This window comes from Muntiacus reevesi, chromosome 3 (assembly GCF_963930625.1).
Source record: "Muntiacus reevesi chromosome 3, mMunRee1.1, whole genome shotgun sequence".
NCBI classification, from domain to species: Eukaryota; Metazoa; Chordata; class Mammalia; order Artiodactyla; family Cervidae; genus Muntiacus; species Muntiacus reevesi.
Window position 1 is genome coordinate 247545306 of NC_089251.1, and position 269983 is coordinate 247815288.

The 269983-nt window shown below is 38.8% G+C and overlaps 4 protein-coding genes, 1 long non-coding RNA gene and 1 other non-coding gene across 10 annotated transcripts; 3 read left to right on the top strand and 3 right to left on the bottom strand.

Annotated features, from left to right (window-relative positions):
• Positions 1–3573: 3573 nt before the first annotated feature.
• Positions 3574–61665, bottom strand: LOC136165483 (uncharacterized). The gene is made up of 3 exons (XR_010662524.1): positions 61638–61665; positions 43347–43458; positions 3574–3676 (listed from the first exon to the last, which is right to left on the bottom strand). It is a non-coding gene; the product is annotated as an uncharacterized lncRNA (long non-coding RNA).
• An 8504-nt stretch (positions 61666–70169) lies between these two features.
• On the top strand, positions 70170–72600 carry SP9 (Sp9 transcription factor). Its single transcript, XM_065927916.1, has 2 exons — positions 70170–70190; positions 71176–72600. Exons 1-2 carry the CDS (start codon positions 70170–70172, stop codon positions 72598–72600), a joined length of 1446 nt encoding a protein of 481 aa, XP_065783988.1.
• A 6642-nt stretch (positions 72601–79242) lies between these two features.
• CIR1 (corepressor interacting with RBPJ, CIR1) lies at positions 79243–120257 on the bottom strand. Its single transcript, XM_065928998.1, is given in 12 exon segments — positions 79243–79466; positions 82911–82956; positions 82959–83631; positions 84697–84782; positions 86177–86283; positions 107494–107611; positions 108430–108478; positions 109123–109187; positions 109275–109285; positions 109876–109949; positions 114489–114583; positions 120078–120257. Coding segments are annotated over 12 exon segments (1620 nt in total). The 5' UTR covers positions 120150–120257.
• Position 120258: 1 nt separating this feature from the next.
• SCRN3 (secernin 3) lies at positions 120259–160050 on the top strand. Of its 3 annotated transcripts, XR_010662499.1 has the most exons (9): positions 120259–120340; positions 123299–123468; positions 126551–126732; positions 127287–127486; positions 130421–130633; positions 147085–147247; positions 148139–148319; positions 154792–155611; positions 155707–160050. XR_010662499.1 is itself a non-coding variant. In XM_065931783.1 (8 exons), exons 2-8 carry the CDS (start codon positions 123310–123312, stop codon positions 154960–154962), a joined length of 1269 nt encoding a protein of 422 aa, XP_065787855.1. In that variant the 5' UTR covers positions 120259–120340; positions 123299–123309; the 3' UTR covers positions 154963–155698. The 3 variants fall into 3 exon arrangements, 2 of the variants coding, with proteins under 2 accessions (XP_065787855.1, XP_065787857.1); XM_065931783.1 differs by lacking the exon at positions 155707–160050 and having other exon boundaries at positions 154792–155698; XM_065931785.1 differs by lacking the exons at positions 120259–120340; positions 155707–160050 and adding an exon at positions 120581–120809 and having other exon boundaries at positions 154792–155698.
• An 8-nt stretch (positions 160051–160058) lies between these two features.
• Positions 160059–203007, bottom strand: GPR155 (G protein-coupled receptor 155). 3 transcript variants are annotated; one of them, XM_065931780.1, is made up of 16 exons: positions 202846–203007; positions 198278–198774; positions 190724–191123; positions 188560–188725; positions 187518–187673; positions 185859–185942; positions 184383–184500; positions 180598–180682; positions 180415–180505; positions 179134–179344; positions 175306–175410; positions 170844–170980; positions 169257–169352; positions 166376–166440; positions 165016–165153; positions 160060–161985 (listed from the first exon to the last, which is right to left on the bottom strand). In XM_065931780.1, the coding sequence occupies exons 2-16, from the start codon at positions 198741–198743 to the stop codon at positions 161694–161696; spliced, it is 2610 nt and encodes an 869-aa protein (XP_065787852.1). In that variant the 5' UTR covers positions 198744–198774; positions 202846–203007; the 3' UTR covers positions 160060–161693. The 3 variants fall into 3 exon arrangements, with proteins under 3 accessions (XP_065787853.1, XP_065787852.1, XP_065787854.1); XM_065931782.1 differs by lacking the exon at positions 160060–161985 and adding an exon at positions 164374–164509; XM_065931781.1 differs by lacking the exon at positions 187518–187673 and having other exon boundaries at positions 160059–161985.
• A 55468-nt stretch (positions 203008–258475) lies between these two features.
• LOC136165731 (U6 spliceosomal RNA) lies at positions 258476–258577 on the top strand. The gene has a single exon (XR_010662726.1). It is a non-coding gene; the product is annotated as a U6 spliceosomal RNA (small nuclear RNA).
• Positions 258578–269983: the final 11406 nt, after the last annotated feature.

Below are 269983 nucleotides of genomic sequence, written 5' to 3' on the forward strand. Positions count from 1 at the left end.
GCTGAGTCTTCGGGGACCACGGCCCCAGCTCGCCTTCTTTCCCCATAACTCTTCACTCAGTCTGATGATGAGAAGCTGGTAAACTTTCTTAAAGGTTAAAAAAAGGACTAAAGGAAACCTGTGATCTAAGGAATCCTTTGTTGCCTTAATTTATTGTTCAGGCATTTTACAAGCACAGAATCCCTGGATGAGTTTAACAACCAATATTCACACACACACACACACACACACACACACCTTTTCCTCTGGAGGGTTAAAAGCAGGGACCTTTAGAATTTAGGAAATGTAGGTGTCAATCTGGGTTCCACTACTCATAAGAGTTTATACTGATGATGGGTACAAAGTGTGAGCTATTTAGCTTCCTTCTGTTTCATAGCTCCCCTGTACTCAGACACCTGTTTTTATAAATACAAGGTTTTGGTGACAAGGGAGCTAGACTGAGACAATTTAAATAGTGTATATGTATCATACACTCTTCTTATGAAGTTCAACAGTCGGCTTTCACAGAGTTGCTTGTGAAAAAAGAGGAACCATTACTTTAAAAGCTCAAGAATCCCAGAGAGCCCAATCTGTCCAGCAACCAGCCACTCCAATATTAATTGAAAACGTTCCCCAGCCGAGGAGTAATAGCACTGTCTTCAACTTACCACTGTTCTTAGGCCACATCTCAACACTTCTTCAATCTCTATATCTCTGCAATCTACCCATTCCTTTCAATTCACACTATCAAGTTCATGAGTCTGTTTCTCTATTTGCAGCTACATCTTTTACTTGCACTTTTGACCGCCTTGAAAGTGCCTTGACAAAGCAGGTCACAAAGATATTAGTGAGCTAGGCAGAGTTTCAGGAGTGGCCAATCGCTGCTGCTAAAAGTTACCCAATAAGGAGTCTCCATTTCTAACTCACTGGGTGAAACATGACTCGAAGTCACTGGGGTCAATTCACATTCATGGGGAAGAGGATCTGACTGGCCTGGTTTAGGGAAAGTTCTACCAAAGGTCCCATCAGCAGTCATGTGGGTAAAAACGTCTCTGACTGATCTCTCTACTAATGAAGCAGGTATGTCTCAGAGGAGATCCTAGTAGGTACATTGTATTCTACATAATAAATGAAGACTCAGAGACAAACAGGATATTAAGAATTAACACTAATGCCAAGACTAATAAAATGACTTTGAACATATGAAAGCTTGTCCTTGAGCCTTTTGCACAAAGGGAACTCTACTTAGTACCTGTTGGGCTCAGGGATTAGGTGAAGCCTAGAGGAAAGAATCAGGAGTAGTCTAGAATGGAAATTGAGCAAAAGATCTCTGTCAAAGGAAGGATGAGAATAGACCATTATTAGATCAGCTCAACATAAGGGTGCTGCCAAGAAAAGATAAATGGGGTAAAAAAAAGTAGAGCCCTTGGGATGGGGGGTTGGGGTGGAAGGGAGGCACAAGAGAGAGGGGATATATGTATACATATAGCTGATTCAATTTGTTGTACAAGATAAACTAATACAATATAGTAAAAGCAATTATACTCCAATTTTTTTTTTAAAGTAGACAAGAGCTCATATTTTTCACTCCTTATTATTATAAGCTTTCAGAAATTTTCCTACCTTTCCAGGCATCAGTCAATGACCAGGGATCAGGTGAGTTGACCAAAGGTCACAAAGGATCTAGGAAGTGGTTTGGAGTCAATAATTTATCCACCACCACCCCATACAGTAGCTCAGTTGGAAATCCAGAGATTTACTGATCTTGTACAGAAACCTAAGGTCAGGAGACAGGAAGACTTTACAGAGAGAAGAAGAGAAAGAAAGGAGGAAAATGGAGTAGTGACACATTCACCATAGGCTTGCAAGGCTGGACTACACCTGTTGGCCAACCTCATCCACATCTGTTACAGGTGTAACAGGTAGCAAAATAATAGTAATAACTACACCAAGAGGAAAACTGAGTCCTGATAATAACTTTAGAGGGGAAAGGAACAGCTTGCAAAAAAATAAGTACCTTGGGGGAGGGGAGCAGGGGGAATTGAGGACCTATTGGTCAAATGGTACAAACTTGTAGTTAGAAGGTAAATGAGACCTGGAGATCTAACGTATAGCATTGTGATTATAGTTAACAATACTATATTATATATATTTGGAAGTTGCTAAAAGGCTAGATCGTAAATATTCTCATCACAAAAAAGAAATAACAATTGTGTGAGGTGACAGAGGTGCAGTGAAGACAAATATGGTCCTTGCCCTCAAGGAGCTCGCAGTCTAACAAGGAAGGCAAACAAGTAATTATACATATAACTATCTAAGAACTTGATTTAAAAAAATCTATAGAATACTTAAGTACTTTGATTACAATTTCACAATTTAAAATACACCATTACCAGGACTTCCTAGGCAATCCAGCAGTTAAGACACCATGCTTCCCTGCAGTGGGCACAGATTCAATCTCTAGTTGGGGAACTAAGATCCTGCATATAGCCCAACTTGGCCAAAAAATAGGGGGAAAATTTGTTAATAAAAACTAAATAAAATATACTACCACTTTGACTTTCATTTACTTGTAGGACTTCTGATATTATATTCCAGACAGTGCATAATCACCCCCTTTCCCTGTTCCATTACCAGCAGTACTTAGACCCAGGCAGGCATCAGTGAAGAAGCAGATTTTCAATTTTCATTCTTCCACTTGATAGATCGTGATTTTTTAATCTTTGAAATTTGACCATAAGTTACCTGTGAAGTAAAACATGTTTAATCATCTGCTCTGTATTCTGGAATTGCTCATAGTGTTTGAAAGAATGCTGATTGATTAAGGAGTCCAGCTTTCATCATAGAAACTGCTAGAATTCTGTTATCTAATGTCTATCATAATTCATGAGTAAAGATTTAGGAAGTCTTTTTTCTTTTTTCATGAAGTCTTAAAAGAAGATTTTACATGCTATTTCCCCAAAGGCAACAGAAAAAGACATATGCTAATCTAAAAATGTAAATATACTATTAAAGCATTAGGTAGGATGCTTTTAGCTGCAAGTAATAGAAATTCGGTCATGTATGGATGTGAGAGTTGGACTGTGAAGAAAGCTGAGCACCGAAAAATTGATGCTTTTGAACTGTGGTGTTGGAGAAGATTCTTGAGAGTTCCTTGGACTGCAAGGAGATCCAAGCAGTCCATCCTAAAGGAGATCAGTCCTGGGTGTTCATTGGAAGGACTGATGCTGAAACTGAAACTGTAATACTTTGACCACCTCATGTGAAGAGTTAACTCATTGGAAAAGATCCTGATGCTGGGAGGGATTGGGGGCAGGAGGAGAAGGGGACGACAGAGGATGAGATGGCTGAATGGCATCACCAACTCGATGAACTTGAGTTTGAGTAGACTCTGGGAGTTGCTGATGGACAGGGAGGCCTGGCATGCTGTGATTCATGGGGTCGCAAAGAGTTGGACACAACTGAGCGACTGAACTGAACTGAACTGAATAGAAATTCCTATTCAATGGAAATTTGTCCTATATAACAGAACGTTCAGAGAAGAAGAACTTCAGGATTGATGGATTCTGTAGCTGAACACTATTTTCACGGATCCTGATTCTTTCTGTATCACAGCTCTGTCTTCTCTGGACATCTTCTAGTTTCATCTTCAGGTTAACAGCAAGAAGACTGCTGTGGCACTTCTAGGCAACACATCCTGAAATGACAATATTCAGAGAGGGTAAGGAAAATAAACCATTTCTTCTTATAACTCTTTCTTAGATAAAAGGAAATGGATCCTAGAAATCCTCTAGCAGACTTCTTCCATTGGGCAAATTGAAGTCTCACGCCTATACTCAAACCAAACACTGGCAGGGGAAGTGGGGTTAGCCTGAGACCTTGGGCCTAGAATATAGCTCAGCTTCATCTGAGGCACCTGACTGTGGCTAGGTCTCTGAGCAAAATCAAGGTTGTATAAGAAAAGGGCACCTGTGTCCACTTATACTTCCTGAACCATTTTTCAAGATAACAGCTAGAATATAGAATGATAATTCTGAAAGAAATTAGTGGCATTAGTGGTCATCTGATTAAATGTACATAATTGTAATAGATATTGGTACACCTTGTTCAATGAGAAAACACAAGAAAATTGATCATCTTCTGATAACATAGTGGTGTTACATAATGAGAGTATGTGAAAATAATATTTTTATTAACCTTTGCAAGATACTTAAAATTCCAGTCATGAGAAGTGAAATTACTTACCAAAATGAACTGGAAATTGGGGGATCTTGCCTGTAGGTCACCAAACTGATGGCCTCTCATAGTAGCACCAGCTCAGGATAATATTTCACCTTCATTACACTATTGAACCTGTGTGGTTCATTTCAGAGAATATTTGTCCTAGTCAGCATAGGACAGATTATAATACAGTAACAGACTACTTTAGGGACTTCCATGGTGGTCCAGTGGCTAAGAGTCCACACTTCCAGTGAAGGAGCCCTAGATTATATCCCTGGTCAGGGAACTAGATCTCACATGCCACAACTAAGAGTTTGCATGCCACAACTAAAGATCCTGCATGCCACAGCTGAAAAGCTTGCATGCCACAATAAAGATCAAAGATTCCTTGTGCCACAAGTATGACCCAACATAATCAAATAAATAAATAAATAAATATTTTTCTAAGAAGACAGTTCCAAAATGTCCAGGGAAGAGGTCACAGAATAAAACAATTCTCTTACATAAAGTCCCCTGGAGCTCTGCTAGTTTTGTCCATGAGTTGGCTCACCACTTGCAGGCTGTTTCAGTCTCTAAATCCTTCCATATCAAAGTGCTCCCCCCACAAAGTGACATTTCATTGTCCAAATGAAGTCACATGACCACATCAACCTTCAAGGGGCAGAGGATCCCTGTACCTAGCAGTAGAGGAGAATTAGATACTAATACATAGTGATAATGCCTGACACAATATTCATAATAGATTCACAAATAGATTCTACGAAGGATGTTCTTGCTAAATCAATTTTCTGTCGTCACTATATGAAACACAGCAATCAAGGGTGCCCTTCTTTCTAAATGATTCTTATGAAGAAGTCATGACTGATGTCCCTTTGGTGGTGCCTGTTCACCCCATGGCCCCTTCCTTCTAAGAACAATCCATTCCCTCCCCAAACTGAGGGGGCAAGCCTGAACCTTCTTGTTTATAGCACGTGAATTTTAGCCTCAGGAGATTGGACGAGCGGTGAGTGAAAGCCCAGTCCAAGCTGGGCTATCTAGATTCTCTTTCTCTTGAGAAGTTGGACACGACATAACAATAATTACTGTCAACTACCTAAAGGCAACATAGAATCAGGGCTATGTCATACACTTTCTTGACAGTACAGACAAAGCTCTTTGAAAGAAAGAAAAAACAGGCAGGCAGGAAAAAAGCAGTAATCAATCACCCACATGGTCCTTTAATCACAAGTTCTGACTTTCAGGTCACAGTCTAGTCCTCCTAAAGTTCTGTATATTTTCTGAATTTGGACTCTGTGAAATAGCTCTGTATTCTACCAAGACTTTCATCTTCTGTTTAAATTGGTTTCCAATGGGTTTCTATTTTTTACAACCAAACAATGGTTGCAATAGACAAAGCAAAGAACAACTGACACGGTCCTGAAAATAATTCATGTCTGTTAGGGGTCCATTGGTCCAATGTTCCTCTTACCTGTAGTTTTAAATTATAAGACTTTATTTCCCAGAATGTGTTCTGTACAATGGTGATTCTCTAAGCTCTGTGGAACAACAGATCTAGGATCGGTTAAGTTTTAGAAGGTGGCTTCCCTGGTGGCTCAGACGGTAAAGAATCTGCCTGCAATGCAGGAGACTCAGATTCAATCTCTGGGTCAGGAAGATCCCCTGGAGAGGGAAACGGCAATCCACTTCAGTATTCTCACCTGGAGAATCCCATGGACAGAGGAGCCAAACATGACTGAGCAGAAGTGCTGTATCCTGCATTTCCCTTTGGGAGACTGTAATATACATGAATATATTTAAGGATCTGAGAAATCCTACAATGAAGAGACCTATCAAGTCTCCTTAACCCACCATTACCTGCATTTTCATATAATGCACATTAAAATCTCTGAGAGTATGTGCTCTAAAGAATCAACTCTTTGGAAGTTGATATTAAATAGTGATTTAGGAGGAGTCCTTTTTCTGCAGCAGAAACCTGTTGAACAATGCTTTCTTCCCTTGCTTTTTTAACAACTCCCTAGTGACAAAAAATGATTATTTAACAAGGAAAAAAAACATGAGTACCAACCTAAAGAAAGCATTGCTCCCACCAGATGTCTCACTACCAAGATGAAACTTAAAATTAAGAGCCTTGTGCTTTATCTTACTCTAGATGAGAAAATGCCTTTTCAGGAGAAGGGAAAGATCTCCAAAGAGTGGGATGAAACATGTATGTTTTCTTGAGTGACCTTAGAAATTACTGATGGATCTCCTAGAAGCTCTCTTTGGGTTATCCTGCCCTACAGCTGATAGGCAAAGCCCTGACTAAGATAACCACTGTTTTATATTATCTCTGTGCCTTATACAAATTAATAGGACTTTAAAGACTACTCAGTGCTTTGGCTTCCTGGCCAACTGAAGCAATACCAGCTCAGGTTGACTGTCCTTGAAAGTTGACCAGATTACACACAATGATCTGAGAATCAAGAGAAGAAGTAGCACTGTACTCACAATCATCTTCAAGATCAAATGATTTTCTTCTGCTTCCATTTCTGTCCTTCTTAGGTTTTTAGGTAGAGAACAAAAATAGTTACTATCTTCCTATTGCTTATCTTACTAACCCCCCTATTGGGTGCCAGATACTGTCTTTACATTTTACATTTGGGACCTAAGATATTAAATGTACAGGTAAGGGTTGTGCTAAGTCGCTTCAGTCATGTCTGACTCTTAGCAACCCCAGGCTCCTCTGTCCGCCAGGCTCCTCTGTCCATGGGATTCTCCAGGCAAGAATACTGGCGTGGGTTGCCAGGCCCTCCTCCAGAGGATCATCCCTCCTCCAGGGGATCTTCCCGCCTGAAGGATAGAGCCCATGTCTCTTACGCCTTTTACATTGGCAGGCAGATTCTTTACCACTGAGCCGCCAGGTAAGGGTTACTATGCCTCTTTCGTAGCTAAGGACACCAAATCCATAAAAGGTTAGGCGATTTTATTAGCATTCCTTATTAGGCAATAACCTAACTACCAAACCAATTCCGTCTGATTCTAGATGCACTTTCTATTTAAACATGCTTGTCACACAACAGCCAAATAATGTTTTACATATAGTAAATGATGCAGTCTGTCTAACAGTATAGATGAAGAATAAAGGGGTGTATATATGTATGCTTGTGTGCCCACATGTCTATGTATGCTTTTAACTGGAGCAAAAGATTAACTCAAATATTTCATGTAAAAAAACTGACCTCAAAGGGAACTTCTGGCTAGGATTTCATTTTTTAATCATGAATATTTCAGTCAGTAAATAGGACTATTAACATTATTGGAAGACATCTTCAGTGTATCTATAGGCTTTGATATTCAAGGACAAACAAGAGCCTGGAAACATTAAGGCTTCAGTGTTCATGACATGACCAGGATTATCTAAATTGATGCAGTGATTAAAATGTTTTGTCAGGGAACAGTTTATTCAGAGAATCCTGGATGAATTGCTGTGAAATCATTGGTGAACTATTAAATGATGCATATAAGCAGGAAGATGAGGTCCCAGAACTGTGCTCCTTCCCATTTCATCTGTCTTTTAACTTCAATTCTCATTACAGCTTGAAGAAAAGTATTTTCTAATGATGCTTATAAAATAAACAAAGAACGCTGCCTGACAAAGTACCAAGAAGACTGTTTTAAAACAAATAAGCATAACTGTATATCAAGTTGGTGACACAGCCACACAAAGAGAAGAACTATTTTTTAAGTTTTTTATAACATAAGACTTTGACTATATATTCTTAGAAATAGGTATTCTAAGTACAAAAAGAAAGGTAAATTTTTAATTTCTTCTAGTAGTCTCAAAACTGATAAAAATATTGGTATCATTTTGAAATTATTTTATGAATATCATAGAGCAAATGATTATGTTAAATGTGTTGGGATCCAAAATGTATAAAATGAGCCCACAATACCTTTTACCTGAGAGCAAGGAAGTTACCAAAGACTGTTGGGATCATATCAAAATGACACAAAAGTCAACTTCCTCCAGCCAAATATGGAACAATTTAACCATCCAAAGTAAAAATTATTGCAACAAATTGAAACATGTTGAATGTATAAAATCCACGCATTCACATGATATGAAAAAGAGAAAGATAATTAATTACATAAATACACAAAAAGTTATTGGTCATCATTAGAAGTAGTTAGGGCATTGTATGAGCTTGTTAGAGCTGCCATAATAAAGTACCATGGACTAGGTGACTTCAATAACAGAAATTTATATTTTCACAATTCTGGAGGCTAGAAATCCAAGATCAAGGTGTCAGCAAAGTTGATTTCTTCTGAGGCCTGTCTCCTTGGCTTGCAGAGGGCCACATTTTCCCAGTATCTTCATATGGCCTTCCCTCTGTATATATCTGGGTCTACATTTTCTCTTCTTATAAGGATACCAGTCCTGTTGGATTAGGGACCACCACAGTAACTATGTTTTAACTTAATTACCTTTTAAAGACTTATCTCCAAACACATATTGGGGGTTAGAACTTCAATATATGAATTTGAGGGAGGACACAACTTAGTATTGATATAACAACAGGCCCCAAGTCCTTACTTGGAAAATTAAAAATTAAAGAAAAAGAAAAAATAATTTATTCTGTCTGTCCCATATAAAATACACTAAACATCCCTTATTAAGAAGGGGAATCCAGTTAATAAATGCAAACAAAATGATAGAAAAACACTATTTTTGTGGTATAGGCAGTGCTCATCAATGGATGATTAAACAATTAAGGAAAAAAGGTTGATAGTACACTTTTCAATGATTAAACTATTACCACTTGAATCTACCAGCATCACTATAGTGGGATGACCAGATATTACATGCCTGCGGATGTGATGCATCATAGCTTACACGGCACCACCTGTGAGATAGTCTTGCTTAAGAAGCTACAACTGAATTTAATTGAACCTTTAGTTTTAACTTTCAGTTTATAGGAGATACAGTGGATGTGGGACTAGTTGAATTACACTATGAAGAAGCAATTTTCCAAATCCAGAAGGTAAGATATTCTACAGGGTAACTACCCTGATTTTATTAACAAGTCAGCAGCATGAGTATGCAGGTCAGGAAGCAACAGTTAGAACTGGACGTGGAACAACAGACTGGTTCCAAATCGGAAAAGGAGTACGATAAGGCTATATATTGTCACCTGCTTATTTAACTTATATGCAGAGTACATCATGAGAAACGCTAGGCTGGAAGAAGCACAAGGTGGAATCAAGATTGCTGGGAGAAATATCAATAACCTCAGATATGCAGATGACACCACCCTTATGTCAGAAAGCAAAGAACTAAAGAGCCTCTTGATGAAAGTGAAAGAGGAGAGTGAAAAAGTTGGTTTAAAGCTCAACATTCAGAGAACTAAGATCATGGTATCCAGTGCCATCACTTCATGGCAAATAGATGGGGAAACAGTGGAAACAGTGTCAGACTTTATTTTGGGGAGCTCAAAAATCACTGCAGATGGTGACTGTGGCCATGAAATTAAAAGACGCTTACTCCTTGGAAGAAAAGTTATGACCAACTTAGACAGCATATTAAAAAGCAGAGACATTACTTTGCCAACAAAGGTCCATCTAGTCAGGGCTATGGTTTTTCCAGTAGTCGTGTATGGATGTGAGAGTTGGACTATAAAGAAAGCTGAGCACCAAAGAATTGATGCTTTTGAAGTGTGGTATTGGAGAAGACTCTTGAGAGTCCCTTGGACAGCAAGGAGATCCAACCAGTCCATCCTAAAGGAAATCAGCCCTGAATATTCATTGGAAGGACTGATGTTGAAGCTGAAACTCCAATACTTTGGCCACCTGATGCAAAGAACTAACTCATTTGAAAAGACCCTGATGCTGGGAAAGATTGAGGGCGGGAGAAGAAGGGGACGACAGAAGATGAGATGGTTGGATGGCATCACCGACTCGATAGACATAAGTTTGAATAAACTACAGGAGCTGGTAATGGACAGGGAGGCCTGGCGTGCTGCAGTTCATGGGGTCACAAGTCAGACACGGCTGAGCGACTGAACTGAACTGAACTGAACCGAACAGCATGAGAAAATTAAAAAAGGAAAGATGACTGTTCCAGATTAAAAGAGTCACAACAAAATGGAATGTGTCGACCTTATTTTAATCCTGATTGAACAAACCAATCATAAAGTGTTTTTGAGATAATCAGAAAAAAATTTATCATTATCAGTGCAATGATATTAGGGAAGTAGTGTTAACTTTTAGGTGTGATACTATTATATTTTTTAAGTCTTTATTTTATACAGAAGTGTTTAAGATACTTCTTATATTATAGAGAAATATCAGACATTTGCTTTTAAAAAATACAGAAGAGAAAGAAAGAGGGAGAAAGGGATAAATAATAGATGTGGCAAAATGTTGATAATTGTTGAAACCGCTAGACCAATAGTTCTCAAAAGGGGTCTCCCAACCTGCAGCAGTAGCATCACTTGAGAATCTGTTAGAAATGCTAACTTATCGGACCCACCCCAAACTCACTGGATCAGAAATTCTGTGGATAGGGTCCAGCAATCTGCAGATTAACAAACCATCCAGGTGATTCCCATGCAGCTGAAGTTTGAGAACCACTGCGGTAGACAAAGTGGGAGGAGTCTGAGAATTTTAAGTGTTGAATATTTTTCAGTACAATTAGAAACTGTCATTATAAAAAAAAAGTTAAAAAAAACTATTTGTAGTATATGCAAGAGTCTGAAGGAAAATAAATTGTAACTACCTCCAGGGGTTTGTCATAACATAAATAACCCTAAGAAGTGAATTGTAGAATATCTCTCAATAAAGCTGTTTAAAAGAGACAGTAAGTTAGTATTTTTCTGTGGTTCTCCTCGAAGGTGACTTTAATATTTATTTATTTATATTTTAATTATTTCTTTGACTGTGCCAGGTCTTAGCACAGCACACAGGATCTTTAGTGGTGGCATAGGGGGTCTAGTTCCCTTACCAAGGACCAAACCCATGTCCCCTGCATTGGGAACATGGAGTCTTAACCACTGGCTCACCAGGAAAGTCCGCAAGGTGCCGTTATAAGGCTTCATATTTTTTCTTTCTAAGACAGAGAGCTTCCCTTCCATTCTCTCCTTTATTAAATATTTACTGAATTTAACGCTGTACAGGAACTCTGCTGTGGGATGGGGAGATAAAGATGGAGAAAACACAGTTGCCTGGGCCTCCCAGCTGATCCAGCGGTTAAGAATCTGCCTTGCAATGCAGGGGACACCCGTTCCATCCCTGATCCTGGAAGATCACACATGCTGCAGAGTAACTAAGCCCCTGTGCCATGACTGCTAAACCTGAGCTTTGGGGCCCGCCAGCCGCAACTACTGAGCCCAAGCGCCACAACTGCTGAAGCCTGGGTGCCACGGAGCCCCATGCTCTGCAACAAGAGAAACCACTGCAAGGAGAAACCCGAGCACCACGGCTAGAGAGTAACCCCCACTCTCCGCAACTGTAGAAAGCCAGAGTGCAGCAATGAAAACCCAGCACAGTCATAGATGAATAAGTTTAAAAAAAAGAAAGAAAGAAACTGAGAACTAATGAAAACACACACAGTTGCTTTCCTCAGTGGTTGCATAGCGTAATGGGGAAAAGAGATAAAGGAATCACGGTGTGAGTGACGGCCAAACTGGGATGAGCTAATGCAGTGTGGCACCAACACTGCCAGTGACTGGAGCAGAAGACACTTGTCCTGAGTTGTAAAGGCTGAGTTGAGATTAATGAGACGGAGGGGAAGTCTTAGAGAAACGCAAGAATACCACTCACTCACAGAGTCACAATAAAGAGCTGCAGGTGGCTAGAGCAAAGAAAGGAGTTTATGGTAGCAATGGACAGAGAACCAATCCTAAAGGATTTTCACCTTGCTGTCTCAATAAATATTTCTGTGAATGTACATAGGTGTAGTGAAGTCTCTAGCAACTGGAAAATAATCCTAAGAGTCAGACTATGAAATTTTGAAAGTCTAGAGTCATCAAAAGGAACAATTTGGCCTAAAACCATTACTTACATTTATATAGAACTATACTGCTGAAGAGAATGCCAAGAGACTCCTTTGTATAGCAGTGTTAGTTAAATATAGCTACCTAATCATTTGTGAATAAACTGAAATGAGCTATCTTGGAAAAGTATAGAAATGTCACTATTCTTTAACCACAGATTCCATCTTAGATGTGAGGTGTTAAAGCAGGTCTTTCATGCTATCTGAAGACATTTTTAGTGTTGGTGTCCTAACCCATGTTTGTCTGTTTTTTTAAGTCAAAATCTCAGGACTGTTGTGCCTATCAAATATAACTATCTTCTGTTGCATTTTCTATCTATTCCACAGATGTTAACGTAAAATAAAGTGAATGTAATGAATAGAATTTTGTCAGCTGGTTTGACAGCATTAAACCAACCAAAGGATTCCATAAGTAACAAAAGATTTTTACATAGAAATGTAATTAAAATTATTATCAAAATAAACAAGGAACATAACTACCTCCTCCATGTTGTTTGAATAATACATGCTGAAAGAGGAAATTAAGTTCAGTAAAAGTCAATTCATTGAGACTAATAAAGAAGGATTTGGAGTTCAGTCGCTCAGTCATGTCTGACTCTTTGCAGCCCCATGGACTGTAGCCTACCAGGCTCCTTTGTCCATGGAATTTTCCAGGCAAGAATACGGGAGCAGGTTGCCATTTCCCCATCCAGGGGTCTTCCTAACCTGACCCACAGATTGAACTCTCTTCTCTTGCATCTCCTACATTGGCAGACTGATTTTTCACCCACTAGTGCCACCTGGAAAGCCCCTTCTATACATTAACTTTATAAAATAAGAATTTTATTTTATAAAATTTTTGTTATATTTTATTTTTTAAAAAAGAATTTATGATATAAACAAGGTTTCTAGAGTAGTATTGCTTAAAATCACCAATCATAGTTTTCTCTATGTTAAACCTGAAGTTTTCCTATTAATTGTAAAATATTGAGTGTTACAGTATGCTAAAAAGAATATAGGCTTTGGAGCCAGATAACCTAGACTTGAATTCTAGTATTACTGCTTACAAGCTATGTCATTTGGACCCACTTGTTTGTCTCAGCCTCCATTTCCTGATCCTACCACCATCTTCCTCACAAAGATTTTACGAGGTCTAATGACAAAGGTGGTGTATAACGGCAAGCTAGCTACCTGGCACAAGATGAAAGCATTCTCTGGATATTATTAGTTCCCTTCAGCTATAGTCTTCTGTACAGACAAAACTTTGTGGCTTTAACACAAATATTTAGTACTTCTCATATTTTCTGCGGTTTATTTGGGTAGTTCTGCTTCAGTGGAATTGCGAGGCTAGGCACTGGGATTGCTAGAAGATCCAAAATGGCCTTACTCATTTGGCTGACATCTGATGGTTGTCTGCAGGGACTGTTGGTTAGGGCACCTCAGTCCTCTCTACATGCCCTTTCTCTGTCACTCAGGTGTCTCACAGCCTAGTGGCTGGGCTCAAAGAGGGAGCATTTCAGTAGCAGTAGGCAATTGGAAGCTATCAAGTCTCTTAAGGTCTAGTTCCAGAGACCTAGATTATCACTTTGTCAACATCCTACTGCCCAAAGCCAACCTGGATTCAAGGAATGGGAAATAGTACCATTTTTTAATGTGAAGAGTGGCAAGGATACAAGTAGGGGAAGTATTTGTGGGGGACAAATCTTTGGAAACACTACTCTAACGCACCTTCTGGCCACAACAGTTCATATCTTTCCCATGTGTAAAATATACTCGCTTCTCGGAACCCCTAAAATCTCATACCTTTATGGCATCAGGTCAAAGTCCAGGACTTTGTCAAATAAGGTTCAGGAGCAACTAAAGATCTTCAAGGTGGTCTCTCAGGTGTAGCCCTTAGTCACAAAGACCTGTGTAAACTAAAAAGACAAATTGCTTGTCCCACCTGCATCCAACAATACCATGGTGAAAAAGGATAACCACAATAGACACCTTCATTCAAAAAGAGGGGGATAGTGATCCCACTCCTGGATGTATGTTCAGAGGAAACTCTAATTCAAAAAGATACATGCAGCCCAATGTTCATAGCAGCACAATTTACAGTAGCCAAGACATGGAACCAACCTAATGTCCATCTATAGATAAATAGATAAAGAAAATGCGATACATTAGCCATAAAAAAGCATGAAATAACGCCATTTGCAGCAACATGGATGGACCTAGAGATTATCCTACAAAGTGAAGTAAGTCAAAAAAAGAAAGACAAATACCATGTGATATCACCTATGTGTGTGTGCTCAATTGCTCAGTTGTGTTCAACTCCTCGTGACCTCATAGACTGTAGCAGGCTCCTCTGCCATGGAATTTTCCAGGCAAAAATACTGGAGTGGGTTGCCATTGCCTAAAACTATGCTTTTTCCAGTAGTCATATATGGGTGTGAGAGCTGGACCATAAAGAAAGCTGAGTGCTGAAGAATTGATGCTTTTGGACTGTGGTACTGGGGAAGACTCTTGAGAGTCCCTTGGACTGCAAGGAGATCCAACCAGTCCATCTTAAAGGAAATCAGTACTGAACATTCACTGGAAGGACTGATGCTGAAGCTGAAACTCTAATACTTTGGCCACCTGATGCAAAGAACTGACTCACAGGAAAAGACCCTAATGCTGGGAAAGATTGAAGGCAGGAAGAGAAGGGGATGACAGAAAATGAGATGGTTGGATGGCATCACCGGCTGGATGGACATGAGTTTGAGCAAGCTCTGGGACTTGGTGATGAACAGGGAAGCCTGGCGTGCTGCAGTCTATGGGGTTGCAAAGAGTCAGATACGACTGAGTGACTGAACTGAACTGCAAGGGATCTTCCCTACCCAGGGATCAAACTCATGTCTGTTGCATTGACAGTCAGATTCTTTACCCTGAGCCACCTGGGAAGCCGAGTATTAGTTATATGTGGAATCTAATACGTGACATAAATGAACTTATTTATGAAACAGAAACAGACTCACAAACGTGGAAAACAAACTTATGGTTACCAAAGAGAAAAGGGGATGAGGGAGGATAGATGAGGAGTCTGGAACTAGCAGATACAAAATACTATATATAAAATAGATAATAAGGTCCTACTATCCAGCACCAGCTTCCCCAGGAGCTCAGACAGTAAAGAATCTTCCGCATTGCAGGGTACCCAAGTTCCATCCCTGAGTCAAGAAGATCCCCTGGAGAAGGGAATGGCTATCCACTCCAGTGTCCTTGCCTGGGAAATATCATGAACAGAGGCGCTTGGCAGGCTACTGTCCATGAGGTCGCAAAGAGTTGGACGCGACGGTGTGACTAAGTGTGCGCTGTATAGCACAGGGAACTATATTCAATATCCTATAATAAATCATAATGGAGAAGAATGTAAAAAAGAATTACATATATATGCATAACTGAATCACTTTGTGGTACACCAGAAAGTCGCACAATGTTGTAAATCAACTATACTTCAAATTAAAAAAAAAATGTTTAGGGGGTGAAGGGGGATAGGAGGCACGTAACAGTCACCAGACCATAGTAATTCTGGAATTAGGCCAAGCACATACCATCATTTCCTCCAACTCTGAGATCAGAGAAAGTGCCTTGATTAAGGCCCATTTCTGCTTGCTAGAGTAGTTCTTTCAGATTCTCTAGGCCCTCGATTCTGAGTCATTCTTCATTTTCTGTAAGAAACGGTCCATGTTTGCAACTGAGTAGCATTCTCTGCTTGCTTCTTGTCTGGAGAAAGTTCTGGGCTCAGAGGGCTCTTCTGTTTCTACACTATCTCAGCCCTTCGGACCATGCTTATATAATTCCTTTTTAAAAACTCTTCATGGGCTTCCAGCATATCACGTTTTAATCCTGTCTATTAGCTAAAAGCCACACCCACAAGTCTCTGTGAGACAGGCCCTCCCTCCATCTAGGATTTAGAGACAGATGCTACGCAACAATGTCTTTAAGATTCTTAGAAATCCTTTTTTCTAGCAAAGAAAACCCAAGCAGTGTGCACTGGAATTCTTGGAAGCCCTTTCATCTCTCCGGCAGCACCTTGGATTTGATCCTTGCCAGCATAGTCCTAGCTGGGGACTCTCTATTCATTTCTGTCTCATCATATGCAGCTTAGAAAAACCAACTGGTACTTGGAACGTGCTACCTGCAAATCTCCTTAGCCATCTTCACAAGTTCATGAGGTACGTTTTCTATCTTGTATATTACTATAGTCAGCAGGGCTGCCAAACTTTCCACCCCTACTTAACAGGGCTTGCTTTTTCTCCAGTATCCAATAACATTTTTATCACTCTCCTTCCAACTTCATTTACAGTCTCCTCAAAGCCCTTCTGGCCTCTGCCTTCCAGCTGGTCCCAAAGTCAATGCCACGTGTTTTTAGGTTTTTTATTACCATAGCACCTTACTTCCAGATTCCAATTTCTCTTAGCTCTCTATTGTTAAATGAATTTTTTTAAAAGCCCCAAACTTAGTGCATTAAAATGACTGTAATCATAATGGTCAAATCTAGAACATACATACACTTCTTTGCTCACGTGTTTGGTCCCTCAGTGCTCATACCTGTGGCCTGTCTCTCCACATGATATCTCATCCTCCAGGGTCACCACAGATTTCTCTCCAGAGGATAGTTTGGACTTGTTACATGATGGCTCAGGGTTCTAAGATGCCAGAGGTGAAGCGCCAGCCCTCTTAACCTTTGCACTGGAAGTCCTGGGAAACCACTTCTGTTGTGTTCAACCGGGCAGAGCAAGTCACAAGACCAGTGCAGATAGACGGGGAAGGGAAATAAACTCCATGTTATGAACTGAAGTTTTGCAAACCCCTAAAAATTTATATGTTGAAATCTAGTCCCCAGTGTGGTGGTATTACGAGGTGAGGCTATGGGAGGTAACTCGGTTATGAGGAGGGAGCCCTCCTGTGTGAGTTTAGTGCTCTTCTAAGAAAAGGCCAGACAGCTGGCCCTCGCTTGCTGCCATGTAGGGGAGGGTAGCACTTGAAGTCAACCGTTGACAACCTGGACGAAGTCTTTCACCGGGACCCCAAATATGCTGGCAACCTGATTTCAGGGCTTCCTACTTCCAGAACTATGAGAGAGAAGTTTCTGTTACTTAAGCTACCCAGTTTTTCGTGAGCTAAATGACTAAGCTGACTTTAGAAGTCACTAAGCTTCACTTCTAAAGATGAGGAACAATATGTGCACTCAGGGAAGGGGGAACAATTGGGGCTCAATTTTAGCTCCTGATTTTATTGCAACAGTTAAGCCTAGCCCTGCCATGCTTTGGGTAAATGACAGGAAGTCTGGGCTCTGAGTCCTTTCTTCCTATATGTTGGTGCACCTAAGTTTGGGGGTAGATCTCTGCCCAGAACAAACACTGCTGCTCTCATCCTCAAACCTCAAACATTCATCAGGGAATGTTGATTGACAAGTTCTTCCTTCCTTTTTCACTTCCTTTTCTTCTTCACTTTTTTTCCTTCCTTCCCTCTTTTTTCTTTTCTGTTTCCTTTCTTTTTTTCTCTTAAAGAGGCCATGAATGCATTCAACTGGTCTTGGTAAAGAAGTAGATCTTGTTTCTTAATCAAATTAATGATATTTCTTTTGACTCAATCACCTACATTGCTTAAATTATAAAATGTTATTTAAGACTTCCCTGGTGGTGCAATTGATAAAGAATTCACCTGCGCATGCAGGGGAAACAGGTTTGATCCCTGTCCAGGAAGATTCCACATGTGATGGAAGAACTAAGTGGTGACCCTGAGCTCTGGAGCCTGTGAGCCTCAGCTGCTGAGCCTACATGCTGCAGCTGCTGAAGTCTGCGCACACCTAGGGCCTGTGGTCTGCAGCAAGAGAAGCCGCTGCGAGATGAGAAGCCTGTGAACCACGACGAAGAGCAGCCCCCACTCGCCACCACTAGAGAAAGTCAGAGTGCAACAACGAAGACCCGGTGCAGCCATAAACAAACAAATAAAAATAAACATTTTTAAACATTATTTAAATCAATTACTATTTGACTGGTTCTCCCAAGGCACTTGCAAGAGAGTATGGCAAGCTGTACTTATTACTGGCAGATTCCACTCCGGGTTGTTTGACTGGAAACTCAGACTCAGAAGAAACTCAGACTCACCATTAAGAGTTCAGCACATGTAGTGAGACTTTTCAACAATGGGAATAATAAGATGCTTAATGTAGATAGACATCTTCAAGCCAAAAGGAAATATGACCAGTCATTAAGGGATTAAGCTTGACCTCAGATTTTAAAATCTTAAATCAGGTGACTTAGGTGTGACAGACAAGTATAACGAGGCAAAATAAACTAGCCATAGGGCAGTAAATTGGAGTAAATGTTTAATATATATTTCTATGTAGCATGTCTCTAGTAGTTTTATTCACTTTATTTTCTTGTTGAGATATAATTCACATATCATAAAATTCACCTTTTTAAGATGTACAACTCAGTATTTTTTAGTATATTCACAATGTGCAACTATTACCACTATCTAATTCTAGAACATTTTCACCACCTCAAAAAAACACTTCATACCCATTAGCATATATTCACTGGCTCTTTGCTTCTGGTTTCTTTCTCAGCAGTAACATGTATCAATACTTCCTTACTTTTTAAGGTCAAATTACATATGAATAATACAACATTTATTCATACATCAGTTAATAAACAATTGAATTTTTACTTCTTGTCTATTATGAATAATACTATGAAAACTTGTATACAGCTTTATTCACTTTAAAGGTTCCTATAGAATTTCCTAAATAAACCAGGTAAATGCTTTTCCATTTTTCGCTTTTTATTTTCATATTATAGAGAGGTGTTTTTTTTTTTTGGAAAACAATGCTGTCTAAAAGAAAACTGATTTCTAAGGGAGAAATTAGAGCAAATAATGAATAGTTAGATAAAGTGCAGAGTGTGAAGTTAGAAATTACAGGTCCACTTTACTAATCAAACTCATAACCCCAGGAGGATGACAAGAACATAAAAGAGAACTCAAGCTGTTTTTCAAGGGTAGGGGGGATTTATATAACAAAACTTTAAAGTTCTCTGGTTTCAAGATTTACAGGAAGTATAAACCAAATAAAATTGCCTTATTATGAAGATTTAGGCAAAGAATTCTTTCTAGCTAGCTATTTAACATCGCAAAAGGCAGAGCGCTTACCTCTCCTGTCCTGTTTCTTGTTTTGAGGGTGTTTTTGTTTTTACATATAATTAATGATCCCCAGATGTACTTGCTTTTCAGAACTCTATCTTTTCACTTTCATCTTCCTTAGGGAACAGAGGTTTCCAATATTTCCCCAAACCCAGAGTTTTAAAAAGACCAAACAACAGGGCCATGTTGACAGCATTTTTAAGAAATTTTCCTTTTGGGTCTGATATCAAACTCTCCTGTGAAAGCTCAGCGCATGCCTCCCCTTGTTAACACTGACTTCAGGACCTTGTCACTACCCGAAGTTGCTCTTTCCCCTGAATTATTTTTCCCCTGAAATTTTAAATTAGAAACCTCTTTGTTTTCATCCACTATTTCCTTTCTGTCTGCACGTCATGTGTCCTCTCTTTCATTAAACCAGCTTTTTGGTCTTCTCTCTGCTTAAATGTCTGGAGTTGTCAGACTTCTAACCCCTCCCAGTTCCTCTTCTTTCCCCTGGCCTGGATCCCAAAATATCAGCCACTCTCTCACCAGCCCCACCCTGTTCCCTCAGCCTGGGATTCTGGCCTCAACTGTCTCAGGCGTCCAAACAGAAATTTACCTCGTTCAAGTCCACACTGCTGTGAAAACCAGCTGAGAAATTATTCCATTCCCTTGCTATTCATGGTGGCCACGTCAAACCTTTACTAACATCTTCAAGACCCAGAATTTATCCAGCGTTCTCTTAGCAGAGCAAAAGCAAAACTAGAGGCATAGATCACGAACTCCTCGAATGCTCCTCCATCTAGTAACTTCTCTAAATCTTTCCTCATCCTTACATCTTTCCTCATCTCTTCATTGATCTCCTTCTCTGTACCTTGCGCCCCCTTAGCTTCCTTTGAGACCTTATCCTGTGGACTTGCTCATAAGAGTTTCAGGTTCTTCCATACCATCTCCTCCCAACTGTCTCTACATAGCACCCTAAAACCCCTCCTTCTAGCTTCCCCTTCTCTCTAGATTCTCTCTTAACTTCCTCATCAGCTCCCCTGCCTTCATTTTTCCCTCTCTACAACCCAATCCCCAGTGCAGACAGAGTATCCAAAACACAAATATAGTTGTACCATTTCCACAATTTCCCATGGTACCTCATGGTCTCCAGGATAAATTCCAAATTCCTCAGCCTGGTAGACAAGACCCTTCATCCTGTGAGCCCCACCGACCTCTCTAGCCCCATCTCTCCCAGCTCCCCAAGGAGCACATTATATGTCTGCTACAGCCAACATCCAGTTACCATCATATATTTTCATGTCTTCATGAACATCTGTATGACACAATATACTTTCAGATTATAGCAGGTTATTGGTCTACGAGAAGGTACTGAGAAAATTTCATATGGATGTGAAGTTATGATGGGGTGAATGTGTCCCTCCCCCGAAATTCGTGTGTTGAAGTCCTGATCTGTAGTACCTCAGAACTGATTCTTTGGAGACAGTGCCTGTAAAGAGGCAGTTAGGGTAAACTGAGGTCAGATGGTGATCCCTAATCCAAAATGACTGGTGTTCGTGTAAGAAGAAGAGGTTAGGACCCAGACAAAGAGGTAAGGCCATATGAAGACACAGAAAGATGGCTGTCTACAGTCCAAGGGGAGACTCTCAGAAAAAACCAACTCTGCTGACATCTTAATCTGGGACTTCCAGCCTCCAAAACTGTGAGGTAATTCATTTCTGTTGTTTAAGCCACCTGGTCTCTGGAGCTTTGTTATCACAGCCTGAGCAAACTAATACACTTCACACGTATGTACTCCTCCAGAATCTCCTTCTAAATATCTATTTAAGCCACCCACTGTCTCCTTCAAATATTGTGAATCCCATCTCCTCTGTAAGACACTTCTACTAGTACACAGCCCCTCTTACCTTGAGCTCCTTTCCTCCAGGGAGCCCTAAACTACCTACAGGCTCCGTGACATTATCACCATCATCAGTCTTCGAGGTTCTATATATTTCAGTTGCTTCTTTAACACAGAAATAATGAGAGTAGCATCTGTATTACCATATGATCTGACTCTCTCTTGACACCAAATATCAGGAACAGATATTTCTTTTCAGAGACACTGGTAGCCTTGGTGGTAGTAGTAGTGTTGGTCGCTTAGCTGTGTCCGACTCTTTGTGATCCCATGGACTGTAGCTCGACAGGCTCCTCTATCCATGAGATTGTCCAGGCAAGAATACTGGACTGGACTGCCATTCCCTTCTCCAGAGGATCTTCCCAACCCAGGGATCGAACCTGGGTCTCCTGCACTTCAGGAGGATTCCTTACTATTTGAGCTACAGAGAAGACCTGTAGGCTTAGAAACCATCATAATTTCACATCCATATGAAATTTTTCTCAGTATCTTCTAGTAGACCAACAACCTGATGTAATCTGAAAGTATATAGTGTCATATAGATGTTCATTCAGGAAGTTTCTCTTTATTTTAAAGATTCTTTAAATTATGCAATTAATGACATTTTAACAGTTTTTAACATTGAGCTTTTCAGATCTTACCTGTAGCGCTTATGCCTCCTAAAAGTGTGTTTTAAAGCATAGAGGTAAAGGATATGAGGGAATTTTACGTAAGGAAACAGGGAGTTGTAGAGTGCTGCTTTTAAAAGACACCCCCAAATAAAAAGTAGTCCTTGAAGATGTGAAATAGGTTACAACTTTGCCAGACCAGCTGGAGTTCTTACAAGATTGTAAAAGGCATTCTTCTTTTCAAGATGGCACTTTCTGCAGTAACGATGGAGACAGAATCTGGCTGCATGCTCTCTGAGGTCAGAGGAGTAGAGAGAAAGGAGCAATGACATGTGTCTGTATCCTTACTCATTAGAGCCAGAAAGAGCACCTTAGGCAGGCAGACAACAAAAGAGACTACAGGAAGATCACCTCTGTCACGATGAAGGCACTGGGAGAACCGTGTGCATGCCATATAGTTTGAGGTTGGCATCATCTCAGTAAGACTTTGCTTCAAGCATTTTTCCAGGTGATTGTATGACTACCCAGCTTTCTTATGACTCAATTATAACATTTTAAATGAAATGAGAATGTGGTACACACTTCAGCTGCAGGATTTAAGGGCAGAAATTTTATGTTGTAGGTAGAAGATAACACCTCCAAAAATCTAGTCTGAAAAAACAAACAAAAAAAGACAGCCCTGGGAATTACGGAGAAAGAGTTATCACAGATAACAGGGGACGGAAGGCTCCATAGTCTCATTTTCATTGCCTCCAGATGCTCTGCAGTGGTGCAGGAAGACAGACCCATTTCTGAGCTGGGTCCTCCTCACTTATTGCCCAAGTCACTATTCTCAACCTCTAGCAGAAATCACAGTCAATATCTAATCTGGTCCAGTTTGCAGTAGCCTTATTTCTTTGTTTCCAACCTTCCCTTGTCCATTTTCCATCTTATATAGACAATGACTTGAGCAATAGGAGAAATCATCAACCAAGAAATGGAACAAACTCCCAATGGTTTTTTCCAGTGATGGGAATGAAATTGTAGGACAATGCCCACTCCTCCTTTGAAGTCATCAGTGTCAGATTTCCCCACCCAGTGTCTCTCTTCCCTATTCTTTCTGGCTGTCACTCACCATCAAAAGATACCTTGGTTCAGGTGCAATGAAGTCCCACTTTAACCCCTCATTGCAGAGGCCTAGTAGCTAATTTTTAGGTGTAAGGGAAGGAAGGATATTTGGGGCAAAGGAATCACACAATGCTACTGCCTACCAACCTTCCATGATGTTTTATGTTTTGCACATTTTCCATCCTATTGGCCTTTTTCTACTGTGTCTGTAGAAAAGACCCAGGCTTCCAACCTGAGTTTGAAGTTTAACTTTGCTATTTCACTCTTCCATTGCATTAAGCACCCTAATCATTGCACTAAAACCCTAATTGCCTTGATGTGGGTTCCTGGTGGTTAAGAACAGCACTCTCACATCTGCCCTACTCGCTGTGTTATTATGACATTCAGACATGGTGATGTATATGAAAGCTCTCTGTGAACTCTAATCATTATGCAAAAACTAGTAGTCATTTTTGTTGTCATTGCTCTAACATTTTGAATACACTGGGAGAAAGCGCTCTGCAGTTCATTCCTTTCCTCACTCATTCAACAAACTATTGACCTTAGGAATGGAGAGGTAAATATATATATATATATATATATATATACACCATTTCTTCACTTTTACTTTATCCAAAAATGCTCTTTAATTACTTTATATAATTTATCTCATTTAATTCCCACAACAACTCTAACTCTATGAGGTAGGTACTACTACTATTATCCCTATTTGCATAGAAGGAATTTGTGGGTACTAAACAAATATAGTTCAAGATCTCATAACTTTAAAGTGGCAGAACTGGCTCTTACACCAGGCCTTAAAAAAATATTTTTATTGTGGCAAAATATATACAACCTAAAATTTACCATTTTAACCATTTTTAAGTGTATAATTCAGTGGCAGGAAATACAGTCAAGTATTGTGTAACCATCACCAATATTTACCTCCTGGACTTTTTCATGTTCCCAAACTTCAACTTTGTACCCATTTAGCACCAACTCCCCATTACCCGCTACCATCACCTAGTAACCAGCAGTCTACTTTCCATCTCTGTGAATTTGACTATTCTAGGTACCTCATGTAAGTAGTATCATATAATACTTGTCTTTTATATCTGGCTAATTTCACTTAGCATGTTTTGAAAATTCATCCATGTTGTGGCATGTATCAGAATTTCATTCTTTTTAAAGGCTGAATAATATGCCTTTGAATCTATACCATATTTTATTTGTCCATCAATTGCTTGATGGACATTTAGCCTGCGTCTTTTGAATGCCAAATATCTTAACCACTAAACCAAGCTCATTTTTATTTTAATGGCTATTAGAATGTAAAAATATACTAAAAACTAAATTGTTGCCCTTTAAAAAATTATTTTTGGCCAAACCATGTGGCATGCAGTATCTTAGTTCCCCAACAGAGATAAACAATGTCCCCTACAATGGAAGAGCAGTCTTAACCACTGGACTGCTAGGGAAGTCCTAGCCTTTAAAATTTTACTGTGGGTGATTCTAGGAATCATTTCATTTCCCTAACATAATTAGACATTAAATTTAATAGGATTTCCTGCCTAATATATAACAGTACCAACTCAGATTATCAAGGATGATTAAAAAATCTGCATGATTGTGTCATTCTAAAATTAGAATTTATTTTGGAGTTACTTTTCTCATTTCAAAATTAAAAATCCATTCTATTAGCAAAAATGACAATTGGGTTCTGATCATCGATTCTAATCCAACATAGTAAGAAATTGCTTTAATTAAAAAGAAAATAATCCAATGGTAGCGCCTTAGCTTAGCCTGGTGTGAACTTACTAAAGCAGAGAGTTGCCCTCTTGTGTTTATCTATCCATAGGAGATCCTAACCCAGATGGCATTCCAATTATGATTTGGGAGACATCTGATAAAATCATCTGAAAATTATATATTGGTTCTTCAAAAATAAATCTTAATTTTTTAAATAGCTATATTAAAGTATAAATTACATACAATGAATTATATATACTTAAATGTACAACTTGACAAGTTTTGATATATGTATACATCCATTCATTGTTATGCATGTGGATATCCAAACATTCTAGCACCACTGATTGGAAAGATTATCTATTTTCCACTTAACTACGTATATACCTTCGTCAAAAAAAAACAGTTGTTCATATACATGTGGTCTATTTCTGGACTGTCTATTCTATTTCATTTTTCTGTTTATCTGTCTTTGTGCCAGTATACCTCACTGTCTTGGTTACTGCAATTTTACAAAGTCTTAAAAACATATAGTTAGTCCTCCAACTTTGTTCTTCTTTTTCAGTTCTTTTGGTTATGCTAGGTCCTTTGCATTTCCATATGAATTTTCGAATCAGTTTGACAATTTCTATAAAACAGCCTGCTGAGTTTTTTTTATTGGGAATGCATTGAATGTATAGGTCAATTTGGAGAGAACAGATGTCTTAACAATACTGAGTCTTCAAACCCATGAGCAAAATATAGCTCTTCTTTTATTTAGGCCTTCTTTTATTTGTCTCAGCAATGTTATGTAGTTTTTAGTGTACAAGTCTTACGCATCTTTAATCAAAAAAAATGTTTCATACTTCCAATACTATTGTAAATGTTCTTAAGAAATTGGATCTTTAGATTGCAATAATTCATCTTTAACTGTAGAATATTTGCATATGCTAGAATATGGCTATCTGTTTTGAGTATAGAAAAGCTTTAATGTAAAGAATCTATAAAACTTACCATACTTTCAGTTCTGTTTCTTATTGACTAGGAGTACAATAAGCAGTCTTGGTGGAAAGACTTCACCCAAATAGCTAAGCATTTCAGTCCTTATTTATGGTTACTCTTTCCCAACTACAAAGAAAACATGCTTCTCTCTCTAACTTTCTAATTAGGAAACCCATGAAAAATATAAATTTCAGTTGCAATTTTGGATTCAAGTTCTATTTTTCTTGCAAATGAAAACATTTCCAGCTTTCTACCACAACCCTGGAAGGTGCTTAACCCTTTGTTTTGAAGGAATGAATGGTTAGCATCTGGGGCACAGGGGCTCTCTAAGAAGATGCTCTCGGCAGTTGAAAGAGTTAGGATCTTTCATCTAAGCTCTGCCTGGGTTTTATAATTTCACTCAATTTACTACTTGGTATTTATTTAACAGGACTTATAAAATGAGACACCTTTGAGGATGCTTAAATGTGAATGGATGGGAAGGAGCCAGTAGAGATGTGTTGGTTAAAGCTGAGAACAGGAAAAAGCAGTCATGGTTTAAGTGAATTCTTTGAAAAATCAGAAGAGAATAGAGTCTTGGGCACAAATGGAAGGACTGGTCTTATATGAGGACAAGGTAGTTACCTCTTCCTCTAAAACTGGAGGCTGAAAGGGTGTAGCCAAGACATTGAGGAAGTTGGTGTGATGATGCCTACTTCCTCTGAGAGTGAGAAGTGGAGCAGTAAGAAAGGAATACAGGAAGGCATAGTAGAAGGACGTCATTAAAGAATCATTTTCTAGATCATCTCCTATTAATGACAATTATACCTTTAGGCTACAAAACTATTCCTTTTCTACCCTCCCCTCAGCAATGATACCCCAAACCTTTGCCAAATCCTTGCTAGCACCATTGAGGACCTAGTGACATCAGAGACCATGAATAAACGAATTAAAAACTCATCTTTTAAGAAAACAAACTGTATATAAGCACTGTGATTGTTCTGGTAAGTTCCAGTTACATTGCAAGATCATAAGAATCAAGTATTAGGAATCATTTTTGTTGGGGCTCCCAGCTGGCAGTAGTGGAAAAGAACCTGCCTGTCAATGCAGGAGACATAAGAGATGCTGGTTCAGTCCCTGGGTCGGAAAGATCCTCTAGAAGAGGGAATGGCAACCTACTCCAGTATTCTTACCTGGAGAATTCTGCGGACAGAGAAGCCTAGTGGGTTCCAGTATTCTTGCCTGGAAAATTGATGGACAGAGGAACCTGGTAGGCTATGGTCCATAGGAACACAACTGAAGTGATTTAGCACACATGCAGTTGTTTTAGTTGCTATGATTTTAAGCACAAACTAATATAATAATTTCAATAATAGTTTAAAATTTCCATGTTGCTTTCTATCACATCTTCAGGTGAGAAACAATTTCATTAACTAGACTCTCCCGACCAGCAAGAAGTTGTTGATACCATTCATGTCAACCATAAAACTGTTATTTCATCTATTCTAAGATGCATTTTTTTTCACATGTTAATATCTCAGAAATCAAAGTGTATCTTATAATTGATGACATCTTCCAATTATAATTGGAAGCATTTTTTAAAAATACACCAAATACATAGATGGTTGAGATAAGAGAATGGCTCTATCCTATCCTATGAGGCTGAAGGAGATTTCTACCGGGGAAAGGCCTTTGGGGACCCTCAGATCTACCATGCTGCCAACTCTCTGGTCCTCTGAGATGGTTCTGTCTTTACCTCCTAAAAATTAAATAAACTTGTGAGCAAAATGAGGCATAGGCTTTTGCCTATAGAATTACCCTAAAAGCAAATCCAAAATTCCTTGGGTAGTGCAAGTATCCTACCCAAACAAATAAGACAGACTTCTCAAGATCTGGTTTGAGAAATCCTTGGTCTCCAAGAATACCTTCTCATCAGGGTACACTATCTCCTGCTCTTTGCAAAAACTTCACTACAGTCTTTGGGTAGTATTTTTAAAATAATAATGTAATAATTTTTTTAAAAGAAACAACATGCCCAGTGGGTCTTATTTAAAAGATGTGCATTTGCTGAAGAAAAAGGATAAAGGCTTGAAGCAATATTTCTCAAATAGTGTGTTCTAGACAACTGCATCAGAGTCACCTGGGAAGTTAGTTAAAATACAGATTCATAGGTCCCATGTTAGGGAATGTGCCACAGAAAATAGCATTCCTAACAGGCTGATTCATGCACATATTGAAATTAGCGATCTTGGGCCTCTTTAAAGAATCTCATTACATTATCAGAAGTTTGTGTCTGGCAAACAGAGCCTAGGACATAAATACCATAAATAAATGGCAGGGGCTTGTATTAATTATCTATTGCCACATAGAAGGTCACCCCCAGGGAGTTCCCTGGTGACCTAGTAGATAGGATTCCAGGCTTTCACTGCCAAGGCCTAGGTTCAATCCCTGGTCAGGATCAAACCTGACCTAAGATTCCTGTAAGCGGTATGGTATGGCCAAAAAAAAAAAAAAAAATCACCCCCTAACTTAGCAGCTTAAACAATGAATACCTATTACCTCACAGATTCTGTGGGTCAGGAATTTGGAAGAGGTTCAGCTGAGGGAGTCCGTCTCGGGGACTCTCACATGGTTGCACTCAAGATGTCAGGCTGGCCACAGCCACCTGGAGGCCGACTGGGGCCAGAAGACGGCTCGCCGGCGTGGTTCTCACAAGCGACCTGCTTTTGCTCCTGTTGACTGCTCTTTGGCGGCTCAGTTCCTCAACCCATGGGCCTCTCCACAGGATTGCCTGAGTGCCCTCTTGAGATGACCCCACGACATGGCCACTGCTTTCTCCCAAGTGAGCCATTCAAGAAAGAGCAAGGAGGAAACCTCAATGCCTTTAACCACCTAGTCTCCAACATCATGCCCCATATCATCATATTCCGTCAGTCACTAAGTCCAGCTTACTACCAAAGAGAGGAGAATTAAGTGCCAGCTCCTGAAGGGAATCTATGGACATATCTTTAAATAATTACTACAGTGCTAATATTTCTTTGTGGTAGTACAAAGAGTAAAGCTATGTGAAACGGTCCCTTGGTGTAAATTCTCCAGAAATGCCCACAACTTCCCATTCATGTTTTTAGGAGGAGACTGGCAAAGAACCCAACCCTACAGAGGCTGTTTTATGCCAGACATGACTTACTTTTCTAACTGTGGATAGGAAGTAAATTCCACGCCGTTCCCCCCCCCACCCCAACCCTATACTCTTCTGTCCCCGGCAAACAGGCTTTGGCTCAGCTAGTGGTTAAAATAACTTAACAACCTGCAATCATAAATGTTGTAGAGCTATAGGAAGAGAGAAAAAGCTTGAAGTGGGTGTTATTTTCTCCCTTTGTGGTACCACACAGCAATGGAAATGCCAAGTGGAATTGCTACAACTCCATTGAGACACAGCCCCTGGACCTGTCTATCTGGAGGGCAGCAATCCATGAAACCAATGGGGAGATAATAATTGACAGCTTGCCTTTTAATAATAAATCCTTTATTTATAAAAACGTGGACTATAGCATTCCACTGCTATTAACACACCTAAACTATTTCCTTTAAAATTTGATCTATAGATGTCTGAGACATCTGTAGACTCTAGAAGCCTGTCAAAGCTATACAGCTTCCAAAAACATTTAGTTTGCAACCGGGCAAGTGGTTTAAGCAGTGGAAGGTTTGGGCTGATTCCAGGGCTGCTTAGCTGACAAGCTGAAGGGAAATTGAGTGCATTACAAGACGGAATCAAATTCTGATCTTTCTTCGAATGCCTATTGTCTGTTTTATCAAAGACATTCGATATTGACACAGTGCAGGCTATTGAGGCTCAATAAAATCTATTCTTCACTTTCTTTTACCTCATCTGCAGACTGTTGACATTTTCTTTTATTTCACTACTGATGTTTTTCTTTTACATAGGAGATTTTAGCACTGATGTTGTAATTGCTTATCACACAGCTGGCCTGTTATGATGTTCTTGTGAATGTCCCTTCATTTTCCTGATGGTCCTGTGATCCAATCTACAATCCATTTAAAAACAAAATATTCATGTGCCATTTTACGCTGTGGCTCTTTTGGAGTTCTATTTCAGCTTCATTAATATTGATGCTGTCTGTCTCCTTGCTTATTTCAGAAGATTCTTTGAAATTAATCTTCAGAATTCGCTGTGATTTGTTGCTGTTTTGAACGTCAGCCCCAGTACAGCTTGTCTCTCGTTAATTTTGTTTTTTTTTATTTTTACGCGTCTGCTATGACTGTTCTCCTACTTGTACTACTGGTGTGTGTCAGGTCCTTTATGGAATCCTGGTTTCGCCTCTGCTTTTCACTGTGATTTTCCATCATTAGGGACCTCTTGAATAAAAATGTAGCCCTTGTTTCTGACAGAGTCCATGTTCCTCTTCTTTTCTTTCTGTGTGATTTTCCATCATTATGGTTCTTAAATTTCTTGAATAATGATATATACTATGAACAAATGGACAGAACAGTAATGGCTTCATCAGTATTTTCTAAAATGTATCTGCAGCTTTTAGAGCACACGGTGCCACAGCAGAATTTGTACTATGTATGTAAAAGAATTTTTAAAATAGATTTTTGTGGTCTGTTGGTGACAATGCTATAGTACATTAATAATTCACATTTTTGCTTACAGCATCTGCTTGTTAGAATGGCAGTTCCACAGAAGCCAGGTTGAAGAACAGCCTTAGGTCTGAATGTCTGAGGAATATAGGTCCATTGCTATATCTGCTACTTTTTTCCCATAACGTTTTCAAAAGCAACCAATATTTCCTTGACTGGGAACGTTGGAAATTACACTAATTTCAAAAATGAGGTAGATGAAGCCAAACATTACTTATTTGAGTTATTTTTGTGTTTGCTGGGATGAGTAATTTCATTGACCACTTCTGAATAAAACAGTTTCATACTTCTAGTTACAAATAAGCAAAGGAGTATTATAGGTGGTAAGAGAACAGAATCAATATTTAACAACTACAGCTGACTAAAAGCAAGTCCATAAATGCCAAGAAATAAGAGGGTAAGGTTAAAAATATCAACTATCCAATCACTGCTGTAAAATAATGGAGAGAAAATAATGCTAAAATAAGAAAATAAAATACACTGTTCACTATTGGTTAAAAACTATCTTTGCTTCATGTTCAGAATACTCATTACCAACTGAAGAATTCAAAATGAATTCAAGCAGCTTGATCTTTGAAAACACCCTATGAGAAACTATCAACACATATACAGAGTTGATATTCTAGAGAGTTTTACAAATCTGTGATGCACAAATAATTTCAAAGGTTAACCAAAGAAATCTAGTGGCTTCCTTTAGATGAAAACCAATGTAATTTGTACATAAACCTAGAATTTAGAAATGTTGAGTTCTCAATGTAATGTTAATACATTTCATTAGAATTGTGCCAGTTCCTTTATCAATACTTTCCATATTTTAAAATAAAAGCAAAATGCCTAGAAAATGGAATAGACATCCACATGTAAAACAGTGAAGTTGGGCCTCTATCTCACATGATATTCAAAACCTAGTTTAAGATGGATCAAGCCCTAAATGCAAGAGCTTAAACTATAAAACACTTAGAAGAAAACAAGGAGTTAATTTTCATGACCTTGGATTAGGAATTGGTTTCTTAAATGTGTCACATAAAGAATGAACAGCCAAAGAAAAAAAAATAGATAAATTAGGCTTTACTAAAATGAAAAATTGGAGTGCTTCAAAGGACACTATCAAGAAAGAAAAAAGTCCACAAAAGAGGAGAAAATATTTACAAATCATTTATCTGATAGTGGTCTAACATCCAGAATATACAAAGAATTCTTACAACTTAATAATAAATAGACAGCCCAATTAAAAATGAGCAAAGGACTTCAATAGACATTTCTCCAAAGGGAATGGATATCAAAACCACAATGAGATATCACTTCATACTCACTAGGATGGCTACAATGAAAAAGATGGACAGTGTTGGCAAAGATGTGGAGAAATTATAACCATCATACATTGATGATGGGAATATAAAATAGTGTAACCACTTTGAAAAGCAGTCTGGCAATTTCTGAAATAAGCATAGAGTTATTATGCGACCTAATAACTCCACTCCTAAGTGTATACCTGAAAGAACTGAAAGCATATTTTCACACAAAAATTTGTACACAAATGTTAATAGCAGCATTATTTATAATAGCCAAAACTGAGAACAACTCAAATGTCCATCAACTAATGAATGGATAAACACAATGAGATATATCCATACAATGGAATATTATTCAGCCATAAAAAGGAAAGAAGTAAGTGATTCATGCTAAAACATGCACAAATCTTGAAAACATTATGCCAAGTTAAAGAAACCGGAAACAAAAGGCAACATATTATATAGCTTCATTTACATGAAATGTTCAGAATAGGTGAATTCATGGGGACAGAAAGTAGATTAGTGGTTAATAGTGGTTCTCATCCCTGAGGACATAGGAGAATGGGAAGCTACTGCTAATGGGTACAGGGTTTCTTTTTTGGAGTGATAAAAATGTTCTGTAATTATGTAATGTGATATTCACATAACCTTATGAATATACCAAAAACCACTGAGCTCTACACTTTAGAAGGGTGAATTTTATGATTTTTTCTTTGATTTTTCTTTCTGAATTCTTTATGCATTTTTTAAAAAAAGAATAAATGAATGCCATGTCTTTATGAAACAGAGTACTATGAGAACTGAAATACTCTATCAACATTAATAAAGTGGATTTTTAATTTGTATCAAATGAGGGTGATTGTTTAAACCTGGGAAAATACAATAGAATTGGGAATTGGGTATAAATCAGTATTTGAAGGCCACATTCATATTGTCCAGTGAAGATAATACTCTTGTAAAACTTCTATTTGTAAATATCTGGATGCTGGACATTAAAGTTTTGACATTTCATCAGAATATTTTTATATTTAGACTTTAATTTCTTTCCCAACGACATCTATTATTTGGTTCATCCTTTCAAATACTACATGTTGAGTAAATATATGTGGAATTATAAGTATTGACATAGTTCCTGACTCATCTACATAATACTGAGTTCCAGTTATCACTCAAAGCAACTAATCCTGGGAAAAGAAACGCTCAGTTCTGAATCTAGAGTGTAATGATGTCATAGTAGCATTGAATGTTGAAATATATTTCAGTTAAACTTTTTAGTTTAATAATTCACTAAGTTCTGATCGAACTGATTACTCAGTTTCAGTTCAGTTCAGTCACTCTGTTGTGTCGAACTCTTTGCAACCCCATGGACTGCAGCACGCCAGGCCTCCCTGTCCATCACCAACTCCCAAAGCTTACTCAAACTCATGTCCATCCAGTTGGTGATGCCATCCAGCCATCTCATCTTCTGTCATCCCCTTCTCCCCCCTTCAATCTTTCCTAGCATCAAGGTCTTTTCCGATGAGTCAGTTCTTCACATCAGGTGGCAAAAGTATTGGTTTCAGCTTCAGCATCAGTCCCTCCAACGAATACTCAGGACTGATTTCTTTTAGGATTGACTAGTTGGATCTCCTTGCAGTCCAAGGGACTCTCAACAGTCTTCTCTAACACCACACTTCAAAAGCATCAATTCTTCGGCACTCAGCTTTCTTTATAGTCCAACTCTCACATCCATACATGACTACTGGAAAAATCATAGCGTTGACTAGATAGACCTTTGTTGGCAAAGTAATATCTCTGCTTTCTAATATGCTATCTAAGTTGGTCATAGCTCTTCTTCCAAGGAGCAAGCATCTTTTAATTTCATGGCTGCAGTCACCATCTGCAGTGATTTTGGAGCCCAAGAAAACAAAGTATCTCACTGTTTCTATTGTTTTCCCATCTATTTGCATGAGGGACTGGATGCCATGATCTTAGTTTTCTGAATGTTGAGTTTTAAGTCAACTTTTTCACTCTCCTCTTTCACTTTCATCAAGAGGCTCTTGAGTTCTTCTTTGCTTTCTGCCATAAGGGTGGTGTCATCTGCATATCTGAGGTTATTGATATTTCTACCAACAATCTTAATTCCAGCTTGTGCTTCCTCCAGCCCGGCATTTCACATGATGTACTCTGCACATAAGTTAAAAAAGCAGGGTGACAAGATACAGCTTTAATGTACTCCTTTCCCAATTTTGAACCAGTCTGTTGTTTCATGTCCAGTTCTAACTATTGCTTCTTGACCTGTATACAGGTTTCACATGAGGCAAGTAAGGTGGTCTGGTATTCCTATCTCTTGAAGAATTTTCCACAGTTTGTTTTGATCCACACAGCCAAAAGCTTTAGCAAAGTCAATAAAGCAGAAGTAGATATTTTTCTGGAATTCTCTTGCTTTTTCTATGATCCAATGGATGTTGGCAATTTGATCTCTGGTTCCTCTGCCTTTTCTAAATCCAGCTTGAACATCTGGAAGTTCACAGTTCACATACTGTTGAAGCCTGGCGTGGAGGATTTTGAACATTACTTTGCTAGCACGTGAGATGAGTGCAATTGTGCAGTAGTTTAAGTATTCTTTGGCATTGCCTTTCTTTGGGATTGGAATGAAAACAGACCTTTTCAAGTCCTGTGGCCACTGCTGAGTTTTCCAAATTTGCTGGCATATTGAGTGCAGCACTTTCACAGCATCATCTTTTAGCATTTGAAATAGCTCAACTGGAATTCCATCACCTCCACTAGCTTTGCTCATAATGATGCTTCCTAAGGCCCACTTGACTTCACATTCCAGGATGTCTGACTCTAGGTGAGTGATCACACCATCGTGGTTATCTGGGCCATGAAGATCTTTTTTGTATAGTTCCTCTGTGTATTCTTGCCACCTCTTCTTAATATCTTCTGCTTCTGTTTGGTCCATACCATTTCTGTCCTTTATTGAGCCCATCTTTGCATGAAATGTTCCCTTGGTATCTCTAATTTTCTTGAAGAGATCTCTAGTCTTTCCCATTCTATTGTTTTCCTCTATTTCTTGCATTGATCGCTGAGGAAGTCTTTCTTATCTCTCCTTGCTATTCCTTGGAAATCTGCATTCAATGGGTATATCTTTCCTTTTCTCCTTTGTCTTATGCTCCTCTTCTTTTCTCAGCAATTTGTAAGGCCTCCTCAGGCAACCATTTTGCATTTTTGCATTTCTTTTTCTCTGGGATGGTCTTGATCACTGCCTCTTATATAATGTCATGAACCTCTGTCCATAGTTCTTCAGGCACTCTGTCTATCAGATTTAATCCCTTGAATCTATTTGTCATTTCCACTGTATAATTGTAAGGGATTTGATTTAGGTCATACCTGAATCATCTAGTGGTTTTCACTACTTTCTTCAATTTAAGTCTGAATTTGGCAATAAGGAGTTCATGATCTGAGCCAGTCAGCTCCTGGTCTTGTTTTTGCTGACTGTATAGAGCTTCTCCATCTTTGGCTGCAAAGAATATAATCAATCTGATCTCGGTATTGACCATCTGGTGATGTTCATGTGTAGAGTCTTCTCTTGTGTTGTTGAAAGAGGGTGTCTGCTATGAGCAATGCGTTCTCTTGGCAAAACTCTGTTAGCCTTTGCCCTCCTTCATTTTGTACTCCAAGGCCAAATTTGCCTGTTACTCCAGGTATCTCTTGACTTTCTACTTTTGCATTCCAGTCACCTATAATGAAAAGGACATCTTTTTTGGGTGCTAGTTCTAGAAGGTCTTTTAGGTCTTCATAGAACTATTCAGCTTCTTCAGCATTATTGGTTAGGGCATAGACTTCGATTCCTGTGATATTGAATAGTTGCTTGGAAACGAACAGAGATCATTCTGTCTTTTTTGAGATTGCATCCAAGTACTGCATTTTGGACTCTTTTGTTTACTCCATTTTTTTTTTTACTTTTTTAAAACATTTTTTGTTTACTCCAAATGGGCTACTCCATTTCTTCTAAGGGATTCTTGCCCACAGTAGTAGATCTAATGGTCATCTGAGTTAAATTCACCCATTCCAGTCCATTTTAGTTCATTGATTCCTAAAATGTCAATGCTCACTCTTGCCATCTCCTGTTTGACTACTTCCAATTTGCCTTGATTCATGGACCTAACATTTCAGGTTCCTGTGCAATATTGCTCTTTACAGCATTGGACTTTGCTTCCATCACTAGTCACATCGACAACTGGGTGTTGTTTTTGCTTTGTCTCTTCATTCTTTCTGGAGTTATTTCCCCACTGATCTCCAGTAGCATATTGGGCACCTACTGACCTAGGGAGTTCATCTTTCAGTGTCCTATCTTTTTGTCTTTTCATAAAGTTCATGGGGTTCTCAAGGCAAGAATACAGAAGTGATTTGCCATTCCCTTCACCAGTGGACCACGTTTTATAAGAACTCTCCACCATGACCTCTCCATCTTAGGTGGCCCTACACAGCATGGTTCACAGTTTCATTGAGTTAGACAAGGCTGTGGTCCATGTGATCAGTTTGGTTAGTTTACTGTGATTGAGGTTTTCATTCTGTCTGCCCTCTGATGGATAAGGATAAGAGGCTTATGGAAACTTATGGAAGTTCTCTGATGGGAGAGACTGACTGAGAGAGAAACTGGGTCTTGTTCTGATGGGCAGAGCCATGCTCAGTAAATCTTTAATCCAATTTTCTATTGTGTTCCCTCTCTGTTGTTTCCCTCCCTGATAAAGAATCAGAAAGTGGCAAATGTTCCCAGTTCATGATCTTCCTCCAAACTCCCGGGAATGCTTTCAATTCATCCTTGCATTCCTCTCTTTCTGCTCCCAACAAACAAGGCCATCAAGTCAGCCAAACAATTTCTGGTGAGCAGCTGAATTCTAAGGTTACCGTCTGATCTCACGGGTCTTAGCACAAGGTGATAGACTCCTGATGGAGGCACATCCAAAGAGCCTAGAAATTAGCCCCCATCCTGGTATACTACCTTACCGTGTCTGGCCACTGAGTCTAAAAGCCTGAAAGGAAAGTCCATTTTGTACTGTTAACCTTACCACCCTTTTTTTTCCCGTTATGATTTATGGGTCACCTTCTGGCCAACATATCCTTGTTGTTTGAGGGAGAGCCTAAACACTTCAGTGATTTACATGGTGCCAGTCAGTCCTTTCCTCTACCATAAAACAGGCTGCAGAAGGCCGGCAGCAAATTGCCATCTTGCACAGCACTTCAAAGGGGACAGCATAGTTGGGTACAACTTCTAGAGAAATTCAGCCAAATTAATTTGTAATATTTGCCCACCATCAAATGGATTTTCTGGAATCACATGCTTCCCGGATACAATCTTTATATTAATAACAGCAGAAATAGGAAATATGCAGGGGCCAACATATTTTCATTATTCTTGAAAATAAAATGCCCACTGGAATAAGAAGGGCTGTAGAGCAGCTTTCTTCCCAATTTTACACATGAAAGACTTCTATATGTAAAACACCTGTAGAGCATGGATTATATGTTTTCTATAATTCCACTACCCAGTAGATTGCTTACTCAGTCAAGAGCCTGAGCAAACATTTGAAACAAATGAAAGCCAAGCATTTGTAGACCTGGAGTCTGAATGCCACTGAACACATTTGGTAGCCCTGAAAATCCTGCCTCGTTTTTTTTTTACCTTGTCCATGAGAGTGAATTAATTCTCTCCAAGCAATGGAATGAAGCAGGGTTGGAAGTGGGTTCCAGTTGGTGTATCCTGCTCTTCATAGAAATTTCTGGGACACGAGAAAAATTTCTTTTTTCCTTTTTAAAGAATCCTACTGGCTTTAATTTGACATGGAATACAATACGGCTGCAGGAATAGCAAACTGAAAAAATAAAGGAAGAGAAGACACGATTCTACCTAATTTATAATTAAGTAACAGGAGGGCAAGTCATTAAACGCATAACAAAACAGTTGAGCTTAATGAAAAAATTCCCTTTTCCCGGTGCATATACTTTTGGAATTCCCAGTCTTTGCTCTCCAATGAACACACCTGCTGTGCTCTGAGCCCACAAGAGAAGCAAGGGAAGTAAAAAGCATGTTACAGACTCCCCATGCAACAGCACTCTGTTCAAAAGTAGCAGATGACTGCTTAGCTTGACATTGTATGCAAAGAACCATAATGTGGTTCCTGCAGGTGGCACAGTTATCCATCATAATATCCGAGGCCCAGATTTTCCACTTTTTCTTTCCACCTTTTCACTTCAAAGTGCTTTCACCGCAGTGCTGCTCAGGAAATCCACGACCATCCCTGGTGCTATCTAGAAATGCACATCTGTCTTCTGGCCACTACAAGAGAAATTTCTTAACCTGCTTACAAAGATGGGAGTTTATTTTTGTTTTGTTTTTTTAAAGATGGGAGCTTTACCTGGGCCAAGCAAGACCACACTTTCCCTATAAGAGACTTAACCCAGGAACTAGACCATCTCATGAAAAACAATAGAAAGATAACCCAGCCTTCCCTAACGAGGCAGCCCTAGCTCCTCTGATTCCTTCTGCTGCATGAGTGAGGAGAAGTACCAAAAAGGAGCAAAATATCTGAAAGCTTTGAGCAAAGACCCAAATCAACTCACTACGTAAAAGTGGGGAGGAGAAGAAAATCCATGGCTTTAATCACAATGGCCCTGCTCACAGGTAACTGTATTCTAATAAGTTTCTTGACTTTTGACAAGAGTATCAACTCCTCCTCCATGGAGAAAGGGGTAGATGCCCCTCTCCCTTGTTTTAGTTTACAGAACACAAAATCCTCAGCCAAGAAGCTATCTTTCAGGCCCAGATTAGCTTTGGCTACACAGCCCCCACCTCCATGCCTTGCTCTAGTCTGAATTCAGTACTCAGTGAAGTAGAGTACTGCTAAGTAGTACCTAGCAGTCAGAGTGCTGTCCTGAGAAAACTCTGGGCAGGCACCAACACCAGAGCTGACAGAATTCTTATCTCTTCCAGGAACCATCTGCTGGTTCCTTTCGCAGGATCTGGACCCAATGGTCTAACCAGTGCCATCAGCCACTTTGCTTCTTGCGTTCTGCCTTTTCCTAATTGCCTAGAGACTGAAGTAGGAGAGTTCCATCTCTCGGTTCAAAACTCCTTGGAGGAATCAACTAGTCCTCTCTTTCACATTGGTGAAGATGGGGCCTTTAACCTTGACCTTTTCCTCAGCCCCTTGCAGTATTTCTGAAGCCCTTTTTTTGGTGAGTTACAAAGGCTTTTAAGGAACATTTGCTTTTTTAGCAATTCCATTCATCTTAGTCCTCATAGCATGAGTTCTATCTTATGTCAGCAACTCACCAGGGGCAAACAGAAGAATTTCTGACTTTTCAAGTTCAAAGTTTATGCCTCTCTGTTGCATCTTCCACTCAGCTGCTAGTTTTTTTTATTTTGGAAGCCTCACACTCCCCATTCATGTGTCTGGCAGAGATGAGAGGCGAGTTCTAAATCCAGTGAGTAATCTTACCTTTACCTACATACACTATCAGATCTGCCCATTATCCAGAATCTCTCAGCTCATCCAAAAAATGACAGTTTTCTCTCTAAATGCAGCAGCATGCCATGGGATGGGGATAATTCTCTTACATGCACTAATAAAGAAAATGTAACAGTAATATCAGGAAGACCATTAAATCATAATGGAAACTGAAAAACAGGGTGGCATCAAGCTACAGATGAAAATTAAAGTCTTTGAAATTCTGGCAGAGCTCAATCTCTCTCAAAACATATAAAATTCAACACCATGCAAAAATTCTTGAATCACAGTGAAAATTTATAAAAACCATATGGTAGCAGACCTCTTCAAAAACAGTCCCCTGCCTAGGACATGTGTGTGGCGTCAGGAGGATAAGTTAGCTTCCACATGATGAGCCAAAGTGAAGGTGTGCAGATGATTACAAGCCACAGGAATTGCTGGAAGGATAGTCACTGACACTCTGCTTCAAACAGTGTGGCATCTCAATGGAATACTGGAGAAAAATCAATGACAGCTCTTCTCGAGAAAAGATTTTGAGTAGGGAACAAATTTTAAACGACAGAGTACAGACAGTAATAGGAACTGTGAGTGGTGGTGGCTGCCATACATTTTAACAAGAACATGTGAGGCATATATGGGAAGAAATGCTTTACAACACTGCTGTTATTGGAGGAGAGTCACTATCTTTGACATAACTGGTTAGTGATTGATCCTGTTAAGGAGACTTTTCTCCCCCACATTTCCACCAAAAAAAAAAAAAAAAAAAATAGACAAAACAAACAAACAAACCCACACCCCAGTAGCACTGGGTAGTAAATGGCTTGTATTTCACTAGAAGTTTCATGATTTTTAAATTGAAAATGCAGTGATAAAATTCAAAAGCATATTAAATAAACCATCAGGTTGGTCTTATTTGAATAATCAGAGCACAACAGTCTGTTGAATTGTTTCTTCACTGAATGCATCCCCTTTAATAATGGTAGAAGACTGCATTAATGTTCTCAACTATTCACCACACCTCCTGTAAGAGAGTTATATATACTGCACATTTCCTTGTGACTTGCAGTCCCTTCATATAGGAGGCACATACTTCCTTATTTTGCTAACATTGGATTTAGCCATGCGATTTGCTTTGGCCAATGAAATGTGAGGCGCAACTGACCATCTAAATAGAAGCTTAAGTGCCATTGCACAGTTCCATTACACTCTTTTCCTTCTGCCACAACAATGAGTGTCCTTAACGGTGCTGCTGCTTCAGCTTGGACCCTGAAATGAACACACATTGAGCACAGCCACAGCTGACACATTCCATGAGTGAGAAATAAACCTTCAAGCCACTGAGGTTTGTGCATGTTTCTTACGCAATATAAACTATCAAAACTCATTCATACAATAACCATGCAGGGAATTCCCTGGCGGGCCAGTGGTTAGGGCCCCACACTTCCACCGCAGAGGGCCCAGGGTACTAGGATCTCACAAGCCACGCAACACAACCAAAGCAAACAAGCAAACAAAAAACTTGTAAACTAGCACAGCAGCTACTGCTAACAATACTTCAACTATGCAATATATATATCTCTTAGATGAAGTGCTGGAGTGCAAATAACTTAGATAAAAACCTGCCTCACAAAGAAATATAATTGGTGTTAATCTTAATTTTCTATCTCGGATTGTTCACTTATTTGAAAGGTTTGTAACAGGTTGTAGAGTACAATATATCCAGCTTCTCCATCTTCATTAAAAAGATTTTCAAGTATTCTACTCGAGTCAAATTAAGACTGTTATCAACCTAATATCTCTCTAAATATAAACCATGTGGTTACTTTTAAGGGAATCCTCATTTTTGGTCAAAATATTACTAATTTCCAGAATAGTTGTATAGATTAAGAAATGAATTTATGGGCTTACCTGGTGGCTCAGTGATAAATAATCTGCCTGCCAATGCAGGAGACACTGGTTCGATCCCTGATCTGGGAAGATTCCACTTGCCTTGGAGCAACTAAGGCTGAGCGCCACAAGTATTAAGCCTGTGCTCTAGAGCCTGGGAACCACAGCTACTGAAGCCTGCGCCCCAGTTTCCATGCTCTGCAACAAGAGAAGCCACTGCAATGAGAAGCCTGCACACCACAGCTAGGAAGTAGTCCCCACTTGCCACAACTAGAGAAAGTTCACACAGCAATGAAGATCCAGTGCAGCCAAAAATAAATAAATAAATAAGCTTATTAAAAAAAAGAAATGAATGTATGTTTATGGGTTTGAGTAAATCATTCAATTGCTCTGCAACATTCTGAACAGTATTAGAAGCAAAATCATATGTTAGAACAGAGCACAAAAGCACTGAGCCAGACAGTTTTCTATGGGTTTTTATAGCTAATGAAGTTCCAGACCATAATTAGTTCCTCTCTCAGCTGTATTTTATCCCGAGAGCCTATTTTTTTTAGAATTTCTAGGCTTGGCATCTTTAAATCTTCATCTTTTTAGTACTGTAAAGATGTTACTCCACCAGTTGGTTTGTGTTTTTGCTTACATTTTTTCTGACAAGAAATGTTCTGTCATTATCTCTGTTCCTCTGTACTTGTGTTTTTCCATCCCTTCTGTTTGCTTTTAATATTTTCCCTTTGTACCTTGTTTTAATGAATTTGATTACAATGTGACCGTGGTGTAGATTTCTTTGTGTTTCTTGTACTTGGGCTTGTTGAACTTCTTGGATCTAGTTTTTATCAAATTTGGAAAAATTTTGGCTCTTATTTCTTCAAATACTTTTTCCTGTCACCACTCCCCCCGTTTCATCAAGGCTGCAATTACATGTATGGTAAGCTGCTTGACGTTAGCCCACAGCTCACTGATGCACTGGTCCTTTTCTTCCACCAGACTTATTTTTGTCTGGGTTCATTGTACATGGTTTATATCACCATATCTTCAAACTCACTCCTGATTTTTCCACAGTATCTATTCTGTTAATTAATCCTATCCAATGTGATAGTTTTCATCTCTAGAAGTTCAGTTTGTGTCTTTTTCACATCTACTGTGTTTCTACTTAACATGTCTGTCTTTCCTCTAGATCAGGATCAGCGCTTTCCTCTAGATCAACTTCAGTGCGCTCCTGACATTTTGGTTTGGAAGATTCTTTGTTTGGGGGGCTGTCCTATGTATTGTAGTATGTTTAACAGCATCCCTAGCTTTTACCCACCGCACGGCAGTAGCTTCACTACCCTCAAGTTGTTGTAATTGAACTGCCTCCAGACGTTCCCAAATGTTGGCTGGGGGAAAAAATAAATCCTCTCTTAAAAACTACTGTGCTAGATCTTGGGACATATGTGACACAGTTATGAGAACTATTTAAATGTCATTGTCTACTAATTCTATCATCCATATCAGTTTTCTCCCAATTTCTATTGATTGATTTTTCTCTTTAGAATTTTCCTGCTTCTTCACATGCCTGATAGTTTTTTTATTATATGCCAGACATTGTGAAGTTTACTTTGTTGGCTATGAATATTCTCATATTCCTATAAATACTCCTGAGTTTTGTCCTGGGATGTAGCTAAATTACCAGGAAAAAAGTTTTAACTTTTCAGGGCTTGCTTTTAAGCTTCATTAGGAAAGATCAGAACAGCATCTAATCTAGGGCTAATTTTGCACTACTACTGAAATGAGACCCTTCTGCATGCTCTACCCAATATCCCATGAATTGTGATGTTTTCCAGTTTGGCTGGTGGGCCTCAGCACTATTTGTGGCACTGAGTGAGGAGCTCCTTACCTGTCGTTCTTTACATGATCTAGTATAGTTTCCTCAAATGCATGTGCTGGTAAGCTCTCAGATGAATACTTCCGGGAGCACTTCTGGACATTTGGGGGGTTCTTTCTTTCTGAGAAGTTTTCTCCTCTCTGGTTCTTTGTTCTGCAAACTCCAGCAGTTTGGACCTCTCTCTTAACTTCATCTCTCCAACTCCCAGTTCCATCTGCTCCACTCAAAGATCATTGCATTCTGCTTTGGTTCTCCTCCTGCACTACAGCCTGAAAACTCTCTCCAGGTACTAAACTGGGATAATTGTTGAAGTCACCTGCTATGCTTCCCATCTCTCAGGGATCATTGTCCTTCATTATCTCATGCCTAACATCTGAAAAATAATTATTTCATATATTCACTATTTCATCTGATTTTTTAAAAGTTGTTTCAGGGAAGTGGGTCAATCTGGTTTTTGTTACCCCACCTTGACTGGAAATGAGTACCTTTTTTTTTAGGTTGCGGTTGGTCTTCGTTGATGTGTGTGGGTTTTCTCTAGATGCAGCGAGCAGGGGCCACTCTTTGTTGAAGTGCACAGGTTTTTCATTGTGATGGCTTCTTTTGTTGAAGAGAACAGGCTGTAGGTACACAGGCTTCAGTAGTTGCAACATGCTGGCTTAGTAGCTGTGGCGCTCAGGCTTAGTTGCTCTATGGCATGTGAAATATTCCCAGACCAGGTTTCGAACCCTTGTCCCCATCATTGGCAGGCAGATTCCTATGCACTGAGCAACCGGGAAAGTCCAAAATGAGTACATTTTTTTTTTCCCAAAATGAGTACATTTTTAAGCTCCTTGGAATTTACATGGGCATTAAATTCTCTGAATTATTTAATTTCTGAGAAGAACTGTACTTTGCTCCCACTCTTGATTGGAAAGTTTGAATTGAAATAAAATTCTATTCCACATAATTTTCACTACAAACTAAAGGCATTTCCTCCTTGTTTTGAGCATCCAGTGTTGTGTATGGGAAGTCTGATGGTTGTTTGATTCTTATTCCATTGTAAATAACATTTTTTTCTTTCTATGAGATTTTAGAATGATCTCTTAACCTAGTGTTGTGAAATTTCAGAATGATCTTTTTAGGTACATATTTCAAAAAAAATAATAGCTGTGAAATCATGAGTTGACTAATTTTAATTTTACAACCCATTATAAAATAAGCATATGATCATTAAGATGAAAAAACATTTATCATACCATTTAAAATAATCTTTAGGGAGACATATGTATACTTACGGCTTCCCTGGTGGCTCAGTAGTAAAGAATCTGCCTGCAATGTAGGAAATGCAGGAGTTGTGGGTTCTATCCTAGGGTCTGGAAGATCCCTTGAGGAGGAAATGGCAACCCACTCCAGTATTGTTGCCTAGAAAATTCCATGGACAGAGGAGCCTGGCAGGCTATAGTCCATGGGATCAAAAATTGTCAGAATGACTTTTCAATTAAGCACACATGCACACATGTATATTATGGCTGATTCATGTTGCATGACAGAAACCTATACAACATTGTAAAGCAATTCTCCTTCAAAAAAAAATTAAAAAAAAAAAAAGACTGGGAGCCACCCAAAACAATTATCTTTAGTATCACCAGTGTATCACCACTTTAGTATCACCACTACCTTTGGGGAAACTTTGGATTAAAGCATAGTGTTAAACAGCAAAGGAAACCATAAACAAAACAAAAAGACAGCCTACGAACTGGGAGAAGGTATTTGCAAATGATGCCACTGACAAGGGATTAATTTCCAAAATACACTAATAGCTCATATAATTCAAGTGAAAAAAAAAATGAGTAGGAGATCTAAATAGACCTTTCTCCAAAGAAGACATACAGATGGCCAACGGGCACAAGAAAAGATGTACTACAATGAGGTATCACCTCACGTTAGTCAGAATGACTATCATTAAAAAAATCTACAAATAGTAAATGCTGAAGATGGTATGGATAAAAGGGAACCCTTCTACATTGTTGGTGGGAATGTAAATTGGTGCAGCCACTATGCAGAACAGTATGGACATTCCTTGAAAAGTGAAAATAGAGTTACCATATGATCCAGCAATCCCATTCCTGGGAATATATTCAGAAAAGATGAAACTTCTAATTCAAAATGATACATGTACCCCAAAGTTCATGGCAGCATTATTCATAACAGCCAAAACATGGAAGTAACCTAAGTGTCCATCAATAGGAATGGATGAAGATGTATGTGTATATATGTATATATAATGCAATATTAATAATATTGCCATTTGCAGCAAGGTGAATAGACCTAGAGGTTATCATACTGAGTGAAGTCAGACAGAGAAATATTATATCACTCATATGTGGAATCTAAAAAATAATACAAATGAACTGATTTACAAAATAGAAACAGATTCACAGACATAGGAAACAAACTATGGAGAGGAGGAATAAACCAGGAGTATGAGATTAACAGATACACGCCACTATGTGTAAAATACATAGACAACAAGGATTTACTGTATATACCACAGGGAACTCTAGTCAATATCTTGTATAAGCCTATAATGAGAAAGAGTTAAATTATAAATAAATGTCTCTATATATGCATAACTGAAAGTCACTTGGCTATACACTTGAAACTAATACTGCATGATATTGTCAATCAGCTCTAATTTTTAAAAAGCACAGTGTTAAGAAAATTTATAATAGATCATCAGGGAAAACTCAGAATAGGTGAAGATTACTAGGTATCTTCTCAATGGTTGTTGTCTAGGTGATCCTTTGGGGTTCTCTTATTATATAGGTGTCTGTGGTTTCACAATCCTTGGGTAATTTTATATACAACTCTGTAAGTCATTGAAAATTGATGCAAAAGAGTCTTACCTCTAGACATGACAATAAATCATCTCTGTTGAAGGTGCAATTGACTGTCACTATGTAAAAGAGAGGGCTTCCCAGGTGAGGCTAGTGGTAAAGAACCCACCTGCAGGAGACATAAGAGACGTGGGTTCAACTCCTTGATCAGGAAGATCCCCTGGAGTAGGGCATGGCCACGCACTTCAGTATTCTTGCCAGACAGAGGAACCTGGTGGGCTACAGTCTACAGGGTCACAAACAGCTGGACCCAACTGAAGTGACTTAGCACACATGTAAAAGAGATGATTCCAAACATCACATTTTATTTCCTATAAAAATCATTTTCTCATCTATTGGTAATCTCATTTCAGCATTCCTGATTGCTGTCATTTGTATTTGTTCTTTGAATTCTCCTCTGAAAAGGTTTTAACTTCTTACTGTTTCCTTCATTAATTATTAATGAGTTAAATAAGATCTTTGACCCGTATGTTTTTATTTATCTGAAAAATCATGATTTTGCCTTATTTTTAAGTATATTTTATTAATAGCATATATGAATTATAAAGTTCATTATTACTATATTTATCATGTTTGAGAGGATTTGGAGAACACTTCAAACTGGCCTTTGTTGGAACAAAGTATATTTTTTTTATATAAGTGAGAATTGTTTATTTTACTTCTTGAGTACAGACTTTAAGAAATAAAATGACAAAGCTATTTTTTAAGGTATAAAATAACAATCTACACATGTATAAAGTATATAGCAGGTATCTTTGAGACACTAAAGCTCTAGAGAAATAGTGGCATTTAATATATAATCAAATAATCCATCAGAGGAATGCCCCATGTTCTAACGCCTAACGGTAGTTATGAAGTCAATATCAAATGATGTTTGGCTCTCAAGGGCATCACTTCATTAAGGGACAATTTCACTGCAAGTTACATTGATTGGGGCCTTTGAATAGATTGATACAAATACACTTATAGGGAGAGTGGAATATTTGAAAAGAAGGATGTGGGCTCACATTTTATTACTACCTATTGCTCCTTTGCATTTCTGGGTTGAGGTCTGCAAACTTCCCTCTCAAACAGATGGATATATTTCTCGTCATTCTGATGAGGCTGTAAAGGCAATCAATTCATTGCTTGCAAACCTTGCTTGTTTGATCTTAAGTTCCTGGGATAAGAGATAAAAAGCAAATTAAAACAAATCTGGTTTCCTTAGTAAAAGATCTCTTCCCATCTCTATCCTGAAACTAGTGTTAGTTTTATTAAACAGCTGATGAAGGAGTAGAGCACATAGAAAATCTTTGTTTACAGCGCAAAACAGAGTAGACATTCTGGATCCTATTTCACTGCCCCCACATTTGACCCTGATCACTTCTTTTAACTGAAGTATTGTTGATTTAATTTTTTTACCTTGTTTAATTTTTTCTGAACTTTTTATTTTATATTGGGATATAGCTGATTAACAATGTTGTAGCAGGTGAATAGCAAAGAGACTCAGCCATACATGTCCTTGTATCCATTCTCTCCCAAACTCCTCTCTCATCCAGGTGAAACAGAGTTTAAGTCCTGGCTTTGAATCAAATTCTCTATGACAAGTCTGGCTGCCCACCCATTTTATTTTTTATTATTTTTTTTTAATTTTATTTTTTTTTCCAGTGGGTTTTGTCATACATTGATATGAATCAGCCATAGAGTTACACGTATTCCCCATCCCGATCCCCCCTCCCACCTCCCTCTCCACCCGACTCCTCTGGGTCTTCCCAGCCCACCAGGCCCAAGCACTTGACTCATGCATCCCACCTGGGCTGGTGATCTGTTTCACCGTAGATAATATACATGCTGTTCTTTCAAAACATCCCACCCTCACCTTCTTCCACAGAGTTCAAAAGTCTGTTCTGTACTTCTGTGTCTCTTTTTCTGTTTTGCATATAGGGTTATCGTTACCATCTTTCTAAATTCCATATACATGCGTTAGTATGCTGTAATGTTCTTTATCTTTCTGGCTTACTTCACTCTGTATAATGGGCTCCAGTTTCATCCATCTCATTAGAACTGATTCAAATGAATTCTTTTTAATGGCTGAGTAATATTCCATGGTGTATATGTACCACAGCTTCCTTATCCATTCGTCTGCTGATGGGCATCTAGGTTGCTTCCATGTCCTGGCTATTATAAACAGTGCTGCGATGAACATTGGGGTGCACGTGTCTCTTTCAGATCTGGATTCCTCAGTGTGTATGCCCAGAAGTGGTATTGCTGGGTCATATGGTAGTTCTATTTCCAGTTTTTTAAGAAATCTCCACACTGTTTTCCATAGTGGCTGTACTAGTTTGCATTCCCACCAACAGTGTAAGAGGGTTCCCTTTTCTCGACACCCTCTCCAGCATTTATTGCTTGTAGACTTTTGGATAGCAGCCATTCTGACTGGCGTGTAATGGTACCTCATTGTGCCCACCCATTTTATAAATAAAGTTTTGTTGGCACACAGCCACATTCATTCATTTACATATAGAGTTGGGAGTTATAACAGAGATGAATGACCCACAAGCCTAAAATATTTAATATCTGGCCTTTTGTAGAAAATGTTTGTTGACACTTGTTTTGCGATATGACACAAAGCTGCTTTCTCATATTAACTGTAAATGAAAATTCTACTACTATATAATTTGAGATGGTTAGGCTTTTCTCTCCTCCAAATGGATGTACAATACCATTTGCAGGGAAAGAAGGAGCTTCTTCATTTGGGAAGACTAAATAGCATAATGTTTAGTATCTCCCACTGGCCTTGAATTCAGAGTGCCCTGGGTTTGAATCCACACTCTATTTACAGGTGAGAGAGCTTGATTAGGGTGTTAAACCTCCCTAACCTTTAAACTTCCTAAGCTTCAGTTACCTCATCCATAAAATAGGGATAATATATGGTAGGTGTAAGAATTAAATGAGCTATACAATACGGTGGCTCAGTGACAAAAAATCTACCTGCCAATGCAGGACACACAGGAGACGCAGGTTCAGTTCAGTCTCTGGGTCAGAAAGATCCCTTGGAGGAGCAAGTGGCAACCCACTGCAGTATTCTTGCCTGGGAAATCCCATGGACAGAAGAGTCTGGTGGGCTATAGTCCATGGGGTCGAAAAGAGTTGGAGACAGCTCAGCGACTAAGCACTATATGTAAAGAGCTCAATAACCAGGACATAGAAATCCATGTTGTTATTGGACCTGGGCAAACTCTAGAAAGCACAGAAAAATTACATCTACGCCTGCTTTTGTAACCTTTTAAATAAAGTTCAGTATCTGTTGCCAGCCTACCCACTAGTCCAGTGAAATTCTCTTTTTTCTACTCAAGAGATAAAGCACTTTGGTTAGTTGGGGACACTCCAAGAGCAAATTTCGCTAAGGTATCCCTAGCAAAATCTCACCTCTATTATGGTAGACCAATTGTTAAAAAAAAAAAAAAGACCCCAATTATCCTCTGCTAGGTCTCCATATCTCTCACAATGTGACTTATGATGTAGAGATGGAATCTGTTTTCCCTGGCTTTGGATTCCTACTGGCCTTGTTACTTGCTTAACCAGTACAATACAGCAGAAGTGAATGTGCCAGCTCCGAGCGAAGGCCTGCAAGAAGACTTACGTGCTTCTGCTTGCTCTTTTGAAACCCTGCCTTCACCACGATGACAAGCATAGGATCCTGCTGAAGGATGACAGTGCCAAGATGAGCAATCTCATCCATGAACATCTGGCTTCAATCAGCTACCAGGTGACCGGCCGGCTGATCACAGAATTCAGTGATTCCAGCTGAGATCAACCAAGACCAACTCAGATCAGCAGAACCACCTAACCAGTTTATAGATTCATGAGCAAAAATACACATTTATTGTATGCCAAGATAGGTTAATGTCTGATCATTTCTATCATTGTAATGCTTGGCTACCGAATAATTGTTCTCTGCTGTTATTTACTAGGGGAGTGCTGAGCATACACATCTCACACATAAAACTAGAGCGATAATCTGACAACATGGACCTAATTCAGCCCTGTTGTATCAGGATGCTGCTGAAATGACTGATCCACATGCATACTCAAGGAGAGAATTTCCTGTGAAAAATTTGAACAGAATTCACACCTTTTGGCTACAAAGATCCAGTAACAGAATTTTGAGAACTTTTAAAGAAAAGAGGTAGGTAGTCATTCTATTTACAAGACCAGTTCTTACAATAGGGACCATTAGAAACACAATGTTTGCATGACAAAAGGACTTCTGAGTCCCCTCTGATTGGCCTCTTGTTTAGAAATAGTAGTTAATGAAACAAAACTGAGTACTGCTAGAAAATGCACTGTTCCTTGGGACTCTAACAAGAAGTGACATGATTATATGCATGCTTTTCCCAAGGCAGTTACAAAGGAAAAACATTCTTTCTGGGTCTCTTGGTGTTCCCTTGTGATTTTGAGCTTGACTGTGCCTTTGCCTTTCCCCGGTACTGACACTCTGCCACCCTGTGTCATTTTAAGCCGGTCATTTAATATGTACTAGGGAAGTTGTTGGATAAGTTTTCATGTCTCTTCTATCCCATGTCAGTTGCAGATACAATTTTTTGCTTACCAATTTTTGTTCTCAGTCATCAAACATTTATTTCATATCTATGATGTTTCAGGCATTTTACCAGTCACTGGAGGTACAGCAGTGAATAATGAGACATAGCCTTTGCCCTCACATGAATAATGATAACAAAAATGACAGCAAGCATATCATTAACAATAACTGATACCATACTGCATTATAGGTTCTGAAATACTTTCATAGGCATTTTTTATATTTGACCTTCACTGTGGTGCTCTTAAATGGTTAGGATAAGATACCATCATCTGCATTCTACATATGAAGAAACTGAGACTCCATAATATTAAGTAACTTGGCCAAGCCTATAATAAACTCATATTACCACTTAGGATTTAGAAATTTCAACCTCGATTATTAAAAATATATATGTATATATTATACTATGAAATGTTTCAAACTTACTAAAAATAGTAGGATGATAAATCCTATATATCTAAAACCCAAATTCAAAATTATAAATATTTTGACCATATTTCCTTCATCTTTCCCCCTTTTTCCTTTGCAAAAGTATTTCAAGAACATCCCAGAGATCATGTTATTCATCTCTTTATACTCAACATAAATCATTAAAAAGTAAAGCATCATGTTAACATAACCATAAAGCCATTTCACACATAACAATGTCAATAATAATTACTTTGTCTTATTTAGATACAATTTTTGATGTTTGGGCTTCCCAGGTAACTCAGCTGATAAAGAATCCACCTGCAATGCAGGAGACCCTGGTTCGATTCCTCAGTCTGGAAGATCTCCTGGAGAAGGGATAGTCTACCCACTCCAGGATTCTTGGGCTTCCCTTGTGGCTCAGCTAGTAAAGAATCCACCTGCAATCCTGGAGACCTGGGTTCAATCCCTGGGTTGGGAAGATCCCTTGGAGAAGGAAACAGCTACCCACTCCAGTATTCTGGCCTGGAATACTTGATGTTTACTTGAGATAGAATGCAATTTCAAAATTATTTTGCTATTCAGCCATAAACTGACTAGCCCAAGTTAGTACAAATTGCCTCACCACAACAGTTTGTTGGTTTCTAGATCACTCCTCTTCACACAAAGCACATACTTTGTGGTGGAGAACACTATTTGCCCTCCAATGTCTCAACTCTCCCTTTTCCTTGTAGGTTTTTTAATCTAGAAACATGGTCATGAGGAATACTATATTTCCCAACATTCCTTGCAGCTGGATGTGGCCATGTAAATTCTACTACGTGAGATGTATAGTGTTAAATTAAGCTCCTGGGTTATGCTCTTAAGAGGAAAGAATATGTTTTCCTTTTCCTTTCCTTCTTTCTGCTGACTATAAGGTAGAATCAGTAGTCATCCTGACCTATATGCATGCGTGCTAGGTGTTTCAGTCATGTCCGACTCTTTGCGACCCCAAGGACTGTAGTTCGCCTGGCTCCCCTATCCAGGGGATTTCCCAGGCAAGAAAACTGGAGTGGGTTGCCATTTCCTCCTTCAGGGGATTCCCGACCCAGGGACTGAACCTGTGTCTCCTGCATTGACAGGCGGGTTCTTTACCACTAGTGCTGCCTGGGAAACCCGTAAGACCTCTACGCCTGTGTCCTTAGTAAAACAGGTGAGGCATGAAGAGAGGCATCAAATCCCTGATGATCATGGTGCTGCCATATGGGTTTAGAAGTAAGCTTCTATTCTGTTAACTTCAAGGCAATGTTATTTATCTTGGTTTCTGATTTTTTTTTGACACATGTAGCGAGATGAATCCTAACTTCTATACATTTCTGTGTACTTTTCTCCATCCCTCAGTTATGATGGAACTAGCACACAGAAAAATGGGTTAGCTCTGAGTTCATGCCTTCAGATCTAATTTAACTATTAACTGAGATGTATTCCATTCAACTCAGTGTTTTAAAATGACAAACGTCAATTTTCAAAAATGTTGTTTTGAATCTGCCCTTGTAATATAGTCCATATTTTCTCTGTCTTCTCAATTGAAAGGTCACCCAAACAAACACACCAATTGGCTCTCTTAAAAGGTATTTTGTTCATAAGATTTGCAGAAAGCATTCAGGGAAGAATGGAAAAGGCCTGAGATACACATGTGTAACAAGCATTAGATAGTGAAATCAAGCCCAGCTTTGTGACCTGTCTCAGATCTCTGAAAATGCATCACTGGTTTCAGAGCTGATCTGGGTGAGCTACAACGAGCTGTCACAGTTGATATAGACATTATCAGAAGATCACAGTGTCTGTACAGAAGCCCAACTATTATCTACATTTAAAAGTTCTACATTAAAAAAAAAAAGTTCTACATTTAAAAGATTTCTTATGTAACTTTACAGTTGATAAATCAACTCCTGATGGCACATCGAAATAGGACCAGGATATTAAAGCATTTAAACATGGGTTTTTAATTTGTTAACCAAACATTAAGACATTTCCTCAGTCTCTTTTAATATTAAAAAGGAAAAGACTTATAGTAACAAAGAAAAGTATCGAAGTTTCTTTCAAAAGTGCTGGCTGACACAAAAAAAGAAAACTACAGGCCAATATCACTGATGAACATAGGTGCAAAAATCCTTAACAAAATTCTAGCAAACAGAATCCAACAACATATTAAAAAAAATCATACACCATGACCAAGTGGGCTTTATCCCAGGAATGCAAGGATTCTTTAATATCCACAAATCAATCAATGTGATACACCACATTAACAAATTGAAAGATAAAAACCATATGATTATCTCAATAGATGCAGAGAAAGCCTTTGACAAAATTCAGCACCCATTTATGATTAAAACTCTCCAGAAAGCAGGAATAGAAGGAACATACCTCAACATAATAAAAGCTATATAAGACAAACCCGCAGCAAGCATTACCCTCAATGGTGAAAAATTGAAAACATTTCCCCTAAAATCAGGAACAAGACAAGGGTGTCCACTCTCACCACTACTATTCAACATAGTTTTGGAAGTTTTGACCACAGCAATCAGAGCAGAAAAAGAAGTAAAAGGAATCCAGATAGGAAAAGAAGTGAAACTCTCACTGTTTGCAGATGACATGATCCTCTACATAGAAAATCCTAAAGACTCTACCAGAAAATTACTAGAGCTAATCAACGAATATAGTAAAGTTGCAGGATATAAAGTTAACACACAGAAATCCCTTGCATTCCTATACACTAACAATGAGAAAACAGAAAGAGAAATTAAGGAAACAATACCATTCACCATTGCAACAAAAAGAATAAAATACTTAGGAGTATATCTACCTAAAGAAACAAAAGACCTATACATAGAAAACTATAAAACACTGATGAAAGAAATCAAAGAGGATACAAACAGATGGAGAAACATGCTGTGTTCAAGGATTGGAAGAATCAGTATTGTCAAAATGGCTATTCTACCCAAAGCAATCTATAGATTCAATGCAATCCCTATTAAGCTACCAACGGTATTTTTCACAGAACGAGAACAAATAATTTCACAATTTGTATGGAAATACAAAAAACCTTGAATAGCCAAAGTAATCTTGAGAAAGAAGAATGGAACTGGAGGAATCAACCTGCCTGACTTCAGACTCTACTACAAAGCCACAGTCATCAAGACAGTATGGTACTGGCACAAAGACAGAAATATAGATCAATGGAACAGAATAGAAAGCCCAAAGATAAATCCATGAACATATGGACACCTTATCTTCGACAAAGGAGGCAAGGATATATAATGGAAAAAAGACAATCTCTTTTTTTTTTTTTTTTAATTTTTTTTTTGTTCCCAGTGGGTTTTGTCATACATTGATATGAATCAGCCATAGAGTTACACGAATTCCCCATCCCGGTCCCCCATACAATCTCTTTAACAAGTGGTGCTGGGAAAACTGGTCAACCACTTGTAAAAGAATGAAACTGGAACACTTTCTAACACCATACACAAAAATAAACTCAAAATGGATTAAAGATCTAAATGTAAGACCAGAAACTATAAAACTCCTAGAGGAGAACATAAGCAAAACACTCTCTGACATAAATCACAGCAGGATCCTCTAAGACCCACCTCCCAGAATATTGGAAATAAAAGCAAAAATAAACAAATGGGACCTAATCAAACTTAAAAGCTTTTGCACAACAAAGGAAACTATAAGCAAGTTGAAAAGACAGCCCTCAGACTGGGAGAAAATAATAGCAAATGAAGCAACAGACAAAGGATTAATCTCAAAAATATACAAGCAACTCCTGCATATTAATTCCAGAAAAATAAATGACCCAATCAAAAAATGGGCCAAAGAACTAAACAGACATTTCTCCAAAGAAGACATACAGATGGCTAACAAACACATGAAAAGATGCTCAACATCACTCATTATCAGAGAAATGCAAATCAAAACCACAATGAGGTACCATTACACGCCAGTCAGAATGGCTGCTATCCAAAAGTCTACAAGCAATAAACGCTGGAGAGGGTGTGGAGAAAAGGGAACCCTCTTACACTGTTGGTGGGAATGCAAACTAGTACAGCCACTATGGAGAACAGTGTGGAGATTTCTTAAAAAACTGGAAATAGAACTGCTATATGACCCAGCAATACCACTTCTGGGCATACACACTGAGGAATCCAGATCTGAAAGAGACACGTGCACCCCAATGTTCATCGCAGTACTGTTTATAATAGCCAGGACATGGAAGCAACCTAGATGTCCATCAGGAGACGAATGGATAAGGAAGCTGTGGTACATATACACCATGGAATATTACTCAGCCATTAAAAAGAATTCATTTGAATCAGTTCTAATGAGATGGATGAAACTGGAGCCCATTATACAGAGTGAAGTAAGCCAGAAAGATAAAGAACATTACAGTATTCTAACACATATATATGGAATTTAGAAAGATGGTAATGATAACCCTATATGCAAAACAGAAATAGAGACACAGATGTACAGAACAGACTTTTGGACTCTGTGGGAGAAGGCGAGGGTGGGATATTTAGAGAGAACAGCATCGAAACATGTATATTATCTATAGTGGAACAGATCACCAGCCCAGGTTGGATGCATAAGACGAGTGCTCAGGCCTGGTGCACTGGGAAGACCCAGAGGGATTGGGTAGAGAGGGAGGTGGGAGGGGGGATCAGGATGGGGAATACATGTAAATCCATGGCTGATTCATGTCAATTTATGACAAAACCCACTACAATATTGTAAAGTAATTAGCCTCCAACTAATAAAAATAAATGAAAAAAAAAAGTGCAGGCTGATTTAGACTATTCCAAAGCTTTGCATTATGTAAGCAAATAGAAGCTAATAAAAAGGAATGCACAGCTGAAAGACTGAGCATTATATTTTTCTACTATCAATAATTCTCTATTAAAGCTGTCTGTTACATTTTACTTTAAAGAGATGCAAGTGACCACGTTATTAGATGAATATTTTTATTACAGTGTTTCGAGCCAAAAGAGAAACTGGTAGTTACTGAAATTCTGCCCTTGCTGTTGTTCATCTGCTGATGAGTTGCATGTAAGAGCAAAATGTTAATCAAAACACTGTAAACTTTACACTTGCAAGAAATTAGTGAAAAATAATTCTTAATAAAGAAGCATAGGGAATATGTAAATTCCTACTTTACATCTCAGATAGACTTTACTATTTTTTAATGGATCACACAAAATATTAATACTTCTTTCTTTCTTCTATGAATTCCAAACTGGGTATTTGTATTTGGTGGGCAGTTGCAGAGGAAAGAATTTAATTTTCAACTGCCAGACAGTGAAAGATAGCTCTCAGGCAACTGTCAACTCTTTGCACTCTATTAGAAAGCTCCCTTTCCATGTATATACATATATTCTTAGAGATAGTATTTTCCAAAAGAGACTAAAACAGTATCTCATACCCTGAGTGCTCTTTTTACAATGTGATCCTAACACTCCTCCCATGGACAGCTGGAGTTTATGTCCTTGTCCCTCAAACCTGAGCAAATATTTGTAACTGTCCCAATCTAGAGATTGCAAAAATACTGTGCTGTTTTATCTTGTTGTCTTGGGACATGGCTCTAGGCATTCGCATATGTGCTGTGAGGAAGTCCAAAGCAGTCTGCAAACATGCAGAGAGACCGTGTATCGATCTCCCCTGAGTGCATGCTCAGTCACTTCAGTTGTGTCAGACTCTTTGTGACCCTAGGGACTGTAGCCCATCAGGTTCTTCTGTGCATGGGATTCTCCAGGCAAAAATACTAGAGTGGGTTGCCATGCTCTCCTCCAGGGAATCTTCCCAACCCAGTAATCAAACCTGCGTCTCTTGTATCTCTTGCATTGGCAAGTGGGTTCTTTACCGCTAGAGCCTCTAGGAAGCCCACCCAGCATCTAATGCCAGATAGTGAATGAATTAGTGAATGAAGACTTATCCAGATGATTCTAGTCTTTGACAGCTGAGTCACCACCACCATTCCCACCTTTGAGTCTTCCTAGCTGGGGCTTCAAATCCAGTGAAGCAGAAACAAACCATCCATACCCTCTGTACTCAATCTGAATTCCTGACTGGCTGGAAGGGGCACAAATGAGATGTTGACCAAGAGGTACAAACTTCCAAGTCATTGGATGAATAAGTTCTGGAGGTCTAATGATTACAGCACAGTGACTATAGTTAGTCATACTGTATTGTGTACTTGAAAGTTGCTAAAAAAAAGTAGATCTCAAATGTTGGTGTCTCTGCCACGACCACTACTACAAAAAAAAAAAAAAAAAAAAAAGCAGGGGCAGACGGAGGCAGGGACACTTCCCTGGTGGTCCAGTGGTTAAGAATCCATCTACTAAGGCAGGAGACATGGGTGTGATCCCTGGTTCAAGAACATCCCACAAACCTCAAGGCAACAAAGCCTGTGCAACAAGGCCTGAGCCCCTGTGCTGCAACTACTGAAGTTTCCATGTGCCCTAGAGCCCCTGCTCTGCAACAAGACAGTAGCCCCTCACTGGCCACAACTAGAGAAAGCCCACTTGTAGCAACAAAGACTCAGCACGGCCAAAAATAAAATAACAATTTTGAAAAAGGTAATTATGTGAGGTTAACCTTATTGTGGTACCATTTCAAAATATATATTGTATCACACCAACATGTTGTATGCTTACATTTACAAGATGTTATGTGTCAATTATATCTCAAAAAAGCTGGGAGGAAAAAGAAGCAATAGACCTCTTTAGTGATTCAGGTAGTTAAGAACGATCCCTAGCTGATATTGCTGTTTCTGCTTTTTTTTTTTCTTCCTATTTTGACCTAGAGAGGAATATGCATATGTTTGCAAAATTTTTTGTGGTTGTTCAGGATAGATTTATTATGGAGTAATTGTATTTTCCAAAAATAGAAGCAATATTCTCTCCTTCTCTCTTTGTTTAGTTCTTACCCTGGTTCAAAATATAATTCCTCAAGTCGAAATATTTTCCCTCAATAAGGCAATCTAAAATAAAATGGAAGGGCTGAAACCTTTATTTTGTTGAGCCCTTATATTGCAGAGGAGGACTTCCTGGCCTGGGAGACTCTTAAGAGGAGGCATCTTATCAACAGGAGCAGAACTGCCCAGCACTTCATTCTCTGCCTTTTGGTTTCCTCACACCATAGCCTGAGGTCTTGAAACCAAGCTTTCTTCTACTCCAGAGAAAGAATTTGGATATTTGTAATTTACAAAGTCAGTTTGTTTTATAAGAAGAGGAATCTAGAGTTGTGTGCATTAGAAACAGTATTGTGAGGGGAATTTAATTCAGAAGCAAATGAATGAATAACCTTACAAGTGTTTAGAGTCTCTTTACTCCAAAAAACCCTAATGTACAGCTTTTTTTCCTTCTCTACTTCACCTCCTTGAAATGCTAATACATATTTTATCAAATCTATAAAACAATGCTATGTGCATCACCCTCTTTTATTTCTTTATCTAACTAACATCCTTGTTCACTTTGGGCAATTGCTCACCTACAAAGATGTTTCCAGGGCTTCTCTGGTGGCTTGGTTGGTAAAGAATCCGCCTGCAATGTGGAAGACCTGGGTTTGATCCCTGGGTTGGGAAGATCCCCTGGAGAAGAAAATGGCAACTCACTCCGGTAGTCTTGCCTGGAAAAATCCCATGGACAGAAGAGCCTGGTGGACTGCAGTCCATTCGGTTGCTAAGAGTCGGTCATGACTGACTGGTTAAGCACAAGGTGTTTCCAGAAGATTCTAGAGGGACTGATGGCTCATTTACTTGCTTTTTTTTTTTTTTACCTCATGCTAAGTCTCAAGGGGCTGATCTAAAGTCCTTGAACCATCCTCCCTCTTTTTTTTTTAAATTAAATAAACAAAGTTTTTACATCTGTTTTAGTGTTTCTTCTTACCCAGAAGCTCCACTGGCAGGTTGAGGCCTTTGTATGGTATCCAGTGATAGATGCTGAATTCCATCCTTACTGGTATTTGCTCCTTGGAGGTGAAAAAATAAATGTTTTATAAAGCTCAAATTGGCCTTATCAAACAAAACATCTCCTGGATCAGTGAATGACTGGTGACAGCAGGAGACAGCAGTACTGGCCTCTCCAATAGAAGTCACTGCAGTTAATGGAGGCTATTATGGGAAAATTCTGGCAAGAAGTTTTCTTTTTCTTTTTTCTCTTCCTTCAGACAGCTAAAAAATTTTTCAAGAAAAAAATGTATTCAGTTGCTAGGGTAACTGTGGTTTCAAAACTACCGTAACAAAAGCCAGATATCACATATCAAACTACCAAATTGTTAATTTGACTAGTATTTTAAAATAACTACTTAAAAGAGATGTTTTCTCATTATCTAGCTATGGAGAACAGAGAAAAGGGGGAAATAGGAGTTAAATAAGGAGGAGAAGAGAGAAAAGGAAACTGGTAGATTCATTTAAGAAATGTTTTTGCTTTGCTACATATTTGTTGGAAATAAAAATCCCTTCACCATGTTATAGATATATTTGCCTGAAGGAATTACGTAGCTGGATTCAAACCAAAAGGAGGACTCTGGGTTATCCTGTTTTCAATTTCTCTTCCCACATTCAAACCCTGCCTGGGTTTTTAAGTGAACACTTATCTGTGGGTACTTAGCAAAGAAACTAGTCACTTAGGCAAGTCAGGCATGTTCTGAAATCTTTTTGTGCTTTTCCTGTGTCTTGCTTTTCATCACTGATTTAAAGAGAATATGATAAAGCCATTAAGCACTTGGACTCTGGAGTCAGAAGCAGCTAGGTCTATATTCCTTTTCTATCTCTTACTAAATCCCTTTGACCTCTATGGATCTGTTTCTTCATTTATAAAAATGATATCAGGACAAAAATGACTAGGTTACTTCAATATATAAACTGCAAGGAAAGAAAAAGAGGGAGAGGGATCTGTGATTAAAAGTGACATTAGAGATTAAACATATTGATATTGCTTAGATCTGATTTTGGGGGAAAAGCAATTGTAAAAAATCATTTATGAGATAATTGGAGAGACTTGAACACTGATTAGATGTTTGATAATATTGAGGAATTATTTCAAAAGTGTTTAGTATGATTATAACATGGTATAGTAGTTTGGGTTTTTTCAAGGGTTATTGTCTTTTGATATTTTGATAAGTAGTGGAATATTTACAAATAAAATGATATGATGTCTGAAATTTGCTTTAAAACAAGTGAGGAAGAAATGGATGGGATAGGGATTTAACAAGTTTGGCTAGGAGCTGACAATTATTGATGCTGTGTGATCAACAGGGAGGGGTTCATTATAATATACTCTATTCTTTTAAATATATATATTTGGGATTTTTCATAATAATAGTTTAAAAAGAGAGAGATCAATAATACTCATGATACTCACCTGATAAAATTATCCTGTGGATTAAATTAGATGCTATGTGTAAAGCACTTGACAGAGCACCTTGCATGTAATAAGTGCTCAATAAATATTAGCTATTATTGTTAGAGACAACATCTCCCGTCCCCCGTGTGCTGACCTGTGAAAGTCAGACCATGAGATGTGCTGCTGACTGAAGCAGCTAATCTCACTCCTTCCCAAACGGGCAGCAGCTGGCTGTCCTTGCATTCATCCTCCTTCAGTCTGATTCTGTACTAGGCCCTGTGGTTTCCCTATGCACCAAAATTCTATATTAGAGTAGCTGATGATTTTACCTTTAGTTTCACAGAACGTTTTAGTTGGGGATTTCAGTGGCAGATGGAAGGCAACTATTAATAAGTACAGGGCATTTGCTAGGAATTTCCCTACACAGTTTTATTTATCCCAACAATCCTTTCAAGTCAAAATTATTAGCTTCCTTTTAGAGAAGCTTCCTGGCCCACTCAAGGTCACAGCATTAAGTGGTGGACCTTAACTTGCACCCAGCTCCTGAGAGTCCCAAAGGGCTTGTCCCCATCCAGAAACCCTGGACATCAGTCCACTTGCCTTTCTTTCTTTCCTTCTCCTTGCTTAAAAACAGCCACAATACAGAAAAAGTTGTCTCCAATCAGAGTCTGATACTAGGTGTCCTGTGGACTGACTGGCAGGCTGGTTTGCAGGGCAGTGAAAGATCTGCATAGCTGATAAGGAGAAGTAAAAGGGTTGGTGGGAGTTTGAGGCTGGCAGACAGGATTCTCAGGAGAAGTATTAGAAAGAAAAAGGACTTTAGGATTGCCCTGACATTTGTGTTTAATTTTCCTCTTGTTCTAAATGCTATTCAACTTTTACGGGAAGGAGAAAGCTAGAAAGAGATACCTGATACGAGAGCTGTTCAGTTCCAAAAATTAAAACCAGCCAGCTACCATCCAGAACCATGGCCCCCATTCAAGCCCCAGCTGTCCTTTATTCCGTGGTTGCGCTGACACCCTAAACTTGGAAATCACCAGTTGACTTTAGAATCCAGCTTATTGAAAGTTGGGCAATTCCGTGCAAGGCGAGTATCTGATAACAACCGAAGTTATTGGCTGTTTATATCGAACTTTCGCGGGAATGCAGAGGAGAAAAAGGCACCAGGAGAAAGAAACTCTAGCGACCAAGTGCCCAAGGAGAGAGCGTTATTGCCTCAAACTGGAAGCGCAACCTCTTAGGCCCCACTCTAGCGCGACGCCAGAGACTGGGTCCCCGCCAACGCCGCCGGTACGAGTCCCAGCTAATTAACCCTTCCCCTGCCGAGCCCAGAGGCCCTCGCTCTTAGGGCCAATGCAGTAGCCAAGCTGCTTTAGGAGTCGGACATCACCTCTCGCCAGTGCTGACCGCCCACCTCCCCAGGCCTGCCCACTCCCTGCGGCGAGTCCCAGTAGCTCTACCTAGCGTTGGGCTAAGGTCTTCTTAATTAGGAAACAATAGCTGTTTAGGAAGAAGTGCAAATACCCCAGAGCTCTGTGCGCTCAAGCTTGGCAGAGTTCCCGCGGGGCAAGGAGCTCGGCGGCTCGGAGCTGAGGGAGAGGAGGAGACCCTGACCGCGAGCGGAGTCCTGGGCTTCGGGAATGCAGCCCCACCCTCCTTCCCGGGCCCCGCCCTCAGTCTTCCTGTCTGGCGGGGACCTGCGGGTGGGGCACCACGCTCTTCGCCGCTGCAAATTTGGAGCGGCGGGGGCCAGAAGCCTCGGGAAGACGGCGCGGAACGCAGGCTTTAACCGCTCGGATGTCAAGATGGTCCCCAGCCCAGCCTTAGGCCCCCACGCCCGGCGCCTGGTGTCATAGCCAAGTCCTTTTCTTCCTCGAAGGGAGCCGGCCCTCGATCCCTCGGAGGGTGGAGATTCCTCACGTTCCCTCCTCTCGCTCCCCCGGGTGGGATGTGGGATTAGGCTGGAGTGAATATTTCGTGTGCTCTGTAATTACGCACACACTGAAATCTTCACCGTTGACTTAAGTTACTTGGCGCTGCGAGGGCTAGGGCCCCGCGTATTGATTAAACGCAGCCTCTATTTACCTAAACAATAAATGTAGAGATTAGCAACGTTCACTTGATCACAGCGATGGGGTTGACAATTAAGGGGCAATGCATCCCAGATGTATGCGAGCCTGTGGAGGCGAGGGGGCGGACTGCAGGCTTCTCGGAGGCGGGCGCTCGCGGGCTGCGGCGGTGAAGGTGCGGTGCGCGGATCACGGCAGGAGGCGGACCCGAGGCTCCGCCACTGCGAGGCCTACGGCCACCCGGCCGGGGAGCCCCGCCGCTGGCTTTTGGGCGACCCGAACACCCCCACTCCCAGGGTGGCATCTGGAGCGCGGAGTCCGTCTCCCCGCGGCTGTGTCACCTGCCTCAAGGCCTTCTCGCCCGCTGCTCCCTGGCAGGGAAGGAGGATCGGCGCCGCCGGCGCGTGCCCGAGTGAGTGTGTCGGTGTCCTCAGTGTGCATTCCGCCTGTGGCCGCGGGGAGGGGGAGGGCCAGGAGGAGACGCGCGTGTCTACTGTGTGCGGAGCCTCCCCTGCCCCTCTGAGAGGCCGGCTCTGGGTCCTTCAAGGGGCGAGGCAGGATGGAGGTGGCAGTCTGGCCTCGCGATGGGGACGGATGTGACCAGAGAGGGCTCTCGATTGGCTGAAATTCAGAAAGCATGAAAGTGTCGGCCCAGGACAGGCCGGTTCTGGGAGATGTCAGAGGAGTGCCTGGATGCTTGGTGAGACTCTTAACCGACCTTCTTTCTCAGTCTCTCACTTAACTATAGAGCCCTGGGAAGTCCTAGGGGCGGAGGGGGGCGGGGAATGGAAGAAAACAACTCAAGGAAGAACTCAGAAGGGTAAGAGTAAGGATAATAAAGAACAGATGAGGGCAGCTGGGGGGAGAGGGGTGTGTGTGTGTGTGAGGTCATGAGCCATCTAGAAGAGTTTCCATATCCTGGGCTCCCATCGCTGGTTGGCTGCAAAAGACACAGGTGGCAACTCTCCCAGCGCGTGTAGTTTCTCTGTTTTTTCCCTCTTCCCTCTGTGCTCCATGATCAACCCGTAATGCTTCCCATTCCACGTACAGACACAGAAAAAAGGATTTGTCCCAAACACCCATGGACAAGCCAGGACGGAGCCCTTTCCCGCCAAACCACTAAGGCCGGGAAATAAACGGCGCCTGCCCAGGCTCTGGGAGCGGGGAGCCCTCAAGAAGACTTGAGTGGTGAGAGCATTTAGGGGATTGGAAAAAGGGAAGGAGAGAGAAAGGGAGGAGAAAGATGGGAAAGAGAAGGGGAGAAAGGGGGAGGGGACCTACAGGGGCACAGTTGAAAGTGGGGTTCGGTTACGATCGCCCCTTCAGCGCCCAGGGTCTTGCCGCCGGCTGCCTCTTCCCCCATTTCAGAGCCGAGGGCGGACTGGGGGAGGGGAGATAAGACAAAGGGAATTCTCCTGTAGGAAGTGTGAAGTGCGTCTGTCCTCTCCTCGCAGGCTCTGGACAAAACTGGCAGGAATCTCCTTGTCGTGAGAAGACGGACGGTGTCTGCAGCACTGGAGACAACTACAAACAGACTTCGGGGCGGGAAAGAGGGCGGGAGGAGGGAGCTGGCAGGGGCCAGCTTTGATCGCCTCGGCTCCGCTGTATATTTGTCTTCTCCAGTTTAGATTAGCTGAAATAGTCAGCTCTAGCGAGGAGTTCTGTTCCGAGGAGTTCCCCCTCCCTCCCCAGGGCCCCCTCCCCGATGTCTTCTGCACTCGGGGAGCTGGGTCGCGGCTTTTCCCGGAGTCGCGCCTGAAACTTCAAGGGCTAATGGTTCTGTGTTCTGCCGTAATTAGGAGGCCACACAGCTCTCCAACACGCCGTTAAAACAAATCTGTAAGTCATCCTACCCCTCTCCGGGACAGACCCGGGGAAAGGCGGCAGCTGGGACCGCTCCCGGCTGCGTGCTCCGCAGGGGGAGTGGCGTCGCTGTGAATCCCGGCCTCGGTCTTTCTAAGCTCTTCCTAAGAAAGAAGAGAAAAGGGGCAAAGAATGGGCACCTCGCCATTCACCAAACGAGCCAGGCGAGCCTGTGTCTTTGCTTGAAAAGTTTTCAGAATAAATCGCTCTGGTGGTTCTAAGCAGTGATGAAGAGAGGCTGGGCCTGGGTCTTCTCCAGAACAGTGAGATAATGGGAAGATATGGAGTCGTCCTCCCCCCATCTCTTTTCTTTTCCCCACTCCGTATAAATCAGCCATATAAATCGTTTGCATTGTTTAAGGTACATTGATCAATCAAATGACTTGTAATGGGCTCCTAATTGCCACTTGCAGAATTCTGCAGGCTCCTGTCTGAACAGGAAAGGTTCTTGATTCCATCAGAAATCCACCTTAATCTTCAGACTGGTTGATACAGACCCAGGAAGAGCACTAGGATGACCTGGCCACAGCAGTCTCAGAGCCTCAGGGGAGAGAGGAAAGGGGACTTACCAGGGATGTTTGCTATCCTTTTTGTTCTTTTTTCAAATTTCACTAATGAGCAAAGCCCAGACTGTGACTTATTGGTTAGACAGGATGACTTTGCTTTGATCAGAGAAGAAATCTTCCTTATTTGCATTACTCGTGTCTGTATATAATACCGCAAAGAAGTTCCTTGGTTCCTACAAACTGCTATCAGTCATGCTTCTTTTTATTTACTTATTTCTAACAGGGCCACATTAGGAATTGTGATAGGAAATCATTTGGCCGGCCGGGGGAGGGGGCGGGGAGGGGTAGGGAACACTGTTAGGAGAAAAGCCAAACTTTCTCCAATGTGGAAGAAAAGTCAAACTTTCTCCAGTAGGCCTATTAGGTAAGCCTAAAGTCCTGTTTCATAACTTGCAGTTGTGCCTCCTGTAAACCCTGGATGGAGGAAGGAGAGTTGGAAGTCTCCTCAAAGGCTGCCTGTGAAAGTATAAAACTGAGGAAACTAATACACTGGCAAGGAAAAGCTGATGAATGACCAGAATTCCCTGGCCTGTGGGTTTTTTTTTTTTTTTTTTTTTTAATATTAACACATAGGGTCTATGTGAAAAGACTGCTTTAGTGTCTCCAAAGATGGTTCCATCAGAGTTGGCTGAGACAACAAATGTGTTCCATTTTGGTAGAAATGCCCTAAAAAAGAAGGAAGCCAACAATGAATGGCACATTTGCTTAGATCTAAGACCCCTCTGTAGTAGTTGGTTGGGGGGGGGAGGTAAAACCCCAAGGTGAATAGGCCCCCCATAGTTTCCAAGTAAGGCAGTAAACAAATCTATGATGCTTGTCGAATAATCTTCCAATAATTGCAGTCATTAAAATCATCACACAGTGTACAGACACCTTCCTTCCTTTGACACACCAGAGTCTTTCATTTAATTGTTCATGCATTTTTGGCTCAGATAAACAGATCAAGGCAGGCTTAAAATATATGGCCCAGATACATCTAGCAGCAGAAAATTAGTTGTGTGGCAAAGGTGCGGAGTGTCCTTAATAGACTAAGGGTTTTCAGTTTCTCCAGTAGACCTTGGAGACAAAAAGGATTTGCATCTCCTCCCATCTCTAAAGAGCAGTAACACTTCTGAGGTAGAGAAAAGATGAAAGTTCCAGTGGCCTCTTGAGCCTTTCTGCCTCTTTTATTTGCAAGGGTTGGGATGGCATGAAGGTGTTATAGAACAGATATTAAGTGAAAACTCAATGGAAGTTGTGGTAGAGTTTCTCAGTTTTCAGTTAATTTTCTCCATCCAGTTGATCTCAAGGCTGGTGCTTTTAAAAATATAGATATGTGTTCATGATAAACGATTCCCTTCTAATTAAAAGCTGCATTTAATTGTCACCCACTATTGACAAACTCCAACTGAGGAAACACTTCATTGGACTCAACAACCCTACCTCTGTACTGGCTTCTTCAGCCCCTGTTCGTGGCAGGTGACTGTGGTACACAAGGGCAGCTTTCCCTGTGTGTGTGGTTTTTTTTTTTGTTTGTTTTGTTTTTAACTCATTATTAATGTATCTCCCCAACTCCCACACCGTGCTGACCTGATAATCACTGCTGTAGTGTAGATCATGCAAATGAAAAGCATAATTAATTGCGCATATTATTCAGAAAGGGAGCCTGGTGGCTAAGCAAATAAATAAAGCGTGCGAGAGGAGGACAGGTCAGATAAATGCTTTTTAAAGGGCTCCTCTCCGGGCCCTCTCCTGCCCCTGGCCATCCTGGTTCGGGTGGCCAAGGCTTTGACAGCAGCCAGCAGGGCCGGGGCAAGAACCTTCTGTTCCTCCTCCCTCGACGCCTCCGCTCCCGCCCACATCCTCAAGTCTCCCCAACTCCACCTCACCTCACCCCACCCCACCCCCGTGCCATATATCCGCAGCTCAACTCTGCGACTGGCTAAAGCTCTTGCGAGACTGGGTATCCACCTAATATTTCGAGTTATTCAGAACATAACTGGTCCTCTCCCATCTCCCGCTGCATCAGGGAGAAGCATTTTTTTTTTTTTTTCCTCCCTGTGGCGTAGCAGCTCCAATCCTTCGGATCCGCGCTAATGACGGAATTGTTTCCCCGGCTTTGCCTCCTCAACGCAGCAACTTGAGCAGTTGCTCAGATCGAAGCTCTCAGGAGAGGCAAGATGGGGGAAACAATATTTGTTCAAAGGAAGTGAACTCTTCCCTTTAATTACCCTATTCTTCTTTATTAGGATTCCTATTGAAATTTTATTTTGCAAAAAAAAAAAAAAAATTATGTTGATTTAACCATACCGTATTTACGATGTAAATATATTCCAAGATGAAAACGTCACGGATCAATTGTGAAGGACCCGGATACATAATTTTAAAAAATCAGTTTCAGTGTATATGAGGTTCTCACCCCACTTTCGCTGCTCAGTCAGATTTGTTTATGCAGAATCGACATTTAATAGTGCTAATTGCACTCCAGTTAAATTGCCCTGATTGCAGAAAGGGAAGCAATTTTCGTGCTCTCTGTCTGGGTTTGGAAGAAATTGTTTTATATTCACCTCTTTATAAAGAAGTGGAGATAAGGCACCGGGGCCTTTGCACAAATTGCACTTAGGGGCTGACTGGCAGCATTCAGGCGCTATAATAGAGCATTATTTGGCCGTTTTGAATAATGTAAAGCGTTTGCTGAAAGCTATTCTCCTGAAAATTGCTTTAACTTTTAAAAGGGTGATGATTCACTCCAAACCAGGCCTTTGTTACATTGTCATTATTTCCCCAAATGTTTTAACAGTCAGCTCAACACTTCAGCATAACACATTGATCTTTGTTTAAAAACTAGATTTTTTAGAGGATGAAAAAAATCAGTCACACGGGAAAAAAAAAAAACAACTGGACTTCTGAAAGATTTCCTTGGGCACCCCACCTTAAAGTTGAAGGCGTCTACCTGCGATCATCTGGAAGATTTTCTAACTTTTATTATGATCCTGTGATGTGTATCTAAAGAATATCCGAGTGCCCACGTAGAGTCTGACAGCTGGAACTACGCTGAAAACGGAGGGAGGGGGAGGGGAGGAGAAGGGAGGAAGAGGAGAAGAAGAAGGCAACCCGGGCGCCCGGAGAGGTGCCAGCGTGAATTGTTTTAAACGGTTGACTCGAAAATGTCACCAGTGCTAAGTGGCTTTTTGGATTGTCTTATCAGTTTGTCAGGTTTCCTTAAAGAGAGGGTGTGTTGGGGGTGGGGGAGGAGGTGGCTGGGGGGAACCTCCGCGCTTCTCCTCCCGGGGCTGCACTGGGTGAGTCGGCAACGCCTCGCTGCCACTTAACAATCCCTCTATTAGTAAATCGACGCGAAGACTCTACGGGAAGCCGAACACCAGTCTGCTCTCCCAGGGCAGAAGTCACCTGTTGGGAAGGGCTCCCGGGTCCCCCTGCCGGGCTTTCTGGTTCTTCCAGGCTGCTAGGATGCCGCCTTACCCCTCCACGCCGAGTCCCCGGGGCTTTCCACACTCCCCCCTACCCCTCTCCCCCGCCAATTTCTATCACAATCCCCAGGACACAAAGCTTCATTAGAGCCGCGCAGGTCTTCTCACTCTCTCCCCCTTCTCTCCTTTTCTCTGTCGTACTTTCCTCGGCCTTTTCGCCACCTTAGACCTAAGTGGGGGGGGCGGGGTGCATTTGAGCCAAGATATTCTAACGAAAAGCAAAGAAAGCAACCCAGATAGTCTTCTCCAGGATGCACGCAGGCTCCATCTCAGGGCCAAGATATGAGCCACGGTGGTCGCACTTTTTGGGTCAAGAGGTACTGTATGCTCCCCCTCCGCAACAACTCCTCTTTTGCACCCAAGCTGTTGAGGTTCGTGGCTTAAAATGTCTTTTAGAGCAGGATGTGGGTTTGCAGGGGGAAATGTGGTACATTAAAACCAGTACCCACGTCTGTCGAGGGCACTGATATTTCTGATTCAAAAGCTGCTCCTGGCTACCCTGAAGAAAAAGAGGAGGAGACCCAGAAAGAAAAAACAAAACAAAACCACCTCAGTGGGTACTGAGGGGCTCCAGGAGCGTAGTTAGTTGTCTGAGGACGTGTCTTCTCACACGACAGGATCCGAAGAGGACTTTAAGATGCTTCCAGCTTGCAAAATGTGGAGGCGCCCACGTGTGGCCTCGTCCCTGGTACTCGCGGACAGAGGTCCGGGGGAGAAGCTCCCTGAGCACGTCCAGGAAAGCAGGGAGCTAGGGGCAAGCCCACCCCTCAACCCGGCGTCCTTGCCCTTCAGAGGAGCCTCTAGGCCCAGGCAGCCTGGAGTCTGAGGGGGTTGGAGCTGGGGCAAGAAACTCGATTCCGGGCTGAAACGTGACATGCAAATCTTCACCGGGTTAAACAAACAGCCGAGCAAGCTGCAGCTTCAGCGGGGGTGGCGGTGGGGGGCGGACGCGGCTCGCGCCGATCTCTGTTTCCAAAGTCGTTGCATTGTGAAAATAAGCGGCTTCGTGGAGCGTGTTGTATGGGCTGATGTCTCCCACCCCCACGCCAGCCCCCAGCGAAACCCGGCAGATAATCAGCACGTCCCACTGTTTAGTCATATTTGACAACTGGGTTAACCTGGTATCTAGCCTCTGGCAAACGGTACAAAGGGTGCCCTCAATTACCACTTGCAGCTTCGGGTGTGAGTGGCACTTGTATTACCCACTGGGTCAGAGGCCAGAGCGACAATTAAGAAGTCACATAGACCGCTAGGGGAAATGGCGGGATGCGGCAGGCTCCAGTCCCTCCCAACAAGTCTGTGGGTGTAGACCTAGACGAAGAGGCCTATTTCTATCCTTTCGGAGGAGCTGTCCCTTCACCCCTTCTCCTCAATGTGACTCAGAGTAAAACTGAATCCACTGGGAATCTGGAACCAGGTAGACAAGCGACAATAATACAATCGCGAGCGAGAATGATGGATTCCAGCTGAAGTTGTGCTCCGCAGGCGAGAGCCTGGATACACAAAGTGAGCGTTGACATTTTCATCTCTACTTGGGCCTTGCTCGTGTGGCCTCCGCCTCGGCGCCCCCTCCCCTCCTGTCTCCTTTCCCACAAGTGGAGAGTCGAGGACTGTCAGTCCTAACTTGCATCATCTCAGGGAGGTCGCAGCGGGGGGGAGGGGGGAGGTGGGGAAGCTTGTGACTCGGTCTCAACGGTACTTAAACCTGGCTTGGTGAGTGAGTGTAAATTTTTAATTGCGCTGTAATTTCTTCAGTCCCTAGCCGGCGACCGCCCCCGCCCCCCACCCAGCTAACCGCGGTGACTGGCACGCGCCGGGAGCCCGGGCTTGGGCCCCTCGGCGCGTCTGATTGGCTGCTGGGCAGCTCCCGTCTGCTCTGCCTGCGCCCTCATTGGGTAAGAAGCGCAGCCAGCGGCACTTCAAAGCGGGTGCTCCTCGCACTTAGGCTGAGTTTAGCCGGCGGGAGCCCGGAGTCCGCTCGGCGCGAGCGCGGGGACGCGGGAGCCGCGCGGAACCCGAATAGTTTTTCCGAGTAGCCGCCAGGCTCAGCCTCGCTCCAGGCCCCGCCACGCCACCCAGGGACCTGCTATGGCCACGTCTATACTTGGGGTAAGTCGAAAGTGCGGTATTTGCTTGTTTTAACAGGAGTAATTTTTCGTTATGGCTTCTCCAGGTTGGCGGCTCTGGAGAAACTGTTGCTGCCCGACTGCAGCCTCAGCTTCTTTGAGCACTTCCCACATTTCTGGGACTGTTTCTTTCCAAATTATTGGAATCCAGGAGGTGCCTTTGAAAGAAAAGGATTTGTTAAGCAAGTCCTTTCAATATTTGGTTTTAGAGGTTCCCTTTCTTCCCCGCGTGATTTATATCCCACCCTCCCCCCCTTGCTTAGGGGATTGTTGCAATTACGCGACAGCAGTGTTTCCAGAAAACAGTCTTAATCGTTTTGCAGACCATGTAGTCACGTTAACATTTACACTTCTGCGGCTCCCTAGTTCGTCTATGACTGAAATCCATCGCGGGGGTCTCTTCTGCTCGGATTCTTGTCTTCGTGTGTGTGTATGTAAACATTTAAAACGTTTTCTATTAAAAAGAATGAAGTCGCAGCCACCCTTGGGAGCAGTGCCCCAAGTTTCCCCCACCCCGGCCGCTGTTCCGGCCGCCTCTGCCCTCACCTGGTGTTTGCTGTCGATATGTTAACCTCCGCGCTTCATCCCGGAGGGAGACTTGGGGGCTTCTTTTGAGAGGAGCGGGCTTCTGGCGAGCGGAAGGCGAGCGACTTGAGTCTTGTTTGGGGCAGGATATGCAGCGACTGAGGCGGGGAGAACCGACACATCTTTGATTTGTAACCCCACCGAAGAACAACTTTACAGCTCCGGGACCCTCTCTCTTGGGATCGCCTCCGCCCCGCGCGGGGCATCCTCCGCGAGCGCACCGGGAGGAGGCGCGAGTTGGGGGGCCACGACCCCCCCGCCCGCCGCCCCGGGACCAGCGGCTGGGGGACGGGGCTGCTCACGGGTGCACTTTGTCTTCCCCCCACTTGTTCCTGCCCTCCTCCTCCTCCTCCTTGCTCCCTCCCCCACCCCACCCACTCTAGGAAGAGCCGCGCTTCGGAACGACCCCGTTGGCCATGCTGGCGGCGACCTGTAACAAGATCGGCAACACGAGCCCGCTGACGACGCTGCCGGAGTCGAGCGCCTTCGCCAAGGGCGGCTTCCATCCCTGGAAGCGCTCCTCGTCCAGCTGCAACCTTGGGTCCAGCCTCTCGGGCTTCGCAGTGGCCACCGGCGGCCGCGGCTCGGGCGGCCTGGCGGGAGGCTCGGGCGCAGCCAACAGCGCCTTCTGCTTGGCCTCCACGTCCCCTACGTCGTCCGCTTTCAGCAGCGACTACGGCGGCCTCTTCTCCAACTCGGCGGCGGCCGCGGCGGCAGCGGCCGGCGTGTCCCCGCAGGAGGCGGGCGGCCAATCGGCCTTCATCTCCAAGGTGCACACGACGGCGGCCGACGGCCTGTACCCGCGCGTGGGCATGGCGCACCCGTACGAGTCGTGGTACAAGTCAGGCTTCCACTCGACGCTGGCGGCGGGCGAGGTGACCAACGGCGCTGCGTCGTCGTGGTGGGACGTGCACAGCAGCCCGGGCTCGTGGCTGGAGGTGCAGAACCCCGCTGGGGGGCTCCAGAGCTCGCTGCACTCGGGCGCCCCCCAAGCCTCGCTGCACTCGCAGCTCGGCACCTACAACCCCGACTTCAGCTCGCTCACACACTCGGCCTTCAGCTCCACGGGCCTCGGCTCCTCGGCCGCCGCCGCCTCGCACTTGCTCTCCACCAGCCAGCACCTGCTGGCCCAGGACGGCTTCAAGCCGGTGCTGCCCTCCTACTCGGACTCCAGCGCCGCGGTGGCGGCCGCCGCAGCCAGCGCCATGATCTCGGGCGCCGCGGCTGCCGCCGCCGGGGGGAGCTCGGCGCGCTCGGCCCGCCGCTACTCCGGCCGCGCCACCTGCGACTGCCCCAACTGCCAGGAGGCGGAGCGGCTGGGCCCGGCCGGGGCTAGCCTGCGGCGCAAGGGCCTGCACAGCTGCCACATCCCGGGCTGCGGCAAAGTGTACGGCAAGACGTCGCACCTGAAGGCGCACCTGCGCTGGCACACGGGCGAGCGGCCCTTCGTGTGCAACTGGCTCTTCTGCGGCAAGCGCTTCACGCGCTCGGACGAGCTGCAGCGGCACCTGCGGACTCACACGGGCGAGAAGCGCTTCGCCTGTCCAGTGTGCAACAAGCGCTTCATGCGCAGCGACCACCTGAGCAAACACATTAAGACGCACAACGGGGGCGGCGGGGGCAAAAAGGGCAGCGACAGTGACACGGACGCCAGCAACCTGGAGACGCCCCGCTCCGAGTCCCCTGACCTCATCCTGCACGACTCCGGCGTCAGTGCGGCCCGGGCGGCGGCGGCGGCGGCGGCTGCGGCTGCGGTGGCAGCCTCGGCGGGAGGCAAGGAAGCCGCGTCTGGCCCCAACGACTCTTAAAGATCCGGCGAGAAAGCGAGGAAGCGAGCGAGCGAGTAGACAACGAAAGCGAGCGAGAGGTTCGGAGGGCAAACGACCGGGGGATGGACGGGCGGGGGCTCCCGGGCCGCCCCCGGGCCGGCGCGAGGTGGTGCGGCATCCGGCTCGCGGACCGCCGCTCGCCTGCCAAGCCAGGAGCTCCCCTCTGCTGCCCGAGCCTAGACGAGAATCGAATGTGTGTTCCAGGAACAAAAGCGAACCAACTTGCGACACAAACACTTTAAAAAACTGCACACACAGACACACGCACGCCGGAGACCTACAACCACAAGCACGCACACTCAAGCGTGCACACACACACTAACATACCACTCGCACAAACTTCTCGAGCGAAGAGCAATACATAGAAACGTTCCCTCCTCCCCCCACCGCCCACCCCCTTCCTCCACCCTTCTCTTTCCTTTTCTCCAAAAACGAGTCACCACCCTGCAAAGGACTGTCAGAACATTTGAGAACAAACGGGACCTATAAAAACAGACCCTTTGCGTGGATTATATTATATATAAAATGCTCCAAGTCCTGCTTGATATCTACTTACAGTGAAACTTTTTTTTTTCCTATAAAAGGAAGCATCAAAAAAGGCTGAAGGTGAGAAATTAAACTGGAAGTCTAGTGACAGTTTCTCTGTATTTCATAACATCTGTATAAATAGGGTTCAAAAGATTGTGTTCTCTTTTATTTTCTTGTAAGTGTTCATTCGAATAGAGGTTTGTTTTTTTCCCCCCCACTTTGGTGAATTCCTGAAATTCAGGGAGTTTTTTTTAATTTTCTGATGCACTTTGTGAAAGTCAGTATATATGTAAAAGATATTTAAAATGTTGAGTTATCATTTCACTCACAAACACGTAAGTTAAGGTCATCTAAAGAAATTAAATGCGTTTATCTGTATGAAGAAAATCTTGACACCATATTTTCATTTTGGTATTATTAAAGGACTCTGAACAATACACTTTCTTTTTTTTTTTAATCCTGTTACCCCTCCCACCCCCACTAGTAACCTTTACATGGGTAGACTTTTTTTGTTGGGAAAAATTCCCTTAATGTTAGTCTTAGGCAATGTAAGGTTTATGTGAGTTATAAAAAGCCATAATACATGTACATTTTTTGCGAAGTCAGAATTATTTATTTGTATATTAACAGCATAAATTAAATGGGGTTATAAGGTGTAGTCGTATTACTTAAGGAGACAGCTCTCAAAAGGTGACATTTTAAAACTCTGGAACCCCTTCGAAAAAGCAAAGATCCTTGGCAGTTTTAACTGGGGAAGTGCCTACCCCTGCCAGAGAGGTCAGACAAAACTCCAGTGGATTTGTTTGTTTTTAAAAAGCGATTTAGACACAATGAGTGAAAGGAAAAAGCTTTTAAAAAAGAAGTCTTTTACCTCCCAAGACCCTCTACGGTTGGGAGGTGACTCAAGGGAATAAATCGCTAGAGTCAATACCCCGGAAAAGACATTTCATGCCTAAATGAAAATCTTGTTAAATGTTATTAATTTTGACTTAGAGCACACAGCAGCCCCCTGTGCCTTGTATTCCCTTATTAGGGATTCATGTCTTATCAAATATCTAATTAATCTCCTAGACATCATTTGTTCTGGCCAACTTTATCTCAGCTGGTCCACGGGGAAAACTCCAAATATTCTCCGTGACAAAGCTCCCTTGAAGATCTTTTTAATTGTCTAAATTAACTGCACCAAATTTGCATGTCAAACGGTAAAGGGCAACCTGAGATAAAATGTAAACGTTTTAAAAGCCCCCAAACTAAGCACTTGATTTGATAACTAGGCTTTTTAATGTTATGGAAGACAACTGCTCCTTTCCTTTTCAAAGACGGCTGATCTATGCAAATAGTGAATTGGAAATGCCTAGGTCCCCGCGCCGTCAAATGGCCCTCGCAGGTTATTTGAATATCAGTGGCGCTGCTTCTGAAAAGGTTCAAGGATGCTCTCTGACTTCTTTGTGATTACTCAGTGCGGCGTCTTATTCTGAAGAAAAAAAAACTCAGGAATAATTAAAGGCTGGGATCAGGCCTGGGAACACATTTGGGACAGGAATCTCATTTAGACAGTCTCTTTCAAAATAAGGCACAGTTAAATTGACCAGAAGGCAATTATTGAAATGAAAATTATTTTCACTCTCTTTGTCTTCTGACCACCAACTTAACAGCCCCGGTTTAAAAGATAGGGAGAAACGAAAAGAAAATTGGTAAATGAAATAATTTCGCAATTCGAAAAAATGTTAATTTAGAAAATGAAGTACATATTTACAGAATAAAAACTATATCTAAAAGGCTCCCCTCACAATAGAAAATACAAGCAAAGTCAGCCTCAGTGTGTGGGGCAGTGGGAAGATTTAAAATAATTATTGTCTTGGGAACTGGAAAGAATGTTTTGATTTTTATAGAGGAGAAAAAAAATAAACTGTTGTTATTAAGTCAACAAAAATTTCCTCTCAAACGGCAGTGAAAAGCCAAGTAGCAAAGTAGCGACAAAATGTACAGCGAAGGTCTCCAGGCGGGCGTTTGCAGAGTCTCGGGCTGGGTGACTTCCCGCTCCCCCTTCCTGCGTCCCCGAAACCTCGGCTGGCCGGCTCTTCCTCGAGTGTTTCTTTTCTCTGGCCATTTTCTCTTCTGGCTCAGTTTATCACCGGGGCCCCCAGGCTACACTCCGCGCGCCCTCTCGTCCAGGCCTGGCCTGGAGAAGCTGGCCAGGGCTACGCTCACCCTAGGGGCTTGGGGCCGAGGAGCTGGAGGTCGAGAGCGTGCCTGGCGTGTTTGGGGGGCTGAGGGTAAGCGGCGCGGAGGTGAGGGTGTGGTGGGGTCTCCCGGGGAATAAGGGCGCCCGGGCGTCTGCCCCAGGCAGCTTTGTTTCTCGTGGATAATAAAGGCAGATCAAAGGGCCTGGCCGCGCAGGTCCCGCTCGCCTCGCGACTCCCTCCGCAGCCCAGTGATCAAGGCCTCTGCGCGCTGCCTGTGCCCCGCGGGTCAGCGGACGTCCATCACCGCGGCTCCCCAGAACCGCGGGCGGCGGGCGGCCGTGAGCGTCCAGCCGGGAGAGCGGAGCTCGCGGAACCTGCACGCGGAGGGAGAGGGCCCTGCCCCCAGCCCAAACTAGCAGGCGAGGGAGACTCCCGCCCACTTCGCCAACCTCCGGCCCCAGGGGGCCCTGGGGGCGCGGGGATACCTCGAGCGGAGCTGGCGGCGACCCGCTGGGCCCCAGCAAACTGGGGAGGGCGGGCGTGGGAGGGAGCCCAGGAACCCCGAGACGAGTTCGGTCTCCACCCGAGGTGGGGCCGCGTCTCCCCAGGGCCACCTCGGGGCTCCTGGGTCCGGCTCTGGTCTGGGCGCAGGCGAGGGCCGCAGCTCGGAGGCTGGTGTGGGGTTGGGGGCGCAGGCAGGGGCCCTGAGTCCTCTCAGTCCCGGGTGAGAGGAAATTCGATTTCGTTTCAGCCGGTGTCTCCAAGTATTTCCTGCGCTGTAGCTTCTCTTCCTGCGCAGGAGAGGAACGAAGACCAAGTTTTCCTCGGCCCTTCTCTCAACCAGCCTCAATCCACACCCTCCCGCCGAGTTCTGCCTTTTCTGGCTTTATTTACTTTTTTTTTTTTAACCCTTCGAGTGAATCGAATTCTACCTGATTGGGGGGGGCGGTGCCGAGAAAGAAAGAAAAAGAGAAAGAAAAGAGAGATTTTTCTCTTCTTCAGGAGGGAAAACATTATTTTGACGCGATTTTAGATGGTGCACCTGAGCGGCTTGTCTGGACATTCCGTCAAATCGTTATAAGTCGTGTAAAATTGAATTTCTTTTTATTCAGATGGAAACTTTATTTATTTTAACTCTAATCTTATTTGCATCTATTATCTGTATTCGCCAAGGCTCTTTCCCACGACAAAAATGCAGATGAAGTAAATCTTACATAAATCCCGCCCATTTGTGTAATTGGTATACTAAGTGTTTATTTTAAGTGAGAATAATTTAGCTACAAATTTTCTTAAGGAATAACATTCTTAACACATTAAAAAACTGAAAACTCTGATTTGCTTTTATGTTTGACAGTCGCTCTTGATTCCTTTAAGAGGAGCTTGCCGAGTGCGGCTCTCTGGCGCCATCTAGAGCTCGGGTTCGGGAAGGCCGCACTATCCGCCCTCGCTCGCCGCTTCGAGAGCGGGGAGTCTGCGTTTGCAGCGAGCTGCAACGACTGAGCGAATCCAGCAAAGAAAAGCGAGTTTTTGTCTTCCGGGGAAGACAAACCCCGCTACTGGGGAGCACTACTTAGTAACGGCCGGTATTATTGCTCCAGACAAGGAAGTTTTTTCTGAGATGTGGTAACTGAAAATCCAAACAAATAAAATAACGCCCTGCTTGGCCCTAGTCTTAGAATTGGCGTATTTCATATTTCTTTCAAGGCAACTTCAGGGTCTTCCAACTTGGAGTTGAGCACTCTGGGCGCTGTCGGCGGCGATTTGGAGCCGGCCTGGGGACCCGGCCGTGGGCGCAGCGCCCCCGCCCAACGACCCTGGCCTGGACCGACCAAACCAAGCTGATTAAAGCACGCAAGCAGATCGTCCCATGTCCCCAGACCCCCTGTGAAGGGGAGAGAAGCAAGGGACCCGCACCTTCTCCAGCCCCGATCCGGGGATGGCCGAAGCAGTCTCCTGCCTCGCCGCTGTCTTCCAGGCGCCGTCCCGCCGGAGTCGAGTGCTGGGGGCTACTGGGTAGGCCGGGACACGGCGGGGCGGGCAGGGTCTCCGAGGGCTGCCAGAAGTCCCGAAACCCCTCCTCCCAGCTCCTTGCGAAGGATCTGCACTGCCCGGCGGCGCGAACTGATCCCTTTTGCCCCCGCCTTTTCCCTTGGAAACCCAAATCTAAAATCGGATAACACTTGGGGGCGTTGACCAATTTTCTCTCCACTCTGCGTCTCGCCGTCCCCCCGCCGCCCCTTTCCCTCCTCTTTCAAGTCCACTACCCCACCCCTCGTCTTCAGACGTCGTGCAATGGCTCTTCCCCTCCTTTCTTGTCCCCCACCCTCCGCGCACGTTTATTGTATTTTAATCTTAAAAGCTACACCTCCAAATCCCGCACCCAAGGCCGCAGAGGCGCCGGAGCCCGCAGCAGATAAAGCCGGACGGGGCGCCGGGCTCCCTGATCTCGCGCCAGGGAAACGCCGTGCGTTTCCCGGAACTCTCAGCCACCTTTGCGGCGGGTACCTCGGCTGGGTTTGTATTTGCTGTTTTAATACAAATCCCGCCGCACTGCCTATTTCAAAGATGTGCTAATTACTACTTGGATAGCAGGGCGCAAAGTCCTTGTCCATTTCCAAGTACAAAGTAGGTTGCTAGAAAATTTGAAATTGCCTTTCAGCCTAAAGCTGCCTTACCTGAATGTCATAATTACAGTAATTATGTACATCCAAATTACATGCTAATTAAATTAGAATCAAATCGTTCTAAATCGAAATCAAATGAGGTAGTGAAGAATTAATCAATGACAACATAAATAGAGAGCTTCCTTCAGAGATATTTATTGTAACGATCCAAGGAGGAATTTGATCTGAAAAAGTCACCTGTTTATTTACTTTCAAATTAGTAATCAGTTATTATCCCTTCTCCATAATTTTAACCGTTCAGTGTTATTTACCCCCACCCTTTCCAGACGCTGGAGTTTATAGAAATATGTATGAGGTAAATACATACAGACATGCCTACCCTATATGTTATTGATATAAATATATACAGTGTGTTTGCAACTCCAGTTAAGGGAAGGTTTCAGCAAGTCCGTGGAAACATGTTCCTCCAGGGCCTGTTCTCAAGGACCCGGGAAAGCAAAGCAAGGCTTTAGATTTTCCAAGATCCTTACACTCTCTTCCTTTAGAATTCATACCAGAGATTTTACATTGTTTTGCAAACATCCAACCATTTCTGGGAGATCTATTTATTTAAAAAATGCAGACTGATAAGTCCCCTCTCCACCCCCCAACCCGCTCCACCGCCCACCCCTCCGCTCGGCAACCGCGATCTGTTTTCTGCTTGTAGATTGCTGGCGAGAGTCAACATTTTCATTTTTGCCCTGGGAGTGAGAGATTAGCAACAGCGTCCCAAAGCGCCCTCTTCACCTGTGGAGCCCAAGAGACAAGAGATATTCGCTCGCTTTCCTAACTAGCGAAGTCCCCTCTCCGACCTGCAGAGGAGAAACGCGCGGGAGGCCGGGCGAGCTTAGGCAGGAACTGGCAGGCGAGGGCGCGTGGCGGCCCTGGCGCCCTGGTCCCCAAGGGCGCAGCTCCCCTGGCCCACAGCCTGGAATTTCTGAGTGGGCCACCGGTGGGGTCGGGGATGGGGAGGAGGACCGGTGCTGCGAGTTAGCCCGCATCCTTTCCTGTTACACGTTGTCAGTGGGTAGTCCAGCGGCCTCTTCGCTTATTCTAGGAGGGAGACGGGTCCCCTAATAATCAGGCTTTCGTCTGGGTTTGAGGTACGTTCAGGTTGCCATACGCGTGTCTAGGAAAGCATCAAGGTGCGCAGGGGTGGAGTCGCCTCTGAGGATGTGAAGAGCAAGCCAGCTCGGGACTCACTCCAGCCCCCGGCTCCAGCCCCCATCTGGCCTCCTTTCAGTCTAAGGCGAGGTGCTTGGAAGCCACGATCCGGTCAGCACCCAAGCCTCCGGACCTCCGCTTCTGCCCACCGCATCTGGAGGACCGTCAGACCGAAAGGACTGGGGTTTTCCGTGTCTACGAGCCAGGGAAAGGCGACTCACGGGCAGTTTGGGCCAGAATGTGCATTTCTTTCCGTTCCAAGACGTTTCCTGCGTTTCACCCCGCTTCACTATTAAGTTATATTCTGAGGGTGTTAAGTGTGGCGTGAAGAAAGGAGAAAGGGGGTATAGGATGAGGATCTGTTTCCGCTTCTGTCGGCAGGAACCGAGTTTGAGGAGATTCACCAGTTCTGGGTTGCCATTGCATCTCCCAAACCTTATAGTTCCCTCCGTCTTAGTTGTTGCTCACAACTTTTAAAAAGCATTTCTCCTTTTTGATCTGAAAAACCCGCTCCCAAGACCAGCAGCTATTGCATGCCTTTATCTCTTTTCAAGTGGTAACTATCTAGGGTTTCTTTTCAGAAAATCGAAATAAGATTTCTTAATACTCCTCAGCTACTGAAGCTAAAATGCAGCTTTCTCCCAGATCTTATTAAGCACATGGTGTGGAGGGTGCGGCCTTGCAGACTGGCCTCCTCCAGGGCACCTCAGCCCAGTGGTCGTTTCCTAAGGAGGAAAGTGAAATGGCTTAGGTGTATTTTAAAATCTTTGATGAGAGTCAAAGCTGAAACAGTAAATATTTGGTGATTAAAAATGGGAAACGCCGAGCTCTGAACAGCACCGACTGAGTGATTCACTGTCAGCAAGCCATCTCCTGGAAGAACAGCAAGGAAGGTCTCGCCAAGCCTTTCAGATAAAAAACTTTCAGATTAAAACCGTATGATACAAAGCAAGATCTCCATTTCCCACTGCAAGGTAAGCAGAAACCTGCTGCTATGCTGCAGCAACCTTGCCTATTCTGGTACATTTGTTAAATTAAATGATGACTAACTTACCACATTCAGATAAATAAACAAGTCCTAACCTAGTAATCTGATCATGCCTGACCATTTGTAAATCGACAGCACCTCCTGCAGGAATTAATTTGCTAGTGTTAAATAACGTTAAATGTTAAGCCAGGGAAAGGGGAGGGAGAGACCTCAATAAAGTCTCCGAAGTTAGCCTGTGCTATGTCAGGCCATTGGACAAATTAGAAATGTCACTAGGTACATCCAGATTTCTTGAAAAGAATTTCTCTATTAAGGGTCGGAAGAATGACTTATCACCAGACTTTTCCTGTGGTTTTCTAAAAAAAAAAAAGGTTACTGTTGAGGACTTTTGTTCTCGAATCATACACATTAAACTTGGAGGATTCTTTTTTGGAGTTAGTACTTAGGGAAACCTCTACACATTCAACTAGACATACTTTCTATTATGAGCCTTGTCTCTGGTTTTTACCTGTACTTCAAAAGCAAAAGGATAACAAGATGCTTAACATTTAAAAAATCACTTTCAATTGCTTTTGCCGTTACATTAGAATATGCAGAACAAGTCAGGTGAGCCTCTTTAGAACTGTTACCATGTTAAGATTATACGTGAAAATGTCTCCCTTCAGTTTTTAAGTTTCCCAAGTGGGAATGCTAGCGCCTTGGGGCTGTCTGGTACCCTTGGGTGACCAAGTCTGAAAGTCAAACAGCAAACCAACATTTTCTATAACTACATGTGAATTTTTCTCACCGTTGGGTTGATAAGAATATTGGGGGTACTGGTACTGTTTTATAGTTTCTCAAACAGTGAAGGATAAGTTAGCCAGAGATTTAAAAAATCCATGAGGCCACCTTCAAGTTAAAAGGGGACCACACTTTTGTGTGTTAAATGATAATGTGTTTAATTCATTTTAATTACAGGATGCATTTCAACATTTCCCTTCATGAACACTACAGGTTCAGAAATCCTTGAAGGCAGTAAGTATTGCATAGGTTTTAACATTATCAAAATTATAAAGTCTAAAAAGGCATAACATAGGAAATAATCAGTGCGACACTGATGAACTCAAGGTGTAAATTAGCAGTCTTTATCAATCTCAAATGCATGCTTTCTTTTTTTAAATGAAGAAGGAAGGGGATCTTTGAGGTGCACAGTAAGTTACTGAAGAGTACAGGAGGAGGAATTCAAGTTCTCCTCTCCCAACTCTTAAAAATGTAAATAATCAAAGAGTTGCTTTATGCCTTCAGTTAGCTGCTTGTAAATCAGAGGACATCTGTGTGTGCATATATAAGAGAAAGATACACACACACACACACACACCAGATACACAGTCTTACAGTAATTCTTCTAAATTACTTTCTTATAAAATTTATGAAACTAGGACTGCCAATTCTCAAAACCATCTGAACTAATGAGTATTTGTACTGTATTAAAACAAGGTGTTTTTAAAATGTGGAACCATAGTAATACTTGTGTATGTGATGGTTAGTATGTATTTTTTTTGAATTGCATGTTACTTGTAATTTGAACTAAATGATTTTTTCTACAGTTCTCCTTTACCATACACTTTGAAACGCAAGACGAAATTTATAGCTAAATTTATGTATGTCACACATACCTATACTTATGAAATATATCTAAATAGTTTACTAATTCATGACAATAAATGCTTAACCTTTAGAAGTAAACTGTGTAATGGCTGAATGTCAGTAGTTGAAAGGCCATCTGTCCTAGGTAGAATAATGGTCCCTTAATGACACAGCAGTCCTAACCCGGAACCTGTGAAGATGTTAGGCTACATGGCAAAGGGGAATTAAAGTTCCTGACAGAATGAAGGTTGCTAATCAGCTGATTTTGAAATACGGTGATTATCCCAGTCTCCTGACAGGCCCAATGTAATCACAAGGGTCCCCAAAAGTAGAAAACAATGCAGAATGTCAAAGTGTCAGAGCAATTAGGTGTAAGAATTTGACTCGATTTTGTTAGTTTTGAAGACAGAAGAAAGGGGCCAGGAGCCAAGGAATGCAGGTGGCCTCTGGAATCTGGAAAAGTCAAGCAGATTTTTCCTAGAGCCTCCAGAGCGAACCAACTCTGCTGACACCTTGATTTTATCTCAGTGAGACCCATTTCACACTTCTGATCTCCAGAACTGTATTTGTGTTGACTGAGGTAATTTGTTAAGACAGCATAGAAAATTAACACATCATCCAAATGTAACTAGCTTCTTACCCTAGAGCAAAACAACTGAAAGGAGTTTAAAGTCTTAAAAAGTAATACTGATCAATTCATTACTTAATTCATACCAGGGAATTTCTACAGTGATTACACTTGGCTTCAAGTAAATTCAAATCTTAAAAGTAATAAATGTGAATTGAAAAAAATAATTAAACTATATCCATTCAATGTACTGTCATTCTTTTAATGATGAAAATGTCAGAGTAATAAGGGGTTTTTATTTCAGTATAGGGTACAAGAAACATGTGTCAACAGAATATATTTTTACAGCCTCCAAATAGATTACTTACAAATATTTGCAAAGTTTATTCTTATGGGATTCATGTAGTTTTGTACTTGATGGAAGTTTACAGAGATGAAAAATTAAAACAGAGCTTCGTATAAGAAAGACGACAGTATACAATTTAGCCCTTGCTAAAGGTATTCAAGAAAGAAGTGGAGATATTTATTCTCAATAACCATCACATGTTTAAGTCTCTACTCTCTACTTCTGCTCCATTCTTTTGGCGTCACTCGAGTATGTTTATCTCCCGATAATGCTCTCTATGCACTTTCCCTCCTCTGTACGCATCTTTGTCACGGCATCTGGCGTCACTTCTTCTGTCCCACTCTTCACTTGGACTGTGCCGCGGCCGTTTCCTTACTTCTCTCGGCTTGTAACTGCCGTGACTTCTGCTTCGGCTTCTCCTGCTCCTCTCAGCCCTGCTCTGGCTCCTGCTGCTCCTCTCCTTTCTTCCAGATGCTCTCTTCTCCGGACTCTGGTCATGGCTTCTGGGCTTTCTGTCAGAATCAGAATGGCTCCATTTGCTGTTCTCCCCAGAATGCTCTTGTTTTAAAAACTTAGGCTTTTCCTTGTTACTGTGACTGCAAGAACGTTCTTCATCCCGTTTTCTCTTCTTAGACTTGTCTGTCTCTTCAGAATCACTGTTGTTATTCCCTGAACGCTTGTTTTTCTTTCTTTTCTTCTTCTGTACTTTTTTTCCTTTGCTGTCACTCTCACTGCTGCTTTCTGAACTGTCACTAGAGGAGGAGGAGGAGGAGGAGAGTGGAGAGGAGGAGGGGGGGGAGGAGGAGGAAGAGGAGGAAGAGGAGGAGGAGGAGGAGGGCTTGTTTTTATGTTTTTTATGTTTACTTCTACTCTTCTGAAGCTTTTTCTTTTTTCTATCTTTTTTCTTTTTCTTTTTTTTCTTCTCAAGTCGATCTAATTTCCTGTCATTAGAAAAAATAGTAATAGGCTATGTAAAAAGTCTGTCCTTTCACTGATAAATATAAAATTTTGAATAGACAATACAGTTTCTTAGAAACATTAAAAGTGGTGTTCAAAAAAAAAAATAAAAGTGGTGTTCAAATACAAATTCTTTACTTTTATTAAACAACAAATAATTTTCTTCCTTTTAAATTATTCAAGGCACATACACAATAAGTTTAAATTAAAAACATTAATTGTCTAGGTATACTGTCCTCTATAGTAATGACTATTAAATTTTTTTTTACTGAATAAGAATTTGAAGTTATATAGTATTCAACATAATTGTCACCGTGGCATAAAGAAAGGTCTGTAACATTAGCTGGACCAACTGCAAACTCAAATATAAAGCTCTAATCAATGAAACATTAATTTTATGTATGTACTATTTTAAAATATGGAAATACTAAACAACATTACACTGTCAAAATTCAAGAGCATATTCTCCAGAAATTCAGAATAACAATATATTTTTACATTTTTAAATGCTGTATTTAAAAATGTCCTCACTGGATTCTGTCCAGCCATCCTCAAAACTCCACATATTGAAACAACATGAGCTCCCTCTATTGGACTCACCAGACATTTCTTGGATTCTTTAATTCAGAGGTAGTCTGTTTAACATGATTCATACTTACTTTAAATTTTAGCATTTTCAGGATTCCTCATAAAATCGTACAAAATTAAAGAGAGTAATACATGGCCCACAATATTGTTCTAAGAACAAACTGTATATAAAGATATATAAATCTACTATGAAAAGTAAAACCTACAAATAAATCTATTTCCAAATTAAATTTTCTGAAAAGTGCAGTGACTCTGTGGTATAAGCTGAGTATATAATCTTACATTCATTTTCATATTCCTGAAAGACAAAACTATATTATTGTAGTTGAAGAATAAATCAATACATCAATGTGATACATAAATTAAGTACCTTAAACTTAGGATCAGAGTTGAATATGACACTAAAATGAAACATAAGAAAAAATGTAGTTGAATTAATTAAACAGACACTTTTTAATCACCTGAGGAGTTTCTGTTTTTGTTTGGTTGTTAGTGACTTTAAAAATTCAACTTCTGGATCTTCTTCACCCTCGCTTGCAACATACTCCTAAGTCAACAAAAGCATCATAAAATTGCTAGATTAGAAAACAAGTTAGTTGTCAGGAATCATTTACAAATAAGTTTTATATTAGTTTTAAATTAGTTTTATAATCATACTGTTGATGAGTATGACATTTTGGATTGGAAAGAGGAATCCAAAAATTTTTGTAGTCTATCTGCCAAGGAGGATCAAAATGCCCTAAGAGATTAAGATGACTGCTTTATCAGGAGAGGACGATAGAGAAACACAGACAAAATGTTTAAAGCATGGCTTCTACTCTCTCTCGTTTTTATTTTTTTTTAACCTTTCTCCGTTTTTATTTTTTAAAAATTTATTTATAATTGGAGGATAATTGCTTTACAATTCTCTCTTAAATTTGAATTTAAACACTTCTGGGTTTAAATATTTTCTTTCTAATTTAATGAAACATAAAACCCAGGAAGATCACAAACTTTACAGGAAGGTCAAAACACCCACACTTTTTGCCTTTATAATTTCAACAGTACATTATTAAATATATAAACAGTACATATACATAATAAATGGGCTTCTCTGGTGGCTCAGAGCTCTCTGGTATTCTCAGGTAAAGAATCTGCCTGTAATGGGGAAGACTGGGGTTTGATCCTTGGGTGGGGAAGATCTCCTGGAGAGGGGAACAGCAACCCACTCCAGTATTTTTGCCTGGAGAATCCCACTGACCGAGCAGCCTGGTGGGCTACAGTTCATGGGATTGCAAAGATTAGGACACGACTGCGACTAACATTTCACTTCCCTTTATACACAGTAGATAGGTTGTACGTACAATCCCTAGCAATGTTTGAGATGGAATGTGACTCTCTCAGAGCAGTACAAGTTTATGCCAGTGGGAGTCTGGGTTTTAGTGTCAGCTCTGTCTTTAAAAAGCCACATGACCTTAGGGAATCACTTAACTTCTGTGGGCTCCAGTTTCCTCATTAAATGAAATAAATGGTTTATATTAGAACATCTACAACCCTTTAAACTCAACCATTTCTGGATCTATGCACAGTTTAATCAAGTAACTGTTTAAAATATTTTCCATTATTTTTATACACTTCTTCTCATTGGTTCTGTTTAACGTCACTTCAGGGTAAGTTAGCAGGAAAGAAGAAGTTAACAACCTTATCACCAGATCAGATAGGTATTTTATCCACAAAAACCCAAAGAAGCAGCTTTGTTTATTAAAGTATAGGTTTAAAAACAATTTCTCATTTAGGTTAAAATAATAAAGAAGCAAAATCAAGATGTATTTTAAGCATTTTCTTTACTCTATCTTGCTTTCCTATGGATATATGCATATTGGAAAACATTAAGTAGCAATTCACAAGCAATCACATTTAGATTTATAGACATTTTCAGCTTACTGATAAAAAGATCATTACCTGTGATGGATCATTTGCGGTCAAGTTTCTCCCCAGTACATTTCGTTTCAGTGCAAACCCACTGTTTCTCATCTCCGCTATTAGCTCCGAGGGGTGCATCGATGGCCCTGTTCACAAAAATCACAGTTTGAATGTATCATTTATATCTCTCTACCTTTTTCGGACTCCACAGTAGGAATGCAGTTGAAGCTTTGTTAAATAAAATCACAGCTAAATCAACTCAATAATCTTCTGCTGAGCAAATAATCAGATATGATTTTCTAAAACAGCAGTCTGGAGATTCAGAATAGAAAATAATTGCATTTTTCTTTACGTGCTAGGGTATTCTCTTCTTATGTAACTTTGTCATAGTGAAAAAAATACACTTAAATGTTATCTTCTTGGTAGTTTTTAGTATAAAATCAAAGTAAAATGATTAAAAGACTGCAATTAAATTTTTTTTTGCAATTAAATTTTTAATAGTCTCTCAGTAAGAATTCAATTTAAAAAGAGATACTTTTAAAGGTACATGAGCAATTTATTATTCTAGTTTCCAATTCAAAATTTCTAATCCTTATTTATCAAATACCAATACTGAATTCATTGCCATGTGGTTGCTAACTCATACACACACACACACACACACACACACACACACACACACACACACACACACACACACACACACACACACACACACACACGCTATCAGCAACCATCAAGTACTTTAGTTATAATCTTGCACATATACATACCCAGAGTTTGAAGCTTCTAGTCATTAGTTTGGGGTTGGTGACAAGCAGTTTTACGCTGGTTATGTGTGTGTATGTGTTATATTTTCTATAAGCTGTTGTTTGCACTTTAGCAAAATCCCCAAACTTTTTGAAAAGTGAGCTCGTTTTGATAACATAATATGCTCTAAAGACAAAATATGGGCTAAACACAGGCATAATTAAAAATAAAAAAAAATTTTAAACATCTGTACTCTTCCGTCAAACATTATATTATTTATGTAAGATAAGAGAGACTCTTTCCTCCTTCTTTTGCATATTCCAGTTTCACTTTGTTTTCGCTGCCAGTAGTAAATAATGACATTTCATGAAAGGTTTTTAAGTTTCTGGCCTAAATCATTACATTGGCTCCAATGAACTACACTGGGCAATGTATCTGGAATACAGGGAAGAATAGGACATTCCTGCCAACAAGGAATTCATACGGGAAGTTGGGAGGATGGAGAAACAGTCAGAAACTGATATTCTAGTTTGCTGACTGAATATGTCATCTAATTTCTTTATTCTTTTAACTGCTCTATTGGTCTTTTAACTACTGATACTTATTTGCACGCTCACTTACATGTTACCATAAAAAACAAAAGGAAATAGGCAATACAATTTAAATCTGTTCTCTTGTCAGTAGCATTTCTGGTAAAAAGTTTGGTCAGACAAGTTCAGGTGTAGGTCACTAACTCTTATTGGACTCTGGGCTTTATCATTCTAGTCATATTAGCAAAAACAATTGAAAGTTGCCTATAGGTATTAGGGAGATAATTAGAAAAACCTCCTATTATTGGAGTATGGGAAGTATTAATAATGTGATGCTTTAATTTATTGGGGGAAAAACCCTTATTTATTGAAAACAAAAACATCATAAAGCAGTACCTTTGACTGATATATTTCATTTTAAAACAACACGATTTTTTGTTTCTTTTATACAATTAGTTCCTGTGGATTACTTTAATGACTTTAAGAAAAATTATTCAATTTGGTTGATAATATTGATAATAAGATGTTAAGTAAAAAACTGAATTTTAAATATTAGTATGGATTGCCTCTAAATGCATTGAAGTGCTAATAGCTTTAAATTAATTATAGAGTGTTCACTTTGGTGCCTTCTCAAATTTCACAAGTAGAAACATAATTTGATAAAGTAGAAAATGTCTTTCCTGAAGTGTCAAAACTACATTTCTTTGTCAACAACTTTTTAGATGTTAAATGAATTCAGAAAGCAAACATGTTAAGAATTAGGATAAAAAGCACTCCAGTGAAGGGCTAAAGAGCCTTGGCCATTATGATGAGAGGGTACTGATTTCATCAGTTTTCATCAAAAGATGGGTAATTTTAATAAAATGTATTAGAAAACATGGTTTAAATTTTTTTATTATAGTACTTCCAACCACTTCAAGAAAATGATCTCTTTTTCCTCAGGCTGACAGAGATTATACAGACTATGAAACAAACATTACTCTTCCACCACTTATATTTCTCCAAAATCTTAACTGAGATTTTATAGTATATGTGCTTAGCACATACTTTCACACTGTATGACTCTAAATACAGTGATTAGTGAAGAATTAACAAACAGTACTCAATAAATAACGATCTTTTTGTCAGTAGCTATAACCATTTAGGATTATTTTATATATATATATATATATATATATATATATATATATATATATTTTTTTTTTTTTTTTACAAAAAATGCTCTTGATAGTAACATTTTTCAAAACCCAGACTTATTCACTTCATTTGGTACTTAAACTTTCTCCTTCCATCATCACAAGTTCTAGTTTAAAAGATGTGACATATCAAGTTTAACTAAGATATAGTTAGCAAGATATCTTTATACTTTCATGTTATTGTGATAGTGGCTAGGTAGAGTTAAACTGACAGACATGGCTCCAGCTGAGAGCTCAAAATTTAATTGATATAATAGATTATACAGATATGTTAAAAAGGCAGATTTTATAAACATGTTCAAATGCAAAATGATTGCTTTTTTTGGATACCTTAATAATTTAAATTATACATGTAGCTGGGGTTTAGGAATGTTTGGTTTGCTCTTAAATTTGCTATGGCAGAATGATTCTAGAGAACTCAGAAAAAAGGGCTGCTGCTGCTGCTGCTAAGTCGCTTCAGTAGTGTCCGACTCTGTGCGACCCCGTAGACGGCAGCCCACCAGGCTCCTCTGTCCACAGGATTCTCTAGGCAAGAATACTGGAGTGGGTTGCCATTTCCTTCTCCAAGAAAAAAGGGCATTTGTTTTAAAATGTAGATTTGTGAGGGATCCTTTCTAGATCACTTCAGCCAGGCTGGGTTAACCCTCCATAGCCTGAAAACCAGTGTTCCAAATTAGAAAAGCAGGTCCATGGAAGAAACTGTTTTCAGCATTCATTAATTTGGCAAATTTGCTTTGCTATGATATGTGGGTAAGCATCAAAATACTGATTGTGACTATAGTATGCAGTTCTATGTCCTGATTAGACCCAGACTTTTTTCTATTAGAAAAATACCATTAAGTCAATACCACAGAAAAAAATTCTCTGAAGGCAAATTATATTGTATTAAAATTATGTTTGTGAAGGGTTTAATTTGTTCATTAAGAGCATTCATTTTTATAGAACTAAGCAAAAGCAACAGAAGGTAAAAAATCTGTAGTAAAATAGGTATTTTATTAGAGAATAATATAGGAATCGAAAGGGCTGGCTGTGAGAAAGGCCCTATAGCTGACTTCACAATTAGAGGACAGTAGTCCCAGGTGAATGCCACACACTGCACAGGAGGAAGACTGATGCTAAAGGCAGAGATACTTCCTGTGTTTCACTGTTAACCTAGGTCCATCTGCTTTTCCTAAGACAGAGGTATCTTCCTTTCAAAATCCATCATTCCTTTCAAAAAAAGAATTACCTTCTACTATTTTACGGTATCCAGTGGGAGAAGAGAGAGCACTGAGCTCGAGGTTAAGAACAGCTGTATTAGAAAGACTTTGCCCTCCTTCCCCCAAATATACTAATTTAATTTATAGGATGCTACTGTTTACTGGGGCACTGAACAACATCAACTGTTTGCTGGGACTAAAATGCTATTCCTAGAGTGAAAATAATTTTGTTTGTGATGACAATGGTGATCAATTTTTTTCTTTCTTGTTCTGTGTGTGTATTTTAACTTTATATAATGAAAAATGTCAAACCTAGACAGAATAATGTAAAGAGCTCTATATACTCATCACACAGCTTCAACAATTATCAATATTTTACCATTCTTGTTTTATTTACTACCTCCAAGTATTTTTGTTTCTTTTTTGATAAGAGTATTTTTCTCCCTCTCCTTCTCTCTTTTTGAGGTATAAATGACACATCTTAAATCCCTTTTAATCTAAAAAAAGTAGCCATTTTTCCTCATATGCCCCCTTTATTGCTATTCATTTGTTCAAGAAACTGGGTCATTTTTCCTGCAGAATTTCCCCCATTCTGGGCAGTGATGTCATTTAATGTTCTTTTGACCCTTGTATTTCCTGTAAATTAGCAGTTGGATCTAAAGGCTTATTATTAAATTATCTGGGTATTTTATAACACATACTTTAGGGGAATAATGGAAGGTTTTCTAAAATTGGGATTCAGGAAAATGACACCTGAAAACAAACACATTTTTGCTAATGAACTAGACTAAGGAAAAAAGGGTGAGACTTCAACTTGGTATGTTCTTGCTTTCACCATGCTATTTACTGTGGTCATACTAACAGTGACAAAAACCTTACCAATGTATATGTTTGAAAATAAACCCCCAAACACATCACAAATAAATTATGATTCTTATTTTCATGTAAAGTATGACATTTATTTCTTCTTTCTTTCTTGAAGTTAAACTGACTATATATTGTGAAAAATCCACACTCCCTGTCACTAAATGTAAAAAGGACGCTTAGAAACACTAGTTATGTATGTGATCAAGAGGGAGAATTATCGAAATTATCTTATACTTGTATTTGATTCCTAATATTACCTAGCCTTTTTGCTTTAAAGAAAGCTTATAGAAAGTTATCTTAAAAAAAGACTGAAAAGGGGGGCACAGTAGGAGCGTGCAGCACACGTCCCAGGGAAAAAGTGAACAAAGCTATTAATAAAGTGTGTGGGTGATTTTTATTTATATAGATGAGAATGTTTTATGTATGATTTTCTAAAGGTTATGCAAGAACCAATTGTACTGAATTGTAATAAAACTGCTCCATACTGGGAATTTGCCTGACACATTGCCAGTTCATCTTCATAGAGCTTGGAAACAATAGGGTTTCTTACTGCCCTTATCCAAGTTCATACTGAAGAAAGCTAATCTGATCTTTATTAAGACATACAACACAAAGGAAAAATTAAACATTTCATTTTTGTCTGTGTGTCTGGAAAATACACAAAAGCAAAGACAGATAAAACTACTCTTATTGTATGCTAGTGAAAAACTCTGTATTAAAAACAACTTTGATATTTGAGTTTCATTTGATTATGTCTTTACATTTTCAACTTAATTTACATGCAGATATTTCAGTGATGATACATCTATCACTAAATATTATGATAAAGTGATAAAGATAATAAAGTGAATTCACAGTCCTAGAGAACAAATAAAAATCATTTGTGTTGTGATGAATATGAAGTATTAGAAGTCAGCACTAAGTTTTTAAAGAAGTTATGAGTATGAACACTCTTGAAAAGAAATGCATCCATGAACTTCAAAAACATTATGTTGAGTCAAAGAAGAACACATACTGGATGATTCCATCTATATGAAGATCATGAACAGGTAAAAGTAACATATGGGATTAGAAATTAAGAGTGGTAGCTGTAGGTGGAAGAGGCCAACTGGAAAGGGACTGAAGGGTATTTACTAGGTGACAACAATGCTCTATGCTCTGGATCTTGTTGGAGAAACTGGTTACATGGATGCACATATCTGTCAAATTCAAACTACATTTAAGACCAGTGAATTTTACTTAAAAATATATCAAGTCAGTCAACAGTGCATTTTTCCTCGTGGCTCAGCAGTAAAGAAACTGCCTGCCAATGGCAGGAGACATTAGTTTGATCCCTGGGTGGGGAAAATCCCCTGGAGAAGAAAACAGCAATCCACTCCAGTATTCTTGCCTGGGAAATCCCATGGACAGAGAAGCCTGGCGGGCTACAGTCCATGGGGTTGCAAAGAGTTGGACACGGCTTGGTGACTAACCACCAAAAACAACATTCAACAGTAATTACTGAATGACTAAGTTACTACAGACTGTCACTACATTTCTCAACTAGGTCTCTCTAAAACCATGGAGAGTGTACTCTTTTGTCCCCTTCTGATGCCTATGTCAGAAGCTTTCTCCATCTCCTTTATACTTTAATAAAACTTTATTACACAAAAGCTCTGAGCGATCCAGCCTCGTCTCTGGCCCCGGATTGAATTCATCTCCTCCGGAGGCCAAGAATCCCGAGTCTCATCGTTCAGCAACAACCTTTCATCTTAGGGGCTCGTCCGGGATCCTTCAGGACAAGGGAGCTAACAATTTCAGCCTCACTCCTTTGAACTGTATCCTGAAAAACTGGGATAGATTTGATCCCCAGGGCTTAAAGAAGACACACCTGGTCTTCCTATGTGATACTGCATGGCCGCAGTACCCACTGGAGGACGGCGAACGGTGGCCAGTTGGAGGGTCTCTTAAGTATAATACTGTTTTACAATTAAAAAAAAACAAAAAAAGCCATGGAGAGACCCCTGCATAAGGAGTTGTAATTTTACATAGAAACTGATTTTACAAATCAATATTAAGTATTACTGAGGGCTTATTATTTTATCTCACTGGGTACTTGAGAAATAAAGAATAGAGAACTTGGTTTTTGCTTTCAAGCTTATAACCTTTTTGGGAAAGTTAGTTCATATAAAAGAATAGGAAATATATAAATTGTAAATTTGTGTTATAAGATATATTCAGAGAATAAGATGATAAATAAGATGTTTAGTATAGTTAACAAAGCCTAACTATTCAGTCACTAACTAAACTATTATTTACTAAGCATGTACATTGTGCAAAGAATTGGGAATACAAAGATAAATGAGATACAGTACCTATTTCAGAAAAGCAATACTTTCTAGGAAAGAATTAGAAAGTGAGTTTGACTTTCAAACTCTTAATATAAGATTTAGGAAAAGGCAAAACATAGGCATTGTAAGTAAGTGGAATGTGATGAAGATTCATGTTAAGTTTGATTTGGGGAGAATTATTATTTCTAGGTAGGTAGACTACCTAGACCAGGTAGACTACATATCATCCATTCTCCTTTTCCCAGGTAATCACTAATTTCCTTTACTTGACGTTGGCAGACCTTGCGTAGATGGAATGATATTAACAGGAAGAGTCATGTAAAAGAGTTATGACTGTGATCTGAGAATCATTAATACCCCTCTGAGATTATGGTAGGTATAGCCTCCACTAGCATCACAGACGCCTTTTAACACAGAGCTGAGCCATTTACTGAAAGAACAGGACTGCAATTAATTTGTTAATATCAACGGAATTTTAAGGAACAGCCACTCTAACAACAAATTTAATCACTGAATTATACCAGTGCTTACAGACAGTTCAAAATTACTCACTGGTCAAGAGCATCGATCTGACCTTTTAAATACTAAGAACTGACAGGTTTTACTGGTTACCCTTTGGTGACCATACAGTTTTGTTTCCTATGTGAGTCTATTTCTGTTTTGTAAATAAGTTCATACTATTTTTTTATATTTCACATACAAATGATATCATATAATATTTGTCTCCCTGTCTGCTTACTTCCCTTAGTATAATCTCTATGTCATCCACATGCTGCAAAGACCATTATTTTATTCTATTTTATGGATGAGTAATGACCAACAAGGGCTTAATTTTCAAAATATACAAAGAGCTCACACAACTCCATAACAAAAAAATCACACAACTACATATTAAAGAAGAGAAGAAATGGTGTCTAACCTTCCTTCTTTATTTTGAGGTCAATCCTTTATTAGTTTCAATATCTGCCTACTTGAGGAGCTTAGCTTTAAAGAGATTCTGGTAATACTTTTTCTGCAGTAGAATTATGTTGAAGGATTTAAAAAAAAATTCTGCCATCAGATGTAATGTTGTCTCAGTGGCTATGCTGGGAGGATTCAACTTCTTCAAAGCATTACACAGAAGAACTCAGTAACAGATACAGTGGGATAGGCCAGATGGTCAACTGAGTTTATCATCTTTCTAAAGAAAATCACTCCAGCATGTTCCTAGGTGTCTTTCTACTACAAGCTTATGATCAGACAATTATTTTGTTAAATTTTCCAAAGAGGTTCTCAAGCAACAAAACCTCCTCCCACGTGAAAGACTGGTGGGAAGATGGAGGGGCAGCATGTGGGCGCTCTGTTGCAGAAAACTGCTATCAGTACTATAGCTTCGTGTAACATTCTTCAAGAAAAACTCAATCAAATCTTAGGGGAAATAAGGCAAGGAAAATAGTACTGACACGCAAACAAATGTTTTCACCAAGCATAAAATAATACCTCAATTTAATCTATTTATTAATTTTCATATTGTTTAAGCACACTAAAAGCTTTGGCATAAACAAGAATGGATAGAGACACTTAAAACATTAAATATCAAACACCATTTTGGCTGTTAGAGGAATGGCTGGAACTCTAACTTAGGCATTGATACAGAGAAAGAAATTTTGTATATGTCAAGATACCCAGTGACACCATTTTGAATTTAAAATTTAGTTTTATTAGAAATGTGAAATTTACCATGGTATCATATAGTTAGTTCCAAATACTCTTAAATTACAGCTAAGTTTAAAAAAATGGCAAAGTAACTTTAAATATATGGCAACTCAGACTTAAAAGCAATACAGAGACTCAACTTATCTGGATCAGACACCAACAGCCAGCAACTGGTAGAAATACCTAGATGATAACCGACTACCGGAGCCTGGGCAAGGACTAGCTTAAGAGATGAAAATTCCTGGGGCCCAACCTTAAAAGGGCCCCAGCACTTTTGTGAGCTTTACTTCCACAAACCCCATCAAGTTCTCACTGTCAACACCAAAGAACAATCCCCTTGTACTTCCCTTCCAATAGTGGGAAGGGAGAAGTAACTATATTGAAATATGCCCAGAGCATTTTGTTGCCTTGAACAAGTGCTTAACCTCAAAGGAAGCTATGGCTCAGTGGTAAAGAATCTGCCTACCAATGCAGGAGACGTGGGTTAGAGTCTTGGGTTAGGAAGATTCCCTGGAGAAGGAAATGGCAACCCATTCTAGTATTCTTGCCTGGAAAACCCATGGACAGAGGAGCCTAGCGGGCTACCATCCATGGGGTCGCAAAGAGTTGAACACGACTTACTGACCAAGCAACAACCACAATAACCTATGTGAGGGAAGAGAGAAGCTGTACGAGGTGAAGGGAAAAAAGCTGAGAAACATTTGTGAAGGTTACAGCCCAGGGGCAGAGGCTCACTAAAAGAGTGAAACTTAAAAAAAAAAAAAAAAAGAGTGAAACTTAGTCATAGAACTATATCGATGAAATGTTTCCCCTTCTTTCCCTCATACCCTACCACTGCATCAGTAGGGTTCCTGTAAATTAACGGATTACAACTGAAGCCAGGCTCAGCCTCTATTAACAGAATCTGTAGGAAAACCCAAAGATAACAGAGGAGACAAAAATAAGGACACCAGAGGGAATTTACCCTTTAAAATTTACAGCGACAACAAAGAGTAAACAGAATCTAACTCCTAGCCAGATAAACAGAAAACCTCACTCTAAAGGCCTCTTTACCTTGGTTCTGTCTACCTCATATAGTATGTCTGGCTTTCAACCAAAAATTTTAAGTTTGCTAGGAGGTAAAAACCATAGTCTGGAGAGACAAAGCAAGCATCAGAATCAAACTCAGCTATAATAAAGATTCTGGAATTATCAGATTGGGAATCTAAAATAACAAGATTCATATGCTAAGGGCTCTAACAGAAAAAGTGGACAGCATGCAAAACAGATGGGTAATGTGAGCAGAGAGATGGAAACTCTGAGAAAGAATCTAATAGAAATAATAGGAAAAAAAAGACACTAACAGAAATAAAGAATGCCTTTGATGAGCTCATAAGCAGACTAGGCATACCTGAGGAAAGAATCAATAAGCTTTTAAGATAGGTGAACAGAAGCTTCTCAAACTGAGTAGAAAAAAAAAAAAAAAAAAAAAAAACGGGCTTGAGGGAGTCAGAATATCCAAAAACTGTAGGACAATTACAAAAGGTGTAACATACGTACAATAGGAATACCAGAAAGAGATAAGGGAAAAGAATGGGGAAAAAAATCTGAAATACTAATGGCCAAGATTTTTCAACACTAGTGACAGACACCCAAACACAAATCCAGGAAGTTCAGAGAACACCAAGTAGTATAAATACAAAACAATCCATACCAGGGATATGATATTCAAACTGCAGAAAACCAAAGGTGCAGAGTAAGATGAAAGATGTCAGAGGGGGAAAAAAACTTAAGAGAAGAAGAAGGATAAGAATCCTATGAGACTTCTCTTGAGAGACCATGCAAGTAAGGAGTAGACTAAAATATTTAAAGGTTGAAAGGAAAAACCCACAAATATAGAAATTACCCAGTATCCGGTAAATTATCCTTCAAAAGAAGAAATACAAGTAAGATAAATATTTTATTGTTCTTATTCTTAAATGATCTAACACATAACACCTTATTCAAAATGATAACTGCAGTAATAAATTGGATGCATTATATTAATAACTATGGATAAATGAAACATATGCAGCAATGTTGCAAGAGATAGGAGGAAGGAATTGCACCCAATTGGTTTACTCTGTTATGAGACTGGTGTAAGACTGTTACAAGCACTGGTACTACATGTGAAGTGGTATAGAGTTACCTGCAAGTGGACTTAGGTTAGTTCTAAATGTATACTGGAAATTCTAGGACAGCAACTAAAATTAAAAAAAAATTAAGCATAAATGATATGCTATGAGAGGACAGAAAATGGAATCACATAAAATACTTGATTAAAACCAGAGAAAGGAAAGAATGGAAGACAAAAAGAACAAGGGAGACAAATAGAAAACAATTATAAACATGGTAGATGTTAATCCAATGGTATCCATAATAGATTAAAAAAACCTCCAACTATATGTTCCTACAAGGAACCCAGCTTAGGGCGTCTTAAAAGTGGTGTCTCGTCCTGCCTCAGTTTACTGTGCTGTTTCCCTAGTCGGCTCTCAACCCTCCATCAGACTGTATTATTCTTAAATCCCTAAGCCCCACCTCTTTCCGTCCCTCTTTGTCAATAACCTCACCTCCTACATCACAAGGAAGCTGTGAGAAAGAACTCCCCCGCCCTTCCTCGCCCTCCTTCATCTGCAGACTTATCCAGGCCTGCCATCGGTTCCCCCTCCAGGCGCTCGGCCCCTTCCAGTGAGGGAGTCGTGGCTCTTGACTCCATCATCCGTCAGACCTTCTGTGAGACCACTTGACCAAATTCAGTGCATATGTGGAACATTTTACAGAATTTAAACCATCTTTTGAAATTGGAATTTATTCTTAATTGCTTATTGTTCCATTTAAGATTAAAGTAAACTAATAAATAATAAATAAAATAAAGTAATAAAGCATTACATCAGCAGTATGATTTAGTACTTGCCGAAGGTATCTTTTGATCTTTCAGTTTTATTAAAATTGATTTATTAATTGCTAGACAATTATTTACATGAAATCAGAATTAAAACTCTTCAGTTCAGTTCAGTCGCTCAGTCATGTCCAACTCTTTGCGACCCCATGAATCGCAGCACGCCAGGCCTCCCGTCCATCACAAACTCCCAGAGTTTACTCAAACTCATGTCCAGCGAGTCGGTGATGCCATCCAGCCATCTCATCCTCTGTCGTCCCCTTCTCCTCCTGCCCCCAATCCCTCCCAGCATCAGGGTCTTTTCCAATGAGTCAACTCTTCCCATGAGGTGGCCAAAGTACTGGAGTTTCAGCTTCAGCATCAGTCCTTCCAATGAACACCCAGGACTTATCTCCTTCAGGATGGACTGGTTGGATCTCCTTGCAGTCCAAGGGACTCTCAAGAGTCTCCTCCAATACCACAGTTCAAAAGCATCAATTTTTCGGTGCTCAGCTTTCTTCACAGTCCAACTCTCACATCCATATATGACCACTGGAAAAACCATAGCCTTGACCAGACGGACCTTTGTTGGCAAAGTAATGTCTCTGCTTTTTAATATGCTATCTAGGTTGGTCATAACTTTCCTTCCAAGGAGTAAGCGTCTTTTAATTTCATGGCTGCAGTCACCATCTGCAGTGATTTTGGAGCCCAAAAAAATAAAGTCTGACACTGTTTCCACTGTCTCCCCATCTATTTCCCATGAAGTGATGGGACCAGATGCCATGATCTTAGTTTTCTGAATGTTAAGCTTTAAGCCAACTTTTTCACTCTCCTCTTTCACTTTTATCAAGAGTCTTTTTAGTTCCTCTTCACTTTCTGCCATAAGGGTGATGTCATCTGCATATCTGAGGTTATTGATATTTTTCCCAGCAATCTTGATTCCAGCTTGTGCTTCTTCCAGCCCAGCGTTTCTCATGATGTACTCTGCATATAAGTTAAATAAGTGGGGTGACAATATACAGCCTTGACATACTCCTTTTCCTATTTGGAACCAGTCTTTTGTTCCATGTCCAGTTCTAACTTTTGCTTCCTGATCTGCATACAGGTTTCTCAAGAGGCAGGTCAAGTGGTCTGGTATTCCCATCTCCTTCAGAATTTTCCACAGTTTATTGTGATCCACACAGTTGAAGGCTTTGGCATAGTCAATAAAGCAGAAATAGATGTTTTTCTGGAACTATTAGGTAGATACAAAAACTATAGAGATTGTTTTCATTTTTGTTTCTGTAATGTTTATGCTTTTTAACTTTTAGTTTTGACTGCCTTGATTATATGACTTTTCAATAAAAATTTTCAGTCTTTAAAAAAAAAGAAACCCAGTTTAAAGACACTGAGGGAAAAAAAAGACAGATTAAAAGTAAGGATACAGAGAAAGATATACCATGCTAACACTAATAAAATAAAGCTGGAGTATCACATTATTTTCATATAAAGCATATTTCAGACCAAGGAATATGCTTTCAGACCAATCCTTTATGAAAGATAAACAGAGACAATTACATAATGAAAACAGGGCACATTCTCAAAGACATAACAATTCCAAATGTGTATGCACCTAGTAAGACAGTATTAAAATATGTGAGGCCAAAACTAATATAAATGTTTTTAGAAATAGACAAATCCTCTGTTACAGTTGGAGTGAACTTCAGGACTCCTCTATCAGAAAGTGACAGAACTACCAGGCAGAAAATCAGTGGGACATAGTTGAAGAGTACAGTTCCCATCAACTGGATCTAGTTATTATTTATTGAGTATTTCAACCAATCAAAGCAGAATATACATTCTTCTCAAGCTCATATGGAAGAGTCACCAAGACTACATTCTTTTTTTTTTTTAATGAACAAGACTACATTCTGAGTCATAACCTTAACATTTATAAAAGAACGGAAATCATACAAAGAGTGCTCTGAGACCAAAATGGAATTAAACTAGAAACCAGTAATAGAATGATCACCAGAAAATTGCAAAATATTTGGAGATTAAATAAACACACTTATAAATAACACACAGATAGAAGAAATCTCAAGAGAAACTTAATATTTTGAACTAAATGAAAATACAACTGCTGTATAATAAAGAACTTGGGAGCCTCTGTCCACAGTTTGTGGAAGGGAGCCTCTAAATATTGGAGATTTCCTGAGTGATAGAGTGTCATGGTGAGCGCCTAAAACGCTTATGCCAAGGAGATGAGTCAGGATGGGGCCGGCCACAGGAGAAAGGCCAACCATGGGAGTAGAGGGTTGGAGCTTTGAGCCACATGTCAGCCTGACCTCCAGGGGAAGGGAGAGGGACAAGAGATTGAGTTCAACCACATGGCCAATGATTCAGCGAACCATGCCTATGTAATTAATCCCTAATGAAAACTCTATATGGCATGGATGAGCTTCCCTGGCTCTGTGCGTACTGGTGTACATCAACATGTAAGGAAGATGACATTGGAAGACTGTGGAGAGAGGACACTGGGAGCTATGTGATTCGGGTAGGCAGAAGCAAGGCAATTTTGTGTAAAAGTGTGAAATTTTTCTTTCCTACATATTGTGTGGTTCTGTCTATATGAAATTTCCAGAATAGGCAATTAAAAAAAAAAAAAAGCAGAAAGTAGACAAATGCTTGCCTAGGACTGGGGAGGGTTGGGGATAAGAACCGAGGAATGTGGGGTTTCATTTTGAAGAAGTGAAAATGTTTTAAAATTGACTATCCTAATGGATGGACAACTCTGTGAATATACAAATTCAAAGCCACTGAACTGTATACTTCAAATGGGTGAACTGTATGGTATATAAACTGTAACTCAATAAAGCTGTTAAAAAAACATTTTTCAAAGAAATGAAAAGACAAGCCACAAACCTGGAGAAAATATCTGCAGAAGACACATCTGATAAAGGATTGATACCCCAGTTACATGAAGAATTCTTAAAAGTCAACAATAAGAAAATAACCCAGTTTTAAACAATGGGCCAAAGGCCTTAACAGACACCTCATCAAGAAGATATACAGATGGTAAGTAAGCATATAAAAAGATGTGCTGAATAATATGTCATCAGGGAAGTGCAAAATAAAACAACAAGATATCACTCTACACCAACTAGAATGACCAAAATTCCTGACACTGACAATGCCAACTGCTGATGAAGATGTGGTGCAACTGGAGCTCTCATTCATTGTTGGTGGGAATGCAAAATGGTGCCCTACTTTGGAAGACAGTTTGGGAGCTTCTTATAAAACTAAATATATTCTTACCACATGATCCAGCAATTATGTTCCTTCATATTTACTTAAACAAGTTGCAAACTTATAACCACATAAAAACCTGCATGTAGATATTAATATAGCAGCTTTATTTGTAACTGTCAAAACATGGCAACCAAGATGTGCTTCAGCAGGTGAATGGATCAATAAACTGTGGTACATCCAGACAATGGGCTATTATTCAGCACTATAAAGAAATGAGCTAATACGCCATGAAAAGACATGGAGGAACCTTAAATGCATATTACTAAGTTAAAGAAGGGCTTCCCCAGTGATGCTAGTTGTAAAGAATCCACCTACCAATGCAGGAGACATAAGAGACATGGGTTTGATCCCTGGGTTGGGATGATCCCCTGGAGAAGGAAATGGCAACCCACGCCAGTATTCTTGCCTGGAGGGAGAATCCCATGGACAGAGAAGCCTGGGGGACTACAGTTCAGTGTCGCAAAGAGTCAGACACAATTGAAGTGCCTTAACATACACAAGTGAAGGAAGTCAATCTTAAAAGGCTACATACAGTATGCTTCCAACAACATGACCTTCAGAAAAAGGTGAAACTATGGAGAGAGTAAAAAGATCAGTGGTTGTCAGGGATTAGAAGGGAGGGAGGGACGAATGCTCAGAGCACAGATGATTTTTTAGGGCAGTGAAACTACTTTGTATGAGCCTATACTGGGTAGATACATGCCATCATACATTTGTCCAAACCTACGGAAGGCACAATGCCAAGAGTGAGACCTATGGTAAACTATGGCCTTTGGATAATGACGATGTGTCAATGTAGGTTCATCAACTACAACAAATGTACCACTCTGATGGGGGATGCTGATAACGGGAGAGGTTACGTATTTGTGGGGGCAGGTGGTATATGGGAAGTCTCTGTGCTTTTCTCTCAATTTTGCTATGAACCTAAAACTGCTCTAAAAAATAAAGTCTATTAAGAAAAAACACAAACAAGACTGAAACAAAACAAACAAAAAGATTAAGAGACATACAGATATATGTGACCATTCACTCTATTAAAGCCAAAAAAAGAAAACAGAAAAAAACCCTACTTGCTTTGTTGAAAAGCACCACTATGTATTTAAAAAAATGCTAGTTTCAATTTACATTAAAAATATGAGTAAGTAACAGAAGGTAAGAGGCAATGACAGGATTAAGGCCTACAGAGCATAAACAAAAGGCCAGTGAGCTAGGCATTTAGTTATGTTGTACTATAAAAATATTTTACAAATATTCGGTCACCACTGAAGCTTACAAGTTTTATATATAATTTTGATGTATCTAGAGTGTACAAAAACTTACAAAGTTAAGATGATCTTATCAGTAGAAAAGATATTCTAAACCAGCTTAGCCAAGAGAAGTATTTTGATTGCCTAATTTAACTTTGTAAAGGAGAAGTAAATCTTATAGCTGGTCTCTGTAAACCTCACAGCTGGAATATTCTAACAGCACCTTGCAGTTTCCAGTGATCAAAGTAAGTTACTTTATATACTAAACTAAGAATTTCATAATAGAAATAATGTAACACCAGGGGGTGCAGTTATCATGAAATAATTACACTCCTGGGAGATTACAGGCACAAGGCTGTACCCCAGGGGTGTGATTATCCCATGATAACCACATCCACTGAAATTGCCTTATTGCAAAAATAATCTCTATTCACTGGTGAGACATTATTCAATAGGTGGTTTTTTTAAATGAAAAGATTTTTTAGCTTGAATCAGCAAGTGGATTAGGAAATTGGCCAGTTTATTTTTCATTACATTCAAATTCAGAATATAACATCATTATTTGCTTTCCTATTTGATACAGCACAGTATTTTTGATTTTGTTTTTGAGAAACCCTTTAGGAGTTTCTATTAATGTTAGTTAAGTGGTACTGCTAAATTCAGGTCAAACTTTAAAAGGTATTAAGTGAACAATACCATTTTAAATAATTTATTTCTATGTATGTTTTAATTCCTCTAATATTCATTTAAAAATTATAAATGTGTAACCACTGTTAATATTTTAGTCTATCTCCTTCCAGGCATTTTTATTTTTCTAAAAGCATCTCTCTATATGTCTGCTTAAAGATGTAAAGAGAAAAATGAATGGAATCCATGTAGCTAGCTACCTTGTTTTATAATCTGCTTTATCTGACCAAATGTTATAAACACTATCCATTCATTAAGAAATCTTCCTATCATTTTTCAATGGTTGCATAGTATAGTATTCCTGTGTGACAATATCCCATAATTATTCATGTAATATTCTTTTATTATTTATTTAGGTTCTCTTACACAATGCTTTACAACAAAACCTTGGGACATATCCAAGACTATTCCCATGGGACAATTTCATGACCGTGTATTATTAGTAAAACATAATTTAAACAAACAAGGACCTATTTCCCAAACCTTCAGTTGTTCTTACATATAGTTGAAAGCTGATGGCTTTCAACTCAGACAGTACATCAGAAATAGATCAGTAACTTTCATCTTATGTGGTATCATAGATAGTGAAAGTTACTGATCTATTTTTACCTTAAACTCTCATAGAGTTCAGTGCTTTGAGGTATTCTTAGAAAAGTAAGACAGGATTTAAGAAATTTGAAATACTGCTTCCTCTTTTTTTCACTTGATATATCCTGGTACATCCTCATGTGTCAACACAGATCAACAGCTCAATTCATATATCTTATCTAATGGCTATATGGTATTCCATTTTGGCTACACTGGTATTCCAATTAATTCCATAATTAATTTATTTTTTAATATATTTTTTTGGCCATGCCGTGCATCATCTTGGATCTCTGATCAGGGATCAAACCCATGTCCCCTGCAGTGGAAGCATGGAGTCTTAGTGAAAGCATGGAGTCACTGAACCACCAGCGAAGTCCCATAATTAATTTTTTTTCCCATACTTAATTTTTAAAAAATATACTAATACAGTGCTTACTATGTGCTAGGTACTATTTATTCTAAGCACTACACATGTATTAACTCATTTAGTTTTCATAACAACCTTGTGAGGTAGGTTCTAGTATAATATCTATTTTACAGACACCACAAACTGAGGCACAGAGGAGTTAACAGCTTGCTTGAAGTCCCACGGCTACTAAGTAGAGAGCAGGGGTTCCAAATCAGGCATCTACGCACCTCCACACCTTCACAGTCTGAATTCATAGTTCCTTCTTTGTGGACGGTTGTTCCTTTTGCCTGAGATATCAAATACATGGTTGCACTGTCCTGTCATCTAGGTCTCAGCCTAATATCACTTCCTCAGAGAGGGCCCTTCCTGACCACCTCACCTAGTTATTCCCCAACTAGTTCTTACCACAGTATCCAATGTAATTCTCATCACAGAATTTATAAATGCATAGTACTTCCTTATTAGTTTATTTTCTGTCATTCCCAATAGAATGAAAGAACTTCTGTCTTGGGGCTATATTCCAACAACCTAGAAAAATGCCTGACACAGAGTAACTACTCCATACTTAATTGCTGAATAAATGAGTGAATTTATTTTACCAACCCTTTACTGATTAGGTTTATTTAGGGTTATTTCTAATCTTTCACTACCATAAACCTTTGGGCATCTACCTTATCACTTTCTCACTATAAATTCCTGGATGTTGAATTTCCAGTAAAATGATATGTATGTTCTTAAGGTTTCTGATAGGTTTTTGATACATCAAATGACTCTTCAAATTTATCAATTTATCTCCACTTTATCAATAGTGGATTAAAATGTTCATTTTATCACACTTGCTCTAACACTTGATGTGTCATGCTTTTAAATCTTTAGTGTAAATTCTTTTGGTTGTTGTTAGTAGACTTTCTAAATAGATTCAAGAAAAAGTAGGTGTATCACTTACCAAATAAAGGGCTATCCCAGTCTATAGTCTATACCCTAGTCTCCTAGTATCCCAGTGTTCATCCTACTCACTCTCTCCAAGCAGATCAGAGTAAGACAAGGCTGAAGAATAAAGACAGCACTGATACTGCCTCTTCATAGCCAACACAGATGTCATTCAGCTGGAAGGGCACCATGAAGATGGAGCGAAGGGAAATATGAGAAAGATGTAACCCCTTCCATAAAACAAAATACACCTTTCAAACATAATAACAGATCCCTGTGACTACCAAAAGTAGAGCTCAGAGATATCTGTGCTAATGGGTTCTTCATCCTACTCCACCTTCCTTTTCATTGGGGCTTTATCTCTTTGACGACTTCTTTCCCTTCTTTCACCAGTTGAGTGAGGGCAGGGGAGGGGGAGCTAGTATGTGGGGTTTTAAAAGCACCTGCACTGTGGCATCAGCAGGATGTTCTTTTGTCAGAGATCGTCACACCAAAGAGTCTGTATCCATATTCTCTTACCACTGAGTAATTTTCCCTCTACTTAAAATGTGTGGGGTTTTTTTGGCTGCACTGGGTTGTTGGTAAGGTACTCAGGCTTTTTTCTCCAGTTGTGGGAGTGGGGGCTACTCTCTAGTTGCAGTGCTGGGGCTTCTTGATGCGGAGCACAGGCTCCAGGATGTATGGGCTTCAGCAGTTGTGGCACATGACTTAGTTGCCCCATGGCATGTGGGATCTTTTTGGACCAGGGATAAAACCTATGTCCCCTGCATAGACAGGCAGATTCTTAACTACTAGACCCAGGGAGGTCCTTAAGATGTGGTTTTTAAAAATGTTTTAAAGAGAGATAAGGATTTTTAAAAATTCACGTGTAGTATTTTGTGTGTACTTCCTCTACCCATCCTGACATTCATAACACCACTAATGAAACAGTGTCAAACTTGACAAGGGATCAAACTCCTAAACTCCTAATACGAGAACTAGCATCTTGAGTCCAACAGCCTGCATCTGGCCTACTGGAAGTAAGCCTGATCTCTAGTTATAGAAGAGAGCCTGAAGGTCACCTGCTAACTGAGGGTGAACCTTGAGCTCAGAGGTGGCAGTGCAAGCCTCACCGAGTCCAAAGAGATGCATCAGAGGCTGAGATTAGCTGAGGACGGAGCTTCATGCCTAGAGCATTTGCTTCAATAGGGCAGCTCTGCCTTTATATGTTCTACATCTGGGACTGTTGTTTAGTTGCCAGGTCATGACCGACTCTTTGTGATTCTCATGGACTGTAGCACGCCAGGCTTTCCTGTCCCTCACCATCTCCCGGAGTTTGCCCAAGTACATGTGCACTGAATGAGTGAGCCATCCAACCTATCTCATCCTCTGTCGCCCTCTTCTCCTTCTGCCTTCAATCTTTCTCAGCATCAGGGTCTTTTCCAATGAGTCAGCTGTCCACATCAGGTGGCCAAAGTATTGGAGCTTCAGCATCAGTCCTTCCAAAGAGTATTCAGGGCTGATTTCCTTTAAGATTGACTGGTTTGGTCTCCCTGCTTTCCAAAGGACTCTTAAGAGTCTTCTCCAGCACCACAGATCGAAGGCATCAATTTTTCAGCACTCTGCCTTCTTTACTTTCCAGCTCACATCTGTACATGACTACTGGAAAGACCATAGTCTTGACTTATATGGACCTTTGTTGGCAAAGTGATGTCTCTGCTTCTTAAAACTGTCTAGGTTTGTCATAGCTTTCCTGCCAAGAAGTAGCTGTCTCAATTTCATGGCTTCAGTGACCACCTGCAGTGATTTTAGAGCCCAAGAAGAGGAAATCTGTCACTGCTTTCACCTTTTCCCCTTCTATTTGCCAGGAAGTGATGGGACCGGATGCCTTTATCTTAAGTTTTTTTAATACAGAGTTTTAAGCCCACTTTTTCACTCTTCTCTTTCACCCTAATCAAGACGCTTACTTTGGATTACATGTAGGATTTTTTAAAAATTTTAAAAGGTTCTACAGCTGTTTAAAAAAATGTGGAAAATCTCTTGAGTTATACTATCATCCTTTATTTTAAAATGAAAGAATTGAAACTCATAAAAAGTGAAATGACTTAAGGTTACAGGGTTAAGCAGGTTATTGCTATTATGATTCATTAAGAATTATTGTTGGATTAGTGTGGCTGTTTGAACAACATACTAACAAGGCCCTGAGAAATTTAAGTTAAAACTTCTCAGTTTTAATATCTTCTTATAAAAAGAACTCAAATGATTTACACCAAATTCAACCAATTTTTCTTAAGTAGACAATAACAGGCAGGAAGGTAAATAACTTTCAAGTAAAAATTAATTTTAACATATTTAACATCTTTTAAAATTCAATTTTCTCTCTGAAACAAAAGCTGCAATGTGGCTTCTAGTTCAGCTTAGTCCTAAAACTCAGGAAGACATAAACATGAGAAACAACCATTTCTTCCTTCTGTTGTTAGGTTACCAACCTGATAAATGATGTTTAATATATCTGTTACTTTTAACATCAATTTCATAGGGCCCTTGGCTAGAAAAATTAAATCCTAATACAAAGAATTTCATATTCAAAACATATAATCAGAGTTTTCCATTGACCATTTTGGAAATGTGACCTAACCCCATAAAACCAAACCAAACCAAATCAAACCAATAACAAGACAGACTTAAAAAAAAAAAGTTACTTTAGCTTTGTTTGTCCTCTATATAAATTATAGAACAAACAAATTATGTCCAGTGCCTACCTGAGCCATCAGTGGGAACTGAACTTGCATTAATTCCAGAAAGACCAAACAAAGGACATTCTCGATCTGTGTTGACGTGACCCCATTTGTGACATTTAATGCATCTCACATTTCGAACCTGAGAAATAGTAAACATTAATTATTTTGGTTATTAAAATACTAAGAACCTAACCACTGTTCAACTCCTTACTCCTTGTAGAGTTTAATTGAAATCAGTCTTGTTTTTAAAAGATCTCCAAGGAAAGAGACTCTACACATATATTTGGTAAAAGTAATTCAAACACTAAAATCTTTTACTATAAATTGTGTCTAAAAGTTCAGCTGAATCCTATTTCTTTTTGAGTGTTACCTGGTGTCAATAAAACAATGTAATCCAAAAAGAAATGGTAAAACACCAAAAAAGAATGATGTCCTGTCTCAATCTGGAATTCTCTAATTCAAAAAAAGTTAATCTTTGAGGTTTCAATTTCCTAAACCAAGGGCTAGCAAACTTTTCCTGTAAAAAGCCAGACAGTAAATATTTTAGGCTGTATGGGCCAAAGGTCTCTGTCGCAACCACTCAACTCTGCCAATATAGCAGGAAAACACCCACAAACAATATGTAAATGAGTAAGTACGGCAGTGTTCAAAAAGTTTTATTTTTTGACCATGAGCTAATTCTCCAAATTCCTTGAAAACTGCAGAGACCATTTTTGAATTTAATGAATTCAAATTTTGAATTTGAATTCAATTTAAAATTTTGAATCCTCTTTTATCATGATTTGCTTTTTGGATTTGTATCTTTGCTACATTTAATGTTTTCTCTCCGAGTTCTTCTACTATCTGACACAAAGAGAAACCATAGAGCCCCTTTTCAGCTTAAATACCTTTGGATAACAATATAAAGAAGTGTTTATTTTGAAAAAATTATTCTTACAGAATAAATGTGTCACTTGCCTGAATACCAAAGGGCTGATCTCTGATGTTCATGTCATCTTTGGCATATCTATTAAGGAGAGAAAATGTACAAACAATATTAATAATAATAATTAAACTAAAAACAGTCTTATAGTTCTAAGTAAATTATGAAATGTACAACTTTAGTAAATAAATACAAGCATAAAATCTATTAGTATTTCCAAACACCACTTTATTATCAAGTATCCAGTCTGATAATCCGTGATTTTAAAAAAATGACAAAAATAAAGCTAAAGACCATGATCAAGCAAATTAGCTACATAAGACAAATCATTAAAAATAACTTTTCACATTAGTTGCCTTCTCTGGTGAATAAAAAGCAACAAAGGATGGGATATCAGATAAAATTGGAGAAGGAAATGGCAACCCACTCCAGTACTCTTGCCTGGAAAATTTCATGGATAGAAGAGCCTGGTAGGCTACAGTCCATGGGGTCGCAGAGTCGGACACGACTGGGCGACTTCACTTTCTTTCTTTCTATAGCTCCTTTTGGAGAAGGAAATGGCAACCCACTCCAGTGTTCCTGCCTGGAGAATCCCATGGACGGAGGGGCCTGGTGGGCTGTGGTCTATGGGGTTGCAAAGAGTCAGACACGACTAAGCAACTAACACACACACACATCAGATAAAATTAATGATACGTATTTTATCTTAAAAGAAAACCAGTTCTTACTTTTCTCGTGGGGCCCCTTTCTGCCATTCAAATTTGTATTCAGTCTCTCCTTCTGTTTCTTCTTTCTGAAAACATTGATTAAATTCTTTCAGTTTTTCCATAAAATTTCAATCTATTGTAAATAAATCGAAACATAGAAAGCAGTACTTTACCTCTTTGTTTTCTTGATTGCATATCAAAAATATGGAGGAAAAAAAGGTAGGTCAAGTTAAAAACTTCAACATGAAAGTCTGCTATTATATACTACACTATGATATCACGGTATTTAATTCTAACTTCTAAGAATGTATTGCTATGACTTTTTTCTTGTTTCACAAGATAAAATTCAAATCACTGTAGGATAAAAAACAGTACTGAATAAGAGGCAGTATTTAATTAATCTTAACAAAAGATTAATTTCTGATCTTTAAACTTCTATATTTTTCATTGACAGTGAATATTATGCCTTCTATTTACAAATATACTCAGCTAGAAGGACTAAAGACACAAATTATAAAAGAATAAATATACTTCTGGTGATGTTGAGATTTTATTTTCCTCCCTGAAGAACACGTCATGAAATTATTATTACACTTGAGAATTACTGTTAGTATTTATTCTACTATATTGATTGTAGTATTTTAAAAGATTTTATAGAATAATATCAATATTAAAAGATGAAGAGCAACTTCTAAAAATGTCTGTCATAACAGTTCTCAATCTTTAGTGACAAACACATCAAAGACTTAAAAAAAAAGGAAATGAAGCAAGTACCTTTCTTAGCCCCTGGTGGAGCCTCATACATGAAATTAAGGCCATTCTTTACACGTTCATCTCCCATTAGCAATCTAAATCAAACAAGAGATAAGTTTTCAAATATTTTTCTAGGAGGAAAAAAACTGCAGAATAACTGCCCCTTTATACCCCTAAATTCTAAGGGAATTAGGATAAAATGTTTTTATTAGAGATAAAATTCCAGAACTACTCTTCTGACTAAATGACATCTGAAATACATGAGTGAAAATTCCAACAGTGCTGCCCCTTTATTAACTGGTTTTAAATTCTGAGACTTTCTCAATACTTGAAAGAACCCAGCCCTCCCAACTGAAATGAGGCAAAAATGCCATGCTTACCCTTACATGCTTTTCTTAAACTTTGAAATGTTGTCTTGAAATCCTATATGCCAACACATATTTGGAATTAAGTTAAATAGTGCCAACATTTTTTCTTAATTGTGAGGAATCAGTTTAGAAAAATAAGTCTCTCTGGATTTCTTTAGGAAGTCAAATCCAATTAAAGCTTACAGGAGTCAAAGTCAGTAAGAGAATAAATAACATTCTTTAGCAAGGCCAATGGAGAGAGAATAGCTTAAAGAAAATCTACAAGAAGTTAATTACTATGATAGACTCAATATCTACTGCATCTTAAAAATCATTTTTTAATAACTTCTTTTTCAACACTGAATGTTCCCTGTTTGGAGAACACAGTGTTCTGTTGTTCTGTTTAGAGGGATGTTTAGAGATATGTTCTGTTTAGAGATATGTGTTTAGAGAATGTTGTTCTGTTTAGAGATATGCTGTGCTTTTTAGGAAAATAGCTCTGCAGCAAACCAAATGAATAATCAAGTTAAACCTTTTAATTCATAAGATCTATGTAAAGTACTGATTAAAAAGAAGAAACCTGAAGAGTAAACAGAATTTCCTCTTATATTTGGAAAAGGCTATCACAAAGTATAGCCTACATGATTGTAAGTCCTCTCTTATTTTCACTGGAGTTTACAAGTAACTGTAAAAGAAGAGGAGGGCAAAAGGACAACAGGATCTACACCCATACCGTGGGATACGATTCAGCAATAAAAGGGAAAGAACCAACGGCACATGCTACAACATGGATGAACTTCAAAAACATTGTACTAAAGGAAAGAAGCCAGTCACAAAAAGCCACATATTGTATGATTCCATTCATATGACATTTCCAGAACAGGTAAGTCTATAGAGACAAAGTCAGTGGTTGCTTAGGTCTGAGAGCAACTGGGAGTCCAGGTTGTGGGAATGGGAAGTGACTGCTATTGGGCACAAGATTTCTTCTTCAGGTGGTGAAAATGTTCTGAAATGGTGATGGCTCCAAACTTTAAATATACTAAAAACCAACATATACTTTAAAGTTCATAAATTATATCTTATATTAACACCATTTAAAAAATTAACATGAAGCATATGAAAAGCTCAATATCACTAGTTATCGGGAAATGTAAGTCAAAACCATGAGATACCATGCTGCACTCATGAGAATGGTTATTAAAAAAAAAAAAAAAAAGGAAAATTACAAATGTTGGCAAGGGTGTGGATAAATTGCAACCCTTATGCATTACTGGTGGGAATGTAAAATGGTGCAGGCCCTATGGAAAACAGTTTTCTGGTTCTTCAGTAGTCAAACACAGAACTACCAGATAATCCAGCAATTCTGCTCCTAGGTATAAACCCAAAGGAACTGAAAGTTGGGGGATGAACAGATACTGGTATGATATTATTCAAAATAGCCAAAAGATAGAAGCAATCTAAGTGTTCATTATGGTTGACTGGGTAGACCAACTGTGGTATGTATAAACAATGGAATATTATTTGGCCATAATAAAAAATAAGCTGTGATACACACTGCAATATGGATGAATCTTGAATATGTTATACCAAGTGAAGTATGCCAGACACAAAATGACAAATATTTTTCTACTTGGGGTAATGAAAAAAAATTTTTGGAAACAGAATGGAGATGGTACACAACACTATGAATGTAATTAATGCCACTGAACTGTGCACTTAAAAAACAATAAATTTTATGATTTATATATTCCCTTCCAAAAAAGCATTTCATTTACACTGAAACAAAAACAATATAAAATCAAAACTGGAAGATCAACTGCATTTTGTGCAAAACTCAACAGGTATACAAAATAAAAGGAAAAGCTATTATATTAGTATTTATGTTTTAACTTCAACTAAAAACCTATACAGGTTCTTTCCTTTTTCCATTTTGCTTTTTTTGCTATTGACTCTAAGTAGAGTGAAATGTATAGATGTTCTGGCATCCTTTTATTTATCCATTCAGAATAATAAATATGATTGTCATGTTTAGGGATCAATATCCACAAACACTAAGAAATATCTAGGACATTTAAAAACACAGAAGGGAAAAAATAGGATACTAAGGAACAGAACTATTAAAGACAACATTTTTCAACAAGGAAAAACGAAAAATGTAGCAAATCACTCCAAATACTCATAAATTTGCTTCCATATACTCATAAATTCAAACAACCAAACCTAGAAGCAATGACCAAATCTAGTGTCAGGACCCTAGTTTCTAAGTATTTTTCTCAAATAAAAGGAACAGGTTGATTCCAATGCTGGAGCATGGAAAAATAAAAAACAATTTTTTTATGATCTTATAGTGTCATGAAGTAGTTTTATTTATTTATTTTTTAAAAGGATGGAGCATGTTAAGTGGACACAGGAGTCAAGTTGATAGAGCAGACAAAGGTCAAAACTTGAGCAAAAAAGCATACGAGTATTAGATTATAACCAATTAGGTAAATATTTGAGTCCATAATGATAGGAATAAATGATTAAATAAATAAGTGAGGGAAAGGGAAAAATCCTCTTTCCAGAGAAATTCAAATTAAAAAGTGTAGAGGAATTTAGAGAAACAGAAAATCACTGTTAGAAAACTACAGTAACAATTGATGCAGGCAAGAACTATCAATGAATAATAACACTAGTGGGCGAAATTCAGGGAGAAACAGGATATTTGCATGGGTTCTTACATTTTTACCTCCATGATCTCTTTAATTATTTTAATTGGAGGCTAATTACCCTTCAATATTGTGGTTTCTGCCATACATTGACATGAATCAGTCACAAGTGTACATGTGCCCCCTGTCCCGAACCCCCCTCCACCCCCCTCCCCATCCCATCCCTCTGGGTTGTCCGAGTGCACCGGGTTTGAGTGCCCTGTTTCATGTACCCACGATCTCTTTATTGGTCTAACTCAACTATATTGCTGTTTCCTAATACACTCTTCACCTTCCCACCACGCTCACCTTTAATAAGCTTTGACTATATGCAGATCAGAGCTTTTCAATAGCAGTGCTATTGACATTTTGGACTTGACCATTCTTTGTGTATACTGTAGGCTGTTTTGTAGCATCCCTAGAATCCACCACTAGATGTTGTTATCACCCAACTGCTGAGCTATGACAATCAAAAAATGTGTCCAAATGTTGCCACTTATCTCCTGGGGCAACAACTGCCCTCAGTTGAGAAGCATGGCTCTAAATCCTTACCCTTCTTCACAGTTCAGGTTTGAACTATGTCAAATGTCACCTTTCTTTTTCTCCTTGTTCCTCCCTACTCCCTCCCCTCTTTCATAGTCTTACTTTGTTATCCCAAATGGAATTATGTTGTCTTATGCTAGCCTGCCACAGTTTTTGTAACAGTGTATTTTCAATTAGTTATTATTTTCAGCCTTGAACTATATGTATGTACATATCTGTTATTAGATTTCTTGAGGCTAGAGAGAAGTTATGCATCACACTTCTATATTATAGGCTACTACAATATCATTTGCTGCCTTGCATGAAGTAGGTACTCAATAAAAGTCAATCAAATTAAATAAATTAGTGAGAAAAGTACTTGACTGAATAAAACATTTTATTTCTCCAATTTTGCTCTCAATACACTATATTTTGAAGAGAGTATTTGGTAATAGTTTAGTATTACTTTGCTTAAGTTCCATGTTTTGATGAAATATAGGACTGACTGGAAGAGAAAGTGTGACCTATCAAAAGCACCACTGTTTATTTGTTTGATTAACCAAAAGAAATCAGCGTCAGAGTCAGACCTGCAAATACAAACATAAAATGACAATAGCTGGGGGTAGGGATGGCTTACATAGTAAGCCAGTGAGGAACTCTAGCTCTTATCCTATTAAAAGAACAATGACATGCAGGTCAGGTAGAGACACTTCACTTTACCTCTTAAAGCTATCTTGCGCATCTTTTCATTTCAGTGTATGTCGAAGAAATATCTTCGTACGAGGCCTCAGTAGTTCAAGTATAGACATTTATTTTCCTTCCAAGTTTTGAGTAAGTTGGAACGTCTCTATAAACTATATATGGAGTGTATATTCACACCAATTTATATTTAATGTGAATTATGGATAAGGTTGGAAAAAGTGCCCATCTATCAATGTACGAGTAAAGATAGTTCACAGGGAATACAATCCTATCATTGGGGGCATTCAGTTAAAAAAAAGCTAGTATATGATTCAGTAAAGCATATTCTCATGCAACTGATTACTCTAAAAAATACCAGCAGAGTGGAATTTCTTACCTATTATCATATGATTCTTGCTCTTTTAGATATTGTTGCATTAACTCTTCTTGTTTCTTCTTATCATATGATATTTTCTGTTCTGCCATCCAAACCTAAATTAGTAAAGTAAAAACTTAAATAAGTTTGTTCTCTTTTATAATAAAACATAAAATGCTATTCTATATAGTTTACAACGTATCTATTTTGGTCAGAAAGCCACAATCACAAAAGAAGAGTTGAAAATTCCAATTTATGCTTTGATACAAGTCCTAAAATATAATCACTCAAAACAGCTAAACTTTCAGGCAAGAATGTCAAAATTGAGAACCACTCTGAGCACTCAGGGTACAACAGCTTCTTGCCCTCAGTCCCTTGGGTGTTTCAGAGACAAGAATGACCATCTCTCTACATGGAATATGTCTAGTGCAGAAAACACACAGGGCACATCGTTGGATGCCAGTGAATGTCACTGATACCCCAAGAGAGGAAAAATGGAAGATAAGGAGGAGGAAAAAAGGAAAGGAGATGAAAGATAGATGTAGAAAAAAGGGAAGAAGCAAGAGAGAAAACTGGAGAAGGAAATGGCAACCCACTCCAGTATTCTTGCCTGGACAGAGGAGCGTGGCAGGCTACAGTCTAGGGGGCCCGAGAGTTGGACATGACTTAGCAACTAAACCACCAAGAGAGGAGACAGATGAAACAACAGATGCATCTGATACCCTACAGTTGCTCAAAGGCACCACCACCACAGGCTGAGTGCACCCCTATGTGATATTCTCAGAATCATAAAAGTGGTGAAGGTAAAAAGCCCACACAGCTTATGCAAGGATATTTAATCATGTTACCTCCAGGTTTAAAAGGTATCAGTGTCTTCCCACCTTCTTTAAATAAAGGATAAAGTGTTTGATAACCATACATAAATAGCAAGGCAAAACTGTCTCTTCCAACAAGTTGTTTTAAGAAGGTAAACTTAAGGAAAAATATTTAAGACTTACATTGATAAATATTTAATACTTAAATTGATAAAGTAACTAATAATTATAATGGGGCAGATAAATGTGGGGAGAAGGATTGGGGACAAGACTGCCATTATTCAATTTTAGACACAAAACAGGAGTAGTTGTTAGTATTTAATAGTACTCAGATAGGTAGGTTTTATGGGGACCACAATCTGAGACGTGGACAACAAGGATTAATACGGAGATAAAAGCAAAAACAGAAATGAAAAGAGAATCCTTCAGGAAGAGACTATCCTGGAAATTTCTTTGGTATAAGTTCCTAAAACTTCTTCTACTGTCTTCATAACTAACATAATATATATGTCATAACGAATATAGCATTACCAATGTAATGTTACAGTAGAAGAAAAGTCTACACCTGGGATAGGTAGTAAAAGGCACCTTTGGAATTTTCACTATAGCTAAAAATGCAAACAGTTGAAATAGAGAAATGCAAGATGTCATTGCCTGATCAAATAATACATTAATAACAACCTCCTAATGATTAAGATACTACTTCTAACAATAACTACCATTTATTTAAAGGTTTAGATTTACAAAGTTATTTTACAAGTCTCATTTGCACAAGAGCTGAAATACATGAATATTTATGATGGATTAAAATAAAAAGTAGTGAAATATATTCTCGCCTACAAAATGCTTAGAATCTGCTAACCGAAAAACATACTAACCTTTCTGTATGTTTAAGATATTTTATAATAAAAAAGATGTGAACTGTGTAAATAAATAGTAACAGTGTTTGGCTCTGGGCAGCACAGGAAGGGGGCACATCCTGATTGTGTTTTTCATAGCTTATGTTTTTATATGGTTACATTTACACCACTAAATCCTCATCTGGGAAAAAATAGTAACAATTAAAATGGATAACAGAATACATTCAATGTAAGGTAATAGAACAAGACAGTGATTAACTCTAGGGGGCAGAGAAGAAGGCTGATAATAATAGAATACTTTATAGCCAAGTTTTGGTTTTTAGAAGTTCTTTATTTTTTAAATGACATAACTATGCTCACGTTCTGACAAAATGTGGTCCACTGGAGAAGGGAATGCAAATCACTTCAGCATTCTTGCCTTGAGAACCCCATGAACTATACTCACATGTAGCCAATATTATTTCTGTCTTGTATATCCTTCCAAGGATGTTGACATAGACACACACGTAATATACATAACATAATATAAACACACACATACACATGCACTTTTGGTCCCTCTTTTCATGAATGGTAACATATACACAGATGGTGACTGCAGCCATGAAATTAAAAGACGCTTACTCCTTGGAAGGAAAGTTATGACCAACCTAGACAGCATATTAAAAAGCAGAGACATTACTTTGCCAACAAAGGTCCATCTAGTCAAGGCTATGGTTTTTTCAGTAGTCATGTATGGAAGTGAGAGTTGGACTATAAAGAAAGCTGAGCACCAAAGAATTATGCTTTTGAACTGTGGTGTTGGAGAAGACTCTTGAGAGTCCCTTGGACAGCAAGGAGATCCACTCAGTCCATCCTAAAGGAGATCAGTTCTGGGTGTTCATTGGAAGGACTGATGTTGAAGCTGAAACTCCAATACTTTGGCCACATGATGCTAAGAGCTGACATTGGAAAAGACCCTGATGCTGGGAAAGATTGAGCGCAGGAGGAGAAGCGGACGATAGAGGATGAGATGGTTGTATGGCATCACCGACTCAATGGACATGAGTTTGGGTAAACTCTGGGAGTTGGTGACGAACAGGGCTGCAGTTCAAGGGGTGGCAAAGAGTCAGACATGACTGAGAGACTGAACTGAACATATACAGCATGCATATATATATATATGTATGCATATATAATACAGCATACATAAACAGAGAAAATGCATAAAATAAAATTCTATACCATGGAGATCATTCCCAGATCAGTAAACAAAATGCTTTATTTTCTAGGAGGGTAGGGTGTTGAAGAGTATCATTTCTTTGTGGAGCTACACCATCATTTATTTACCAATCTCCTGCTGTACTGATGGATATTAAGAAATTTCCAATCTTCTGTTATTACAAAGGCAGCTGCAATAAATAACCCTGTTACACAAGTAACTTCAATGTGTTAAACAGGATTTTGAAGCATATTAAAGTTTTGCCAAGAGAAAAATAGGCTAAGATATCACTGACAGAGGGAACAACTCAGATAAAAGATCCAAAGGTGTAAAACAGGAATTGAGTAGTTTGATTTCACTGGAGCATAAAGCCTAAGGTTGGAGACTCCCTGCTAGGCTAGTGGTTAAGACTCTGTGTTTCCACTGTAGGGGGCATGGGTGTGATCCCTGGTCAGGGAACTAAGATCCTGCATGCTGTGGGGCCAAAATTAAAAAAAATAAATAAAATTTAAAATCTAAGATGTGAGAATAGCAGTAAGGGATGATGAAGGAAAAATAAGCCGGAGCCTGGTTATCTGGACTTAATTTCGGAGTATTTTAGTAAGGAGCTAGAAGAAATCAAAGCTGTGCTTTAAAATGACTACTCTATGGAAGCAACCCAAATACTCATCAAATGATGAATGGATAAATAAAATGTGCCATATCTATACCATGGAATTATTCAGCAATAAAAAGGAATGTAATACTGATACATTATACAGCATGAACTCTGAAAACATTATGCTAAGTGAAAGAAGCCAGTCACAAAAAAAACCCATATTGCATGATTCAGTTTACATGAAAATGTCCAGAATAGGCCAATTCACAGAAATAGAAAGAAGATTAGTTGTTGGCTAAGGCTGGGGAGCGGGGAGGATTAAGGACAAATGGGGAGTGACTGTTAGTAGATATGGGTTTTGGGAAGAGTGATGAAAATGTTTTAGAACTGTTTTGGTGATGACAAAATTCATAAATACACTAAAAAAAAACATTGAATTTTACACTTTATATGAGTGATTGTATGGTATGCAAATTATACCTCAGTAAAACTGCTAAATAAAAAAAATAATTATTCTGATTGGTAGAGAATGGATTTGAGAGGGATCAAAGCTGGCAGCAGAAAAACCAGTGAGGAAATATAACAACCTAGGTGAAAGATGATAAGGGGTCTACGTTAAGATGCAGACAGTAGTGACAAAGAGGAGAGATGGATTCAAGAGATACTTAAGAAGTAACAGCAATAGAATTTATTAGCCGACTAAATAAACCAATGATGGAAAAAGATGAATCTTATTTCTGGCCTGGGTGACTGGATGAGAGCTGTGTTACTATCTGCATTTCCTACTGATATGAGAATAGGAGGAGAATAAAAAGATAAGTTCCACTTCAGATATGTTGAGTTTGAGATGCCTGCAGGATATCAAGATGAAATTGTCTAGTATATAGCTGTGTTCAGGTGCCTTCAGTGCAGTTCAGTTGCTCAGTCATGTCCGACTCTTTGCCACCCCATGAACCGCAGCACGCCAGGCCTCCTTGTCCGTCACCAACTCCCAGAGTTTACCCAAACTCATGTCCATCGAGTTGGTGATGCCATCCAGCAATCTCATCCTCTGTCATCCCCTTCTCCTCCTGCCCTCAATCCCTCCCAGCATCAGGGTCTTTTCCAATGAGTCAACTCTTTGCATAAGGTGGCCAAAGTATTAGTTAGGGCCTAAGATCTGGCAGTGTAGAGTTGAGTCAGGAGTAAAAAAAGGGGTGGTTAAAATTTTGAAATTGGCTGTGACTGTTAGAGAAAGCATATAGAATAAGCAGTATGAAACTCTGGTTACCACCTGTATTGTAGGAATAGTCTAAGGATAACAGTGTGTGGGGGCACAATTATCATTTTATTGTGCACTCCCCTCTATGTAATAGGCAGAGAGCAAGGTGGTGTTTCAAAGTCTTTATCTACACCATCTTACTTAGTCCTCATAACAATTTCAAGTCAAAGCAACTGATATGGATCATTCTTAACTTACAGATTAGGAGGCTCAAGATGAGAGATATTAAATATTTTATGCAAGGTCTCAAGGCTAAAAGTGACTGTGCTGGAATAACAGAATATAGGTCAGGTTTCAATGCTCAGACTCATCCTACTTCACTATTCTGCTTCCCACTGCCGTAATATTCAGCATACTTTTTTTTTTGTACTGGATCTAATAGACCTGTAAGTGGTCATTTAAAAAGCCACAGCTCAGAGGTCACGAGACGCTACAAGACAAGGTGGGATAAAAAGAGGAAGCAAGGCGTGACTTTCCTTTCCTTTCCAGATCAATCTAGTCTTTTTTTGTATGGGATGGCAGAGCTCAGAAGCCGGGATCTCTGAGTTTCGAAAAGACAGCCTAAGAATCTGCTGAGGGAAGTAATGAAAAACCCTGTTACCAATCTTCTTATCTCGACTATTTACATTCTGGCTGACAGAGCCGAAAGAGCAGACGGAGCCGCCTTTTCCCTGGCTGATGTAAAATAAACCTCGAGGACCAGCGGTGAGGGACAAGAACACCAGGGCAAAAATAAATAAATAAATAAATAAAGAACACCAGGGCTTTAGGCATGGAGAAAAGGCGGCCGTCCCAGGGGTCCCAGACACACCATCACTCTGACCTCCAGGAGGTTCTAGGAACCCAGGGGCCAAGGGCCTGCTCACCGTACTCACTTTTTTGATGTTGGATTTGGAAGCAGGATGAAAGTCCTTCTTGCACATGAAATTGGCGAAGGATTTCCCCATTTTGGAGGGTGAGCTGGGGTATGCAACCGCTAGATCTGAGAGCAACGTAAACAAACTCTGCCGCTTAACCGGAACTGCGCCTCCAGTAGCAGAGGGAACTTCCGGGGTCAAAGGGAACGACTTCCGGCACTAGCTCCTCTGCTGCCCCTTCTCACTCCTTTCCCCTTTCACTTGGGTAGCTCGGAGGCCAGGTGAGGGGCGTGCCGGCGGGGGCTGGGGCGGGCGAGCCCAGTAGTTGTAGGAAGTAGGAAGCCCGGAACTGCGGGGGTGGGACTGAGAGGCTCCTCGGAGGGGCTCCTGGGAGGGGTTTCTGGGAGGGGCGCGGGCCAAAGCTGCGCAGTCCGCAGCTGTCTGGGGTGCTAAGTGTGTGCTTGGCGGCGGCAAGAAGTTCTGGAAGTCCGAGCAGTTTATTGTATGAACGCTGTGTCGAGTTACAGAAACCTGCCTGCACCGATTTTTCTCGTCTTGTAGTAATTCTTGCCCTAACTGTAGCAAGTTTGTGAGGATCAAACGATGCAAGCTCTTGGTGAACTAAAGCATAAAAAGTATATAAAATGTCAGCTCCAAAAGAGCGAGGACTCTAGTTTGTTACCAACTGTACGGCGCCTGGTGCAGAAAGATGTCCGTAAACATTTGTTAAATGATGACTATGTTCTAGAGGTTAGTAAAGCCTCTCAAGACTGCCTCTCCTAAACGCGTTAGATGTCTTCCTAACCAGGTGACCTGTTTTCTTAGCTTATTACCCCGGTTAGGTAAGACATTGAGGGTACGTGGCTGCTGCTGCTGTAGTTGATCCTTCAACCAGGTCCTTTCCCAGGATGAGGTGGCGTGTGATGTCAGGAGTAAGCTTTTCTGAGAAATGTACTCTTCTCACATATAACAACAGTAGCAGCGTTTATATAAGTGTCTGATGTGTTCTATGCATTGTGCAAAACGTTTTACACATTGTCTTATTAAATTCTCATAACAGCCCTTTGAGAGATTTACAGATGAGGCAGGAGGCTTAGATAGAGATTAAGTAGCCTGCCAAAGTTAAGGCAGTGGTGGAACTAACTTTGGAACACATATAGAAGGCAATTTAGGACATGAGTTGAAAATCACACGAAGGACTTCCCTGGTGGTCCATTGTTTAAGAATCCGCCTGCCAAGGTAGGGACACTGCTTCCGCCCCTAGTGCAGAAAGATTCCCCCATACTGCGGAGCCTCTGAGCCTGCAGTGCACAACTACTCAAGCCCAGGCTCCTAGAATCCCTGCTCTGCAAGCAAGAGTAGCCCTGGCTCCCCACAACTAGAGAAAGCCAGCACACAGCAAGGAAGACCCAGTGTGGCCAAAAATAATAAATTAAAAAAAATTTTTTTTAATGAAGGAAAATCACACAGGAACAGAAGCATTGGTGACCTTTCTCCATCACTGAGAAGAAGAGAAAAACCGTTAGGCATTTCAGGCTGAATTTGTTTCTTTCTTACTTGAGTCATTTTGTTTTCTTTACAATGAAATATTGATTACATTTAAATCTGTTCGTGTAAAGCCATTCTAAGGTTTGGGTAGTATAAGACAAAGGAAAGAAGGAAACTGAAAACAATTTGCCATTCTAGAAGCAAATTTTGTTGCTGTTGATATTTAGTTGCTAAGTTTCTTACTCTTTGCACCTCATGGACTGTAGCCCACCAGGCTGCTCTGTCCCTGGGATTTCCCAGGCAAGAATACTGGAGTGGGTTGCCATTTCCTTCTCTAGGGGATCTTCCTGACCCAGGGATCAAACCCGTGTCTCCTGCTTGGCAGGCATCTCCTGCTTGTGGATTCTTTACCACTGAGCCAATGAGCTCTACTAAAATTGAGGATTTAAGATTTTTCCAAATTACAAATGAAGATATGATCTTGATATTAAATTATACAGTCAGGACTTACAAGTTGAATGTGAACATAACAATTCAACAGTGGGAAATAACAGTTTGGAATTTTTTTGGACTGTTTTTGCTTTTGTCTGATGTAGTGAGTCTGTTTCAAAATTAAAATGTTTTAATGAACACCACCCTTATGGCAGAAAGTGAAGAAGGACTAAAGAGACTCTTGATGAAAGAGGAAAGTGAAAAAGTTGGCTTAAAGCTCAACATTCAGAAAACTAAGATTATGGCATATGGTCCCATCACTTCATGGCAAATAGTTGGGGAAACAATGGAAACAGTGGCTGACTTTATTTTTCTGGGCTCCAAAATCACTGCAGATAGTGACTGCAGCCATGAAATTAAAAGACGCTTACTCCTTGGAAGGAAAGTTGTCACCAACCTAGATAGCATATTAAAAAGCAGAGACATTACTTTGCCAACAAAGGTCCATCTCGTCAAGGCAATGGTTTTTCCAGTAGTCATGTGTGAATGTAAGAATTGGACTATAAAGAAAGCTGAGCGCCGAAGAATTGATGCTTTTGAACTGTGGTGTTGGAGAAGACTCTTGAGAGTCCCTTGGGCAGCAAGGAGATCCAACCAGTCCATCCTAAAGTAAATCAGTCCTGAGTGTTCATTGGAAGGACTGATGTTGAAGCTGAAACTCCAATACTTTGGCCACCTGATGTGAAGAACTGACTCATTTGAAAAGACTCTGATGCTGGGAAAGATTGAAGGCAGGAGGAGAAGGGGATGACAGAGGATGAGAAGGTTGGATGGCATCACTGACTCAATGGAGTTGAGTTTGAGTAAACTCCAGGAGTTGGTGTGCTGTGGTCCATGGGGTCGTGAAGAGTTGGACACAACTGAGCAACTGAGCTGAACTGAACTGAATGAACATTCTTTGTTAGATGTATACACAAATATAGTCTTTATGGTACAGGTACAGGTGTTTCCAAATATGGAAATAGTGAAAGGAGATTCAGGGAAGACTTCAGAAGAGAAAGAGCTTGCAGGGTAAATCTGAGCTATAGACTAGAAGAAGGTACTTGTTATCCTGTTTTCTTACTTATTCTTGTGGTGCTAGATTCATGCCCATTATTTTCTTACTGATTTCTGTAGTACAGTATATGAAATTTAAAACTTTACTGAACATCCTTTGTTAGATATGACAGTAATATCCCCAGTCATCAAGTAAACTCTGTTTTGTATATACTAAATAATATTTTTCTCTTTTTATTTTCAAACTTCCATATGATTTTTAGTTTAAAAAAAGATGGAACCTTGTTCCTGTGACACTTTCGTGGCACTACCTCCAGCAACAATTGCTAACAGGGTTATTTTTGGAAAAAATTCAGATAGACCCTGTGATGAAGTACAGGAAGTAGTTTATTTTCCTGCTGCAGTTCATGACAACCTGAAGGAACATCTGAAGGTAGGTGAAATGCATGTTTTGTTAACAATATTTTTCTTTAAAAATGTCAAAAACTGTTTAAAAATCACTTGCTAACTATCTGGCAGAGGCTATAGAAGTTAAAAAATCAAAGAATTTAAATTTCATAAATAATTTGAATCAGAACTAGAATTCTGGTCTTTTATTTTAGTGATTTGGAGAAAGCTGAAATAATTATTGTTAGTTCTTTGAGCAAATATTTGAATGCTTACCATATGCAAGCATGTTGAATAGGGGAAAGAGTTAACGCTTGCTGTCAAGACTGGTTCTGTCTTGCTTTTAACAGTTCCCTACCTTAACAACAGGCTTCCCAGGTGGCTGGGTGTTAAAGAATCACCTACCAGATAGGAAACAGGGGCTGAATTTTCTGGGTTGGGAAGATCCCTTGGAGAGGGAAATGGTAACCCACTCTAGTATCTTGCCTGGAAAATCCCATGGACAGAGGAGACTGGTGGGCTATAGTTTATGGGGTCACAAAAGAGTCAGACAGGACTTAGAAACTAAACAACAACCACTCCTAACAAGGGGTGTGAGATCTCATATTAAGATGTGCAAGTGTGGACTTCCTTGGTAGTCCAGTTATTAAGAATCCGCCTGCCAATGCAGGGAACATGGATTCAATCCCTGGGCCCAGGAAGATTCCACCTGCTGCGGGTCAGCTACACCCTTGTGCCACAGCTATTAAACACCACAGCAAGAGAAGCCACCTCACACACCACAGCTAGAGTAGCTCCTGCTGACCACAACTCGAGAAAGCGTGGGTGCATCAACCAAAGACCCGGCTCAGCCAAAAATAATAATAATAAAATATCTGAAAGCTTCAAGAATGCTGTGGTAAACACCATTTTAGAGCTCATGGAATTAAGATCCTAGGAGTGGCTATGGAGGAAGATCCTAAATTGCAAAGATTTGTTGTTGCCGACTTTCAACTTAAGTCAATTAGTTATTAATGTCAACCTATCATAAAAATGCCAGCATGCTGCATCTGGTTAAATGAGGGGAGAAAAGATTTTACTTTATTTGCCTTGTTTACCCACACTGCCCTGTAATACCTATAATTATGAAGATGGAGTAAATTGTAACATTTAGTTTCTATCATTAAAAAAAAAAGGCAAGTTTTGTCTTCCAGGAGCTTAGAGTCTAGTAGAGGAATAGGATGTGTATGTAACTAACCACCTTGTAAAGAAGGATGAAGTTTCAACACCAAATTTAAGAGCAGCAGATTGTGACAGCAGAGGGGAGGAAGCAATTAATTCAGACTAGGAATCAAAGAAGGCTTTACCAGAAGTTGGGCTTTCAGCTGGAATTTGATGCGCAAAAAGGCTTCTGATTGGTGTAGAATAGAAACAGTCATTCCAGGCTCTGGAAATAGCAGTTTTGTCATCAGAAGAGGTTTTCTTGATCCAGTGATAACTGTCAATACTATGCACTAGTCATTTGATAGTATACACATCAATTAAAGGATCCTTTAAAATTTTTGTTATTTAAAAAATCCATTTAGCATGGAATTTAAAGGGAAAATTTCACACTATGCTTTTATTGCTAAATTATTTATTTTTAGATTCAATTTTTACTGATATTCTAGTACCAAGATATATTAAATATTAGATGTTTTATTTATCCGTTGTTCCTCCACATCCTTGTGGGATTGGTTCCAGGACCCCCTAGGATATCAAAATCATTTGATGCTCAAGTCCCTTATATAAAAATGACATATACATGCATATAACCTATGCACATCCTCTCATAAACTTTATTTATTTATTTTTAGGAATTGTATCAATTTTATATCTCTCATTCACTTATTTTCCTTTCGAAATGCTCAAATCAAAGCAGGTGTTTACAAATATCTTTCTTTAAAATGGTTGCAATCAAAAAAAAAAAAAAAATGGTTGCAATCATAATAATAGTACATTTGATTCATAAGTTTAATTTCCCAAAATATTTAGTTTGGAATCAATCCAAAACAAAATATTACATTATTCAAAAGAGATAATATCTCAGGAAATGTATGCTATGATCAAGTATATATTAAAAACAGTTATAGTCTACATGTGTCTTTCATTACAATTTTATTTTAAACATATATGTTGATTGCTATGTGAGGAAGATTTTGCAGAGACAATAGGAATTGCAAGTTACTGCAGACCTTTCTGTGGTCATGCTTATCTCTCATAAACTTTAAATTATCTCTAGGTAGTACAATATGTATGGCATGTAAATAGTTGTAAATACAATATAAGTGCTATGTAAATAGCTTCCAGCAAGTGGCAAATTTGTTTTGCTTTATGGAATGTTTTGGAATTTTTTTTTTTGCTGAATATTTTTGATCAGTGTTTAGTTGACTGTGTGGATGTGGAACCTGTGGATATGGAGGGCTAATTGTATTAGGCCAGTGTTTTCTTTTGATGAGACTATTTACTCATTGTGGATCCATTTCTGTTTTATCTCTTCATATTTATCTCACCTATCCTGTAAGCCAGTAGTTCTTGTTCTTTTCACAGTTGTGGGTAAACCTGATGGGTGAATTCCACATGTGACATGGGCTTCTATGGCAATCACTTGTATTTAAGGGCTGCCATATGGAATGTATATCATTAATCAACAAACACTGGACGTTGAGTTTGAGATCTCTTTCTTTACATTTCAGCTCACATACATCTTCCTTTACAATATGTTTCAAGATTTCACAACTAGAAACTCTCTCCTAAGCTTCTATTGGCACCCCATCTTCACTTTTCTTCATAGTCCTTATACTTTGTATTTCCTTGTGTCTTAGTAATGTACAAGTCTTAGTTTCTTGAAAGCAAGATCTGTATCTGATTCACCGTTATAACTAATATATTTCTTAGCAGACAGGAGAGGCTTAGTACATATCTGAATGAATAAATGCTCTTAGGGACAATTCTGAATATTTTTTAAGGGTAATGCCTTTATAATTGAAAATTTCAATTTAGTTATAATTTCTTTCATAATAGTCAGGCCTTTGATCGATTTTAAGATTCTAGACTTCGATAACTTTTCTTTTTCAGTTTTATTGTTGTTGCTATGACTTTCTTTACAGTGTACCTACATAGAAATTGATCAAGTTCCTGAAACATATGCTGTTGTCCTTAGTCGCCCAGCTTGGTTATGGGGAGCAGAAATGGGAGCCAATGAGCATGGAGTTTGCATTGGGAATGAAGCTGTATGGGGAAGAGAAAAAGTTTGTGATGAAGAGGCACTGCTGGGCATGGACCTTGTCAGGTTATTTTTTTGTTACATTTTTGCACTATAGAGCTTGTCTACGTTTAAAATTTTGGTGTAACTCTTAACATGTTTTATCTTCCTTTTTCCCCCCATTTTTTTGGACTTGATACTTTATAGTTTGTGTTAACAATGCTTCAGAATACAGGTATGCAATTTCAAGACTCAAATGTCATTAATTAGGAGAAGGGAAGGAATTGAAAATTATGATTCACTGGAAGTACTTAACATACTTTATTAGACCATAACTAATTCTCACAAGTTACCTTATGGGCTATTATTATTATCCTGATTTTACAGATGAGAAATCTGGAGATTTAGAGATAAATCAGCTTGCAAATAAATTACCAAGTTGGAATTTGAACCCTGATCTTTGTTTTTATCATCCCAAACTAACTTCAAAAGGAATAGATTAGAAGTTGGATTTGCCTGTATCTATTAACTTGAAGAGGTTTTTCTTTGAACATAAACACAAAATCTCATGTGCATGAAATTATTTAAGAAAAATAATGGAAATTTCTTTTAATTTGAGAGCTTTAATATTTTTATTTTAGACTTGGCCTTGAAAGAGGTGATACAGCCGAAAAAGCCCTCAATGTCATTGTTGATTTATTAGAAAAATATGGCCAAGGTGGAAATTGTTCAGAGGGCAGGATGGTATTTAGCTATCACAACAGTTTCCTGATAGCGGATAGAAATGAAGCCTGGATTCTGGAGACTGCAGGAAAGTACTGGGCAGCAGAAAAAGTAGAAGGTATGGACAGCTTTTCATGATTTAATTTGTTTTACAGTTAATAAAATACCTCCTAATTGCAGACATTTCATTTAGTTATTTTTCAAGATTTATACTCCAGTGCAATGAAGGGGAAAACTGCAGGGGAAATGAAAAAAAGTGAAAGAACTCTATAAAGAGCTTTCTTGAAAAAGAGGGAAAGGTGCTATCTCTTTTTCATAAATATGATATTAATTTCATATAACCTATGTACATTTTCTGTGAAGTAACTCTTGTATGCTTTATAGTAGTTTTTTACCTTTTAATGAGATAAAATCATTACTTTATTATTTTTTCATCTTTTAAACTTTGGGCTGAACTCCAGAATTTCATCACGTGTGGATATGGAGGTGAGGACTAGGGAGTGTTACTGGGGATTGGTGACTGTGAGTTAGTGGTGAGAAAGAATATGTTAGTAGTAACAGTAGTAAAGTGTAAACATTTAATGTCATTGAGTAAATAAAACAATTGCTTTAGAATGCTTTGCTTTTTTTTTTCTTGATTTCTTTGTGATCATATATACTCATTTTCCAGTGAGGAAATTCAGAGGTATGAAACTATGTACTCAGGGCAGTGAATGATAGAAGTCATTGTTTTTAACTTTTATTTATTTATTGTTTTAGCCTTAGAATTTAAATATTTCCATCCTGACTCTTTGTTCAGTATTCTTTCACTTGAGTATAGTCTTGTGCTAAGGCATGTTCACATACTTTTTGTGTACTTACCCTCTGGATCTCATAGTTTTACAAATACACATGTGAAAATATTAAATAGTACATGAATAATACATACATATATATGCCATGAATATTTAAAGAAAGGAAAAGTCATTGTGAACTGGAGAAGTTTAGAAAATCTTCATGAAGGTAGCTTTGAGTTTTGCAGGATTTGGATGCTATTTTTCACAACAGGTTATTGACAGTTGTTTTGATGGACATTTTATTTTATATTTTGCATGCATGTTTATTAATGCATAAAATTTAATTGAGACTATTTTTCTTATTATGATAATTGGCCTGACCATACCATTAATTACTTTTTTTTTTGGTCAAGTATGCTACATACAAGAGAAAAATGAGTAAGTTTTTTTATTGAAAAAGTGAGCCCCACCAAGCCATCCGAAACAGACACCTTCATTGAGTCTGAGTATTCAGTTGCAGATTAACTTTGCCAACTTGTTTCTCTTCCTAATAGTTAATGAGCCCAAGAACTACATAGCTTAACTGTAGGGAATTATCTTACTAGATGGAAAATTCTTCCCTGACTTTGATTCTGTCATGACTTAAGTCTATTATTGTAGTGAGACCATCCCAAGTATGACTTCATTAGAGTAATTTAACTGATTTCTACTTGGCTGACTGTCATTCTAAACTGTTTTAAAATGTTGTTAATTTTTATTTATCATATCTATTTCATTTATTATGATTTGTTTAGAATAGGCTTTTATTGTTTCTTCTGTTTTGTATTTTAATTGTAAATTTTGTTATAACTTAAGTGTCATGATATTTTTAGAAGCCTCCTATATGTTCTAAGCTTACTTATGGCTATTTTTTAAACAGTAATTCACATAAAAGACTAATATCTAAAATATATAAATAACTGTCAAAATTCAAGAGTAAAAAGACAATCCAACTAGAAAAATGAACAAGAAGACACAAAGAGACATTTTGCCTAAAGGGATATACAGATATCACAAAAGCTCATGAAATGATGTTTAACATCATTACCCATTAGGGAAATGCAAACTAAAATCACAATGAGATATTATTATACCTCTATTAGAATGGCTGAGAAATTTTTAAATTTTATTTATTTTAATTGGAGGATATTTGCTTTACAGTATTGTGTTGTTTTCTGCCATACATCATGAATCAGCCATAGGCATACCTGCGTTTTAAACCTCCCTCTTGAACCTCCTCCCACCTCCCACTCTATCCCACCCCTCTAGGTTGTCACAGGGCAGCGGTTTGAGCTCCCAGCATCATACAGCAGATGGCTATCATACTGGCTATCTGTTTTACTGGAATGGCTAAAGATTTTTAAATGACACTACCAAATGCTAGTGAGAATGTGGAGAGTGGGTCACTGATACATTGCTAGTACGAATATACAGCCACTCAGGAAAACAGTTTGGCAGTTAAAAAAAGGATCTTAATATGCAACTATGACACTGTGTAGCACTTACAATCTTGTGCATTTATCCCTGAGAAAGAAAACTTAAATGCACACAAAAACCTGTACATGAATTTGTATAGCAGCTTTTTCCACGATAGGCAGAAACTGGAAACAACGAAGCAGTCCTTTAACTGGTAAATATTTAAATAAAAACTGTAGTATGCCTATACCATGGAAAACCACTCAGCAATAAAAAGGAATGAACTGTTGATACATATAATAACCTGGAATAATCTTTAGGGAATTAAACTGAGAGGGAAAAAAAAGCCTAAAGATTATATATTGTATGATTCCATTTATATGTTTTTTTTTTTTGAAATGACAATTATAGGAATGAATAACAGATGGTTGCCTGGGGTTTATGAAAAGGTGGGTGTAGAGATAAGTGGTTGTGGCTATGAAAGGGCAACATGAGTGATCATTGTGATATAATCTTGGCAGTTTGAATATCAATATTTTGGTTGTGATATCATACAAGACATTATCATTTGGGGAGACAGTATAAAGGTGCATAGTTTGTTCTTTAATTCTTATAATTGCGTGTGAATCCATAGTTACCTCAAAATAGAAGTTTAATTTAAAAAAGTTATTTATTCATGTGTAATAAATAGATATACATGGTACAACATTTAGAAGTCTATATTTACATTGAAATAGTGATTAAGGATCATAATGTACAGAGATAGACACATTACATTAAATGTGACTTTTCTTCTCCTTTCCTCTCTTCTTTGAAAATAGAGGGAGTTCGCAATATTTCTAATCAGCTTTCTATAACGACAAAAATTGATCGGGAACACCCAGACATGAGAAACTATGCCAAGCAGAGAGGTTGGTGGGATGGGAAAAAGGAATTCGATTTTGCTGCAACATACTCTTATCTTGATACAGCCAAGATGATGATTTCACCAGGCAGATACTGTGAAGGCTACAAACTTCTGAATAAGCATAAAGGTAATTTTAAATAATACCAGAATGAAAATATTTCGTGTATATATAATGTAGGTATAATAAAGTTTGGGTTTTGGCAAATTATTCTAAGTAAAGATATATATTTATTAAAACTGAAAGTATTGTGATATTGTAAGCTATTTTTTGAGATGAGTGAAGTGCTATATAATTGTGAGAGGGTAACAGTAATGATTCTGTTTGAAGAACAAGTTCAGATTTGCAATCCTCAAATCCTTTTTCAGTTCTTATTAATATTCTTAAAGCCAAATTTATATTACTTTTGTTGTCAGAATTCACTGGAACATGGAGATAGTTTTCTTTGACTCTTGCTCCTACTTTTTTTTGTCTTTTGATAGTACCCTGGATATTTTCTAATTTCAAAAGTTATATCTCGAATAGGTCAAGAAGACTAACTGAGCAGATATAAGAATTCTCCCTTTTCACTCCTAAACTCTAGAACTGTTGAATAAAATATTTAAACATTAAGGACGTATACAGCTAGGTTTAAACACAAGAAGAGGTAATCATTAGGTAAAAAATGAAGAGAGAACTCACATTGTCAGCAAGATTTGAGGTATCTTTTCTCTGTGCAGTTCAACTTCTGTGTCAAAGAAGATATCGTGGACAAGATATCAGCCTTGCAGGCCACTTTTAACATCCATGTGAATGTAGGTGCCTAGCAGAAAGACTAATCTGGGGAGCAGGAACTGGACTACTTACTAAGATCAGTACTCTGCTCCTGACCCAGAGTCCCAGCTGGAATTGAGATGTCTGCTGTGCCAGGCTATGGGTCAGTACAGTCTCTTGTGAGCAACTGAAGTCTGATGTATGTGTATTTTGTATTATGTATAATTATATTTATGGAAATGTCTGCTTCTCCATTGAATTCTGTCAGTTTTTGCTTAATGTATTTTCAGTTCAGTTCAGTTCAGTCACTCAGTCATGTCTAACTCTTTGTGACCCCATGGACTGCAGCACACCAGGCTTCCCTGTCCATCACCAACTCCCAGAGCTTACTCAAACTCAAGTCCACTGGGTCAGCGATGCCATCCAACCATCTCATCCTCTGTTGTCCTTCTCTTCCTGCCCTCAATCTTTCCCAGCATCAAGGTCTTTTCCAGTGAGTCAGTTCTTCGCATCAAGTAGCCAAGTATTGGAGTTTCAGCTTCAGCATCAGTCCTTCCAATGAACACTCAGGACTGATTTCCTTTAGGATTGACTGTTTAGATCTCCTTACAGTCCAAGGACTCTCAAGAGTCTTCTTCAACACCACAGTTCAAAAGCATCAATTCTTTGGCGCTCAGCTTTCTTTATAGTCTAAGTCTCACATCCATACATGACTTTGTATGTATCATAGCGTTGACTAGATAGACCTTTGTTGGCAAAGTAATGTCTCTGCTTTTTAATATGCTGTCTAGGTTGGTCATAGCTTTTCTTCCAAGGAGCAAGAATCTTTTAATTTCATGGCTGCAGTCACCATCTGCAGTGATTTGGGAGCCTGAAAATACAGTGTTTCACTGTTTCTGTTGTTTCCCCATATATTTGCCATGAAGTGATGAGACTGGATGCCATGATCTTAGTTTTCTGAATGTTGAGTTTTAAACCAACTTTTTCACTCTCCACTTTCACTTTCATCAAGAGGCTGTTTACTTCTTCCTTCACTTTCTGCCATAAAGGTGGTGTCATCTGCATATCTGAGGTTACTGATATTTCTGCGGGCAATCTTGATTCCAGTTTGTGCTTCTTCCAGCTGACATTTCACATGATGTACTCTGCATGTAAGTTAAATAAGCAGGGTGACAGTATACAGCCTTGACATACTCCTTTCCCAATTTGGAACCAGTCTGTTGTTCTATGTCTAGTTCTAACTATTGCTTCTTGACCTACATACAGATTTCTCAGGAGGCAGGTAAGGTGATCTAATATTCCCATCTCTTTAAGAATTTTCCAGTTTGTTGTGATCCACACAGTCAAAGGCTTTGGCGTAGTCAGTAAAGCAGAAGTAGATGTTTTTCTAGAACTCTTGCTTTTTTGATGATCCAACTGATGTTGGCAATTTGATCGCTGGTTCCTCTGCCTTTTCTAAATCCAACTTGAGCATCTGGAAGTTCACAGTTCACGTACTGTTGAAGCCTGACATGGAGGATTTTGAGTATTACTTTGCTAGCGTGTGAGATGAGTGTGATTGTGTGGTAGTTTGAGCATTCTTTGGCATTGCCTTTCTTTGGGACTGGAATGAAAGCTGACTTTTTCTAGTCCTGTGGCCACTGCTGAGTTTTCCAAATTTGCTGGCATATTGAGTGCAGCACTTTCACGACATCATTTAGGATTTGAAATGACTCAATTGGATTTCTATCACCTCCACTAGCTTTGTTTGTAGTGATGCTTCCTAAGGCCCACTTGACTTCACATTCCAGGATATCTGGCTCTGGGTGAGTGATCACAACATTGTGGTATCTGGATCATGAAGATCTTTTTTGTATAGTTCTTCTGTGTATTCTTGCCACCTCTTCTTAACATCTTCTGCTTCTGTTAGGTCCATACCATTTGTGTCCTTTATTATGCCCATCTTTGCATGAAGTGTTCCCTTGGTATCTCTAATTTTCTTGAAGAGATCTCTAGTCTTTCCCATTCTGTTGTTTTCCTCTATTTCTTTGCACTGATCACTGAGGAAGGCTTTCTTATCTCTCCGTGTATTCTTTGGAACTCTGCATTGAAATGGGTATATCTTTCCTTTTCTCCCTTGCCTTTTGCTTCTTTTCTTTTCTCAGCTATTTGTAAAGCCTCCTCGGACAACCATTTTGCCTTTTTGCATTTCTTTTTCTTGGGGATGGTCTTGATCACTGCCTCCTGTACAATGTCACAAACCATTGTTCATAGTTCTTCAGGCACTCTATCAGATCTAATCCCTTGAATCTATTTGTCACTTCCACTGTATAATCGTAAGGGATTTGATTTAGGTCATACCTGAATGGTCCAGTGGTTTTCCGTACTTTTTTCAATTTAAGTCTGAATTTGGCAATAAGGAGTTCATGATCTGAGCCACAGTCAGCTCCTGGTCTTGTTTTTGCTGACTGTATAGAACTTCTCCATCTTTGGCTGCAAAGGATACAATCAGTCTGATTTCGGTATTGACCATCTGGTGATGTCCATGTGTAGAGTCTTCTCTTGTGTTGTTGGAAGAGGGTGTTTGCTATGACCAGTGCATTCTCTTGGCAAAACTCTGTTAGCCTTTGCCCTGCTTCATTCTGTACTCCAAGGCCAACTTTTCCTGTTATTCCAGGTATCTCTTGACTTCCTACTTTTGCATTCCAGTCCCCTATAATGAAAAGGACATCTTTTTGGGTGTTAGTTCTAGAAGGTCTTGTAGGTCTTCATAGGACCATTCAACTTCAGCTTCTTCAGCATTACTGGTTGTAGTATAGACTTGGATTACTGTGATATTGAATGGTTTGCCTTGGAAACGAACAAAGATCATTCTGTCATTTTTGAGATTGCATCCAAGTACTGCATTTCGGACTCTTTTGTTTACTATGAGGGCTACTCCATTTCTTCGAAGGGATTCTTGCCCACAGTAGTAGATCTAATGGTCATCTGAGTTAAATTCACCCATTCCAGTCCATTTTAGTTTGCTGATTCCTAAAATATTGATGCTAACTCTTACCATCTTTTGTTTGACCACTTCCAGTTTACCTTGATTCATGGACCTAACATTTTAGATTCCTGTGCAATATTGCTCTTTACAGCCTTGGACTTTACTTCCATCATCAGTCACATCCACAACTGGGTATTGTTTTTGCTTTGGCTCCATCTCTTCATTCTTTCTGGAGTTATTTCTCCACTGATCTCCGGTAGCATGTTGGGCCCTTACCGACCTGGGAAGTTCATCTTTCCGTGTCCTATCTTTTTGCCTTTTCATACTGTTCATGGGGTTCTCAAGGCAAGAATACTGGAGTGGTTTGCCATTCCCTTCTCCAGTGGATCATGTTTTGTTAGAACTCTCCACCATGACCTCTTCATCTTGGGTGACCCTACACAACATGGTTCACAGTTTCACTGAGTTGACAAGGCTGTGGTCCATGTGATCAGTTTGATTAGTTTTCTGTGATTGTGGTTTTCATTCTGTCTGCTCTCTGATGGATAAAGATAAGAGGCTATGAAAGCTTCCTGATGCCAGAGACTGACTGAGGGGGTAACTGGGTCTTGTACTGTATTTTAAAAACTGGTAATGTATTTTAAGATGCTGTTATTAGGTGCATATTATTACATAAGGTTATCTGGAAAATCTCCCAATAGTTGGAAATTGTAGAACACACTTTAAATATATGGGTCAAAAAAGAAATCTCAAATTAGAAAATATTTTGAATGAAATAAAATGAAAATCACATATTTATGGCATGCAGCAAAAGTCCTGGTTCCAGGAAAATGTATAGCATTAAGTGCTTATATCAGATAATAAGAAAAGTCTCATATCAACAATGTAAACTTTTACCTTAATAAACTAAAACAAAAGAAAACAAAAAATTCCCAAGCAAAGAACAAAAAGAAAATCATAAAGTGCAGAAATCAATAAAATTGAAAACAACAAAACCATGGCAAAAATAGATCAAATTAAAAGCTGGTTCTTTGAAAAAATTAATAAATTGATATACTCTAGACAGCTTGACAAAGAAAAAAAGAAGAAAACACAAGTTACATGTCAGAAAAAAGATATTATATATCCGTAAACATTAGGAAGATAATAGGGAATGCTCTAAACAGCTCTAAGTGTATTCAATAACTTGGAGGAAATGAACCAAGTCCTTGAAAGCCACCAATTACCAAAACTCACCTAAGAAGAAGTAACTCTTCATTTAGCAATTTAATTGATTGTATACAACCTGCAAAGTCTGTCTTTTGGTCAGCAGCTCAAATTCCAGTTCAGCTCTTATGTTTTTAGAATGAGGATCATTCTGGCCCTTCATATACTAATTCATGAATCAGATGGAGATTTGGGCAGAGTTGTTGGGTTTTTTTTTACTTAACAAAGAGTTTGGCGGTTCCTTTCTATAAGTATCTCCTTTCTGCAGTTCTCTCTTCACCTTCTAGTACCTGCCATTGGCCTCTGGTACCTCAGATCTTAAAGGCTAAGGTTTTCTATTGCATAGCATTGACCATGGCCTTCCCTCAAGCTAAAGCTATAACAAAAATGGGAAATTTACTCTGTGCTTAATTCCATCTTCCGAGTGTCACTTCTCATCCAGAATTTTCCTGCTTTTGTTTACAGTAAAAAGCCTTCGGTGTATTTTGTCCCACATTTATAGTTATCTGAGGGAGGGTTCGTTTGATAGAAGCTTCAGTTCAATTCAGTTACTCAGTCATGTCCGACTCTTTGTGACCCCATGGACTGCAGCACGCCAGGCCTCCCTGTCCATCACCAACTCCCAGAACTTATGCAAACTCATGTCGATTGACTAGGTGATGCCATCCAACCATTTCATCCTCTATTGTCCCCTTCTCCTCCTGCCTTCAATCTTTCCCAGCATCAGGGTCTTTTCCAGTGAGTCAGTTCTTTGCATCAGGTGGCCAAAGTATTGGAGTCTCAGTTTCAGCATCAGTCCTTCCAATGAATATTCAGGACTGATCTCCTTTAGAATTGACTAGTTGGATTTCCTTGCTGTCCAAGGGACTCTCAAGAGTCTTCTCCAACACCACAGTTCAAAAGCATCAATTCTTCAGCATTGCTTTACTTATAAAAATAAATATATTCACATGATTCAAAATTCAGAGGTACCCAAGTGAAGTGTCTCCCTTCTAAGGGTTATTCACTTAGTAGTGTCCAACTCTTTGCAACCCCATGGACTTTAGCCCACTAGGATTCTCTGTTCATGGAATTATTCAGATAAGAACACTGGAGTGGGTTGCCATTTCCTACTCCTGTCTCCCTTCTAACAGGCCCCTATTCAGTTATTTTTCCTATAGGCAGTTCCTTGTGTATTCTTTCAGAGATGTTGTATGCTTAATGAAATTACATATAGGTATTCTTGACTCTCTGCTTTACAAAATGGTTGCATTCTGCACATACTTTTCTGCACATAACTTTTCTCCAATTAGCGGTAATGTATATCATTCTATTTTTATATGTACTGAACTTTTTCATTTTTTTAACAGGTACATGGTATTCTGTTATTTTTGTATATTTTTATTTCCATATGGCTGTATTTTATCATTGTAAAGGTTGATTGTATGAATTATACTTTAGTTAACAAATTTCCTGTTATTTAGATTGTTTTTAGTTTTTCACTACTGAAAATTATACAACATGCTTATAGCTTATTTATTTTCACATCCATGACCATTTTCCTAGAAAAATTTCCTCAAAGTAGGATGTGGGGTCAAAGCATGTGCATGTGTTGTGCTACTTTTATGTTGTCTGAAAGTGAAAGTGAAGTCTCTCAGTTGTGTCTGACTCTTTGTGACCCCTGGACTGTAGCCTGCCTGGCTCCTCTGTCTAAGGGATTCTCCATGCAAGAGTACTGGAGTGGGTTGCCATTTCCTTCTCCAGGACATCTTTCCAACCCAGGGATTGAACCTGGGTCTCCTGCATTGCAGGCATACTCTTTACTGTCTGAGTCACAAGGGCTCTTTTTCTTGTCTATTTGCCTCCAAATAATTCCAGAAAAATTCTTTATCTGCTACCCCAAAATTATTTATCTGCCCCCCCCCAATAATTATGAAAATTATTTAGAAGATAATTGGGTGGCAGATAAATGCTAAAAGGCTCTTTTCACTAACAAAAATATGTGACTGATATATACTCTTTCACTTGAAAGATAAAATGGTTCTATAAATCAGTCAGAAAGCAACTTCTCAGAGAAAAGATCAGTCAGTGATTGATACTTGCTTCTCAGGTATTCGTTAAGCAAATTAATTATACGTATAGCAGAAAAATGGGGCTCCCCAGGTGGCTCAGTGGTAAAAGAACCTGCCTGCCAGTTCAGGAGATGAAGGAGACCCACGTTCGATCCCTAGGTCAGAAAGATCCCCTGGAGGAGGAAATGGCAACCTATTCCAGTGTTCTTGCCTGGAGAATCCCATGGACAGGGGAGCCTGGCTGGCTGTGGTCCCTAGGGTCGCAAAGAGTCGGACACCATGGAGTGACTAAACACACAAATACGCACACACACACACAGCAGAAAAAAGTTCGTGACAGAATGTTTTTAGAATGCCTTAATGTCATTATTTTCCAAGTATTTAATACCTTACTTTTAATTTCCAGAAGAACGTCTTATCATTTGAAAAATTTCCTCTAAGTTTCTTAATGTTAGTTTGTCATTTTATAAGTAGGTTATTTTAAGTGTCTCTTTTCCCATTTGGATAGATATGTAGAAAATGCTGAAATATGTTACTCTAAGGATTTTTATTTTAGGGTGACTATTATTGTAAAGTAGAGATGAAGTAATGGTTGCAACAGTACCTACTCCTATTTATTTAAAAAGTGTATCGGAGGCTAGACACTGTGCTAAGTTATTTTTCTTTAAGTTATTTTCTTTAAGCAACCATGATAAGTAGGTATTATCTTCATTTTACAAATGAGAAAACTATGTTTGTGCTCTTCACTTATCTCCTGTATGAAACTTAAAAAAAAAAAAAGACTCTTATTTGTCCTCACACTTTTCTCAGCACCTAGTTCAGTGTCTGCACTAGTGTATATGTACACTTGGTAAGTTTTTTTGTTGCTGTTAACAAAGGCTTGTAAATTGAATCGCACTATCTAACTGGTAGAGAGTTTAACAATGATCATTATTGTGTCCTTTTTTTATGACAATAAACCTAAAGGGTTAGGACATAAAATTAGCAGGTATTCTGAAAAAATGAAGACTATCAACACATAACTAAGTCAGAGAGAAAAATGTCAAGAATTGTAAGGTTTGGATAAAAGGATTGGATAAAAGGAATAAAAAATAGGTAGAAAAAAATTATAAATCAATTAGCCACTGCATTATAATAATTCTATTATATTTAACAAAATGACTGAATTATAGATTTGAAATGCATACATGAGTATAGTAATGGATGCATCTGACATGAAACTTCTTTTTCCTCCAAGGATGAAGTACAGTTCATTCAGCTTTCTGTGCTTTGCCAAAGGAATAAATGTCTTCCCAGTGCTTTTATAGAAAATTGTCTACTAGAATATTATAGCTAATTTTTCCTATGATTTTTCTAGATGGAAGAGCCTACTTCTCTTCTTTCCAGCTCTTCCTACCTGGTAGCTATTAACTGTGCTGCATATATGTCCAAATTGTATCTATATTCACTTATGTATTTTAAATGACTAGTTTAAATTGCAATGAGATTGTACCCTGTGTTTTGCATTCATTTTAGTGAACCCTACCACTGTAGTCTCAGTACTTATTCAATGCTTGCTAGTGGATTACTTATAGCTATCCTACTCAAGTGATCATGTAAATCCTTCTTTCATTTTGAGAATTGTAGGTTTTGAATACAGAAAACATTTTCATAATACCTGTCTTATCTCAGTGTTATGGTTCTGACACTGTTTTCATCAAAACTTGCTACTTATAGGAATTTGTGTTTGAATCATTCTGAAATCTCACTGGGTACGGAAGCTATGTATCTGATAGGTGTGGATAGGTTTTGCTTTATTGTCTAGTTTTATTATTAAGGATTGTTTTCAGATATATACTTTTTTTTTCTCCCTGCATTTCCCTAAATTAACAGAAAGGTATTGCTCCTGTAACAAATTATCTATACATTATTTTTCTTGAATTTGAAGTCATAGCTATGTTATGGAGAAAGTGAAAATTTGCTATTAACATAAAGCAGTTGGTAGTTTGAGTGATTAACTGAGGATGGAATACTATATTGTTTTATATGGAAATCAATTTTATTTTAATTTGAAATGTCACAGAATCACAATTTGGGTACAGACTTGATGTAAACTTTTTTCTTTTAATTATTCCCATATATCATGGGAATGAGGGGGAATTTCTTGCTTTTCATGCTTTATTTGTCCTTGTAAGTAATTTCATTTTTTTTATTCCTTTGCTGTCGTTGTAGTAGGATTTGGAAAGAGAAAAAACAAATACCTGTGGTCAACCAACTGTGTTAAATGAGTTATTTTTTTCTTTAGGACTAATTTTAATGCAGTAATTAAACACATATAAATGTCTGAAAATATTTTATGTGATGGCAGGAACTCTATGTTTTGTGTTTTTTTAAATATACTTGTTACAATATGGATCTACCATATTCATTACTGTTATTAAGAAATTGATACTACTTGAGGGCGAAAAGAGACATATTTAATAAATGAAAGGCATAAAATTTGAGTTGGTTAAAAGCACAAAGCTGAACATCTGCTTCTGGTTAACACGGGGTAGCTAGTACTGGACTAGCCTCTTCCCAAGAATAACTATAAAAGCTGGAAGAATAAAACCACTGTTTGAAGGCATGGTGAATACCCAAAACAGTTAGGACATGAGGGGTCTAGATCCGGGAGATCGGAAAAAGACCATCTGCACTCTGAGAGGAGTCTGACCTTCTATGTCACAATTTCTCCTTATAGCAGTTGCTGACTTCTATGCAGTGTGTATGTAGGATGAGACACTGTAGGATGAATAGTCACCATCTTTTTTTAAAAAGATGGTAACGATAACCCTATATGCAAAACAGAAAAAGAGACACAGATGTACAGAACAGACTTTGGGACTCTGTGGGAGAAGGCGAGGGTGGGATGTTCTGAGAGAACAGCATTGAAACAAGTATACTATCAAGGGTGAAACAGATCACCAGCCCAGGTTGGATGCATGAGACAAGTGCTCAGGGCTGGTGCACTGGGAGGACCCAGAGGGATGGGATGGGGAGGGAGGCGGGAGGGGGGATCGGGATGGGGAACACATGTAAATCCATGGCTGATTCATGTCAATGTATGGCAAAAACCACTACAACATTGTGAAGTAATTAGCCTCCAACTAATAAAAATAAGTGGAAAAAAAAAGGATGAGTAGTCGCTAAGACCTTAAAAAGTTAAGTAGAGATTTTGGCAGTCTTACAAGGTCTTAGGGACAAAAATTGGATTTGATGAACAACCAAGAAGGGGCCTGAGAAATACCCTAGGCTTTCAGTTGAAACCCCAGAAAGGCTGTACATTAGGAGTAAGAATGGACAGAGAATAGACCAGTCTTAGCTGGATCAACAGGTAATCTACGTATATTCCATCTGTTTGCCAGAAGAAAGTTAAATCCTCTGTGGAGGAAAATATCATGCAGAACCTCTACAAATTTTCATCTAGAGTGTCCAACATTTAATTAAAAAGTTATCAGACGTGCCAAGAAATGGACCAAATGACTGAAAATCAAGAGAAAGACAGTAGAAACTGACCCATTGGTTATCTGCAATTAGTTTTATTGGATACAGACTTAAAAATTAATATGTTTTATATGTTCAAAAAAACTAGATGAGAAGATGGAGAATTTTATCAGAGAACTGAAATCTGTAAAAGAGAACCAAATGGAAATAAAATAACTGTTGTTCAGTCGCTAAGTTGTGTCTGACTGTGACCCCATGGACTGCAGCACTCTGCACTCTGGGTTTCCCTGTTTTCCACTATCTTCTGGAGTTTGCTCAAATTCATGTCCACTGAGTCGGTGATGCTATCTAACCATCTCATCCTCTGTCTCCCCTTTCTCCTTTTGCCTTCAGTCTTTCCCAGTATCAGGACCTTTTCCAGTGAGTCAGCTGTTTGCATCATGCCAGAGTATTGGTGCTTCAGCTTCAGCATCAGTCCTTTCAGTGAATATTCAGGGTTGATTTCCTTTAGGACTGACTGGTTGCATCTTCTTGCTATCCAAGGGACTCTCAAGTGTCTTCTCCAGCACCAGATTCAAAGGCATCAGTTCTTCAGCACTCAGCCTTCTTTATGGTTCAACTCTCACATCCGTGCATGACTACTGCAAAAACCATAGCTTTGACTAGACGAACCTTTGTTGGCAAGGTAATGTCTTGGCTTTTTAATATGCTGTCTAGGTTTGTCGTAGCTTTCCTTCCAAGGAGTGTCTTAATTTCATGGCTGCAGTCACCATCTGCAGTGATTTTGTAGCCCAAGAAAATAAAATCTGTCACTGCTTCCATTTTCTTCCCTTTCAATTTGCCATAAAGTGATGAAACTGGATGTCTTGATCTTAGTTTTTAGAACTGTAAATTTATAATAACTGAGAATTCAGTATAATAACCTATTAGACATAGCAGAAGAAAACAATTAGTGAATTGGAATATCAGTAGAAAATTTCTGCTTGAAACAGAGATAAGGCTTTGGAAAATATAGGCAGGAGTGTGAAAGATCTTCTCATTGAGAAGATCTAACATGTATGTAGTTGGAGTCCCAATAGGAAAGGTGAGAAAGAATATGGATGGGCAAAAAGCAAGATTTGAAGAGATACTGGCCAAGAATTTTCCCAAATTAATAAAGTCGGCAAGTCACAGTTTAATGAAGCTCTACAAATCCCAAGGATAAATAAAAGGACACCACACCTGGGCCTATTGCAGTAAGATTGTTGAAGAGGGAAATAAACAGAAAATCCTAAAAGCAGTCAGAGAGAAAATATATATTACCTTTAAAGCATCAAATATAAGACTGGCAGAAAACCTTTGCCTCCAACAGAAGGGAAAGAATCTAGAAGACTGTAAAATGACACCTTTAAAGTGATAGAGAAAAATAACTAGTACTAATTTAGAATTCCATATCCAGTGAAAATATACTCCATAAATGAAGCTGGACTAAAATTTGAGAGAATTCATCACTAACCAATTGGCTAGAATCAAGATTGCCAGAAGAAATATCAATAACTTCAGATATGCAGATGATAGTGCTCTAAAGGCAGAAAGCAAAGAGAAACTAAAGAGCTTCTTGATGAAGATGAAAGAGAAGAGTGAGAGAAACTAAAGAGCTTCTTGATGAAGGTGAAAGAGAAGAGTGAAAAAGCTGACTTAAAACTCAACATTCAAAAAACTAAGATCATGGCATCCAGTCTCATCACTTCATGGCAAATAGATGGGGAAGAGTGCAAACAGTGACAGATTTTATTTTCTTGAGTTCCTAAATCATTGCAGAGAGAGACCGTAACCATGAAATGAAAAGAAAATTTGCTGTTTGGAAGAAAAGCTATGACAAACCTAGACAGTGTGTTAAAAAGCAAAGACATCACTTTGCTGACAAAGGTCCATATAGTCAAAGCTATGTTTTTTTCAGTAATCATTTATGGATGTTAGAGTTGGACCATAAAGAAGGCTGAGTGCTGAAGAATTGATGTCTTCTAACTGTGATGCTGGTGAAGACTCTTGAGAGTCCCCTAGACAGAAAGGAGATCAAACCTGTCAATCCTAAAGGAAATCAACTCTGAATACTCATTGGAAGGACTGATGCTGAGGCTGAAGCTCCATTGTTTTGGCCATTTGATGTGAATAGCCAACTCATTGGAAAAGACCGTGATGCTGGCAAAGATTGAGGGCAGGAGGAGAAGGGGCCTACAGAGGATGAGATGATTAAATGGCACCACCAACTCAATGGACATGAGTCTGAGCAAACTCCAGGAGATAGTGAAGGACAGGCAAGCCTGGTGTGCTGCAGTGTATGGGTTTGCAAAGAGTTGGACACAGTTAGCAACTGAATAACAATGACAATAGCAAATCAATTGGTACTAAATGAAATACTGAGTTACTCTTCAGGAAAAAAATGATCTTAGAAGTAAGGTGGGTGAGAGTGAATGAAGAGTAAAAGAAACAGTAAATGTGTGGGTAAAACTAATTAAATATTGTCTGTTTAAAATAATTTAATGACCAATGACCAAGTTCTTGTTGTGTAAGAACCAATGACCAAGAACTTGTTGTGCTCAAGTTCTGTTGTGCATTGACTTTGTATAGTACCAAGGCTACGCTTCCTGAAGGCTGCTCCTGGTTAATGACGGAGAGCATCAGGGAGACTAAGGCAGGCCCATGCCGGGGGTCATTGAACTCTTCTGATGGCTGACCTTGGGTCAAGGACTTCCTGCGAGCCTTGCAAACTTTCCTTAGGTGGCATGTTAGTCTAGGTCACTTTCACTCAACCTTTCTTCCCTCTCTGTTAAACCCAGGTTCAGACTTCAGTTACAGTCTGGATTACTTCTCATTTTCTCTCATAGGCATTTTCCCTCCTAAAATCTTTATACATTTACACACTGCTGTATTTAAGATGGATAACCAACAAGGACCTACTGTACTGAATAGGGAACTCTGTGCAGTTACATGGCAGCCTGAAGAGGAGGGGAGTTTGGAGGAGAATGGATACATGTATATGTATGGCTGAGTTCTTTTGCTGTCCATTTGGAACTATCACAACATTGTTAATTGGCTATCAGTTCAGTCACTCAGTCGTGTCTGACTCTTTGCAGCTGCAGTATGCCAGGCTTCCTTGTCCATCCCCAACTCCCAGAGCTTGCTCAAACTCATGTGCATCGAGTCCGTGATGCCATCCAACCATCTCATCTTCTGTTATCCCCTTCTCCTTCTGCCTTCAATCTTTTCCAGCATCAGGGTCTCTTCAAATGAGTCAGTTCTTTACATCAGGTGGCCAAAGTACTGGAGTTTCAGCTTCAACATCAGTCCTTCCAATGAATATTCAGGACTGATATTCTTTAGGATTGACTGGTTGGATCTTACTGATCAAGGGACTCTCGAGTCTTCAACACTACAGTTCAAAAGCATCAATTCTTTGGCTCTCAGCTTTCTTTATAGTCTAACTCTCAAATCCATACATGACTACTGGAAAAACCATAGCTTTGACTAGACAGACCTTTGTCAGGAAAGTAATGTCTCTGCTTTTTAATATGCTATCTAGGTTTTTATAGCTTTTCTTCCAAGGAGCAAGCATCTTTTAATTTCATGGCGGCAGTCACCATCTGCAGTGATTTTGGAGCCCCAAAAAATAAAGTCTGCCACTGTTTCCATTGTTTCCCATCTATTTGCCACGAAGTGATGGGACTGGATGCCGTTATCTTTGTTTTTTTGAATGTTGAGTTTTAAGCCAGCTTTTTCACTCTCCTCTTTCACTTTCATCAAGAGACTCTTTAGTTCCTCTTTGCTTTCTGCCATAAGGGTGGTGTCATCTGCATATCTGAGGTTATTGATATTTCTGCCAGCAATCTTGATTCCAGCTTGTGCTTCATCCAGCCTGGCATTTAACATGATATACTCTGCATATAAGTTAAATAAGCACCTTTAGTCCAATACGAAATAAAGTTTAAAAAAAAGCCTTTGTGTATTTAAAAAAATTATATAAATCATCAAGCCAAGTTTATTGAAGCCAGACTGAAATTTGGTTCTCTCTCTCAAAAGCTTTGTACATAGAATTGGCATCTGCTTTTCAAAGACCCAGATGAATACAGTAGAATTAAATATATGAGAAATAGCACAAAAGACAGGAGGCAGTAATTGGAGTAAAAGTGTTACAAGGTCCTTGTATTAACTAAGTGGTGAAGAACTAATTTAAGACAGATTGTAATATATAAAGTCAGGAGAAAATAATAAGAAGAAGTGTACAAACAAGCTAACATGGTAGAAATAGAATAATAAAGACTTGAAAAAATTAAAGAAAGCAAGAAAGGATAAAAGGGGAAAAAGAATAGCTGGCATAAATAGAAAACTAGTAATAAAATGTCCCATGCAGAATTGTTCTTATATGGTTTTTATCTTTGAGGTTATGCTTTTAGAAAGGCAGTGGAAATCCACTGTACCAGAAATGATTATCTACATCTTATAGTTTTATTTTTAAAATTTATATTATAATTCTTCTGGAATTATTCTGAAATAATGTATGAATTAGGATTCCAACTTATTTTTTTTTATCACTTCTCAAATGATTACCCAATGATCTTAGCACCACTTGTTTTTAAAAAATTTTTTATTGGAGTATAGTTATAATGTGTTAGTTTCAGGAGTACAGCAAAGTGAATCAGTTATATGTCTGTGTGTATATATATATACACACACACACACATACTTTTTAAAAAAATTTGTTCCCCATATTGGCCATTATACAATATTGAGTAGAGTTTTCTGTCAGCACCACTTTTTAAATGAATTATCTTTTGTCTACTGATTTGAAGTGCCAACCAGTTTTATCAAATATTAAATTCCTAAGTAAACCCAAATGTAAATTAGATTACTGTGTTTATCCATAGTCTAGGACAATGCCTGGCATTTAATAGATGTTCAACAAATTTGTTGAATGAATAAGAACTAAAGAGAGAAAATCCCATTTTTGTCTTTAGAGAATTTGTGATCTAATTGCAGAGATAGGAACAATACAGACAAAAAATCAGGAATTTATAGTCTAATGGCAGAGGTAGACAAAAGATAGGACCAATGCAGATGAAAGATAGGAAAATGTTATTTCAGTTAAGTTTGGTAGAAGTTTTAATTTGAAGGAGTTTTAATGTGATTCAGGGAGAATTGAGAGTCAAATTTTGGAAATGAGAATCATTATCATGTGAGAATAAGATATTTTGGCTACTCTTGGAGGACTGCATTGTGGAGGGGTAAGGTTATCCATCCTGTCATGAGAGATCCTAAGCCACATAAACATGTATAGAAAGGAGCAGAGCTGTCTGAAGGCAGGCTGGGCTTTCTAAATTTTTTGGTGGAAATGCCTTCCAAATACGGGATTCTGAGGTTCTCTGTAACCATTGACATGTTGTGTTTGGTAAAAAGATAAAATAGATTTTTTTTTCTGTTTTTCTCAAAAAAAACTCCTTAAAATACCAAACTTTACCTATGAAAGCAGAAAACAGAATATAATGCATTTACATTTATCATGCACAATGGACATTTAGATTTTTGAAGTATTCTGACAGAACTATGTACATACAAGTTCCACTAGCCAATAATGTCTTTTGTCTCCTTGATTCCCACTCAGGTTTTCATAAAAGAGTACTAATGTCAGACATAGAAATTATTACAGGAAAAATAATTTGTTATTTTGTAAAGATCATCTTTTGTAATATTGGAAACTAAGCACAATATTCTCTTAATATTTGGTTCCTAGAATGGATAGACTCAGATAATAATTATTGACATTGTTAGCTAATTGCTAACTGCATAACCCTTAAAAAATTTTGAAAGGGCAATGAGATTGAGTGTATTTTGTATTATTGATTTCTTCTTCTTAAGAGATAACAGATTTATTTTGTTATAATGTTTTGAAATTGTGTTTATTTTATATTTAAAAAAATATCTTCCTTGTGACAGCACAGTGAGTCTAACAGTTATGATACAAGATTTGCTTATAGTCAGTCTTACTTAATACCTAAACCAGTATCTCATGTTAAATATTATCAGTAGAGAAAGCAGTTCATAATTGCAGGATACCAGTTTGCAAATGCGTATGTATTTGATGGTCTTAAAATTTATTTCCCTAGGAAATATAACTTTTGAAACAATGGTGGAAATTCTCCGAGATAAACCAAGTGGCATTAATATGGAGGGAGAATTCTTGACTACTGCAAGCATGGTTTCTGTTTTACCTCAAGATTCCAACCTTCCTTGCATTCACTTCTTTACAGGGACTCCTCATCCTGAGAGGTAAAGTCACAAATACTATCAACCAGCCAGGGAATAGGGTAGAGTCATTAGTCTGGTCATGGTTTTGTCAGGCTAAATTTTTGTTGCACCAATATGACAAAAATTTTCTACTGGATGTTTTATTCAGGTTTTAGTCTGCCATTTGCATATGTGTTATATAACTGTTCTCATTCTTATGGGATGAAAATGTTTATTGTTTCTGGTACAGTTCTATCCCCTCTTTCCCCAAATATATTTAAAACTGTCAAGAAAAGAAAGTAGATAGGTTTTCTTATGCAGATTTCTGTATTAAATATTAGATGATTAGTAAGAATAAAATGGTTTAATAATCTAGAAAACATATAAAACTTAAAATATCAATAGTTCAAGCTTTATCAAGTAGGATTATATAGGCTATCTTGATTTAAGTTGTTGGTATCGCTCATAAAACATAATGCACATTACATTTAGAGATGATCTTACATGTGCTGTCTCTTATCTTTCATATTATTAGAGATATCTTCAAGCAAATGGAATGAAATTTGTGAACTCTTTATTAATACTTCTGCTTATTTTCATTCCATATCCTAATCCTCAATATTTTGCACTGAGGATTGTTCTTACCCTCCAACTGTGGAGTTTGCAGTAAAAAATGAACCATAAGTTTACTTGACACTGTTTATATGCCAGGCCCTTTGTTAGGTTCATGGGAATTCTAGGCTAAATAAAGCATGTCCCTTGCCCCAAAAGAAGATCTTAGTATACCAAGGAAGATAGGTACAGGTAAAAGTAGTATGATAGGAACAATCAATATGTTATAGATGAGTAGAAACTAGAGGGAATCATAGAAGATTTAGAATAATGCTGAAAATTTTTATGTCACACATACCAACTTAATACTTTTGCTTCTAGATCTGTTTTTAAGCCTTTCATATTTGTGCCGAATATTTCACAACTATTGGACACCAGTTCACCTACATTTGAACTTGAAGGTTCAGTTAAAGAGAAGCTACAATTTAACATCAAGCCTGACAGAAGACATCCACTCTACCAAAAACATCAACAGGCCTTGGAAATACTAGATAATAAGATGGTACGATTAGATTATCTTTTCTGTTTATCATGAAGAATAACTTAAAGTATGATTCAATTCATATTTTGAACTTTGGAATGTCAGTCTTCTTTCCTTTATATAAAAATAGGTCTAAAAATAGTTTAGATGCTTAGACTATAATAGAGCTAATTTTTGTATGTGTGCTCAGTTGCTCAGTCCTGACCAAGTCTTTTTGACCTCATGGACAGTAGCCCACCAGGCTCCTCTCTCCATGGAATTTTCCAGGCAAGGATACTAGAGAGGGTTGCCATTTCCCCCTCCATAGGATCTTCTCGACCCAAGGATTGAACTCACATCTCCTGTGTCTCCTACACTCGCAGGTCAATTCTCTACCACTGAGCCACCTGGGAAACCCTTATATTATTTTTGACCTTTGGTTAAAAATAATGGTTAAGAATGTAGTTTGAATTTTTTAGAGCAATTTATTATATTAAGCATAATAACAATGGCTAAGATTTATTAAACACTTATACACCAAACACCATGGTACTGTTACATGGGGTATTTAATTTAATCTTCACAACCACTTTATCAGGTAGGTACTATTAATACCCCCATTGTTGTTGTTGTTGTTGTTGTTGAGTTGCCAAGTCTTGTCCGACTCTTCATGACCCCATGGACTGTAGCACACCAGGCTTCCCTGTCCCTCACCATCTCCTGCAGTTTGTCCAAGTTCATGTCCATTGCATTGGTGATGCCATCCAACCATCTCATCCTCTGTCACCCTCTTCTTCTTCTGCCTTCAGTCTTTCCCAGCATCAGGGTCTTTTCCTGTCAGTTGGCTGTTTGCATCAGGTGGCCAAAGTATTGGAGCTTCAGCTTCAGCATTAGTCCTTCCAATGAGTATTCAGGGTTGATTTCCTTTAAAATTCACTGGTTTAATTTCTTGTTGTCTAAGAGATTCTCAAAAGGCTTCTCCAGCACCACAGTTGGATAGCATCAATTCTTCAGCACTCTGCCTTCTTTATGGTCCATCTCTCACAACCACACGTGACTACTGAAAAGACCATAGCCTTGACTATACAGACCTTTGTTGACAAAGTGATGTCTTTGCTTTTTAACACACTGTCTAGGTTGTCATAGCTTTCCTGCCAAGAAGCAATCATCTTCTAGTTTCCTGGCTGCACTCACCATCTGCAGTGATTTTAAAGCCCAGGAAGAGGCAATCTCTCCCTGATTCCACTTTTTCCCCATCTATGAAGTGATGGGGTCGGATACCATGATCATAGTTTTTTTAATATTTAGGTTTAAGTCAGCTTTTTCACTTTTCTCCTTCACCCTCATCCTCCTCACTTTCTGCCATTAGTGTGGTATCATCTACATATCTGAGGTTGTTGGTATTTCTCCTGGCAATCTTGATTCCAGCTTGTAACTCATCCAGACTGGCATTTCTCATGATATGTTCTTAATGTAAGTTAAATAAACAGGGTAACAATAAACAGTCTTGTTGTACTCCTTTCTCAATCCGGAACCAGTTAGTTGTTCCATACAAGGTTCTAACTGTTCCTTCTTGCCCAACATACAGGTTTCTCAGTAGACAGGTAAGATGATCTGGTATTCCTATCTCTTTAAGGGTTTTCCACAATTCGTTATGCTCCACACAGTCAAAGGCTTTAGCATAGTCAATTAAACAGAGGTAGATGTTTTTCTGGAATTCCCTTGCTTTCTCTATGACCCAGCAAATGTTGGCAATTTGATCTCTGATTCCTCTGCCTTTTCTAAACCCAGCTTGCACATCTGGAAGTTCTTGGTTCATGTAATGCTGAAGCCTAGCATGCAGGATCTTGAGCATAACCTTACTAGCATAGGAGATGGTGGTTTGAACATTCTTTAGTACTGCCCTTTCTTGGGACTTGGGATGAGAATTGAACTTTTCTAGTCCTGTGACCATGGCTGGGTTTTCCAAATTTGCTGACATATTGAGTGAGAGTTGGACTATAAAGAAAGCTGAGCACTGAAGAATTGATGCTTTTGAACTGTCGTGTTGGAGAAGATTCTTGAGAGTCCCTTGGAGAGCAAGGAGATCCAACCAGTCCATTCTAAAGGAAATCAGTCCTGAATATTCATTGGAAGGACTGATGCTGAAGCTGAGACTCCAATACTTTAGCTACCTGATGCGAAGAACTAACTCATTTTAAAAGACTTGATGCTGGTAAAGATTGAAGGCAGAAGGAGAAGGGGAGGACAGAAGATGAGATGGTTGGATGGCATCACTGACTCAATGGACTTGAGTTTGGGTAAACTCTGGGAGTTGGTGATGGACAGGGAGGCCTGGCATGCTGCAGTCCAGGGGGTCGCAAAGAGTTGGACATGACTGAGCAACTGAACTGACTGATTAAGTGTAGCATTTTGATAGCATTATTTTTTAGGCTTTTAAATAGCTCTGCTGGAGTTCCATCACCTCCACTAGCTTTATTGACTGCAGTGCTTCCTAAGGCCCACTTAACTTCACACTCCAGAATGTCTGGCTCTGGGTGAGTGACCACACCATCGTGGCTATCCGGGTCATTAAGATCTTTTTTGAACAGATCCTCTGTGTATTCTTTCCATTTCTTCTTGGTCTCTTCTGCTTCTATTAGGTCTTTGCCGTTTCTGTCCTTTATTGTGCACATCTTTGGATGAAATGTTCCTTTGATATTTCCAATTTTCTTGAAGAGATACCTAGTATTTCCTCTTCTGTTGTTTTCCTCTATTTGTTTGCATTGTTCATTGAAGAAGGCCTTCTTGTCTCTCCTTGCTATTCTCTGGTATTCTGCATTCAGTTGGCTGTATCTTTCCCTTTCTCCCTTACCTTTCACTTTTCTTTCCTTGGCTATTTGTAAAACCTCCTCAGACAACCATTTTGCCTTCTTGCTTTTCTTTTTCTTTGGGATGGTTTTGTTTACTGCTTCCTGTACAATATTATGGACCTCTGTCCATAGTTCTTCAGGCACTTTATTTACTAGATCTAATCCCTTGAATCTATTTTTTACCTCCACTGTATATTCATAGGGGATTTGATTTAAGTCATGGCTGGCCTAGTGGTTTCCCCACTTTCTTTAGTGTAAGCCTGAATTTTGCCAAGAGAAGCTGATGATCTGAGCCACACTCAGCTCCAGGTCTTGTTTTTGCTGACTGTATACAGTTTCTCCATCTTCGGCTACAAAGAATGGAGTTAGTCTGATTTTGGTATTGGCATTTGGTGATGTCCATGTGTAAAGTTGTTATCTTATGTTGTTGAAAAAGGGTATTGCTATGACCAGTGTATACTCTTGGCAGAATTCTGTTAGGCTTTGCCTTTATTTTGTACACCAAGGCCAAACTTGTCTGTTACTCCAGGTATCTCTTGACTTCCCTCTTGAATTCCAATCCCCTATGATGAATAGGACATCTTTTTTTGGTGTTAATTCTAGGAGGTCTTCTAGATCTTTATAGAACTGATCAACTTCAGCTTCTTCAGCATCAGTGGCTGGGGCATAGACTTGAATTGTGTTGAATAGTGTGCCTTGGAAACGAACAGAGATCTTTCTGCTTTTTTCAAGGTTGTAGCTAAGTACTGCATTTCTGACTCTTGTTGATTATGAGGGCTACTCCATTTCTTCTTTGGGATTCTTACCCCAGCACCCAGATATAATGGTCATCTGAATTAAGTTCACCCATTTCTATCCATTTTTGTTTGCTGATTCCTAATAAATCTGAAACTTGGAGAGTTCAAGTAGCTTGTTTAGTGTATCTCACACCAAAAATTATAAGACTACTGAAAGGAAGTTAACCTTGTCTCTAAAATAATGTTCTTGATCATGTACCCTCAGATTAATTTTAACTGAAAGTGACTGGACACTCCATAGACTTAAAATAGTAATTATAATGAGTTTTTTACAAAATGATAAATGCTTATATAATACTTTAAAGCATAAGTATTATAAAAGATTAAATATATCACACAAAATCTCACCTCCAAAAATAAGTAGATATGTATATTTTGAGGGGCAGATAGATGGGGAGACAATTCTATAATATCCATACGTCTTCACCCTTCCTGCCCTCTTCCCTCTCTGTCCCAGAGATTTAAAAAAAAAATAGAAGGAAATGGAAGGGTTACCTAAAGGCTTTTCATAAAACTATCAACTGATTCCTTGCAATGAAGGAAAAAATTGGCCATCTTACACATTTTCTCACCTGCTTCTACTAGCTTCTGATTTTTATTGTCTATAATTACTTCTACTTTGTCAAGGTATATATATTTACATTCTTTCTACATTAAATGCATTAAATGAATTTTCCTCCCAGGTAATTATTTTTTTTTCCTTTTTCTGTAGTATGTTTATATAGTTGTAATGCTTTTCTGTCTGCTCTCCACTCCCCACAACTTATGCTTAAAGCAGAGAGCTCTGTCCAGATCCTCTGTTTGTTATATGTTCTTGACACTACCCTGAAGGACATGGCAACCCACTTCAGTATTCTTGCCTGAAGAATCTCATGAACAGAGAAGCCTGGCAGGCTACTGTCCGTAGAGTTACAGAAAGTCGTACATGATTGAAGCGACTTAGCATGCACGCACGCTTGACACTACTTCTGCCTTTTCTGAGACCAGTTTGACCTCTGACCTACAGTGTAAACTTTTTTTGTAGCCAGGTGGCATGGAGTGAGAGGCAAGTGTTTTGTTCTAGGAGCCTATTAAGTGCACTGACTCAGGCCCAGTTCCCTGGGTCAGCAGTGTCATTCCCTCCATGAGCTTGGCTCATCCCGACTGAGCACAGCGCTGTGAAAAATGATGAACCCTCTGGTTCCTCCTGCCTTTGCTCAAGTTTCTCAGTGATGTGTTTCATGAACGTCTGCTCTGGAGGGATTCTCCTTCACGCCTCCCCAGCAGCCTCTGCACTGCTCTAATTTCTCACGCTAGTTCTCAAGAGTTGTCCGCGCCCTTTTCCCCTTAAATAGTACTTGTGGGAGTGAAGTGGTTTTTTTTTTTTCTTTTTCTGTTTTGGGAGTGAGTTTTGTAGAATTACTACTAAATGCCCATTAAACTAAATAAAATTGCTGTTTGACATTTCTCCAAGTAATATTGAAATAAAATTTAAAAGAAGTTACTATTTTAGGGTTTATTTAATAAGTATTAAATATCGATTGACAACAAAGTAGTGGAAAGACAGTAGAATTTGAGGGAAGAAGTGTCAAAGAGTTTGGTTCTAGTTCTGGCTGTGTAAATAACTACTTTTGTGTTTTAGGGAGAGTCAGTTCTACTGGTAGTTTGTTACCATTTCTTGATTACTAATGAAGTTGAAAATCTCATATGTTTATTGGCCTTTGGTATTTCTTCTTAAATGATTTGTTTGTTATTTTCCTTAGCCTGTTTTTCAAGTGGTTCTTGTTTAGCCCTTTGCCCCAAAGAGGCAAAAAATATATGAATAACTTTGTTATGTAGCAAATTTTAAATCTCAGTTTATTTAACTTTTTTGTCAGACAAAAGTTTAAAATTTAATCAAGTATATTTGTTACTGTAAGGCATTTTGATTTCATGCTTCAAAAGGCCTGCCTCACCTCAAAATAAATATAACCTCTGCATTTTCTTCTAGTATGTGTATATTTGGGAAAAAAAAGTTCTTTATATGGAATTTATTTTTGCAGGTGTTATGAAGTAGGGTTCTAACTTTTTCAAAGAGGTGATCAATTATTCTAATACCATTTATAAACAAAACACATTTTTTCTTCAGGGGAAAAAATTGCATACAATTTCACAGTGAAGTACATCTCAAAGTTAAGAATCCTGATTTTGTGGAGTTCTGCTCTATAATGGTTCAAATTTTTAAAATTACGCTCACTTTTTATAACTCTCATCCTATATACTTTTTCTACCAGTACCTACCCTCTAACTGATGATGGTAATTCATTAATAACTTGAAAATGCTCCTTTCAATAAGAATCATGACCTTTTTAACCCCCTTGTGGAAACAAGGAATCATAGAGAAAATGTCTTTTCTTTTAGTTGTTCTTTCCCTTGAATGTTACTATTCTACTCCTTTGTTTAATCTGATAATACTGGTCTTAAAAATAGAAGATCCAAATTCACAAAAATAGCTCAGCCTCAGTTTTCAGTAGTCTTCCCCATCCACAATTAATACAAAAATTTCAATTGACCTGTTATTTGTCTTTGATGTTTCTTGCTTATAGACTAGTACTACATATTTGTTATTGTCTTTTCTACTAAGAATAACTAATAGTTTGTGGTTAATAGATTAACTCAAGCTAGAGCAATGATTTTTGTCAAAGAATTTCATTCCTTCTTTGTCTAAAGAACTGAACCAGAACTTGAAACCAGAATGAACAAACCTTGTCTGTAGAGGTGATTTGGAATTTGGTTAGACTCGTGTGTGTGTGTGTGTGTGTGTGTGTGTGTGTGTGTGTGTGTGCGCGCATTCACATGCACATATGTGTCTGTGTATTTACTTATTTTTATTTTTCAATTGTTCAGGAAAAAGCCAAAACAATGTTGGAAAACATGAGCAAACTGGAGAAAGAACTGTTCAAAGAGATGGAATCAATCCTTCAAAACAAGCATCTTCATGTGGATAAAATCGTTAATCCTTTTCATCAGTGTACAGAAGATGAAATTAGAATTTATAAGTCAAATGTTAGTTCTTAGTGATCACATAAATGGTCAGCAATCATCCTCAAAGTTAGAATCCATTACCTTGGTAAATAATATAAACTTAGTTTGAGCAGATCTGACTATTCTTTAATAGCATTCAAGTGATAGTATGGCTATTAAAACTATATATAGCTTTGATGAAATATTGAGAAAGGAAATAAAATTGGAATTGGACATATATATCATGGATAGTCAGGTGTTACTTCAGGTGTTGACATATACATTTTGTTAGCCATGATATCTTAAAAAAAATCACAATAATGAAATGTCCAATTCTGCATAAAGCATGAAATATTAAAATAATGTATGCATTTATTTATTATAATTATATATTGTCCTCAATTTTCTCAGTTACAGTAAGAAAGCAAATTTTTCTTTTTAATGGAAAATATTGTCTCAACTAATAAATTTTTTGAGCTTTAAGCAAGTATTAGCCAGCTCTAGCAAAATTTTCAGGATTTACACATTGTTTTATTAGTGTTTTAATTATGCAAATTTTTAATTAAACTCAAACATGCTCTTTGTCAAGACTTAGCTGACCAGTGAGCTTTTAGCTCTTATTATCTAGCATTCTTTCACCCATGCTCCTTATTTAGAGCTTTTCTGGGAGATCAGGACATGAAATAAGCCAAGACCCTAGGAGGTACTGTTTTGGTGTCTTGACTCTCTCATCTTTTACTTCTGTTCATTCAAGGAAAACAGGAACTGGAATGGGATTAGTTCAGTTCAGTTCAGTAGGTACTGTTTTGGTGTCTTGACTCTCTCATCTTTTACTTCTGTTCATTCAAGGAAAACAGGAACTGGAATGGGATTAGTTCAGTTCAGTTCAGTCGCTAAGTCGTGTCCGACTGCGACCCCATGAACTGCAGCATGCTACGCCTCCCTGTCCATCACCAACGCCCAGAGTTTACCCAAACTCATGTCCATTGAGTTGGTGATGCCATCTAACCATCTCATCCTCTGTCGTCCCCTTCTCCTCCTGCCCTCAATCTTTCCCAACATCAGGGTCTCTTCAAATGAGTCAGCTCTTCACATCAGGTGGCCAAAATATTGGAGTTTCAGCTTTAACATCAGTCCTTCCAATGAACACCCAGGACTGGTTTCCTTAGGATGGACTGGTTGAATCTCCTTGCAGTCCACGGGACTCTCAAGAGTCTTCTCCAACACCACAGTTCAAAAGTATCAATTCTTCTGTACTCAGCCCTCTTTATAGTCCAACTCTTACATCCATACATGACCACTGGAAAAACCATAGCCTTGACTAGACGGACCTTTGTTGATAAAGTAATGTCTCTGCTTTTTAATATGCAGTTTAGGTTGGTCATAACTTTCCTTCCAAGGAGTGGGATAGTGGTGATGAAATAGAAATACTAGCATATTATAAACATTAAAATGCTATAATGTATAATGCGTTATGAGCATTATATATGAGTAATAGTATCTGCCCCCAAATTATAAAACTTTGTTAAAGTTACCCAGAGATTACCAAGTAAGACTCAAAGTTGCAAATATAAATAAAAGAAAAATCCAACTCAAAATGACACAGTATTTATTAGTTTCTAGAAATTTCTATTTTAGGTATTGATTACACTGTCATATTTATTGGTCCCTATCTCAGATGTAAAGAATCTGCCTGCAGTGTGGGAGACCTGGGTTCAATCCCTGGGTTGGAAGGATCCCCTGGAGAAGGGAGTGAATGGCTACCCACTTCAGTATTCTTGCCTGGAGTATTCCATGGACAGATGAGTCTGGAGGTCTACAGTCCATAGGATTGCAAAGAGTCAGACTTGAATGAAGCATCTTAGCACACACACACATCATTGCAATTAGGATTGTTAGTAAAATACGGGATTACTATTATTGCTAAAGAGTGCTCAGAAATTGTTTTAAATTTTCTCTTAAAAATCATCATCTGACAGCTTTTGTCTAACTCAGGGTTTCCATTACAAAAGAAAACTTTATCAAGTCCTCAGTTAATTCTGGTTTGTCTTACATATAATTCAGCAATAGGTTCTTAAATCACGAAGCCCCTTAGCCAACCCCATGTGCCCCCTCTCTCTTTTTTAATATATGAGGAAACTAAGGGTAAGCAGTTCAGTGATTTATTGAGGCACAGAAATGTGAGTCTAATTTCTCTCTCTAGGGCCTGCATGTTTTCACTTCCTCCTTTGATACCAAGCTAGACCAAACTAGCACCAGGCTCTTACCTGGACTACTGCAGTTAAGTTCTACACCCATTTGTGCTCTTTATCTTCAGCCACGTGGGTCACTGCAGCCAAAATGACCTATTAAAATTTTAAATTTGGTCATGAATTTCCCTCCGAATTAAAAAAATAGGTTATTTTTAGAGCAGTTTTAGGTTTAAAGCAAAATTGAGCAGAAGGTGCAGGGTTGTCACGTACCCCATTCCTCTACCCTCCCCCCACCACCGACATGTCACACCAGAGTGCCACGTTTGTTATAACTGATGAACCTACATTGACACAGCATTATCACTCCAACTCCAGAGTTTACATTAGGGTTCACTCATTGTACATCCTGTAGGTTTGGACAAATATATAATGACATGTATCTACAATTACAGTATCATACAGAACAGTTTCATTGCTCTGTCCTCTGTGCTTCACCTATTCATCCCTCCCTTCCCCTAACCCCTGGCAGCCACTCATCTTTTATTGTCTTCACAGTTTTGGCTTTTCCAGAGTATTATATAGGTGAAATCCTACAGTATATAGCCTTTTCAGATTGTCTCTATACCTTAGTAATATAAGTTTCCTCTATGTCTTTTCATGGCTTGATAGCTCATTTCTTTTTAGTGAGGAATAATATTCCATTGTCTGGTTATCTTGGTTGCTTCTATGTCTTAGCAATTATAAATAGAGCTGCTATAAACATCTGTGGGCAGGTTTTTGTGTAGATGTTTTCAACTCGTTGGAGTAAATACCCAGGAACATGAGCGTTGGATATCATGGTCAGAGTATGTTTAGTTTTATAAGAGACTGCCAAACTGTCTTCTAAAGTGACTACTGTACCACTTTGCTTTCCTACTGGCAATGAATAAGAGTTTCTATTGTTCCACATCCTTGCCAACATTTGATGTCAGTGTTCTGGCTTTGGGCCATTCTAATAGGTATGTAGGAGTATCTCACTGTTTTAATTTGCATTTCCCTAATGGCATATGATGCAAAGTACCTTTTAATATGTTTATTTGCCAATTCTGTATCTTCTTTGGTGAGATATCTGTTCACATCTTCTGCTCATTTTTAGAAATCAAATTGTTAATTTTCTTACTGAATCTAAAACTCTTTTAAAACAGTCACTGAGATAAGTCCCAATCCTTACCAACTATCAACAAGATTCTGCTCACATCTATCTTATTTATGCTTTTGTCATGGGTCTTTTTTTAAGTTTCTATTCTGCTCTTTAAATTCCTTGAATGTGCTCAGTTCCCTCATCATGACTTCACCCTCTGCCTGCATCATTCATTTCATGTGCTCTTAATATAGAGTTCTGCTGAAACATGACTTCCTTAGGGAAGTTTTCCCCACACAAGGTTGGGTCTCTTGATACACACTTTCAGAGCCACAGGAGAGCCTGATCACAAGTGTAATTAAATGTTTAACACCTCTCTCTCTCTCACAGCAGAATAGAAGCTTTATGAGGATAGGAACCACATTTTCCCCCCACTGTTGTGTACTTAGTATTCAACATTATGTCTGGCACAAGGTAGATGCTCAATAAGCATCTGTTAAATTAACATTTGAGGACTGATGGAAAAAATTTACACAGTCCTCTTCTCTGCTTGTAAAGTTGAGAATGTTAGCTAGACAATCTATCTGTATAACTTGGAAGATAAGATAGCCTTTTATTAAGGTTGAGGTCAATCTGTTCCCTTTTTCCATAATCAAAATGGGAATAATAACTCTCCAAATAAAGACAAGAATTATTATATTAATGCTTATAAAATAGCCAATTAATTTATAAAACATTTTGGGAGACTTTATAAATCTGAAATGGTATTTGGGCTTTGGTCCTTGCGTGGGTAAATAATGCCTTGTAGTATATTTTAGAAAATTTAAGGTTTTCTTAAATTTCATGGGTTTCTTAAGAGTAAAAAATATAGTAGCTCAAATTAAGTACTTTTTTGGTCAATCCTTAAATGATATGGTTTATTATTTACCATTACATAGTAAACTAAGGGAATAATCTAATAAACTGAGTATTTTAGAAAAAGCTAGTTTGATCTTTGATGAAAACATCAATTTATATATTAATTTTTAATGAAAATATTTACCCTAGAAATAATTATGCCACCTAGAATTTTGGAAATCTAGTTCCTATTTGTAATTTTGCTCTAAAACAGGTTTTGTGGAGTAAATGTTTTCTCTTTTTGATTGATTTTAGGCTTTTATTGTTATAATTGGAGAAATTTATCATCCTGTCTTTTCCTGAAAAACGGTGATATTTCTGATCCTGTTTCTAAGCATAACTCATTAACTTGACCATCTAGTTTAGTGATCTAAAGTAATTTAATATTATACATAATATGAGGTATGATGGGGCAAAACTAAGTTGTATTCTGCTGCATAGCAAATGTAACATAATACTTTTACATTATTTTTGTGCTTTTAGAAATTTACTGATCATTAATTATTATTATTAAAATATCAAGCACACTTAACCTTATTCTAAAAAATTCTAAAATTTAAACACAAGTTAGGCATGGAATCACACATTGATAACAAAGAATAGAACAACTGATCATGCTGAAGATTAGTATAAAAGTGGCAGCTTTTAATCAAAATTGTATTGGGTAATTTTTCCAGCAGTGACCCTACATATTAAAAATTATGAGATATGTGAGGACTCTAATGTCATATGGACTCATGAATAAAAGGTGCTTCCTGAGAGCATACTTGGGCAAGGTCCTGTGCACAGGTCCCATAGGGTCATGAAGGATAGTCAGTCTCAGGAGATCCACTTAAGGAAACATTGAAAACCTATAGAAAAGACCTCCCTGATGGCTTCTGCATTATTTGGATTACTCAAAGAAAAGACACTGGCAATGCAAGTTAAAATAGGTGTTTTATTGAGAAACTTGCTCTGTCAGTGAGCAAGTGAAAGTTACAAATATTTTTATTTAATAAAATTAGCATATCCTTAATTCTAAAAACATCTCTTAAAAACTTCCATTATCTGAAACTGCAGATCTTTCTGAGTCAGGGTTTTCTTTTAGTGCTTCCATGGAAAAAGGTGCTTCCAATTCCCTCCATGCAAATAACATGTGTAATATGACTTGTTCACAAGCAAAACAAATTCCCCACTTGAGTTTGTGTTGCTTGCATGCATATGAATTAGTATCTTTATTGCTATAACTATAAAAGTCTCCTGGTACAGCAATGAGGCTTTAGGCTTACTCCTGAGCATTCTGAGAGTTATTATGTGGTCATTTAAAAAAAAAGTTATGTAGCAAGACAGTTCTGCCGAAAACCCCATTCCTTTATTAAACTTAAAATTGGTATAGATTAATACTACACATTAATGTGTAATTTACTCGTTAAATACCCTAGGCTTCCATGCAGGGTTTGGTTTTTTCCGTTGTTGTTACATTTTGTTGCATTAAAAGGGAAGTGATTTAACCCTATAAATTATTTTCTAAATGACTTTTACATATGACAATAAAAGTATGAGACAAATAAATATTTGAAACAGTTTTAAATAAGTTAAACCAGTACTGACACCTAACAATTAAGTAGAGGTTCAAAGGTCATGCGAATAAATGTCTCTTTAATTGACTGAAGGTAAAGCTTATCTGAGGGCAACATTTAATAATTTTCAAATGTATAAATTTTTATACATGGACATTTAAAACTAAATTGTATATGTAACAGTAGGATGTTAGGTTAGAGTTTTAAAATCTTAACTTGAATTACATAGTTTCTCTTCTTTTTAACTGTAGTGAAAAGGTATAGGGTATTCTGCTCTGAGAGCTTTGTGCAAACACCAGAAATGACATATCACATGGCAATAATTTTGTTGGTAAATTTAAATGCATCTGCTCAAATTATTATTTTTAGTAAAAAAGTTAAAGATTATACTTCTGTTGATGGATTTTAGAGATAATAATATTTATGGAGGTTTTTATTCCCCTCCTAATGGCACAGATTACTATTTTGGATAGCAAAGCAAGAGAAGATGAACCTTAAAAAAAAAAAAAGTGCTTCTAGTTTTTAATGAATACTATTTATCGAGGAAACGGGAAAAATAGAATAAGAAGGCCTCTCATTAAAATCATTAAACTTCTTTTTTTAGGAAATGCTATCAAGAAGTGCAAAGTGGTCATAATTTAAGGACCATATCCCCCAGCAGCACACCTGCCAAATTTGGCAATTTAAAAGAATAGTAAATTGGATGTTGATTTTGAAATTACAGCACACAATTGGAGGAAGCAATGTTTTAAGATGTTGACATAATTATAGTAATTACTATATTCATTATCAGAACTTTAAATTTTGATTTGGTTCTCTTTTTTCTAAGTCAGTTTTCTGTGTGTTACACATACACGTAAAATCACAGAATATTAGCATGGAGTGGGAACATGTCAAACTTTACAGAAGAGGCAGCTGAGGCTCAGAAAGGTGGTGATTTGCCAAAGGTCCCACAGCTAATAAGTAACAGATCTGAGGCTAGAATATGACTCCATGTGAGTTTGTCTCTTTCATAATTTAGGTCTTAGGGGATGGGGATGAATGCTCAATTTCTTTATAACTTTCCTGTTGGGGAATGTCTGCATTAATAGTGGGAGGACTCTGTTTAGGACTCTTTTGAAGAAATCTATAAAACAAGTACTCATCCCGAAATTCATATTCATTGGTGATATGTTGGATGACTCCCCCTTGCACCAGTCTATCTCCATATATCACAGCTTCACCACGGTCAGAGGCAAGGCCAACTTCAATGAGCCAGTTCACCAAGTCACAGCCACAGAAGGTCCCGGCAGAAGTCTTTGCACCACACCTGTATGTCAAAGGAATGATTCACCCATGTGTTCTTTAAATCTGGTATCAGAACTGCATGATGGAAGACAAGCAAGGAAAAACAGGAGACACGGAAAGACAGCATGATAGTTAAGAGGTGACAAGAATGAAACTATTCTGAATATAAAGGGTTTGTTAAATCACCTAACCCTAGAAAGATCTACCAGAGGAAAACAAAATATGCCAATAATGCTTGTGAAAACAGAAACACTTTAAATAATGACTTAGATAATGTAACTGCATCAACAGAGATATATTCTTTTTATAGTAGATGGTCTTTTATGATCAGATGAGTTCTGTAGACACCTATTACATATTTTATAAGTTATATTCTTAGTTAAAATACATAATTGTTTCAGGAACATTAAATAATATTTTTGCAAGCTCTTAAGAAGTGACAATTTTTACTAAGTTATTCATATCAAACTTTAATATTTTCTGCTTATTACAGTGCCCACAAATAGCCTTTCTTCATGTCCTGAGCAAGATAATCTTACTGATATGATAGGAATTTGTTGCCTTATGAAGCAGAGAAAGGATAAGTGAGATCTGTCTTGCTATAAGATTTTTTTCACAGTTGTTGACTCTATTCCCCACACTGTACATTTCATCCCTGTGACTCATTTATTTTGCAACTGGGAGTTAATACTTCTTAATCTCCCTCACCTACTTCTTTCTTCCCCTCACCTTTCTCCCCTCTGGCAACCACTTGTTTGTTGTCTGTATCTCTGACTCTTGTTTTGTAATGATTGCTCATTTGTTTTGTTTTTTTAGTTTCCACATATAAGTGAAATCAAACAGTATTTATCTTTCTCTGTCTGACTTATTTTACTTTGCATAATGCCCTCCATGTTGTCCATCCATGCTGTCACAATAGCAAGATTTCATTCTTCTTTTGTGGCTGGGTTATATTCTATTGTGTGTATATGTATACACTATATATATTCACACACACACAATATCTTCTTTATCAATTCTACTGAGAGACACAAGTGTGTTTGTTTTTTTTTTAATATCTTTGCTATTGTAAATAATACAGCAGTGGACAATGGAGTGCACATTCCTTTTCTAACTAGTGTTTTTAATTTTGGGGGGGTAAATACACAGAAGTGGAATTGTTGGATCATATGGCAGTTCTATTTTTAATTTTTGGAGGAATTTCCATAAGATTTCTCAGATATTTTTAATTTTTTAATTATAAACCTACTTCTTAATTATTTAAAATTTGTCTTCCTAATGCAAATGCAGGGGTGCCTTAGGTATGAAAAAATAAATAAGGGGAAAAGAAATGTAAGAAAACCAATTATGTGAATTCTGTTCATTTTTATACAAATATGTGATAGACAACATGAATCTGTCCACAAGCATTAGCCAAGCTGTAAAACCTAAAGTGCTTTACAATAGGAAACAGTGACTGAAAATAAAGATGAAATGAGAAACAGGTGACAAGAAATTTTAAAATATTTAATCACAAATGAATATAAATTAGCATTTCATATAAAAATTAAAAAGTTAATACACATGAAAAAATTTCTCAAGTACATAAAATATTATTGTAACATCAGTATTTTACTTAGTAATAGGATATGTTAATTTATGCTTTGCAATGACAAACATCACTTTGAACAAAAGCCTGAATGTTACATCCCAAGTCTGAGCCTTCTTCCTGCTTGTTGATTTTAAATGTATAGCCCTACACCTTCTAATCTGGACACCAACTGATTCATATTTGCCTCTGATGACTGATCAGGCAGCTACAGCTACAGTCTAAGAAGTTGTGCGGAGTGACAGAGGATCAGCCACTCTGCAGGACTGGAGCCAGCCTGTGCCTGTTCACCATCTGGGACGGAGGCAGCCTGGCAGCCCCGCAAATGGCAAGAGCTATGCTTCCTAACAGTCAGCAGTCAGAGTGGGCCTGGTGGAGCTAACACAGAGTTCCCTCTCTTAATTTGAAAAAGAAATTTTAAATTGTTGAAACTATCCATAGATTGTACTTTGAAATCATTGTGTTTGGCCCTTTATGGGTGGGAAGCTAATTTTTCTTCAAAGCTTACCATTCCCAGAAACTAGGCTAGACCCAATACATAGATTTTGTTATCTAATGCAAACAACCCCCAAGAGCTAGATATTTTAAAGAAGAGGAGAACTAAGGTTTGGAGAATTGAACTTGCCCAATGTCACACAGCTAATAATCTCCCACAAAGTGACAGATCCAGGGATTGAGTTCCAGAGTCAGTCTCCACCCAGTGAATCTCCTTTCTACTAGCTGAGTCAGGATACCTTCTGGTTATAATGATACCTTCTGGTTATAACGAAATACAGTGGCATAATATATGTAAATAAATTATCCTGAATGGTAATTTTCATAGCTTTTCAATTTTTCAGTTATAGACATAAAAGTATTTGCTTCTTTATATCATGTTCTGTTCTTTTCCTGTTTTTTGACAACCAAATATATTGGCACTAGAACATTTGTTTATTCTTTCCTGCTGTATACACCATGCCTGAGGATTAGAAGAATAAATATGATGTCAAAGACTAAAGATTAGGACTTGAGGTGAAAAAATAAGCATCAGAATTAATTAAAAGACAGAAATTTCACTTTCTTGATAATATCATTATTAATATGAAATAGCATATTACTAGCATATCCTTAGGAGACAGGGAATATAAAATCACTTCTAAATACAATGTATCTCAAAGTTTCATGAGAGATATTAATGGCCAGCATGAACTGAATGTTAATATTCTGCTATATTTTGGTTCATTCTAAAGTTTTCATATTTTATATGGAAATCTTAAGTTATATGGCATTTAAAAATGTAAAAATAAAAGTTATATGGCTTTTATACATGTTGTTTCTTAAACTATAAACTGACCTATAGCTATTTTAACTTTTATGTGTATATGTGTTATTGAAAATAACAAAGTCAGTTACAAGCATGTTAGTTAGCCTATCACAAACCGATATTAATCATCTAAAATATAATTATCTAGAACCTGTACTTACCTTCTTTCCTTCACAATGTTTTGGATACAGAGGTCACGGTGATAATGGATAAATTGTTGACAGGTCATTTTTATTTCCTCAGGAACAGAAGAATCCTTGTTTTCTGCTGTTTCTTTACTGTTCCATAGGAATTCAAGTCTGAAAACCAAAAATTTTAGGATGAAATTTTTTAGGAAAGAAAAGCCCTGAGCGAGCTCATTCTTGCTTATCACCCCGTCAATATGGCTGTTCCAAAGCTATCACTCACCACAGCTGTCATCTACAACACCCAGACATCCTTAGTCTCTGAAGCAGAAATATATTTAACCTGCATTCAGTTTCCTGTTCAGAGCAGGCTGGGAGAAAACACTTGAACATTTTATAAACCTTCTAGACATGTTTGAACTATTTCAGGATCTACCAAAAAATGAAGTTCCTTATTCTGTAGTTTTAAAATGCAAAAGTAATATACAGCAATCAAGCATTTTAATTTCCTAGTATCAGTACCACGGAGACAAATACTGGGATATAGAGTAAAGAACAATTCTGTTTTGCCAACCCAGACAGCAGATCTGTTGACTCTTTTAAATGATCAACATTATGAAGCTAATAACTAAGTGCAGTGACTTTCCTAGTACGCCTTTCTTCTTTCATCAAAGGATTGTGACCAGCCCTGGCAACTACATTTCAATAATGATGATGGAAAAAAGGAGAAGAAAGAACAGGGACCATTTAGTGGGCACTTTTTTATATAGTCTATAAGATAAATTCCACTAGCACTTCTAGTTTCTACTAATTTTGACTTTGAAAACAAACAAAGTACAAGAATTCTCCCCCCATACCCACTTCTTCCTCCTACCACCAAAGTGAAATGTTGCTACTTCATTATTTTTCACAAAGAAATTCCTGACCTGAATTCAAAGAAACTCTTCCCCAAGCCAGTTTTTAAAAAATGAAATTTAAAAAGAGGAAAACTTGAGTTTTCTATAAATTGTCAGTATGACAGAAAAATCCTGTTGTCAAAGGAGAAAGACAACCAAATATAGACCTTTGGGGGCATACTGCCTCTTATTTCCATTTGTTAATACATTTTCAAGTTTCATTTTATTTTATATAGTTAATGGCATAGACAGAAGTCAGTTTTCATCAATTCTTATTAAAATGTAAATTACAATGTTCGATTATTGGCAGCTCTTCTGACATTTTCTCTGCAGTTATATATAACAAATATGTGAATCAACAGAAAACCTTTCTATGGTGCTTAGGTTAACCATTCTGTAGTCTCCTAGCAGTTTCTAAAGGCTTAAAAATATAAGTATCTTAATAGAATGGCTTTGTCATTACCTTTACAGTTATAGCTTTATTTCAAAACTAAAATTACCTTCTTTTGAAAGGTAGGATGATTAAATGTTTGTCCAGTCCAAAGATGCCAAAGGAAATAAACCCCTATGAAAGAAAAAAAAAAGGCTATTATTTTATGAGCTCTACAATAAAAGTTTAAGACAGAAATGAAAAAATTTAGTGCTTGGGGAAGTAAACCTCTGGTGATTACAGCAACATTTTAAATAGAACACACAGGCAGACTCTCTATAAAGTTAAGTGCCTGATGGCAGGTACAGTTGATCCTCTGTATCCACAGGTTCTGCATCTATGGATTCTACCCACTGTGGGTCAAAAATATTTGGGAAAAAAGTTCCACAGAGTTCCAGAGAGCAAAAGTTGAATTTGCTGTGTACTGACAACTATTTACATAGCAATTACATTGTACTAGGTGTTATAAATAACTTAGAGATGATTTAAAGTAAATGGGAGTCCATTTCCCTAACCTAGTCAACCTCCAAACCCTAGAGGCTCTCCTACCCCAGCTGAATTCCTCTGAAAACATTCATTCAGTAGGGGCTACAATTTTGCTCCACCTCATCTGCTGGACCAAATCTGGAGGGTGAACCCCTGAGCTAGGTAGCCCAGGGGATTGTCCCCAGGTGGCGTGAGCAGGGGAGAGAAAATGATAGCCATTTTTACATTATTTTGTATAGTATTTATTGATTCAGGAAACAAACACAAAATTCTGAATAAAATGACTTGGAAACTGCCAAAAAAAATAAATAAATAAAGTAAATGGGAGGATGTACATAGGTTATATGCAAATACTATGCCATTTTATATAAGGGACTTGAACATCCATGGATTTTGGTACCTAAGGGTGTGTCCTGGTGCCAATCCCCCTTGGATACTGAGAGATGGTTTTATGCTACTTGGCTGCCTCTTCCCAATCATCTTTCCTGCTAATTATGATGGGTGATATGAGTGCTGAGCAACCACACTAGCAAGCTAGCTTACTGGAGAAAAATGAAAACATTTAAGGGCTGTGTATCTTTTTTCCCCCTTTCTAAAAAGAAAGTAAAATATCTCCCATTACGCTTAAGTACTTCTTTATTATTTTTCTGTTAAAACTTCAGAGACAATAGAATTAACAACTGCTATAGTGTCTGATTAAAATGAAGTAACTGAACAAAATTTATGTGAAATGAAATTGGCTACTGCTTAGGGAAAGAGTTTGAAGAATTTGGGCATAATGAGGCAAACTAGCACCAGATATTAGCCACACAGCAAGACGATCAGGACTGCCTGGGAGGATGGGAGGCTGGAAACTGCCATCTGTCAGGCACAGCAGGGTAAGGGTGTTAGTGCAGGTTGGCGTGGGTGAGATGAAGAATGCAGTGACATGAAGAATCTATCTGTCTTCACTTCACATTATAAACTACCAGAAAGGAATGATCTTACTACCACATCTCCCCAAGAGGAAAATGGAATGGGAGCAGGTTCTGTATCTCTCTCCCTTCTTTGAAGCACTTCAGCCATAAGCTGTGGGGGCCGTATTTCAAACGCAACATTCCTGGCATTAGCTTCTGTTTGTGAAGCTCTGTGAGTCCCAGTCCTGAAATGGCTCAACTTGGAGTGGACTTTCTGAATGCAAGATACTGAGTAAGACTATGATTTTTCAACCTGGTATTTTATAGTTCAGATCGTAAACAGTATCACAAAGTGAGGTGGACATCAAGGAGTCCTTAGCATGCTCATGTCTGTCTATAATTAATGGATAGGTCACTCTTCTGTCTAAATATACATGTTATATACTAATACATGTTAACTAAGTCATATGGCCAATTATTCCAGGTTTAATACGCACACCCAGTGATTTCAAGTACTGCATTTTTTCAACCTGATACTTAATCTGGGGACTAATATTCTCTAATTAAAAAGTAGGGTACTGAAGTGGAATAAAAATTTCTAATTTTCACATAAAAAATATTTTCCCAGTATACAAAATATCATTTATTCTTTTTAAAATATTTACTTATTTATTTATATCTGGCTGCTCTGGGTCCTCTTTGCTACGCAGAGGCTTTCTCTAGCTGTAGTGAGCGGGGCCTACTCTGTAGTTGTGGTTCTAGGGCTTCTCATTGCAGGGTTTCTCTTCTTGCAGAGCCCAAGCTCTAGGGCATGCGGGCTTAGCTGCCCTGATGTATGTGGGATCTTCCCGGACCAGTGATCAAACCTGTGTCCCCTGCACTGGCAGGCGTATTCTCAACCACTGAACCACCAAGGACACCTTCATTTATTTCTAAATCTTCAATGGAATTTTAATTTCTAGTTTTTAAACTGGGGGGTAAGAGTCTACTTTGCAGATATTATTGTGATGTTTAAATGAAATAATTAATGTAAAATGCTTAAAATGTTTGGCATATGGTAGACTCTGAAGGAATCATATCTACGATCCTTGGTCAAATTTTCTTTATATGCCATGTGATTTTTTTTAAAAAGATACAAGTACCTATAGTTCAAGAAATACCAAATGTAAATGAAGTGTTCTGCATTTAAATAAGTGACTAAGCTAAAGGCTCAGAGAAGTTAAGTCATTTTCCCAAAGTAACTTATTAAGGCCACAATGAAGTTTAAAAAGAACTTGGAACATCTTGTCCCTGCTTAAATTACCATCCTTTATCTCAAAACCAAAGCAAAAAAACTATTTGGTATTTCTGACTGAAACACTCAGTGTGCATTTTGATGACTTTAACCAATATAATAATTCATCTCTACTAGGAGATAGGCAGCAGCTGTCAGCTGTCACGCATACCAGCAGCTGGCAAACAAACTAAACCCTTTTGATTTAGAAGAAAACAACAACATCCGTACCACCACCTCCCAATCAAACCATCCAGCAAAACAGAAACTCCTCAAAGTTCTCAGTAAATAAATACCTGGCCAAAGTTAAACACAGCACAGAAAAACTGTAACTCAACATATAGTCTCCCAGGCTCTTGGTTGAATAGCCACCATAAACAACTGGAAAGATTCTGTGAAGGAAGGGGAAAATAGGACTTTAAAATGAAGCGAGCTGATCGTTTCTCTCTATCCAGAACATAGTACAATAATTTATCTACTTAATAATTAGGAAGAAAAGGACTAAAGGGAAAAACACCAAGAGAATACAGAGGCTTTGTCTTTCAAACAAGAGGTTTAAACCTCTCTTCTTGACAGATGTCATTCAAACAGCATCTATTCTGATCAGATTTGAAGAAAGAAGACATGAGCCACAATACAGAAGCTTACATAATACATCAGGACTTCAACTAGCCTAAGACAGGTCTGATTTTAAAATTAGCTTTACACAGTGAAAACAATCACATCACCGAGCAGCAATTCTTGGCAGCATTTCTTCATTTTTGATTTTTGTTCTTAAACAGCAGCTAAAATGGTGCTGGCTGATATGATTCTATGTAGTGAGCGCCGCAGTGTGAAAAGTGTAAGAGAGTTTCTTTATAGGTTATATGGTCCATTGCCTATCACTAGGCTAGTTACACTTGAACTATCACAAAGAATTATATAATAACTAGTAATTCACAAAAGAAGACTTAAAACTAATTTTTAAAAATGCTTTGATAATCAAAGAAATGCATTTAAAAATGAAATGCTATATTTCACTTATAAAATTATCAAGTAAAAAATTTATAATAGTCAATGCTGGTGAGAGTACTTAACAAACCTATACTGCTTCTTTGGAAAACAACTTAGTAGAATGCATCCAAAGACACAAAAAAATTTATACTATTTAATCCAGTTTTTCCAACTTTTGAGAATCTATGATAAGGAAATATACTGCATGCAGATGTTTATTAGAGAATTCTAAAAAACTAGGAACAATCCATAAGAAAATGATTGAGTGAACTGTAATGCATATCCTCTATAGTTTATTGAGGAGTTATTTAAAGTAACAATTAGAACACTTTTGCAGCAACATGGAAATGCTTTACATAAGTCACAAAGCAGGACATAAATCTGTACGTATTATTAGAACCATGAAAAAAATATTAAAAAAGAGAAGGTAGTAGTATGATGGATATTTTCCCTCTTTTCTCTATGGTATCCATTGTATGAAATGCTTGTATTATTTTCATAATGTAAAATTATTTTTAAAAGTTTATTTATCTGAGGACTGTCTCCTGAGAGACCATGTAGACATTAATCTACTGAAGTGAGTCAAGGAATAACTTAGGACTAAGTATCCCTATATACATCACGGAGTTAACTGGTTTACCCCAAATTCTAGGTTCAGAGCATAGGATGAGTAAATATTCAAAGCAAAATGAGTTACTGAAGCACTTAAGCAACAGAGTAATGTGAATTACTCATTCTTCTCCCTCCCAAAACGTTAGCTCACGATTAGGAGATGCTCGTGCTGTGACTCCCCTGGGAAGGAGCAACCAAGTTTCTCCCAGATGCCTGGAAAAAACTTTTGTCAAACATTTAAAGAAATGGCTCCCAAACAAAATCAGAAAAACATTTACAGCAAACAGGCCAATAATGAGAAGTAAACACAGCAACACATGTCGAGTCAGTTGCTGGTCTCCACTGTGTAGATACTGCTCCTCTTCCTGGGCTAATATGCAACTCTGGGAGTTACAGCGGCTCACACAATGTTCATCTATAAAACAGTAAGCACAACAATTTGTAATCAGAGCTTTTTATTTGAATGCATTTTAAATTCATAATGACTTCCTAAGCAAACCACTACATATGCACATTCTCAGCTCGGAATCAGTATATTATTTTAGATGAAATCTAAAAAGGCTCCTTCATGTTGTTTTAGGAGAGTTCTACTTGTAGAGTGTTTTTATCCAAAAAATACAAGTATATGCAATAGTTCCCTTCTACATTATTTAACAGTGTAACACACACACATGCACACACAAATTTTTAAGGCTAATTTAATAACAAGTTTCTCCTGTTATATAAATCTACCTCTTGGTATGAATATCCTATATTGGCTAACAGCAAAGCAAATTTACCACTTGCCTTTCGTTAAAGACTTTAGCATTTGCTTAGAAAAGACCTTTAAGGAACCAAGTAAAAAATATTATACACTTTGTTCTGTTTGCATATGGAAGCAAGTCCAAATCATAAGCATGACTTTTCTTTGGCAGAAAAGTGAGAAGCCTTTCACAAGAAACCTTTATTCTCCTACCTCAGCTCCACTCTATCAATGGCATCAAAAGTAGAAGAAAACATTTTTACAAAACAGATGCTAGTCTAACATACAGTCTTATTACAAAAAGTCAGGGCTTAAAAAACACAATTTTACAGCTCTTACCTTCAAGCTTACAAAAATTGTATTTCCTAAAGCCTCTTTTTAGAAAAGAATATATACAAGCATTAAACATGGTATGATATAATAGCTAATGGCATGGATGAAAGTTCACACACAAAAAAAGGTTAAAAGCAAAAAGAAAGTAGGTTGCCAAACTTTATGTACTTAGGAGTATATCTACCTAAAGAAAAAAAAGATCTATACATAGAAGACTATAAAACACTGATGAAAGAAATCAAAGAGGACACAAACAGATGGAGAAATATACCGTGTTCATGAATTGGAAGAATCAATATTGTGAAAATGCCTATACTACCCAAAGCAATCTATAGATTCAATGCAATCCTTATCAAGCTACCAACGGTATTTTTCACAGAACGAGAACAAATAATTTCACAGTTTGTATGGAAACACAAAAAACCCCAAATAGTCAAAGTAATCTTGAGAAAGAAGAATGGAACTGGAAGAATCAATTGACTTCAGACTATACTACAAAGCCACAGTCATTAAGACAGTATGGTACTGGCACAAAGACAGAAATATAGATCAATGGAACAGAATAGAAAGCTCAGAGATAAATTCACGAACCTATGGACACCTTATCTTTGACAAAGGTGACAAGAATATACAATGGAAAAAAGACAACCTCTTTAACAAGTGGTGGTGGGAAAACTGGTCAACCACTTGTAAAAGAATGAAACTAGAACACTTTCTAACACCATACACAAAAATAAACTCAAAATGGATTAAAGATCTAAATGTAAGACCAGAAACTATAAAACTCCTACAGGAGAACATAAGCAAAACACTCTCCGACATAAATCACAGCAGGATCCTCTATGACCCACCTCCCAGAATATTGGAAATAAAAGCAAAAATAAACAAATGGGACCTAATGAAACTTAAAAGCTTTTGCACAACAAAGGAAACTATAAGCAAGGTGAAAAGACAGCCCTCAGATTGGGAGAAAATAATAGCAAATGAAGCAACAGACAAAGGATTAATCTCAAAAATATACAAGCAACTCCTGAAGCTCAATGCCAGAAAAATAAAGGACCCAATCAAAAAATGGGCCAAACATGAATCAAGTGCTCTGGCCTGTTGGGCTGGGAAGATCCAGAGGAATTGGGTGGAGAGGGAGGTGGGATGGGGGACCGGGATGGGGAATACGTGTAACTCTATGGCTGATTCATATCAATGTATGACAAAACCCACTGAAAAATAAAAATTAAAAAAAAAAAAAAATGGGCCAAAGAACTAAACAGACATTTCTCCAAAGAAGACATACAGATGGCTAACAAACACATGAAAAGATGCTCAACATCACTCATTATCAGAGAAATGCAAATCAAAACCACAATGAGGTACCATTACATGCCAGTCAGAATGGCTGCTATCCAAAAGTCTACAAGCAATAAGTTCTGGAGAGGGTGTGGAGAAAAGGGAACCCTCTTACACTGTTGGTGGGAATGCAAACTAGTACAGCTGCTATGGAGAACAGTGTGGAGATTTCTTTAAAAACTGGAACTAGAACTGCCATATGACCCAGCAATCCCACTTCTGGGCATACACAACGAGGAAACCAGATCTGAAAGAGACACATGCACCCCAATGTTCATCACAGCACTGTTTATAATAGCTAGGACATGGAAGCAACCTAGTTGCCCATCAGCAGATGAATGGATAAGGAAGCTGTGGTACATATATACCATGGAATATTATTCAGCCATTAAAAAGAATTCATTTATATCAGTTCTAATGAGATGGATGAAACTGGAGCCCATTATACAGAGTGAAGTAAGCCAGAAAGATAAAGACCAATACAGTATACTAACACATATATATGTAATTTAGAAAGATGGTAACAATAACCCTATATGCAAAACAGAAAAAGAGACACATATGTACAGAACAGACTTTTGGACTCTGTGGGAGAAGGCGAGGGTGGGATGTTTCGAGAGAACAGCATCGAAACATGTATATTATCAAGGGTGAAACAGATCACCAGCCCAGGTTGGATGCATGAGACAAGTGCTTGGGGCTGGTGCACTGGGAAGACCCAGAGGGATCGGGTGGAGAGGGAGGTGGGAGGGGGGATTGGGATGGGGAACACATGTAAATCCATGGCTGATTCATGTCAATGTATGGCAAAAACCACTACAATATTGTAAAGTAATTAGCCTCCAACTAATAAAAATAAATGGAAAAAAAAAAGCAAAAAGAAAGTAGGTTGCCGAACTGTTTATGTAGTATGATCCTGTTTTATAACAATTTTTTGTGTTATCTTGGTGTAGAAAAATTCTAGCCGTGTATATAATAAACTTGGTCTTAAAATATTATGTTCAAATATTATAAAAATGCATAAAATCCATTTTACTATCTTTTATCTGCATTTTTACATATTGCAATATTTATTTTCATAAAATATGATCAGAAAATCTAAGAAGCTCCTGTATTTAGAAGGTTTTTTCAGGAATCAGCATATTAATGGGAAAATGAAATAAGCAAATTGTAACGGGATTCTGGGGGCAAAAAAAACCCATCTGGGGTTGATGAATCAAATCACATGTTGAATTTGTCAATGGACTTTACTATTAGGTATATTGTGTAGGAAGGAAAAAAATAAGGAGTAAAGCCTTGGGAATCCTGATGTAAAGAAATATTAGCATTAGAAAAGGGGCACACAAATAAAACTTGAAACACCTGTAAGTGGATACCAAGAGAGGTTTCCTGCTGAATGTAAGTGAAGGCTCAATATCTGCCCGAACAATAACTACAACAATTGCTGCTGCTTCTATGCTTATTTTAAAATTTTATTTATTTATTTTTGGCCACACTGCACAGCTTGTGGGATCTTCCCAGACCAGGGATTGAACCTGGGCCACCATAGTGAATGGCTAGAATTCTAACCACTAGGTCACCAGGGAAGTCCCTGCTTCCATGTTTAATAAGCATTTAGTTTGTACATTACTCACTGTGCCAAGTGATTAGCATGCATCATTTCTTATAATATTCATAACATTTTTAAAATATAAAAACATTTGAAAAAAAAAAACATTTGGCATCAAAACAGCTGACATGCTCCATCATAAAGAGGACTTTTGGGGGTTTCTCTTTCTACTTTGATTTTTTAAAATAGGCATAATTGACTGAAGGTACATTGCAATTTACATATATTCAGTTGTTTTAAATAATTTGAAATTCAGACCATAAATGTGATTCAGTCTGTTAGTCTATACGTCAAAAGTTTATTACTTTTAAAGATTTTTATTATTTTATAAGAAAGGGCATGTTTTAAAGCATATGGATTCAAAATGTAATTAAACACTAACTAACTAGTCCTGGCCCTGGGGGAATGGAGTGGGGAAAAGTCTCAGCTTCTAAAATGAGATGCCAAAGAGAAAATAATAATCCTTAGGGCAAACTTCTTGGAATTATTACTTGGGTTGAATTTACTGGAGAATTTCCATGCAAATAAAAAAAAAAATAATGAATGCTCTATCTATGCACGATTATTGTACTATTTGCACTTTCTTCCATCTTATGAGAATATTCTCAAACAGTGGAGCTTCTATATAAATTCTATGTAGAGTTCTTTTAAGGCATAAGATTAAAAAATCTTTTGTTCCTTAGGCTCATCCTCATAGCCTAGAGGCACTTACTTTTCTCAAATGAAGGATTCACAGACCCACTGGTGGTTATGTCTGCTACTGGTTCCACGGATGGGCAGCGTAATTCACCATTTTCCATAGAGCAGGAGCAGCAACCTATATAGATAAAATATAGGTTATGATGGGAGAGTCCAATCACAAAAAAATGGACAATGTAGAGAGATGCCAAATAAAACAAAACACCCCCGCCCCCAAAAACACAACAAATCCCGATTCATTTATATACACACAGGAATTTTCCATACAGCCTCAATGTATGGGTATCTATCAAAAAGTACTTAAATGTGCTTATATAGAAATTAACATTTAAGGAGTGTCAGACAAAGGATCAGCCCCTTACATATTGCCGCCTCTTTGTATAAGACAAAGAAAATGTTTTTGTTTGTTCTCCAGCTGCTATCTTTTTTGGAACACCAGGGAAGTCCCATAATAAGTTTTTTTTAAGGAAAATGTTTTTATCCATGCTATATTATTAGTTTCCACTGTGTTTTGGGAAATAAGAATTTGACCACTTTCCTCAAATATAACTTTGATTTCACTACTCCTTGGATGAATTCTAGTTTGACACAGAATTCACCCAAACCCTCTTTTCTTCTAAGTTTAGCTCAGAACTCAACTTCTCTCAAGAACATGTCTCCCACCAGTTTAGAAGATGCAGTAAAAGCAATTGGATTCTTTTTTATTTTTAGATATATACTGCTGAAACTCTCTTGCTGGTTTTTAGGTAGATTGGTTTATAGAAGTCACACTGAGACACCTACTGTAGGGCTGTAATTTTACTTTGTATAGTCAGAGAACTGCATAGGGTCCTTTAAAACATTATACACATACATGGACAAGGAGCATCACGGTGCTCCTTGATATGGGTTATAATAGAATAACTTCAGTGATAAACTGTATTAATGTACTAAAAAGGCATAATTCATAGGCTGAAACTTTCACTGATATATGCTCTAATTTTTCAGTAGTGTCATTAAAAATAAAGATTTCAAAGTATAAAAACTATCATCTATAATAAAACTACTGCAGATGTCTTTCTAAATTTAAGATAATGATGCCACAGAATAATTGAAAAGAAAACACAGAAATCATCTGGCCCTGCCTCTTATCTTCAGAAACTTGAAGGCTTAAATCCACTAAGATAAATTGTTAAGAAAACAGATACATAAAGCCAGCCCATTCCAAGGACACATGTGTAGTGAACAAACACATATAGCAGTTTTTCCCTTCAAACATGAGCCTTCTTATTTATGTGAGTATGTTTGTTTGTTGCTCAGTAATACACCACACTTATTTATTATCTTTTCATTCTACCCTTTGACCTCCTTCATCCATTTCTCCTACCCTCTACTCCTCCCCTCTGGCAACTACCAGTCTTGTTCTCAGTATCTATGAGCTCCCCCCCCACAAAGATTCCACATATAAGAGAGATTATATGGCCTTCTCTTTTATTAACTGAACCTTTGATCTCATATTAAAGTAGGTTAATTTTCCTTTCAATTATAATTCCACACTTATAAGCAAGTCATGTGTCTCTGACAAATATGTAGCAAGGGGCAGAGGGGAGTGAACTATTCTGGATTACTGAGATTTGGGGAGGCCATGCTGGACATCTAATGTACTATGTATTAATACGATTAGCAAAGCAGAAAAGAGCAGACTTTAGGGAAGGAAAATAACCAGACAGGTTTAAAAACCTTTTTCCTGGTAACATGGGTGAATAGGCAAATAAGCAATAACTCTGCCAAAGCAGTTTTCAGGGGAGCTTCAGAAAATCACGTCATATCTTATCAACCCATCCATCTATCCATTCATTTAACAAATATTATTAAACATATATAGGAAACCTGATACCATGCTAGGTGCTGAGGCTACAATGGTGGGCAAGTCAGTCACAGCACTTATGGTCTAGTGGATTATACTGATAATTTAAAAAGCAATTATAAAGCAGTGAGATAAGAGGAGAGAGAGGTATAAACATTACAGAAGGTTTTCTATTGAGATAAGCCATAACTGTCTTCTGATTATTTATTTATATCAAAGGTGCCAGTTAGTTATCCTGCTGGAGATGATGATGACAGGGTTTAAAGAATATCTATGATACTGTTTATTTGCTATTTTTAAAGGACAGTAAGGACAGCAGCAAAAGTCTCTGGGCTTAAGACACTTAGTTTAGGACTCTCCGCACACATTCGCAGGGCTTTGGTGGACAGTTCTAAAACACTCGCAGGAGAAGACGACGTAGAGAGTGGTGAATGGTCTTTATAACCTGTCTGAAAACATACAGTAGATTGATTTATAGGATAAATGTAAGAGTCCACAAAGAAGGCAAGGGAGGAAAGGATGCTGGGCATGATCAGAAAAGTACTCTAGATGTCAGAAAAGTGGCTTTTAAAATTTTAGTGAACACATACCCATAATCCTTAAATTTCCATTTTCAAAGGGAAAAAAGTCAAGAGGACTCAAAAGAATGAAATTCTGATGCTATAATCACAAAGGATCCTACAAAGAAATTAGTGAACACCACCAATAAAATGAACTAAAGGAGGCCTGATTGAAGCAGGGTTAATGTAAATCACTAGTTGGCTAAATACAGCCCTATGTAGTGGGACCCCACAGTCCTGTGTAGCAGGTGTTATCAGCATCAGATACAGAAACCAAGGCACAGGAAACTTGCCTAAGACCAAATAATAAAGTTCGAGAGTCAGACTTGAACCCAGGCAGACTGGTTCCATATCCCTGTTTTTACCTCCCGTCCTATCTACCTCCAGTTTGGGATGATGAAGGATGGAAGGGAGGGAGGTAGACAATATAAGCAGTGAGATTGGTGGGATCTTCTTCCTTTTAAGACAGTTAAAATGTTTTTTCTAAACCTTTTCTCTTTCTTCTCTACTTATCGCTATTTACAACTAATAGTTTTAAGGTCAGGCATCTCTCTACTCTACAAACTCTTAACAAAATAGAGGCCATCATTTACACTTCCCACCACAACAGTCTATGTCTATGAAATCTCTGCACGCACCAATGAATCCAAAATGCAAACTCTATTGCTGAATTCCCTTCATAAATTGAGGCAAACCCCATAACAACTGTTAACACATTAAAAAAGTCACCGGTTAGGGTCATATTTTCACATAGGGACATATGTTCACTATAAATAAATATTTTAGGCTTTGCAGTCCATTGGGTATCTGTTGAATGACTCAACTCTGCCAATACAGCATGAAAGCATCCACAGACAATACAGAAGTAAATGAGCATGTCTGTGTTTCAATAACATGTAATAGACACAAATTTAAATTTCATATAACTTTCAAGTGTCATAAAATGTTTGTCTTTTAAAATTTTTTCTTCAACCCTTTAAAAACATAAAAGTTATTCTTAGGTTTGGGGCCATACATAAACAGGTGGCAGACTGCAGTTTGCCAGCTCCTAACACTTACCATTAACCCTGCTTCAATTAAGCCTCTTTAGTTCATTTTATTGATGGTGCTTGCTTGATACATTGTTGTTAACAAACATAGATGTTTAGTTTCATAGAAAGAGCCTTCCCACAGTTGTTAATTCTTCTCTAAACTCTCAGGCCCAAAGATGTCTGAGGATTAGACTTATTCTCACAAAAGATTATCCTCATAAAAGATTTATAAACAATAATCTAATAAATGAACTTGTAAGCTCTATTATTGACTATGATTCAAGTTCCCCATTTTACAAATACCTGTGATATTGAAGATAATTCAAGGAAGTTCCCTTAAACAAAACATTTAGAGTACATGCTATATAGGCATATAAAAGTTTCTCTATATTTAAGGATCATACTTGTTTCTGGGACAGAACTTGTAAAACATTCAGGTTCATTCATTGGCGCAGGACTGTCCTCAAAAGCCGTGTTTCCTGGCTCTGCTGCTTTGTGGTCCTGAGACTGGTCGAAACCTTCATAACGTCCCGCTTGGGAGGTGCGGTTCATACACATGAGTGATATGCCAGCTATCACAATGCTGCAGAACAGGGTAACTGCCGTGATGATCATCTGCCAACATTGCAAAGAGATGTTAGGCCACTTCTCACAATCCCAGCTTGATAATCTTAGTAGATGACTTAGGGGCACTTTTTTGGTGGAAAATGCATGATCTCGATAGCTATAAATGCTCTATATCAGTGGTTCTTAAAAAAGAGGAAGAATATGGAAGGAATGTAAAGTACTTACAGAGAAATTAGGGCTTGTCTCTAATCAAATGAGGTTAAATGTTAAAATGTTCTTTTCATTATGTATCATGTCGTTGGTTTACTCTACAAGTAATCTAAAGTAAGTGAAAGTGATAGTCGCTCAGTTGTGTTCGACTATTTATGATCCCATGAACTGTAGCCTGCCAGGCTCCTCTGTCCATGAAATTCTTCCAGCAAGAATACTGGACTGGGTAGCCATTCTCTTCTCCAGGGGATCTTCCTGACCTAGGGGTCAAACCTGGGTCTCCCGCACTGCAGGGAGATTCTTTACTGTCTGAGCACGTACAGACTTTTTCTTCACATCAGAGTTTTTGTTTGCTGTAATACATAGCTCAAGTGTACTTTAACTAGAGACCTTATTATGGTGATAATACTAAAGATAAGTATTTACAGCTAATACTTATAATCTTCAGCTAAAAAAGACTTATGTGTTAGTTGCTCAGTTGTATCTGATTCTTTGTAAGTTCATGGACTGTAGCCCACCAGGTTCCAATGTCCATGGAATTCTCCAGGCAAGAATACTGGAGTGGGTTGCCATTCCCTTCTCCAGGGGATCTTTCTGACCCACAGATAGAACCTGAGTCCCCTGCATTGCAGGGAGATTCTTTACTATCTGAGCCACCAGTGAAGCCCCAAAACAGACAGGTATATAAAATCATTTTTGTTTTTTGTTTTTTTATTTCATTTTCTTTTTTATAGACATGCAAAATATTAATCACATTTTGAGGTGGAAGTTAACAAAATGACATAGGATCACCAGTGTGATATTGGAATAAATTTTCAAAATTAATTTCAATGTAAGTATAGCAAAACACATTAAGCAGCTAAAAAGAGACAGTCTCAAGAACAGAACTGTTAATAAACTCTTCTCACCTGCTCTTTTCCATAAAAGAAGGCTGAGTCAATGCTTTCTCCATTATGTTTTCCAGTTATCAAAAGAACACCAACAAGGAGAGCAGGAATCCTACAATAATGAGAGTTTAGAGAGAGAGAGAGAGAATGAATAGTAACTGTGTTTGTGGAATCAGGTAAGCAAACAGAAAGCTACCAACTTACCCCCAGCCAGATATTATGATGATTCCAACAGGAATTTGTACCCTTTCTCTCTTTTTCAAAAGAAACAAAGAAATTGCTAGAAGGCCTAAGAATAAGAAATAGAGATTAAAAGATAGGTGATTACTCTCGATGTTGATCAGACTTCATGGAACTTTAACCAAGCTTATTTCAACAGTAGTCTGTAGTTCTTGCCCTAGAATTTACTCCTTCTAAATAAATGCTTTTCCCAATATTTTGAAGCAAGTTTTCTTAATTCAAAATCATTTGTTTTCCCTCCTATATTGCCTCTTTACTAAAATCTTCTTGTTTCATACATGAGGACTTTTTCAAAAAGCCCAAATCATTTTGTTCTTTTTTAAGATTTTTTTTTTTTTATGTGGACCACTTTTAAAGTCTTTATTGAATTTGTTACAATACTGTTTCCGTTTCATGTTTTGGTTTTTGGCCGCCAGGCATGTGGGTTCTTAGCTCCCCGACCAGGGATCGAACCTGTGCCCCCTGCACTGGGGAGCAAAGTCTTAACCACTGGACCGCCAGGGATGTCCCCATTTTGTTCTTTTGACTCACGTGTTTGGAGTTGAAGTGTATTTGCGGGAAAAAAAAAAAAAAATTTTTTTTAACTGGATACAGAACAATTCTAAAAATAAAAGCACCCCCGTTCTGCTGTTTCTAAGAAAGTATAGGCAATTCTCACAAAGGTTTGTTTTTGGAAAACTCACCAAGTCTAAATGATGGGCCTTAATATAAACTTAATACAGAAACAAATGTTTTAAACATTTGGACAGATGTTTTAAAACAAATATTTCATGAGTTTTCCTTATACTTTATACCCAATTATTTATAGAAGTAACATCTTATTTAATAAATTTTACACAGCTATAGAAGCTTAGAACTTTAGGGTTGGCAGGGACCACTGTCTTAAATTAATGCCTTTATATTATAGCTGTGTAAACAACGGTTTGCCCAAGCCACACAGCCAGCAGAGGGCAGAGCTAGACTAGAAACCCAGTCTTCTGACAGAAGGTTAAGTCCTTCAGCTCTGTTCAGTGTTTCTAAAACTCAAGTCTGTTGACCCATAGGGATCTGGAAATTTCTATGAGAAATGTTAGGTCTTTTTGGTTTATTTGCAGTGGTAACCATCTGGGTGACCATCTTATAACCAAAGCACACTCTCGTTATTTCAGGGTTTATATCTGGTTTTATATGAGGTTTGAGCCAAGTGAAGGCCAAATGATACCACAACACAGTTCAAATCAACGTTCTGTGGTAGTCTGAAGAGGGAAAAGCAGTGAGATAACCTGGTCATAAACCCACACATCAAAGGAAAGGTAGGCCAAAAAAAAACCCCCAAAAAACCCCTAGCAGAGAAGTGAGTTTAATTTTACATTTCAAGCTGTGATTCAGATTAGCAAAATAAGATCCTTTGTCATGTCAATTAATGTTGCTAATTACTTACTGAGCTTGTACTTTTGTCTAAATCTAATGAATTTGCTTTGGCTTTAAAATTGTATATTAGCTGTCTATAAAGTCCAACCAGCTGATGCAAAGAGCTGACTCACTGGAAAAGACCCTGATGTTGGGAAAGATTGAGGGCAGGAGGAGAAGGGCATGACAGAGGATAAAATGATTGGATGGCATCACTGACTCAATGGACATGAGTTAGAGAAAACTCTGGGAGATAGTGAAGGACAGGGAAGTCTGAAGTGCTGGGGTTCATGGGGTAACAAACAGTTGGACACGACTTAGCAACTGAACGACAAGGAATTCACACCTAGATTTAAGATTATACAGATTAAGTAACACTGTGCTAGCAACAATACAAATCAACACTGAGCTCCTTGAGAACTGTTTTTCTGTATAGGGGACCCACTCAGTTCTCAAGTTCAAGAGATAAGATCATACCAGTGCTTCTCCCAATGCATTTGTATCCTCTACTGTTTCAGGCTTAAGGTGCCAGGGAAATAAGTAACCAATCACAAAGGCGTGCCAACTGTGTTACAACAGTGAGGGGACTCATGAAAATTCTAATGTTTATCATTTTATTCCTGCCTTGTGAAAATATAACAAATGAAAAAAAGGCTCAGTCTAGGCCTGGATGTCTCACTCTTGAAGCTATGAGAGCTCTTGCCTGAATCAGTTAAACTCTTTGGGCCTTAATTTCCTCATTTGCAAAATCAAAGATTTAAACTAGACTGGTGTTACCAAAAGCAAGAAGACTGTAGTTGGCACAAGGATGAACATTTTTTTTTTTTTTTTTACTAATTATGTTTAACACATACTTGAAAAAATTTTAACACACACATAAAACCTGGGATTTTACTGAGATACGGCTAAATTTGTAATGTTAAAAAAATAAGTTAATTTTAAGGGGGAAAGAAAGGACAAGTGGTATGCAGATATGGCAAAATTCATGAGGATGGTTTGCAAATGAATAAAACTGAAAATGGCTGAACAAAATGATTTTAAATGACCTTTTAGATCCAAAATTCTGTTATAATAATCTCAAGGTTAAAGGGCACCTTCATTGGGTTCAGGAAATTCAGAGCAGCTTCTTTGGAGATTTTGGTATTCATGCTTGAAGAGGATTTCAGAGAAACTTGGGGCTTTCTGATAAACTGAGCTCTTTACTGCTCTCTTATTCTTGTTATAAATTTAGCTTTAATAAACCTAAGTATTTGAGATCAAGTTGTTTCTTCTGTATTTGGAAATAATCTCTAGGCTCTTTTAACTGGACAGCTCATGAAAACTCTTACACCATGCAAGATGTACTTGCCTTTAAAAAAGTACAAACCTCCTGTTTGTACTGAATTCATTTTGTTATTCCTCACCGCATTGTTGCTTCACTTCAAAAAGCTGTTGACTTAGATGGGTCCTGCTTTTGATCCTGAAGGCATGAAATCAAAGGCCTATTCCCTCCAGCCACTTCCCGACACCTGCCTCCTAACAGTGGCTATAACTAGCACAACAAGTCTACAATTTCCTTTTATGTGCCATTTTACAGGTTTGCATTTGTGGTATAACTACAAATCAGCCAGACTGACCAATTCACAAACATACCAGAATGCGTGCACCCAAATTAATGTTTTCCTTCAAAGGAGCAGTGTGCTAAAACATTCTGAATATCCTTTTTGGAGCCAGTTGAAATGAAAAATGGTTTTTTCTTACTGACTATTCTTCTATTTCCATGCCCTTTTAATCACTTGTTTTTCTTGTTCTTATATTACTGTTCTTCCCTCTACTTAGTAATACAGTTAAATTTGTTGAATGCCTACCACGTACCAGGCATAAACATCACATTTAATTTAGTTCTCAAAATAACCCTGTAAGGTGTGATAATCCAAGCTTACACATAAGGAAACTGAGACTGCAAGTTAAGTCATTTGCTTAGGGCAGAATGATAATTATTGTTCATTCAGTTCAGCTGGGTTCTAAGTGCGCTCTGGTACACAGCTCACATCCTCATCCCCCTCTGCCCTTTCCTTCTCTCCCTACCTGCTTCCAGTGCTTGCACCCTCGATGGCTCAAAGGGGAGCTCTGCTGACTGTGGCCTAGAACCCAAGGCCCTGAGGACAAGGACATGTGACTGGAAACCATCTGAGCCCAGGTAGAAACGGAGTGATTAGGAAGCAGAACTCAGCTTTGCAGACTGCCTAGTTAGTGAGTACAACTGCCTGAGCAGATTCCCTAATTCTGTACTGCTGCACTTAAAATAGATCACTAGAAGCTGGAACCGCAAGCGATGGAAAGGAGGGGGACCCTAAATTTCTCCTCATGATCCAACTTACCTGTCCACAGGTAGGTGCTATAGAGGGAACTGTACAATAAGACAAACACCAGAATTTGTCCAACAAAATTTTTTTCTTTAACAAAATTCCATATCATCATTCCAGCACAGACGATAGACTGAAGAAAAAAAATGATAAGAAAAAAAAGTCAGTCATACTCACATGACTCATACTCATGTGTTTTATTCACAGCAACTATAATTATTCATTTAAAATTATTGCTGAGTAATGACTGCATTTTAGTTATACTAAAACAGTAAGTTTTATGACTAAAAACCTTTTTATACAGCACCTTTAACAATGTACATATTTAATTGCAATAGATAATGACAACATTCTAAACCCTAAGCTTATATTTAGTAAAGGTTTACAGAGAAAATGCTAAACTTCTCTCCAGTATAATTTGAGACATGCAAAGATTTAGCTAGAAAAGTAATAAGAAAGTTAAATTTTTAATAATTCAATTACTTCTATTAAAAAATGCAAAGTTACCACCAAATATCATTACATTACAGTTATCAATGGAGGATTGGTTCTAGGACCCCTCCTTATCCCTTGACAGATGATACCAAAATCCAAGGATACTCAAATTCCTTATACAAAATTCTATAGTATTTGCATACCACCTATGTACATCTTCCTGTATACTTAAAAAAAATTTTTTTTAATTGAAGGATAATTGCTTTACAGAATTTTGTTGTTTTCTGCCAAATATCAACATGAATCAGCCATAGGTATACATATGTCCTCTCCCTCCTGAACCTCCCTCCCACTTCCTCCCCATCCCACCTTTCTAGGTTGTTACATAGCCCCTGTTTTGAGTTCCACAAGTTTCTGTACACTTTAAGTAATCTACAGATTACTTATAATACCAAATACAATGTTAATGCTATGTAAATAGTTGTTGGCATATGGTAAATTCAAGTTTTGCTTTTTTGGAACTTTCTGGAAATTTTTCTTCTGAATATTTTCAATCTGTGGTTGGTTGAATCTGACCGTGTGGAACCTATGGATATGGAGGGTCAACTGTGTTAACCTCAACTTTATATAGTGCAAGATCCACTGCAATATTTAATAAATTAGGAATAAATTAATTACAATCAAATTGCAACAACTGATTGCATTTGGTAAAAAAAGACTTTGATTTTATAACTGGAAAAACCCAATGAAGAAATTTTCTCCTCTACAGCAGTATCAGTTCAGTTCAGTTCAGTTCAGTCGTTCAGTTGTGTCCGACTCTTTGCGACCCCATGGAGCGCAGCACACCAGGCCTCCCTGTCCATTACCAACTCCCAGAGTCCACCCAAACCCATGTCCATCAAGTCGATGATGCCATCCAACCATCTCATCCTCTGTCATCCCCTTCTCCTCCTGCCCTCAATCTTTCCCAGCATCAGGGTCTTTTCCAATCAGTCAGCTCTTCGCATATAATCAATGAGAAAAACATAGCTTTTAATTATCTGTAGGTTTACTAACCTGAGCGATGAGTAAATTAGTTGTAAGCATATGAGGAAGCTGTTTATATTTCTTGCTCAAAAGAAGAATAGCCAAAGACCAGATCTTAAAGACAGAGTTTCAAAAGTTATTCAGGTTTCTTAATCTTTATAACTACTTATTAATTTACTAATTTTTATTTTTAATTAGTAATTACTTATTAGACTCTTTAAAGAATTCTTTTATCCTGATTCAAAAAGGAACTGCAATATTTTATTTATTTTAACCTTAGTTCCCAAAAGGGTATTAAGGTAAACTAATATCCAAAGTAAAATAAAAAGCATGGGGAGAACCTATGGTAAATTAACTCCCAAAATGACAGTTTTTAAGAACTAATGCCTTGACCAGGGCCATGTTCCAACTTTCCCTACCTTTGGTGGTTGGGGTGGGACATAGGTTCACAGCCAACTATTCAGAAAAAGAGATTAGTGGGAGATGCATTATAATGCACTACCATAAATTTTCACTTTTTGATTCTACCATATTGGCTCATGAGGTATCTAAATTCCAGGCTATCTTACTTCCAACAATACATGTCACCCTCCTTAAGATGAATTTTCCTGCATTCTTTACATTTAGAAAGATACATAATAGTTACCTAAATATGCTATTTGATTTCCTTCTATCTTCTCACCTCATTGTCAATCAAAAGTTATGTTGTCTCTCCCCCCTCCACCAAACTGCCCTCTTATCAATGGGCATAGATTTTAAGAACATGTAACAGAAGCAAAATTTCTTAAAAATAATATTAATCACACATGTATTAGTTGCCAATGTATATATTCATCCTTATCTCCTTTGACAGCAAATATTGTCTTTTTTTCAAAGCCAGAATACTATTTGAATTCAATAGGCACTCAATCTACAAGATACTCTAGTTGTCAAGTGTATAAGTATTTAATATGGGCTAGATAAATTCAAAAGTTTCATTAACATTAAATGGGTGTTTGGTCTTAATCCCAAAGGTCCCTGACAAAAACACAGTTCTACAATAGCTAGTATCGTGATTCACCATTTGCAGAATGCTTTTTATATATATTGTCTCATGTAATCCTTAAAACAAACCATGGAAATAAGTGAAGTTATTATCTCTATTTTATAGATGAGAAAACTGAACCTTAGAGCAGTTAAGGTTACTCCACAGAGAAATACAGCTAGTTTGTGATAGATGCATGCGTGCATGCTAAGTTGCTTCAACAGTCTCTGACTCTTTGTGGCCCTATGGACTGTAGCCCACCAGGCTCCTCTGTCCATGGGGATTCTCCAGGCAGGAATACTGGAGTGGGTTGCCATGCCCTCCTCCAGGGGATCTTCCCGACCCAGGGATCGAACCCGTGTCTCTTATGTCTCCTGCATTGGCAGGTGGGTTCTTTGCCACTGAGCCACCCAGGAAGCCCCAGTTTGTGACAGCACCAGGAGTCAAATCCAAGTCTGACTAAATCTCATGCCTTGTCTGTTATACAATTCTACCTCCCAAATGGAAAGGCAAAACTCAGAAGGCTGATATTACATTTTATAGGCAGGCTTTGGTTTTCTCTATTGTACAAGAAATTAGGTTTTTATTCCCTAACTTTCTATTACAAAGCTATTTTCAGATTCATTCTGTGATTTTCATTCATTTTTATACTGATTCATACTTACCAAGGAGACCAGGCTGATAATACTTATATCAAAACTAACATTCTGGATGGCATATGCCAATGGCTTAGGGTCCATGGTGGGAAAAGTCAGTAACCAGGCAGAAACATACATGATCGGTGCAGACACAAATGTGCTTATTACCATCCCTGAGGTTATCTGCCAAAATGAAATCAAACTGAGGAAGAGTCACAGACTCAAACAATTCACATAAACTTTAGCCACAGCACACTAACGCATTCTAAAATAAAAGCAAGAGTCAGTAAGAAGACATCATAGAATCCAACGTGTTATCAAAGAGCATATTCCCCTTTTCTGAGTGTTCTTAAAGAAACACAGTTAAGTTCCTTTGGCTCCTCTTTTAATTCATGCTCAATTTATATCTGCATATAACAAATGCTAGAAATCTCACAGCTGACGGTTATTTTCTAGGTTCTTGAAAGTAAATCATATTAATGATCTACTTAAACTGATGACCAGTTTCTTTCCATACTGTTTGATAAACTATAGGGCAAAAAAAGCAATTTCAAAAAGAGAAAAATTACCATGCAAACATTCTACTGATTAAATAATGGAACTAATGGAACTTCAGTAAACAATTTAGTTCCTTCATGTTGTTTTCAAAAACATCTTCTCTAATGCTGTAGATAACATATCCAGTATGCTTGGACACTAGTTGGTGTTAACCAATTTAACTATTTATTGCAGTTGATTATGTGGTGTTTTGCATCTGGTGGCTGGATTATCAATGAATAAAACAGATTTTTCTCCCTCAAATTTCAAAAATTATCCTTCTATAAATAACCTTCAGGCTTAACTATAATTACAGCATTAAAATACTTGAAACTAAAAAGACGAATGAAAAAAATTCATGGCTGATTAAAGATCCCAGATTAAATAACTCTATTGTTACATGATGCCTCTTTATTTACAATGAGGCAGTTTCCAGATATCAAATTCTCATAAAAGAATGTAGATTTCTGTATTTCAAAAATTCATTTTCTACTAACCAAACAATCAAACTTAGCAAGAAATATATACATACAATCTCTACTTCCATGTTGAACTGTGTTGCAAAGATAGCCACTCCTGGTGCTACAGGAAAGACACCATACAAAAATGCGTAATTTGATAAACTTGTGTGGTTTACTACATTGTCGTCCTTGTCCAAGAGTTCCACCATTTCCCTGCACAGAAGTGGCAGCACCAGCCTGAAGAAACAAGAAATGCATCATTTGCTTGATATCAAAGCATGCTGGTCCCCAAGTAATAAATTGCTCTAGTGAATTTGGCATTAGGTTATTCTTCTTCTGCCCAGAAGGTATCATTTTATTGAAAGAATCAAATATTCAACTTGGAGCTACTTAAAGTAAAACAATATTCTTTAAACATCAGGAATTAGGAGGAAAAGAAACTCAGATTTTTTGTGTTCTATGAATAATTTTCTTGCAAAAAATTTGTAAAATGTTGCAATTATATTGCTGTTACTTGCTTTCCATATTCACTGCAGTGTTAAAAATTAAAAAAAAGACTCACAATCTGAGTAAACTTGTTTAAAAGAAAATTACTAAACATTTTTTGGGGGAAAAAAACAGCAGACTCTTATTATGATCAGGGTTTTAAATGGTTCAGGTAATAACAATGCTACTAAGTAGATTCTAAAAGACAGTAGAGAAATAGGTATCTTACAATTAGTTTTTTATCTTTGTAAAGAAAAAAGATTTAGCAAAGGGAACTGTAATAACTGAGGTAGAGCAGAAGCTAGTTAAATTCAAATCTGGTGAAGAGTCAATTATGAAACAAATCCTTCAGGATTCCATAGAAAGAGCATATCAAAAGTAGTGAATTAAAGGAGCTTTCCTTTAAAAAGAACAAAACCAAGGTTAATGTTGTCACAGCAGCACCTACAGAGATGCTTTCGGATGGAGTCAGGAACCACTTTTATGTATTTTTATAATTAAAAGAAGAAATTATTTAATAGGAATCATAGAACCAGAAAAAAATTTTTTTAATTAGAATATTTAAATATTTATAAGTAATGGTTGGTAATCACTGTCATTGTCAGAACCGTATTTACTATTGTGGCAAAACTAAATATTACTTTATTTCCAAGAGCATAACAGCACTATAAATAATCTTCAGAATTTATATTCATTTTTATTATTTTGAAAATATAGATACTATTTCATATTGCACAGTTCTCATGAATTTAATTGTCTACTGAGGAGCTAAATTCAATAGTTAAATATGCCCCAAGTGCCTTGGGATCATCTCATGGTAAAATTATGTCACCTACGCCAGGAAGTATAACCATGGGGCTAAAGAGCTAAAGAGGCTGAAGAACTATTAACTAAGGAGCTAAGAACTTTTCATTTGCAGGTTAGGATCAGATGGTTGATAATAATCAATACTACTGACTTAACTATATTTAGAAAATGTAACCACCTTCAGAATTTTAGAATATTTCCCCTAAATTCATGAAATAAAGTTGTATGTTCAGAATTGTTGCTTTCCTCATAGCCAAATCCCCGTGTTCAGACCCCTGTGTTCAGCTACTTGGTCTTTTTATCGTCTGCTCTGGGGAAGGATCAGGGGCAGGAGGAGAAGGGGACGACAGAGGATGAGATGGCTGGATGGCATCACCGACTCACTGGGCATGAGTTTGGGTAGACTCTGGGAGTTGGTGATGGACAGGGAGGCCTGGCGTGCTGCAATTCATGGGGTCGCAAAGAGTCGGACACGACTGAGCAACTGAACTGAACTGGAGAAGAAATTGGCAACCCACTCTAGTATTCTTGCCTGGACGGAGGAACCTGGTAGGCTACAGTCCATGGGGTCACAAAGAGTCGGATATGACTGAGTGGCTTCACTGTCATAGCCAATAGGATTTGAATAAGATTTAGAATACTCAGAAATCCTGCAAAATTCCCTTAAAACTATGATCAAACTAGGACCTTGGAAGGTATTAGGTAAAATTACATAAAAGCTGAAGGAAAACCATAGCCTTTATCCTTTAACAGTAAAATGGAAAAAACAACCTGCACAGAAATGACTTTCCACAATCACCAATATCACATTTTCCTTTAAAACCATTCAATTAGGAGGGATTACTACTATCAAACTATTTAAAGGAGAAAATCCCAACAAATTGGCTAAATAAAGTAAGGCTTTCACAAAGTATAATCCCCAAGTAAATAAGTGAAACTTACAGTTTAGCTGTGATGAGAAGAATTAGTACAACAAATGCTGACTTCTTTAGTTTCTTTATTTTTCCTACCATTGTAAGACCAAGATAAAACAGAGCTGATCCAGAAAAAGAATTTGCAAGTCCATCAAGAAAATTTTCCATATATTCAGGCACCTTTTGATCAAGAATAAAATTGAAGGCAATGCCAATGAAGACCATAAATACTATTGGGTTCTGTAACACACGCAAAAGTCCAAGTCCCAAAATTTTCACTTTGTTTTGAGAAGCATTCTGAGTGTCTTTCCATTTCTGAATTTCACAGAAGATAAATCCTATAGGGTTTAACATCATCAAAGATATTGGTGCCACTAAGTAAATGTACTGGAGATATTCTGGGTATGTTGTTTGATATAAAGCTTCAACTGCAAAATACAAATTAAGATTGATTTAAAAATGATTACCACAGAAATATATTAATAAATTATGTATATAATTAGTTCCTTGCTTAATTATAACATATTGTACATTAACCTAAACGGTGTAGAATGACTTCATTAGCTTAGTTTTGGAAAAATATATTTTAGTAAAGCTGAAAAGGAAGAAAAACACACTATATTAAATGACATAGCTTATAAAGTGATAATCAACTAAAAAACTTTCAGTTAAACTCACTAATTTTTACTATGTAGAGGCTAAGACTAGTCTCAAGAAAGGGGCAGACTTGTGCAGTTCTTAAAACAATTTAAAGTTAAAATCTACTAACAAAATGTTTAAGTAGTCATAGCACCAAGGTGGTTGTTTGTTCTCTTGAAAGGGAAGTTTCAATGAAGTGATGAGGCAGAAATCAGAGGACAGAGGAGAGAAATGGAGAAATGGAGGAGAGAGGAAGAGACAACGGACTGAAAAATGAGGACTGATGTGATGGAGTCTAAGCTATTTAGGAAAAGTAGTGAATATAGGACATGGCTAACAGATAAAGAGCAGAGGGGTCAGAGACTGGAGGTTCCTGTGAAGTCCAAGTAGGAGTAGTTGGAAATTTAGGAGATCACAGTTGTCGGATAGTGAGCTACTGAATTTAGTGTTTCCCAAAGGCTAGGTCCAGGATGTGGCTACAGGAGTTGGCGGCTAAAATAGAGTAGAGGAAAACATCATTGAAGGTGAGGAGGTCAAGGAACTGAGAGAGCAGAGAACTTGGTGGGTAGTTCACATGGATACTAATGTCAAACAAGATAATGGCAAAACGTGGGACTAGAGATGAAGACAGAGAGTCAGATATTAGTCTTCAGTGAATGGGGAGTGACGAGAATGAGGTCAGCAGGTGACAACAATGAGGATGAGTGGTCTAGCAGGCAGCAGGAACCTCAAAGAAGCAGTTTGTATGGAAGAGCAGAGAATAGTGTATACACAGTGGCTGTGAGGATGCCAGTCCTGCCTACCCACTGCTCACGTGGTATGAAGGTGATGAGGAAATGGACAGCCTACACTAGAGAGGAATGAACACCTTCAGGAAGGAAGACCAGTGAAGGTGCTGAAGAACCAGAGATGGTAAAGTGGACCCAAGAAATGTTTTGAGGGGGGATACAGTAAAGTCATGTCAATGTACGTTTAACTAATGCAAATTCAACTATGCTTCTTAGGAAAACAAAAGCTTCAATTTTCTTTTTCATACAGCATGTCTCCAAGTACAAACTAATTACTTATTCACTGAAGAACAATGCTTGAGAAAGAATCTGGCTTTTAGACTTAAGAAAAATGGTACAATATACATGGAATATGTGTGCTGTATTTTGTGGGTTATTTGAAGGATTTTTCAGGGGTTCAATTGTACATGATGACTTTAGAGTCTAACCACTGTATAAGATGAGTCTCCTTGACTCATGTGAGGGTTGGTGGCCTGGTCTTGGCTTGATCAGCACAACTTTAAGCCTTGCACTAGCAAACTGATCTCTAGGCACATTTTTGGCAATGAGTTCTGAAATTATTCAAACTAATATATAAAAAGGTTGATTCATAAATGATTTTCAAGTTGAGAGATAAAAAAGAGAACAGCCACAATCACTCACAATCACTTGCTTCCTAAGAGAGGCAATCATGTGAAAAAATGTAAAAGATTAGGCTTCTCAATTTACATTAAGATAAAGTGACACAGGTAGGAAAATATATTTGTTTACTTACTCAGGATACGTAAGTTCAGTTAATGTCAAGTACATGTCCCATTGGTTATGTAACTGAATTATATAACCTTTAGAAGATCCTGTTCTCGTTAGCTAAAACCTACTTTTTATAAGATTCAATTCCCCTTTTTTCAGCAAAGCACATACAGAGGTCTCTAATATCTCTGAAATGCAGTGGTTAAACAAAACACATTTGATTACCTGAAATTTCACAAATTCTTTCCCCTGATTTCCAAATTAGATATACTAGATCTATAACTCAGTGGCTTTCTTTCATGTTTCTAAAGTTTCACCTTTTAAGTTTAAAAAAATAAAAGTAGTACTTTTGATAACTATTTCTAGTTAGCTATAGTTTTGATTAGATAGTCTAACTCAAAGGGAAACCTTTTCACCCCCCCCCTCATTTTTAAAATAGAGTATATTTTAGAAAAGGCTTGTGCTTTCAATCTGAGCTTAATAATTTCCCAAGTAGCCAAAATAAAATTCATAAGGTTTTTCCTTTGAGAATGTAAAAGGACACAAGGTTCCTTAAGTTAATGCCTTTTTTTTTTTTTTAAACCAGAAATGTACTTTCCTGGTACAGTAGCACTTAATCACCATCATATGATGGACTTCAGGTTGTTTTAAAAGTTCAAAGCAAATATGAGCAACAGTCTATTATCTAGGTCTAGCCAATCACCTGGACAAGGAAATGGCAACCCACTCCAGTACTCTTGCCTGGAAAATCCCATGGACGGAGGAGCCTGGTAGGCTGCAGTCTATGGGGTCGCTAAGAGTCGGACGTGACTGAGCGACTTCACTTTCACTTTTCACTTTCATGCATTAGAGAAGGAAATGGCAACCCACTCCAGTGTTCTTGCCTGGAGAATCCCAGGGACGGGGGAGGCTTGTGGGCTGCCGTCTATGGGGTCACACAGAGTCGGACACTACTGAAGTGACTTAGCAGCAGCAGCAGCCAATCACCAAATACTTTCTTCTTTTGCATAATCTTTTGTATTTGATTCCTACATGGAATCTTGATTCTGACTACTCCCACTTGTTAAAAATCTCAAAACTGGACTTCCATGAAGTCCAGTGGTTAAGACTGCACCTTCCAATGCAGGAAGTGTGGGTTCAACTCCTGGTCAGGGAGCTAAGATCCCATATGCATCGTGGCTAAAAAACAAAACATAAAGCTGAAGTAATACTGTAACAAACTGAACAAAGACTTTAAAAATGATCCACATCAAAAAAGAAAATCTCGAAACTGGGTTACCTACTGTTTACCAACCTATATTCCTCTGGTTTTTCTTGATCACCCCCTTCTTCCATTTTATTCACTATTGACAATGTAACCTAAATCTTAAATTTCAAAAATTAAGATTTCCCCACAGCTCTCCCCACCCATAAGACCATATATAAAATCTTTCTTTTGACATTCATTGTCTAGTTGCCACAGTTGGTCCCTTATTTATCCAGCTCATCTTTCACTGTACCTTAGTGCAGATTCTCCATCAGCCAATTTATATCATTGTTACACTGGATAAACACCAGGCTCATAATTACTAGTTCTATATGCTGATCATTATCCCCCAACGTCTTGAAGTCTCTTCTTTCTTACCCAGATCTTGCCTACTATTTAAGGCCTGTCTCAGGTACCACTTCTTCCACCAAGTCTTCAGTCTACATCATGGATATCCCCTTCCCTGGATGGCTCTGGCACTTTGTTTCATATCAGTGCCACCTCAACAAATTCTGAGTTCCTTGAAGGCATCACTTTATAACCCTCAGTCCCAGTAGAGCGCTAAGCAAATCTGAAACAACTTGCTGAATGGAATTAACATATCAGTGAATGTCAAAGGTTTCAGACAGACTATAAATGTATTTTGTAACATAGCAATTTATACCTAATTGTTATCCATGAACCCGTTTCTTTTTATATCCAATGGTTTTCTTTTTTCATATTCTGAATATTTATAAAGCAGGTTACTATCGGGATATTTTAAGTCAGTTGAACGGGTATATGAAGGCAAAAGAAATACAGTCTAGTGGGAAAGCAAAAACTGGGAATAAATCCCTGTTAAATTACTAAAATAGGGTTCAATATGGGAATTTCAGTCCATTCTGCCATTCCTTTGCATAATGACTTAACATTTCATCTTCATCTATAAATAGGCAGCTCTATTCATTACCAATCTGAATACAGTTTTTCAAATCTGAAAAAAATGAAATTCAGTGACCCACATTAACAAATTAGATTTATAATCATTATATCAACTATTAAGTGCTAATTAATACTTAAAAATAAGGCTCTTGGGGGAGGGGAGAATCCCACTATGAGGAAGAATTATATAACCTTGAAGAACTAAGAGACAAAATTAGCCACCCACTGTGCCTCCCATTTTGATTCCTGCAGGGTTTCAGTCCCTAGCAAATAACACAAAGACCCAGACAAGATCATTCTATTATTTAATGGCTTATAGTTAAATGCTTCATTTCCTTTCTGTTTACAGCTCAAGCACTAGAGCATAATTATGATTAGTCGGGGTGCTTATGCTATCAGCATTGTTTGAAGAATAAATTATAGGACTTAACTATGCCCCATTAGTATCTTTTAATGACAGAGGCAGGGAACCATTCTGATTTGCTGAGATCAACATTTCACCTCAGTAGATTCCTGGTTTCTTCTCAGATTTCTTAAAGTACCTTTGAAAAGAATTTTTTCTTAAAATAGCAAGCTTCCTTTTTTAGTCTGCAATAATGCAATGTAGTATTCTGTCACTTAAGTACAGATAAATCATTTTGATGCAGTTTTATAGACCTTTATAATTGTCATAGTATAGAGAAAAAGGAAACATGACTCTCCTTTGTCTTTAATCATTAACTTATCCCTCTTCTTCTGAGTAACCTGTAAATTGGACCAATGTTGCAGATCAAATGCAGTCTAAAAAAGGACATTTCCTTTAAGCTGTGATGCTTATCCGTGAATAAGAGAGTGGGAATTCTTGGGAGCGGTCACGTAACAAACAAAAGAATGGTCTTCTCTTTAGAGACAGTCTTCTCTGTTCAGCCTAAGCATGGCCACAAGGCAGATGGGCATGATCAGAGATAATAAATAATCTCATCAGAGCAAATACATGGCCCTACAGTTCTGTACCACATCTTCCAATCTGCAGATATATGAGAAAATACTTACTGTCTATACTATTGATTTCTAGTAAAGTTATTGTCTACAACCTAATGTTATAAGAGTGCTTATATTGTGATTTAAAAACAACAACAAAATAAAAACAAAAATTACAACTCAAAATATGCAAGCATAATCATCAGGGAAATTGGGCTAGCACACTGATGGAAACATGATTATTTCTGGATTCACTGATTTAGTATGGGACATGAGAGAAGCAGCAATGAAAATGGTTGACTATATTTTTTATTTGGAAATTCTGCCTTAATATGAAAATAAATAAAATCATCTAATAGGTCTTTTGCTATTGCTACTCATTTTATGAATTATTTTGAATAATGTAAAGATAAAGAAAAACTTTGATTCTATCTGAAAATAATATATTACAAGGGCTAGTTGGGCCTTCTAGTGATTCGATGGGCATGTTATGTAACTGTGTGGCATAAAAGAACACCCAGGATTTAAATCTAGTCACCTGTGTGACCTGGGGTAAGACAATTAAATCTCTGTAAGTCTGCCTCCTTATTTGAAAATGAGGATAATAACATCTGCCCTACCTCAAATGAGATAAGTATATAAGTACTCTCAGAAAGTTACAAATATTACTTCTATTTAATTATGGGCTTACTACTCTATGATGGCATGAAACTTATGGTTCATGTCTAAATTAAGATATAACACTATTTATTATTTAACACTATGATACTTAGCCATTTCTAAAGTCTTTCCTTATACCATAAATACCTTGACAAACATACATTATTAATGCTCCTGAAGAGATGGACAACACATCAACTTCTTGCTCTTTTATTTCCAGAGTCTTTATTTAAATGCTTGGTTCAGCCTTAATTTTAAAATTAATTAACTTTCAAGGAACATCTATCTCGTTTCTGACTGTTTACAGCTCAGTTATCTAACAGCCTAGTTTTTTCTCTTTCATAATCTCCGGCTTTACTCAGAGTGACTTAATTTCTTAGGTAAATCTCTATTTCTGGTGAGTGTGAGATGGAGGAGAATGATAGTCCTCCAGAATCCTTTCAGTGCCAGAGGTGAAATAACTTTTCTGGAGGGGGGGATAGTTAAAAGGTAAGAAATTTGAAAGTTAATGGCAGATTTCAATCATTCATTTCATTAAGTTTCATTTAGTTTCTGCCCAGAAGATATATCACCAGAGAGGCCTTCACTGACCCTACCTCCAACCTCAAATAGCACCTCCTTAGAAAATAACACTACTTTATTTTTATGGCCCTTCTAATTACGTGATATTATTTTTATTTTCCCATTAAAATGTAAATTCAATATGTACAAGAACTTTGTTCACAAGGGCAGCTAGCATATTTGTTCCCAGCAGCTAGCATAGTCATTGGTGCTAACAGGATCCTATCAATGAATGAAGGAAAAAATGAATGACTATATCCATAATATTCAGATCCCTGCATTATGATAAATGATCAAAGCACAACATAAACTTTTAACATAAAGAATATTAAAGACTAGTTATTAAGTATGCATTTTCTTGGTGGCAGTTTGGAAAACAGAATATGTTTCTAAGATATTTAAACATCCCCAGTTGGTATGTTTACTATTTCATTAGGAAACATACACATGGAAACATAAAATTAGGCTATTTAAAGAGTTGGAAATTTAAATAAGGAAAAGTTGGAAACGTTAAAAAAAAAAACACAAAAAAATCCATCACTTTGTCCTTAAATAAGAAATTAACTTCAACAAAAGTACACTGATATTTTGAATAACAAATTCAATAACAGGCATTAATGTAAAATAACATACACTCTAAATGGTAAGAAAAATAAGGAAGGGAAAAAGTCCCTCATAAATTTCCACTGCTAACACTTAATAATGACTGTTTTTAAACAGGTGTATGCCTCTGCTTTTTATATAATTTAAATCAGAATCTGATCTCTTCTGGCAATTAAACATCTTTCATATGTGACTTTGGAGAAGAAAAAGAATACTATTAGAAAGAGGACTCAGTTTATTTGGACACGACCATTTATTTTAAGCAGATGTTTGAAGGTGCCTCAAACTCTCAAAAAATATATAATCCGACTAACTTAAGACATATTTAAGAAAAAACATGAAAGATTTCTTAGATACAAGAATGAGGTATAAATCACTAACACATAGTTAAAAGATTCAAGTTAAAGGCTTACATTTTATTACCTCCTAAAACACCTGAAATTTTTTAAAACTTAAAAAATAAAAAATAACTTACCTATAGGATATCCCAATGCAAAGTCATTACTTTGTGTAGCAAAAATAGGAAATAGTCCAGCTTTGCTAAATCGACTATCGGGACTGGCAACCAATAACGTTAATACACATACAACGAAAAATACAGAAGCTTTGGCAATTAAGATACTATATAGAAAAGACCAATCCACATTAGAAAAATTAAGTACAACCATGTTTTTGAATAGTAAAGCTGGAAGTGCAAATCTGGAGACGAAATTTCCCAGTCCTTTTGCCTGTGTTGATGTTATAACATTGGCCCTTCCTGCTATGTAGCCACAAAGGACTATGCCAAAGCATTCTAGTAAGGCTGGAAAAAGCCTTGTTATTGACATTGAAGGTGGGTCATTAGTGGAATTAAATTCATGTGTAACTGGTGAGGACAAAGTCTTGGTCATATTGACCGCAAGGGTTAAGTTCTTGGCAGGTATATCGGAAAAAGAATTCATTTTCTTTCACCTTCCAACTCCAACCAGAGCTCTGAAAAGAAAGGAAGAAAGATTCAGTGTGAAATCAACAAGAAGAATTCTAGTTGAAAGGATACACTGGCAAACCTAAATTTATTAAATGGCCAAATAAATACACAAAATTTTTTTCAACTACCATCAGAGAAAAATGCAAAGAAGAAAAAAAAAAAACGGTGGGAATGTCTGCCAACAACAGCCTCTTGACTCTCAAAGGTGGGTCAGCTCAAAATATTTATGTCCTATATTCAGTATCAGATATGAGTAAAATAACATCCACAAATGGCACAGCTGCAATGATGCCCTGTGATTCTCTCCAGTGATCCACACTCAAGCTCCGCCTAGTGGATGAGAGCATGGGGCCCACAGAGTCTCTGCTGAATGTCCACTGCAGCCAAATTGTCCAGAAATTTCAGAAGTTCTCAGGGCTACATCAAGGAGTCACAATGGACAGGAAGGTCTTTTCCAGCCTGCAGAAGGTCTTGAATATAGGATAGAAAAAGAATATAACAAAATATCACTAATTAACTTTGAACCAGTAACTTCTGTGCCTCACTTTCCTCATGTGTGAAGTGGCACTAACAGGACCTACCTCATAGGAACTTGATATTATTCAATATCAAATCCTTATAAACACATCTGTTACAAATAAATCACTTAACAAAAGTTAAATATGACTTTTGGTGGCATATAAGAGAGAGAATGAAGGAAAAAATGATGGCATCCCACATACCTCCTCTTAGTTCCTTTTACACCACAAACACATATTGGCTGTCTTGAATGCTCCATAGCGGCAATGGATGTGCCCTTGAATGCCACAGGGACTTTGCACATGCAGTTCACTCTAGAATATTCTCTTCCTTAACCACCTACCATTCTCCACATAACAACTACCCGTCCTTTGAACTGTATGCAAATCAATTCAGGAGTTGTTTGTATCAGGTAAGGCTCCTCTAACACCATACCCGAGCAAGGAGCCTTTCTCAACTAGAATCATGTTCCTTAACATCAGGGCCACTTTTCTCAGTTTATTAGACTATGTATTAGAGTGACTATGTGACTTATGTCTGTCTCCTTCACTGGACATTAAGTGCCATAGAAGCAAGGACTGTGCATGCTTTTGTTTCTTCCTAATGGCAATCCACTCCAGTACTCTTGCCTGGAAAATCCCATAGATGGAGGAGCCTGGTAGGCTATCATCCATGTGGTCGCAAAGAGTCGGACATGACTGAGCGACTTCACTTTTTTCACTAATGCCGAGCACAGTGCCTGGAGATTAAAGCACATAGGAGATTAGGAGACTTAAACAATTACCTGCTCTTATATAAACCCTTCGCTCTTAGGTGGATCAATGTTCTCTCTTAGGAACTATCTATTTCATGGACAGATCTTGTTTTCTCTGAATGCTAAGTATTCTAAGTTTTTCACTATATATAGCAACAGGCCCAAGACCACAAAATGTGCTCTAAAATGTTCTAAAGCTGTTCACACAATGTTAAAGAACACAAAATGTCTTGTAAAATGTTCTAAAGATGTTCAGAAAATGCTAAAGCAAGGAAAACTTTATGTTAACATGACAATACTTAGCAGACTTTCCTCTTGCTGCCAGGGACACAATGAACATTAGATTTGAACAACTCTGCAACTAATCAGCTTTTATTAGTAACTAGAAGTTAATATAGAGACCATTGCCAATTCCTAAGTGATTATTATGGGTAAACCATCCAAAGTAACCTTATATAACATAAAAAGTAAAACAGCTTATGTTTCCTGAAATGTACAATGCCCAGGGTTAAATACTTAAACACCCACATAACATTAAGGACTCAGATGGCAGGCCAGAAATCAACAAAAACTGATCTAAGGGGGTGTGGATGAGATAATTTTCTCTGTGCTACCCTAGTATAAGCTGAACCCATTTAAAAATATTATGTTTAAATCTGGATCAGGACAAGTTATTTTCCTACTAGGATTAGATAGGAGTGGTCAATATACACAAAACCTGTAATATTCACACATACTTGAAGTCTACCAAATAAACATCAGATTATATCCTGGGAAAGCTACTGATTGGTACAGGTAGTCATAACTGAAGTAAGGAGCTGGTAAATGAGTGAACTAAAGTGTTAAATATTCAGATCTCCTCAGAGATGTGATTTGAAAAAATAGTGCTAAGATTAAAGTGATAAACTATTCCAGTCTTCTGTTATTTTTAAAAAGTTCCCTATATTTCTTTGCCTGGACTATTATAACTTACACTTCTCACTGCCCCTTATTTGTACCAACCACACTTGCATGTCAATTTATTCCAATAATTTTTAAACCAACAGTTTTAAGTAAATTTTCAATTGTTCAGTGAAAAGAGTCAAATGGCCTGAACCCAATTTGGGGCCTATTGCTTATCAACTCCTTGGGCAACTAAGCCTGTCTGCACTTCAGCTCCTTCAACTGTAAAATAAGAGGAAAAATCTCCTTAAACGGATATTGTGAGGACTGGAGATTTTACACACAGCTTATTATAGTAGCTTTTCACAAAGCAGACCTTCAAGAAATGGTAACAACTGCTATTGGGAGTTGTGTGTCCTAATAGTAACAAGAATGGTAGTAAGTTAAATACAATTAATTGTTCTATGCCAATTCGTCAAACATACTTGATATTAAAGAGCCTCCAACTAAAACAGAGGGATGGGATAGATTGTAAGGTTATCAGTTTTTGTTTTATACCAAACAACTAAGGGGAGTTCAATTCAAAAATTTAGTTTGATCTTAGTTGTTAACAGGGAAGGGAAAGTTCTTTAGTTCCCTCTAAGTGATGGTCAAATAGTTGTAGCAATGTCCAGGTTTAACTTTTAGTTAGTCAAAAATTAAGAAAAAAACTTTGGAAAGTAATCTTCCCTTTCCCATTCTTTTAATGTTCCTTGATATCATAAAAGCAATATCGGCTAATTGAGGGGCAATCAAAATAACCAAAAAGGACTCAGAAAGTTTTATGTCATCTTAATTTTTTTTTTCCCAACAGGAAGAAAATAAACTTCCTAAAGCATTGTTTTAAAATAAACAGGAGCCACAGCAATGGAAGTATTTTTTTTAAATTGCACCCAGTCTTTTCATCTCATTAAAAACAGTGCTTGGTAAAGAACAAAAAGTTGGCTTGTCACAGTAAAAGACCACTCACTGGGAAGCGAGCAGACAAATGCTATACGCTAGTCACTTCTGGTCACTCATGATTTAGATAACAAGGAGGAACCACTGACACCCTAAACTGCTATTAAGTGAAAATGGGGAGGAGGGTTCTGACTGGTTTCAAAGAGAAAGCTTTAAAACCTTAGGCAAACACCCAATATCCTTGATCCGGTGGGAAAAACATAATACAGTATTGTACCATTCAAGCACTTTCCGACATCAACAGTCACACCATCCACCCACTCCCACCTACTTGCAGGGGACCAAATGTCCTCCCTAGAGACCCAGGGTGGGGAGGGCTGAGCGCTGCCTCTTGCCTTGTCGGCGGGGACAGACTTTGGCCCTCTAAGATAAGGATGTAGAGAATCCCTAACCAAACAGGCCGGCCAAAGAACAGCTGCCACCCAATGCCTGGGAAGGCAGCAGTAGAAGTGTTCGGCACCTGGAATAAAAAGTTGGACGCTCAGCTTTCCCGGGGCATGGTAGTCACAACGCAAGGTAAGTGAAATGCTCCTAAAAGGGGTAAGGGAGACAGTCTGGTGCAACGCTCCAGGTACCTGGGCACAAGCTCCCAGGATGGCATTCGCTGAGGCAACCCCCCAGAATAAGGGGAGAGTCTGAGAACGATATGGTGGACGCACGTACAGTGAGGCGCTCCTCAAACTGGGGGATGGCAGATCTGTCACCAAAGGGGACAAGCCGCCCGTTCCCCTGCGTAAGTCTTCCCGGGTGGACCGCACGTCCTAAAGGCGGGCGCTGCGGGGCAGAGGCGGGCAGGCGCACGCAGCGGACTGCGGGCCTAGGCGCTGCCCCCCGGCTCAGACTCGAGGAGCGAGAGCGGGGCACCAGGGGCCCGCAAAGGAGCCGGGACCGCGCGGGTCGGCGCCCCAGGGGCCCATCTCACCTGCTAAGTCTGCAGCCCCGGGGCCGCGGGAGTCGATGCTCGAGGTGGACCAAGCAGGGAGGAAATCACCGTCATTTCCCACCCCCAGCCCTCCTAGCAGAGAGCTGCCGGCTGCCCGGGTGAGGCTACAGCAGCTCAGTCACGTTCCGAGAAAGTGAGGGGCTAGTAGCTGGGACCAGGTCAACTCCTCCCCGTGCCGCCCCGCCCCTCCTTTAAGCCCCTCCCCCGGCCAGGGGAACCCCGGAGCCGTGAGGGCCCCGGCCCCGCCCTTTCGCTCCGCCCTCGACCGCCGAGAGGCGGAGGCCCATGGTTCTCACCCACGTCCCCTCCCCCGCTCCCGCTCCTCTCCTCACGCCTACTGCGAGCCGCTAGACGCCGGCGGCAGGACTTCCGGCCGCTCGACTCCCGCAAAATGGCGGCAGGTGTGGGGACTTTGTGGTTTCTCTCTTCCCCCTAAATTCAGGTGCAGAAGCTTCTTGTCTTTCCGCCTAACCCCAGCCTCGTGTGGTCTGCCGAGTCCTCTCTCGATTAGCCTAGCCGTTTATATAGTACAGTTTAAAAACAAGGTCTTAAAGAGTAAGACTCGTGGGTCAGACTCCTGCCTTTCACCTTTCCCAGGGCAGTGTGACTTTGACCTTCCTAGATCAGAGACTAAAATGTAAAGCTTTTTATTCTGTTTGGTGGTGGTGGTGTAGCCTACAAGTCATGTCTGACTTTTGGGATCCCATGGACTGTAGCCTGCCAGGCTCCTCTGTCCATGGGAGTCTCCAGGTGAGAACACTGGAGTGGGTTGCCATTTCCTTCTCCAGAGGATCTTCCCGACCCAGGAATTGAACCCTGGTCTCCTATATTTCAGGCAGATTCTTTGCTGACTGAGCCATTTTGCGTTTGGTTTAGTAAACCCAGTCGCTGACTGCTTGTGTTTTTATCGTGGGTGGAACCACGCGTATCCCCTCGAGTACTGAGAGGAAACAGATTGTACTGGTGAAAAACTTAACAGAGCAGGAACTGAAGATACAGGAAAATAATGCATTCTGCCCCCGTTCTCCTCACTTCACCCTTGTTCTCTATCTTAACTTTTAACAGCCGTCCCTATTTGCCTTGAACCTGGCTACTTTTTTTTTTTTTTTAATCTGACTGTATCTCAAAGCTGAAAGGGTTTATTTAGAAAGTTTGGAGATGAATTCAATGGAATATTTATTGAGCTTTGACTTTTAGCGAAAAACTGGAAGATAGGCCTAGACATGAACAGTAGGGTGAAACTCTAGGCCTAAAGTTTCTTAGGTTAGCCTTGGAGTTTGGACCGTATCCTCTGACCACAATAAAACCATTAATTTTTTTTTCCCCCATGAGAACATGTCTTAGTGATTACACTAATTTTGGATATGCAATCTGGAAGCTTTCCCAGGTTAGTTGAAAGACTGAAAGCAAGAAAAACAGCTGACTTTGGGGAAAAAAACAAGCCAAGAGGAAATAAAAGTGAACTCTGGGGTGGTGCTAATGAAAAGAATGGAAAAGATTTGAGATACATTACAAAAGAACTGTTGGGACTGGATTACTGACAAGGCTAAGAAAGAGAAGGAGATAATGAACCTAGGTATTTGCTCATCCATTACAACAGAGAAAGTGAAGAAGAACTAAAGAGTCTCTTGATGAAAGAGGTGAATGAAAAAGTTGGCTTAAAAAAGCTCAACATTCAGAAAACAAAGATCATGGCATCTGGTCCCATCACTTCATGGCAAATAGATGGAGAAACAGTGGAAACAGTGGCAGACTTTATTTTGGGGGGGCTCCAAAATCACTGTAGATGGTGACTGCAGCCGTGAAATTAAAAGACTCTTACTCCTTGGAAGAAAAGTTATGACCAACCTAGACAGCATATTAAAAAGCAGAGCCATTACTTTGCCAACAAAGGTCCATCTAGTCAAAGCTGTGGTTTTTCCAGTAGTCATGTATGGAAGTGAGAGTTGGACTATAAAGGAAGCTGAGCACCAAAGAATTGATTCTTTTGAACTGTGGTGTTGGAGAAGAGTCTTGAGAGTTCCTTGGACTTCGAGGAGATCCAACCAGTCAATCTTATTTTTTAATTTTTTTTAATTTTTTAATTTTTTGTGTGTGGTTTTATTTTATTTTTCAGTGGGTTTTGTCATACATTGATATGAATCAGCCATAGAGTTACACATATTCCCCATCCCACAACCAGTCAACCTTAAAGGAAATCAATCCTGAATAGTCACTGGAAGGACTGATGCTGAAGCTGAAACTCCAATACTTTGGCCACCTGATGTGAAGAGCTGACTTACTTGAAAAGACCCTGATGCTGGGAAAGATTGAAGGCGAGAGGAGATGAGATGGTTGGATGGGATCACCGACTCAATGAACATGAGTTTGAGTAACCTCCTGGAATTGGTGATGAACAGGGAGGCCTGGAGTGCTGCGGTTCGTGGGGTCACAAAGAATCAGACATGACTGAGCAACTGAACTGTACTGAACTACAATAAAGAAAAGGAATCAAACTAGGGAGACTCTTAACACCCTTACTAGTTCTAAGGCTCCACCCTTTCCTATCATTCTATTATCTGAAGATGAAGAAATATGTCAAGTGAGGGAAGTGGTTACAGAAGATAATGAATTTGATTTTAGGCCTAAAATCTAAAATCTCAAGAAAGTTAGTCTCCTCTCTTGAAGAAGTTATCACCTTCTTCATTTGAGGTCCTGGAGATTAAGTCATTGGTCTAAGAACAGCCAGCAAAAGAATGGGACTCTAGTGCTCATTGTCCTCAGAACTAATTGCTCATGAAAGTATCAGCACCTGTAAGATTGCTAGCAGACACCGAAAGAGAAAACAGAAGCTCAAGACAGAGAAAAAACATAGCCAAAGATGTGGTTTGGAGCTAGCTGCACAGAGTGGACAAGTTTTCTGGTACAAGCAGCTGGCCGGGGGACAATGGCTCTAGGAAAAGTATTTACAGAAATGAAGGACTGCATCAAAAGTCATTCTTAGATAAGCATTTACTGATAAATGCCATAAGGTAACCATTTAATTCCATTATCATGTCTGCTAGTCCTCTGTGAGATGCTGATCTATATGTACTATTAACTGAAAATAGGACGTGGAAAACACAACACTTCAGGTAACTTCTGTTAACACTTTACTGTAAATGTATCACTTTTTCCTATGCATATAAAAACCAGTAAAGAAAAGTAAGTTCATACAATACACATTATTTTTCATACACATGATTTTTAGTAACCTTTTCATTTAATAATATTTAACATTTTTATGCATAAATATAGATCTCTGTCATAACTTTCAACACCTACTGAATATTCCCTATTGAAAAGTTGAGAATTATCTCCCTTAAAATTCTTTGGACTTTCTCTCTTTGGACTCTGGACATCCATAGTGTCTAATCAAAGATGAGTAAAGAAGAGGAAGGTAAAATAGTAGAAGTGTTCAGAGTGACTTAAAATGTGTTGTTTGAAGTCACTACTGTGGGCCAGAATCTCTTAGAAGAAATGGAGAAAACCGCAGAGTCAACAAGAGTCCAAAATATAGTATTTGGGTGCAATCTCAAAAATGACAGAAAGATTTCTATTCATTTCCGAGGCAGACCATTCAATATCACAGTAATCCAAGTCTATGCCCCAGTAATGCTGAAGAAGCTGAATTTGAACTGATCTATAAAGACCTACAAAACCTTCTAGAACTAACACCACAAAATGATGTCCTTTTCATTGTAGGGGACTGGAATCCAAAAGTAGGACGTCTAGAGATACCTGGACTAACAGGCAAGTTTGGCCTTGGAGTACAAAATGAAGCAGGGCAAAGGCTAACAGATTTGCCAAGAGAATGCACTGGTCATACCAAAACCCTCTTCCAACAACACAAGAGAAGACTCTACACATGGACATCACCAGATGGTCAACACTGAAATCAGATTGGTTATTTTTTTTGCAGCCAAAGATGGAGAAGTTCTATACAGTCAGCAAAAACAAGAGGAGAAACTGACTGTGGCTCAGATCATGAACTCCTTATTGTCAAATTCAGACTTAAATTGAAGAAAGTAGGGAAAACCACTAAACCACTCAGGTGACCTAAATGAAATCCCTTATGATTATATAATAGAAGTGACAAATAGCTTCAAGGGATTACATCTGATAGACAGAATGCCTGAAGAACTATGGACTGAGGTTTGTGACATTGCACAGGAGGTGGTGATCAAAACCACCCCCCCCCCAAAAAAAAAAAATGCAAAAAGGCAAAATGGTTGTCTCAGGAGGCCTAACAAGTAGGTGAGAAGAGAAGCTAAAGGCAAGGGAGAAAAGGAAAGATATACCCATTTGAATACAGAGTTCCAAAGAATAGCAAGGAGAGATAAAGCCTTTGTAAGTGAGCAATGCAAAGAAATAGAGGAAGACAATAGAATAGGAAAGACTAGAGACCTCTTCAAGAAAATTAGAGATACCAAGGGGACAATTCGTGCAAAGATGGGCAAAATAAAGAACAGAAATGGTATGGACTTAACAGAAGCAGAAGAGATTAAGAAGAGATGGCAAGAAAACACAGAAGAACTATACAAAAAACTTCATGACCCAGATAACCACAATGTTGTGATCACTCACCTAGAGCCAGTCATCCTGGAGTGTGAAGTCAAGTAGACCTTAGGAAGCATCACTGTGAACAAAGCTAGTGGAGGTGATGGAATTCCAGCTGAGCTATTTCACATCCTAAAAGATGATGCTGTGAAAGTGCTGCACTCAATGTGCTAGCAAATTTGGAAAACTCAGCAGTGGCCACAAGACTGAAAAAGGTCTGCTTTCATTCCAATCCCAAAGAAGGACAATGCCAAAGAATGTTCAGACTACCACACCATCGCACTGATTTCACATGCTAGCAAAGTAATGCTTAAAATTCTTAATGCCAGGCTCAAGCAGCATATGAACTGAGAATTTTCAGAAGTTCAAACTGGATTTAGAAACAGCAGAGGAACCAGAGATCAAATTGCCAACATCCGTTGGATCATAGAAAAGCCAAGAGAATTCCAGAAAAATATCTAGTTCTGCTTCATTAACTATGCTAAAGCCTTTGATGTGTGGATCACAACAAACTGGAAAATTCTTAAAGAGATGGGAATACCAGACCACCTTATCTGCCTCCTGAGAAACTTGTATGCAGGTCAAGAAGCAAGAGTTAGAACCAGTCATGGAACAACAGACTGGTTCCAAATTGGGAAAAGAGTACATCAAGGTTGTATATTGTCACCCTGATTATTTAACTTACATGCAGAGTATATCATGAGAAATGCCAGGCTGGATGAAGCACAGCTGGAATCATGTTTGCTGGGAGAAACATCAGTATCCTCAAATATGCACGTGACACCACCCTCATGGCAGAAAGCAAAGAGGAACTAAAGAGCCTCTTGTTGAAGGTGAAAGAAGAGAGTGAAAAAGCTGGCTTAAAACTCAACATTCAGAAAACTAAAATAATGACATCTGGTCCTATCACTTCATGGCAAAAAGATGAGAAACAATGGAAACAGTGAGAGACTTTATTTTCTTGGGCTCCAAAATCATTGCAGATGGTGACTGCAGCCATGAAATTAAAAGACACTTGCTCCTTGGGAGAAAAGCTGCGACAAACCTAGACAGCATATTAAACAGCAGAGATGTTACTTTACCGACAAAGATCCATCTAGTCAAAGCTATGATTTTTCCAATAGTCATGTATGGATGCGAGAGTTGGACCATAAAGAAGGCTGAGTGCCAAAGAATTGATGCTTTTGAACTGTGGTGTTGGAGAAGACTCTTGAGAGTCCCTTGGACTGCAAGGAGATCAAACCAGTCAATCCTAAGCTTAAGCTCCAATACTTTGGCCACCTGATGTGAAGAGCTGACTTATTTGAAAAGACCCTGATGCTGGGTAAGATTGAAGGCAGGAGAATAGGGGGACAAGAGAGGATAAGATGGTTAGATGCCATCACTGTCTCAATGGACATGAGTCTGAGCAAGCTCTGGGAGATGGTGAAGGACAGGGAAGCCTGGCATACTGCAGTACATGGAGTCACAAAGAATCAGATATGACTGAGCAACTGAACAAACAACAACAATATAATTTCAAACTTCTTTAAAAAATATTTAGTTTCTTTGAAACTCTCTGTCCCCTTCCTGACGGAAGCAATTTCTCCTTCAGTCAGTTCTGTTCAGTCACTCAGGCTAAGCCTTATTTTTGTTAATTTCTGTAGTCCTAGCAATTATAATAATGCTTTCCTTGACATATGGTAGGTGTTCCATAAATGGTTTTTGAATGGTTGAATAAAACATAACTGCCTACCAACTATCCAGGATGTTAAAGCGTATTTCTTTCTATTGAATGGGAATGATGGAGCTTGGGGCAGGTGGTTCCCGAATATGCCAAGGTGGCACATTGATTATTTTGATTTTAAGTTACTTGAGATAGAGCTGGTATAAGAACAGTCTCAACCTCCTTTGTCCCCCTGAAAGCAGGAAACAAAGCTCCCTTAGGAAGGTATCTTCCTTATTCCATGAGGATGAAGGGCACTGAGAGAGAAAATCTGAGGCCGAGAAAGCTGTATAAGGGCTTCCCAAGTGGCTCAGTGGTAAAGAACCTGCCTGCCAATGCAGGAGAGGCAGGTGACTCAAGTTTGGTCCCTGGGTTGGGAAGATCCTCTGGAGGAGGAAATGGCAACCCATTCCAGTATTCTTACCTGGAAAGTTCCATGGACAGAGGAGCTTGGCGGGCTATGTAGTCCATAGGGTCACGAAGAGTCAGACGCACTGAGCAACTGAGCACGCATGCAGGCTGTATAAACAAACTTTGTTACTCCTTCATTAGTTTGCTACCCTAAGCAAAACCCCCTTTATTTTGTCAAATTTTCACAAATGATTGATTCTTTTTCTGAAAAGGCATTTAAACAGACTGCTTTGGTCTCTTCTCAGGTATGTGTGAAATTAAATTTGTTTCTCTCTTGTTAATCTTTCTTATGTTAATTTGATTATTAGAACAGTCAAAGGAACATAGAAGTATAAAGGAAGCATTTTCTTCCCCACAGGAAGCTATTTGATACCAGCAACTATGGTATAGCTCTTTCATAGTGGCTGGATTTCTTATTTTTTCCAGCTTTTCACTTAGCCCAGGTTTATAGCTTTATATAAACATTCTCTGAAATTATGGCTTCTTTTTGCTGTTTTACATGCTATGTGCTCAGTCACTCAGTCATGTCCGTTTCTTTGCGACCTCATGGACTGTAGCCTGCCAGGCTCGCCTGTCCACGGGGATTCTCCAGGCAAGAATACTGGAGTGGGTTGCCATGCCCTCCTTCAGGGACTCTTCCCAACCCAGGGATCAAACCCAGGTCTCCCACATTGCAGACAGATTCTTTACCATCTCAGCCACAATTTCTGACCTGTCAAGGTAAAACCCTGAAAACTACTTTTTTAAATTCAACATTGTATTTTTATAAATACATAGTGGCTTTTCCCCCTTTTCAGTTTATTAAAATATTCTTACAAGGCTGAGTTGGTGGACACATGGACGTCCCGAGAGAGCATGGAAGCCCCATGCTCTATTCTCACATACTTTGCCCTATGCACCTCTTCCATCTGGATGTTCATTTGTATCCTTTAGCATATCCTTTAATGATAAACTAGTAAAAATAAATTGCATTTGTTATTGTTATTGCTGGAGAAAATAAGAAATCCAGCCACTATAAAAGAGTTATACCATAGTTGCTGGTATATATACAAATTATATATTATATGTATATTATGTATATATATTTTTTCCTCAGGGAAAATAGAATCTAAACATTTCACCTTGTTACTGATTTGATTGATATCAGGTGAGACTCAAATGTAGTTAAATAGACAAGGGCTTTTGTCTGGGTCAACACTTCAGAAGTTTTAAGGAGAAAAACAGTGAAACCAGAATGAGATTATGAAACTAAAAGTTAAATCAATGATTTAGATAAGCTAGAGTGCAGAAAGTATGCAATAGCAACACGGTGACTTTGGAGCCCATCTGATTTGCCTCAGGATTTAGCGTCTTGATACAGTACTTGTGGTTTTGTTTTGACCTTTTTTTTTTTTCTTTTGTAAAAGCGTTAGAGATCAGGAAAATGAAAATGAAGAACAACAAAAAATACTCCTGTTGTTACTATTAGTTTGTTCAGTAAAAAAGGTGCTCACAGACAGACTTATGTAATAGGCAGTCATTCTATAAAGAATCTTATAAATGTGTAGAACATTTTGTAATTTGAATGATCTCTAAGATGAGACACTGTAAAACTAACCAACTTTGTATGATATAAAGAGGAAGTGGCAAAACCGCAGATTTAGTTTTGACTTTGGAGTAAGGTCTTTAGCTGATTCTTGTTAAAATCTGGATGGAACTTTTGAGTTTAATAGCTAGTTCAAAAAACAAGTTATGTATCATATCTTCAGCATGAAAGTTAAGCATAGACCTCAGATGCATTCTTCCAGTAGATTTTGTGTTTCAGGAGTTCTACATTCCTTCCTTCCTCGAAAGGGTAGGCACTTTATCTGTGTTGATTTTTGTGGTATCCTTAGTACCTGGAACAGTGCTTGGCACATAGTAGGCACCGGATAAATATTTGTTACCCTGCCAACTCTTGGAATACCAGCTAAACACTTTTATGAAGTTTCCGTATTTAGAGAACTTAGGACATTAACACCTGTTCTTTCTTGTACTGATTCTTTCAAATATCAACAAAAGTAACTGAAGAAGAAGTATCAGAACTCAAGTCTCTGAGTGGCAGTCGAGAAACCAGATTGTTTTGTGATTATCAATGGCTGAAAAAGCCAAATCATGAGGAACTGTCATTCCCTGGTGGTTCAGCAGTAAAGAATCCGCCTGCAATGCAGGGGACACAGGAAATGTGGGTTTGATCCCTGGGTTGGGAAGATCCCCTGGAGGAGGAAATGGCAACCCACTCTAGTATTCTTGTCTGGAAAATCCCATAGACAGAGGAGCCTAGTGGGTTATAGTCTATGGGTCGCAATGGGTCAGATGTGACTGAGCGGCTGAGCACTGGACAGACTAAATGTGATGATGTCCCAAGAATCAATTCTACAAATATTTAAATGTCCCTAGAATTCTAAAGCAGCAGCAGCAGCAAAATTCCAAAAGTTATTTAGACTTTCCTTTTACCTTAACTTCTATGCAAGCTTTCCCTCAGCCATTCCAAAAAGTGGAAACAGGACACAGAACTTAAGACTTATGAAGTATAAAAGCACTACCCAGAGTGAGTCAGAAAGATGCCTGGGCACTAGGTTTAGAGTAAGTTGTTCTTGAAGAATAAAACTGATAAAAGTGAGTTTCTCAGTGCAGTGTTAATTGGCAGCTAGGCTTCTATAGCCTATAGCTAAAAGGACTATTAACTATGTCCTCAAGCCTGGCTTATGATTCGTTCTAATAGCCTAACTCAAGCCCTCTCCCGTGGGTGTACATTTTGGAGACAAGATACTTATATAATGCTAACATATGATAAAATTCCTAGAAAAGCCTTAGAAATTTCATTTCGTATGTTGCCTCAGTAATTGGTTAAGGATCTTCTTTTTACATGATAGTCTTTGTCAAATGAAAAACTGCTATTAAAAAAGCTTAAGCCCAATATTTGCCATAGTGAATGTAATTGTTTTAGAGGCAAAAGGAGATTGTCCCTGAGGGCAATTGAAACCATATTTAGAAATCTTCAAACTCAGGCAGTGATCTCAGAGAAATTCAGAAGCATCTGCCTGAATCTTTCTTCTCAACCACTTTAATCTCACTCATCCAACCATGTTGTGTCAAAAACTAGAGTATGAAGGAAATGATCACTTTTCTTGTTTGTCCAAAATTCCTCTGCTAACTTTGGAAGGTGGTAAGCAGGAAAAGTGGTAAACTCCCTCTGTTATAGGAAGTTAGTCTATGTGAATGTAGAGGTTTCCTGAAAGTAATTACAGAGTAATCTGAAAAAGAGCAGCTTGTCTCTTCCACTCCTGGAAAGGGAAATAAGAGAGCTTAGTATCAGTTCCTCTGAGGGAAGGTGACCAATGGGAAGCTGTTGCTAAGGAGCCAGCTGGTGCACGGATATTGCTCTAGGTGATGTTCTATAAAAGGATAGAGAGTGGAAGGTTAGAGTTCAGACACTTCCTCCATTTTGACAAGACCTGTTCCATTGTTTCCTCTTTTAGGCCTTATTCTTGATGTGCTTTCAAGCACTCTATCATTCTTTCTCTTTCTCAGCATGTTCTCATCTTCTCATTTCACTGTTGTTACAAGCATACTTTGAAGATATTGTGGGTTTGGTTCCAGGCTGCCACAATAAAATGAATATTGCAATAAAGTGAGTCACATGAACTTTGTTTGGGGTTTCCTATTGCCTATAAAATTGATATTTACAGTATAGTCTGCTAAATGGGCAATGTGTACAAATGTACATTATGTCTGTAAAACAATTTACATATCTTAATTAAAAAATACTTCATTGCTAAAAAGTGCTAACCATCATCTGGCAATGCAGGGTTTCCACAGACCTTCAATTTGTAAAAAGCGCAGTTTTCTGTGGAGCACAATAAAGTCAAGTGCAGTAAAACTAGGTATTTCTGTACATGCTAGCAATTTGGTCCTACCAAGCTACCTGCTTGCTCCACACATTATTTGTTTAGCATGATTTTAATGTATAGGTTACTGATCATGACCTAGGAGAGTCATGTGAGAAAAAAAGATGGAGTAACATGGGGCAGGGATCAACCATAAGGACTGAGGTACAGAGGGGTAAAAAGCAGAACGTTTAATCATAGTCAGGAGTCCAAAGGTCTGTCACATTGCTCAATCAGCTTCACACCAGAGTCATCTGGGGAATAAAATTTTTTAAATTGAAGCATAATTTACATACAATATTATGTTAATTTCAGGTGTATAACAATGATTTGACATTTCTATGCATTGCAAAATGATCACTTGGGGGATGTAATTTTTAAAAATATAGATGCCAGGCCCCTGTCAGACTTACTAAATCAACATCACTGGGATTGTGTCCATACCTTTCCCCCCAGATTCTGCACATGATTCTAATGCAAATTTCAACACATTTAGGGAATAAAGTCGAAATTATAAATCTGTTTCAAAGGCAGGCAGGAATATTTGTCTTAGAGGAAGGCAGAAAAAATTTCCAGAGTCTCAGTCCTCTATGGGGAGAAATGTGTTCTTATTGTGGGAAAACGGGTACACTGAGTCTGGGAACTTCCTTTGGAAATCCATCTCAATAGGGTTTTTCCTATCAGGATGTATTTCTCACATGAAACCCATTTCTTTTTGGTTTGTGGACAAAAGCAAAACAAAAGAAAACTGACCCCTGTTTTCATTTCTCATATATTTACACTATTTCCTCACTATAGGGCCATTATCAGATTCCAGTCAAAAAGTTCATGTTATGGGTAAAACTGGATGAAGTAATTTTCTGATATATTCAGTAACTCAGTCAATACATTTACTGTATTGTAGCAAAACCTCAGTGCCTTCATTTCATCATCTCTTAAAGCTTCAGTTTTTTAGAAACAATCATAATTTCCTCTTATATTTCTTCAGGGATGTTATTTTCTAAAATACAGCTTTTTACTAATCTTATAGTTTGTGCATTTGGTGTCTTATTTAAGGAATCCTCACCTGTATCAAGGTCATAACAATATCCACCTACATTTTCTTTTAAAAGTTAAATGTCTTTGAAAATTGTTCTTCTTTACACCGTTTTCCAAATTCTTATATGTTATTATAGCCCCACTCTAGACTCCAAGTGTAGAAAGTTCCCGCCCAGCACAGAGAATGTTTCTGTAGTTCTTGCTACAGAGTTAAGATCCAAAAATCCTCAATGCAGATTAAAATAAACTAGGAATGTACAGAGATAAAAATCTGTCAAATGTGGTAAAAGAAGATAGCAGAGTAGTATGAGCTAATGGGAATATTAATAATGGAAATATTATCTCAAAGTCAATGTGTATTTGCCCTAGAGATACCTAAGAGATGAGACCTTAAGCCTTAAGAAGGCTGAGCAAATGAAGGGTGTGTGGACTAATGACTGGTAATCATGCTGTGGTTATGCTTATTATTGCATGTTTGTCAGACGTCTAGCTGAGGTATACTTATCCTGTGTTTGCCAATACGTCTAGCAGGGCCTTTAAGATGTCCTTGAGTAAAAGTCATTGTACAGCTCCATGTCAGCTCTAATAAAAACCAACTACCTCAAAGAAAGTAATCTTGTGATAAAAATTCCTGGAAGACATCTCATGTCTGAATTACTCACTCAGGTTCTTGGCTCAGCTTTGGAGCTGGCGACTGGATCTGGGGCTCCACCTCTGGCCCTGCTTTGTTGTTGCTTCTCCTGTTGTGCTCAGTCATGTCCGATTCTTTTCAACCCTACAGACTGTAGCCCGCCAGGCTCCTCTGTCCATGGAATTCTCCAGGCAAGAATACTGGAGTGGGTTGCCATTTCCTCCTCCAGGGAATCTTTCTGACTCAGGGATTGAACCCACATCTCCTGCACTGCAGGCGGATTTTTTGTCACTGAGCTGCCAGGGAAGTCTGTACTGCTTTATGAATGTCTATCATCTAGTGTCCTCCCCCTGCCTCCAGGATTGTGTCAGACAGTTGTGTCTACTGTGATTGACTTGGCTCACTTGTATCCTCTGCCCTAGCTAATCAGAATCATTCGGCCTCCATGTAGGATACTTAATACCTTCTCAAGCCAATGAGAAGAAACTTCTGGCCCAAATTTCCGAACTGTTACCAGGTGGGAACCATGACTTGCATTAAGAAAACCAAACCTTTAGGATACTCTCCACATACTCAAACGATCTAATTGACAATTGTCCCAACAAAATAGGCATCTCTATTGATAAAAATAGTCCCTTTTCAAAGGTGTGACTTGTGTAGGCCGCCCTGTGCAGATAGCACCACTCTTCTTGGGAAGCACCCTCTCGTCAAGTGAATCTGATAGCTGGGTGGCCTCAGAGGGTGATTCTGCTCCTCGCCAGGAGCAGCTTTCCCTACTGTCCACTGTAAGAAGTGTTATTGCTGTCCTCGTGACCTTGCTTAGAGGAATGGCCAGACAGACCAAAATGGCCAGACATTTTCTCCCCCCTCGCCCAGTCACAACCTTTTTCTTTTCTGATTATAACAGACAGTATGTGTGCACACTTTTTAAAAAATGCAGGTAATACCAAAATGTATATACTAGAAAACAAAAAGTATTCAGCAATGCCAACAGAAATAATCTTAATTAATATATGCAGAAACATGTATACACATGTATATATGCACTCAAAAGCACATATATATTTATTAAAATGCAGAATTTTATAGCTTCCTTTTTTAACTTGAAATATTGAGAATAAATATTTTTTTCATTTCAACTCAATCCTTTTTTTTTTAAACTGCACTGTAGTTTTCTTTATATGTTTGTCATCATTCACTTAATTCTCTAATGGGAATTTCAGTAACTTTCATGAATATTTTCTTCATTTTTAAAGTAGTTACCATTAAATTGTTAACATATGAATTTAAGTAAGCTTAACAAACAACCAAAAAACCACCAAAAACCCAAAGTCTGAAATTAATCTCTGGACCCTTCCTGGACAAGAATAGAAATTTTAAACACTTTACTATTGAACACAGTTCACCTGTCACTCTACCATCTTCCTTGCTAATATTGCTTAGAATTGTAATTTTGCCTCTTTGAAAAACAGAATAATTCAATTCTTTGAAGTTTAGAAAATATATTACCCATACATTACTACTTGCTATGCTCTCTAGTCTTCCTGAATCTAATTCCCACCCACTCCCTCCCCCTGACCCTCTGGACTCTGGAAGTGGCAGGTACATGCAGAGACTCCAAAGTCAGACTGCCTGAATCAGACCCTTAGTTCTGCCACTTGAAAGCTGAAAGCTGTGTGGCTTTGGATAAGGGACTTAACTTTTCCATGCTTCGGTTTTCTTGTCCATAAAATCAGGGTAATTATAGTAACTAGCTTTCCAAATTGCTGTGAGAATTACCTTTGAACAGCACCTTTGCACTAGTAAGTGGCCAATAATTATTTGCTAATATTATAATTGTGGGCTTTCTAGGTGGCTCAGTGGTAAATAATCTGCCTGCCAATGCAAGAGATGCAGGTTCTATCCCTGGGTCAGGAAGATTCCCCTGGAGTAGGAAGTGGTAACCCACTCCAGGATTCTTGCCTAGAAAATCCCATGAAGAGAGGAACCTGGTGGACTACAGTTCATGGGGTTGCAAAGAGTCAGACATGACTGAGTGACAAAGCATACAGTAGTATATTTGTTAGTTTCCTATAGTAGGCTCTTTCCACTAAGGGTCTTTTAGTTCCATACCTACCTCTACCATTATATTTTATATTTTCATATGTTTTCATGTTTCATTCTTTCATTTCAGCTTGAACTCCCTTCAGCATATCTTATAGTACAGGTCTAATGGTGATTAACTCCTTCAGCTTCTATTTGTTTGGGAAGTCCATCTCTCCATTCCTGAAAGACAACCTTGCTAGGCAAAGTATTCTTGGTAGATTTTTTTTAGGTTAGTTCTTGTACTCTTGAATATATTATCTTACTCTCCTCTGACCTGCAAGTTTTCTGCTGAGAAATCTTGGTCATGGCTTTCTGCTGGTTCCCTTTATATGTGAGATTTTTTTTCTTCTTGCTGCTTTTAAAATACTCTCTTTGTCTTTGGTTTTAGATCGTTATATTGTATTTTGGATAAAATCATTTGGGGTTGAAATTTTGGGATTTATTAGCTTCATTGGGCTTCCCAGATGGCTCGAATGGTAAAGAACCCGCCTGCCAATGCAGGAGATAAAAGAGACATGGATTTGATCCCTGGGTTGGCAGGATCCCCTGGAGAAGGGCATGGCAACCCACTCCAGTATGCTTGCCTGGAGAATCCCACGGACAGAGGAGCCTGGTGGTCTACAGTCCATAGCGTTGCAGAGTCGGACATGACTGAAGTGACTTAGCACACATGCCTTAGCTTCGCTGAACTTGGACATCCAAACATATCCTCAGATTTGGGAAGATCTCAGTTACTGTTTCTTTAAAAAAAGATTTTCTACTCCTTTCTCCCTTTCTTTTCCTTCTGGACTCCAGTGATGTGTAGATTGTTTCTTTTGATGGTATCTCATGATTCACATAGACTGTCTTCATTCTTTTCATTCTTTTTTCTTTTTGCTTCTCTGAACAGATAATTTCAAACGACTTGTCCTTTAGTTATCTAGTTGTTTCTTTTGATTGACTGAGTCTATTTCAGCTCAGTTGAAACTATTGAATTCTTCAAGCATTGTATTCTTCAATGCCTACATTTCTGTCTTTCTTTATGGCTTCTATTTCTTTGTTTAACTTCTCATTTTCTTCATGCATTATATTCCTAATTTCATTTAATTGTCTATCTTTTCTTTTAGTTCACTAAATTTCCAATATTTTTATTTTTTAAATTATGAAAGTATGATAACACATTTACAGGAAAGTTGGAAAATACAGAACAAGGTTACATATAGTTCCACTATATATTACAATTATTTTTTAAAGTAGCTAAATTATGATTTTTAGTTGGAGTTTCAATATCAAACCCACAAAAATCACTAGAATGTATATACAGAGAAGTAAAAGAATATAGTAGGCCTGAAAAGCACTATGAACCAATTCAACATAATTAAGATCTAAATTTCTTTAAGAGGATTATTATGAATTCTTTGTCAGTTCATAGATCTCCATGTCTTTAAGGTCAGTTATTGGACTTTTAATAGCTTTCTTTGGTGGAGTCATGTTTCTTTGATTATTGATCCCTCAGGCCTTGTATTGGTGCCTATAAATTTGAGGAAGTAGTCATCTCTTCCAGTCTTTACAAACTGTCTTTGCCAGGCAGAAATCTTTCACCAGTCAGCCTATCCAGAGATTCTAGGTGGATTGTCTGGTGTGTCTATGGGCAGGCTTGCTACTGGATTCCTTGGGTAGGCAGGTCTGGTGCCTGCGTCAGCATGTAGGAAGACTTGGTCCTTGGATAAATAGGGGCCAGCTTGGTGCCTGGGTCCACAGAAGCTCACTGGGCAGGCCTGGTGCTTGGGTCTGCACTGATGAACCTGCGCCTGGATCATTATGGGCAGACCTGGATCTTGGGTCCACGGGAGCCACCCAGGTGTCAAGGACCAATGGGGTAGGCCCATCATCTTAATCTGTGTGGGGCTATCTGGTACTAGGGTAGACTGGGAGCCTGACTGCACAGGAGCTGGCCTGAAGACTGGGGCCACAGCGCTACCCTGGCACTAGGACAAGCCTGGAGCCTGGGGATGCAGGAGTCGTCCTGTCACCTGGGGCCTGAGGGGCCAGCCTGGAAGTTGTGTCTGTGGGTCCAGACTGATGTGGTATGGACTGCAAGCATGAGCCCATCAGAACCAGCCTTGAGGGTAGGGCCTCAGGGGCTGGCCTAGTGATGGAGAAGACTAGGAGCCTGGGTCTGTAGCAGCCTATCTGGAGTCTGTATCCACTGGGCCATTGTGGCATGAGGTGGCATGGGATCCTGGGATTGTGGGAGCTGGCCTGGTGCTGGGTTGGATCAAAAACCTGGTCCTTGGTAGTTGGCCTGGTGCTGGGCCCAGCCAGGAGCCAGGGTTTGTGGAAGCTCTTGGGAAGCCAGAGGCCACTGGAGTCACCCAGGGGCATAGGAGGTGGCTGGTGCTGGCATGTGCCAAGAGGCTGGATTAGCAGGATCCTGCCAGGAGCCTGGGCCGTGGAAGCCCTCTGGGACTTCTGGAGCTGGCTGGCACCCAGGTGGTCTAGGGCCCTAGGTTTGCAGTTCCTCTGGGAACGTGGAACCATGAGAGTCCCCTGGTGCCACTGGGACCTGCAGACCTGGAGTGAGCTGGGGCCTATGTTCAAGGGAGCCTGCAGAAGCCACCTAAAGCCTGAAGGAGTTGGCTGGGTTCTGGGGAGGGTGGCTCTGGGGTCCACAGTGAAATTGCCTGCTCTCTACTTCACTCTCTTTCTCCCTTGGGGAGGTTGTCTGTCTTGACCCAGGTAGTCTAGATTTGGAGAAGGGGTGACAGGAATAATGTGAATCTATCATTCCTACTCTCCTCAATGCATTTTTTTCTTATTCCTGTGTTTCGCTCAGACGCTGTAATTCATCACCCAGACTCTTGTGAAGGTATTTTTCTATGTGGATAGTTGTTCAAATTGATATTTCCAGGAGGAAATCAGTGGTAGAAATTCCTATGCTGCCATTTTGCTGATGCCATTCCCCTCCTGGATCATGGTTTTTGATCCACCCTGACAATCTCTGTCTTTTAGTTGATGCGTTCAAGCTATTGACATTCAAAGTGATTATTGATGTAGTTGGATTAATAGCTACCACTTTTGTTACTACAATTGACCCTGGACAATGCTGGTTTCAACTGCATGGGTCCACTTATATGTGGATATTTTTCAATAGTAAATACTACAGTATTACATGGTCTGTTGAATCCACAGAGGCTGAGGGCCTACAAGTTACATGCAGATCAACCCCCACTGTTGTTCAAGGGTCAATTGTATTTTCTGTTTGCTGCCCTTCTTTTCCACCATTTATAGCTTTAATTGACCATTTTGTATTATTCCTTTTTATCTGCTTTCAGCATATTAGTTATATTTGTTTTATTTTTCCAGTGTTTGTCCTAAATTTTTCAACACATGGATACATTTGGATTTACTTACCCAAATCCACTTTCAGATAACACTATATACTTCTTCATGAGTAGTGAAAGTACCCTATAATAACAAAATAATCCCAATTTCTCTCTTCTGTCCCTTACATCCTTGCTGTCATTCATTTTACTTATACATAAGCATACACACACACATATATATAGCTATATGTAGTTGAGTACTGTGTTGCTATTATCTGTTAGATCTATAAGAATATAAAAATTAAAATTTTAATTTTTCTTCACTTATTCCTTCTCCAATGCTCTTCCTTTATATAGATAAGAGTTTCTGACATGTATCATTTTTGTTCTCTCAAAAGAACCTCTTTAAACCTCCCTTGCAAGGCAGGTCTACTGACAACAGATTCCCTTAATTTTTGCTTGAGAAAGTCTTTATGCTTCACTTTTGATGAAAGTGAAAGAGCAGAGTGAAAAAGTTGACTTAAAGCTCAACATTCAGAAAACTAAGATCATGGTATCCGGTCCCATCACTTCATGGCAAATAGATGGGGTAACAGTGGAAACAGTGGCTGACTTTATTTTTCTGGGCTCCAAAGTCACTGCAGATGGTGATTGCAGCCATGAAATTAAAAGACGCTTACTCAATCTATAGATTCAATGCAATCCCTATCAAGCTACCAACAGTATTTTTCACAGAACTAGAACAAATAATTTCACAATTTGTATGGAAATACAAAAAACCTCGAATAGCCAAAGTAATCTTGAGAAAGAAGAATGGAACTGGAGGAATCAACCTGCCTGACTTCAGACTATACTACAAAGCCATAGTCATCAAGACAGTATGGTACTGGCACAAAGACAGAAATATAGATCAATGGAACAGAATAGAAAGCCCAGAGATAAATCCATGAACCTATGGACACCTTATCTTCGACAAAGGTGACAAGAATATACAATGGAAAAAAGACAACCTCTTTAACAAGTGGTGTTGGGAAAACTGGTCAACCACTTGTAAAAGAATGAAACTAGAACACTTTCTAACACCATACACAAAAATAAACTCAAAATGGATTAAAGATCTAAATGTAAGACCAGAAACTATAAAACTCCTAGAGGAGAACATAGGCAAAACACTCTCTGACATGAATCACAGCAGGATCCTCTATGACCCACCTCCCAGAATATTGGAAATAAAAGCAAAAATAAACAAATGGGATCTAATGAAACTTAAAAGCTTTTGCACAACAAAGGAAACTATAAGCAAGGTGAAAAGACAGCCCTCAGATTGGGAGAAAATAATAGCAAATGAAGCAACAGACAAAGGATTAATCTCAAAAATATACAAGCAACTCCTGAAGCTCAATTCCAGAAAAATAAAGGACCCAATCAAAAAATGGGCCAAAGAACTAAACAGACATTTCTCCAAAGAAGACATACAGATGGCTAACAAACACATGAAAAGATGCTCAATATCACTCATTATCAGAGAAATGCAAATCAAAACCACAATGAGGTATCTTTACACGCCAGTCAGGATGGCTCCTATCCAAAAGTCTACAAGCAATAAATGCTGGAGAGGGTGTGGAGAAAAGGGAACCCTCTTACACTGTTGGTGGGAATGCAAACTAGTACAGCTGCTATAGAGAACAGTGTGGAGATTTCTTAAAAAACTGGAAATAGACCTGCCATATGACCCAGCAATCCCACTTCTGGGCATACACACCGAGGAAACCAGATCTGAAAGAGACACGTGCACCCCAATGTTCATCACAGCACTGTTTATAATAGCCAGGACATGGAAGCAACCTAGATGTCCATCAGCAGACGAATGGATAAGGAAGCTGTGGTACATATACACCATGGAATATTATTCAGCCATTCAAAAGAATTCATTTGAATCAGTTCTAATGAGATGGATGAAACTGGAGCCCATTATACAGAGTGAAGTAAGCCAGAAAGATAAAGACCAATACAGTATACTAATGCATATATATGTAATTTAGAAAGATGGTAATGATAACTCTATATGCCAAACAGAAAAAGAGGCACAGATGTACAGAACAGACTTTTGGACTCTGTGGGAGAAGGCGAGGGTGGGATGTTTAGAGAGAACAGCATTGAAACATGTATATTATCCAGCCCAGGTTGGATGCATGAGACAAGTGCTTGGGGCTGGTGCACTGGGAAGACCCAGAGGAATCGTGTAGAGAGGGAGGTGGGAGGGGGGATCGGGATGGGGAATACTTGTAAATCCATGGCTGATTCATGTCAATGTATGACAAAAACCACTACAATACTGTAAAGTAATTAGCCTCCAACTAATAAAAATAAATGAAAAAAAAAAAAAAAAGGTGCTTCCTCTTTGGAAGGAAAGTTATGACCAACCTAGACAGCATATTAAAAAGCAGAGACATTACTTTGCCAATAAAGGTCCGTCTAGTCAAGGCTATGGTTTTTCCAGTGGTCATGTATGGATGTGATAGTTGGACTATAAAGAAAGCTGAGCACTGAAGAATCGATGCTTTTGAACTGTGGTGTTGGAGAAGACTATTGCGAGTCCCTTGGACTGCAAGGAGATCCAACCAGTTCATCCTAAAGGAGACCAGTCCTGGGTGTTCATTGGAAGCACTGATGTTGAAGCTTAAACTCCAATTCTTTGGCCACCTCATGCAAAGTGTTGACTCACTGGAAAAGACCCTAATCCTGGGAAAGATTGAGGGGAGGAGGAGAAGGGGATGACAGAGGATGAGATGGTTGGATGGCATCACTGACTCAGTGGACATGGGTTTGGGTGGACTCTGGGAGTTGGTGATGGACAGGGAAGCCTGGCCTGCTGTGGTTCATGGGGTCACAAAGAGTCGTACACGACAAGCGACTCAACTGAACTGAGCTGTACTTTGAAGGATAATTTTGCAGAATGTGGAATTTTAAGTTGGTGAGGTTTTTTTTCTCTCAGCACTTTAAACATTTTACTCCACAGTGAAATGTTTTCTTACTTAAATGGCTTCTGAGAATAAGTTACTTATAATTCTTATCTTTGCTCCTCTATAGATGAGATTCCCCCAGCCTCATCCCTCTAGCTTTATTCAGGAGTTTTTCTATATTTTTAATTTTCTGTACTTTGAAAATGATATGCCTACGTGTAGTTTTTTTGGGAGGCTTTAATTCTGCTTGGTGTTCTCTGAGCTTCCTGGATCTGTAGTTTGGTGTCTCACATTAATTTAAGGGAAATTCTTAGTCATTATTGCTTTGAATATTTCTTCTTTTTTGTTTGTTTGCTGTTGTTGTTGTTCTCCTTTTGGTATTCCCTTATGCATAGGTACACCTTTTGTAGTTGTCTCACAATTCTTGGATATTCTGGGTTTTTTCCCTTCAGATTTTTTCTCTTTATTTTTCAGTTTTGAAGATTTCTGTTAAGATATCCTCAAGCTCAGAGGTTCTTTCTTCAGTTGTCTAGTCTACTAATAAGTCCATCAAAGGCATTATTCTTTTATCTTTTGGTGTTTTTTTATCTCTAGGATTTCTTTCAGTTTTTTCCACCTCTTTGCTTATATTACCCTTCTGTTCTTACATGCTGTCTACTTTATTCATTAGACCTTTAGCATACTAATAATAGTTGTTTAAATTATAAGTCTGATAATTCCAACATCCATGCCATGTCTAAGACATGTTTCTAAGGCTTGCTCTTTTTCTTATGCCTTTTTCTTTTCTATTTGTCACTCTTTGTATGTCTTGTTATATATAGGGCTTCTCTGGTGACTCAGATGGTAAAGAATCTGTCTACAATTCGGGAGACCCAGGTTTGATCCCTGTGTTGGGAAGATCCCCTGGAGGAGGGAATGGCAACCCACTTCAGTATTCTTGCCTAGAGAATTCCATGGACAGAGGAGCCTGGCAGGCTACAATCTGTGGGGTCACAAAGAGTTGGACTTGACGGAGAGATTCGCAGTAACCAAACATGATGTACTGGATTAAAGGAACTGCTATAAATAGGCCTTTAGTAATGTAGTAGTAAAATGTGGGGGAGTGGTGGAGGAAGGGACGTGTTCTATAGTCCTAAGATTAGGTCTCAGTCTTTTAGTGAGCCTGTGCCTCTGCATTGTGAACCTCACATGTGCTTCTCAGTCCCCTCATCCATACCCTGAAATGGAACAGGATGACTGCGGGGGCGGGGGGGGGGGGGGTGCGGGAGTGGGGCGCTGAAGGTCAGACCGTGAACTGGTTGTTTCTCTTTCCCAGGCCAGTTAGGCTCTGATAAAACCCCAGCTGGTTCCATTCTGGTTAAACAGTTTCTTCTGAAGGCAGACCTTGTTAAGAAGAACTGAATGTTCTGATTTACTTCAAAATCGTTCCTGCAGAATAGTTCCAGTAGAAGCATGGTGGGGAAGCAGGTTGTGGTGGGATTTTTCTTCAGTATTCACTGTGAGAACCTGGAGGAGATCCAGAAGGTAAAACACATGAATGTGTGGAAGCCCTCAATGACCAGATCCCTCTTGAGTTTTCAGAGTTCTCCATACTGAGCCTCCATCAATTTGTAAATCACAGTTCAGGTTTCCCTACTTCAACACTGGTTACCACAGAGGTTGCTGCTCCAGTAAGCTGTGATTCTCTGTATTTGCCTGTTGGTTTCTCCAATTTGGGGAGGAGCATTTTGCCCTGTGACTTCATTTGTTGATGAAGATTTGTTGATTTTTGCTTTACTTATTGTTAGGTTGGAGTGGCAACTTCCAAGCTTCTTACATGCTGTACTGGAAACTGATATCTCTTTTTACCTGTTCATATCAGAAGTATGAAAAATCTCAGTGATTCTTTGTGAATCTTTGCTAGGCCTCTTTCTTCTAGCAGTTTCTCATCTGTTTCCCTTGTTTGCCCTATTGTTTTACTGGGGCTCCCAGAAATTATATGTCAGTAGACTTCATATTCTATTGACAGAATGTCCCTTGGACAAAATTGTGAAAAACCTAATAACTGGAATGGATTGATCGGTTCTACCCTTTCTAACAATATTTTCCTAATCTGTCATCCAGTCACCCTACCCACTTCCTTTTGGTTCTTAATGACCCCTGTTCCATTCCAAAAAATAATCCCAAAGTCCTCACTAGTTTATCTTATTTTCACAGGTGTTTATTTTTTCTTTTTACCATACTCATGGTTTTGCACATTTTTATGGAAACTAGTTGTACATTTTGTGGTAAGTACTTTGTTTTGAATACTTCTGGCTTTATCTCTGACTTTACATCTTTTGTTGCTAGAGTAATAATATCTGTTGAATTGTGTCTTCAAATAAATGTCTCTTTCATCTTCAACCTTCCAGTTCTCTTATGTTTTATATCTATTTCCTTGGGAGTGGGCTCAAACTTCTCACTCCCTATATTCCTTAAATATTTCCCCTTCCTCTTTTACTCAGTGTAAGAATTCTGGTTGTATTGATCTAGATTAGCCTCACGTATCAATTCTCTCTTTTCAGTGACTCTTCTCACTGATGCCTTGTGCCTTATCTCTGGAGGCTAAGTCTCTCACTTGGTCTAACTCCTTTCAGTATCTCCCCATTTCATATTATTTTTCTGTGACAGTGGAATACTTTTAATCTCAAGTACCAGAAAACTCAAACATATTTACTCGGTGAATGTGATTTACTGGCTAATAGAACTAACAAGACCAAGGTAGGATAAGCTTCAGAGTTGGTTTAATTTAATAGTTCCACTATGTCCTCAAAGACCTGAACTCTTTTTTTTTAAGTTAAACTTTTAATTTTGTATTGGCATATAGCCAATTAACAAACAATATTGTGATAGTTTCAGGTGATCAGTGAAGGGACTCAGTCATACCTCTACATGGATCCATTCTCCCCCAAGCTCCCCTCCCATTGAAGACCTGGATTCTTTAGCTTTCTCTGCTCTGCCTCCAGTCTTACCAGCATCATTCCAAACCTGGCTTCTCTCAGAGTGGCAAAATGAATCCAGAAATTAAAATTTCATATTTATATCCCACTCTGCCCAGAAAGGGAAAGAGCATCCCTTATGGTTTCTCTTCCAGAGAACCGAGAAAGCTTCTTTCCTGGAAGCCCATTACTGTAAAGGATACAGTGTGTGCTACTGGACAGAATTAGCCAGATGCCCATCCTGTACTGACAGGTATGCCTGAGAAATGGCATGCACTGTGTGGCTTAGGTGTGGCTTTTTATGAACCAATCATTGTAGAAAGAGGAAGTGTTGACCTGACGAATTTAAATCAATCTGAAACCATTTCTGTCAGTGAAAAGAGTTCAGCTTCTTTCAGTACTAGGAGTTCAATCAGCATCTAGACAAACATGATAGAGAAGTTGACATCTGACTGAGAGACTGGAAATTCTGAGGAAGGAGGGATGGGGAAATAGATATTGAGTAATTAAGAAATACCCAGAACCCTTACATGGCTATTTAAAAAATGGTTAAGACGCCACTTTTCTGTCATTGTTCTGATGCCCTAATCCAACAAAATCTTGTCCCGCCACCTGTTTTTATAAGATTTTACTGAAACAAGGCCATACTTATTTTAAAAGTATTGTATATGGCTGCTTTCACACCACAATGGAGAATTGAGTAGCTGTGGCAGAGACCCTATGGCCTGCAAAACTTAAAGCATTTATGATTTGATCCTTTCAGAAAGTTTGCTGACCCTTGCCTTGAAAGATTAAATCTAAACTCATCCTGGATTTCAAAGCTGTTCTATCATCTTTCATCACTCTACTGATCTTATTTAATTGGCATTATTCACTGTATACAACCTCTAATCCAATCAGATTAATTTATTTACCTACCCCCAAAAGTGTGTGTTCATTCCCCACTTTTCTCTTTTGTTTCTGGCCCTTCCAATTTGGAATGTTTTCCTTCAATCTTATGTATCTTTGAAGGCCCATCTCAAGTTCCTGAAGTTTTCTTTGTTAACTTTACCCACACTGGAACCTTTTTTCCTACACTTATTTCCTCTATCACACTGAGGCATTTTGAGTCTGTATCTGTTTTATAAATATATAAATACATATCTGTCCAATTGAATGCAAAACTCCTGGATATTAGAGTCTTGGTAATGTAATATTTTTGGTGTGTCTTTTTATAGAAATCCAAGCAATGCTGAACAAAGAGAAGGCACTTGACTGATATTGTCAGACTCTGCCTCCCACATAACCAGGATTAGTCAGTGTCTCTACATCCCTCTCCCACCCTAATTTGAGCTTCACCTCTTCTCATCTGGCGTAATGCTACAGTCTCCCAAGTGCTGCCTGCTCCTTCTGGCCCCTACAGTCATCTCCCCACATGGCAAACAGACTGTGGTAGTTTAGTCACTAAGTCGTGTTCAACTCTTTGTGACCCTGTGGACTGTAGCCCACCAGACTCCTCTGTTCATGCAAATTCCCAGGCAAGAATCCTGGAGTGGGTTGCCAGTTGGGAAATCTTCCTGACCCAGGAATTGAACCCGCGTCTCTTGCAGTGCAGATAGTCTCTTGCATTGCAGGCAGATTCTCTTCCAACTGAGCCATCTGCCTGGAATATTTCCCTTCCAGGTCACGAATGTCTGTCTTTTCATAACCTGGGTCTCTCTCTCCTACTTGCCTGACCACCCAATCTGTGCTGACTTCCCCTCACTTCCAGTATGTCACTTTAGCATCCAGTTTCACTGTCTTGATTGTCCTGATCTTGACAAAAATTGTCTTGTTTTCTTGTTTAGCCATTTCCCCTGTAAATACAGCTCAAGGAGCTTATCTGATTTGTTCATAGCTGTATCTTCAGCCCCTAGAACAATGTCTGGTGTATGAGGTGTTCAGTAGCTCTTTATGGAAAAAATAAAACCATTCATAGATTTATTTTCTTTTAAAATAGGAAAAAAGAACTTGTGTTCACTCTCATTAACATGCATTTACTAAGGACCTACTTTCATGGTATTACCATTTAGGGTTTTGCACAAATTGTTCTTAGAGGCGGTATTAGTTTCCTAGAGATCATAACAAATTACCACAGACTGAATGGCTTATATAACCTTATTCTCTCACCATTCAGGAGGCCAGAAATGTTGGCAGGACTGAATCCTTCTGGAGGCTCTGAGGGAAAATTCATCCCATGCCTCTTTCCATGTCTGGTAGTTGCTGGCAATCCTCGGCATTCTGTGACTCATAGGTACATCACTCCAATCTCTCCTTTCATCTTCACATTACCTTTTCTCATGTGCTTCTCTGTGTACCCCCCGTCTCTTACAAGAACACTCTCATTGGATTTAGGGTTCACTCTAATACAGTAAAATCTAATCTTGATCTTTAACTAATTATATCTTCTGTTACCTTCTTCCCAAGATCACATTCTGAGGTTCCCCATGAACACGAATTTGGGGAGGACACTATTTAACCTGTTAGAGGGGTCTCTGATACAGAGACTAACAATCTACTCTTCCTGTAATTTACTGCACTTAGATTGTTTTTTGAGTGGCCAGCAATCACCTCCCTTCCCTAGAAAACCCCAATTTCTATTGGGAAATTGCTTCTTCCACTTTGTGAACAATCTTGGTAAAGATGTAAATCAATATTTCTCATCCCAGCATAACCAAGGAGCCACATTTGACCCAAAGGAAGACAAATGGACTCCTAGGATTTTTATTTTTCCAAATGGATCTTTCTTTATATTTTGGCAACCTTTCAAGATAGAGCTTTTACTACATTTCCTATGATAGTAGCACTAGAAATCTGAATTGACAGAACACATTACACAATCTGGACTCCTAGCACTTTTCACCTGGAGTAGGGACACACAAGGATGGGAAGTAAAGGGTGAGCGTACACCTTGACAAGATCTGTAAGTTGCTGCTGCCTAGACCCTAGCAGCCTGTCCCCACTCCTGTCTTGTGTCCAGGTCTGGCCCTCTAGCCCCCAGCCCAACCATGAGTTCCTGGCTAGTACTCTGTGGAAGTCCCTGCTTGCTTGTTAGCCAAAATCCATTCCTATCATTTACAAATAAAGAAACTCAGCTGTTACTCTGCGATTCAGGTTTGTTCAGCATTGGTGCAGTTTTTCATATTTAGCTCTGAATTCTGACATGCTGAGTTTACTACTACATGAGATACTACCTTCAAAATGTCAATTTCAGCTCAAACCTACAAATTAGTGAAATTACAAGACAGTATATATTAGCTTTATTATTCATTTATTTATAACCCATCTTGTTCCAAAAGGATTGCATTGTGTTAAATTATCCTACAAAGGTGCAGCAAAAAAAAGTACACTTAAAAAAAGAAACAAAAATGAGACGAGGGAAAAATAAGGTTAGAAAAGTGAGATGGGGCCACAAGTGAGCCTAATCCTTAAAATGGTTCCCACGAAGGCCTAGACAATAGAGAAAAGAAATAGTAACATGAGAGGGTCTACAAGTTACTGTTGTTGCTATGGTATTTGGCAACAATATTTTTCACTTGAAATAATACCTGCTTAACCCACATTTCTGTTAAAAGAACTTGAAATCTCTTTATAGTAAAATGGGACCATGAAATAGTCAACTTGCCAAATAGGAGCTGCCAAATTCCAGAAAAGACAATGAATTTGCTTAAAGTCATTATGCTATCACTTTATTTATTTATTTTTTTATCCTGGAACTCCTCAAATTGTTTTCTTTATTTTTTTTTCAATTATTTTTATTAGTTGGAGGCTAATTACTTCGCAACATTGCAGTGGGTTTTGTCGTACATTGACATGAATCAGCCATGGAGTTACACGTATTCCCCATCCCGATCCCCCCTCCCACCTCCCCCCCCACCCGATTCCCCTGGGTCCTCCCAGTGCACCTGGCCTGAGCACCTGTCTCATGCATCCCACCTGGGCCGGTGATCTGTTTCACCATAGATAATATACATGCTGTTCTCTCAAAATATCCCACCCTCGCCTTCTCCCACAGTCCAAAAGTCTGTTCTGTACATCTGTGTCTCTTTTTCTGTTTTGCATATAGGGTTATCATTACCATCTTTCTAAATTCCATATATATGTGTTAGTATGCTGTAATGATCTTTATCTTTCTGGCTTACTTCACTCTGTATAATGGGCTCCAGTTTCATCCATCTCATTAGAACTGATTCAAATGAATTCTTTTTAACGGCTGAGTAATATTACATGGTGTATATGTACCACAGCTTCCTTATCCATTCGTCTGCTGATGGACATCTAGGTTGCTTCCGTGTCCTGGCTATTATAAACAGTGCTGTGATGAACATTGGGGTGCATGTGTCTCTTTCAGATCTGGTTTCCTCGGTGTGTATGCCCAGGAGTGGGATTGCTGGGTCATATGGCAGTTCTATTTCCACTTTTTTAAGAAATCTCCACACTGTTCTCCATAGTGGCTGTACTAGTTTGCATTCCCACCAACAGTGTAAGAGGGTTCCCTTTTCTCCACACCCTCTCCAGCATTTATTGCTTGTAGACTTTTTGATAGCAGCCATCCTGACTGGCGTGTAATGGTACCTCATTGTGGTTTTGATTTGCATTTCTCTGATAATGAGTGATGTTGAGCATCTTTTCATGTGTTTGTTAGCCATCTGTATGTCTTCTTTGGAGAAATGTCTGTTTAGTTCTTTGGCCCATTTATTGAGTCCTTTATTTTTCTGGAATTGAGCTTCAGGAGTTGCTTGTATATTTTTGAGATTAATCCTTTGTCTGTTGCTTCATTTGCTATTATTTTCTCCCAATCTGAGGGCTGTGTTTTCACCTTACTTATAGTTTCCTTTGTTGTGCAAAATATGCTATCACTTTATTTGGTTAAAAAAAAGTTCTAAAATATCAACTTTAATTAATTAATTTATTTATATTTATTTTAAATAATATTCAAAAAACCCTTATACTATAGTGCCTTATTTTATTTTTAAATTGTTTTAATTTTTTAAATTAAAAAAAATGTTATTGAGGTGTAGTTGCTTTATAATGTTGTATTGGTTTCTGCTGTACAGTGAAATGAATCAACCGTATGTGTGTGTATATATCCTCTCTTGGACCTCTCTCCCGACCCCCTCCGTCCCACCTGTCTAGGTCACCGCAGAGCACAGAGCTGAGCTGCAGCGCCTTATTTTAAATCATTGATAGTTTATTTTTCTTTACATGATAGATGGATCTTGGCAAACTTAATTTTATAACATTTTGTTGCAAATTAAACTATTTTAAATTCAATAGAGAAATGCTGTTTGAAAGAACACCTGTAGTCAATCTTTTTGCAAACCAAGTATCAGTCCCTTAGGTATTAGTGATGTAGCGTTTTCACATACTATAGAAATGCTGGTTCCCCTCTTGCAGTTTTTATAAAAGAGGCAAAGCCCAGATTCTAAATGCAAACACTGCATAAAGATATTGCTCATACATAGTAACATAGTAAACATAATCATAAGATACTGATCTTCATTATTATAATGAAGATTTTCCCATTTTAATATTTATTGCATTTTTTTCCTACCAAACCTTTTCTACCAAAATGGATCTGAGGCAACTATTGAATACATCACAAGTGCCACCTAGTGCTTTCTTTGAAAATAACATTTTTGTATCTTCAGAAACTAGACGGAGAAACAAGATGTGAAAGACCCATACTCCCAGGGCAGAACCTGTTTAAATAGCTCTGCTTCCTAAAAAAAAGAATCTGTTTTCAGCCAAAAAAGCAATTTGAAAGAAGAATTTGGCAGTAAGTTTGACTGTAGTTGGATCTTCCAATACTGGTTGGTTTTATTTCTGCCTAGATACAGATTTCCCCTCTCTCTGAAAGCAGAGTGTTCCTGTGAAACCTTTTGTAAGCAGAAATGAAACCTTTTGTATGCAGAAATGACGTAAAGCAAAGAAGCAATTGCCTTAGGACACTCCTTGCTAAAGGATGCACAGAGTAAACTGAGGTATGAGATGCTGAGTTGCTGAGTGTATGGAGTTCCCTGGCAGGGAGGCTGGTGGTGCCACTCTATTTGTGTGGGGTACTTCTATCGTGGCTTGCTGCAAACCATGTGCTGAACGGTATTTTCGCTTTTTTGCCTTGTTTTGTAAAAGTGAAAATCTTTTTTCAGATTTTTTTTAATTAGCGAAAACAGGTACTAATGTAGGTCTTTTGTAGAGATGAAGTAGCATAGAGCAAACTTTGGAAAAGCAGGGGACACCTGTATGGATGGAATTAACTAAAGGATACTAAAGAAAGGGAAAATGAAGATATTTGCATACAGAAGTAGCAGCAATATTTTCAAAAGTTCTTCTTCCCAACTACCAGTAGGAGCTGATAATCTCTTGGAAGCTCTAATTCTACCATAATTTATGCCCCAAGTTGCTCCTCTTCCCCACTGTCTTTAAAGGCACTGAGCTGTTGTTACCATCATCGTCTTAACACCACCCCCACCCCCACCTATAGTCATGATCACAACCACCATCTGAGTAACTCTTGTCTTAGGACCCAGTGCTGCTATCAAAGAAACAAACACAGGTTTTAGCTGCTACAATCAATGCACTTAATGTCAACTGGGAGAGAGAAATAGAAGAAAGAGAAAGACAGGGAGGAGAAATATAAGTGTAATAGTAAAACAGCAATACTTTCAAAAGCCATCACTGTTTGCCCAGTTCACAGAACAGAAATCATTGGAACCATCCCTGTCCTTTACCCACTCCTGGTGCCAGAGCTTTGTAGCCCTCATCAGAAATGTCTTTCTGGTTGTTCTGTTTTCCTCCTCTACTGTCTGTTTATTCCTCCACCTCATGCCTGGAAAATTGCAACAGACTTATCCTTTGGCTTTCTGTCTCTCCTCCTGCCAGGCTAACATCATGGTAGTGGTGCCTTTAGCTTTTCATTCTCTTCCTCAATAACTAGCATGGCTCTCTGTGCTTTTCAGACTATGGACACAAATCTCGAAGACCAGAGTAGAAGGCCTTCCATAATTTACACAAACTTTATTCATTCAATCTGATAGGCCACCATACTCCCAACACTAAAATTTTTATCCTCAAAGGGCAGTTCTCTTTTTACTTTGAAACCCAGTGCCACACCATGCTTTCATTTCCTTTTTTAAATTGTGTGGGTTCCCTCCTGCCCACGCCAGTATTTCTACTTTTTTTTTCCTTTTGTCTTTTGTGGTCTCTGCCTAGTTTCAGCTTTTCCCAGTTCTTTCAGTTCAGTTCAGTTGCTCAGTCGTGTCTGACTCTGCAACCCCATGGACTGCAGCACGCCAGGCCTCCCTGTGCATCACCAGCTCCTGGAGTTTACTCAAACTCATGTGAATTGAGTCAGTGATGCCAACCACCCATCTCATCCTCTGTCGTCCCCTTCTCCTCCTGCTTTCAATCTTTTCCAGCATCAGGATCTTTTCAAACAAGTCAGCTCTTTGCATCAGGTGGTCAAAGTATTGGGCTTTCAGCTTCAACATCAGTCCTTCCAATGAACATTCAGGGCTGATCTCCTTTAGGATGGACTGGTTGCATCTCCTTGAAGTCCAAGGGACTCTCAAGAGTCTTCTCCAACATCACATTTCAAAAGCATCAATTCTTCAGCACTCAGCTTTCTTCATAGTCCAACTCTCACATCCATATATGACTACTGAAAAAACCATAGCTTTGGCTAGATGGACCTTTGTTGGCAAAGTAATGTCTCTGCTTTTTAATATGCTGTCTAGGTTGGTCATAACTTTTCTTCCAAGGAGAAAGTGTCTTTTAATTTCACGGCTGCAGTCACCATCTGCAGTGATTTTGGAGCCCAGAAAAATAAAGTCTGTCACTGTTTCCATTGTTTCCCCTCTATTTGCCATGAAATGTTGGGACTGGATGCCATGATCTTAGTTTTCTGAATGTTGAGTTTTAAGCCAACTTTTTCACTCTCCTCTTTCACTTTCATCAAGAGGCTCTTTAGTTCTTTGTTTTCTGCCATAAGGGTGGTATCATCTGCATATCCAAGGTTATTGATATTTCTCCTGGCAATCTTGATTCCAGCTTGTGCTTCATCCAGCCCAGCATTTCTCATGATGTACTCTGCACATAGGTTAAATAAGCAGAGTGACAATATACAGCCTTGATGTACTCCTTTCCCGATTTGGAACCAGTCTGTTGTTCCATGTCCAGTTTCAACTGTTGCTTCCTAACTGCATACAGATTTCTCAAGAGGCAGGTCAGGTGGTCTGGTATTCCCATCTCTTTCAGAATCTTCCACCGTTTGTTGTGGTCCACACAGTCAAAGGCTCTGGTGTAGTCAATAAAGCAGAAGTAGAATGTTTTTCTGGAACTCTCTTGCTTTATCAATGATCCAGTGGACGTTGGCAGTTTGATCTCTGGTTCTTCTGCCTTTTCTAAAACCACCTTGAACATCTGGAAGTTTACTGTTCATGTACTGTTGAAGCCTGGCATTAAGAATTTTAAGCATTACTTTACTAGCATGTGAGATGAGTACAATTGTGTGGTAGTTTGAGCATTCTTTGGCATTGCCTTTCTTTGGGATTGGAATGAAAACTGACCTTTTCCAGTCCTGTGGCCACTGCTGAGTTTTCCAAATTTGCTGGCATATTGAGTGCAGCACTTTCACAGCATCATCTTTTAGGATTTGAAATAGCTCAGCTGGAATTCCATCACCTCCTATAGCTTTGTTCATAGTGATGCTTCCTAAGGCCCCTTGACTTCACACTCCAGGATGTCTGGCTGTAGGTGAGTGATCACACCATTGTGATTATCTGGGCCATGAAGATATTTTTTGTATAGTTCCTCTTATTGTGCTCATCTTTGCATGAAATGTTCCCTTGGTATCTCTAATTTTCTTGAAGAGATCTCTAGTCTTTCCCATTCTGTTGTCTTCCTCTATTTCTTTGCATTGATCACTGAGGAAGGCTTTCTTATCTCTCCTTGCTATTCTTTGGAACTCTGCATTCAATTGGGTATATCTTTCCTTTTCTCCTTTCCTTTTGCTTCTCTTCTTTTTTCAGCTGTTTGTAAGGCCTCCTCAGACAACCATTTTACCTTTTTGCATTTCTTTTCCTTGGGTATGGTCTTGATCCCTGCCTCGTGTACAATGCCATGAACCTCTGTCCATAGTTTTTCAGACACTCTATCAGATCTAATCCCTTGAATCTATTTGTCACTTCCACTATATAATCGTAAGGGATTTGATTTGGGTCATACCTGAATGGTGTAGTGGTTTTCCCTAATTTCTTCCATTTAAGTCTGAATTTGGCAATAAGCATTTTATGGTCTGAGCCACAGTCTTGTTTCTGCTGACTGTATAGAGCTCCTCCATCTTTGGCTGCAAAGAATATTATCAATCTGATTTCGGTATTGACCATCTGGTGATGTCCATGTGTAGAGTCTTCTCTTGTGTCATTGGAAGAGGGTGTTTGCTATCACCAGTGTGTTCTCTTGGCAAAACTCTGTTAGCCTTTGCCCTGCTTCATTTATTCTTTCATTATATTGTTATTCTGTCACTTATTACCATTCCCCTCCTCCACTCCTCTCTTTTTTCCTCTTCTGCCCTCCTCCTGGGCATCACATTCTCCTCCTGTCTCTCCTGGCTGCTCTTTCATCTTGCTCGACAGCAAATCCTATGAGAACTTCCCTTTCCTGCTCTTTGGATTTATTTTACTGTTTCCTAGGTCTCTGATATTCCTCTTTTTTCCCTCCTCCTTTTGTTGCAAAATATTTTCAAGCAATTTCCCCAGAATGAGCATGTTAAGAGATGAATATTCCAAATCCTTGCAGCCTGAAAGTGTCTTCTACTTTCACACTTAATTGTGTTTGGATACAATATTCTAGCTTATAATCATGTCACAAAGAACTTGGTAGCTTTTCCTCATTGTGCATTAGGACCTTGTTTCTGATAAGAAGTGAAATGTCAGTCTAACTCTTGTTCTTCTGTAATGTGGAAGATGAATTCCTTCTGTTTCACTATTTTCAAGTCAAATCCTAACAATCGATTTTCCCATTTTAAACCTGAGCCCCAACAGGTCTGTGTTGTTTTAATGCTAATTTATGATATTTCAGAGATTGACTTTGAAAATATAGAACTTAATCATTCAACAAAAAAAATCTAGTAAAGAGATGAAAAAGATGTTTCTTTTCTACTTCTGCTACAAAGGGAGAGACGTTCTTGCTCATCTTTTGGTCAATGGATCTGATGAAATAAGGTGTTACATGTGAACTCTCACAAGGACACCAGTCTTGTTTTCTATGTGAAGTCTTGCACATCTATTTGTAACTGCTACCAGTTCATCGTGTTCTCTCTAAAATAAAGCTGTCATTGGAATTATTATTTGAACAAAGGGCTCTTGTAGGTGCTAGAGATTTTAGAAATTATTGCCATGTCATGTGAACATAACCTTCAGTGACCCTGTCTTACTTGTTAAGGCTTGTTAGGTTAGTTTTATACGTTGTCCTGGTGAAAATGCTATAGTTAACAACTGTGTTCCCAAGTGGTCTAAACATTATCAGAGGAGGTTCCTTGGCTCTCTCTTCTTTCTGTTCACATAATGCACAAATAAGTCTGCTTTGCTAGAGCCCTTCACATGACAGAAAGTTTAAGTCTTGTCTATCTACGTTTCCACATGGTTGTATATTCAGTTGCTTCAGTCCCAAAGAACACAGCAACAATTTCTCAAACCAAGAACTGGTTTAATAAGATATTTTACTCTTTAATACCGAGTGCCATTCAAAGCATATCTCTTTTTCAGTGTTATTTGCAACATATCTGTATCATTTCAGTGTCTCTCAGGAATTTTGGGAGGGGAGAGGAAATTGAACAAGAATATTAAAAAGCAAAGTGGCAGTTCCTTTAATTTAAAAAAATGTTACTCCCCAATCTCAGATACACATCAAGGTGCAGAAAGACAATGTCCTATAGTATTCTTCTAAATACTGTAAAAATCTTCCTACCAAAACCAAAAGTATTCTCTATATTACTGTAATGTTAAATCTTTACTATATCTATTATTCTATAAAGTAATCAGTTCTAGGACATAGAGCAATAGAAAAAAAAATTACATTGTGGAAAAGAAACTTTCCTCAGATCCATATGAGTCTCCACATCATCACTGAAAGTGATCAGATAGATAACAGATGAGCAGAACAGAATAGGGTGCAAAAATAGGCCCACATATAGAGGATTATTTGATTTATCACAGAAGTGCCTATCAAATTCATCGGGAAAGGGAGGACTTTTTAATATATGGTACTGGTTCAAAGGATGAGCTTCCCAGGTGGTGCAGTGGTAAAGAATCCGCCTGCCAATGCAGGAGACACAAGCGTTGTGGGTTCAATCCCTGGGTCAGGAAATCCCCTGGAGTGGGAAATGGCAACCTCTTGCCTGGAAAATTCCATGGAAACACGCTGAAGTCCATGGAGTAACAAAGAGTGGGACACTTCTGAGCAACTGAGTAGGCACACACTGGTTCAAAGGATATTTGCATTTTAAAATTGGGTAAATAGTAGCAAATTATTCACCAGAAAGCTAACAGTAATTTATATTCTCACCAACATGCTTAAGAGTGCTTCATGACCTACTGAGTGTTCAAGGATATTTGCAAAGGATGGATGTTCTGTTTATTGAGCACAAAGTACTCTTTCTGTGTGTGTATATAATACAATTCATTCATTATTCAAGCAACAAGTATTTACTGGACGCCTCATATATGCTAGGTACTGCTCTAGGCCCTGGTGATATGGCTGAAGGCAAAATACTTACTGTCTTAGAACTTACATTCTTGTAGGGGGAAGACATAACAAACAGATATAAAAATACAATTTTATAGAGTTCTAAGTTGTATGAGGGGAAAACCCAACAGGTAAGAGCTTAGGGAGATGAGGGGGGAGACCTCTAGTTCCTAAAGGAGAATCAGGAAAGGCCTCTCTGCAGAGGTGAGGAGGAGGAGGCCAAGCAAAGTTAAAGGGGAATGTGTGTGTGTCTAGGCAGAAGTTCTGAGAGTAGAAAGGCCCTAAATCAGGAAAGTGCTTGGTTTGGGAGAGACTCCAAAAGAGACTAACGTGGCTGGAGAATGTATGCGAGATACAGAGGTAGGCGGGGGCTGGTTCATACTGACCTTGTTGGCTATAGGAAGACATTTAGATTTTATTCCAGTGTAATAGGAAGCCATTGAAGGGTCTTCAGCACTGCTGTGGCATAAGCTGATTAATATTTATAGAAGATAATTTTGATCGTTGTCAGGAAATGAATGGGAGGGGAAGGAAAGGGAGCAAAATGATCTTTAGTTGTGGCCAGAGGGACAGTAACTTGGACTAAGTGGTAGCCAGGAAAGTGTGGAAATGTGACCAAAATTGGGACATATCTGGATGTTGTAACAGTTAGGGCTAGCTGATGGTTTGGATATTGGGGTGGGGTGGGACCAGGGGCAGAGAGAAGTCAAGGATGACTCCTTGCTTTGGGAACCTAAGCAACTGGGTCAGTGGTAGTGCCTCCAACTGAGAGAGAGATGATTGATGAGGGAGACAGGAGGGGGTACTGGAAGAACTTTAGTGTGCGTGAGTGGAACAACCCAACATCCATCGATAGATGAAAAGATAAACAAAATGTAATATATCCGTACAATGAAATATTATTTAGCAATGAAAAGAAATGACATACTGATACATGCTACAACATGGCTGAACCTTGAAAACATTATTCTAAGTGAAAAGAAGCCAGACACCAAAGGCTACATATTGTGTGTTTCCATGTGTGTGAAATATGCAGAATAATATCCAGAATATCCAGAATAATAAATCTTTAGAGTCAGAAAAGAAATTGGTATTTGGCAGGGGCTCAGGGTGGGAGGAAGAACTGGAGAGTGACAGCTTAATGGAGGTTTCCATTGGGGGCAATGAAAAACTTGTGGAGCTAGACAATAGAAGTGGTTGCACAACATTGTCAATATGCTAAATGTCATGAAATTTTATACTTTAAAATGATTACAGCAGTAAATGCTGTGTTGTTTGTATTTTACCACAATTAAAAAAATCTGAGACTAAACAACACAAATTTTAGGGAAGTTTTTGTATGTAGGGAAAATTTTTGTATGTAGGGAAACTCAAGCATTCAGTTTGGGACATGTTAAATTTGAGATGCCTGCTACATATTCAAGTAAAGCTAGATTCAGGAATCCAGAGCTCAGGGGAAAGTTTAGGACTGGAGAAGTGAATCTGGGAGTCATTAGCATAGGGGTGATATTTAAAGACTGAGACCTGGGTGAGACCACCTAGGAAAGTAGTGTAAAGAGAGAAGAAAGGAGAAACTGAGCCTGCACTACCTTGATCATGGTCGGGAATAGGAGGAGGACCAGCCAAGCAGCTGTGGGCATGCTGGCTCCACAAAGCAGTAGGAGAGTTAGGACAACATGGCATCTCTGGAGCTCAGGTAGAAAGTATTTTGGGGAAAGGGGCATCAAGTGTCGATTACTGTTGAGAGATGGAGTAAAATGCAGAGAGCTAGATTTTGTGCGATGGAAGTCCCTGGGACCTTTACAAGGTTGTTTGTAGTTTGTGAGGAAATGAACTGACAACCCAGACTCAGCCAGGCTCTCCTGTCCCATGCTCTCATGGCCTCAGACCTTATGTTCTGTAAACAATGATATTGCTGACCATGGAAGCCCGGAGCCTGTGTGCCCACTTGGCCACGGACCACTTTGGTCTGTCTTGGTGTATCAGAAGTCTTTGAAGACTCCCTGTTGCCGCTGCTCCTGCCCAGAGAGAATGAACATATCTGCAGTCCCCACAGCTCCTCGAGTCTTTTTCCAGCTTCCCTGGTCACGCCTTATCTACCGGGGGTTTAATGAACAGTGTGAGCAGCAAGACATAGTTCCAAGTGCTTATATGCATTACTCAAATGCACTAGCTTAAAATATTTTTTTTGTTTGGTTTATCAATTTCTCAAAGAGATGTATTAAAGTTTTCTAACATCAATATAGATTGATCAATTTGTATTTCTTTTTGTAAAAAATATTTATTATTTATTTATTTGGCTCCACTGGGTCTTCATTGCCGCATGAGGGCTTTCTCTAGTGGTGGAGTGAGGGGGCTGCTCTTTAGCTGTGGTGCACAGGCTTCTCATTGGAGTGGCTTCCCTTTCTGCAGAGCGCGGGCTCTCCCAGGCTCCAGTAGTGGTAGCACACGAACTTAGTTGCTCCGTGGAATGTAGAATCTTCCCAGACCAGGGATGGAACCAGTGTCCCCTGCATTGCAAGGCAGATTCTTAACCGCTGGACCACCAGGGAAGCCCTAATCTTGTATTTCTAAGGCCTTCTGCTTGTTGAATTTAAAAATTCTGTATTAAGAGAATAGGTGTTCTTGACTCTCATGTCTTGTTAGTGAATTGTGATTTTTATCATCTGGAAGTAGCTATCTTTCTTTTTAATTGTAATGGCATATAGCTGGATTTTAAAAAATCCAGATCAAAACTTGGTTTTTTAATATGGGAACTTAACTCATTCACATTTTATATTACTAATATATTTAAATATACTCATGTTATCTTGGCTTATGTTTTCTATTCAGTTTTTTTCTTTCTGTTTCTTCTTGCTGTCTTTTACTAGATTGATCAAGTTTTCTCATGGTTATACATGTTTTTAAAATCAGCATCTAGAATTAATCCATCTTTATGTCTTTCTATTAAATAAGAAATTTTTACTCTGACTTCCTCCTTCTACCTCTACATGCGTAACTGATTTTATAAAATTAATTTTATTCTAGTCAAGTTTTACTGTTGGTTTTGATTCAGTTTTTTTCTCTTTTATCTCACAGCATGTTTCTTTGGATTATCTTTTGCCATTGTTGTTTTGTTGTTTTCTTTGAGTGCATTTTTGAGCCCTGTAATTATTTTAGAGATAATATGACTGTGGCAAAACTTCTGAATCCTTGTATGTTAAAAATGTTTCCAATTTTGCTCTCATATTTGATTGTAAGTTTGCCTTTATAGATTTCTAGGTATGAAATCATTTTCTTTCAGAATATAGCACCCAAGATTGCTGATGAGAAGTCTGATGCTAATCTGCCTCTTCTCTGATTATAAGTAACAGAAACTGGCTCTGGCTAATTTGTGCAAAAAACATTTTTTTTGGCAGGTTATTGGGTAGCTCACAGAATTAATTTGAAGGCTGAAAACCGGCTTAAAAAACCAGCAGGATCCAAGGTGGCCCCAAACAAGGATACTCTGTAGGAACAGTCTGGTTAGGTCACTGCTGCCAGTCTTTGTGGTCACTCCAAATTCAGGTCCTGGATGGAACAGTTAACACTCAAATTGCCAAACCTGAAAGCAGAGTTATCTGCCAGGCACCCAGTAAACATGTGTGATAGGCAGAAAAATGGCTGGAAAGATGTCCATAGCCTAATGCTTGGAACTTATAAACATGTTCCTTTAAATGGCAAAGAGACACTGCAAATATGATTAAGTTAGACAATTTGAGAAAGGGTGATTAGCCTGTATTATCCAGGTGGGCCCAATTACATGATTCCTTAAAAGTAGAGACACTCTCCCAGCTGTGATCAGAGGGAGGCGTGACTGACACAGAGGGGTCAGAGAGATGCAGTGTTACTGTCTTTGAGGATGGGGGAAGGCGGCCATGAACTGAGGTATGTGGTGGCTGTTGGGAGTTGGAAAACGCAAAAACCAAAGTCTCCCCTAATCTCCAGAAAGGAATGCTGACACCTTAGTTTAGTCCTGGACTTTTGATCTACAGAACAGTAAAGTAATAGATTTGAGCTGTTTGAAGCCACTGTGGAAAATTGTTACGGCCACAATAGAAAACCAATACACCACACATTTGCAGTATTTCTCTGTTGTGATGCTAAAGCAATGGAAGGCCTCACTCTGGTGGCAGGCTATGAACATTGTGAGCCTTGAGGAGCTACTTTGTCATCTAACACTTCCTCCTGTCTTCTTGCATCCCATCACTCTCTGATGTCCCTCTGACATCTTCTTTCTGCTAGTTTAGGGGCAGGGGAAGGCCAATGGACCCCATGTTCTGAATACAGTTCTTTAATAAGTTATCCTGATGGTTGATTCAGAGCTGCCTTCTGTATTATTGTAAATGTCCCTCTGAGTGTGGAACTCAACTTGCTCTTTCCATTGTTTTAATCATTTATTTGGTTTTTCAGCAGCCAGTTTGGGGATGTGATTTTTTTCTTCACTCTTGTCGATGTTGTTAACTTTTATATTTCAAATTTTTCTGATAATAGTGCCTTTTCCTGTTTATCAGTGCTAAGTGAATTTCTTCTTTAAAAATGCTTTTCACCTGTCATTGTAAGAAAACTGGGGTGGAAGGGGACGCGATCTTATGTGTTCAATTCACCATCTTGATCCAATTGATGTCTATTACTTAGGCTGATTATTCTGAACCTAGGGCTCAGGCAGAATCTGAAGGACTAGAAAGTTCCCTGAAGGGTGGGCCATGTGGTCAAGTTTCAGCAGGGAGGCACAGGAGGAAGCCAGTGGAACACAGGGTTTAAGAGAACCCAGGTGGTGGTCAGATAAGCCCCCTAACAGGAAAAGACAGAACAGACCTGAGTTCAAACCCCAATTTTGCCCCTTTTCAACCAGGTAAACTTAGGCAAGTTTCACCTCTATGAGCTTCCGTTTTTTCATTTTAAAATGGGGTTAACACCATCTATCAGACAAGGTTGCTCTAAGAATTAAATGAGACAATATTGGCAATGTTCTTATCATAGACTTGGCAATATTGGGTATTTACTGAGTGCCTTTACATGGATTAATCTTGTTTAATCCCAACTTTTAAACCTATTACACAGATCAGGAAACTGAGGAATAGGGAATTTAAGTAAGCTGCTTAAGGCTGTAATCATAAAGTGGCAGAGGAGGGATTTTGAACCTGGGCAGTCTGGCTGTCACGTCTGCACACACACATCATGCTGCAGATTACCCTATTGGGCTGAGTGCTCTCTTGTGCCTTTCAAAATTTCCTGTGTGGTTTTGGTGGAGGGAGCCAGATTGATTTTAGGAACTAGAAAAGGATTGAGTCAGCAAGAGAGGATTAAGTGGCCCCAGTAACAGGCAAACTGAAGCTGGTGGATCTTGTAGGTTATTGTTTAGTATCCAAGTTTGTTGGCTTATTTGCTTTTATTATGTACTTATTTTGTGGAGTTAACACTTGCATAAGAGTAACGTGTACATATCTTAAAGGCACAGCTCAATGAATTTTCACATGTTTTTACACCTGAGTATTTACTATCTGAACCAAGCCAAAGAATGTTTCTAGCCCCCTTGAAGGCTCCATTGGGCCCCCTCCCAATTGGTACCTGGCCAAAGGTAATTATTGTACTAACCTCTATCATTTTGGGTTGGTTTTTAGTCCATTTTTGAGCTTTGTATAATCGATTATAGGGTTTGTGTTCTGTCATGTCTGGCTTCTTTTACTCATCTTACTTATTTAATTTGATGAAGAATCAGATACTATGAATCTGTGAGCAGATGACCACCTTCCATGAGCAGGTAGTTAAGGTCTCCGAGTGTGACCCCAAGGGCTCTGTATACAACGTACCCTTTTGTGCGTCTCAGTAGCTAGCTATGGGGGATGGGGAAGAAAAGGAAAACTTGCCCAGTCAGGGCCACCATCCACTCTTGAAGGCTCTTGAGGTGCCCTGAGCTCGAGGGTGGACGTTCTAGATATACTGTGTGTGTGAAGTGAATGTTAGTTCCGTTTTTCTTTCTGGGATTCCCGTTTGAGGTGGGACAGCTGCCTGAGTTTATCTGAGGGTAGAACATTCTTTGCCTTTTTGCAGCTGTGGTGGTGCAGTGGAAAACTCTGACTTGCTCTACGCACTTGGGTGCAAGTAATGTCCATGCCTGACTCCAGCCTCTGGGAACTCATTTTTCTCAGGGTAGGGGCATAGCTGTCTTCTCTGTGAAACACTACCTTCCATGTCCTCCCTCTTAAGGATAATTCCAGCTTCTTTTCTGGAAGAACCAAGAATTCTCAAGCATAAAGAAGCTCTTAAAGTTCTTACACCTAAAGCATGAGAGAGTCCTGAGCTTCGGAATAAAAAGCTAGGTTTCCTTCCAGAGAGGAAAGGAAGGGGAAAATCGCTTTTCCCTTCTATCCAGTAAGTCTCCAACAGAGGTAGGAACAGGGTATAAGTGACTATATCAGTAATCTCTCCTGTCCCACAGTGCTGGGTTCTAAATCTGCTCTCCGTGAACGATGGGGGAAACCGGGCAAAATCACACTCTAATCATTTCAGCGCCAGATTTTTCAGCTACAAAATGATGATGATACCAACCTTGCAAAAATGTTTTCATTGGTAAATGAAACTAGCTATTTGTAAAGCTCCATATTTAGAATCCTAATAAATGTATTATTATTATTTTTTTCTACAGGAGGCATCACCTGCTTGCATGGAAGTAGGAATAGCTGAATTGGGTGGCCTGGACTGCAGAGGAGCGAAACACTTTGTCAGGTAGGTGGGAAGCAGTCTGGGGCTTCTCTGTCTCCTTTATGTTTCTGAGCAGGTAAGTGGCATGACTCAGCAGGTACTGGGAGGTGGCCCTGTGCTCTCAACATAGTACCCAAACCTGACCAATAATAGAAGCTCATGGAGAGTTTAAAAACATTCCTACCTCAGCCACTTACTTTCTTTAGCCACTACTCTGGTTGAGGATCTGATTCAGTAGGTCTTCAGGACATGGGTGAAAAAAAATCCTAGGTGATCCTGATGACCAGTAAGGTTTAGAAACTTGTTCTAGAATATATTCCTTCCCAAAAGTCCGATGGTTTGAAACATTCCCATATTATCTGAGAGGGAGGGTATAAAATTAGAACTGGGGGTGTCCTAAGTCATCTTAACCACCGTGAAGGAATAACTTTTGTGGAACTGTCTAGATGACATGAACCTTATCACATACATTGTAAAGCCTGTGTCTTGATTTCTGTGACAACATTTTCATCAAGGTAGAGGAGCAAAGCTCAGCAGTACCTTGTTCGAGTAACTGTACGATGCTCAGTCCCAAGCTCTAACCAAACTATTCCTTTACCTGGGAATCGTTATTACATTAAAGTAAATTAGAATGATCAGGCATGCTTTTCTCTTCTTTGTAGCCCCTCCTTAGCTTCTGTTATTGAAGGCATAACTACCTCTCTAGAATGCAACCTCTGAGCATTCTGATGAGAAAGAACATGAGATGATAGGCTCTTAGGATTGTGAGCTGAGAATGTCCATTAGAGTCCTAACAGATTAAGTCAGCACGTGGAGAGAATGGGAATTAGAATTCTGATGGGAGATGGCTTGAGGGGATCAAACAAATCTAAGAATCTAGTAGTGCTTTATTACATATTACTGTAATTGAAACATTAATTTTGTAATTTATAATTGAGCTTGGGATTACTGAAAATTTAGAGAGAGGGCAGAGATGAGAAAGGCTTGGGGAAGCCAGAGGATGTGAGCACAATACAAGCCCAGGTGGGAGATGAAGAGAGATAGAGTCAGATAATAAGAAGGTTGTTAAAGTAGAACAATACCCAAGGTAACAATTATCTCCTTCAGCCCTTTATGGTCCTTGCTGGACAATTCCCACCCCAACTTTTCCCTGCCTCTTGTTACTATTTCACCCTGGTAAAAGGGAGAACTAAACTAGTTTCTTGAGGTAGTCTCAAGATGACTTAAGTAGAAGTCTAGGAGATGGCTTAGATTATAGCCAAGAAAATACCTAAATGTATTTGATCACAGCTTTGTCCTGTATTACTTAGATGCTTTACTGGGGGTGGAGCTCATGGAACTTTTGCAAACAGCCTGGAGCTTAGAAGGTGTTTTTGAGAATGTGAATCCTGTCTATGCTGTTTATTGTGTGTGTGTTGCATTTGTTTTTTTGAATTGAGTTCCTTTTGGAGCAAAACTGGCTTATTGCTGTGAGGAGGTTTGATTTTTGGTTTTGCTTCACTTAGAGAAAGCAAATAAAACCTAAGAATTAAGTTTCTTGGTTCTATGTGCCCTAGATTTATATTATACCTTCTCAGAATGAAGAGGCTTTACTGCTAGGGAATAAGTGACTATAAATCCTCCTAGCTTGTCATTCCCCCAACTTTAACCTCCACCCCTACTCCCACTGGGTTATTTTGAGGCATTTGAAGTAAATCTCAGACGTCATTTCATTTCTGCTGTAAGTATTTTAGCATGTGTCTCTAAAAGATATGGATTCTTTTTAAAAACGTAGCTTCAGTTTGGATTAAGTGACTTGCAAAATAAAGAGGTGTACTTGCAAAACAAAACATAGCCACAATACCTTTTTTTTTTTTTACAATACCTTTATAGTACTCAAAAATATTGATAAAAATTCCTTATTATGATCAAATATCTAATCAGGTTTAAATTTCCTCCATTTTTGGATTTTGTTGATTAGTTCACTGAAATGTTGCTTAACAAGTTCCTTTATTCCCTGTACATCCTGTAAGCTGAATATTAGCTCTAGAAGTTTAATCTGACTTGGCTTAGTTTTTTTGGCAACACACTTCATAGGTTATGTAATATAATTCCAAGCTTATATAATTCCATTGGAAAGCATATGATTGTAGCAGGCACTGACTAGAAGATTGTTCGTTTTTGGCTGCCCCTCAACTTAACTATCAGGCTATACGCACCTTAGACATACCTCATATACATACCCTCTCCTTTGTACTATTTTAACTGATTAGGAAATGGTTACTTGGTATAAGCTCATCTCACAGAAGGTTCCGTTAACCTTCAGTATATGTAAGTAAGCATTTTCTCAATTCCCACCTGTGGTGATATTGCTGGTTGTCTATTCAACTACCATCCATCTCACCTGTTTAATGCACTGACAGAGCCTGCTTCCTGTTAAAAAGCCTGGCCACTTTTTCCAAAGTGCCTCATTTCTGGGAAACTTTTTCCTTCTTTATGAAGATTCTTGTCATCTTTGGTTTTTTACATGAGGTGTGAGGTTGTTATTTGGTGTTCAGTGGCCATCTTCTGACCTTAAGGAGTAAGCTCAAGGATTAACACCAATGTGTCCAGGATGATGGGATGGCAATGTGGGATGAGTCCAGACGCTCAGTAAGTCATGGAGCCACTGGGTTAGGCAACCTTGCAAATGCCATGCCTCCAGACTTCTTATGTGAGATTATTTAAAAAGGTGTATTTAAACCGCTTTCAGTTGATCGTTTGCAGCTATAAATAACACACCAGGTATATTCAAATAAATTTCTTTTGTGTTTCTGTTCACTATCTAAAGCCCTGATATAGTGGGGAAAAAACCCTATAAACTTTGATCTTGAGTCAAAGTTTTTGTTAACCACACTAATAGAGCTAAAATGATGATACAGATAGCACAAATCATTGAATCATCAAAATTAACTTGTTTTGATGTCATATTTTAAATAAAATCAGTTTTTGATTAGATACAAATTAAAAAAGCACACAGCAACTTAAAAGTAGAGATAGAGGCCTAAACCTTCTGTGTTGGTGATAAGAACTGGAGTTGAAATATTTTCCCAAGTCTCATCATCAAAGCACATAATAAGAGGTGACTTTGAGTGTTGGCAACAAAGGGAAACTTTTCCCCTGTTACATTATGCTGGACATAATATTCGTATTAAATTGGAATTAAATTCGCATTAAATTCATATTAAATTGGAATTTCTGAATCTCCTCCTTTGCAAGAAGACAATTCCCAGCATTCAAATTGAGTGCACAAAGTTAGCAGGCAGTGATGAGGATTTAATTTTTTAAAAAAGGTATGATGTTTGAAATCTAAGAAGCAGCTACAGAACTGAAAAAAGCAAAGGCTATCTGATGATCTGACCTGTGCTTGTTCCTGATTCTGTTTTTTTTTAATTGATAAATAACATGATGCTCCTGCTTGTATTTTGCGTTCTCAGACTGTTGAAAGCAAAGTTTTATTGTTTTTCGGTCAGTTGTAGATTGCACCTTTGTCCTTGCAAACAAGATGATGACAGTGAGTGATTCCATGAAACCCTTGGTAACAAACCTCCTTTGTGCTGTGTGAAGAAGCCCTGACTCATAAGTGGATGACATCAGTAGGCTTCCCACCCATTCCTATGGATCCCTCAATGTACAGAGACTGATTGTTGATGACTTTCACTCTGAACAGCTGCCGGTCTCACTGGCTTCATTCACTGTGAAGATGGTGATCATACCTCCTAGAATTCAAATAATCTGTTTTCAGACCATGTGTCAGGCCATCTGCCCTTAGGTCTGTTTAGGAAAATATGACCACCCTAATTATGCCACAACCCCTTCCAATTTCTCTGCCTGCTTGGAGGTTTTCCTCACACGTCTCATTGTTTTGGACAGGTCTCAGGTGGTGTCCCTTCTCCTTTGCTGACTACACAGAATTACATATTTATTCAGTGGAAACATCCTCCTGTAGGGATCCTGCCCAGAAGGCATTTCAACATAGTCGATACTTATACACAGTAAGGCAGAGCCTACCTCCCTAGGAAAAACTACCTGATCAGAATTCTGAGTGAGTTAAATGTCCATTAGCACAATAAAATTGAAAGCTTTTAAAATTGCATAATGTGATCCATTGAAGCAGGTGAGCATAGCTTATCTTGGAAAAGTCACCGAAAGGAAGAAGGCAGGGTCAGGGTTCAGCTTTGGAGATAGGTAAGAGCAAAGAGCGCCATTCGAACCCACTGGCTCGCTGTCCGCAAGTGATGGCTCAGGCAGCAGGCTTGCTGTTTGTCTGACACTGTGGCTTGGAGAACGTACCAGAATTTCTGCTGTCTTTTCTGTCCTGAGTGCAGTGAGCCAGGCACATGAAAGGCACTCAGGAGATACTTGCCAAACTGCATTGACATGTAACTTTTACTTGAATCTACTGTTTGCTACCCCAGATAAATGCACTTGGAACCATCTTTCTGGTTCAGAGTCTCAAATCTCGTCTGAAATGTCATAAAGAATGTTTGTACTTAAGGATAGTTTTTCATGGAGGTAAGACTTTGATCTTCTGAAAACTTTTTTAATCTGATCATGTAGCCAGAATATTAGAAATAAAGTTTAGAAGAGGACAGACAGTTCTTGGGTATAAGGAGATTGGTAATGGCTTGGGACAGGTGAATAAATATATTTATCTGGTTCTGTGAGCCTTACCCCTTTCTACCACTACCAGTATTTTATAGACACATTTTTCTATTCAGTAGTCAAGCTGTAAACACACTGAATCTTGATAGTCATGTCTTAAAAAAGGGGAGAGGGGAAGAGAAAAGAGAAGCACTGCCGTCATTATCCCAATGGAAATACCTTTTGTCTTTGGAAGGGCAGGCTTCCATGTGGACCATCACGGGCCTTCACTCCACTTTCAACCCATCCCGACTGTGGGCTTCCCATAGGTCTGCCCTCGTATGTAACTGGTGCTCTGAGAGGAGACTGTTTCCTAAACCCAATCCCAAGGTTTTTTTTTTTTTACGTAGAATTGTAGGTGCTCAGTAACTGTTGGGTAAGTAAAACAACAAGTGGTGTTTAGCAATATTGGTGAGTGGTGTAGCTTTTCCTTCACACTCACAAGTTCCCTGGGCCCAGGCTCAAATCTCCCCACCTAGATCTCTTAGCATACACATGGACACACTCAGTGTTTATGTCTGAGTAAGCAGAGCATGGACCGCGTTCATGAATACCACGGGAGACTGTGGTGTTAACTTCCCCCCCATGTCACCAGCGTTGCCTGCTGAGCAACAGGAATGTTCTACCAGGTCCTTTCAAGATCTCACAGGTTCATGGTAATTGGTGGGAAAGGACCAGAGAGATTTTTTAAGCCAAACTCTTCATTTTATTGGAAAAGACCCTGATGCTGGAAAAGATTGAAGGCAAAAGAAGGGGATGGCAGAGATTGAGAGGGTTGGATGGCCTCACCGACTCAACAGACATCAGTCTGAGCAAACTGTGGGAGATAGTGGAGGACAGAGGAGCCCAGCATGCTGTAGTCCACAGGGTCGCAAAGAGTCAGACACGACTTAGTGACTGAACAGCGACAACAACTTCATTTTATAAGTGAATAAAACTGGGTCTGGAGAGGTGGAGCAACTTATGCAAGAATCACATATAGCTAGTCTTTGGCAAACCCAGGAAGAATCTGAGTCTCCTTGAAAGTCATTTTTCTTCCAGAAATATTTTAAAGCTTCATGTTAAAGATTCTCATTTTATAGCTATATATATGCCATCAAATAGTTATAATCAATTACTCCTCAAGGAAACTCTAAAAGCTTTTAGCTAATTACTTCCCATTTGACACATTTCAGGATGTCAAATAGTTCTTACATCAAGATAAAATACATGACAAGTTGAAAAGAAGAGCCATAAAAAGATAGAAAACTTTAAAGGAGTTATCCAAAAAACTGGTAACATGACTCCAATCCTTTGGGGTACATTCAAGGTAAAAGGCTAGGCCTCTGAGGAGGGCTTAATAAACAGTACCTATCTTCCTCACCTGGATTCTGAACAAATTGAGAAACAACAGGAAAGGTAGCGGATAGAGGTAAAAATATCACCTTTGTTACTGAAAGAAGCTGAGTGGAAAGCAGAACTTAGTGTAGCAGCCAAGTGGGCTGTTAACCGAACCCAACTCAGGACCACCTTCTGGGCAGAACCAGTGATGCCTGAGGGCAGGACCACTGCCAAGAGGAAGAAGGGCCAGGCTAAGCTTTCCTGGTGAGTGAACAGTGTTGGAAAGTGGTGCCAGGAAGATTCCAGGATATTACAGCTGGTGCTGGATTCAGCTATTCCCCATAACAAAAAGGGGGTTGAAGATGGGGAGGGAAGATATGTGAATGAGGTTTCTCTGGAGGAAGATAATCTGACTCCCACTTGTAAACTAAAAAGGAAAGAATTCTAACAGTGGGAACAAAGGAGAAGTGGTTGGGCTGGGTGGGCCAGTGTTGGGAGAGAGAAAGAGAGAAGTAGGGGGAACGAGGTGGGGGGCGCTGGGGGGGTGAAGAGAGGGAGAGATGGAGACAAGAAACTTTGTTACTGTCCAATAGGGCCACCTAGCGGGGCTCTCAGGCTTTTGAAGGGATAAGCTGGAGTTTTGACCCAGAGCCAAGGAAGTTTTAACTGATCTAGGGAACCTCAGGTGAGAAAAGGATGGTGGGTGTCTGATCCTCTCCATGAGAGCTCCCCACACCAGAAAGAGGCAACTTTTAATACACTACTGCTGGTGCTGCTAAGTCACTTCAGTCGTATCCGACTCTGTGCGACCCCATAGACGGCAGCCCACCAGGCTCCCCCGTCCCTGGGATTCTCCAGGCAAGAACACTGGAGTGGGTTGCTATTTCCTTCTCCAATGCAAAAAGTGAAAAGTGAAAGTGACGCCGCTCAGTCGTGCCCGACTCTTTGCAACCCCATGGACTGCAGCCCACCAGGCTCCTCCGTCCATGGGATTTTCCAGGCAAGAGTACTGGAGTGGGGTGCCATTGCCTTCTCCGTTCAATACACTAGCTTAGTCCAAAAAGAGAAAAGCCAGTCAATTAAGAACCCCCACCCCCATCCTCCTTTACTTCTTCCTTTTCCCACTTTGACCCTGTAACAACCATATTTAGTGAAATGGGGCAGATAATTGGAAACAGTAGGTAGAATAAAGGAAAAGATGGACCTTGCCCCTGTCCCTGGCTTCTTGACTACCCGATGCCCCTGAGAACAAAGGGAAAGTTTCACTTTTAAATCTGATTCCGGGATTTATTTATTACACCAGGATTGGTTCTTCTGTATTAATTGAGACTGTTGGAGACTTACAGTGGCTGTAGGACTTGTTACCTGGGAGTGATTTAAAACCAGTCCTAGCATAGGGTTATGGAGGTTTTCATCCAAGGGCAGGGAAAGAACATTCCTTCACTGGATAATTTTAAAAGTGACAGTGGAAATAAAAAAGTTGCTTTCTCATTTGGGAAGATTAGTTTCTCCTTCAAATTGAACAGCCTGTTGACTTTGTTTTGTTGGTTTTTATTTCTCTAGCCCTGGGAATCAATCCCACCATCATGGGATTGTTTGTGGTGTCTCCACATTTATTAGGGCTTCCCTGGTGGCTCAGACGGTAAAGCGTCTGACTGCAATGTGGGAAACCGGGGTTCGATCCCTGGTTTCGGGGAAGGGAAGATCCCCTGGAGAAGGCAATGGCAACCCACTCCAGTACTATTGGCTGGAAAATCCCATGGACAGAGGAGGCTACAGTCCATGTAGGTTATAAAGAGTCAGAAATGACTGAGCGACTTCACTTTCCTTTCCTACATTTATTAAACATGGTGCCTAAACCATATTTGGGACACTTACTCCAGCTAACCAAGGGCCCCATCCCGCTGATGGCACTTGCCGCCTCTTCCCCAGGTGGCAGGGCACATGCACAGCAGCGTGGGGATACTTCTCTAATGAGTTACGAACTCAAGAAGGAAAATGATCAATGTGTTTGAGTCAGTAACAGTGCTCTTTCCATGATCTCTTCTCTTCAAAGCATCCTGCCAGCAAATAGCACTGCTAATTAAATCTGTTGGTGAGTAAACTTAAGGGAATATATTAAATGGCTCCCTCCAGTCCTGCCCAAAGCCTGGAAGAGGAGGCCAGCTTTGAGTTTTTACCACCATCTCCGAACACCCTTTGTTATTTGATCAGAATAGTTTCCCTCTAAGATATTAATGATTCCTAGGGTTGCTTTAAAAAGTTTCTTTATTATACATGAAGTGATTGAAAACTGCCAATCATGAATCTGGCAATCCCCTCTCATGAGCTTAAAGACTGTTCTGATTACGATAATTACATTTTTATGAATATCCTACCTAGACAGTAACAATTTTACTGTGTCAGACTACACCACACAAAGATACATCAATTTCATCTGCAATGAAAAATAGATCCTAATAGCTCAGTTATATTTATATGATAGTCAAACATCAAGATGCAATGTAAGTACTTCAACTGAATGAATTCTGATCATTATTTAACCTTGAGATGGTGATTAAGGATGAAGGCTTGTCAGCTTTCATGAATTATTTTTTCATGATTTTTGCTGTTTTGATTTGATTTTTAAAACTCTGTAATTTAACACTTATTAATATTTGGATTCTACCCCACCCTCCATGATATGTGGACAAGGCAACAGCAACAAAAAGATTAATAGATATGATTGATGGTCAGAGAGGATTAGGTAATTGTAAGACCAAATTTATGTTTCAGGGACAACAGTGCCATGCCAACTGGTTTTCTTCTTGCCTAAGTTTCTTCAACCATGATACAAATAATGGACACAGTGTTCAGGTTTGATGCTATGAATACATATTATTTTAATGCCAGGGAAAAAACTGTTCCATTACTACAGATAGTCAAGAGTGCTGGTCAACACAGTGCAGTAAGATTAGATCTCAATTACAGGAAAAAAATTGTTAAAAATTCAAACATATGGAGGCTAAATAACATGCTTCTGAATAACCAACAAATCATAGAAGAAATCAAAAAAGAAATCAAAATATGTATAGAAACGAATGAAAATGAAAGCACAACAACCCAAAACCTATGGGACACTGTAAAAGCAGTGCTAAGGGGAAGGTTCATAGCATTACAGGCTTACATCAAGAAACAAGAAAAAAGCCAAATAAATAACCTAACTCTACACCTAAAGCAATTAGAGAAGGAAGAAATGAAGAACCCCAGGGTTAGCAGAAGGAAAGAAATCTTAAAAATTAGGGCAGAAATAAATGCAAAAGAAACTAAAGAGACCATAGCAAAAATCAACAAAGCTAAAAGCTGGTTTTTTGAAAAAATAAACAAAATTGACAAACCATTAGCAAGACTCATTAAGAAACAAAGAGAGAAGAACCAAATTAACAAAATAAGAAATGAAAAGGGTGAGATCACAACAGACAACACTGAAATCCAAAGGATCATAAGAGACTACTACCAGCAGCTCTATGCCAATAAAATGGACAACTTGGATGAAATGGACAAATTCTTAGAAAAGTATAACTTTCCAAAACTGAACCAGGAAGAAATAGAAGATCTTAACAGAACCATCACAAGCAAGGAAATCGAAACTGTAATCAAAAATCTTCCAGCAAACAAAAGCCCAGGACCAGATGGCTTCACAGCTGAATTCTACCAAAAATTTAGAGAAGAACTAACACCTATCTTACTCAAACTCTTCCAGAAAATTGCAGATGAAGGTGAACTTCCAAACTCATTCTATGAGGCCACCATCACCCTAATTCCAAAACCAGACAAAGATGCCACAAAAAAAGAAAACTACAGGCCAATATCACTGATGAACATAGATGCAAAAATCCTTAACAAAATTCTAGCAAACAGAATCCAACAACATATTAAAAAAATCATACACCATGACCAAGTGGGCTTTATCCCAGGAATGCAAGGATTCTTTAATATCTGCAAATCGATCAACATAATACACCACATTAACAAATTGGAAGATAAAAACCATATGATTATCTCAATAGATGCAGAGAAAGCCTTTGACAAAATTCAACACTCATTTATGATTAAAACTCTCCAGAAAGCAGGAATAGAAGGAACATACCTCAACATAATAAAAGCTATATATGACAAACCCACAGCAAGCATCACCCTCAATGGTGAAAAATTGAAAGCATTTCCTCTGAAATCAGGAACAAGACAAGGATGCCCACTCTCACCACTACTATTCAACATAGTGTTGGAAGTTTTGGCCACAGCAATCAGAGCAGAAAAAGACGTAAAAGGAATCCAGATAGGAAAAGAAGAAGTGAAACTCTCGCTGTTTGCAGATGACATGATCCTCTACATGGAAAACCCTAAAGACTCTTCCAGAAAATTACTAGAGCTAATCAATGAATATAGTAAAGTTGCAGGATATAAAATTAACACACAGAAATCCCTTGCATTCCTATATACTAACAATGAAAAAACAGAAAGAGAAATTAAGGAAACAATACCATTCACCATTGCAACAAAAAGAATAAAATACTTAGGAGTATATCTACCTAAAGAAACAAAAGACCTATACACAGAAAACTATAAAACATTGATGAAAGAAATCAAAGAGGATACAAACAGATGGAGAAACATACCGTGTTCATGGATTGGAAGAATCAATATTGTCAAAATGGCTATTCTACCCAAAGCAATCTATAGATTCAATGCAATCCCTATCAAGCTACCAACGGTATTTTTCACAGAACTAGAACAAATAATTTCACAATTTGTATGGAAATACAAAAAACCTCGAATAGCCAAAGTAATCTTGAGAAAGAAGAATGGAACTGGAGGAATCAACCTGCCTGACTTCAGACTCTACTACAAAGCCACAGTCATCAAGACAGTATGGTACTGGCACAAAGACAGAAATATAGATCAATGGAACAGAATAGAAAGCCCAGAGATAAATCCACGAACCTATGGACAGCTTATCTTTGACAAAGGAGGCAAGGATATACAATGGAAAAAAGACACTCTCTTTAACAAGTGGTGCTGGGAAAACTGGTCAACCACTTGTAAAAGAATGAAACTAGAACACTTTCTAACACCATACACAAAAATAAACTCAAAATGGATTAAAGATCTAAATGTAAGACCAGAAACTATAAAACTCCTAGAGGAGAACATAGGCAAAACACTCTCTGACATAAATCACAGCAAGATCTTCTATGACCCACCTCCCAGAATATTGGAAATAAAAGCAAAAATAAACAAATGGGACCTAATGAAAATTAAAAGCTTTTGCACAACAAAGGAAACTGTAAGTAAGGTGAAAAGACAGCCCTCAGATTGGGAGAAAATAATAGCAAATGAGGAAACAGACAAAGGATTAATCTCAAAAATATACAAGCAACTCCTGAAGCTCAATTCCAGAAAAATAAACGACCCAATCAAAAAATGGGCCAAAGAACTAAACAGACATTTCTCCAAAGAAGACATACAGATGGCTAACAAACACATGAAAAGATGCTCCACATCGCTCATTATCAGAGAAATGCAAATCAAAACCACAATGAGGTACCATTACACGCCAGTCAGGATGGCTGCTATCCAAAAGTCTACAAGCAATAAATGCTGGAGAGGGTGTGGAGAAAAGGGAACCCTCTTACACTGTTGGTGGGAATGCAAACTAGTACAGCCACTATGGAAAACAGTGTGGAGATTTCTTAAAAAACTGGAAATAGAACTACCATATGACCCAGCAATACCACTTCTGGGCATACACACTGAGGAATCCAGATCTGAAAGAGACACATGCACCCCAATGTTCATCACAGCACTGTTTATAATAGCCAGGACATGGAAGCAACCTAGATGCCCATCAGCAGATGAATGGATAAGGAAGCTGTGGTACATATACACCATGGAATATTACTCAGCCGTTAAAAAGAATTCATTTGAATCAGTTCTAATGAGATGGATGAAACTGGAGCCCATTATACAGAGTGAGGTGAGCCAGAGGGATAAAGAACATTACAGTATACTAACACATATATACGGAATTTAGAAAGATGGTAACGATGGCCCTATATGCAGGGCAGAAGAAGAGACGCAGAAGTACAGAACAGACTTTTGAACTCTGTGGGAGAAGGTGAGGGTGGGATGTTTCGAGAGAACAGCATGTGTATTATCTGTGGTGAAACAGACCACCAGCTCAGGTGGGATGCATGAGACGAGTGCTCGGGCCTGTTGGGCTGGGAAGATCCAGAGGAATCGGGTGGAGAGGGAGGTGGGATGGGAGACCAGGATGGGGAATTCATGTAACTCTATGGCTGATTCACATCAATGTATGACAAAACCCACTGAAAAATAAAAAAAAAAAGAAAAAGAAAAAAAAAAAATGGGATGAGCTTCCCCCAGCAAAAAAAAAAAAACAGAGTGCTAGTCAAAGTGTATTCTGAGAACAAGCAGCATCAAGGGTCACCTAGACGCCAGTTAGAAATGTAAATTCTCCCGCCCCAGATTTGTTGAGTCAGAATCTTTGGCAGTGGGGCACAGGACTCTGTCTTAACAAGCTCTCCAGGTGATTCTCTGAGGTTTAAGAACTGCTGCTTTAGCATCTTGTGGCTGTTTCCTTTGGCTACAGTGAAACACTGCCAGGAATGGAGGGGTAATCCTAGCAGCACTAACAGTGTTCCCTGCTAACTGTGGCCATGTCCGTTCCAGGAGAACTTAAATGAACAAGCTCTTTTGGTCAAATTCCCCTTAAGTGGGTTTTTTCTTTTCTTCAGATCCCCAGATGTCACAAACCATAGGTTCTTCTCATTACCACTCGTTAGTTCATCCTCCCTGGTAGAGGTATGTTTGTGATCCCTTTCTAATGTCAAAAGCTTTCTGCCACCCTTGAACCTCTGCCGATCCTTTCCCTTTGTTACAAACTTTTCCTTATGGTCATCTTGAGTTGCTTAAAAAATTTAACATCCAACATGGTACTCTTTGTATTTCTTACGGCAGTAACTGCACTATATATTTTGACAGCACTTTGAGTCAAAACTATTTACCAGAACTCACCAGAAAATGTTATGAGGAAAGGCCACACATTGCAAGCACACTTAATTCAAGAAAAGACAAAAGGACATACTTAGTATGAATGCTGATGCAAACTCACCAGACTGTGCAGGGATGTCAGTAATAGTTTTTCTTTGACTGAGAGATTAAGGAAATGTATTACAGAGTTTGGTAATAGATGACAAAGGGGGAGAGAGGAAGGGGAAGAGTTTGACAGAGATTTTTGTAATAAAAAAGTATGTCCAAGACTAATAGTATTCTAATGAATCAACATGCGTGGGGCAGTTTTAAATGGAGTAAATGGGTATGACTAAAGTGAATGGCATCTTATGATTTGATCTCTGAATTACTTTATAAAAATACATTCTTATATCTATGAGTGTATGCTGCAGCAGCAGCAGCAGTATGCTTTTAAAGACCCAAATCTAAATCCTGAATGTGCATCAGAATGACCTTGAAGCTTGTCAGAACTACAAATTTTCACGCTTGCTATGGTAGCACAAATACCAAAATTCAAGCCTGCAGAGAAAATTAGCATAGCCCCTATGCAAGGATGACATGAAGATTCATGAAGCATTCCATATTTTTAAAAATTTTCTGAGTTCCAAGAGACTTTTATTTTGGTAGGCCTGAGGTGGAGTCCAGGAGTCTGTATGTAAAAACCACTCTAGTGATTCTAGTGCAGGTGGTCCTTAACTTTCATTTTGATGCAAATCTCACTCAGAAAGAGGGAAACCTTTTGATTTGTGATTGTGAGGTAGTAAGGCTCAACCAGTGTCAAAGTATCTTTGGATCCCCGTGATGCATTAAGTCAAGTTCTTGACTAGCACATGCTTTCTGTCTAGTTCTAGAGTTATTTGTGCACTTGCCTCCACCCTCAAAAGGCTATAAGCTCCCCAAGACACAGGAATTATGTGGTATACTGACATTTGTATCTTCAGCTAGACTCACACCCTGCCTTCTCCTTACTGAGAAGATGCTCAATAATATTTGTCAAATGAATGAAAACGCTAAGGGTTAGAATGCAATTCAGTGAGTGTGATTGAAACAGATCCTTTCACCCGCAGCTTTTGAGACCTTAGAGTCAGGTTTCTGTCTGTGTCTCAGCCCTGCATTTGTTATGTGGGAGGTCAGTTTCTTCTTCCTTCATAGGGCTGCTTTGGGGTAAAATGATGTAATGTATGTGAAAATTCTTCGAAATTGCAGAGCCACTTGTTTCATGTTTTTAGAGTATGACTGTCTTTTTTCCCCTCTACCTTCGTATTTCCTGTGAACAAGTGTAACTTATATGACTGAGGCAAAGGACACAACATTCACTTCAGGCAACTGTGGGAAAGCGAATCCTATTATTTGAAATTGGAAAGAACCACCTGGCTTTTCCAACTTCAACACTAAAAATTGTAATATAAATAGAATAACTACCCCACAAATAATGGGGAATACAAAGGAAGGGAAATACACAGGGGAGCAAATGAGCTATTTACACTGATGTTTGACTCTGAGACGGCACTTTCAGATATCTGTGTGTAATGAAGTGATCTCTGAACTTTAGTGGCTCCTCTAAGATCCTCTTAAAAGGTAACTGTTGAATTTTGTCAAAGGCTTTCTCTGCATCTATTGAGATAATCATATGGTTTTTATCTTTCAATTTGTTAATGTGGTGTATTACGTTGATTGATTTGCGGATATTAAAGAATCCTTGCATTCCTGGGATAAAGCCCACTTGGTCATGGTGTATGATTTTTTTAATATGTTGTTGGATTCTGTTTGCTAGAATTTTGTTAAGGATTTTTGCATCTATGTTCATCAGTGATATTGGCCTGTAGTTTTCTTTTTTTGTGGCATCTTTGTCTGGTTTTGGAATTAGGGTGATGGTGGCCTCATAGAATGAATTTGGAAGTTTACCTTCTTCTGCAATTTTCTGGAAGAGTTTGAGTAAGATAGGTGTTAGCTCTTCTCTAAATTTTTGGTAGAATTCAGCTGTGAAGCCATCTGGTCCTGGGCTTTTGTTTGCTGGAAGATTTCTGATTACAGTTTCGATTTCCTTGCTTGTGATGTCTCTGTTAAGATCTTCTATTTCTTCCTGGTTCAGTTTTGGAAAGTTATACTTTTCTAAGAATTTGTCCATTTCATCCAAGTTGTCCATTTTATTGGCATAGAGCTGCTGGTAGTAGTCTCTTATGATCCTTTGGATTTCAGTGTTGTCTGTTGTGATCTCACCCTTTTCATTTCTTATTTTGTTAATTTGGTTCTTCTCTCTTTGTTTCTTAATGAGTCTTGCTAATGGTTTGTCAATTTTGTTTATTTTTTCAAAAAACCAGCTTTTAGCTTTGTTGATTTTTGCTATGGTCTCTTTAGTTTCTTTCGCATTTATTTCTGCCCTAATTTTTTTTTTTTTTTTTTTTTTTTCTCTGCCCTAATTTTTAAGATTTCTTTCCTTCTGCTAACCCTGGGGTTCTTCATTTCTTCCTTCTCTAATTGCTTTAGGTGTAGAGTTAGGTTATTTATTTGGCTTTTTTCTTGTTTCTTGATGTGTGCCTGTAATGCTATGAACCTTCCCCTTAGCACTGCTTTTTACATTCAACACTCATTTATGATTAAAACTCTCCAGAAAGCAGGAATAGAAGGAACATACCTCAACATAATAAAAGCTATATATGACAAACCCACAGCAAGCATCACCCTCAATGGTGAAAAATTGAAAGCATTTCCTCTGAAATCAGGAACAAGACAAGGATGCCCACTCTCACCACTACTACTCAACATAGTGTTGGAAGTTTTGGCCACAGCAATCAGAGCAGAAAAAGACATAAAAGGAATCCATATAGGAAAAGAAGAAGTGAAACTCTCGCTGTTTGCAGATGACATGATCCTCTACATAGAAAACCCTAAAGACTCTTCCAGAAAATTATTAGAGCTAATCAATGAATATAGTAAAGTTGCAGGATATAAAATTAACACACAGAAATCCCTTGCATTCCTATACACTAACAATGAAAAAACAGAAAGAGGAATTAAGGAAACAATACCATTCACCATTGCAACAAAAAGAATAAAATACTTAGGAGTATATCTACCTAAAGAAACAAAAGACCTATACATAGAAAACTATAAAACACTGATGAAAGAAATCAAAGAGGACACAAACAGATGGAGAAACATACCGTGTTCATGGATTGGAAGAATCAATATTATCAAAATGGCTATTCTACCCAAAGCAATCTATAGATTCAATGCAATCCCTATCAAGTTACCAACGGTATTTTTCACAGAACTAGAACAAATAATTTCACAATTTGTATGGAAATACAAAAAACCTCGAATAGCCAAAGTAATCTTGAGAAAGAAGAATGGAACTGGAGGAATCAACCTGCCTGACTTCAGACTCTACTACAAAGCCACAGTCATCAAGACAGTATGGTACTGGCACAAAGACAGAAATATAGATCAATGGAATAGAATAGAAAGCCCAGAGATAAATCCACGAACATATGGACACCTCATCTTTGACAAAGGAGGCAAGGATATACAATGGAAAAAAGACACTCTCTTTAACAAGTGGTGCTGGGAAAACTGGTCAACCACTTGTAAAAGAATGAAACTAGAACACTTTCTAACACCATACACAAAAATAAACTCAAAATGGATTAAAGATCTAAATGTAAGACCAGAAACTATAAAACTCCTAGAGGAGAACATAGGCAAAACACTCTCCGACATAAATCACAGCAAGATCTTCTATGACCCACCTCCCAGAATATTGGAAATAAAAGCAAAAATAAACAAATGGGACCTAATGAAAATTAAAAGCTTTTGCACAACAAAGGAAACTGTAAGTAAGGTGAAAAGACAGCCCTCAGATTGGGAGAAAATAATAGCAAATGAGGAAACAGACAAAGGATTAATCTCAAAAATATACAAGCAACTCCTGAAGCTCAATTCCAGAAAAATAAACGACCCAATCAAAAAATGGGCCAAAGAACTAAACAGACATTTCTCCAAAGAAGACATACAGATGGCTAACAAACACATGAAAAGATGCTCAACATCACTCATCATCAGAGAAATGCAAATCAAAACCACAATGAGGTACCATTACACGCCAGTCAGGATGGCTGCTATCCAAAAGTCTACAAGCAATAAATGCTGGAGAGGGTGTGGAGAAAAGGGAACCCTCTTACACTGTTGGTGGGAATGCAAACTAGTACAGCCACTATGGAAAACAGTGTGGAGATTTCTTAAAAAACTGGAAATAGAACTGCCATATGACCCAGCAATACCACTTCTAGGCATACACACTGAGGAATCCAGATCTGAAAGAGACACGTGCACCCCAATGTTCATTGCAGCACTGTTTATAATAGCCAGGACATGGAAGCAACCCAGATGCCCATCAGCAGATGAATGGATAAGGAAGCTGTGGTACATATACACCATGGAATATTACTCAGCCGTTAAAAAGAATTCATTTGAATCAGTTCTAATGAGATGGATGAAACTGGAGCCCATTATACAGAGTGAAGTAAGCCAGAAAGATAAAGAACATTACAGTATACTAACACATATATACGGAATTTAGATAGATGGTGGCGATAACCCTATATGCAAAACAGAAAAAGAGACACAGAAGTACAGAACAGACTTTTGAACTCTGGGGGAGAACGTGAGGGTGGGATGTTTTGAAAGAACAGCATGTATATTATCTATGGTGAAACGGACCACCAGCCCAGGTGGGATACATGAGTCAGGTGCTTGGGCCTGGTGCACTGGGAGGACCCTGAGGAGTCGGGAGGGGAGGGAGGTGGGAGGGGGGATCGGGATGGGGAATACGTGTAACTATATGGCTGATTCATGTCAATGTATGACAAAACCCACTGAAATGTTGTGAAGTGATTGGCCTCCAACTAATAAAATAATATTTAAAAAAAAAAAAAAAAAAAGGTAACTGTTGTCTGATAAGATAAGCTGAAAGGTACAAGTATGTAACATCCCTTTCAAAACCTTAAGGTAAAGATTATGATTACTCCTCAAGCTAAAAAGAACTAAAAAGTTGAAAGAAACTAGGTCACTTAAAGAGACGATGTGCCCTGGGTGGTAAATGCTGGTCCAGGTCTGAAGCAGTACATAGCCCAATGAGGAAAACAAGGACGAGGAGTTTTCCATGAGATTATATGTATTCAGTTGAGCCTATATTGTCTTTTATGTGTGTATGTATTTATTATTTTACTTAAAAAAATTGAAGCATGTTTGATTTACAGTATTTTATTAGTTTCAGGTATACGGCATAGTGATTCAGTATTTTTCGGACTGTAGTCCATTATAGGCTACTACAAGATGATGGCTGTAATTCCCTGTGTCATACAGTACATTCTTATTAGCTATTTTATACATAGTAGTTTGTATTTGTTAACCCATACCCCTAATTTGTCCCTTACCCCTGTCCTCTCCCCTTTGGTAACCACAAGTTTTCTATATCTGTGAGTCTGTTTCTGATCTGCATATATATTCATTTGTATTATTTTTTAGTTCCCACATATAAGTGATAATCTTATAGAATATGTTTTTGTATGATTTTTCCCACTAAATATAGTATTTTCTAGGTCCATCCACATTGCTCCAAATGGCAAAATTTTGTTCTTTTTTATAGCTGAGTAGTATTCCATTGTATGTGTGTATGTAGCACATCTTAATCCAGTCATCTGTTGATAGACTCTTGGGTTGCTCCTATGTCTGGGCTATTATAAATAGTACTGCTTTGAACATTAGGGTGCATATATCTTTTTGAATTAGTGTTTTGTTTTTTTCTGGATAAATGCTAGGAATAGAATTGCTAGAGCATATGGTAGTTCTGTTATTAGTTTTCTGAGGAATCTCAAAGGTTTCTTTTTCTCCACATCCTCTCCAACATTTGTTTTTTTGTAGACTTTTTGATGATGGCCATTCTGACAGGTGTGAGGTGATATCTCATTGTGGTTTTGATTTGCATTTGTCTAATAATTAGTGGTGGTGAACTTCTTTTCATGTGCCTGTTAACCATCCAAATGTTTTCTTTGGGAAAATATCTATTCAGATCTTCTGCCCATTTTCTGATCGGGTTGTTCTTCTGATATCAAGTTGCATTAGCTGTTTACATATTTTGGATACTAATCCTTTGTTGGTCACATTATTTGCAAATATTTTCTCCCCCCATTCCACAGTTCATCTTTTCATTATGTCATTTGTTTCCTTTGCTAAGCAAAAGCTTTTAAATTTAATCAGACCTCATTTTTTGTTTTTGCTGTTCTTTTTTTTGCCTTAGGAAACTGATCCAAAAATATTGCTACAATTTATATCAAAGCTGAAGCTCCAATACTTTGGCCACCTGATGCGAAGAGCTGACTTATTGGAAAAGACCCTGATGCTGGGAAAGATTGAGGGCAGGAGGAGAAGGGGATGACAGAGGATGAGATGGTTGGATGGCATCACCGACTCAATGGAAATGGGCTTGGGTGGACTCTGGGAGTTAGTGATGGACAGGGAGGCCTGGAGTGCTGCGTTTCATGGGGTCGCAAAGAGTCAGACACGATTGAACGACTGAGCTGAACTGAACTGATGTCAAAGAGTGCTCTGCCTATGTTCTCTTCTAGGAGTTTTTTGCTTTCCATTCTTACATTTAGGTCTTAAACCATTTTGAATTTATTGTTTTATTTGGTGTGAGGGAATGTTCTAATTTCATAGTTTTAATCTCATTGTTGGCTGTCCAGTTTACCCATCACCACTTCTTGAAGAGTTTGTCTTTTCTCCAGTGTATATTTTTGTTGTAGGTTAAGTGACCATAGGTGCATGGGTTTATTTCTGGGCTCTGTATTGCTCTATTGACCCCTGTGTCTTTTTGTGCCAGTACCATACTCTTTAAGTTACTATAGCTATGTAGTATAGTCTGAAATCTGGGAGGGCTATATCTGCAGCTTTGTTCTTCCTCAAGATTATTTTTTTGGGGTCTGTTGTGGTCTCTGTGAATTTTAGGATTATTTGTTCTAATCTAATTATCTGTGGGCAGTACAATGACTGAATTATTTTAGAAATAGCCATAGGCCACTCTATAGTACAGAGGAAGCAAACGCTTTTGCTCTCTACTCTTTATCTGGAATTCTCATTTTACTCTTATAGAAAGCCTGTGGCTTAAACTTTTTTTAAGACAATCACTTTGTTCAAGTTCTATATGAGAACCTGAGGAGGACCATAATGTGAGGACAGATCCAGGTTTTGTGAGGCTGGAAGCTTTAGATAATTTAGGGGGCTCTATTGTTTAAAAGAATACAGTAATAAATTTAAACATTTGATACAAAAGTGAGGAATTAGAAGGAAGCAATCCTTCCAAGTGGTGGTCACAAAGGTGGAGTTTCATTTATTTCCTAGAAACGTGCCTCTGGAAGCAAAATTTTAAGATAAAGGGATTTGCAATAGAATGTTGATGGGTGGGACATTTCCAAACATTCACCAGTGAGAGAAATACATATATGCTACATGTAGCTCCAGAGATAGACACTAAGCCCCAAATGGTCAGAGCAGAGAGAAGCAGGGCTGTGATGCAGACAGCAGAGGAGGGCCGCTCTAAATTCTACATGCAGGAAGCCTTCAGTTACTCAGAATGCTTAAGAGAACTGAGTAGACTTTTCAAGTTAATCAAAAACAACAACAAAACCCCCTCATTTATTGGCCATCAAAACTTAAAAATAATACAATCTTTTTCTTTGTTTCAATTTCCCCATAGGTTTAAGAACTTAAAAAAAAAAAAAAAATCAATCCATGTAATTTACCAATTGAGTTTAAGAAAAAAAGAAACCAAATAATTACTTAGAGGAGGAAATAATAAAGTATTTATTCTCGCCTTAATAGAGAATCCTCTGTTGCTTGGGTGACTGAAGTAGTGCCCATTCGTGGTGGAAACATGGATGTTGATCTCCTTAACTGCCTCTCAGAGATCATTCAACTGGTAGAGTTATGGTGGGAACATTGGTTTGACTGTGGTGAAGCTATAAATGCTCAATTAAGATTTATTGAATGAATTAATGAACCAAATGAATGGTTCCAGTTTGGATAAATCAGAGCAGTTTCAGAAGCATTTTTATTCCTAAGAATTCTATAATCAAATTTTATCAAACTCTTGAATGCATTGAAAACTCCTTCCTGAATATGGCCTACATTTGACAGCAAAAGGATTAGGAAATGGAAGGAAACTTTTACTGAGCGCCTGACATATGCCAGGTATTTTGCTGATGTCTGTGTATTTCTTTAAGCTCTGTAACCATTTTGTGCTGTTGGAAACTAGATCTCAGGGCTAAATAACTTGTCGGTGGCCTTTCAGGGAGCAAGTGGCATAGCTAGGATTGTTGTACTAAACCAACTATGATTAGCACTCCCTTCCACTTTCAATAGTGTTCTACTGTGGATCATAAAGTCTAAGGCTGCCCTATATATGAGGTCTTGATTCTATGATTTCAAATTGAACCTAATAATTTTTTTGATTACTGAAGCAACAGGAATTTTCATTTCCCAGGCCTGTGAAGTATGAGGGACTGACAGCACATGAAGTGACCCCTGTCTAGAGTTTGCTTTACATTTCTGATACAGAAATTCTGCTATTTCTCCTTTAAAAGTATAGTTGTTAATCCCCTTCTGGTCAGTTTGGTTCTAGTTAATTTGGGATTATTATATAAATATTTACTTCTACTAATAGTGGCTACCATTTATTGAGTGCTTAGAATAAGTCAGGCTAAGTACATGGTCTCATTTAATGCGTTTATTAATATTATAAGATAGTTTCTTACTTTCTAGATAAGGAAACTGAAACTTAGAGCAATTAAGTGACTTGAAGGAAGAGATGAAAGCAGATTTTCCTAGTCTCTTAACCTTTATACTACATTAAGATGTGTATACAAACACACAGCAGATAATTTAAAAAACTGTCAAAGTTGGAGACAAGATGGCAGGTAGAAGGACTTGAGTTCACCTTCTCTCATGATAACACCAAAATCACAACTGACTGCTGAACCACCACTGACAAAAAAGATCCGAACCTACCAAAAAAGACATTCTACCCCAAAGAAGAAGCCACAACAAGATGGTAGGGGGTACTTTTGTGATATAGTCAAATCCCATATTTCCAAGTGGGTGACCTACAAACTGTAAAATAATTATATTGCTGAGGATCTCCTACAGGAGTGAGAGTTCTGAGCCCCATGTCAGGCTCCCCAGCCTAGAGGTCTGGCACTGGAAGGAGGAACCCCAGGAGCACTTGGCTTTGAAATAGGCAGGGCTTGAGTGCAGAAACTCCACAGGACTGAGGGAAACAGATTCTACTCTTAGAGGGCTCACACAAGCTTTCACTCTGGGACCCGGGGAAAAGCAATGACACCATAGAAGCCTGGGCCAGACCTACCTGTGAGTCTCTGAGAGTCTCTTGCGGAGGCAGCAGTCAGCTGTGGTTTACTGCGGAGGCAAGGACACTGGTGGCAGATGCACCAGGGAATGCTCATCTGCATGAATCCTCCTGGAGGTTGCCATTTTGGCACCGAGACCTGGTCCCACCCAACAGCCTACAGGCTCCAATGCTGGGACACCTCAGGCCAAACAACCAACAAGGTTGGAACACAGCCCCACCCATCAGCAGACAGGCTGCCTGAAGTCATCCTGAGCCAAGAGCTGCCAATAAACACACCCCTTAACATGGCGCTGCCCATCAGAGTGACAAGACCCCGTTCCACCCACCAGTGGACAGGCACCGGTCCCTCCCACCAGGAAGCCCCTGGACCAAATTCACCCATAAGGGGCAGACTCCAGAACTAAGAAGAATGACAATTCTGTAGCATGAGGAATGGAGACCACAAACACAGAAAGTTAGGCAAAATGAGACAGTAGAGAAATATGTTCTAGATGAAGGAACAAGATAAAACCCCAGAAGAACAACTAACAATAAGAACAACAAGAAACAGGCAATGTACCTGAAAAAGAATTCAGAGTATTGACAGTAAAGATCACTCAAGATCTCGGAAAAAGAAGGGAGGCGCAGACCAAGAGGATACAAGAAATGTTTTATGAAGAGCTAGAAGATTTAAAGAACAAACAAACAGATATGAACAATACAATAACTGAAATAAAAATTACACTGGAAGGAATCCATAACAGAATAAATGAGCAGAAGAAGGAATAAGTGAGCTGGAAGATCAGTAGAAATCATAGCAGGGGAACAAAATAAAAAAGAATGAAAAAAAAGTGAGGACAATCTAAGAGACGTCTGGGACAACATTAAATACACCAATATTCACATTATGGGGGCCCCAGAAGGAGAACAGAAAGAGAAAGGGTCTGAGAAAATATTTGAAAAAAGATAATAGTCGAAAACTTCCCTAACATGGGAAAGGAAATAGTCACTCAAGTCCAGGAATCCCTGAGAGTTCCATACAGGATAAACCCAAGGAGGAATACACTGAGACACATATTAATCAAATTGACCAAAGTTAAAGACAAAGATAAAATATTAAAAGCAACAAAGGAAAAGCAAAAAATAGTATACAAGATAATCTCCATAAGGTTATCAGCTGACTTCCCAGCAGAAATTCTGCAGGCCAGAAGAGAGTGGCTTGATATATTTAAAGCAATGAAAGGGAAAAACCTACAGTCAAGAATACTCTACCTATCAAGACTCTTGTACAGATTTGACAGAGAAAATAAAAAACTTTACAAACAAGCAAAAGCTAAGAGAATTCAGCACCATCAAACCAATTTCACAACAAATGCTAAAGAAACTTCTCTAAAAACCTTGCTAATATCAAGTATTTATAAAGACATGGAACAAGAGGATGTCGCATGCAGTGTAGCACAGTAGAAATCTGTGCATCACCTATTAAAACTGACCAGTCAATTCTATTCCTACACACTTATGGATGCTAGCAAAATTCTTGCACATGTACACCAGGAGATGAGAATACAGTTTATAACAGTATTATTTGTAATAAATAAAAACAACCTGAAATTTCCATTAACAGTGAAATAAACAAACAAAATGTGATACAATCGTAGCGTGGACTATCAAATAGCTGTGGACAGCAAGTGGCATGGACAAGTCTCAGTAATGCTGAGGGGGATAAAATAAGTCCCTGAAAAATATATTCCAGCAGTCAGGAAAAGATGAGATTCTGAAAACTGAGAAGTAAGTTAGACAAAGAGAAGAAAGGACACTGCAGTCAGGGAGACAAGGAACAGCAAGACCCATTTAGGAACTGCAGATGCATGACACCTCCTCTGACATATGTGTCCCTAACACGGAATTCTGATATACCTGAATTCACTTCTGGATACCTTTTTTTGAACCATGAGAAATTCTGTAAGTGAATTAACTGCTTATTAGGAATAGTTGTAGGAGAAGAGTGAGGATGGAAAGTCAATAAAAGATAAAGTAGTTAGAAAAGAAATAGAGATGATTACAATTAATTCCCCTCTAGGAAGCCAGGTGGGGGAAATTAAATCTTGTGGTTCTGCCTGCCCTCCAGTAGCATCCTAAAGAGGAATGGAGCAAAGGTCAATGTCAGTCATGCTTCAGTGTCAAGATTACCAAGATTAAAGGAAGATACACTAACCTGGGGGCTTCCCTAGTGGCTCAGATGGTAAAGAATCCACCTGCAATGCAGGAGACCCGGATTCGATCCCTGGGTTGCAAAAATCCTCTGGAGGAGGAAACGGCAACCCACTCCAGTATTCTTACCTGGAGAATCCCATGGACAGAGGAGCCCGTACAGTCCATGGGGTCGCAAAGAGTCGGATATGACTGCGTGACTAACACACACGCTAACCTGAAGATTGAAAGCTATACTAACCTGGAGATTGAAGAGAGATTTTAAAAGTCAAAGACAACTAAAGCTTTTCTCTGTGCTTTTTCCACCTCAAGCACTTAAGTTATGGTGTCTGAGATCACAATGGGAATGATCAATGGTGTTTTTAAAAGAAAATATTTGT

What these genes read in the sequence shown, in the direction of transcription:
- SCRN3 (XM_065931783.1), top strand. Translation starts at nt 123,310, where the DNA reads ATGGAACCTTGTTCCTGTGACACTTTCGTGGCACTACCTCCAGCAACA. An exon ending in GGCAGCAGAAAAAGTAGAAG is followed by an intron (nt 127,487 to 130,420) that starts GTATGGACAGCT and finishes CTTTGAAAATAG; the next exon opens with AGGGAGTTCGCAATATTTCT. An exon ending in ACTTCTGAATAAGCATAAAG is followed by an intron (nt 130,634 to 147,084) that starts GTAATTTTAAAT and finishes TTATTTCCCTAG; the next exon opens with GAAATATAACTTTTGAAACA.
- GPR155 (XM_065931780.1), bottom strand. Translation starts at nt 198,743, where the DNA reads ATGAATTCTTTTTCCGATATACCTGCCAAGAACTTAACCCTTGCGGTC. An exon ending in TCTTTTATGGAAAAGAGCAG is followed by an intron (nt 179,345 to 180,414) that starts GTGAGAAGAGTT and finishes CAATGTTGGCAG; the next exon opens with ATGATCATCACGGCAGTTAC. An exon ending in TCATTATTGGCCTGTTTGCT is followed by an intron (nt 169,353 to 170,843) that starts GTAAATGTTTTT and finishes CTTCCTTCACAG; the next exon opens with AATCTTTCCAGTTGTTTATG.
- SP9 (XM_065927916.1), top strand. Translation starts at nt 70,170, where the DNA reads ATGGCCACGTCTATACTTGGG. An exon ending in TGGCCACGTCTATACTTGGG is followed by an intron (nt 70,191 to 71,175) that starts GTAAGTCGAAAG and finishes CACCCACTCTAG; the next exon opens with GAAGAGCCGCGCTTCGGAAC.